General features: G+C 35.7%; 1 long non-coding RNA gene across 1 annotated transcript; it reads right to left on the bottom strand.

The window, feature by feature from the left end:
• Window positions 1–145,525: 145,525 nt before the first annotated feature.
• Window positions 145,526–257,920, bottom strand: LOC134730392 (uncharacterized). The gene is made up of 3 exons (XR_010112163.1): window positions 257,867–257,920; window positions 152,523–152,623; window positions 145,526–145,673 (listed from the first exon to the last, which is right to left on the bottom strand). It is a non-coding gene; the product is annotated as an uncharacterized LOC134730392 (long non-coding RNA).
• Window positions 257,921–288,358: the final 30,438 nt, after the last annotated feature.

Raw genomic sequence — 288,358 nt, 5'->3', positions numbered from 1 at the left:
AGACATTTCCCAACACCAGCCTGGAGTGGATGGCTAGACTCAGAGGAGCAATAACACTCATAGCAGTATGGCTTCCAGGGATCCCCACTCCTAGTGGAAGAGTGAGTGTACCATATCAAGGGAACACCTTGTGGAACAAAAGAATCTGGACAACAGGTCTTGAGCACCAATCCTTCCATTGTGGAAAGCTTCTTTCAGCAGAGGCACAGCATAAGTGCTGGGTTCAGCAGGGAAAATCTTCAGCCCTATCCCAACAGTCAGCTAGTCCTGGTGCATGAGAAGGGACTTGGAAAAGAGGAAGTCTTTCTCCCCCTGTCCACTACCATAGACACAGTTGGGGCTTCTTCCATGGGAGTTTGGCATGGGTGCAACTATAGACAGCCTTTCTGGAACATGTTAGGGTGACTGCACCCCCGCAGTAGGAGCACCCTCTAGATTTAGGTTTGCGTGAGAGACAGAGTCACAATTCCTCTCTGTTTGGAACATCAACATTCCTGCAGATGAAAAGAGGTGTCTGTCTTATCTGAATAGCTGGAGTGCTGGGTCAGAAGTGTGTCTGAGAGGTGGATAACGTTCCTGCTGACTTGGCAGGGAAGCTGAGGTGGCTCCGACCTTTCCCCCAGATAAGACCTCTTAAAACTCATTGAGAGCTCCTCTAGCTGCCTCTATCAAGGCTAGGCCTTCATTTATTCACCTGCTTTAGCCACAACAGGTTCCTACTGAGGGATACCTCTCCCACTGGCCTGAAGCCTGAACCATCAAACCAGTACATAAAATACTTGGGAAGAGAAATAAATAAGAAAGTGCATGCCATGGGAGAATGAGTTGTTTTAAGAGACTTCTACCATTCCAACCCCACAGGAGATAGTGAACTTGCTCATACAGAGTACATTGCTACTACAACCAGCATATGAGAAAGCCATCATACAAAGACTCTTTATAACCAAAGAACTCTTACAGAGCCTTCTTCTTTGAAAGCACCAAGAACTAAATTAGGCTATAATTAGTTGTAAGCATTAAATTCTCATCCTTAGGGGCAAAAAAGAAATGTAAAAACAAAAGAAACAGAGTCAAATCAAACATAAATTTAAGAATAATTAGGAGAAATAGTCTACCCAAATGAAAAGGAACCAGAAAAATAACTCTGGTAATATACAAAACAGGGTGCTATAACACTCCAATAAGATCACATTAGCACTCCAGCCATGAACCCAAACTAAGATGAAATCTTTGAAATACCAGATAAAGAATTTAGAAGATCAATTATTAAGCTACTCAAGGAGATAGCAGGCAAAGGTGAAAACCATCATAAAGAAGTTTAAAAGGCAGTTCAGGATATGAATGAAAAAATTTCTAGAGATAGATATCAAGAAAAACCAATCAGAACTTCTGGAAATAAGACACACTGAGGGAATTATAAACTGCAGTGGAAAGTTTTAACAATAGACCAGAATAAGTAGAAGAAAGAATTTCAGAGCTGGAAGACAAGGCTTTTGAATTAGCCAAAACAGACAAAAATAAATAAGAATCAAAAGAAACAAAGACTCCAAGAAATATGGGATTATGTAAAATGGTCAAACCTAAGAATAACTGGTGTTCCTGAGGGAGAAGAGAAAATAAGTCTGGAAAACTTATCTGAGGAAGGACTTGCGGAAAACTTCTCTGGCCTTCTTAGAGCTCTAGATACCCAAATCGAAGAAGCTCAAAGAACTCCTGAGAAAATTTTGCAAGAAAATCTTCACCAAGACATATAGTCACCAGGCTGAGTAAAGTCAACATGGAGGAAATAATTCTAGGAGATGTAAGACAAAAGAATCAGGTAACTTACAAAGGAAAACCTATCAGAATAGCAACAGACTTCTTGACAGAAATCTTACAAGCCAGAAGAGACTGGGGTCCTACCTTCAACCCCCTTAAACAGAACAACTGTCGGCCAGGAATTTTGTATCCCATAAAGCTAAGTTCCATAAATGAAAGAGAATTAAATCATTTTCAGACTAATTCTGAGGGAATTTGTCACTACCAAACCAGCACTACAAGAAATACTAAAAGGAGTTCTAAACCTTGAGACAGAAGTTCAATACGCACCAAAATGGAACCTCTTGAAAACTTAAAACTCACAAGTCCTATAAAACAATAACACAATGGGGAAAAAACCCTATCTATGTGACAATTAATATGATGAAGAGAACAGTACCTCATGTCTAAATATTAACATTGAATGTAAATGCCCTAAATGCATCACTTAAAAGATACAGAATGGCAGAATGAATTAGAAAATCACAGTAGAAATATCTGCTGTCTTCAAGAGACTCCCCTAACACAGAAGGATTCATATAAACTCAAGGTAAAGGAGTGGAAAAAGCTATTCCATGCAGATGGAAGCCAAAAGTGAGCAGGAATAGCTATTCTTAGAAAAAACAGACTTCAAAGCAACAACAGTTAAAAAAAGACAAAGACAGTCAATATGTAATGATAAAAGGATTAATTCAGCAAGAAGATATTACAATAGAAATTTATATGCACAAAACACTGAAGCTCCTAGATGCATAAAATAATTACTACTAGACCTAATAAATGAGATAAATAGCAAAACAATAATAGTGAGAGACTTCAGTACACCACAGGCAGGACTAGACAGATCTTCAAGACTTAAAGTAAACAGAGAAACAATGGACTTAAATGACACACTAGAATAAATGGGCTTAACAGATATTTATAGAAAACTCTACTCAAGATCTACAGAATATACGTTCTTCTCATCAGCACATGGAACATTCTCCAAGATAGACTATATAATAGGTTACAAAACCAGTCTCAATACATTAAAAAATTGAAATCATATCAAGTATCTTCTCACACTACAGTGAAATAAAACTAGAAATCAACTCCCAAACAAATCCTCAAAATTCTACAAATACATGGAAATTAAATAATCTCCTGAATAATATCTCGGTTAACAATAAAATCAAAATGTAAATTTAAAAATTCTTTGAATTGAATGACAATAATGAGAAAGTCATCATAATCTCTCTGGGATACAGCAAAAAACAGTGCTAAGAGGAAAGTTTATAGTACTAAATGCCTACATCAAAAAGTCTGAAAGAGCACAAATTGACAACTTAATGTCATTCCTCAAGGAACTGGAGAAACAAAAACAAACTAAACCTAAATGCAGAAGAATAAAGGAAATGACAAAGATCAGAGCAGAACTAAATAAAATTCAAACAAAAAAATTACAAAATATCAATGGGACAAAAAGCTGGTTGTTTGAAAAAGAAACAAAATTTATAGACCATTAGCTAGATTAACCCAGGAAAGAGAGAAGGTCCAAATAAGCTTAATTAGAAATGAAACTGGAGACATTACAACTGACACCTCAGAAATACAAAAGATCATCTGAGACCCCTATGAACACCTTTATGTGCACTAGAAAAACCTAGGGGAAACTGACACGTTCCTGGAAACATACAAACCTCCTAGATTAAATAAGGAAGAAATAGAAACCTTGAACAGACCAATAACAAGCAGCAAGAGTGAATCAGTAATTCAAACATTGCCAACACACAAAAAAAACCCAGGACCAGGCTGGGCACAGTGGCTCACGCCTGTAATCCCAGCGCTTTGGGAGGCCGAGGCGGGCAGATCACGAGGTCAGAGATCGAGACCATCCTGGCTAACACAGTGAAACCCTGTCTCTACTAAAAATACAAAAAAAATTAGCTGGACGTGGTGGTGGGTGCCTGTAGTCCCAGCTACTTGGGAGGCTGAGGCAGGAGAATGGCGTGAACCCAGGAGGCAGAGCTTGCAGTAAGCCGAGATCGTGCCACTGCACTCCAGCCTGGGTGACAAAGCGCGACTCCATCTAAAAAAAAAAAAAAAAAAGGCCCAGGACCAGATGGAGTCACTGCTGAATTCTACCAGATATTCAGAGAAGAACTGGTGTCAATCCCACTGAAACTATTTGAAAAGATTAAGAAAAGAGTGCTCCCTAGATCATTCTATGAAGCTAGTATCACCCTCATACCAAAACCAGGAAAGGACACAAGAAAAAAAAAACTGTTGCGGGAAGTCAGGGACCCCAAATGGAGGGACTGGCTGAAGCCATGGCAGAAGAACATGGATTGTGAAGATTTTATGGACATTTATTAGTTCCCCAAATTAATACTTTCATAATTTCTTATGCCTGTCTTTACTGCAGTCTCTAAACATTAATTGTAAAGATTTCATGGACACTTATCACTTCCCCAATCAATACCCTTGTGATTTCCTATGCCTGTCTTTACTTTAATGTCTTAATCCTGTCAGCTGAGGAGGATGTATGTTGCCTCAGGACCATGTGATAATTGCATTAACTGCACAAACTGTACAGCATGTGTGTTTGAGCAATATGAAATGTGGGCACCTTGAAAAAAGAACTGGATAACAGCAATTGTTCAGGGAATAAGAGAGATAACCTTAAACTCTGACCGCCAGTGAGCTGGGCGGAACAGAGCCATATTTCTCTTTCAAAAAGCTACACACCAATTTCTCTGATAAACATAGAAGCAAAACTTCTTAACAAAATATTAGCTAACTGAATCCAAAAGCACATCAAAAAGATAATTCATCATGATCAAGTGGGTTTTATCCCAGGGATGCAGGGATGGTTTAACATATGCAAGTCAATAAATGTGGTAAACCACATAAACAGAATTATAAACAAAAACCATATGATCATCTCAACAGATGCAGAAAAAGCATTTGACAAAACCCAGCACGCTTTGTGATAAAAACTCTGAAAAAGCTAGGCATAGAAGGGACTACCTCAAAATATTAAAAGCCACATATGACAAACTGACAGCCAATATTATACTGAATTGGGAAAAGCTGAAAGCACATCTTCCAAGAACAAGCCAAGGATGCCCACTTTCACCACTCCTATTCAACATAGTTCTGGAAGCACTAGCCACAGCAGTTAGGCATGAGAAACAAATAAAGGGCATCCAAAATGGAAAAGAGGAGGTCAAACTCTTGCTGTTTGCAAATGATATGATTGTATACCTAGAAAATCCTAAAGACTTCTCCAAAAGACTCTTAGATTTGATAAACTAATTCAGTTAAGTCTTAGGTTACAAAATCAATGTACACAAATCAGTAGCACTGCTATACACCAACAGTGACCAAGCTGAGAATCAAATAAAGAATTCAATCCCTTTTACAACAGCTGCAAAAAATAGTAATAATAAAATACCTAGGAATATACTTAACCAAGGAAGTAAAAGATCTCTATGAGAACTACACAACACTGCTGAAAGAAATCAGAGATAACACAAACAAATGAAAACATGTATCATGCTCATGCATTGGAAGAATCAATATTGAGAAAAGGAACATACTACTCAAAGCAATCTAGAGATTTAATTCAATTCCCATCAAAATACCAACATCAGTTTTCACAGAATTAGAAAAAACAATCTTAAAATCCATATGGAATCAAAAAAGAGCCCAAATAGTCAGCACAAACCTGAGCTAAAAGAAAAAATCTGGAGGCATCACATTACCAGATTTCAAATTATGCTATAAGGCTATAGTTACCAAAACAGAATCATACTGTTATAAAAGTAGGCACATAGACCAATGGAACATAATAGAGAATCCGGAAAAGAGGCCAAATATGTATAGCCAACTGATCTTCAACAAAGCATACAAAAATGTAAATTGGGGAATGGGCACCCTATTTAATAAATGGTGCTGGGAAAACTAGTAAGCCACATGTAGAAGAATGAAACTGTATCCCAATCTCTCACTATATACAAAAATCAACTCAAGATGGATCAAAGACTTAAATCTAAGACCTGAAACCATAAAAATTCTAGAAGACAACATTGGAAAAATTATTCTACATCAGCCTAGGCAAATAATTCTTGACTAAGGCCCCAAAAGCAAATGCAACAAAAACACAAATAAATAAATGGGACCTAATTAAACAAAAATCTTCTGCACAGCAAAATAAATAATAAACAGACAACCCACAGAATGGGTGAAAGTATTTGCAAACTACACATCCAGCAAAGGACTAGTATTCAGAATCTACAGAGAACTCAAATCACCAAGGGAAAACAACAACAACAACAACTAATCCCATTAAAAAGTTGGCAAAGGACATGAGTGACATTTCTCAGAAGAAGATATACAAATGGCCAAGAAACATATAAAAATATGCTCAACATCACTAATCATCAGGGAAATGCATTTTTTTTGTTTTTGTTTTTGAGACAGAGTCTCTGTCACCCAGGCTGGAGTGTAGTGGCATGATCTTGGCTCACTGCAACCTCCGCATCCCGGGTTCAAGTGATTCTCCTGCCTCAGCCTCCCAAGTAGCTTGGATTACAGGCATGTGCCACCACACCTGGCTAATTTTTGTATTTTTAGTAGAGATGGAGTTTCACGATGTTGGCCTGGCTGGTCTCGAACTCCTGACCTCAAGTGATCTGCCCGCCTCCCAAAGTGTTGGGATTACGGGCGTGAGCCACTGCGCCTGGCAGGGAAATGTAATTTATAACCACAATGAGATACCACTTTATTCCTTCAGAATGGCCATTATTAAAAAGTCAAAAAATAATAGATGTTGGCATGGATATCGGGAAAAGGGCACTTGTACATTGCTGGTGGGAACGTAAATGAATACACCCTCTGTATAAAACAGTATAGAGATTCCTTAAAGAGCTAAAAGTAGATCTACAATTAGATCCAGCAATCCCACTGTTGGGTATCCACCCAAAGGAAAAAGAGTCATTATATGAAAAAGATACTTGCACACATATGTTTATAGCAGGCAATTCACAATTGTAAAGATGTGGAACCAACCTAAGTGTCCATAGAATACTCTCTTCACATAGAATAATCTCTAATCTAATTATTCTATGTGAAGTAATTTTTCACATAGAATAATCTCTAATTATTTTATGTGAAGTAACACAGGAGTGGAAAACCAAAATCAATATGTTCTCACTTACAAGTAGGAGCTAAGCTATGAGTACACAAAGGCATACAGACTGATATAATAGATTTTAGAGACTCAGAAGGGGGAGAGTGAGAGAGGGATAGGGATAAAAAAAAACCCAATAAATTAGGTGCAATGTACACTACTTGGGTGTTGAGTGCACTAAAATCTCAGAATTCACCACTAATTCATCCATGTAACAAAAAACATTTGTAGCCTAAAAGCTATTGACATAAAACATTTAAAAACCTACACAAGGGCTACTATTCATTACTAGGGGAAAAGTATGTAAATATGAAGAATGGGTAAATATGTTCATTTATTCATTTGGGAGATTGTTTGCTGTTTGGCTGTAAACACAAGGTAAGTCTCCTGTGGTAGGTCCAGGTAAGATCTGCTGTATTCTATCATTACAGACCATGAATGTCTTATAAAGTTACATTATGATTATACATGTGCAAAGCCCAGTTGTTACAAACTTATGGAAGTTTTGCAAGATAGCATTGATGGGGTTGATAGAAAACATGTCAGAAAACAAAATGTTACATCCTTGTATGCGACTTGCTAATGTCAGTCTTTCCAACTATACGAGGTAGTTAAGTAGGCTGTTCAGAGTTATGTGGTTGGGGACATACGAAACTTGGCATAGACAGGCAAAACCTCAGGGATCATACATGAGGAATTAAGTAGACTTGAAAAACTGTGCTCACGAAATTCCCCTATCTGCTATTTCCTAGTATAAGTTTTTAAGAATAAATAATTTGTACTTATCACAGTAAACTAACACTTCCATTGTTTGTTTGTATGTGCATGTGTGTTAAAGTACTTATTTTTTATGTATATATATTTTTTTATTATACTTTAAGTTCTAGGGTACATGTGCACAACGTGCAGGTTTTTTACATATGTATACATGTGCCATGTTGGTGTGCTGCACCCATTAACTTGTCATTTACATTAGGTGTATATCCTAATGCTGTCCCTCCCCCATCTTTAAGCTCTCTATCCATTTTTAGGCAGGATTATCCTTTCCCCATCTTGCTATTATTCACTGATAGCTGGGTTCTTAGAAGCAAACTACACATAAATGGATGGATCTTGTTGGCTCATAGGAGATGTAAATCTGTGTCTTTCATTCTCTTTGGACCAGTGGGGAGGACATGTTCTTCCCATGACAATGACAGAGGCACAAGAGGGAGCACTTCTTAACTGCTCAAGCACATTTCATGCTCTTGCTTGGCTTGTGTCTATTAACCAGTTGGCCAAAGCAAATCACATGACAAAACCAAAGCGAAAGGCTGGGAAATGCCACATGCACGTCCAGGGCAGAAGGTATGATCAGAAAAGACTTGAGAAGACCCAAACATTTCACCTCTGACTCATCCCTGGGTTCAGTGCAAGCAGGAATCAAAGGCTAAGGCAGGCTTGTAAATAGCCCAATTAAATATTGAAGGAGGGAACCAGTGTAGAGCAAATCTGCAAAAACTGGGAGAGCGTTTCTTTTTCTTTTTTTATTCCTTCTTTTCTTCTTTTCCTTCTCCTCCACCTTCCCTCCACCTTCTACTTCTCTGTCCTTTCAGCTGGCTTCTGGCATTCTGGAGTTCAAGAAAATCTGTCAAAACAATAGCTAAATCCAAACTAAAAGGGCAGAGACTTCAGATACCACATGTTACAAAGAATACAGACTTCACAAAAAATAGTTTAGAAAAGTCATTAAACAAGTAGCTAGTGCCTACAATAAACTACAAAAGGCTCTGAGGAAGGGGATGAATGAGATTTCTAGAATTGCCACATTATAATATTCAAAATGTCCATTTTTTTCAAGGGCATTAGGCTGAGCAAAAAAAGCCATTCTTAAATGGTCACATGCTGTATAACTCAATTTGTTAACCTTCTTAATGTCACAAAATTATAGAGATGGAGAACAAATTAATTGCTGGTAGGTGTTAGGAATGGTGGGGAGGAAGGGAATAGGTGTGTGCTACATCTCCTCAGGGAAGCATGTGGAAGATCTTTCAGCTCTGTATCTTGATTGTGATGGTGGCTATATGAATCTACATACATGATAATGTGATGTGAAAATATACACACACATTAGACCAGTATCAGTTTTCTTGCTTTGATATTGTACTATCATTCTATAAGAAATAATCATTGGGACATGACAGGTGAAGAGTACATGGAAACTGTCTGTGCTATCTTTGCAACTTTCTGTGAATCCGTAATTAGTTCAAAATAAAAATAAATGTTTTTTAAAAATGGAAACTTAAAACATTATATTTTATAATTAGATATTAATGAGTTATAGGAAAGCTATTGATTTTGGGATTAACATCTATATCCAGCCTTCTAAAGAAATTTTAACTAGCACTGATTTGTTTTTTTCATTTTCATTGTATAACCCATTACTTCAAAAAAGATAGTTTTTAACTTTTCCTTTCTGATATTAATCCCTGGTTAATTTCTCTTTTATTTTCTTGCTGAATTGTTTTGACATTAAGCGCGATAATGAAAAATAAAAGTAGTAGCAGACATTCTTGGGTTTTTTCCCCTGGTTTTAAAAAGAATTTCTTTTCATTTTCATACTTACCACTAAGTATGATGCCTACTATAGGGATCTTCTAGATTCTCTTTATTTTGTTAAAAAAATTATTTCTATTCTTGATTATATTTGTGTTTACACCTTATATATACTATCTTTTGAAATTTTATATGTCGATATTTTATGTGGTCCATTTTATGTACTATGACTTTTAAGTCCTAAACTTCCTAAATAAGTTTCTAATGATAGTAGATTAGATATATTTGCCCATTAGTATTATTTTTTATGCTTTCTAAATAAAGGCAAAAGCACACAGAAGGGTAGGTTCAGAGTGATGAATAGGCAAATATGACTTTGTTTCCAAATCTGTCAAGGAAATTCCACATTGGTATCTTGTGGCTGTAATCAGGTTTATTTTATGAGAATCACATTAACTTTTCTAGCGTCTCCTGTGAAATAAAGAATCTGTTGTCTTGAGTTTTCAACCTATTTTTATTGCTAATTTAAGTAAATCAATTAAGATCTTGAGACCTTTGTTTGGCCTTGTATAGAGTGGGGGACAATTTTACCTTTCTTTACCCATCTCATAGGGCTATTAGGAAAATAAAGTCATAATAGTAAGAAAAGGAAAGTTATTTATAGATAAAATATATTATTCTTGTTACTTTTATCATTATTAGATTGAATCTCAGAGAATGAGTAATTCTGGTTTTCAGTCTTGTTTATTCTTTTTATAGCTGAGTACACACAGTCTTTGAGGGTTTATGTCATTGTATAGATAACCAAACAAAAATGGATAATTTTTACTCAATTTAAATATATATGACCTCTGTCCCCATTGTTTCCAATCTTTCTGATATTATCTATTAGGCTACCTTGCTTTGGCCCTTCCAAGTGTCCTCTCAGAACCTTTTTGCATCTAATAAGTTTTCCAGAGATGAGTCACAAATTACATTGTCTAAGAGAGTCAGCTAACCTGATTTAAGACCTCATTGAGTCTTATATAGATAGTATCTTCTATGATTAGCTCTCTTCATTAGTGCTGATAGCCTGTTCAGCTTGAACAGTTGCATAAGTTGGTTTCTCAACCTCAGCTGGTTAGAGTTGCTATAAAACTGAGTTTTTAGACATTTATATTGATAACTTATATAGATGACACTTATACTGATGATTATATAAAGCTCAGCTTGCTTTGATACTACCTAAAATTTATATACTATAGGGATGCCTCTGGCCAGGGGAAATATTTTACTCTATTGACATTATCTCTTCTGTACTAGTGGTTCAACCCGTATTTTCTATTTTTCTTTCGGTTCCATGCCAAAGTCAAGTTGCAATATACTGCTTAGTCCTGTCCCTCTGCCTCTTGAAAATACAAAAGAAAAATCATAACAATTTAAGCTTTCTGTGTGATTTTATGCTTCTGTTGAGTGAAATGTTGGCATTCCTATATTTCCTGGAAGTATTTGCACTATTGATCTCATAACAGCTCCTCCAATGCTTACTAGCTTGCCCAAGGACTTGAGCCCTATGGATAGTATCTTCATGAGATTCAAATAATTAAAAGACAAAGAGGTCAATGATTGGTGCCAGGCTAGTGGTCAAGCTAAACCATTGGAATGAGAGTCTCTGAACCATATTAATGAAAGATCTGAAGTCAATTTCTGCTTAATAGGCAACAGATTAAATTGGAAAAAAATAAGAATAAATTCAGGGGAAAAAGGAGGGGGAGAAAAACCTTGTTTATTTCCATTGTAATTTATCAAGTTTTCTTTTTGTTAAAGCTGGGAAAAAGAACAATGACATGTAATTCTTTCTGGATATTGAATATTCAGAAAGCGATCACGTCTGAATGGCTAAAAGTCATTCCTGTGGAGATATTGTTCTCAGCAAATTAAGATCTGATTATGACAGCAATACCGTCTAGCGATACTGCTAGTAATATCCTGTTAGAAAATGTGCTAATCTGTACAACAGGCAACTTCTTGGTTTTGAAAAAAATATTTTTACTTTCCATCAATTTAAAAGACAAAAGATCTAGATACAAGAAATATGAATGATATTTTGCTGTATGTTTGGAACTCAAATTCTTGGGAAATGTTTCATCTGAAGACGAAGAAGAGCTAGAAATTTCAATTTGATAATTCTTCATTCACATTGGGCCACCTAATCTCTCTGCTTCCCCTATTTGCCACTATCTGGCCCTGCCTTTCTTCCCAAGGTTTGATAGTGAGAAAATTCTAGAAGCTATAATGGAAGCAGATGGAAGTGACTTATGCCTGTCAGGAGTGGTTGTGGAGGAAGAAGTACCCTCAGAGCCTTCTTTCACTGCACATTTAAAAAAAATGTTGTTGACTTTGTCCTTTATTAAAATGTATGTTTACCTTTTGAAACCGATAAAATCAGCCAGTTATTTATAGAATGCTTCTCAATTTGGATTTCTATAATGTTTCTCCAGGACTTTTTCTTTCATTTTTAGTTAATGTGTAATAATTGCACATATTTATGGGATACAAGGTGATATACAGATACACGCATGCAATGCATAATGATCAAATCAGGGTAATTAAGATATTCATCACCTTAAACATTTATCCTTTCTTTGTTTTGGGAACACTGAAAACCTTCTCTTCTAGGTGTTTGAAAATATCCAAGGAATTGTTGTTATACTCACTAGACAGTGCTATAGAACACTAGAACTTATTCTTCCTACCCAGCTGTAATTTTGTATCTATTAATCAACCTCTCCTATCTTTCCCTCCCCACAACACTTCCCAGCATCTAATACCATAATTTTCCTCTCTACTTCTGTAAGGTTAAATTTTTTTAGCTCCCTCATATGAGTGAGAACCTGTGACATTTATCTTTTTGTGTCTGACTTGTTTCACTTAACATAATGTCCTCTAGGCTTATCCATGTTGCTGTGAATGACAGGATTTCATTATTTTTTTCGTGGCTGAATAGTATTCTACTGTATCTTCTTTCAGAATGTCTTTTTTCTTTATGAAAAGATTTCTCTCTAATATAACATTGAAAGTGCCTTCACCATTGTGGATGCTTTAAAAATTGATAATTTAATTTTTGTTGGTTTTGACCTGGTTTCAATGAATGTACTCAGCACATTCAGCCTAATAATTGATTTAAATTAATATTTATCTTACATCCATGCTGGGATCCTTTATGTAATCTTGAATCATTTGATCCTTGTGCTTCTTGCTATTAAACCATCTGTTGTACCTTTGCTTTTCTTTTTCTCTTATGACTCTGCCTCCTTCCTTCTTACTTCATTCTATATCTTGTTTTTTTAAAAAATCCATCTTTCTCCTTTTTCTTAATTCAAGTTTATTTAGTTCCCCTTTCTCTTATTCTTGCACATCCTAGCGAGAACAAAATCTGTGAGAAGAGAGAGAAATATTTCTCTTCTAGATGAGAGAGAAAATTACATTTAAAAATTCCATTTTGCCTGCTGACCGAATCAGAGCCTCACTGTGAGAAAGAAATGGATGCTCAGGAAAGCAAGGTGCCTCTGGGATGTGAGAAAAGGTGGGTCATGAAAAGGCAAGTGCATTAGTTTGCTAGGCCTGCTAGAACAAAGTACCACAGATTGGGCAGCTCAAGCAACAGAAATTTAGTTTCAGTTCTGGAAGCTAGAAGCCAAAAATCAAGATATTGGTTCTTCTGAGAGCTTTCTCCTTGGGATGAAGATGGCCATCCTCTCCTCCCCATGTTTTCACATAATCTCCCTCTATGTGTATCTGTGTCTTATTCTCTTCTTCATATAAGTCACCGGTCAGATTGGACTAGAGCCCACTCCAATGGCCTTATGTAACCATAATTACCTCTTTAAGCACTATTTCCAAAGACATTTTAAGTCTTTGGGTTTTAGGGTTAGAACTTCAACACAAATTTTTTTGTTGGGGGTGCAATTCAGCAAGTTATACCAAAAATAAATTTGTTTTCTAGTATGTAAAGTGCTTTACTCATTTTTCCCCTGCAGCATGTGTATGAAGCCACATACACTTTTACATTAAGCTTTAATATCACTTCCTCAAAGCAATGAGTTTTCAAAGGCTAATACACACAGGTGGTGGTGATGGTGGTGATGGTGGTGGTGGTGGTGGTGGTGGTGGTGGTGGTGGTGATGGTGATGGTGGTGGTGGTGGTGGTGGTGGTGGTGGTGGTCGTGGGTAGAAGGAGAGCGATGGAGGAACCAGCAGTGTTGGGAAGTGGGGCATAGATTTGGTTCCTTCTCTGGGAAATAAAATTGGATCCAGAGTCTATGATGAAGCAGAACAAAAGCATTAATGAAATGTGTTTCCAGATGATTTCTGAACATGACTATGACTGTGAACATTGACTTGGCACTGTGTAATCCCACAGTGCAGATATTGCCACCTCAGTTGGCAAATACATATGTTGGAGAGAGGGGAAGTGGCAAAAGACATATTTCTATGTTGGGAAGGTCCTTTCCTGTGGAGATTTCAGAGCACTTGGAAGTGAAGAAGGAGGTGTCATTTGGCAACATGGGGCACTCCTTTCAAGTGCAGAAGCATTCTAGGAAGTTATCCTAAGTGTGGGCTTCTCTTAATGGCAGGAAAGCTTGTCATGCATGGAACAGCAAGAACAATTATCAATTTAAACTCTTCTGGTGAGACATTATTCCTTAAGTGATTCCCAGTCTATAGCAGCCCTTATGCCAACAAAATCAGAGCCTCATTGTGAGAAAGAAATGGGTGCTCAGGAAAGCAAAGGTGGCTCTGGGATATGAGAAAAAGTGGGTCACTTTTCTGGCTCTCAGTAATGACTCAGTTTGAGGAATGCTTTCCCTGGAGTGTAGACTCATTTGTGAAAGTTTAAAAAGTGAGACATGGGGATGTGGAGCATTATGTTCCTAACTATGTTCACTCCTCCATTTTAGTCTCTATCTTGTAAGTCTTGGAAAATGAAGAGGAGGTGGGGCAGGGTCAGGAAGACCAGCATGGGCACTTGGCACCAGAAATTTTTCTCTCACAGACCACCTTTGGAAAATTCATTTGCATATTTAACCTTTAGATAGCAATAGTTTTAAAGAACAGTGGTATTCAACCATGTCTAAATACTAGGAAGAGGTGTGTATATGTGTGGATGCATGCACATGTGTGTGTGTTAATATCAAGATCTTATACCAGATATATTAAATCAGAATTGCTGGCAGTGGGGTCTGGGGATTGGTATTTTAATATCTGGAGAGGGAAAGCAGGATATCCTGAGTTACCAAGTCATTAGCATTTGGAGGACAATTGCTGAGCATGATGGGGAGCTCAACAAGCCCATCCTCACAGCCTGACAATTTGCTGGAGGCATGAAAAATGTCAACTCAAATGAGGTTGCAGTCTACAAATTCCTTAGAATGATTGGTAAAGTCAGGCGCATTGTAGAAAATAATATTGTTTTACCATTTATAGTTCACAAAGACCTTAATAAATTGTAGTAGCTGTTTTTGCATTGTAGACCTTATTTAGGCCAGTGGTTCTCAAATGTTAAGTGTGCATCAGAATAACCTGAAAGGCTTCCTAAAACCAGATTGCTGGACCCTAGCCCCAGAGTTCTGGATTGGGTAGGTTTTCAGTATAGCCCTGGAATTTGCATTTCTTACAAACACCCAGGTGATGCTGATGGTACAGGCTTGGAACTACACTTTGAGAATACTGCTTTAATGAATCGCTTAGAAGAGGCATACTTTTAATAATATTTTGTTATCAATTGGTTTAGTCATATGCACAACTAGTAAGATAATTTAAGTTCCTTCTTAATAGTTACAGATTATTAAAATAACATAGTTACAAAAACATGGGGAACTGGGGGCTGAGGACATGTGAGGCTTCAATGATCAAAAGGAATAGGATGTCCTTTATTCCAAAGTCCATTTGTAAGTCAGCTGTTCAGGGCATGAGGTATTTTTTTTCCCCCAAGGGAGCATTGTCTTGAGTAGGGGCTGAGATGCTCAGCTAATCTGTAAAGCCTATTCAATCAATAGAACTGGTGGTGTGCTGGTTCTTAAATTATGTGTGTCAGCTCATTGTAACTCAGTTTTATTATAGTTGGTTCTTTATCATTGCAGTGTGAAATTTAATTTTTCACAGACTCTTGGGATTCACCTGAAGCAATGAACTCTCTGAACCCGAGGAGACTTACCTTGGTCTGCCCACAGCTCCTTATGGAGATATTTCAGGTTGTGGATAAAACCCAACTCCAAGTAGAAAATTCTCATGAAAGTGTTAAGTTAGAAGCAATTACCATTGAAATATATTTGCAACAAAATCTGTTTGGAGCCTCCTCCCTGCCTCCAAAATTGACTTTTCTTTTGAGGCTAACAGAAAAAGCAATATTTGTTTAGCTTCAATTGGAAAACCTGATACTGATATTGAATATTTGAGAACAGTCAACTGCAAACCCTTTTGGGAGAGGAAGGGTTGCGATTATTATTTCATTATCTTTTAAATTTTTATTAGTTATTTAAGTTCTCTATTTCTTTTTGTACTTGTGTTGGCTTTTTATAATTTTTAAATAATTTATCCATTTAATATTGGTCATCACCTTGATTAGAGTATAGTAGACTATAATACCTTTACTCTGTTTGAATCTGTTATGTCCAGCCAGGTTCCCTTTGTTCATTTTGTATTTTGCTTATTTGCATCTTGTCTCTTTCCATCCTTAGCCAATGATGGTAGAGGTACATTTTATTTCCATCTGGAATTCTTCTTTGATGTCTGAATTGTACAGAAGTATTTTTTTTTAAAAATCAAATATTTGGGGGGTTCCTGTTGTTTCTATGTTATTTATTCATATTTTGTTGCATTGTGATTGAAGATCATGGTCTTAGAATATTGTCCTGTGATTTTTTTTTTTTTGAGTCTTGCTTTGAGGGTTTGTAGTGGGTAGATTTTATACATGTTTCACATGTGTTTAGGGAGAATGTGTATTCTCTAATTGTTACTCTCTTTTTCCATCTTGCCTATAGATGAAGGATTTTGTGTGAGCATTAGATCATGCTTCGTAACTGTGATGGTTCAGTCTTTTAGATCTCTATTTTTTCTAAAAAATCTAGTATTACTCGAAGGGTAATTGATAAATCACTTTTGCTATGATTGTCAATTTATCAACTACTCCCTGTAATTCTGTTAATATTTTTTTCATATATTTCAAGGCTGTGGTTTTTCTCTTTGATACTACAATTTATTAAGGTATTTGTGAACAATAGATGCTAAAATAATATTATTTTCCACAATGTGCCTGACTTTACTTGCCATTCTAAGGAATATGTAGACTGCAACCTCATTTGAGTTGACATTTTTCATGCCTCCAGCAAATTGTCAGACTGAGAGGATGCGCTTGCTGAGCTCCCCATCGTGCTCAGCAATTGTCCTCCAGATGCTAATGACAACTCAGAATGCTCTGTTCTCTCTCTCTAGATATTAATGAGGAGCTATATTAAAATATAACATTATACTGTCTATAGCCCTACAAAAACCTGGAATTTACTTTTACCTCAATAGTTGTTGTTGTTGTTATTTTTCCTCTCTCTCCCCCAGTAACTTTGAGGCTGGACAAAAATGGGTTGGCCACTAAAACATAAGATCATGGGAGTGTGTGGTATGTGAGATCCCTGCCCTGTGCCATGACCTGATTAAAGTCCACTGTGAGGCATGTCCTTCCAGAGAAGAAGAAGAATCCTATAACCTGCAGGGGCTTCACTTCTGGTGCTATCTAATGTTGACATGGTCTACCTAATAAGCTTCATGAGCACTGCAAATTGCAAAGAGAAATATTCTCTCTTTAATTTCCTGAAGTGGGATTACCTCACATTCTTCAACCTCTGTAGACCAATGTTTTGGTTCTTTAAAATTGTAGTTACCTGTAGTTAAATTCCTGCTGCAGTGTTTCTGGAGTAATTCATCTGGGTATTAATCTGGAGTAATTTTTACTGCATGTATGAATCATACTATTTGGGGCCTATACATTTGTTGTTTTTTGTTTGTTTGTTTTACTGCTACTTAGTACAACGGAAGACATTTTAGGAGATTTAATTTACCAATTTAAATTTGGCAGGAAGTGAAAAACATGCTTACTTTGTATGTAAATATAATAGTTAAGATTCTGCATAAAGAGATAATAAAATTTACCAGTTTTTGAGTATCTATTATGTGGTAGACATTGTGCTAAATATAAAGACAAATAAACAAATGTTAGAGGCTTAATTTTCCCTGTTGAAAATAAGGGAAGAGACTCTCCTTAGAGCATTTACTTTAGAATATTTGTAATTATAAGTCTTTTCTCTGTCTCTTTGAAGTGTATATAAATCTTTTTAAAAGCTAAACAAACCTCTTGACAGCTCTAAGACCCCAGCATATCTTTCTCAAGGACCTAGGACCCATCTCTTTGGAAAGTAATAATTAAAACACATAGCATCCCTATCTCCATTTCTGTTGGAGAGTAGGAGCCTAGCTTTGGTGTCCCATTGCTCCAAGTTGCAGAACTACCTCCTGTCACAAAGACATGAGAAGATCATTTTTCCTTTGGATAAAGCTAATTAGCCAACACAGATGGCCACCCCAATTACCAGGTGAATTTAGGATGAACTATGTGTGACAAATGATGGTGTGAAATTCTCTCAAATGGGGACTAGATACTGTTTACCTTGAGAACATGGGGGCTGTATCTGCTTGACTAGATAAAAGCATGAGGTTTTTTTTGTTTGTTTGTTTTGTTTTTTTCCTGTCTCTTAGTGGTTGCCTGTGATCTACACCACATTCTGGCTTAATGCTTATTCAATAATAAAATTTTTGTTTCTATTCTACCTTAGTGGAAAGATTATTGGGTGGGCAGAAGATTTTCTTTTCTTTTCTTATTTATTTTATTTTTTTGAGTCGAAATCTTGCTCTGTTACTCACGCTGGAGTGCGGTGGCACGATCTCGGCTCACTGCAACCTTCGCCTTCCGGGTTCAAGCAATTCTCCTGCCTCAACCTCCCAAGTAGCTGGGACTACAGGCGTGTGCCACTGAGCCCGGCTAATTTTTATATTTTTAGTAGAGATGGGGTTTCACCAGGTTGGCCAGGCTGGTCTGGAACTCCTCACCTCAGGTGATCTGCCTGCCTCGGCCTCCCAAAGTGCTGGGATTGCAGGCGTGAGCCACCGCACCTGGCCAATTTTATTTTTAATTGTATTTCTCCAACGTACTTTTGCTCTATTTATATTTGCTGGATAGTTTTTGTATCAGTGTGTTGGAATAGATGGGTTGAGTTTAGAGAAGCTGACTTACTAAAGTCCTTGCAACTTGTAAATGAAGAATAGGATTTGAGCCCAATTTTCTCTGGACCCACAGCCAGTGTTAATTTCATTCACACATTTCTCACAGATGGGCATATCACTTAATTATTTATTTATATCTTGCCATGTTACATTCATAAACATTGGCTTGTTATTGTTTTTGACAAGGCAATTACCAAGGTTTCCTTGTTAGCGTCATTCAATTGACTTAGGGGCCAAGTCTGAGCAGAGGCAAATCTCTTCATTTATATAGGAAGCACTAACTTTGTGCCGGTACTCCACAATTTCATTGTATTTGGTAGTGAATAATGTATTTATCTCTGGAAAAATGGCCTTAGGCCTTTTATTTAAAGTACCTAGAGCCCAGAGAAACCACAAACATTTGGATTATAGTATCTGTTAAACTAGTATCTTCTCTCAATTAAAACAAATGATTTCTTTCTCTTACCTCATTTAGCAATATAAACAAACCAAAATTGACTACCTGGTATTTTTTTTTCCTATTTGCCTTAAGTCCTGCATTAAATATTTTTATTCACTGAGAGTGCTTACAAAAATCAAATAGCATTTCCTGCCTAAGAAATCCTTGTAAAAACTAAACAGTAATGTTTATAGACATAACAATCATAGGTTATACATTGATTTTAAATGACGTTAGCACCTACATCTTTTATATTTCTTTTCTGTTTCTCACTGCACTCTTCTTTCTATGAAACAAAACTCTTTTTCAAAGAAGGATATATGTTCTTAGCTTCATACAAATTCAGAATGTTGATGTGTTTGTGGCTCCTTGCAATTTTCAAAAATGTCCTACAAAAGAGATATCTCAAGTTGAAGCTAGCATTTTGCAGGTGGAGATGGAAAATACATCATGTTATAAGGCACCTGCCTTGGGTGAGGTCTTTGCAGGGGTCCCAGGCAAGGGAAGGTTTCTCTTAAACAAGAAGTGGGTATTTGCTACTATGAACTTGGGCGTTCATGTGTCTCAGGTTCCTTCAGGCAAGTGGACTTTTCCTAGGTATCAAGGTCGTTTTCTTAGGTATCACTTTCTCTATTAGGGCCCTGGTTTTGGTGTAGAAATCCTGCTGAATATATTTCATCTTGTAAGTGTGCCACCTGTACTGTTGAACCCTGAGCCTAAGAGGGCCTTAAACATAGCCATGAAGGCTTTCTGACTTTCCTAGTGTGCTTTGAACTGAGTTGTTTAGCCTGAGCCTGTCTTGTTTTTTGTTTTTTGTTTTTTTTTCAAGACTCTAAAAGCAGTTAAGGCAGCCAATTCTACAGAGCTCATAATTACCATTGACCCACAAACCTTTCAAGGGCTATCCCTACATCATAAGCCAGTGCTTCTCTTTCACCTGCAACCTGTCCCAGTCCACCATGGGTTAGTGTTAGTCATTATAATGCTACTACAACCAGCAATTTTCACCACTTCCCCTACCGATGGCACTGGAGTCCTGACTGCCAACTGACCTGAAAATCATCCAGAATCATCAAGGATCCTAACTTGGGGACCTTCCCAGCTTGAAGATCTCCTGGCAAGGGTCACTTCTAGGATAATGGTTTTAGCCTGAGCACCCCTAGAAGCAGAAGTTGAGACAAAGGCTGGCCTTGCAAATAGCATATTTTGGAATGTGATTCTAGAGACTCACAGTTGGGGGCCTGAGATGAATAAATCAAGGCAGAAGGGAAAGTCTATTCAAAGTTGTATCATTGAACTGCTTACTGTTTTGGGAAACTAGGGCTCAGTTCTGTTGTGTACCTTTTGAAAAGCAGTGTAGATTTCACCTCAGAATTTTCCATTCAAAACATGAGCAAGGTTAATATTTACCCAAGCACTCCTGTCTTAGTTTTCTATTGCTGCCATAACAAATTCCCACAAACTAGCAGCTTAGAATAATAGCATTTATTATCTCACAGTTTTGTAGGTCAGAAATCTGACATGGATCTTACTGAGCTAAAATCAAGCTGTTGGCAGGGCTGAGTTCTTTTCGCGAGACACTAGAGGAATCTATTTCGTTGCTCATTCTAGTTGCTGGCAGAATTAAGTACTTGCCTTTTATTCTTTTCAGAATATCCATGTTTCTACCCTATATAATTTCCCTACAACTTGAAGAATTTCCTGTAGCATTTTTTGTCAGTGCAAATGTACTGGCAATAATTCTTCTTAGTTTTCTTTTACCTGAAAATGTCTTTGATTTGCCTTATTCTTAAAAGAAAATATCCTTAATATCTAGAATTCAGATAGCATCTTATTTCTGAGATTTTCTATATTTTATCAAGTTGAGAAATTCTTTATTATATTTCAAATAAAATTTTCTGCCTCATTCTGTCTCTTCTCATTCTTGTATTTCACTTACAGGCATATTAGACCATTAGCAATCATCTAATCAGTTCCCTAGTCTGTCACCTCAACCCCAATCTTTTATCCTCCTTTTCTTTATCTTGGGTAGTTTCCTATTTCTTTACTGATATTTTCATTCATTGAGAAAATATTGTGTTTTAGTTAACTGATGATAATTATAAAAGTCATTTTTAAGTCTTGTATGTTTCAGCATCTTGTTTATATCATTGTCAAATTTTATTGATATTCTTCTCTTAAAAATGCATTCTAGTTTCTTTTTTTAACATTGGACAATTTTGAATTATATTCATTGCATTACAAAAGTTAAGTTGTAGAGATTCTGGATTTTGTTATTTTTCTGTAATGAAGGTTATTTTATTTTTCAGCAGGTAATTGTCTTGGTTAGATTTGAACTATAAAGTCTGTTGCTTAGGCATCAGCTCTGATCTTGATTTAGATCTTTTGTCTTTGAGCTGCATTGAGTCTGTTCTGCTTTGAGTGTATTCAGGGTCAGTTGGAGATATAGGCAGAAGAGATTGGGGATCCTTTCTCTGGTTTTTCCATTCCAGAATTTCCACACTTCTTCAATATTTGCCATTGTCTGGCTTTACTTTTCAGTTCTCCAGACCAGAAAGACTGCACATTTTCCCATGAGAGCCCCTCTCAACACTGTATGCAGCATGTGGAATGCACTTGGCCTCAGGCTAAAAGCCAGAAAAGATGGGAACTAATTTGTGGAACATACCCTTTTCCTGACTCCATGAGAGTGTATACTTCCTATCAGATATGATGTGTTCTGTTCATTCTCCAGTACCTTCAGATAGTTGCTTTTTAAATGTGTCTCAAAGTTCTAAGTTGCTTTCTGCAGAGGAGTCCATCTAGTAGACTAAATTTGTCCTACTTAGAGGTGGAAATTTACAATGTAATCTGAACCTTGGCTGTTAAGGACACAGTGGTCACTATTTGTTTCATTTTTATTTCCCTCTCAGAGAAAGGCAATATTCTCAGGATCATAGGCTCCCAGCACATCCTGCAGTTCCACTATACAGAGAGGCCATGGGCACCATATGCTGCCAGTGGTCTCCCTCTTGAGATTTAGGCATAAACTCTACAATTACAAAAATTCTGGGCGTTATTTTCTTCACCTACTTAGTAGTAGAATTGTAGTCCACATTATTTTCATTTTTTCATTTAACAAATATTGAGTGCCTACTAAGTGTCTGGCATGATGCTATATTTTGGGTTACAACAGTAAACAATGCATACATGGCATATTTACAACAACATATACCTGATAGGACAGTTTATGTTCTGTTGAGAAAGACATTATCATTAATAAAATAAAGTGTGCTGTAAGATATTATAGGGAGAGTTCAGGGTGGTACAGAAGTCCACATAAAAGACATATAATTTAGCCAAGATACCTAGAGATGGCTCTATACCAAAGTGATGTTCAACTGGTACCTGAAGGGTAACTGAGGATTATTCAAGTGAGGGAGTAGAGGCAAGGAAAGAATAGTACATGCAGAGAGAACACTATGTGCTGATGTCCCCAACAAAGTAAAAATATGGAAGATTCTAGGATGTAAAAGAAAGTCAGAGTGACTGTAGCATCTAGAGTGTGAGAAAATGATGGTGAGCAATGGTAGAAAGGTCTGGTGTGTCATGTGAGCTCTATGTGCTGCATATCTTCTAGATTCCACATGCCCTGCTCTCTGCCAGAGGCTGACACGTGGGGATTATGTCAATGGTGGGTTCTGGTTGTGTTCTGTCAATGAGACGCCCAGGCAGTAAACCGGGAGAGGGGAGGAGAATAAAATCAGGGTATTTTCTTCCCAATTGTCCTTCCTATGGAGCCGTCTTGAAGTAGCTTTGTTCCATACTGAAGGTCCCACCTTATCTCAGAGAGGCTTTCTCTACATGATTCTCTCCTTTTTTCCTTTCAACTTAGGGATAACAATAGTCCTGGACTACTACACTATCGGCAAATCAGGGAAGCAGAATTTCTATGGTATTGTGGAATAAAGAATTATTACAGAAATAAGACTTTACACAACTGTGGGAGAATCTGGGGGAAAATAATGGTCTAATAGGGAGAATTGGAGGATCAGAGAAATATCACAAATAAGCCTTTTGAAGCACTGGCAGAGGGAGCCAAGTCAGAGCTTGCCAGGGAATCTGTGAAGTTAGTCATATTAAGCTGCTGGCCTGGAGACAATGAAAGAGAGCCGGTGAAGAAGTCTTCACCTATGGTGAGACTGAGGTCGCTGTTGGTCAGAAGAGTCAGGAGTTGGTCAGCAGCAGAACTGGACATGGGGCAGGGAGAGCAAACAAGCGGGATCCATTTTCGTTTCTGTATCTGTCCTTTACTACTCTAAAACACCTACTTGCAGAATGTAATGGCCCCTGCCTCACTCTTGGCTTCCAAATCTCAAAATAATTTTCTTTTCTGGTCAACTTAAATCCAGAACCATACAGTAAAAAAAAAATGGGGGGAAAATGTGGTTCTAGTTTAGCCAGACCGACATGGTAAAATCCCACCATCCTATTCTTTATGGTTTCCCTGCATCCCACCCACGATTTAGAAAATTCACCTGAAATAACCCCAATTTAAGTAGGCTATATCTTTCCCATTAGTACCCTGGCTGATACTGCATTTAAATATGCATGGGTTTATCCTCAGGAAAATAAAGAACTTTTGGATTTCACATAAGGAAGTAATGGAGTGGATCTGGATATTGAGGGATTATTTTAGACGTAATATATAAAGAATGAAACAGAGACATAGAATTATGTTAGCTATGAATTAGGAGAAAATGGATTTGGAAAAAAAATTTGGAAGCAGGGAGATCAAGACCAGTTGGAAATCTCTTGTAATTATTATTCATGTGTGTGGCAGTGGAGATGGAGGAAAATGGAAAGATTTAAAAATACAGTCAAGTGCTGCATAATGCCATTTCAATGATAGATCCCATATATAATGGTGGTCCATAAGTTAATAATACAGTATTTTTACTGTACCTTGTTTTTCTGTGTTTAGATACACAAAAAATTTTCATTGTGTTACAATTGTCTATAGTATTCAGTGCAGTAACATGCTGTACAGGTTTGTAGCCTAAGAGATATAGGCTACACCATACAGCCTAGGTGTGTAGTAGGCTATGCCATCTACATTTGTGCACGTACACTTGTGTTCTTGTGTTCACACAAAGACAAAAGTCACCTAACAATGCATTCCTCAGAACATATCCCTATGGTTAAGCAGCACCACATGACTGCAGTTATATCAGGCAGAAAGAGTGGGTTTGATTACTAATAGGGGAAAGAGAAAGAGAGAGAGAGAGAAGGAAAGAGACAGAAACAGAGAGGTTTCCCTGAAGACTGACATGACAGGCACCACAGAGGGAGATATAATTGTTATTACACCTAATAGGAAATTCATAAATATAAACTGATATGAATGAAATCTACAATTTTAGAGAGGTGGGCATTATTTATATGGTACAGTGAGCAAAAATGTAACTTCCCATATAATTCTTTATGAAGCCCTTATCTAATGTTGGTAGAAGAAAAAGGAAAACTTGCCAATTTGAGGTAACTTTCTTCTAGCCTTTAGCCATCTATTTCCCTCTGACTTAACATTGTGGTGTAAACCCTCGGCCTCTCTGGATTTCTTCCATCTCTCTTCTCCTTTATGCCTCTTTTTTCTCCAACTGTGGAGAAGGCTTGTGGAAAGCAGCCTCACTGTGGCAAGGGAGGGGAGTCTAGGTCATGTTAGTGCTCTCCGTGGGCTCTGGCTGACTCTTATTGCAGCCATTGCAGCACAGCCTGGGCTTGCATATATTCTAGCTTGATCTTTTCACACAGCCAAGGCCTGATGGAGCTCCACACTGATTTTTCCTGAAGGCATGATTGACCCTTGGAGGCCTGGCTGCAGCACCATTTTTAAAATCCAGAATTGGCATGTTCTTCCCTTTGTCTTTCTGCTCCAATGCAAGTTTTGTTCCTCATTGTGATGAAACATCTCCCACAACCACCGATGGACATTTGAGAACATCTGGATTCTTTTAACATCATACAGATCAAGGAGACTCGGGTCCAATCTCCCAGCATGGTCTACCCAGACCCATTTCTATCTTGTGACTGTCTCATTCTGTGCCATATTGGAAGCAGTGAGGAAGCTTACCACCAGCTTGAAAATCTGACAGTTTTTCAGACTTTTTTCTCAACGCTGTGTTCAGAAACCCAGAGATCAAGTTTTCCTAGTCTTATTCTCTCCACATCTCTTTCCATTTCCCAAAGATTTTCTACTTCCTCTTCCTGTCAGATGGCAACATTTCCTTTTGTCATATTATCTATCCTTTCAAAAGTAATATTTATAAAACTCAATGGACATAAAGCACTTTAGGGCTTCGATATGTAAAGGGAGGCTTCATCTCTCAATAAGGCCTAGCTATCAAGCCTCCTGGAAATCACCATGGAATGAACAAATTAAATTTGCAACTAAAACTGAGCAACATTGTCTGTTTTAAAAGCTGTATCAGTCCTTGCACTGAAGCAAGGAGTGTCCTTGGATTAATAGCTTAGGTTTCTAAAAGTCAAGGGGAATTAAAAAATACATGAGTTTGATATATAAAAAATAGAAAAAACTGCTTATTTGGAATGATGGTTGTAATCTGTCATAAAGCGTTACCAGTCGGAAGCATGTAGAAATCTATAGAGAATCGGAGGGCTGAAGGGATGGATAAATTTGGGCCTATCTCTGCAGATGTTATGGAGCCCACCTCTACAGTTGTGATGTTACAACACCCAGTATCACATAATTTGCTTAAACTTAAACATACTTAAATATTGCTTTTCACTGGTTCCAAGCAAATAGATTGCTTCTAGCTTTGCTCACCAGCTCATGTGAAATGGAGACAGAAGGAGTTTTTATGTAATATTCAGATATTATCTAACATTGAACTCTCCCTCCAGACTGGAAGGAGATCCTGAAAAAACAAAGTTATAACAGAAAGGGCAATAAACTTTGAACCTTTACTCCCAAGGTATTGAATTAAAACCTTTCCCAGGGAAAATGTCACTGTATTAAGAAAAATATCAACACGCCTACTGCAAAATTTCGACATGAAGGCTGGTAAGTTCAGGCAGAGAGCATGCATGTCCTCATTCATGTGGCACACGAAGCTATGGACTGGAGAAGAAAAGACTGAAAAATGACACCAGATTCTAAGAACATTAATATTTAGATATCATCCCTCCTCCTTCCTACTCTGAAGTTTTTTCTTGTCGACATTTAATGATTCTGAAGGTCTACTGGTTCTTTTTGACATTCTAGAATTCAATCAAATTGAGCTAAAATATTTAAATATTCCAGGAATACATTTGAATGAACACAGCTAAACAGTGGAGAAAGGTCATTTCATTTTGAAAACAAAAATAAATTACCCTCAAGTATTAAAAGTCATTATTATAAAGATTCTGGAAGTCTCTCCTGTTGATCTTTGTGATTCTGATATAAGCTAGCCAAAGCTTCCAATTTCTGAAGGATTACTGAAAAGTAGAGGGACTGCTAAAGCAGCGACTTAGCTGGTGCCTCAAAAAAGAGCTCAGAAGGAATAGAGAAAGACATTGGAATCTGCATTTGAGTTACCCAAGGGCTGGTTTAGGGTTGATAAAAAGATGTTTCTCTGATATGTTTGCCTAGGGAAGAGACTGCCTACTGTGATGATACTTTTCACTTGTTTGTCTCAGAAATACATTATTTTCATCTCCATAACATGTTAGTTGTCTCCAAATGATTTCTAAAAGATAAGCTTAGATTTTCAAAATTTAGGTCGTATCAAGAAAGCTTAAAGCCAGTGGTTTATAGGAAGGACATGGGATAATACGAGGAAGATGCATTTTAGGAAGCAAAAAGAAGATTTTAATGAGCAGCTACAGTGAGCCACTTGATACAGAAACATACTGAAACTAATTCTTAAAATTACATTTCTAGATTACCATTGCATTATAAAATTAATTTTTCTTCAGGTTAGAGTACATATATTTCTAAATATAGGGGCCAGCTCATTATGCTGCTTTAGGATAAGAGACTAATATCCACTGTGGCATAATTAGTTGAGACCACTGTCAAAATTGTTCTGCCTAGACAATTCTCCTTTCAGTCCCATGTCATTTAATAATACCAACAAAGGAGCACTATATTGGATGTGCTGGGAATAAGGGTTGGCTGGACAGAGTCGAATGTGTTTGTCCTTTCTTTCCCGTGTATCAGCCATGGCAGCCTATGTTTGATGACCCACTTTTTGGGGCAGAGGTGACAATAGCCTGTATGAGGAATAATGTCTTTATAGTCAGCAAAAAAAAAGCAACACTTTAAGCCCATCCTATTTCATAGATGGGAATGTTTTCAATTGTTCCTGTCTCTCACTTGAATGGCTTTTTGTATTTATAGACAGATATGACATCCCCATTAATTATGTTTAGATGCCAGTAGAACTTATCATTTTAAGCTAGTTGACAGAGAAAGATATTTTCAAATTATAAAATGTATCTTATCTTTCAATCACACTAAGAAATTAAGAAAATCATTGCCTTAAACCTGGGAATTTTCTAATACATCCATGAAATCATCAAAATTATACTGGTATCTTAGAGTTGTACCACATGTTCAGAAAGTGAAATTATCCCTTTAAAGACAAAGGAAAAAATTGTCCCAGTGTCAGGAAAGTAAATTAATAGATATTCAGAGCCAGAAGAGCACTACAGGGACAGATGCATGGGGTTGAGAGAATGTTTTCTCAGCAGTTTTGATTTATCAGCAACTGAAAAGGCTACAAATTAGAAGTCCTGTGGAGATTAAAAACACTGCCTTACATACTATTACAGCTAATTTGTTTATGTTAAGGAAATAAAGAATAATTATAGACTAAGCTAACAGGAACAGCCATTATCAGCTTAATTAAATGCTTCTTGTGACATTTTGGAATTATTCGTCAACGAGCACTGTTTGGATGGAAGTTGCTGGTGAGGTGAGTGGACTCGTTCAGGCTTGTTCTTTACTGTTGTTGCAGTTGTCCTTTTAATGCATAATCCTATGAAGAGACTTGCTTAGTCCCGAGGGAGAAGACCAGATATTCCTTTTGCTGTTAATCCTTTCTTCTCCCTAAATAATTATATGGATATCATATTCCTCCTTATATTCTTTTCAGTTTGGGAAATGTGCTTCAATACTGCAGTTAGGTGCTTGGTGTTTTTTTTTTTTTTTCCTTTTTTTTTTTTTATCAGCTATGTTCACTTGGTCCCCTTCTTTGTCATTTTGACACCAAATATACTCTGAGTTAGTTAGGTTGTTTCAAGTTTTAATGATCAGGGACACTTCAGGTAGTACCAGCCAATTAAGTATACTTTCCTTTACGGCCTCTGGTTTACTCATGGCTTCTGTGTACTGCCCTTTCTAGGTATATATTTGAGATTATGCCTACTGCCATCACCTTCTGATTCTTTCTAAGGTTTTTAGATTCAAACTCCCCAGGATAAGGGATGTTACTGATGTTATTGACATTTAGGCACTTCTGTCCCTATTGGGCCAATCTGTCATGCCATCACTTCAGATGATACTGGCCATAAAGAGATTGGCTACTTGTGGGAGAGACATAGATCTCTGTTCTACTCTGGTGTGATTTTTAAGACATTTTAAGGAGCTCTGAAAATGCACATAGAGCATACTAGACTTCCACTTTATACATACAGAAATGTAAAATCCTATATCATAAGTGACACCTGCCACAATTGAGTGTTTACCATGTTTCAGATTTTGAATTGAGTTTATAAAACGCCTTGAAACATAACAGGCCCAGGACAAAGTTTTATAAACAAGGAAGTATAGTCTCAGAAAGGTTAAGTAATATGTTCAGCAGTGTTATATCAGTAAGTGGTAGAGCCAAGTACCCTTAACTACATTCTAGGTAACTGCAATCCTAATTTCCTTGTCTACTACATTGTATTGCATCTGAGGTTATGGAAAAGACTAGGATTAAGAGGAGCTGGCTATGCTTTAACTACCAATTTGCTGAATATATTACTTCAAGTTTTTTAATACATTTTCTCACTTGGAAGAGTTTGTTGTCAGATGTTAATACTATCTTTTAAAACAGAATTTATGTAAATAACAAATGAGAGGTTTACGTAAAGCTCCTAATACAGTTCTTGGCATAAAATAATCACTTAGTATATTATTATTGTTGAGGCTGTTAATCTACTACTCCAGGTAAAGTTTCATGATGCGTAGATTAATTACTTGCTAATTCCAAAGGCAAAATACAGGTGCGACTATACCCATTTAAATTATCTTATTTCCAATGGCTTATTATTCTTTTATCATTGATTATTTATCTCTCTCCCTTCTCTTCTAGGCTGGGCCTCTAGGCATATATAGTGAAGTTGTGTGCCTCTCCCTGTAATGATAAATCACTGGGGAAAGCAGAGGGACTCTATAGGGTGCTTGTTGGCACAAACACCCTAATTGTTTAAAATCCTTTATTGTAATTAAGGATTTTTGTCCTTAAGCATATCCTTGAATAAGAATGGTAAAACAAGCTGATTGTGTTACTGGGAAATAAATTAAGTAATTCATTCTTCATCTAACCAGTATGGAGTAATATTTGCTACGTAATGAGGGCATATTAACACACTAATATGTAATCTGTTGCTTTCGTTGGATTTTGATGCAAAAAGTCCTCAGATTAGCTTAAATATAAGCTTAAATATAAATGACATATGGTTAATTATTATTTCTAGCTCATCATTTTTGAATATGTTCTCAAAATTACAACTTAGGACTCATTGTCAGTGATTCACAAATCAAAAATTCTACAACATATATACTATGGATGATTTGTAACATTGCTCCCAACCAGCCACCAGAAAAAATTGTGACCAGTAAGTATGCTCACATGAAAAATATAAGAAGATATATAATAAATTAAGAGTCATGTATAGCGAGCATTAGCTTCACTATTTTTGCATTTTGAAGACTACACATAATTCACATAAATAGGCATGATGTTTTAATTCTAATTATCTATGCTTCTGGTTTCAATGGGTTAATCTATTTTTAAAGGGGTATAATTAAAGTCCGGGGAACTAGTCAACATATTTACCCAAGCATTACAGAGCTTTATAATACGTTAAGAATCAACATGATTCAACTTTGAAATATTGTTGTCTTGCTACTTAAAACATGAGCTATTTTTTGAAATACACTCAGGGAAACATTTTTTAGAGTAATTTTGTGGCTAATCTGTAAAAAAGTGCGTTTTGGGTTTGATATCAAGGTTTGAGCAAGTTGTTTCTACTTATTAAAATGAAAAACTGATCCAAATCTTAGTTTGCATCAAATAATCCAATATGTTGTATTTAGCTAGGATGAGATTTACATCAGTGACAACACTGTTTGAAAAGGTTGATTTTGATTAGGCTCCAAGAGGAAAAGCACTTCAGTATTTGTGTGTCTGTGTTTGCACTTACATTTATATTTTTATATTAAAATTCATAGGCTCTGATGTCTTTATTGCATAAAATACAAGTTCTCCATAATCATGGCAACTTTGTTTTTATATAGAAATTAGAAAAAAATAGTATTGACATAGGCATTCCATATATGGTGAATACACCAGAAGGAGAAATAAAGCATAATCTATAGCCACACAGAATAGTCTGTGATGGCTCCCACAAAGATAATTAAGATGGTCAGAGGAATTCTCTAAATAATGAAGGTCATGATCCCCTTCCATATCATTTAGAAAACCTGATTATATTTGTGCCCAGTGATTGGATTCATCAATGAGAAGAAACAGTTTTTTGCTAAAAGCATTCGCTACTGAATTGATGCTTTGATGACACTGCTACCATACAGGAGCTGATGCATTGAGAAATGAGCCCTGAACTCATGGAACTTACACTTTAGCCTAGAAGAGGCATCAGGTTGATATTAATTACAAGTAGTATGTGTATGCTAATTAATGAACAGGTAGCTTTGACCAGTGGAACCTAAATATAACTTATCAGAGGCATCAGGAAAGGTTACCTGTCTGTTTATCTGTCTGTCTGTCTGTCTGTCTGTCTGTCTGTCTCTCTCTCTCTCTTTCTTTTAATATGGATTTCACCTAGATGGTAATTGTGCCCAGGAGTCTGTTTTGTAAAAGTGCACAAGGTGACATTGATAATGTTTACTATGGTTGGAGTGATTAGAAAAGTAATCATTTGGTAAACAGCATTTGAAATTCTCTATGAATTATAAATAGATTTAGTTTGCTAGGCAGCAAGAAATGGAAAGAACATTTTTGAATGGGGACGAAGGAAGAGAGAAAGACACAAAGCTGAGGGTTGGAAGTTATACTTGGAGGGAATAGAGCAGAGAAATCTATGTGGTAGAGTATAAACTGAAAAGGTAGGTATTGCAAGGTCTTAGCTTTGAAGGCTAAGTTAAGCTTGCAACCTCTTTTTTAAGAGATCTTCCATTTATTTCTACCTCTTGTGCTGCATTGGCAATTCACAAAATATTTTCATTACTGCTTCATCTGCATTGTTTTTGTAAATAGTGGCAAAGTCTCACTAAAGTATTTCATATTAACTATATTGTTAACACAGAATGTAATGGAATTTACAGTTTCCTTAAAAATGTAAAGGGAAAAAAGGAAGCTCCAACTATTTCTGTTAAAAATATTGTTTATTTAAAGTGATGATTGGCTGAAAAGATAGTTTAAAAATAAGCATTTGGTAACTTGCTTACATTTTTCTTTAATAGAAACTTTTATTGTTTAACAAAAGTTTTGCATGCATATATGTTAAGGAATAAATGGTAGAAATGAGATACTATTCAGAAATGAGAATGAATGATCTATATTCATGTGCAACAATATGGATAAAACTTTCAAGCAGGATATTCAAGGGCTTCAGTTCTGGAAATTTTTCTTTAATGGTTTCCCTTCCTCTTCATTTTTCCTGCCATCTCTTTTTGGAACTTCTAGCATTCAGATGATGGGCCTTTTGGGTGATCCTCCAATTATTTTATCTTTTCTATTGTGCATCTTTTGTCTCTGCTGATCTATTCTGTCAGATTTCCTTGATTTTATCTTCCAGTCCCTTCATTAAGCTCAATTTATATGAGCCATCACAGACTTAATGTTCAAAGGCTCTTTCATATTCTGTGACTTTCCTATTTAATAGCACTTTTTTTTTCTTTCTCATCCTATCTATCAGAGGATATTAATGACAGAACTATAAAAGATTCTACTGCTCCTTCCTGTTTTGTCTGCCTCTGATTTTTTTTTGTCTGTTTTTCTCTCTGTCTTTTATCTTGAATTATTTTTCTTTTCCAAGTGTTTTGTTCTCCTCACTTGTCCATAGTTAAGGGTAAGACACTTAAAATTTTTAGAAGTTTTGTGAGTTTGGGCAGATTTGCAACAGGTTCATAATAGTTTAGGTGATTAGCTTGGTTATTGGTGGAGATGTAGAACTTCTCTCTGGGGATTTTCTTTTTCCCTATACAAGAACCTTCTAGTCTCCTGCTTGGCCTCCAGTGTCCCTGGACATAGATGGAAGAAGGTGGCTGATGGTGGGCAAGAAGTGTGGACTTTGGGAGGCCTCATCATTCATTATGCAACCTTTCGGATATGCCTTCTCTATTCAGTCAGGGCCTCCCCACACTTGCCTGTGCCTTGTGTTGCTGAAACTGGAGCCTCTACAGTTCAATCCTCCAGATCCATATCTACTAATTTCTTTCAGGAATAGGGGAGGGATGGTTGCTTCTTTTTTGGAGTGGGTGAGGGTATCTGGGATTCCAACCAGACTTTCAATAATATCTGATATCAGCTCTTTGTGTTGTCCTTGACTTCTGTGTGCCTGTTGATTCCAAATCCTGAGCTTCTCTGGGATCCTCCAAGTGAATCTGTTTGCTTCTCCGTGTGCACAATTGCAAGCAGTACAATTTCACCTAAGTCAACAATTATTCTTGTGTCCACTTTCCATCTTGCAAAATTTGGATGACCTTTCTTGTCTACTCTTATTTACTCTCTACTTCTCTTTTTCCTTTAGGGCTCACATGTTTGGTTCCCTTCTTCTAATTTTAATAAAGTTTCTGAAGGAAACAGATTATTTTTCAGTACAATCTACCGTGTTTAATAGAATATCTGTAATAATTTTCACTGGACTTTTATAGAGGTGTCTACATGGCTTCTGGAGAGGTAGGTCTGGAGTATAGTATCAAAATTCTATAGTTGGGCTTCCTGTCATGGGTCAAATACTTTCCCTGCCTTCTTGAGTTGAGTTTTCAAAGGCTGACTTCCTGAATGTCCCCAGGTCATTCCCACATAGGTTCTTCCTATTTGGCTGTTGATGAGATTTCCATTCCCATCCTCTACTCTTGTGAATGTCATCCCCTTACCTGGATAGGCCAGTTCCAGCTACCCACTGATGTCAAATTGCAAGTGAGGAGGCTTTGTGTATCACATGCTTAATTCAAATAAAGTCATAAAATGGCATAGAAACTTATTTCCTGGCCAGTTAGGATTTGCAGTTGTCCCAATTTTACAAGGTGTCAACAGAGCTGAGAAAGGGGAGTCTTTCCTGTGGTAGGGATCTGATTTGTCGAGATGTAGGAAATGCAAAGGGAGAATAATGAAAAGATATAAAGTTAGATTCTTTCAATTTGTGGAAGTGTGACCCCATGTTACCTTCTCTAAGTGCTTTGTTACATCTTCATGCATCCCTTTCTCTACTTCAAACAAGTATTATCTAAGATCACTAGGTTCTGTTTTAAGGTTTTATTGTTGTTGCTGTTGTAAATTTTTGCTTATGTTTCTTAGTAATACAGTAACCCTACATGGGCACGTGCACTAACCCAAACTGCACATGAAAGACTTTACATACTGTCGTCCTCTATTGGGCTTCTTGGATGTGAGACGTTCCTGTCTATAATTACATGTCTTTTCTTTCTTCAAAAGACTGACATTAACTTATATTCAATACATTTATACTGAGTTGATAGGGAGGTTCCCAAGTTAAGATAATTATTGGGACAGGTAGACAAGGGACAAGGATTTTAGTGTTAATGACATAAGCACATTCCAATTAAAGTGAAAACTATCCTGGAAAGTTATTTGTGGGGAAAAGAATATGTAGGGGATGGATATAAACCTTCTTACCACAAAGACTCATAGCCCAGGTACTCTTGGAGGACAGAACCTGTGTTTTATTTATCCATATAGCTCTGAAAACTTTGAACATAATACATGTTTGATAAATAATTGCTGAATAAATGAAAAAATAAAAATATTAGTGAGGTGGGTCCTGCCTGTCAGAACTACTTTTTGAGCCCAGACTTACAGGAACTTAGACAAGGCTTAGACAAGATTGACAGTTTTGGGTTCTGTCCCAGCATAGGGCACAAATGATGACTCAGGGTAGTCTAGCTGGTATGCCCAGATGACTACTAGGCCCTTGGTGGTGATTTTTATTGCTGTGTTGTCATCTTTTTTCTCCATTTCATGCAAAGCCACACTCTTATAATTTCCTCAAATGAGACACTTGCACATTGTCTGCATTAAATGCTCTGTTTGGCCATCATACATCTGTACCTTGAAATTTCTAAGCATCCTAAATGATAGATGAGTTAATATACAATTAAAATATGCCTTAGTAAATTCATATATTTTAATCATTGAAGCTTGTTTTTCTTGTATTTTACTGATGTGGTTTGATGGTTTTTATACCCTGAGGCTGTTTTTATAAAGGGCACATTTTTAGAAACTCAAGAAAATAAACAAACAGATAAATTGTCTTTGCATAGCTCTACATCAGATTAAATGCTCATCACTGGAAGTTCAGTTCTTGCAGGAAGTAAATGAAATGTTCTCAGCTCAGCTCATAAAAATCAAGTATAAAGTTTATCTCTTCACAGAGAGTCACTTGGCTCTCTGGGAGGCAAGAGCCTAGGAAGCATCAGCAGCTGATTTTATTGGTATTTTCCTCAATCCCAATCAGCATGTTACCTGGGCAGAGTGTGTACCCCACTATGGTGTAAGACACAGATTTAGTCCATGTCAGTCCTGAGTGGGGGCTGTTAAAGAAAAACATTATTTACTTCTTCAGGAACATTAAGGAAGACTTTATTCAGACCATTACAATAGGTGTAGGGACCACTGCAATGGGGTTTTGCATTGGGGAGAGAGATTGGCTCCATTCTGAGTACAACAATAAAACGTGGAAATTTACAGCCAAGGAGATGAGTTAGGGGAGTTGGTGGTTGAAACATTACTAAAAGGAAACATCAGGGGTAACAGGGGATTCGGGCTAAACTGACCTACCAGGATTCTTGCTAAAGGCAGGCCAGGGTGATCAGACATCACCTGGAGGGTGGTAGAAGATGAAGAACCTAACCAAGTATCAAGGGTGATCAGATATTGAGGGTGGGAGATTCTGGGTAAACTGATTAGCAATATTCCTGCTAAAAGTGGATGATACAGAAGGAACATGGAAGGCCAAGAGTCAAGGCCTAGTTGAGAAGAGTTCAGAGGAGACATTAGAGTTTGTTCAAGAAGAAACTCTTTCAGTCACCCTCTTGTTCAAGGAAAGAAGAATGAACAATAAAAGTCCATGTCCCATTCAGTCATCTTTTGTTTATTAAGGATCTGCAGAATTATATATTGGAAATTGGTAGTAGAGGATATTTGCTGGATGATGCTAGCAGGCAGGTATTTAAAAAGGGGAGTTTCTATGAAAATAAAAGAAAAACAGAAATTAATGGTTGGAAACCCAGTTTCCAGAGGGCAGCAAGTCAATATTTCTAAACTTGGGCTGAAAGCATCTTTAGATGGTGAAGTGAGAATGGTAGTGGCCATCCAAGGAATTTCTTGGTTTACAGTTTGAATGTCTTTGGTGATGGCATTGGTTATTCTGTGATGGCATTGATTGTTTTGGTGAACTTTCTGAGTGGCCCATATAGCGCAGGCACAAACATTAACTACACATGATCTGTTACAGTTATTTCTTTAAAGTTTATATCAAGTTGTCCAGCTTCAGCTTGCAGGGCTTCTGTTTTAGTTCTCAGCCAAGTCAGGAGGGTAAGATAAAATTTGGAAATGTTAGTCTAGAGGGTTGTAGCTGGATATGAAAGGAAACTAGAAAAATTTAGGATTTAATCCAGTTTACAGGTACATAACAAATTGGAAAGTAAAATGGAGTTCACGGAGGTAAAAAATAGCTGAAAGACAGTCAACGGGATTATAATCAGGTACCCACCATGATGTGCTATAGCTTTCCATTGAAACACACACTTTCTGTCTATAAACATCCTAATTTCTGTCAAAGATAATAAAGTAATATTCTTGTTCGCAAAATAAATCTTGTCTCATTAGATTTGGCTCAATTATTTTCCTAAGTCCAGCAAAAATGGTAACTGACTATATAGGTCTTTTTCAGTTTGCTTTGCTGGAGCTTTTAATAAGGAATCTTATGAAAGGAATTAAGACTTTAAAAAGCCTCTCAAAGCTGGGAAGCCAAGCCAGGAACTCACCAGCAAACTTCACCTGCAGTACCTATAGATCTGGGTGAATTCCTCTCATCTTGAGGTTTTCAATTATCTTTGTGTTCTTCAGCCTCCAAGAAAGTGAACTTCGCTACCCATTTTTAAGGTTGAGAACCCTGTAAGCCAGGCGGTAGGCCAGTTTTTCCAAGAGGGCTTTGTAAGCATTGGATTCATAAAGTCAACCTTGATTCCTTAAACTTATCTGATCCTATCTGATCATATCATATTCTATGCCTCATTCTCAAATATGACATTCCACTGAAAGCCTTTGTAAATAACCAAGTTTTGCAATTGTGTCCTGCTGCAAGAACAGATTCTTATTGAACTTATGCAAATAACTATATTGCCATGAAATTAGGAATAGTAAGAGGTTCAGATTTTGAAGTGATTATATAGGAAGAAAAAAAATTTCATTTTTGTTTGCAAGCTCTTTCAGGAACGCATCAGAGTAAAACAAAAACTATCTGTGGATGACAGAAAAAAACTGCCCATGGTTAAAGATCTGAGAGTTTATTTGACAAGAAAATTTTTTTTCTTTGACGCACAACAAAAATAATAATCAGAATTATGACTGATAGCATTATACCAAAATATGTCACGGACAGTGAAGTTATTGGCAAATTTCTATGAATTTCATACAATTTCTGAAATATTTATATTAAGAATATTTTCCCATACAAATATAACTAGGGAAGTTTAAAGCATCTCTTCTAATTTGATAATGTTTTTAATACAATTTAATATATCAAATACATTGATTTTTAAAAAACATTTTACAAGATGAAATAAAGAATCCTTTGAAATTTTCCAGGAGCTGTCTGGGAAATGAGTTCAGTTTAAGGACAAGAAGATTTCATTAAGGATTTCATTTTGTGAGGGCAAAATTGTCAACAATGTAAAAACCTTAGTTCATTTAAAAGTGAGAGGCCTTAGTTCTCTTAAATAACGAGGACATGATAAAAGTTAACAGAAAGCACAAAATCTTAGTTTCCTAGTCAATTTACTTAAAGGGTAAAGAAAAACCTTTTACAATTTCTTATTGTGAGTCCACCCATAATTCAGAAAACTTTGTTATTTTAACAAAGAGAAAACCAAATTCTAGTTTTACATTGGTGTACTTATGATATTAAAGCTCATTTTTAATAAAACATAAATTAATTTAAATTTAGTCAGCTTAACCACACATAAAATTCCTTTTTCACAAACTTTTGCAACTTTCTTATATGCATTCAGGGTTTTTTCACCCCCACATTTTCCTCTTTCTTATTATAGAACAATAAGTAATTCTACCTTAGAATAAAATTGCTTACTTTTTTCCTGAACAAAATCATATCCTTCAAACCTTCTTATGGCTCCCATAATAATACACCTTACTATTCTTGAATATTTTTCAAAGTTGTTTCCCTTCACCCATATAATTAGTAGTTTCAGTTACATGTATTGAATATAATCAACCATTAGTAACCTTTTACAGAGAAAATTGGGAAGTGGTCAGTCTATCACATATCAGCATTCTCTATCAAAATAGAAAATGTATGAATACATCTTTTCATAATTTCTATAGGTACCATTTTCCTCATAGTTAAATAATGTGTAAAAAAGAATATTTATTAACAGACTCAAATATCTGTAGTGTCTCTATTTGGGAATAATCTATTCCTTGAATATTCATAATTAACCAGTGGTAACTTTAGGTTTCAAATTACCAAAAAGATTGTAGAAACTATTTTCAGGCAGACTTACTGTAACAGTGCAGCTAACCATCTTCTTTTTTTATTATTATTATTATACTTTAAGTTTTAGGGTACATGTGCACAACGTGCAGGTTTGTTACATATGTATACATGTGCCATGTTGGTGTGCTGCACCCATTAACTCATCATTTACATTAGGTATGTCTCCTAATGCTATCCCTCCCCCATCCCCCGACCCCATGACAGGCCCCAGTGTGTGATGTTCTCCTTCCTGTGTCCGAGTGTTCTCATTGTTCAATTCCCACCTATGAGTGAGAACATGCGGCGTTTGTTTTTTGTCCTTGTGATAGTTTGCTGAGAATGATGGTTTCCAGCTTCATCCATGTCCCTACAAAGGACATGAACTCATCATTTTTTATGGCTGCATAGTATTCCATGGTGTATATGTGCCACATTTTCTTAATCCAGTCTATCACTGATGGACATCTGGGTTGGTTCCAAGTCTTTGCTATTGTGACAAACCTGACAAAAACAAGAAACGGGGAAAGGATTCCCTATTTAATAAATGGTGCTGGGAAAACTGGCTAGCCATATGTAGAAAGCTGAAACTGGATCCCTTCCTTACACCTTATACAAAAATTAATTCAAGATAGATTAAAAACTTAAATGTTAGACCTAAAACCATAAAAACCCTAGAGGAAAACCTAGGCAATACCATTCAGGACATAGGCATGGGCAAGGACTTCATGTCCAAAACACCAAAAGCAATGGCAACAAAAGCCAAAATTGACAAATGGGATCTAATTAAACTAAAGAGCTTCTGCACAGCAAAAGAAACTACCATCAGAGTGAACAGGCAACCTACAGAATGGGAGAAAATTTTTGCAATCTACTCATGTGACAAAGGGCTAATACCCAGAATCTACAAAGAACTCAAACAAATTTACAAGAAAAAAACAACCCCATGAAAAAGTGGGAAGCTAACCATCTTCTAAAGCTATTTCTAGATCATCTATTTTTAACCTTATATGACTTGTAAGCCCAAATAGAATAAAAATGTATGCTCGTATTATATTTAATGCTGATAATGCAGAATACAAAGCTGTTTTTTAAAAAATTAAACCAACAATATTTAATCTTATTTACCAAAGATTTGAACTCAGGAATCATTTGTGTTAGTTTTTTATTTCTGAGAGTTTGAAGAATACTTAAGTTATATAAGTGCTCTTTTTCTAAGCCAATTTTAGAACTCCAAGAAGGGATTTTACAAATTAATTTGGTGATATCCTCCAGAGGTAGAAAAATATAACATATATCTAACATGCATACCTAGACATACATAAACAAAGACAGATGCAAAAAGAGGTCTTACAGCTGTCATTATTCAATTTTATCCCTGGGACAGTAAAACATAGCAATACCAGTCTGAAACTCACTGATTCTTCTCCACTCTATATTTTTATCAAAATTGTTTCTCTGACAAAAGTGGGGCAAATTGAGATTATCTACTCAATAAGCTTTTAAAACTTTTATTTTTTTTACCAATATTTATGGAGAAGACCTTTTAAATTTTGTTTTGCCCTGATATGTAATTTTAGGAGGGCTGTGGACTATATTTTAGGCTGAGGAGACAACCACGAGCTGTCTTGATGTCTCCAAAGCCCATCTGAGTTGATAAAATATTCAATCTATTTTCATTTAGTCTTTCTGCTTTTTAGCCTCAGGTATTTGCTTCGGGGGCACCCTGAGTCCTTTCCCTAGGGGCCCCCAATAGTGATAGAGGCCTTACACTTCAGTGACTGTAGAGAAGTTGAGGCTGAAGTGAGAAGGGAAAGGCCTGGCAGGCCTGGAGATTTGGATGGAGGAGGTAGAGGTTCAATTTAAGGAACCTAAAGGGAAGATTGAAGGTGGCTAGAGGAGAAATAAGGAGCAGAAGCAATGGGAATGGAGAGGTCTTAGAGGAGGGAGATTTAAGTTTCCCGAAGAGACCAATGAGGTTCCCAGTTATCCTCAGCAAAATTACGCCAAAGAGAAGGAGACAGACAGAGTTGGCGGAACATACAGTCAGGAGGGGTTCAATAAGGGAGTTTCAGTAGACTGAGATGTTTCTCTGGAAGGAGCTCGATCAAATAGAACAACAAAGCCTCACAAAGAGCTAGAAAAAAATTTTCTATCTCAGAAATTAGAGAGTGAATCCCCACTTAAAAAGCCAGGAAGAAGTACTTTCAGCTCAGGAGTCAAGAAATAATCCCCACTAGAGACAGAAAGCTGTCCTCTGTTTGTCTGGGACTAACCCAATTTCTACAGTATACTCAGAATCCTAGGAATAAAAATCTCTCTTTACCAGCTTCCACGGATAATTGTTCAGAACAATGAATGGTTCAGGAGTCTGACTGACCAAAGGATTTGTGATCAATCAGTAAAAAGTGAAGACAAAGGCTTCATAGGTGCACACACTTAAGGTACTAAGTGAGAGGTCCAGGGGTCCAATGATATACTGATCCTGTTTAAGTCACAGCACATAACGGCTAAAGGAAACAATAATTCATTCACTTAAAAAATGGTAAGGCAGCGTTTATTCAGGACCATCACAATAGTTATAGGGACCACCATAATTGATTTTTTACAGTGGGGGAAAGGAATTGGGGTCCATCCCAAATATAATAAGGAAAAGTGGGAATTTATAGTCAAGAAGCAGAGTGGTGGGTGGCAGTTAGTTGATGAAAAATTACTAAGGGGAAACGTCAGGGTTAATAGGAATTTTTAGCAAACTGACCTAACAGAATTCTTGCTAAACGCAGGCCAGGGTGATCAGACATCACCTGGGAGATGGTGGAAGATGAGGAAGCCAATCAAATGTCAAGCGATCAGAGTAGAGGATTCCGGTTAAACTGACTTAGTAGAATTCTTGCTAAAATTGGACAATGCAGAGATAAACACAGAAGCTCAAAAGTCTGAGTCTAGGTGAGTAGAGAGTTCACTGGAGCCTGATAAGAGTTTGTTCAAGGAGAAAATCTTTGTCATCACTTATCTTTGAAACAACAAATTATGACATTTTGCTTTCAGTCCAAATCTCCCACAAACTTTTTTTTTTTTACTACTATTGTTACTGCTATTTTATTATTTAAAAATATATTGTGATGATTTTTATACTATTATAATTCTAGTTCTACTTTATATATTATTCAGAATGTCTACACATTTTATCTACTATTCTCTCACACATAAAATAAGGGTGGTAGCATCATCTATTCAAAGCCAAAAGGGAATATTAAAGATCCAGAAGTTACCCATCTCCTGTCACATTTCTAGAATTGTTTAAGGTAGACAATGTGCATCTTTACAGATACCTCAGCAAATTTTAATTTGCAGAACTAAATTAGATAAGTAGAATGAGGTGCAGAGAAAAGGCTGCCTAGGAAAATTCCTTAAGGCACCAAAACTTGAGTAATCCCATGGCAGCAGTTTGTGGGTATATCTAGCACCATCCTCTGCTTACTTGATATTGTCACTTTCTGTGTGGCCCTCAAGTCGAATGTCACATTCACAGGCTTTCACATTGTTCTCTATTTTAGGTTTTAGTTAGTCATTCTGTGACATTCTAACACAGCAGAACAAAACTTTCTAATGTATCTGTAGTAGTTAACCAAGGAATGAAATGAAGGTTTAACCAAAACAGAGAAGAATGTATATTCATACAGACAGATGGACTATATGTATATTTGTGTAGAAACCAATTAAGCTCAGAAATTCTGAGTCTGTTTCAAATCCTTGAAAGCTTTTCTTAGAGCTATAATTACTTTCATTGTGGCCCTTGTTGGCTTTCTTCATTTTGAATTGTGCATTGCAGGCAGTTCTAATTTCTGTATGCATCACTGCAGTTCCATTTAGAAGTTAAAGTGTAGCTTTCCTTATAGATGGGTGGCTACTATTGCCTTTGAGAGACGAATTCCTGAGATAACTTATGGACTCCTAAAAGCGTGTGTTTTGTATGGAAATCGCTAATAGAAAGTACTAAAACACTGGCCAGAGCAGAGCACTTGCCTTGATTTCACTGACGTCAGAAAATAAGGCAAAAGATACTGTAGCACAACCTTTATTTCAGCATCTTGATTGTAGCTTGAAGGAAATAAGCTCATTATCATTGTGCCTCCTACAAAGTAAAAAAAGAAACAGGAGCACAGTAAGAGTCTCTTTTATAATATTGCATAATAACCATCACTTTTCCACATGACTTTTTAAAAAGAATAGTTTCGGTTTTTTATAAGGAATGGAATGCCATGTGGCTCTATTATTAGGTTTTTCTTGTCCCACTGTATGGAAAGGATTTTTTTTTTTTTAATCCAGCCATTTGCAGTGCTTCTGAGAAAGCACTTTAGAAATACAGGTTGGCAAAGTCAGTGATCAGAACTGGAGTCTCTGACCTTATACTATGCATCTATTTCAGATTAGGATTGAGAAAAAGGGAGTTGTCAGGGTCACCATGCAGCTCTTTCTTTCCTTCTTGGGCTTCTGGGTTAGAGAATCTTGTAGAGTGAATTTTTTTTTTCTTATTCCCTGTTTGTGTAAGGAGAAAGAGAGAAAAATAGGAGAGGTATTTTTTAGAAAGAATGTCTCCTCTTTTATAATTCTACCATTTTTAAATGTTTTTGTTGGTCTAGAGGTTATATATGCTGCTGTACATTTTACCCCTATGATTTAACATTGTGTGTAGCAAGTTCCCAGTAAATACTGCTGAGTGATGAAGAAATGAATAACAATCATCACAGAGATTCTGTCTGTAAAGACCAACTTAATTTTAAGAATCCCAGTGGTCTCAGCTTTAGATTTACTTCCTTCTGTAAAATTTCAGCTAAAACAAACTACTTGGACTTCCTCAATTACCATCTCATTCTTTCTGGCTCCTGTCTTTTCTTCTTTTTCTTATAATGCTCTTCCTTCCAAGCTCCATAAATCCTACCTTTCTTTCAAGCCCCAGCTTGAAAATTCCACTTTTCCATCAAGGTGTATAGCCAGACCACCTTGATGTTCCTCTTCTTAGCTGCTCAGAGAAGCCAAAGTCTGGGAGCAGTCAGTTTTGGCTGGGGAGGCTCTTGATGGCATAATGAGGGTTCTCTGCATATTTCACTTGGGGTTGCAATGCAGGACACAATGATACAGAATGAGAATATTTCTTCCTGAGGTAGGATCGTTATCAAGATTTTAAAAAAGTTTTTAATTTTTATATTTCAATAGGTTTTTGGAGAATAGGTGGTGTTTATTTACATGAATAAGTTCTTTAGTGGTGATTTCTGAGATTTTGGTGCACCCATCACCCGAACAGTGTACCCGACCCTTTTCCCCAAGCCCCCAAAGTCCAAAGTATCATTCTTATGCCTTGGCGTCCTCACAGCTTAGCTCCCACATATGAGTGAGAACATACGATGTTTGGTTTTCCATTCCTGAGTTACTTCACTTAGAATGACAGTCTCTAATTTATCCAGGTCACTGTGAATGCCATTATTTCATTCCTTTCTATGGCTGGCTGACTAGTATTCAATGGTGTGTGTGTATATATATACACACATATATACATACATACACGTGTGTGTGTGTATATATATATATACACACACATATATACATACATACACGTGTGTGTGTGTGTGTGTATATATATATATATATATATATACACCACATTTTCTTTATTCACTTGTTAATTGATGGGCATTTGGGCTGGTTTCATATTTTTGCAATTGCAATTTATTTTTGAGGTTCATTCATGTGGCAGTGCAGTTAATTTTAATTGAGTAGTACTCTATGGAATGGATAGATCACATTTTGTTTGTCCACTCACCAGTTGATGAATAATTATATTTTTCCAGTATTGGGCTATTAATGCTGCAATAAACATTTGTGTATATTATTTGTGTGGACATATGTTTTCACTTCTTTTGGGTATATACCTAGGCCTGGAATTGCTAGGTTGTATGGTGATCGCTTCAGAGTCTGTCTGCCATATCACCAAACTGTTTTCCAATGTGTTGTAACATTTGACATTACTACAAACAAAACATGAGGGTCCCAATTTCTCCTCATTCTCAATAACATCTGTTATAGGATTTTTTTTGAATAAAGCCATTCTAGTGGGTATAAAGTGGTATCTCATTTTACTTTAATTTGCATTTCCTTAATAACTTGTATTGTTGGCCATCTTTCATGCACTTATTAGCCATGAGGATATCTTCTTTAGTGAAATATCTATTCAAGTCTTGTCTCATTTTTTTAATTGGGTGGCTTGTCTCCTAATTATTTAGTTATAAGGGTTCTTTGTATATTCTGGATACAAGTTCTTTAATGCATATGTAATTTGCAAATATTTTTTCCATTTCTGGGTTTATTCATTTTCCTAATAATATATTTTGAAGTCCAAAAGTTTTCAATTTTGATGACATTCATTTATCTATATTCTCTTGTATAAATCATGCTCTGTTGTCACATTTAACTCTTTGCCTAATAACAAGTTCTCCATGATTTTCCCTGATGCTTTCTTATAATAGTTTGATAGTTTTAGCTCTTACATTTAGGTTTATAAGTCATTTTGAGTTATGTTTGTGTATGGGGCAAATGAAGGGTCTAAATTCATCCATAATACTAACAATTTGTGCCTTCACTCGTTTTCTTGGTCAGTCTTTGTTAATTTTGCTCTTTTTTTATTGACTTCACAATCAATAAAACCAATATTCTTTGGAAAAGAAATCTAATGATTTCTTATATCTATTTAATCTACTTGGTCTCTAACCTTTATTGCTTTCCCTTTTCTGTTTGCTTTGTGTTTTGTTTTATTCTTTTTGTAGTTTCTAATGGTGGAATCGTAGGTTATTGACTTCTGATTGTTGTACTTTTCTAAGATAGGGTTTTAAAGCCATAGACTTCTCACTGAGCATTGCTTTGTGGTGTCCTGCAAATTTTTATCTGTTGTTTTCATTTTTATTTAATTAACAATTGTGTTACTTGTAATTTCTTCTTCAGCCTATGTGTTATTTAGAATTGTGTTATTTAATTTGCAAATATTTGGAACTTTCCTCATTTTTTCCTATTGTTTAACTATAATTTAATTCTGTTGTGATTGGAGAATTTACATTGTAAATCATTTTGCATTGGGACTTGTATTATGGACTAGCATGTAGTTTATCCTGGAGAAAATTTTATATTCACTTGAAAAGACTGTGTTTTTGCTCTTATTTGTGAAGTGTTCTATAGATTTCAGTCAGGTCAAGTGGGCTGATGGTGTTAATTAAGCCTTCTTTATTCTTGTTGATTTTCTATTTTGTTGTTACATCAATTATTGAAACTAAGGTATTAATGTCTTCAGCTGTTATTGTTGAATTACCATTTTTTTCTCTCAATTATGGCAATTTTTGTTTAATGTATTTTGGGCTTCCTTTATAGATACATATGTGGTAATATTATTATATTTCCCCAATTAAATAACACTTTTCACTATGGAATGTTCCTCTTTGTCTCTAGTATTTTTTTGAAATTGAAAGATTATTTTATCTGATATTAGTATAGCCATTCAAATTTTTTTATGGTTATAGTTTGTGGGGTATAACTTTTCCCATCCTTTTACTTTCAATCTATTTTATAAAAGGCAATGTAATTTAATAATAAAAATACTCAATAAACTAGGAATAGAAGAACTTCCTCAACCAGCTACAGAATATCCACAAAATCCCCCACAGCAAACATCATACTTAATAATGGAACAGTGGATGCTTTCCCCTAAGACCAGCAAAAATATTGGCCACTCTCACCACTTCTATTCAGTATTGTGCTTGGGGGTCTAGCCAGGGCAATTAGGTAAGAAAAAAATTTAAAAAGACATTGAGACTGGAAAGAAAGAAGTAAAACTATCTCTATTTGCAGATGATATTATCTTATGTATAGAAAATCCTAAGGAATTTACTTAAAAACTATTAAACTAATAAGTTTAGCAAGCTTGAAGGATATAAGATCAATGTACAAAAATCTGTTGTATTTTTGTATAGTTATAAGAAGATTCCAAAAATGAAGTTAAGAAAGCAATTCCATTTACAATAACATCAAGACATAAAATAGGAATGCATTTAGCAAAAGAAGTTCAAAACTTTTAACAACTATAAAATGTTGCAGAAGAAAATTTAAGAAGATTAAAATAATTGGAAAAACATCCCATGTTCATGGATCTGAACACTTAATATTGTTAGAATAACTCTACTTTCCAAATTGAACTACAGATTCAACGAAATCCCTATCAGAATCTCAGCTGACTTTCTTGTAAGTATTGCCCAGATGATTTAAAAAATTCATATGGAATTGCCATGGACCCAAAATACCCAGAATAATTTTGACAAAAGAAAACAAAATTGGGGCACTCACACTTCCTGATTTCAAAACTTACCACAGAGCAGAAGTAATGAAGATATTGTAGTACTGGCATAAGCATATAGATCAGTGGAATAGAATTGAGAGTCCAGAAATAAACCTGTACATCTGTAGTCAACTGCTTTCCAACAAGGTTGCTAAGACTATCCAACAGAAAAAAAAGACAGTTATTTTTCAAAAAATAGTGCTGGGACAATTGGATATCTACATTCACAATATAAAGTTGGGCTCTTACCATATACAAAAATTAACTCAAAATGAATCAAAGACCTAAACATATTAGTTAAAACTATATAACTTAAAAAACCTTAGGGTTAAATATTCATGACAAAGAATTTGACAATGGCTTCTTAGATGTGAAACCAAAAGCATGAAAAACAAAAGAAAAAATAGATGTATTAGACTTCACCAAAATCTAAGATTTTTGCATAAAAACACTAAGAACATAAAAAGACAACCCCAAAAAAGACAATAATTGCAAATCACATATATAATAAAGTATTTATTCTAGACTATACAAATAACTCATACAACTATTAATAAATAAAACCCCAAATAAAAATGGGCAAAGTATCTGATTAGGCATTTTACAAATGAAAATATACAAATGGGCAATAGGCATATGAAAAGATGGTTGACATCCTTAACCATAGGGGAAGAGCAAATCAAAACCACAATGATATACCACTTCACACACATTAGGATGACTGGAATCAACAAGTCAGATAATAGCAAGTGTGGGTGAACATCAGGAGAAATCAGAATCTTCATACACTGCTGATGGTAGTGCAAAGTGGTACCTCCACTTTGGAAAACAGTCTGGCAGTACCATAAACAGCTAAACATAGAAGTTATAGCAATTACACTCCTAGATATATACCTGAGAGAAATATTGACATACATGCATACGCAAACTTGTACATGAATATTTATAGCAGTATTATTCATAATAGCCAAAAGATAGAAACAATTCAAATGCAGATCAACTGATGAATGGTTAAATGTAATGCAGAATGTCCATACAAGTGAAGATTGACCATAAAAGGAATGAAGAAGTACATGGTACAACATCTATACTTTCTTCCAAGATAAACATGGATGAACCTGAAAATATTAAGTGAAATAAACCAGTAAAAAAAAAAAACCTAGATATTATATAATTTCATTTATATGAAATATCTAGAATAGTCAAATGTATAGAGATAGAAAGTAGATTAAAATGCTTAGGACTGAGGGATGGGTAGTCTGGGGGATAGGAGGTGATACCTAAAGGGTACAACATTTCTTTTTGAGGTAATGAAACGACTCTAAAATTGACCATTGAGGTGATGGTTGCACATGTTTGTGACTATACAGAAAAAAAACACTGAATTGTACATTTAAATAGGCGACTTATACATTATTTGCACTATATCTCAATAAGGCTGTTAAAAAGTTCTTTATACATGGTTGAAAAAATTTCATTGAATATATTTATAATAGCTACTTTAAAGTTTTTATTTGCCAAATCTGACATCTGTACCCTACCCACCAAAGATAGTGCCTATTGGCTATTATTTTCCTGAGTATCAGTGACACTTTCCACCTTTTTGCATGTCTCACATAATTTTTGTTGAAAAACGATCTTAAATAATATAGAAATTCTGGATTCTAATTTTTAAATATTTTCTTTAGTTACTTACTTGAACAAAATCTGTATTGTCTGTTTCCCCCCACCCCCGCCAGTATGCATTCACTAATGTTTCTGCTCAAAAATTGTTTTTGTTCTTTTTTGTAAATCCGGATTCCAAATGGTCACTCCTGTGTGAACTCAGCCAATGACTGAATAGAAATCATACTGAAACATTTAGATCAAGTGAGCCTTCCATCCTCCATATGAAATCTGTGTGTGGATTGGAGAATAAATGCACATCTCAGGCTACTACTTTCCGTTGGTTCCTCTTGAATTTCCCTGCATGTGCACATGGTGTCCAGCCAGGGGTAAATGATGGCTAGGGCACTTTCTTACCTCTTCTGTGCATGCAGAGAGCCTTGCAAATGAACTCTGCTTTCTAAACCTGTCAGGATATGGGAATGCTTATCAAAACTCCCTATGTCTATCCCATCACTTAGCTCTTCCTGTTAAATATCTAGCTACTCTGTCATTCCATTGCTTCCCCCAATCAGAACTGCAACCTCAAGTTAGCCATGCAGTTGGCCTTTCCTGTTTGTTACTGAGATTGCTACTGTTTATGACCACGTGCCTGAATGTTTTTCTGCTTTCTGCTCCAAACCTAGTTAGCTGGCAGCAACGCTTGACTTGCCCTGCCATTATAGAACTACTGTGGTGACGAATTTGGTCACTAATTTGGCAGTGTCAGCAGAGAAGCTTCCTCCAAGAAAGCTACAGACTGTCACTGTTTTTTGCCGAAGGTTTAGTAGTTTTTCTTGAATAAGTGCTTCTAGATTTTTCCAAGGCTTTGATTGATTTCCGAAGTCTTGAAATGGTTGTTTGCAAATTGTATTGTTGCTTTTTGGAGAAAGGATTGGCAAGTTCTTTTCTTTATGCTAATCACATTTGGTTTCTTTAGTCTTGTAGAGAATGGCTATACGAAAAGTTTTTTTAGTTTGAGCGTCAACTGTTAGCAGCCCAGAGAACAGACAGAAGTTTGAAATTTCGTCCTTCCTTTTTTCCCTGCCAACAAGTCTCTAGAAATGGAAGGAGGGAAATACTCAGATAAGGTATCCCACGCTTATGTATTATTTGTTTCTTACACTGTTCTGTAAGTTCCACCTTCTCCACTAGGATTTTGAAGTGAATTTCTGGAATAAAATTCTCACTAGACACATCTTCTTTACAGCTGTAAGTAGCAGACAAATTTCAGAATTTCATCATATGCTTTTTGGATTAGCTATTTACACAAGCATTCATGGGGTGGCTGAAGTACATTTAATCTAAATGTCATGTAGCAATCAACAGTTTTACTGCCTAAATAATTCCTTTATAGCTGTTTTCTTATTCTTCTCCAATGGCATTTTTAACTTTGTGTCTTATCTTAATGTTAATTATGTGTCTATCTTTTCAGATTTTGAGCTCCTTGAGGCTCTGTGTCTTATTGCCCCTGCATCCCTTGCATAGTTCCTTGAATATAAAAAGATGCTCAATAAATATCTATTGGAAATATGAAAAATATCAAAGTTAGTACTTCAGTATTTTCTTTATCACAAGTTAATTTCTGTCACTTTCTTTGTTCTCTGTCAGCTAGAATATTATTAGCAAACAGTTTGGCATTATTTAGCAACACAACAAACAATGACATTTTTATTCTCAAGGAAATGCACTTGTTTTCTAAACGTGGTTGCCATAGCAGTGTCGCACAGATATTTATTAAGATGTCCATTTTCCAGAAAAATTTAACCTATCCAGTTTGTATTTGTCAACTTCATGTCAAGAAAATTAAAATCTTTTTATTTTTCCTGAAAGTGATGATGAAATAAGCTAAGCACAAACAAAAAATTACAAAGGATGATGTTAGTCCCATTACAAGGACTCAGATACCATTTTGCTTTCCTCTCTTATTTTTATTTCAGAGTGTGATCCACTTTACAATTTAAAGGATAATTAATTGAATATGGAAAGCAACTGGAATATTATATTTCATAGCAAATTATGCTAAATATGAACTATAGATTTGAGAAACTGCATGACACATGCAAGTTCAGCCTTCAAATTTCAAAGTCTTTTTTTAAGAGATGATACCAGTGTTGGTACAAAATGGCAACATTTTAAATAACAAATTCCAGTAGCAATGCCTTCTGTTACTTCTCTTGGAAAAAATGAGGAGGATTGCAAATTTTGGGAGGATCTGTGTAATAAGAATAGGAGTTATATATGCTGTTTTTCAATGCAAAATAAATTGACAATAAAATCACAGACATATTTTTCTATTTTTACAAAAGGAATTTTAGATTAGATACAATTAGGTTGGCAAAAAAGATTGTAAATTAAGTCTAAATGTTTGTTTTTGTAGAAAGCTTGTTTTGAAGTGTAAGAGATTGTTCTGACATTGTAATGTCTGAAATTTGTGAGCTAAGGAGCTTTTATTAAGTTGTTTTACTTTTTTAGCCTCGGTTTCTGTATAAACTAAGAATAGTAATACTATAATATTTGAACCAATGTCTCCTCTTTTAGCAGGCATGGACTTTTGGGGATGCCCAAATAATTTGGGGCCTTCCCTTAAATTTTCTGTTTAGCTCACTGAGTTTATTTGTCATTTATTTGTCAACAACCTCACCTTCAACATCTAGTTCTCTTTAGACTAATACTGGCAGTGAGCATTAAGTGATGTTATTGAAAAAAGGAAGTATTTGACAAGCTTCGAAACCCTATTATTATTTTCTGTGCTAATTGCTCCTTGTTTCCATATATTGCAAAGTATGAATATAAAAAAAAGCTGTTTACTTGAGATGTTCACGGAGAACAGACAAAAGCTTTGGAATTTCAACCATTCCCTTTTCCCTGTTCCACTAGTCTCTAGAAGGCAATACAGAGATAAGGTATTCCATACTTATGTATTATCTTTTCCCTACTCCAGTCTTACACTCATCCAGAACTAGAAGCAGCTACCGTTTAGCTTTTTTAGAATAATTTTTACTCTGCTATGTAGCAAGATGCCTTAAAACTCTGAATGATCAGTTAGAACATAAATGTCTTCATTGGAATCTGTCTTTTAATTTTATTCAATTAGATCTCAAATTAGAATGAAATTAGAAATTAGATCTTAAATTAGATCTAATTACATTAGAAAAATTAGATAATACTGTCAATAAAGCTTTCAAATGGCACGAGTTTGCTTTTATTGTGTAACAAATCAGCCCAAAATGTAGTTGCTTCAAAAGTACAATCATTCATAAAATTGTGATTACAAAATAGCAGTGTAGAGCCAAACTAGCTTCACTCCCCCTCACAGAAAATCAAAAACAAATACACAGTGCTGAGATTTTCGTCAGCAACAACCTGGAACTCAAATATGAGGATGAGAAAATTCCCGGGGCCACAGAGAAGTAGAAAAACTGAGTAGACAGCAAGAGAATTGGACCTCCACGTCCATGATGCCCCTCCCCCTCATTCAACCTGGCACCAAGTATGTGAACATTTTTTCCCCAATTCATGGTTTCTACATTGGAAAAAGTGAACTTGAGGTGGTCACCCAGCTTCCCCATCTTCGTCCTTTCCCTGGCAGACCTGTCCTCATCTTTTCCCACAGGAAGCATTGTGACTGCCTAAAGAAGGAAATACCCATAACGATAGCCATAGACAAAAGAGGAAGGCAGGACTCCCATTCTCAGCCTTGGAAATTTTATTTTATTTTATTTTATTTTATTTTTATTTTATTTTATTTTATTTTATTTTAGAGACGGAGTCTCGCTCTGTCGCCCAGGTTGGAGTGCAGTGGGGCGATCTCGGCTCACTGCAAGCTCTGCCTCCCGGGTTCACGCCATTCTCCTGCCTCAGCCTCCCGAGTAGCTGGGACTACAGGCGCCCGCCACCACGCCCGGCTAATTTTTTGTATTTTTAGTAGAGACGGGGTTTCACCGTGTTAGCCAGAATGGTCTCGATCTCCTGAACTCATGATCCGCCCGCCTCGGCCTCTCAAAGTACTGGGATTACAGGCGTGAGCCACTGCGCCCAGCCGAAATTCTTTTCTGTAACTCAGCCAAAAAGAGGTACCTAATTGGAGTGGCTGTTCAGCAACACCATGCTGTAGCAAGTACATTCTGCAGGTCCTCTGAACACAAACCCTTATCCAGACTTTCCACACTGCTAGGATAATTCCTTTGGGACTTCCCCCATTTCGGACAGGCAGCACTCTAACCATTTACTAGAGTTGAGGTGAACCTGGGCTTAAGATACCACCTACAGCCAAAAAGGAGGCAGCAACCTAATGACCAAGATTTGCTAAGTAAGTATATTCAATAAAAACCAAAATAAGCCAGAGAAAACTGGAAAAACAATCATTCAATAAAAAGATACAGATGTAGATGCACAAGAAACAACAGCATTAGGGAACTATGACCTCCCCAAAAGGATAAAGCAAAAATCCAGTGACTGATTTTAATGAGATGACAATTTGTGAGCTTTCTGACCAAGAATTCAAAATAACAGTTTTAAGGGAATTCAGTGATCTCCAAGATAACACAGAAAAGCAATTTAGAAATTTATCAAAGAGACTGAAATAATAAAAAACAAATTTAACAGAAATCTTGGAACTGAGAAATATATTTACTGAACAGAGGAACTCTTTGGAGGGTCTCAACAGCAGAATGAACCAAGTAGAGGTTGGAATCAGTGGACTTGAAGATCAGCTATTTGAAAATACAAAGCCAGAGGAACAATCTCTCACACTTCAAAACAAGCTTTCTAAGAAAACAGACATTTACAATCTTTTTTTGCCAGCCTAAGTAATTGTATCTAATCTAAAATCCCTTTTGTAAAAATATAAAAATGTGGCTGTGATTTTATTGTCAATTCATTTTGCATTGAAAAATAGCATACATAACTAATACTCTTCTTATGTAAATCCTCCAAAAATTTGCAATCCTCCTCATTTTTTTCCAAGAGAAGTAACAGAAGGCATTGCTACTGGAATTTGTTATTAAAAATGTCACCATTTTGTACCAATGCTGGTATCGTCTCTTAAAAAAAAAGAAAATCTATGGGATATGGCAAAAGCAGCACTAAGAAGCAAGTTTATAGCAACAAACACCCCTCAAAAAAGTAGAAACGCTGCAAGCAAACAACCTAACAATGAATCTCAAAAAAGTAGAAGAGCAAGAACAAACCAAACCCCAAACTAGTAGGAGGGAAAAAATAATAAAGATCAGACAAAAAATGAATAAAATTGAGAATAAAAACACAATACAGAAGATAAAATGGAAAGTTGGTTTGTTGAAAAGACAGACAAAATTGACAAACCTTTAGATAGACTAAGAAAAAAAAGAGAGAAGACCCAAATGAATAAAATCAGAAAAAAGGAGCTGTAACAACTGAGACCTCGGAAATATAAAGACTCATTAAAGACTATTATGAACAACTATATGCCAACAAACCGGAAAACGTATGAGGAATGAATAAATTCCTGGACACATACAACTTACCAAGAAATGAATCATGAAGACATAGAAAATCTCAACAAACTAATGATGAGTAATGAGATAGAAGCTGTAATAAAGTCTCCTGTTAAAAAAAAGAAACCCAGGACCTGATGCATTCACTGCTCAACACAACCACAAAATATTTTTCTGGTCAGATTTTGCCAAGTAAGTCACCATCAAAGCTTTGCCTTCTAATAATTTCTCACAATACTACCAAACTTTTCACTCCTTAACAAATTGAAAGTGTGCAGAATTTGAAAAAATGGGCTTCATATGCTTTGGAAGAAACTTATTCCCAGGGATAATTGTAGTTAATGATTTACTATCGAGCATTTCAGGACATTATCTCTAAAGATCACATCTATATTCATTAATAAAATGTCTACACTGATGCTTCTGGAAAAAGTTGTTTGTTTCCCTTATGTCCGAGGTCTGAAACTGCCATTCTAATTTGGTTTTAGAAATTGGTTGGACTGTTGAATTTCTGGTGAAAAAGGAATATAAACTACTGGAAATTGAACAAGTGGAATGTACTCTTTCCTGAACAAAGAGACTTCCAAGAGCCTCTGGCTTTATATTATTGACACTTTGTTTCAGCTCCTGCATATCACCTGGGAAATGGCTCAAGCACAGTAACACGCTTTTTAAAAATTATGCCCCCTTTGTATTCATTATATTCATGCAGGCTCTGAGCATACAAATTGATATAGCAAGATATCTTGGCCTGAGGAACCAAAACAATATCCAACAGTTTCTGAATTTTAACTAAGGTGTCCTGTGGTCGGGCCACATTTAATTGTTAAGAGAAGTTACAAAAACAGTGAAAGTTTTGTTTTTGGACTTTTGCTATTGTCATCACTGTTATTCTGTGCAAGATTAATACATTTGAATTTGACCAGCCACTGCTCTTCTCCAGTGAAAACTTCTAAATTTACAAGCTAAAGAAGTACATTTCTGCAAATACCCTAAATAAATAGTATCTTGAAACCTAATCCCTATTTTCATAAATTGTGGAGTTTTTGATGCATGCTATTCACTTCTGAAGCAATAAAGTTAGCACCTCTTAAACATAAGATTATCAAAAAATCCCTCAGTAGTTTTTTGTCTACAGCAACAATTTGCCAACACCCCCTCATTCATTAGCAATTTAACATTTCCTATATGTGCTCCATAAGTAAATTCTATGAGCTTTATTCACCCTTCAAACAAACAATGGATTCTAAACCAAAAATACCCTCAAAAGTGTTTTTTAAAAGTCTTATTTTATGTATGTTTTAAAGCAGAGAGAAAAATGATAATTATTATCGTTGTGAGAGAAGACAATTTTTCTTCTAAAAATAAATACATAAGAGAAAATTAAGCTTAAAAGTTCTCATTTCCAAATATAAAGGTTCTGAGTGCTTTCGGCATTTTGTAACTATAGAATTCAAATAATTAATCACCCTGTGTTTCTGTTTCTACTGTCTTTTTGCTGTTTCTGTTTCACTATGAATTAATTTTATTTTTTAGCTTGCCTCGTATTTTTTTTTTTTTGTCACCAGATATTGAAGATGAAAAATTGTAGAGGAGGGTAGAGTGCCAGTGGACTACTTTAATCCTGTTGATCAGGGGAAACTAAACTATGTTCCATGGGCCACATCTGGTCTCCTGCCTGTTACTGTAAATAAAGTTTTATTAGAAAGCAGCTGATTTATATATTTTTATGACTACTACTGGGGTTTAGTAAAAGAGACCCCAAAATGTGGTACTTTGGCAGGCTGAACACTTTGAATTAAAAGAAATTATAAAACCTTAGAAGCTGCCTCAGAACCAAGACTCTCTCATCTTCTCTTGCTTCTTTTCTCCCTAAGCACAAGGAAAGACTCTCTGGAATTTTCTTAACTGACCGAGGGCACTTCTTTTCAAAATAAATGCAATTGTCTTAAGACTACCTCTCTAGGAATCTCATCAAATAATCGGGAAAGATTAACCACCAGAGATAAGAAGGGACTCAAAGTCATCACCCTGACCAGATATACTTTTCATCTAATCTTCCGAGGGCAGCTTTGAGAGATTACCTGAGAGACTTTATATAATAAGGAAACCATCGCCCATGGTGCAGTTATATCTCTCACCTTCTCAAATCTTGCTGGTCCCATTCAGTTTCCTAAGAGAATCACTTACAAGATCATGTCTGCCTCTTCAGTTTATTCAATTTCCCTAACAATAATATAGAACCCCTCAAATTGCCTACATTTCTCTCATCTCCCTCTCCCCTAGGTAGAGAGTATATAAGCCTCAACCATCTGGTCCTTCTTCTTTGAGTGTCATATTTGTGGAATTCACATGTCCATGTGCAAGTTAATAAATTTATATGCCTTTTCTGCTATTGTCAGCCATATCAGTGAACTTTCAGAGCGTGGGAAGGAAGCTTTCTCTGCCCTAACACTGCTTTCATATTACAGCAGCAGAGTCATATGTCTGCAAAAGAGTTCTAAAATATTTACTATCTGGTCCTTTATGGGAAAAGTTTGCTGACTCACAATCTGTATCAAATTGTTTAGACTAAAGGTCTAGACCAGAAAGTTTTAAAATTTCTGTTTTTATTTAGATACATCATTTTCTTATAGTCAAGTTTTCAGATTAATTGCAGTTATCACTTTTAAACATAAGATGGGAAGAGGGTGGAATTTGTTGTATTTGCCCCAAACACCATCTTTTCTTGATGGTCAGGCACACATTTTATGATAAGCGTGGTAACTCCACCTAACTGGTCTATAATGCAAGGGCATAACTTTAATTAAAATGATTTTAGCAACTAGTAAGACATAACATAAAAGAGCAAGAAAAATACATCCTGGGGACTTTGGAATACAGTCACAAAATAACATCAAGAAACAGAAAATGCAGGTTCACAGTTACAATTTTAAGGGAGGTGTGGGTCTGCCTGAGTGAATGACTTTTTCACATATTAATAAACATTAAAATGTGATGGACCATTCTCTGTAAAAAGTTAAATTCCAAGGAAATAGCATACCTTCTGAGAAAACCAGACATGAGTAATTTTTTCATGTGTCTTCCATTTAAGGTATTTACAAAGGACTGAGTAGATATTGGGTACTTGGAGCAAGACAGATCATGAGGATACAAACATAAATTACCATTATCTACTCTGAATAATTGACGTTGAACAGAGAAAGGATGGAAGTAAAAACTGTTTACAGTAATGTAGCCACTCTTCTGCTGCACACAATTCTGTCTGCATCCTGCAGTAGAATCTTATGTAGCCCAGAAGACAGAGGGGCCAACAAACCTTGTGTATGTGGAGAGTCTCAAGAGATGTGGGCTTTATACTTGGAAGAAAAGTGAGGTGAAGACACTAGAGATAGAAACAACAGCATTAAAAATGAACAGAAATACAAAAAAGCATGCCAGAAGTGGGAAAGAACGTGGCGTTTTTGCAGATGTGTGAGCTAGCGGGCACTCTTAGTGCGTATCCTATTTATATTCAGGCTGGTGGCTCCTTAAGCTCTGTCTGAAGGCCCCTCTGACCATAGAAACCTGTACAGCCTGCAGGCTGGAAGTGTTGGAGAGGGCAAATGAATGTGCTCTGGAGCTGCTCTCAAAGTGTGACAGATGGGAGTGAAAAATTAATATCCCAGCATCCTTGCTCTTTGGATGGAGTAACTCTGAAGTGTGTTCCACGCGGCCACCCAGTATCTGCTGGGGAATTGTGTGCATCTGAGCCCACAAAAGTAATCATTTATTAGCAAGCTCTAATTGACTTTCTTCTCTTGACTTTCTCAGTTTCACACTTCCTTATTGGTGCTTTTTGGGACCACTTTCCTGATAAAATTCTTGCCATTCCATCCTGTTCCAGGGTCATCGTCTTGGGAAACCTAACCTAGAGGAGGAGTATAATGGTGTAACTAGAATTTAGTTATCATGAGAGTGTAGCTGAAAATGGTAAGAGAGACTTATATTCCGATGCCTTCAGACTTTCTCTTATAAGTGATGAGAAGTCATCAGAGGAGTGTAAGTAGGGAAATGACATGGTCAGTTTAGTACCTTCAAAATAATTCTAGCAATAATAGAATGCAAGAGTGATTCCTCCTATCTGTAGCTATTGTAATAATTTAGAAAATAAATAATAAGGGCCTAAACAAGATATAAGAGGTGATATTAAGAGAAGCCACAGACTTAAGAAACTTTGTGATAGAAGAAATGGCAAATTGTACTGACTAGGCTGAACGTAGGCAGGGGTGGTTCCAGGGCAACACTTGAAACAAAAATTGGCGCTTGGATAGGTAATACTATTAGCCAAGACAAAGAACAGAGATGGGCTGGATTTACTTTTACTTACAAGTCACAAGTGAACTTGTAGGCATCTACTCTAATTAAATAAACAAACATCTTTACTTACTTCACTTAAGAACAAGAAGGAGATGAGCTTTGTTATATGTCTATAGCATCCTCTCTGTTGCCACACTTATGTGTCTCTTCCCTACCCTAACATCTGTTAATAGGGAGCTATACTGACTTAAGAAAATTTATTCTAATAATTGGGTTACCAACAAGAGCACCATTGTTATTGAAAATACAAACCACAAATTAAAAATAATATGTTAACTCTATGTACCAAAAAATCCTAGTCACTTACTGTTTTATAAGGAAAAAATAAGGCTTTAGCTCTGTGACTCACTTAGCAAACAGTTTGATGTTCACTTGGAAAGTAGACTACAAGAGGGAACTGACCGGCATCAGAAGGGTTGATTCTCTGCCCAGTAATTCAGGAAATAAAACTCTGCTCCCTTTAAGGCCAGTATAGCTCTGTATTTTTGTGATTAGATATGAATAGATGTTGGGGTAGGGAAGGGAGCACACGGTGTGGCAATAGAGAGGATGCTATAGAAGTATAACATAGTATCCTATAAGTATGTTATAAGTATAGAAGCTCATCTCCTTGTTCTTAAGAGTACCACTGAAATGACCTTTGGCTTGGGGATAGAATCCATTTTCTCACTTATCCTCAGTGTTTCCCTGTGAATTAGAGGAGGCTGAGAATGATGGCAAGTTTGAAAAGAGCAGCTGCTACCATATGTGTTGCACAGATGGAGAAACTGGAGCATGGACATGACATGGATTTCCTGGGGCCCCAAGATGAGTCAATGGTCATTATTAGAACCCCACCTTCTGAGAGTTAGCCCAGTTTGTTATACATAGTAAGTGAAGTAAGTGAAGATACTTGTTTATTTAATTAGAGTGGATGCCTAGAAATTGGTTGGAGCATTAGAATATTATAACAAGGGGGGACTAAAGAGCTTGTTCAGTTGAAACTTTTCCATGCTCCTTCAACTCTGCTAGATTTAGTAGACTGTGACAGGCTACCGGCAAATTGATTTCATCCAATGGCTTCAAGGCTCCCTTGATAAATAGTTGTCCTTTGACAGCACGTATAGTTTCAACACATTTAAAACTAAGTCTGTGAACCTTGTCAATTGGTAAATTGAAATCAATAGTGGCCGGAGAGAGAGATTCACTGCATGATAGATCAATACACATCTCTCCATTGCAAATAGACGTGGACCATAGAGGGAAGAAAATTTTATTCCATTCTAGGAGGCTAGGGATTTTCTACAAATTTTATTGCTTTGTAAAATGTGCTACACACTTTAGCAAACATTATTCAAGGTCTTCTGGACTATGGGATTTGCACTATTTGCTAAGTGAGCCACAGAGCTAAAGTCCTTTGTTTTTTGTGCTAATTATGATAATAGACACTTAGGTCAAAGGTCCATTTTACACATTTAGAAATTCTAGTTGAGAAACTGAATGCCGAATTTAAAATTTTCTGTGTGAAACCAAGGTCAGGAGTGTTGGTTCAAGCTATAAACATAAACTTCCTACAGCCACAATCTAAAGATAACAAAAAATTTATTCAATAAGAATTGATTAAGTGCATGCTGATTTTAAATCATCATACATATCGCTTCAGTAGACGCCAAAATTCCTTCACTAGACACACAGTTCCTAACTTTGAAAAGTTTCTTACTTAATTGGTTCTTACAATTGTGTTGCTAGTGATTTAGCATAATAGTGAAATGAATTAGAATGCTTTAAACTTGCTCACCTGAATGATCAGTGAGAGAGTGTTTTGCTTCATATATTTTTTTTCTTATAAAACACTAAGTGACCAGGATTTTTTGCTATATAGAGGTAACATCATTTTTAATTTGTGGTTTGTATCTTTTCCATAAAAATGATGCCCTTCTTGATATTCCAGTTACTAAAGTAATTTTCCTAATGTCACCCAGTTATAAACCCCTCTTGCTTTGCACATGGTTTTTTTCTCTCTCTTTGATACTCATGACATTTCCCATTGTATTCGGCTTTCTGTTGCATTAATTATGTGTAATTTTGTTCACCAGGGATACTGTACATAATCTATTAGAATAATTTATTTTGCTTATTTTTGAAGTAATTTGTTAAGGATAAAAACATGCTCTGCCAGTAGTCTCTGCCAGTTCTAAACCCAGGAGCTTAGACGTCTTTGATTGCTTGGTTCAAAGGATTGTTTCTTATCATGGAAGGCCTGCCAAAGAACCAGATATTCTAGCCCCTTCTTTCTGGCTAATGACTTTTAAGGACTAGAGTCTGCCATTTGTATTGTGAAGCCAAATATTGCTCATGAAGCAGACACAGGATTTGTTATTATAGTCTATACCCCTGCCTTTCAGTAGGAGCACCCCCTTCTCCAGGAGATAATTAGCAATTAAAGAAAAGTTACAGCACTTTGAGAGGCCAAGGTGGGTAGATTGCCTGAGCTCGGGATTTCCAGACCAGCCTGGGCAACATGCCGAAACCCTGTCTCCACTAAAAATACAAAAATTAGCTGGGCATGTTGGCACATGCCTGTAATCCCAATTACTTGGGAGGCTGAGGCACGAGAATTGCTTGAGCCCGGGAGGTGGAGGTTGCAGCGAGCTGAGATCGTGCCACTGCACTCCATCCTGGGAGACAGAGTGAGACCCTGTCTAGAAAAAAAAAAAGTTAGTCTATCCTGACAACTTGGATTCACATATAAGTATTTTACTCGAAGGTGGCTTAAGAATTTCACTCCAACTTTCAGTGGAAAAATTCATTCTCCTTCACCTCAGCAGTAAAATCTGTGAAGGATATGGTTCTCATCATTGGCCACTTTTAATAACACATATAACTGAGGCCATTTTATGAAAAAAAAAACCCTTCTAGATTTATTAATCCAGATTTGTACTTTGAAACTTTAATTCTTAAAACTAAGCCATCCTACTTTTTTCAATTAATAAAAGTGAGATTCTGGTACAGTCCAAGAGTGCTCACAGAAGAGCAACATAAAGCATTAAATGTATAAAAATTTATAAATACATTTATATATGAAGAAAAATCTGTCTTCTAATTCCTCAGAACAGATATCTATGATGTTGTGAAAACATAATTTTTAATATGTTTACTCAACCAAACATATCCTGTGTTTCTTCACCTGAAAATGAAGAGAATAACAAGAATACATAATTCAAGGGTTTTGTGAGGAATAAATAACGTAAATCCAATAAGTACTAACCACAGTGCCAAGCATATAATACTCATTTAATAATGGTTCATTATTATAATGTTGGCTTTCGAATAAGTTAATAGTCCCAGAGTCAGTTTTTTACTTCTATTATTGCTAAAAACACCTTTCTGGTGAGAGGCGTATAGTCATTCATAGCTATCTTTATACTCCTTTGTACAGACCAAATTTATAAAGCTTGATCAACATGACAAATATAATCTCAATTAAATGTATATTTCCTTTTTCCTAAAAAATTCAGTTGCCTGTTCATCCCATTATATTGATTGCATATTTGTGTTGTCTATTGTCGATGCTAAAAATGTATGAGACATTTTTGTATAAGTTATAAATGTATAAGTTTGGTGCCCAAATTTATGAGACTTCAATTTACTGGAAGACAAATTCATATTAAAAGCGAACATAATACAAAGCAGAGCATGATACATGAGCCAAGAGTGGTGCAAAGTGCTCTGAAAGTTCAGAAGAGGGAGCCATCATTTCGTTGGGGAAATCAGAAAACATTGAAGAAATGAGGTGGTGTGTGGGTCCTTTAAGAAGAATTTAGATTTCAACAGGATGAGATGGAGGCAAATGGACATTATAGGGAGAGAGAAGAGCATGAGAAAAATAAAGGGTCGGCAAGTGCCAGTACCATTATGGGAAGTTAGTGGTCCAATTTTGCCCTAGAGGGAGGGAATGGGAACATGAAGATAAAAAGGCACATGAGAGAGTAGAGCCAAGAAATCCTTAATTGCTAAGAAATTCAAACTTTCTCTAGAGGTGGTAGAGAGTTACTGAAACAGTAAGAAAGATCCATGATCAGAACAGTGAGATTGAGAAATCAAGGTGATTGCTTTGGATGCAATTGTAGCCATCCTTGCAGGAGGCATAAAAGTGCTGAGAGAAGGTACTGCCAAGAAGGGTATAATGGACAGGGGTCAGGAAGGGCCAAGTAACTCCACATGAAGAAAGAAAAGAGAAGGCCCAAAGATTTAATTCTTCCTGGAGGATTGGGAGAAAAGCAAAGATATTATCCAAAATAGGGAGATCTCAAAACCCACCACACATGCACTTGCCTAAGGACATTTGCATTGACCTTTCTTTTTGCCTAGACTGTTTTCCCTCCAGATATTCAAATATGGCTCACTTCCTTACCTACTTTAAATCATTTTTAAAAATTTCACCTTATCGATGAGGGGTATCCTGGGCATCAGATTTAAACTGTATCCTGTACCATTCCCACACCCTGTCCACCATTTCTGATGCCCCTTAATTAGCTCTACTTTTTCTTTTTCCCATATCATTTATCACCTTCTAAAATACTGGATAATTTTCATACTCATTCTTTTTACTGTTTATTTCCCTTTCCCCTCTCCTATTTTTTTATTCATGGGTGTATCCCAGGTACCTAAAAGATGACAGAGTATGTGCTCAATAAATATTGATTGAACAAAGTATTGTTTATAAGTGTTTCTTAGAAGATACATTTTAACAAACAAAAGCTATTGTTAGGGTACAGAGAACAAGATCCCAAAGTATGGTGCTTTGGCATTCTGAGCATATTAGAATTAGAAGGCCTTAGGGGCTGCCTCAGCAAAAACATTCTAATCTTTTATTTCTTCTTCCCTCAAGGGCAGGAATAGGCTCTCTCTGGCATTTCCTTATCTGACAAAGGAAACTTCTTTTTAAAAGAAAGGCAATTGTCTTAAGACCCCCTCCCTAGGAATATCATCAAATAACTAGAAAAGATTAACCACTGGAGAAGAGAAGAGACGAAAAGCTATCACCATGCTGAGAGAGACTTTTCAATCATTCTTCTGAGGGCAGCTTCAAGAGATCATCTGAGAGACTTTATCTACATAATAAGAAAACCTTTGTTCACAGTATAGCTCTGCCCCTCACCTTCCCATAACTTGCTGTCCCATTCAGTTTCCTAAAAGAATAATTTACAAGATAACATCTACCTCTTGGATTTATTCAATTCCACTAAAAATCATTTAGAACCCCTCAAATTGTCTATATTTTCCCTTCTCCTTTTCTCTTATGAAGAGGGTATATAAGCCTCATCTACTGTGTATTCTTTGAGTTTCATATTTTATATGGCTTCCATGCTTATGTACATTAGCAAATGTCTATGAATTTTCTCCTATTGTTTCCTGTCAGTCATTGCAGTGAACCTTCAGAGAGCAGCAGGGGGAGGGACATTTTCCTTCTACCCTACAGTTCTAAACTGTACTTGTTATATGTATGTTTGTAGAAGGTATTGTTGGTGTTTCTGGAACATGATTTGTTCATTAAAGCATTTTAAATGTTTTGAAACCACCTTTGCAAAATTATGACTGAGACAGTGAAAGAGATCTAACCTAACTGACACCATCTTGCTTCTAACATTTAAGCCTTCCTGGGTGTAAGCTGAACTAACTTTGGGAGGTACTTAGTTTATAGTTTAAAACAAAGATAACAGTGCTTTCCCAAAACAAACCTCCTTCTATCTTGGGGATTAGACTACTAACATCAGCTGCAAGATTAGAAATTATGGTTTAGGAGTCATGCAGTTGGAGGCTACAAGATTCTGACCCTCCCTAGACTGCTCCTAAGATCAGCACTTGAGATATTTTGGAGACCCTGCACTTGATGGATCAACTGGCACCACCAGATCAATAAACTGGCTCATCTGATCTTGTGACCCTCATCCAGGAACTGATTCCGCAATAAGACAGTAGCACCCTATGATTTAATCTCCAACCCAACCAATCAGCACTCCCTGACTCACTGCCCTTCCCCGCCCATCAAATTGTCTTTAAAAACTCTGATCCCTGAATGCTCTGGCAGACTGATTTGAGTAATAATAAAATTCCAGTCTCCCACACAGCAGGCCCTCTTTCTATATTGCAGTTCCCTTGTCTTGATAAATAGGCTCTGTCTAGGCAGCAGGCAAGGTGAACCCATTGTGCAGTTGCAGTCTTTCCTTACAGTCTTGTTTATAATACTTCAAAAATAGAGGTACAATTTGCATAGGAAACGTAAAATATAACTTATTTCTGTTTAAATGTTTGTATTACTAATTGACAAAGTTTAAAGTGATGGAAAGTTATCGTAAGAAGAATAGCATTTCTGAACAAGGAATAGAATTCCAGTTTGTGTTATTGATGTTTTCACTCTCTGGTGAGCATGTGAAAAACGCATTTTGTTATCACTCATTAAGCCCAAAAGATACTTTCTTTAACAATGTCCTTCATTATACTTTAGATGCCAATCCCTGAAGAACATTCTTATTATAACTCTTCAGGAAAATGCAGATCGAGAACTGCTGTCATGACCCATAAAACTGGCATAGACTTATAGAAAATTCTTGGACAAATATATTCCTGCTAAGAAAGTATTTTCCTGAATGATTCTGCTAATCAGTTACCATTCAATTTGTAATAAATATATATAAAATAACTAAGATATTTCCAGCTTAAACTAATTTGATTTACAGTTGATTTATAGGGCAGTATTGTGATCTCAATTTAATATTTTATTTAAGAAATTATTCTCAGAATGTTCAGAATTTTTTAAAAAAGCTTTCCCTTGAGAATCACTGTGACCTCAAGGACAGTAAAAAATTATAGATAAAACTATGATTTTATTTTTGAATATGATATATCATTTTTGGAATCTGGACTTGATGGAATACAATGAGGTAGAATGGTGAACCAGGTCTTTTCTAGAGGGCTTTAATTTTTACAGCAAGTGAAAATTAAGCGGCCTAACATCTAAACTAAGTTTCATTTTTTCTCCTTGTTTCTAACTGTTCTTTTCCTTGGTATTTTCTTTGTTTCTCTGATATCACAATGAAACTAAATTAATAACAAATGAAATATATTGAAGAAATCCTCAATGGATGAATGGATAGACAAAACATTGCATACCCGTACAATGGAACACTATTTAGTCATAAAAAGAAATGGAATATTGATTGGTGTTACACAGGGACGAATCTTAAAAACATATGCCAAGAAAAAAAAGCCAGACACAAAAGGCCACATGCTGGGCGATTCCATTTATATGAAATGTTCAAAATAAGCAAATATATGGAGACAGAAAACAGATTAGCAGCTACTAGGAGCAAAGGGGAGAAAGGAATGAAGAGTGACTACTAATGGGCACTGGATTTCTTGCTGAGATGCAGGAAATGTCCTGGAATTATAGTGGTGATAGTTTCACAGCTTTGAAAATGGCGTGAACCCAGGAGGCGGAGCTTGCAGTGAGCTGAGATCGGGCCACTGCACTCCAGCCTGGGCGAAAGAGCAAGACTCCGTCTCAAAAAAAAAAAAAAAAAAAAAAAAAAAAGAAAATATCCTAAAATCCACTGAATTGTACATTTTGAAAAGATGTGTATTTTTTGGTATTGGGTGAAATGTTATATCAATTCAGTAATTTTGTTTGATTGTATTATTCAAGTCTTTTATATCCCTATTGGTTTCTTATCCTCTATTTATTAGATTATTTCATTTCTATTATTTTATTATTTATTTATTTCTCAAGGCAGAGTCTTGCTTCGTCACCCAGGCTGGAATACAGTGGAGCAATCTGCAACTTCCGCCTCCCGGGTTCAAGCAATTCTCCTGACTCAGCCTCCCAAGTAGCTGCGATTATGGGCACGCACCACCACATGTGGATAATTTTTTTTTCTTTTGTATTTTTAGTGGAGACTGGGTTTCACTATGTTGGCCAGGCTGGTCTTGAACTCCTGACCTCAAGTAATTTGCCTGCCTCGGGGATTACAGGCATGAGCCACTGTGCCCAGCCTCATTTCCATTCTTTAAAAATTCTCATGTATATATCTGTACCTTTATTTTGGTTTCATTGGTTTTTGCTTCATATATTTTGATGCTCTGTTTTCAGGTGCATTCATATTTAGGATTATTACATCTTCTTGATGAATTGAACCTCTTTATTTTTATTTACTTATTTATTTGTTTTTTCTTGAGCTGGAGTCTCACTCTGTCACCCAGGCTGGAGTGCAGTGGCACAAACTAAGCTCACCACAACCTCTGCTTCCTGGGTTCAAGTGATTCTTCTGCCTCAGCCTCCTGAGGCTGGGATTACAGGTGTGCATCATAATGCCCAGCTAAATTTTTTTGTATTTTTAGTAGAACGAGGTTTTGCCATGTTGGCCAGGCTGGTCTCGAACTCCTGACCTCAAGTGATCTGCCTGCCTCGGCCTCCCAAAATGTTGGGATTACAGGCGTGAGCCACTGCACCTGGCCAAACCCTCTTTATTTCCAAAGAAAATTACGCCTGGCACATTTTAATCAAATTGTTGAAAACTGGCAACAAAGAAAATATTAAAATATTGAAAGCAGCCAGTACTGATAAGAATGTTCACAGACCTTTTGTCAGAAACTATGTAATTCCTCTTTATCTCTGGCAATACTCCCTGTCCTTGTCCTTGTCTACTTTGATATTAATGTAGCCAATCCTGCTTTGTAATTTATGTTTATATGTTATATTATTTTCATTCCTTTTAACCCATCTGTGTTGTTATATTAAAAATGCACTTCTAGTATACAGCTGGCCTTTTAAACCAATCTCACAATCTCTGTTTTTTATGTATTTATTTATTATTTATTATTATTTTTGACAAGAATCTTACTGTGTCACCCAGGCTGGAGTGCAGTGATGTGATCTCGGTTCACTGCAACCTCCACCTCCTGGGTTCAAGCAATTCCCATGCCTCAGCCTCCTGAGTAGCTGGGATTACAGGCGCCTGCTATCACACCTGGCTAATTTTTGTATTTTTAGTAGAGACAGGGTTTCACCATGTTGCCCACGCTAGTCTTGATCTCCTAACCTCAAGTGATCTGCCCGCCTCAGCCCTTGAAGTGCTGGGATTACAGGTGTCAGCCACCGTGCCTGGCACCTCTGCTTTTTTATTGGTGTGTTTAGACTATTTCCATTTTACATAATTAAAATTTTATAACATCTTTTTTCCTGCTATTTGTTTCATTTTTTGTTTTCTCTTCCATTTTTGACTTTTTTTTGAATTTACTAGTTATTTTAAGTATTCTATTTTATTTCCACAATTGGGTTTATTAGTTTATGTCTTGTATTTACTTCATTAAAATTTGCTCTAGGGAAGTGGTAATGAAAGTTTTTAATTAAAAAAATTAGAAAATAAGTATTTTATATTTACCTGTGAATTTACCATTTCTGACATTCTTCCTTCCCATGTAGATCAGGGCAACACACAAGAAAGTGTGCCACCTGCTTTTGTAAATAAGTTTTATGGAATGCAAACTCATTCATTCATTCACATATTGTAGGCTGTGGTCTGAATGTTTGTGTCCCTCAAAGACTCATGTACTGAAATCCTAACCCCCCAAGTGATGGTATTTGGAGATGGGGTCCTAGGGAGGTGATTAGTTCATGAGGGCTCTGCCTGTATCAGTAGAATTAATGCCCTTCTACAAGAAGTCTGAGAGAGACTTCTAGTGCTTTCTGTCTGCCATGCGGGACATCATCTATGAATAGGAAATAGGTCCTCATCAGATACCACATCTATTGGCACTTTGATCTTGGACTTCTCGGCCTCTAGAACTGTGAGAAATAAATTTCTGTTGTTTAATAGCCACCCAGTCTATGATATTTCTATTGTACCATCATAATACAGACTAAGATATTGTATACAGCTACTTTCATGCCACTATGGCAGAGTTGAGGACTTGCAGCAGAATCTGTGCAGCCCATAAAACCTACTTTTTAACTATTTACCGATTCTATGTGGAAAATGTTTGCCAACCCCTGGTGTAGATTCAAGCTTTCAATTTATTTATTTACTAATTTTTTTGCCAAAGAACATCTCTTAACAATTTGGACTGTAGGCCTACTGGTAATGATTTCTCCCAGCACAGACCTACAATGGTGTAGGCCCAGGCCAGTAGTTTTCTGCCTTCTCCTTAGCATAGAGGACATCTTCTCTTCTCTTTCCCCACCTGCAGTAGATTTTAAGCTGTGGGGATAACAGTCTTTGCTGCCCTTCCTTTGTAGTCCTAAGGCTTTTGTTCCACAGGGAAGAAGGATCTGGACAGGGTTGCTTGACTTACCTGCTTTTATTGATGCCCAATCTTGGTCTTTGATTACCATGTGGAAATCTGCAGAAAAGATCCTGTGAGGGGGTGCAAACTCTCCTTGAGTCTGTAGATGCAGGAGTTCTAGTCTCTCACACTCACCTACATGTGTGGCCTTTAGTACCTTGCTAAAAATTTTAGCTTACCTGCTTGTATGCTGGTTCATATATCTCCTGTGTTCTGCTCCTGATGAGTCAGTTCTCATGCCCAAGCATTTCTTGGAAGTGCCTGACTTTCCTTAGATTTTTAGTCTAGTTGATTTTGTGGAACTTTAACTCTTCAATTCGTTCATTAAACAGTATGTTTTTGTAGATTTTATAAAAAATAGCCACCTGGTCTATGATATTTCTGTTATAGCAGCATTCTATAGGCTAAAAGGATACAAACTCCCTTTGCGTCAATGGGTCCCAGGAGTTCCTCTGAAGTTCCTGCGGATCCTAGGAGTGTCTCAGAACTCCAGAGGACCTCCTGGGACCCAGAGATACAAGGGGAGTTTGCACCCCCCATAGGCTCTTTTCTGCAGATTTCCACATGGTAATCAAAGACCAGGATAGGGTATCAATGAAGTCAGGTCAAGTCAGGCAGCCCTGTCCAGATCCTTCTCCCCTGTGGAATAAAAGCCTTAGGACTACAAAGGAAGAACAGCAAAGACTGTTATCTTCAGGCTTCTTTTTGTTAGGGCTAAAGCAAAGTTCTTTCCAGATGTCGACCACCTAAGCACAAGCAAGAAGCCCAATTATTTCTTCATATGTGTTTTTTCCATTCTCCTCCTTTTCTCTAGTCCTTCTAGGACTCTAATGACATGCATGCTAGAAAATGTAGTATCTTTTCCCAGGTCATTGCTTTACTCTTTTATTTTTTTCTCTCCGAACTTGATTTTGGGTAGTTTCTGTTATTTTATAGTTCCCCGATCTTTTGTTCTACAGTGTCTAATCTATCTGTCCTGTTCCTTGAGATTTTTGTTTTTGGTACTTCCTGTTTTCTTAATTTTCCATTTTTCTTGTTTTTATTCTATCTGTTTTCACACAGTTATAGTCATGTGCTGCACAGCAATGTTTTGATCAATGACTAAGCAAGTATATGACAGTGGTCTCACAACGTTATAATGGAGCTGAAAAATTCCTATCACCTAGTAATGTTGTAGCCATCTTACCATTGTAGATCAATTGCTTTGTTATTTTATAAATTTAGTGTAGCCTAGGTGTACAATGTTTATAAAGTCTAAAGTAGTGTACAATAATGTCTGAGGCCTTCACATTCACTCACCACTCACTCACTCACTCACCCAGAGCAACTTCCAGTCATCCAAGCTCCATTCTTGTAAGTGCCCTGTATGTATAGGTATATCATTTTTTAAATCTTTTAGACTGTATTTTTACTGTACCTTATCTTTTTTCTTTTTTTTTTTGAGACGGAGTTTTGCTCTTGTTGCCCAAGCTGAAGTGCAATGGTGCAATCTTGGCCTCTGCACTGCAACATCCACCTCCCGGGTTTAAGCGATTCTCCTGCCTCAGCCTCCCAAGTAGTTGGGATTACAGGTGTGTGCCACCATGCCAGGCTAATTTTTTGTATTTTTAATAGAAATGGGGTTTCACCATGTTAGCCAGGCTGGTCTCGAACTCCTGACCTCAGGTGATAAACCCACCTCGGCCTCCCATAGTGTTGGGATTACAGGTGTGAGCCACCACGTCTGGCCTACTGTACCTTATCTATGCTTAGATATGTTTAGATACACAAATACTTACCATTGTGTTATAATTGCCTATACTATTGAGTATTACAGTAACATGCTGTAAATGTTTATAGCCTAGAAACAATAGGTTATACCATTAGCCTAGATGTATCGTAGGCTATATCATCTAGGTTTCTGTATGCACACTCTATAATGTTTGCACAACAATGAGGTCTAATGGTGCATTTCTTAGTATGTATTCCTGTCAATAAGTAACGTATGACTGTACCTTCTTTTATTAAAAAGTCAGGTTTATTAAAATATAATTTATATACAATTAATCTTATTCTTTCAACATACTCAGTTCAGTAAGTTTTGACAAAGGTATATAATCATGTAATTGCCACCACAATCAAGAAACATTTTCACAAATTAAGAATGCTCTTAAGTCCACCAAAGTCCAAAGCGATTTAATCACCTTGCAAAGTTTTTTCCTGCTCCATTGCAACAAATTCCCTATCTCTACCTCTGGCCCTTGGCAACCTCTGATCTGTTTTCTGTCCCCATAATTTTGCATTTTCTGTCACTTTAAGTACAGGGGATAATGTTGTGTGTAATCTTATGTGTCTGGCTTCTTTCACTCAATGCTTTGGTGATTCTTGTTACGACATGTATTAGTGATTCATTTCCTTTAATTGCTGAGTAATACAATAGGTATTTGAATGTCCTTGTCTGCTAATTTCATCATCTCTGTGATTCCCAAATCTCTTTTTATTTACTGATTTTTTTTTCTTCCTGGAAATGGGTCACATATTCCTTCTTTTGTTGCCTGAGTGGTAATTTCCGATTGGATCTCAGACATCGTAAATGTTGTCCATATGTATAATGTGTTGTATTTACTTAGATAGCCACTATTGGCCTTTTGCCCTGAAGGGAATTACAGTGCTGGCATAGCCGTTTTGTTTAAAGCCTTTTTAAGGACATGTATGTTGTAGTCTTTACACTAGGGCTAATTTAGCTCCCCCACTACATTACTGTTGTTTAGGGTCTCTACTTTAAGCTCCATGTATTTGGCAAGGTCTCTCCATTCTGGCTTGTGAGGCCTTGGATGAGTCCAAGCCTTGTGTGAGCCCTTGGAATTGTTTGGCTTATAGCTCTCCAGAATATTTTCTTTTCCTGAAAATTGTTCTTCACCTGCCTATTTTACCCTCAGAGTGAACAACTTAGTATTTGGCCAAAGACTCCAAAGGTCCACAGATATATGGAGATTTTTCTCTGTGTAGTTCCTTCCTCTTGTTACTCTGTGCTGTAAGTTCCCACCATATTAGCATCTCCGTCTCCTCTACTCACTGAGAGACCATCAGATTCTCTTTGCATCCGACTTCCTTGTCTAAAAATTGCTTAGAAGTAGAAATATGGGGTAATCAAAAGAATGATTTCATTTTTTTCTCTTTCTTTTAGGGATTTTAGTTAAGTAGTACTTACAGTTTAATGGCTGCAAAGAGTGATTTCATATGCATTTGCCCAGTTTTCTAATTGTTTATGGTGTAAGACACCCCTCCTGACCTATGACAGAAGTCCTTTGTGATGTTTTTTGATAAGCAGAATTTCTTATTTTTAATATAGTTAATATCACTCTTTTTCTTCATGATTTTTGCTTCCTATGTCGTATATAAGATACTCTGTTTTCTTCTAAAGGTTTTAAAGTTTTGTCTTTCACATGTATGTGTCTATCACTCTAATATTGATTTCTATGTGAGGTATCGATTCCTTATTTTTTCACTATAGATTACCAATTATCCTACCACTATTTCTTGAACAGTCAATCCTTTACTTCCATTCTGCAATGCTGGCTTGGCTGTGTATCAGATTTCTGCGTGTGCCTGTGACTATTTCTTAACTTACCAGTCTATTGCATTTGTTTCTTTATCGACTAATCTATCCTATTCCTTCACCACATTGATTTAATTACTGAATTTTATATTGAAGTCTTGCGTCATGTAGGGGAAGTCCTTTTGTTTTCTTTCATTAGTGTCTTAGAAATGCTTTAATCTTTATTCTTCCACATTTTAGAATTACTATCAAATTCCATAAAATATAGTATTGAAATCCCATTTGGAATTGCATTTTGGGTACATTGCTTTTTTTTTTTAACTAATTTTTATATCAATAAACATGGTATGCTTTGCCATATATCTAACTGTTCTGTAATATATTTTTTTCACAGTTACATACAGGTCTTGTACATGTTTTGTTTGATTATTCCTGGGTAGTATATCTCTTTGTCACTCCTAAAAATGACATCATTTAAAATTTATTTTCCAATTGTTTTCAGCTAATGCACAAAATATTCATTACGCTTTTTATCCTATATGCAGAAACCTTGCGCTTATTAATTCTAATATTTTATGTTTACTTTTTCTGAGCTTCCTATAGACAATTATATCATTTTTAAATGATTACAGCATTGCGTATACATTGACAATTCTTATGATGGTTTTTCTTATTCCATTTCTAGAACTTCTAGTATAGTGTTGTAGTGAAGTATTGATAGTGGGCATCCTTGCATTCCTCATATTTTAAAGGAAATGTTCTTAAGACTCAACACTGAGTTTAAAATTCGTTGTAGAATTTTCATCATTTTTATTGAAGCAGAACATATATTAAGAGAAGTTCTCAAGTGATAATTGTACAGGTGGATAATGTTTACGATATGAACACGTACTTGAAAGCATCACTCTTTATAATTATTTTTGTTTCTGATTCCATAAATTGATCCCATCAAGTTCATGAATATATTCTTCTAAAAGCTTTATTATTTTACTTATTACATATAGACTCACAATCTTTCTGATATTAATTTGTTATGGTGTGATGTACAGTTTATTTTCATTTTTCCCACATGAACATATAAATTATCCAGCACCATTTATTGGAAAGACTCTATTCCTTCCCTACTATCTGCACTGTCAATTTTTGCCATATTTCGAGTGGTCATGTATTTATGGATTTGTTTCTAAACGCTTCATTCTGTTCCATTGATTCATTTGTCATTTTGCTTGGACACCACATTGTTGTAATTACTACAACTTTATGAAGAGTCTTAATATCCTCTAGAATACTTCCCTCCGGCCCCCAGATAGTCTGGGCTATTCTTACCTTTTTCAGAGAATCAGGTTGTCAGTTTCTACAAGTATCTGTGCTAGGGTTTTGATGGGAATTTTCCTGAATTTATGAAGCAGTTTGGAGAAAATTGATTTTCACAGATTGCTATTGTGAACAGTGCTGTGATGAACATACTAGTGCATGTTTCTTTTTGTTAGAATAATTTGTTTTCCTTTGGGTATATACCCAGTAATGGTGTTGCTGGATCGAATGATAGTTCTGTTTTAAGTTCTTTGAGAAATCACCAAACTGTGTTCCACAGAGGGTGAACTAATTTACATTCCAACCAGCAGGTCATAAGAGTTTCCTTTTCTCCACAACCTCATCAGCATCTGTTATTGTTTGAGTTTTAAATAATAGCCATTCTGATTTGTAGGAGATAGTATTTCATTGTGGTTTTGATTTGCATCTCTATAATGATTAGTGATGTTGAGCATCTTTTCATATATTTGTTGGCTGCATGTACATCTTCTTTTGAGAAGTGTCTCTTCTTATCCTTTACCCATTTTAAAGATGGGATTATTTGTTTCTTTCTTGTTAACTTAAGTTCCTTATAGATTCTGGATATTATATCTTTGTCAGATGCATCGTTTGAGAATATTTTCTTTCATTCTGTAGGCTATTTACTCTGTTGATAGTTTCTTTTGCTGTACAGAAGCTCTTTAATTAGGGCCCACTTGTCAATTTTTTTTGTTGCAATTGCTCATGGGGACTTAATCATAAATTCTTTGCCCAGGCCAATGTCCTGAATGGTATTTGCTAGGTTTTCTTCTGGAATTTTTGTAATTTGAGGCCTGACATTTAAATCTTTAATCCATCTTCAGTTAATTTTTGTATGTGGTGAGAGGAAGGGGTCCAGTTTTACTCTTCTGCATATGGCTAGCCAGTTATCCCAGTGTACTCCCACCACTCACTATATACAAAATTGAGAGTCTTTTTCCCATTGCTTGGTATTGTTGACTTTGTTGAAGATCAGATGGTTTTAGGTGTGCAACTTTATTTCTGTGTTCTCTGTTATTCGATTATTTTGGATTAATTCTTTGCATGCAATCATATAATTTACCAACTATGACAGTTTTATTGCTTTCTTTCTAATCTTATTTCTTTCTAATCTAATATTTCTAATCTAATCTTTTCTAATCTTTCTTTGTAATCCCTTTTCTTGTTTTATCATGCTGATTAGGTCCTCCAACGCAATGTTAAAGTGATAAAATGTGTCATTACTCATCTCAGTGAAAAGCTTTCAATATTTTACCATTAAATATTGGATAGGTATTTTGTACATACTTTATGTCTAAGGTTGTTTACTTTTATTCCATGTTTTTGTAACATAACACATTGAATTTTATCAAGTACGTTATACATTTATTGAGACATTTAACTTTTCTTATTTGTTTTGTAAATGGAGTATATTATACTCATTGATTTTTCAGTGTTAAACCAAACATATATTATTTGATGGTAATGTGTATATGTAATTTATTTGTGAATTTGAGGAAGTTTTTATCAGTGTTCCTGCCTTGGTGTGACTTTATTTATCCTGCTGAGTTTGAACCACATTTCTGGAATCCTTACCTTCATGTCTTTTATCAGTTTGGAGAAAATCTTTTTATTATCACTTTATACATTCTTTTCCACATATTCTCCTTTCTTCTTGGACTTCAGTTATACATGTTAGACTTTTAATCATGTCTCATAGATCTCATATTCTTTACTCTTTCTCTCATATTTTGTCTTCCAGTGCTTCAGACTTAATATTTTCTTATGACTTTCTTCTATCACTTACTCTCCCCTAAGTTGTTTTTAATCTACAATGGAACCCAACAATTTAGTCACAATATCTGTTATTGAATTTTATAACTCTTGAATTTCAATTTTTCTTTTACAGTTATTATTTGCTAAAATTTTTTTATTTATTCACAGTTTCTTGGCCACATTAGTAACAGTTTTTATAAAATCTATGTGTCTTAACTCTAATAACTAGGTGCTCTATGATTTTTTTACAGATTTGTTTTTTCCTTTTAATTTTTCTGAGTTATAATTATTTTGTAATTGTGGTTATTTTTGATTGAATGCTGGGAATTTGTATGAAAACTTTTAGGATAATTTGGATCTCTGACTCATGTTATCTTTTTCTAAGGAATATTTACTTCTATTTCTGGTATGTACTTAGGATAGAGGTAGACCACCTAATTCAGAGACTGGGCTTTTTTGTAAATGCTGATCTCCTTTTTGGGTGTAGTCTTTCCACAATTTTAAATGAAAGTCAGAGATGTTTACAAAAAGCCCTCCTTGGCATGTCCTAAAATCAATTTTTTGTCTCTCCAGCCCATGAAATTTAAAAATCTCTGTTCAGATTCTCAGTCACTCTGCAGGGACTTTCATATGTACAATTGCCTCAAGGGGAATAACTGAGCCACACATCTGGCCTGCCTAAGTGGTATTTATTTACCCCTGAATTTTAGCTCCTCACATTCTTACTGCCTTGTTAGCTTTTTGATACTTGTAAACAGATGTTTGTAAATATTGTTTTCATCTTTTTTGGTTATTTTTATCAGAAAGGATTAGTTTGAAAGAAGCTTATCTGCCTGATATTCCATTAACATGCTGCAGGTTTTTAATTTCATTACAACATTTTCTTCTCTCTCTCTCCCTCTCTATGTCTCACTCACTCTCTCTCTCTGTGTGTGTGTGTGTGTGTGTGTGTGTGTGTGTGTATAGGTAGACCTTGAAGATACTGTGGATTCAGTTCCAGACCACAGGAATACAAGTGAATATTGCAATAAAGTCACACAATTTTTTTGTTTTCCCAGTACAAATAAAAGTCATGTTTACACTGTAGTCTATTAGGTGTGCAATAGGATCAACTCTTAAAAATGTATATACTGTAATTAAAAAATACTTTGCTAAATTGCTAAATAAATTGCTAAAAATACTAATGATCATTTGAGCCTTAATTGAATCATAATCTTTTTGTTGGTGGAGCATCTTGCCTCAATGCTAATTGCTGCCGATTGATCAGAGTGATGGTTGGTGAAAGTTGGAGGCCTGTGGCTATTTTCTTAAAATAAGACAACAATGAAGCTTGCCACATCAATTGAGCCTTTCTTTCACAAAATATTTCTCTGTAGCATGTGATGCTGTTTGATAGTATTTTACCCACAGTAGAACTTTCAAAATTTAAGTCTATTCTCTCAAATCCTGCCACTGCTTTATTAACTATGTTGATGTAATATTCTAAGTCCTTTGTTGTCATTTCCACAGTGTTTACAGATTCTTCACCAGGTGTAGATTCCATCTTAAAAAAAATACCTTTTTTGCTAATCCATAATAAGCAACTCCTCATCTGTTCAAGCTTTATGAGATTGCAGAAATTCAGTCAGATCTTCAAGCTCCACTTCTAATTCTAGCTTTTTTGCTATTTCCATTACCTCTGCAGTTATTTTCTCCACTAAAGTTTTGAATCCCTCAAAGTTATCCCTGGGGGTTGGAATAAACTTTCAAAACTCCTGTTAATGTTGATATTTTAACCTCCTCTCACAATCTCAAATGTTTTTAGTGGCATGTAGAATGGTGAAACTTTTCCAGAGGTTTTCAATTTACTTTGCCCAGATCCATAAGAAGAATCAATCTATGGTAGCTACAGCCTTACAAAATGTATTTGTTAAATAATGAGGCTTGAGTGTTAAAATTACTCCTTGATCCATAGGCTACGATATGTATGTTTTGTTAGCAGGCATGAAAACAACATTAATCTTCTTGTGCATTTCCATCACAGATTTTGGGTGTTCAGGTTCATTGTCAACAAGCAGTAATATCTTGAAAGGAATCTTTTTTCCTGTAGGTATCAACGGTGGGCTTAAAATAGTCAGTTTATATCATGGTATAAATGTGCTGTCATTCAGGCGTTGTTGTTCCACTTATAGAACACAGGCAGAGTAGATATAATTCTTAAAGGCTGTAGGATTTTGGGAATGGTCAATCAGCCTTGGCTTCAACTGAAAGTCACCAGCTACATTAGCCCCTAATAAGAGAGTCAGCCTGTTCTTTGAAACTTTGCAGTCAGGCATTAATTTCTCTCTAGCTATGAAAGTCCTAGATGGTATCTTCTTCCAATAGAAGGCTGTTTCATCTACATAGAAAATCTATTGCTTGGCTGGGTGTGGTGGCTCATGCCTGTAATCCCAGCACTTTGGGAGGCCGAGGTGGGCAAATCACCTGAGGGCAGGAGATCAAGACCAACCTGGCTAACTCGGTGAAATCCTATCTCTACTAAAAATACAAAAATTAGCCAGGTGTGGTGGCATGTGCCTGTAGTCCCAACTCAGGAGGCTGAGGCAGGAGAATTGCTTAAACCCAGGAGGCAGAGGTTGCAGTGAGCTGAGATGGTGCCACTGTACTCCAGCCTGGGCAACAGAGCAAGATGCTTGTTATCAACTATCTTAGCTAGACCTCCTTGAATACTTGCTGCAGCTTCTACATCGGCACTTGCTGCTTCCTCACCTTTTTCAGCCTTCATAGAATTGAAGAGAGTTAGGGCCTTGCACTGGATTAGGCTTTGGCTAAAGGGAACATTGTGGCCGGTTTGATATTCCATCCAGACCACTAAAAGTTTCTTCATATCAGTAAATAAGCTATTTCACTTTCTTATCATGCATGTGTTCAGTGGACTAGCACTTTTAATTTCCTTTAAGAACTCTTTTTTTTTCCGTTCACAACTTAGTGTTTGTTGCAGGAAGCCTGACTTTTGGCCTATCTTGGTTTTCAACAAACTTTCTTCATTAAGTTTAATCATTTCTAACTTTTGATTTAAAGTAAGAGGCTTGTGACTCCTCTTTTTACTTGAAAACTTAGAGGCCATTGCAGGATTATTGATTGGCCTAATTTCAATATTGTTGTGTCTCAGGGAATAGGGAGACCTGAGGAGAGGGAGAAAGATAAGGGAATGGCTGATCAATGGGACATTCAGAACACACACATTTATAAATTAAAATTTTCATCTTTTATGGGCTCAATGTGTGGCACCCCAAGACAATGACAATAATACTGTAAAAGATCACTGATCACAGATCACCATAACAAATATAACAATGAAAAGGTTAAAATATTGCAAGAATTAACAAAATGTGACACAGAAACATGAAGTGAGTACATGCTGTTAGAAAAATGGCACCAATAGATTTGCTCAATGCAGGGTTGCCACAAACCTTCAATTTGTTAAAAAAAAAAAACTACAGTATCTGTGATGTCTGATAGAGCAAAGCACAATAAAATGAGGCACACCTGCATATGCTTACAGATACACACACACACATGCACACTCTGCCTAGTTACATGTAACACTTTTTTATACATCTCTTAATTTAACTTTCAATTCTTTTATGATATTAGCATATGCATTTTATGTTCTGTAGCCTTCAATTTCTGCAGTCATTGCATATCTCATGCCATTGTGGCTTTTGTATGTTCTTGCTCAGGAAGGCTTATTTTCTCATTTCTTTTTGTGTGTATGTTTTCTCATGAGTTCACGATTTTAGCAATTTTGCCTATGATACTTCTTTGAAGTTTAAATTTTTCACATGGGTTTGAATTATAACTTCAAACCCATATGAATATGAGTTTAAGGGGAACTTATTTTTTTCTTTCTCTTCATTCATAGACAGTGCTGACATAGGAAACTATCCATTTTAGCAGTTTTTCTCTAGTGTGTCATCCTTCCATGGCCCTATTTTTATGTGGATGTCTTCAATATAACCTCTCACCATTCTCAGTCTTCAGATTTTGTCTCCTGTCCTCCCATCCAATAAACACTTTACAACTGAGGTTATGGGCCACTGTAGATTCCCAAGTGCTCCTAGAGAAATTGCAGGTTCAGATCTTCTTTTATTATCCCTGTAGACTTATAGACTTGGGTCATTTATTCCCCTTACTTGTCTTTCTTAATGCAAGCTACTTTTAATATTTTACATATCTTTTTTGTTTCTTATGCATTATGATATGTCTCCTTCTACAGCAAGTCCATTATATTACCAAATATATACACTTAAGTGCTGTCAAATTGATTCTGATAAATTTCAAATAGAAACCATTAGAAGTATTTATTTAGCAGGCAATATGACAATGTGTGCTCTCATGGGTAAATATCTTAAAAAGAGCAGTCTTTTAATCTTCATGTTGGCAAGTAAACTCAGCATGTTAAATAAAATATATGCTCTAAGTATTTGAGTATAGTGTTTCATCATTACATTTTAGGGGTTGATGAAAGTAATTCAGAGTCAAGATCCTTATTTAGATTTATGACATAGACAATGACAACAAATTAGCTAAAATATATCTAGTTATTTATTTAGCAGATGATACACATATATTTGAAAAACAGGAGAGAAAAAGTTCTGCCAAATTCTGTAAATAAGTAATGGCTGTAAATACTTACTCCATCCTGTTTTTAAATTTTATGTGAAGACTTCAGACCCAATTCTAACCCTACTTGTGATCTGATACTTTATGACTGTCTCAGTTCTTAGAAAGGTGTGTGAATGCATGGTCAATAAGCTATGCAGAATAAAAAGTGGACCCATGATTTAAAGTCATTTAAATTTTCATAGCAGTAATTATCTTCATGAAGGATAGTTAACTCTTCTTGTTGAATTTAACCCTTTACCATTATGTAGTGTCCTTCTTTGTCATTTTTTTATTTTTGTTGGTTTAAAGTCTGTTTGTCAGAAACTAGAATTGCAACCCCTGCTTTTCTCTGTTTTCCATTTTCTTGGTAGATTTTCCTCCATCCCTTTATTTTGAGCCTATGTGTGTCACTGCACATGAGATGGGTCTCTTGAAGACAGCATACTAACGGGTCTTGTTTCTTTATCCAGCTTGCGACCCTGTGTTTTTTAATTGGGGATTTAGCTCATTTACATTTAAAGTTAGTATTGACATGTTTGGATTTGATCTTGTCTTCATGATGTTGGCTGGTTATTTTGCAGATTTTCCTATGTGTTGGCTTTGTAGTGTCACTGGTCTGTGTACTTCAATGTGTTTTTATAGTGGCTGGTAACAGTCTTTCCTTTCCATATTTAATGCTTCCTTCAGGAGATCTTTTAAAGCAGGTTGGTTAGTAACAAATTCCCTCAACATTTGCTTGTCTGAAAGGATTTTATTTCTCCTTTGCTTATGAAGTTTAGTTTGGCCAGACTTGAAATTCTGAATTGGAATTTGTTTTCTTTTAGAATGTTGAATATTGGGCCCCAATCTCTTCTGGCTTTCAAAGTTTCTGCTGAGAGGTCCGGTACTAGTCTGATAGGCTTACCTTTGTAGGTGACCTGGTCTTTCTCTCTGGCTGCCCTTAACATGTTTTTCTTTTGTTTTGATTTTGGAGAATCTGATGATTATTACTCTTGGAGATTATCTTCCTATGGAGTATCTTACTTGGGTTTTCTGCATTTCCTGAATTTGAATGTTGCCCTGTCTATCTAGGTCAGGGAAGTTCTCATGGGTGACATCTTGAAATATGTCTTCCAAATTGGTTCCCTTCTCCCCATCTCTTTCAGGTACACCAATCAGTCATAGATTTGGTCTCTTTACCTAATCCCACATTTCTCAGAGGGTTTGTTCATTCCTTTTTATTCTTTTATCTATTTTTGTCGGCCTGTCTATTTCAAAAAGAGTCTTCAAGCTCTGAGATTCCTTCCTCTGCTTGGTCTGTTCTGCTATTAGTGCTTGTGATTGCATTATGGAATTCTTGTATTGTGTTTTTCAGCTCTATCAGTTTAGTTACATTCTTCTCTATACTGGCTATTTTGTCTGTCAGCTCCTGAAATGTTGTATCATGATTTCTAGCCTTGCATTGTGTTACAATGTGCTCCTTTAGCTCAGTGAAGTTGGGGGATTTTATCCATATTCTGAATTCTATTTCTATAATTTCAACTATATCAATCTCAGCCCAGTTCCAAACCTGTGCTGGGGAGGTGATGTGGTCATGTGGAGGAAAGAGGCCACTCTGGCTTTTTGAGTTTTCAGTGTTCTTGCACTGATTCTTCCTCATCTTCGTGGACTTATTTACCTCCAATCTTTGAGGTTGCTGACCTTTGGATGATATTTTGTTTGTTTGGTTGGTTTTTAAACAGTCTGGCTGCTTTTCCATAAGGCTGCTGCAGTTTTCTCAGGGTCTGCTCCAGTCCCTAGTCACTTTAGATTTTCCAGTACCTAAAGGTATTGCTAGCTGTATTAGTCCATGTTCATGCTGCTGATAAAGACATACCCGAGACTGGGTAATTTACAAAAGAAAGAGATTTATTGGACTAAAAGTTCCACATGGCTGGGAAGGCCTCACAATCATGGTGGAAGGCAAGGAGAAGCAAGTCACATCTTATGTGAATGATGGCAGGCAAAGAGCTTTTGCATGGAAACTCTGTTTTTAAAAACCATCAGATTTTGTGAGACCCATTCGCTATCACAGGAACAGCATGGGAAAGACCCACCCCCAGGATTCAACCATCTCCCACCAAGTCTTTCCCACAACATGTGGAAATTATGGGAGCTACAAGATGAGATTTCGGTGGGGACACAGAGCCAAACCATATCACCAGTGAAGGCTGCAAAACAGCAAAGAAGGTGGCCTGCTCCTTCATCTGAGAGCTCTGTTCCAGGGAGGTATGGATTTGTTGCCAGCCGGAATGCACCTGTAGGATACGGCTGGAGACCCTGCTTGGGAGGTCTCACCCAGTCAGGGGAAACGGGATTGGAAATCTGCTTAAAGAAGTAGTCTGGCCACACTTTCATAGAGTAGCTGTGCTGTACTAGGAGATTCCTTCTGCTCCCAGTCAGTTTGGATTCTCCAAAGTTTGCTGGCTCGAATAGCTGAGTTGCCCAAACAGCAAAGATGGTGGCCCATCCCTCCCTCTGGGAACTCTGTCCAGGGAGAACTCAAATTTCTATTAGCCTGAGAACACCGGCAGGGTTGGCCAGAGGCCCCATTTGGGAGGTTCCACCCAGTGTGGAGGAACAGTTTGGGGACTCACTTAAATAAGCAGTCTGGCCACGTTTTGGTAGAGCAACTGATCCCTTCCATCCCCAGTCAGTTTGGACTCTCCAAAGCCTGCCGGCTGGAATAGCTGAGTTGTCCAAACAACAAAGAAGGCGGTCCACCCCTTTCCTCAGGAATTCTGTCCCAGGTAGGGGTGACACTGTTGCTGGTAGTTGGCTGGAATTCCAAGCCAGTGGGTCTTACCCTGTGAGGTGCTGTGGAAGTGGGGCCAGCAGACCATCGCTGCTTAGCCTCCTGGATTCAGCATCCTTCCTAGAAGTATGTACAGAGGTCCAACTTCCCACCTTGCCAGAAATGCAGTCACTTTTGCCAGGAAGACTGCAGCCGAAGTATGTAAAGCTCCTGGGTCTCTGCATGTGCCTAAGCATCTGCTCTGCTGAGACTCTACACAGTTCTTCTGTTTCTCAAACTGAAGGCCCTGGTGGAGTAGATTCACGAGAGGATCTCCTGACCTGAGGGTTGCAAAGATCCATGGGAGCAGTGTGGCTTTCCTGACTTGTACATTCACTTACCTCTTCCCTGGGTTGGGGAGGTTCCCCTGGCTCCATGTCACTCCCGGGTGAGCCATCATCCTGTCTTGCTTTTCTTTATTCTCCATGGGTCGATATTTTTCCTTGATTAGTCCCAGTGCAAGTACCTGGATGTTTCAGTTGATGGTGCTGCATTTATTCACCCCTTTTGTTCCTCTCCATGAGAGCTACATACCATTGCTGCTTCTAGTTGGCCATCTTGGCCCCAATCCAATGTCTATTAATACATGCATATAATACACTTAAGAAAAAAATTACTCTATTATAAAATATGTGTATATTCATTTTGCAAAAGTAATGCCATATTACTTTCCAAACTAGTTAAATTAATTTACAATTCTGCCACAACTCACCATTGTTACTAATTCACCTTTTCATTATTTTACCATCCATCCATTTATAAATGACTTCTATTAATTTATATGTAAAAGGTAGAGCTGAGGGAGGCTGAGGCAGGAGAATCACTTGAGCCCAGGAGGCAGAGGTTGCAGTAAGCTGAGACTGTGCCATTGCACTCCAGCCTGGTGACAGAGTGTGACTTTGTCTCAAAAAAAAAAAAATAGAGCTGAAAAAGAGCAAGTTCCATTTCCTAGTGGAATATAACACTTTGGAGCAGGCATATTCTTCCTTTGAAACAACTATTCAAGCCAGAAATTTTACAAAAATTATACACATAAAAGTAGGACTAGAAAAATTTAAATTCTAGAGAAGGGAGAAAGTTTTGGAGGTTATGAAGTTGTCCATATGGGTATTAGCCAACCTTGGGTTTAGGGTAAACACTACAAATAAGCCCAAGCTTTAGTTTTGAGTATTCTTATTGCTGTACAGTTTTGCTAATATTTGATCATAACTATATTTTCAAATTTTTGAGTGTAATGAAATGCCTTTAGTTTGCCTATTCTGATCTTTAATAAGATGGATTATCTTTTCATATATTTATTTGACCTTTGCATTTCCTCTTCAATGAAAATCTGTCCATATTTGTGCTATACTCTCTATTAGATTGTCTTTTCTCATTTATTCATAGAAATTCTTTGTACATGATATAAAGTATTATTTTATATATATATGCAGCATATACAAAAAGTGCAAGCTCCAGTTTGTGGACTACATTTTCACTTATTTTGAGATGTCTCTTGAGGAATGGAGTCTTATTTCTAACGTAGTTATATTTAACTATCTTTTCCTTTATGGTTAATCCTTTTTGTGGTTCATTATTGCATTTCTATATGTTTGATGTAGATTTGTTTTATCAGGTAAGAACATTTACATTTATTCCTAAGTTTTGAAGGGCTTATATCATATATGTTTTTCAGAAATTGGCTATCAGATAGAAGCTTTCAATGCATATATTTAAATAATTTTAATTTGTTACCAAGGTAAATTATGTCAACACATTGAAAAATATTAAACCAAGATTATGTGTATATATATATATACACACACACATATATATACATATATATACACACACACACACATATATATATATATATATATATATATTTTTTTTTTTTTTTTTTGGGGGGGGGATGGAGTCTTGCTCTGTCACCAGGCTGGAGTACAGTGGCATGATCTCAGCTCACTGCAACTTCCGCCTCCCGGGTTCAAGTGATTCTCCTGCCTTAGCCTCCCAAGTAGCTGGGACTACAGGCACACACCACCATGCCCAGCTAATTTTTGTAATTTTGGTAGAGATGGGGTTTCACCATGTCAGCCAGGGTGGTCTTGATCTCTTGACCTTGTGATCCACCTGATTATATTTCTTATATAATCCCAACTTGAGCAAGAGCCAATACTTTTATAAACAACTGATTTTGGTTTTCTAATATTTTATTTATGATTTTTGCATGTATAGTTAACTCTGAGATTCCTCTGTAATTTTCTCTCATTTGGTCCTTTCTAAGTTTTTTTATGTCACTGTTATTGTAGGCGCATAAGATGAATTGTATAGTTTTTTCCTCCTTTTCTATTGACTGAAAGATATTGTGTAAGTTTGGAATTAATTATATAGTAGGTAAAAATTACCACTGACACTATGTGGGCTTTCTTTGAGCATATTTAACTATTCATTTTATTACTTATTACAAGATTATTCAGCTTTTCTACTTCTACTTAAGTCATTTTGTTAAGTTATATTGTTTTAAAAATATTTAAAATATTTTTAGAACAACATAAATATTTTTACATGTAAGTTTTAAAAGCTGAGCTACAATTTTCATAATTCTCTTATTTTAAAATTTGATTTTTCTTATAAGAAACTTAATTGGAGTTGCATCAGAGAATGTAATTGGATTACATCTGATAGATTTTGTAATTTGCTATCATGCTTTATGGGAGTAATATTTTAATAGTCCCCTGCCCCTAGAGTATAGTCTCCACTTGTTAGATGCAGTGTCAAGCATATGTCTATAAGAACAACTTTTAAGTATATTGCTCAACTCTTCTATACCTATATATTTTTATGTGGTTTGTTAATTACTGAGAGAAGTATGATTATGTTTTTTAATATCACAACTGTCTTAGTCAGCTTGGGATGCCATAACAAAATACCATAAACTAGGTGACTTGACCAACAGACATCCATTCCTCACAGCTCTTGAAGCTGGGAAGTGCAAGATCAAAGTGCTGGCAGATTTGGTGTCCGGTGAGGTCCTCTTCTTGCTTGTTGATGGCTATCTCTTGCTGTTTTCTCACATGTCTGGGAGAGAGAGACAGAGACAGAGAGAGAGGGTGCTCTGGTCTCTTCTTTTTTTTTTTTTAATTATACTTTAAGTTTTAAGGTACATGTGCACAATGTGCAGGTTAGTTACATATGTATACATGTGCCATGTTGGTGTGCTGAACCCAGTAACTCGTCATTTAACATTAGGTATATCTCCAAATGCTATCCCTCCCCTCTCTCCCCACCCCACAACAGGCCCCAGTGTGTGATGTTCCCCTTCCTGTGTCCATGTGTTCTCATTGTTCAATTCCCGCCTATGAGTGAGAACATGCGGTGTTTGTCTTTTTTGTCCTTGCGATAGTTTGCTGAGAATGATGGTTTCCAGCTTCATCCATGTCCCTACAAAGGATGAACTCATCATTTTTTATGGCTGCATAGTATTCCATGGTGTATATGTGCCACATTTTCTTAATCCAGTCTATCATTGTTGGACATTTGGGTTGGTTCCAAGTCTTTGCTATTGTGAATAGTGCCGCAATAAACATACGTGTGCATGTGTCTTTATAGCAGCATGATTTATAATCCTTTGGGTATATACCCAGTAATGGGATGGCTGGGTCAAATGGTATTTCTAGTTCTAGATCCCTGAGGAATCGCCACACTGACTTCCCCAATGGTTGAACTAGTTTACAGTCCCACCAACAGTGTAAGAGTGTTCCTATTTCTCCACATCCTCTCCAGCACCTGTTGTTTCGTGACATTTTAATGATCACCATTCTAACTGGTGTGAGATGGTATGTCATTGTGGTTTTGATTTGCATTTCTCTGATGGCCAGTGATGATGAGCATTTTTTCATGTGTCTTTGGCTGCATAAATGTCTTCTTTTGGGAAGTGTCTGTTCATATCCTTTGTCCACTTTTTGATGGGGTTGTTTGTTTTTTTTCTTGTAAATTTGTTTGAATTCATTGTAGATTCTGGATATTAGCCCTTTGTCAGATGGATAGATTGCAAAAATTTTCTCCCATTCTGTAGGTTGCCTGTTAACTCTGATGGTAGTTTCTTTTGCTGTGCAGGAGCTCTTTAGTTTAATTAGATCCCATTTGTCAATTTTGGCTTTTGTTGCCCTTGCTTGTGGTGTTTTAGACATGAAGTCCTTGCCCATGCCTATGTCCTGAATGGTATTGCCTAGGTTTTCTTCTGGGGTTTTTATGGTTTTAGGTCTAACATTTAAGTCTTTAATCCATCTTGAATTAATTTTTGTATAAGGTGTAAGGAAGGGATCCAGTTTCAGCTTTCTACATATGGCTAGCCAGTTTTCCCAGCACCATTTATTAAAGAGGGAATCATTTCCCCATTTCTTGTTTTTGTCAGGTTTGTCAAAGATCAGATGGTTGCAGATATGCGGCATTATTTCTGAGGGCTCTGTTCTGTTCCATTGGTCTATATCTCTGTTTTGGTACCAGTACCATGCTGTTTTGGTTACTGTAGCCTTGTAGTATAGTTTGAAGTCAGGTAGAGTGATGCCTCCAGCTTTGTTCTTTTGGCTTAGGATTGACTTGGCGATGCAGGCTCTTTTTTCATTCCATATGAACTTTAAAGTAGTTTTTTCCCATTCTGTGAAGAAAGTCATTGGTAGCTTGATGGGGATGGCATTGAATCTATAAATTACCTTGGGCAGTATGGCCATTTTCATGATATTGATTCTTCCTACCCATGAGCATGGAATGTTCTTCCATTTGTGTGTATCCTCTTTTATTTCATTGAGCAGTGGTTTGTAGTTCTCCTTGAAGAGGTTCTTCACATCCCTTGTAGGTTGGATTCCTAGGTATTTTATTCTCTTTGAAGCAATTGTGAGTGGGAATTCACCCATGATTTGGCTCTCTGTTTGTCTGTTATTGGTGTATAAGTATGCTCGTGATTTTTGTACATTGATTTTGTATCCTGAGACTTTGCTGAAGTTGCCTATCAGCTTAAGGAAATTTTGGGCTGAGACGATGGGGTTTTCTAGATATACAATCATGTCATGTGCAAACAGGGTCAATTTGACTTCCTCTTTTCCTGATTGAATACCCTTTATTTCCTTCTCCTGCCTGATTGCCCTGGCCAGTCTCTTCTTATAAGGACAGTAATCCCACCATGAGGCTCTACCCTAATGACTTCATCTAAACTTAATTACTTCCTAAAGACCTCCTTCCAAATATCGTTACATGGAGGATTAGAGACTCATCATATACATTTGGGAGGAGGGGACACAAACATTCAGTCCATCATAAGAATAGCTTATTGAAATTTAGTTTGTATACCATAAAAGTCATTCATTTAAAGCATACAATACAATAATTTTTAGTAGTTTTAGAGTTGTACAACCATCATAACAATTTTAGAACATTTTTATCACTCGGAAAAGAAACATCAAGCCTATTGGTAGTCCCTCCCGATTTCCCCCTTCCCCTCCTTCCCTAACCACAGTACTAGGCAATCATTAATGTACTTTCTGTTTCTATAAATTTGCCTATTCTGGACATTTTATATAAGTGGAGTCATGAAACATGTGGTGCTTTGTGTCTGGATTCTTTCACTTAGTATATTGTTTTCAATGCATTCATGTATAACATGTATCCATACTTCATTTTTTCTATGTCCAAATATTTTATTATATGGATACACCACATTTGATTTATCCATTCATCAGTTGACAGACATTTGAGTGTTTCCCACTCCTTGGCTATTATAAATAATGCTGCCATAAATATTTACTTTTTATTTTTATTTTTTTATTTTTAAAATTTTTATTCTTTTAATTTTCTTGAGATGGAGTCTCACTCTGTCACAGGCTGGAGTGCAGTGGTGCTATCTCTGCTCACTGTAACTTCCATCTCCCTGGTTCAAGTGATTCTCCTGCCTCAGCCTCCTGAGCAGCTGGGATTACAGGCATGTGCCACGGCGCCTGGCTATTTTTTGTATTTGTTGTAGAGATGGGCTTTCACCCTGTTGGCCCGGCTGGTCTCAAACTCCTGACCTCAAGTAATCCACCCGTCTCGGCCTCCCAAATTGCTGGGATTACAGGCATGAGACACTGCACCTGGCCCATAAATATTTATATACATGTTTCTGCATGGGTTTCTCTTGGGCATATAGCTAGAAGTACAATTGCTGGTCATATGATAACTCTAACCTTTTAAGGAACTGCTGGACTATTTTCCAAAGGAGTTGCATCACTTTACATTCCGACTAGTAGTGTGAAAATGTTCCAATTTCTCCACATTCTCACCAATACTTACTGTATTTTTGATTCTAGCCATCCTGGGGGTATAAAGTAGTATTTCACCATGGTTTTAATATGAAATTCCCTGGTGGCTAAGATTATTATTTTTAAATTTCTGTTAATTTTTTATACATTTCAAAGCTCACTTCTTACATGCATACCTCATTAGAATGCTCATATATTCCTGGTAAAATGAATATTGTATTATTATGTAGTAATACTATATTTCTGGCTAAATGCTGCCTAAATGTCTTGTTAAACTACCAAAATACTTGATAGTGATTACTTTATTAGTATTTCTTGAATTATTTTTGGTAGATATTTATTTTTATCATTGTAAGAAATCTTTATTTTTCTATAACTGCTTCATTTTCCTAATAACCTATTCTTATTAATGATAAATTAATTATCCTTTTGATTTTCGCTGAAATTACAAATTGTGTATTTTAAAAATATCATCCCTGCTTTTCAACCACACCTTTCTAAATAATCAATATATATGCATTTTTTACATTCAGGCTGCTGATTATCATTCGTTGTGGAATTATTTTCTATTTCTTCTCACTATAAAAAATGACAGCCTGGGTTGATCAATATATTAGACCATTATAGGCTAATTGATACCATAAATATCAGTAACACACACAGCAAGATACATTTTTTGGCCACATGAAGCATGTTGCAGATGTTCCTGGCCAAGCAGTTCTTTGATTTATGACTATCTCAGGTAAGAAAAAAATACGTAGAAGTATAGAAAAGTAGACCTATTCACTCTGAGGCCTGTGAACTCCAAAGAAACAGTCAGAGGGCAGTCAAGATTCAAGAGCAGGCAAAATAGACTTTGCTTCTCCATTAAGAGGAAAGCAGCCACTTCTTTGTGTATTAAAACTGCCATCAGCTGCAGGTGACAGCTAACGTAGCAGTAACACAAGGCATAAGTGGATGGATTAGGCTCACAGCCTTAGGGAAGATACATGACCACTCCGGTCTTAAGTAAGTTGAAGATCTTTCTGGGCCTTAGAAAATGCATGGGGTTTGGGGGGCATTAACAAAGCAGAGGCCTGTGAGAGACTCTGCTGAATGTGAGGATGAGGCAGCTCAGCCCTCATCCTGTGGTTGCATGGGACTCAGCAAAGGCATAGGGTGTAGTTCAGATAAGTTTGACCAATTCCTTTGCAGGCTTGGCTGATGCAGAACTATCAATTATATAGAAACTAATTCTTGTGTATATAGGCTCTTGATGCTTTGGAGAGAGCATTGTTTGTTGCTTTTACTTTTAAAAATTTTGTAGCTCCAACTGTCCCACAGAGAAAACTAGATGCTTTAATTTACCGGTGCTAGATTGGCAATGCTCATTGGTTACCCTAAACTCAATTTTGCACTTAGGGCCTAGGAATATACTAACTTTGCATACATGTAGCTTGCTGTACAGACCCAAGAGACACTGCATCCTACTACATTATGTGGTCTCAAGTTGGCTCAAAACTCGCTAATTGTCTGAAGAATGATGAGGTTAATAAATCTGAAAAGGAGAACTTTGTTTCTCATACAGGTTTGCAGCCTGCAGGGTGGTTGTTCTGTTTTTTGTTTTTTGTTTTTTTTTTGGGTGGAGGGCATCAATCCATAGATTCATTTATTTATTTATTTATTTATTCTTTTTTTTCTTTTTTTGTTTTTCTGGATTTTTTAAAAATTATACTTTAAGTTCTAGTGTACATGTGCACAACGTGCAGGTTTGTTACATAGGAATACATGTGCCATGTTGGTTTGCTGCACCCATCAACTCGTCATTTACATTAGGTATTTCTCCTAATGCTATCCCTCCCCCATTCTCCCCCGCCATGACAGGCCCCGGTGTGTGATGTTCCCCACTCTGTGTCCAAGTGTTCTCATTGTTCAACTCCCACCTATGAATGAGAACATGTGGTGTTTGCTCTTCTGTCCTCGTTATAGTCTGCTCAGAATGATAGTTTCCAGCTTCATCCATGTCCCTGCAAAGGACATGAACTCATGCCTTTTTATAGCTGCATAGTATTCCATGGTGTATGTGTGCCACATTTTCTTAATCCAGTCTATCACTGATGAACATTTGGGTTGGTTCCAAGTCTTTACTATTGTGAATAGTGTTACAATAAACATACGTGTGCATGTGTCTTTATAGTAGCATGATTTACAATCCTTTGGGTATATACCCAGTAGTGGGATCGCTGGGTCAAATGGTATTTCTGGTTCTAGATCCTTGAGGAATCACCACACTGTCTTCCACAATGCTTGAACTAATTTACACTCAGGGTAGTCATTCTGACAGGCTGGGAAATTATAGCCTCTGACCAGAAGCTGGAAACAGACACTTTGAAGAAGGGGCAAAGGAAACAGGAATTTATGCTGAGTAGGGTGGCCAAATATTCATATTTAGTAAGCTATAGGAGAAGTCATCAATATTTATGAAAGGAGAAACAGGTGTATATGCAATTGAGTTTCATGCCCCTTTATAAATTGCATGAACAAAAAATGGCATCATCGGCATCATCCATGGGTAGAGTTTTTGACCTTTTGAGGTCAAAAGGTGAAGCAGAGGAGAGGAAAACTCTCACTGCACATCCTCCATAGACTGGTCAGAACCCCTCCGTGGTTGGAGGTCTCCTACTAGGAAGGAATGCTGGTTGGTTGTTGTGTCAAAACTGCAAAAGGGAGGGGCAGGGTCAGGTGGTTGGTTTATATCAGTGGTGGATTCTTTCAAAAGGGCTGGTTTTTGTTTAGCCCTTAGAGCAGGAAGCCTAATGACAGTTAGTGAGGGAGGGGATATAACAAGGCAAGGTATGTCTGGTTTCCCATGCTGTCATGACTGGAAATTCAGCTTCCAAAGTTTCTCTGGGATCCCCTTGGTCAAGAGAAGGTCCTTTCAGTTGGCTGGGGGGGCTTTGGATTTTATTTTTATTTCTCACAATTATACTTGAGTGACAGAACATCCTTATGAAGCAGGTTTCTCAGGACTGAGCACTTCCATAGCAAGAGACAATGGAGCAGCCACTGTAGTTCAGAACTGCTCAAGAGTGAAATGGCTGTGTCACTAGGGAACGTCCACACTCAACTCACAGGACCCAAAGGCAAGATGGAAGTTAAAACACTTAAAATCTATTGTCTATAGAAAAACAGTATGTTAAATGAGACCCAGTATGGGGCCACTACTTTGGCAAATATCTAACTTCGCCATAAGTCTGCAGTCTCAGATTCCATGCTCTGAGAAAAGTGTGTAGGAATTTCTTCTCCATGTGTGTTAAATGCATAGTGCCCAAATTAACTTCTTGCTAAGAGATTTCTCCCAGTAGATTTTAGGATCACAGATAATGGATTCTGAAAAAGGGACGGAGATTTATTGGCATCCTGGGGAAACTGAAACCAGATTTTCTTTGTTGATCTGCACCACTGACAAACCTACTGAGTCTCTGCTGTAGTCTGTCAACACTTAGTACTGGCAGTACTTAGAACATAATCCTGGGATAACTGCCTTGAGCGGGGACGGGGAGGGTGGAGGGTCAGTGGGGGGTCAGTGCTCTCATAATCTTGCATTTATGTACTTGAAATCATGCAGTCATGACAATTTGCCACAAAACTAATACAATTCTTGAGAGCTGACCTTAAAGTAACTACACACATAATGATGAGAATCAGCCCAGGCTACTGTTGCTGAAAGAACACTGAGAACCCCTCTGAAATGTGACTGGGCAAAACAAGTTGGGATGGAATAATTTTGAACTTCAGCTTTTTTGAATTTTAAATTACAAGAGAAAGTTAATTTGCTTTCGGATCATACTTCCCTTGGACTTCATACTTCCCTTGGACTTTAACACACTTTACCTTTAATTTAAAAGAAGATTTAATTTTTAGACTTGATTTTATCTCTGGGAGTTAGATACGTGGAGGAGGTTTACATCCAAATTTAGGACATTTCTATTTTGGCATCTTTTTTAACTTGAATGTATTAATGTTGAAATTTAATCTCATTAAATGTCTTATGGGCTCTACTGGACAACATGGCTAGACATAATTTGAAATGGGAAGTGAATAGTGAATACATATTTAGCCTTGAGTTAAGAATGGCTTGGGACTGGTTTAATTAATGTCTTATGCTTTCCAAGGCATTGCCTACTAGGTTCCTGAAGAATATTCCACTGGGGCAGTGGTTGGTATTGGTTGTATAGCATCACAAAGGGTATGTGGTGTGGGGAGAGGAAGCTGACCTACTAGAAACTGATATTCTTCATTGGTGGGAGACAGATGGATCTCTCATTGACTAAAAGCTTAATGGTTAAGCCCAATGGGTTATTAGAACAAAAATTGGAGGAATGGCTTTTGGGGAATTTTTACTGCCCTATTTTTTTCCCTCAGTGTGAAAAGGGTCCTATTAGTGCAGCACTTCAACCTCTATCACCTTATGCATTTTCCCCCTGAGTGGAAGGGAATAATGGCATGTCTGGTGATGCTGGAAAGAAAAAAATAGGCTTGCATAGCTGAGGCCCTCATCCTTCTTTGGGAAACTAGGTGGCTGCAGGGAGTAAGGTTCTCTTCTACTACTCTGACTCAGGAATTCTACAACTGGTAAGTGTGCCAGTCTTCTGTTTGTCCCTTTAGAAAACTATTTACCCTTCTTAACCCTGGTTTCTGCTTCAGGAGGCTAAGTGTTGGGGTCCATAACAGGCAACCTTTATCACTGACTTCCAGTTGGGTTCAGTGAAAGGGAGGCCTTGAGAGGAGATCAGAAAGGTGAGTGAGGTCAAGGTATTTATTCCTTTAGGTCTCTCCTCATTAGGTTGCCATGAACTGCATGTATCCCTTGAGTGAGGCTTTGCTCAAGGTAGTTCCTTCAGTAGGCAACTCTCTCCTGGATATTGGTTACTGCCTACTCTCCTCCCTCTTCAGTCCTAGGGGCAATACAGCTTCATTCTTTCTTGTTCCTAACTATTGTCTTTTATCCCTTGTTGGTTTATCCACATTCAGACCACATCTATTGAAAACGCCTTTGATGGATCTTGACGGGTAAAGCAATTTATTCTAATTCTGAGACTCAGTACTAGAAAGTCTACTTGGCTGTATATTAGGCTATGTACTCTAGCCTAAATTTTGCAAGTAACAAAGGAGAGATTTTGACCTCGTTATGTTGACTTTTGTCTTATTTTTGAGTTAGTACAGATGGGAAGAAGGGGCCTAAAAAGCCCAAGTCAAGAAAAAAAGGAAGTATATGGAATGCCTTTTGTTTTTATGTATATTTTAAACTACGTTAGTTTGCTCTTAGTTTTGTGCCCCCCTTTTTAAGGGGTATGTGTATGTGTGCTATGGTTTGGATATGGTTTGTCCCTACCAAAGCTCATGTTGAAATTTTATCCTTGGTGTGGTAGTATTGGGAGATGTGGCCTCATGGGAGGTGCTTGGGTTATGGGGACAGATTCCCTCGTGAGTATCTTGGTGCTGTTCTTGGTGGTGAATGAGTTCTCACTCTTCCAAGTCTGGAGTAGTCCTCATGAGAGTGAGTTGTCATAAAGCTAGGTTGCCCCTCAGGTTTCCCCCTCTTTCATGTGTTCACTTCCCCTTTGACTTACTGAACTATGTTGTGATGGAGCAAGAAAGCCCTCACTAGAAGCCAGGGCCATATCATTGTATTTCTCAGCCTGTGGAACCACAGGTGAAATACATCTTTTTTAAAAAATAAGTTGCCCAGTTTCAGGTATTCCTTTACAGCAACACAAAATGGACTAAGACAATGTGTGTCTGAATTTTGTAGGTGTGTACGGTATGTGTGTGTGTTTAGTAGGGTAGAGGTGAGTGTGAAAGGAATCAGCATATGGGCCATGTTTTAATTTGAAACCTGCTTTTGATGCTGGTAAGAATCCTTCCCCATCTATCATAATTACATTTTCTAATTTTTTTTAAAGGATGTGATGGTGACACACTACTAAACCCATTTTAATCAGAATCCCTGTTGTATGCCACGGTAGGGAAGTTTCACAACCTTTAGCCAGAGATACCTCTACAGTAGGCAGACAATCTCTGCTTAGAATACATCTAATGAAGAAAACTTTTACTATCACCAGAGGGGAAAATGTTTCCATCTAATTTTTATCCAAAATATTTGAGTAATTCATTTAATTTTCAAAATATTGTCTTTATTTCCCATGAACAACTTACTAAACACTTGTTCATTTCAATTAAAAATTATCAATTGTATTTTTATTTATTACATAAAAATACAATCGAATATAATCTACTTAGTAATGGTAAATTCATGATTAACACAGAGATCAAACATGATACTGATAACAAACTAGCTTTTAAGAATGAAGAAAAAATAAATCCATAATTTACCTTTGGGGTGGGCTTTATATTTATTCAAGGGCTGTTAACACTATTTTCTGAGAAAACTGGGTCTAAGTCCATTTTGTGTTGTTGTAAAAGAATACGTGAAACTGGGTAGATGAACTTTGTTCTGGGTCCTCAGGTCTAAGACTATGAATACCCCTGGGCCAGGCCACATTAGTCAGGAGAGGCTGAAAGTGATAGAGGAACAATGCTGGTGCCTGGATGTGAGATAATGCATCACACTCTGTAATCATGGTTTCTATTGTATAACCCTAAGAATAAACTATACCTGGCTGAGATCAAGTGCTCTCTAGACTAGAAGGCACAACTTCTTTAGCCTTATGAATATGAGATTGGGTTTAGGGGGAACAGCCGTCCCTCCTGAATGCATTGTGTGACTCACTCACTCAGATGTTGTCATCTGCAACTGGGCACGTCGATCCTGATGAGAATCTTAGGACAATGGAAGGTTGTGCTTCTACTTCCTTTTGTATCTTTTAGATGAGTACATTTTTATATATTCAAGTACTGGTCTTGTCTGGTCTTTCTGTCAGCATCAGTCCACCATTAACATTTGGCAATGCAAGTGTCACAAGCTTTTCTTTATTTTATAATATTAGGTAATAAGTCTCTAAATGATACTTAGAAAATTTTTGAGTTTTATTATATGTTGTACAATGTAATACACATATCTAATATCATATATTTTTATATTGTAAATTAGAATCATTTCATACAAAGCCCTTAGATTTTAATTCTCTAATTCTCTGGAATTCTATTTGCCATTTTAAGTTTCTGAAACTCACCCAATACTTCATGATACTGGAGGCTCACTAACCTTCCCTCATGGCCAAATCCTGACTGCAAGGCTCATTTTTAAATTGATTCCAAGCAGGATGAATATTTCCTAAACTTTAGTCCAAGAGAAAAAAATTTTGAAAACCATTATTGTTAAGGGCATTTCTCATAATTCTTTCCTTTACATTTGTTTTTGTCTACATATGACTTTTAGCTTCATTACTAGAAGGATTTCATTTTAACAAATACAATTATTCTTGTAACCAAATAAGTTAATAACTAAAATCATGGCACAAATTATAGCAACACTTAAACTTAATTACCTCAAGTAAATAATAACTTAGTTACTTGGGAAATGTGGGTAATCCCAGAAATTATAAAATCTATACATTTTGACCTGCTTTGTACCCAGCTGAAGTATTTCTCCAGGCTATACTCACACTAATCTTTTAAAAATGTACCAGGTTAGGTTTATGTTATTAATATGTCTTTTAGTTGATGCAGCTGATTCTAATTCATGAATATGTCATATTAAAGATGGTTGCAAATTTTTTGACACACTGGGCAATAAGAGCCCTCTTTTATTTGCCACATCTGTAGATTTGTTTTGTGTTTTCTCCTTGTTTTGGGTCCCTGTTGATTTCCTTTACTTTTTTGAAAGCTCAGTTATGCAATTAAAAGGATATTTAGGATTTTCAGCTTCTGCTTAGCATGTAGTAAGCTGAACAGAGCATTGCTCCCATATTCACAACAAAAGAAATTATTGAATATTCTGCAAAACCAAAACCTTTTTTGAATTTGTCAGTGAGCTGAGGTCACAGGGAAAAAAATCATTCCTGAAATCTGAAGGAAAACACCTTCCTTCAAGGAGAGAAAATACATAAGCACTTGCTTATCTGGGGCAGATTCCTGACACTCAAAATCATACAAACTTTTTAGAGTGCAACAGAATTTCTTTAAGTTTTCATTTGAACTAATTTTATTCTTACAGAAAAGTTGAAAAAATCATACAAATAGTTCCCTTTTGCCCTTCACTCCTCTATCTATAATATTAACAGTATATATAACCATTGTACTATTACCAAGAGCAGAAAAATAACAATGGCATGATATTATTAACTAAACTATAGACCTTATTCAAATTTCACCAAGTTTTCCATTAATATCTGTTTTCTCTTACTGGATCCTATCCAGTGTTGTTGCATATTGAATTTAGTTGTTATTTCTTTTTATTCTCCCCCATTTTTAATAACTCTCAGTGTGTCTTAGTTTTTCATGACCTTAACATAGTTGCAGAATATCCCTCAATTTGGAGTTTTCTCATGATTGGAAAGAGGTTATGCATTTGTGGGAAGAATGTCACAAAAATGCTGTGTATTTGTAATTATATTGTATCAAGGGGTTCATTATGTCAATATGTCTCATTAGGTGATGTTTATCTTGGGTCTTGTGTGTCACTATTATAATTGTGGTGTTTGTTTAATGGTGATGCTCTATTTTACTCTTCTTTCTATATTAATTAACTTGACCTGTACTTTAAGAGCTATCTCTTCCTATTTATTTTTCATTCATACTCATATTCATAGATGTTTATTTTAATCTATAGATGAATATTTTAACACAGATAAAAACAAGTAGTTGTTATTTACAGATGAATATTTTATAGATTAAAATCCAATACTACCATTATTATTTGCCATTGTTGTTGTTGCTCAGATAGTTCCCACTTTGGTTATCAGGAAGTCCTTTAGATTGGTTCTTTGTTTTTGAGCACTTCCTTGCTTTTTGGTATAGTGAGGATGTTCGGATGTTTGAGGCTCATTTTTTATTTTCCGTTCCCCATCTCTGGAATCAACAACTTCTCTGAGGAGCCCTGCTTCCTCTCTCTTTTTTGGAAAATGATACTTAACTATCAAGATCTGGGTTTTAGGTGTGCTCATAGAATCTGGGTCATTGCTTCTAGGCCTGAGCAGAGAGGACTAATAAATATGTGTATGTATACAAATCTACAGATACACACATCTGTATTTCCTGTTAATTGGTACCTATGTTAAAAGCCATGAGTTTATACCGCTACCTCAGATTCTATCCCAACACCACAGGGTTTAAGGCCCTCTTCTCCCAGGGCTTAAGATTTATAACATCTTTCTCCCACACTGAAAACTTGGCTCTCATTATCTGTAATATATTTACTTATTTGTTCTATTATGGTAGTTTTGAAATTGCTAACCTATATCCCTGTGGGAAGCACTTTTATAATTAGGTTACAGCTTTTATACACAGCTGCTCTTGTCTTTAGCTGTATGATATTCAGTCAAGATACTGTTTTGCACAAGTACTTATGGTAATTTTCTTCTTCCACTCCTCCACTCTTGAGTGTGGAGATTGTTCCACAACCTAAAATAGTCAGGCTTGTTAGATAGTAAAGTAAAGATAGCTTTACTTCATTTATTTTTGGCTCATTCTTTTCTATTTGGCCTAATTGACCTATTTGGCCTCATTGACCTATTTTCAAATATTTACAAAACTCCTAATGAATGCCTAATGTTAGTGTTTGAATCCCACTTTGGATTGCCTTTATAAACTTAGTGTCTACTTTTTTGTATGTGAAGAGTATGTGAAATATCACTATGATTTCTAAGAGTCTATATACATAAGATATACTCAGGGAGTGTTAGTCCTTCTTCTTTCTTGCCACTCTCTTCCCATCTCCCCCTTTTCTCCACTCTTTCCCACCTGCTGCGTGTAGGTTACCAATCTCCTTGATTTCTGTTTTCTGTTTTCTGTTTCCTGTGTTTCTTTTGCCAAAATCTTTTGCACATGAGCAGATACATGTGTTTTTTTTTTTTTTTTTTTTTGCTTGAAAGATGGCAAACTATGGATACTCATGGAGGCTGGGACTTTTTCACTTAACAAGATGTCTGGAAATCACTGTATTTCAGTTCATAGAGATCTTCATCATTTAAAAATATATAGCCAAATAATAATCCATTGCGTGGCTGTACATAGTTAATTCAAACACTCTCTTATGGGTGGGCTGGTAAGTTGTTTCCAGTATTTTTTGCAATATAAACAATGCTACTATAGCTTTGTGTATATGTATTTTCATATGTTCTGAAGGTGTGTCTACAGGATCTATTCTGATAAGTGGGATACTGGGCCAAAAATAAATAAATATATAATGTCATTATTAGATATTGCCAAGTTACAATCCAGAAGGGCTGTACTCATTTGCTTGCCCATTAGCAATATATGTTAGTGTCTGTTTCCCACAGCTTCACCAGCAGAAAGTATTTTCATAGTTTTGAAATGTTTGCCAATGTGATTGATTAGAATGGCATATCATATGTTGCTTTAATTTGTATTTCTTTAATTATGAGTGAATTTGGATATTTTTATATATTTGAGAGCAACTTTTGTCTCTTTTTTAAAAATTGTCTGTTCATGTCTTTTCCCCCCCATTTTTCTATCAGATTTTTGTGGGTTTTTTTTTGTCCCTCAATTTATAAAATTCTTCATATATAAGTGACATTGGCACTTCTTCTGTGGTATATGTTTCAAACATTTTCCCCTAGTTTGCCAGTTTACGTATGGTGCTTTTTAGTGATGTAAATTAAAAAAAATAAGTTGGCTGTATAGGATAATTTCTAAGAGTCCATATACATAAGATATACTCAGGGAGTGTTACTCCCTCTTCTTTCCTGCTACTCTGTTCCCATCGCCCCCTTCTTGCCACCCTTTCTTACCTGCTACATGTAGATTACCAATCTCTTTAGCTTTTGGTTTCTCTTTCCTGTATTTCTTTTGCCCAAATCTTTTGTACATGAGCAATGATTTTTTTACATGCAATATCGTGTTTACATAGACAACTATATTGATCTATTCTTTTATTGACTCAAATTTGAGTTATAGTTAGAAAGCTTTTCCCCACACACAGTTTAAACAAAAATTTACCTGTATTTTCTTCTAGAAATTACATGCTTTCCATTTTTACATTTAGATTACTAACCTATTTGGAGAATATTCTGTGTATGGTATGAGCTATGGATCTGATTTTTCCAAATGGCTACTCAGTTTTCTTAATACCATTTATTAAACATTTCGTCTTTACCTTCAGCAATTTGTGATATTGCCTGTATCCTACGTTACATTTATATGCAAATGTAAGTCTAATTTGGAATTAATTCTATTCCATTGATCAATTTGTCTATTCACATGTCAGTACAACATTGTTTTAATTATAGGGCCTTAATAGGCTAATAAATACTAATCTTTGTATTTTATTAATACTAAGATTTATTAATAAATACTAATAAACCCTTTTCTGATGTTTTTATGGCCACTCTTCCTTGTTTATTTTCACATATAAAATTTAGATTCAACTTCTCTAATTCAATAAAATAATGTGTCTTTGTTGTCACTGGGATTCCATTGACTTCATAGACTTAGACATCTGACATCTTTATAATATTGAGATGTCCTATCCAAGAACAGGGTATGTCTTTCAATTTGTTTAAGTTATTCTTATCTTTCAAGAGGGATCTTACATTTTCTTCAAACAGATTTTGCATATTTCTTGTCAACTTTATTGCTAGAAATATAATCTTCTGTGTTTCCCTTATAAATGAAGTTTACTTTATCAAAATGGTTGTTTGTGTACGTGAGAGCTATTTCATATGTAAATTTTTTAATCCTAATACTTCACTGCATTCTTTTAATTTTTAAATTAATTATTCTTTGGGACATTCTAGGTATATTATCATGTCATCCTTCGATAAAGATAGTTTTACTTCATTTATTTTTGGCTCATTCTTTTCTATTGACCTATTTGGCCTAATTGACCTATTTTCAAATATTTATAAAACTCCTAATGAAAGCCTAATGTTAGCAAATGCTTATGGCATTTTAATTCTACTGGCGTTAAAGCAAATTAATACACATTTTGGAAGACATGATATTGGAAAAGTAAGTTCATTTTAGAAAATAATAGCAAGTATTTGGAAATAAATGTCTAGTAGATGAAGAATGGTCAAATAAATTATGGTCTATGCAAACAAAGCAATACCATGAAATCATTCTAACTAAATTATTGCTTAAAATAACATTTCCTAGAAGACGTTCTGACAAACAGTACTCCAAGAGAAACATTTCAGGTAGAGAGTGGAGGGTCGTGATGATTAATTTTATGTGTCAGTGTGACTAGGTTATGAGATACCCAGATAACCTGTAAAAAATGATTTCTGAGTATGTCTATGAGTGTGTTACCAGAAGAGATTAACATTTGAATCAGTGGACTGAGTAAAGAAGATCCGCCCTGACCAATGTGGGTGAGCATCATCCAATATGTTGAGGGTTCTAATAGAACAAAAAAGCAGAGGAAGGGACAATTCTTGATCTCTTTTTAAGCTGGGACATTCATCTTCTCCTGCCTTGGACATTGGAGCTCTTGGTCTTCAGGACTTTTAATTCTAGGTCTTACATCAGATTTCCCTCAACCTTCCATTCCAACTGGTTCTTAGGTCCTCAAAATCTCACTGAATTGTACTGCAGGCTTTCCTAGTTCTACAGCTTGCAGACAGCAGATCATAGGACTTCTTGGCTTCTGTAATCATGTGAGCCAATTCCCATATGAAATATCTCTTTCTCTTCTTTGTCTCTCTCTCTCTCCAAATATATGTGTGTGTGTGTGTGTGTGTGTGTGTGTGTGATCATGTATATAGCATACATACGTGTGTGTGTGTGTGTGTGTATCATATTGGTTCTGTTTCTCTGGAGAACCCTGACTAATACAAAAGGGCCATGACCAACATATCTGGGAAACAAATCTATCATTTGGAGAATCAATGCAGATTAGCTTTGAAAAGCTGAGATGTACTGCAATAAATAAGTATGGTTAACTCCATCTAACCTGATTTCTCTCAAATGCATTCTACTACAGAATGTTTGGTTTTCAAATAACACATTGTCACATAATTTTTGTTTTACAAGTATCATACTTTATGAAAATGAAAAACTGCCTTAATAAAAATTTGATGACATGGGAAAATATGCATGCTATTCGTTAAGTTGAAAGGCAGACTACTAAAAAAAAAACCAATATTGTTCTATTGTTCTACTACTTGAAAACATGCTTATATATGGACATGTGGAAGTATGTACATCAAAATGTTAGCTAAATATTTACTGAGCAGTGGGCACCTATCAAATTTTAATTTTTGTATTATTTTAAAATTGATGATATGTACTATGTTTTTCTAACAAAAATGTATTTTTCTGATAGCATAAAATTGTTTAAACACTAAATATTTTAATGAAAACATTAAATATTAAATGAACATTAAATTATAATTTTCAGGATTGTTTAAAATTTGTAAAGTGAGCGTATATGTATTTTTCAAGGGGGGAGGGAAAGGATTAGTTGTTAGAGAAGGCATTACATAATTTTGACACTGTCTGAAGATGAAAGGAAATTATTTTTAAAAACTTAAAATATAGAAACTTGTTATTCAAATGAGCAGGTATATTCTAATTGTAATTAATTAAACCATGTGACTTAAAAAATCCTGAAAGCAGATGACATTATCTTATTGAAAATGTAAGTCTTTGTTTATCTTTTTATTAACTCATTTTCTGTTAAGTTTTTGGCATTTTAAAAATTGTACCTTGGCACAAGGAAATCCAGATTTTCTTTGTTGACTGTAGCATTAAGAATGAGACATATGAAGCCAATTTGAATAAAGATTTGTTGAAAGCTTAATTCCTTCTTTGCAAAAATAGCAACAATATCATGAAAATAATGTGCAAACAGAAACAGAATCCCTGAGGCTTCTACTAAGAAAAACACAGAGAACCAGTATTTTTACCAGCAATTCAGGTCACAAGAAAGTTCTGTATGTTATAGTTCAGGGACATTTGCATAAATCTCTCATCTCAGACTATTTGCACTTTGTAGTGGTAAAAAATTACTTATCCTAAGACCTCTTTTTCCACAGAAAAACATTTTTTCAATTCTCTTCCATTGTTTTCAGTTTAAATATGGTGCCTGTTTAAACAGTAACTTTCTGCATATGAAACAAGAGATTTTGTTAAAACTCTGGTACTACTACAATATTTCTTAGAGACATAGAAAATGATCATCATGATGATGATGTAATACTATGGATGAAACTGAGGTCTTCCATGTGCCAAAAACTCTTTTAAGGACTTCACATGCATTAATTTATTGAATCTTTATAAAATCCGTATGAGAGAGGAGCTATTATTACCTGAGCTTTACTGAGAGGAAAATTGGGATGTATAGGGAAAATGAACTTGCTCAAGGTCACATAGCTAGGAAGTGGCAGGGCCCAAACCTAAACTCCTAACTGAGTCTCTTACGATAAAGAGAAAGTGGTGTAATGACCTACCTACCTGAATATTGTGAAACTATAGAACTGCTTTTAATAGAAAAGGGAGTTTTTCATTTGAAATTTTAAAATAAGAGAAATATAAATAAGTGAAGTATAAGTAAATTTATACTCAAGTGTTTTTCTTTGTCCAGGGCATGCTGTAGTTAATATACTATTTGAAATGTGTCAAAAACATATGCACACACATATATTAAAAAAAACATTATGCGACTAGGGCTCAAAAAATAGATGGCTCTTCAATTTGTTAGGTATGTTTGTATTTACTTACATACAACAAGAAAAATAGCAAGGAAAAACAGTATTTTCTAAGTCTCATAGAGATGTGCTATCTGATAAAGACGATGCCAGGAAAGGTTTAGAGGTTTTGAAGAAAGTGCAGGATTTGACCTTACGTTGGACCACTTAGAGGAGGGAACATTCAAGGGGAAGAGAGTAAGTCCATAAACAGTGGCATGACGACATTTTGGTTGTTGGGGTCTGCAAGGAATTGTAAACATCAGACAAATATGGCTGCTTTGGAGAGTTGTCAGAGTCAGCTTGTGCAGTAGCTTAGTGAAGGCATTAAGTGTCTTGCACAGAGAGCTGGTGTGTGTCCTAGGTATAGAGCAAAATTTAGTTGATACCTTTGTATCTACCACAGCACAGTAAATCATAAGATGTCATCAAGCCCTAACCAGTTATCTTGCTTCTCTCTTAAACTTGGAATCTCTGTTTTTCTTTATCCTGTCAAGGTCATCCTGTTTCAAAGTTGGTGGATACTTTCTTCATGATGTCTCTCAGATCTTCCTTTCTATTTACCTTATTTTTCTAGTATGGTTCTCCATGATCTCACAACCCTGTAAATGGTACAGACCTCTTATTGTGTCAACTTCTATTCTTTAGGGCTTTTAAAATGAGTTAGTTTAAATGAACAAGGAGAGTTTTTGGCATATGTAGGTAACCTGGTTAAAAAAAGGAGTAAACCTCATCTGGGAGACAAGTGAATCCAAGGACTGGCAAGCTGTCAGATCTCTCTTCCCATCTCTTGATTCCTTTCTATGTTAGCTTCATTCTCATCTTCTGCATACAAGCTAACTTTGTGTGGTAAGGAGCATAGTCTCAGCCTACTTCATATTCATATTTCTGCAGTGTAGTTATCTAAGAGGAAATAAACTCTTTCTTGTCAGTTGTGTTCAGAAAGTAACTTAAGTGCTACAATTGGTTCTGCTTTGATTAAGAGATTGTCGCCAGTGAAATCACTATAGTCAAGGAGACAGGGTACTGGAACTGGGGCTTCCATCAGAACCACTTAGTGGGTGTAGAGTAGTAGAAAATTATCCGGCCTAGAGAAATATGTTTCTGAGAAGATAAAAAAATAAATGCCCACTGCCCTCTCTAATCTCTGAGTAACAGTCTTTAAATATATTTTCAGCATAATACTTTCACATTCAAATTGAACTATCTTTTCTAGCATTAAACTTTTTTTCCAATGGTTGTTATACGATGACTTCTCTCATCATTGTCAATATGTTGATCCCATTTGTTGTGGGTTTAAAACTAGGCTCTCCAATTTACTAGTTAGGTGATCTTAAGCAATTTATCGTCTCTAACCTTGAATTTTCATCCCTAAAGTCGGGATACTAATGTGCTAACCTTATGAGTTAATTGTGAGGAGTAAATCAGCTCAGAAAGTACATAGAAGGCACTTAACATTTCTTATTCCTTGGTATGAATAGAGTATGTGTAGGATGAAAGTTGCATGCTGTGTTAAAAAAAGCAGAAGATTAGGTGACACAACCTGTTATTGTCCTTCCCAAAGAGCATGGATAAGGCTAGGGAAAAAAAAAAAAAAAAAGACAAGCTCCTTAATAAAATTTCTGGAAAACATTCATTTCATTCTATCTTCAAAATTCTGGGGATATATTTCCTCAGAAAGCTCCATACATAATGGGCTTTAGGCACTGAAAACATATCAGGGCCTTTGCCCAACAATGGAAAATTCACTACTTCAACCATTTTCTTTAGTATTCTTTAGCAACTCCTTGGTTTAATCACTAGATAATGTTGAAAGATTTGGTGAAAAACACTTGTTTGAAGGGTCCACTTACTTGAAGTGAAACTAAGGGCCATGAAGGTGATCCGGCTAGCTTTCTCTTGTGTAGCCAAAGACAATTCTAGATCTTCCTGCTGTTTCTGATTTTTGATCAAAGATTGGGATTGGGGAGCAGTGAGTTCAGCGGCACTGAGTTTGGCACCGTATGTTAGGAATGGCGGGGGTCATAAAAAGAGAAAATGGGGATGAGGACATGGGAAGTTCTCAATTCTTGAAGTGGAATTAAAGAAATGTGAAATAACATTACATGAGAAAATACTCAGGAAATACCAATATAACATACAAATTCCCATTACGCTGTTTCTGGGTAGGCGCTGAGTCAGAATTTCTAGGATAGAAGGAATATTGACGGAGGCAAGCAGTTTTGGTGAAATGATGGCCAACACGAATCTTGTTCAGACTCTTTGTCCTCTTCTATTTTCTCTGTGGAAATTCTCCCAAATGCCCCTCTCTCTACTCTCCCCTGTCAGCCTTGCCTCCCAGGGTTTGCCCCCTTACATTTTACTGTCAGATATTTCAGATATTTTTATATTTTCATGTGGCGACAGGTGTAATTCTAAGATGGTCCCCAAATTCCTGCCCCCTGGCATGCCCACCATGTATAATTTCATACTCTTGACTGGGGGTGGCACCATTAATATGATTAATGATGCTAATGGCATAGCAAGGTTTGTATAGTTACTCAAGTGATTACATTAAGTTATATAAGACTCCTTAGCATCCTGGAGAAAGATTCTCCTGTTGGCTTTAAAGACTAAGCTTCCATGTTGTGAGAGGGGAATGTGACCAGGACTCAAAGGCAGCTTTTAGGAGTTAAAAGCCACTACCATCCCCACAGCCAACAAGAAATGGGGATCTCGCTTCCTCCCTCAAAAGGAACTGAATCCTGCCAACAACCTGAATGAGCCGGAAAAAATATTCTAATCTCCAGATGAGAATGCACCCCATACAGCACCTTAATTTCAGCCTACGGACCCCTGAGCAGAGAATCAGCTATACTCCACCCAAGCCCTTGCCACACAAAGACCGTGAGATAAAACATTTCTATTTTTTTAAGTAAAGTTTGCAGTAATTTGCTATGCAGCTTTAGAAAACTTTAAATTCTAAAGAATTTAAAAAAAAATCTAATTTAAATTAGAATCAGGCCTTATCCTTAATTTCTTCTTACCTTTCAGTGCACACAGTTTAGTACTTTGTACAAAGTAACAATATAATTAAAATTTGCTGATGGATTAATTTGTTGATTAGGATAATTATCCTAAAATTTTATTTCCAATGTCTATTTTCCCCCCACCAGAAAAGTCCTTAAAACTTTTTCTAAGTATTTAGTAAATATCATCTTTTTTTTTCCCCTGGAAAATTCCTCCACTTATTAACCTGTCAACATATTCGTGCTGACCCAAACCAAATAAGTAAGCAGTGTAGGTCAAAAGATACTTTGGAAAGGAAGACCATGCTATTTGGGGACAGTTTCAGTGGGTAGTTATAATCAGTCAAGTATTAAATTATGAAAAAATGTCATATGAAGTTTGGTATGAACACATTAGAACTTTAAATTTTTTCCTGATATTTCCCAATTATATTAATATACATTGAGAGTAATAAAAATGATAATAACAATAGCTAACTTTTATTAATCACCTCATATGCTCCTGGCAATTAAGAGTTTAATCTGTTAATATATTTAAGCTCTAAAAATACTTGTAACCTCGGTTACTATTACTGTCTTCATCTTATTGATAAGGAAACCAAGGCAAAAAGGTTAAATAATTTGTCCAGGGTCAAATAGATAGCAACAACAGTAATAATAAACTTTTGCAGAGCACTTCAATGGTGCTTTACTTATTACATTGGCGCAAAAGTAATTGCAGTTTTTGCCACTACTTTAAATGGCAATATATTAACTCATTTAATTTCTACGATTATTGTGTGAATTAAGTACTATTATTCCTTCATTTTAGAGATAAGAAAACAGAGGCTTGCAAATCATTTTAGAGCACTTTTCTTCTCTAAATGCTTCACTGTTATAAGCTAATAACAGTAAACTTATTTTAAAAATCAATTTTTTTTCAAAATTCCAAAATCAGTTCAATACTGCCAGATTAATCTTCCTTGCATACTAGCAGAGTCTTCTACAGGAAACATTCAATGACTGCCTGTTGCTAACTTACCAAATTCCAACAACTTATGATGGTCATTTAGGGTCTTCCATGCTCTCACTCCAATGTGTATTTCTAGTTAAATTTTCTACTATGCCTCAACATGCACCCTGGGTTCAGTCAAATCAGCATAAGTAATGTTCATTACACCCAGGCTTTCATGGCTCTGTGGTTTTCTGATTTAATTTTGGCCACCTGGAAGGCCCTCCTCCACCTCTACTTGTCAAAATAGCATTTCCTTCTATTTCATATCTCAACTTCTCCAGCAACAGTTTAATTCTATAACCAGACATGTTGCTTTCCTTTACTTTGCAAATAAAGGAATTATTTAACATATTACAATTATATTTATATTACAGACTTTTCTTTCTTCCATATCTTCCCTACTGACTATATATTTCTTGAACAGGAAAAACAATGCTCATAGGAAAATAACGTTATCTAATATTATTTGAGAGTTATATGAATTGATTCAGTATAAATTCTCTTCTAAGGGACTTTGAATTTATTTCTCTAATTGTTTGATAAAAGAATTACACAGAGATGTTGTTTTTTAGATTCTTTCCTCATATCCTGGAAAGTTCATGTCTCAATTTCCCTTAGTTTTCCATTTTTAAGGGCTATGATCTGATCTACATAATAATATAAAAAATGGAAATAAGTAAATTGAAGCTTTTTTAGTGGAATAAGGATATATTATATTATTGAGCATTACTAAGTGCCAGACAACAATCCTTGTCCTCATGGAGCTTAGATTCCAATAGGAAAAAATAAAAAATAAACATATATATATAGAAGTTCTATGATAGGTACTATAAAAACATAGATCAAAGTTAAACATTGGTTGTGGCAGAAGGTGAGATAAGGCATATGTGGTCATGGCAGGCCTCATTGGAAAGGTGATAAGTGAGTAGGAAGAGCTGCCCAAGAAAGTTTTTTCCTCCCTTGAGTGTGGATTATTGAAGGGTAGGATGCTGCTTCTCTATTGATGAAGAGAAAATCTTTTCTTACCTTTGCTTTTATTGAGTGTACTGACAAATGATTTGAAACTGTTTGACATTCCTAGTCACTGAAATAAATGTAGAATTTGAGTAACTGGATCTGACATACACTCTTTAAAGTGTTAAGTCAGAAGCATGATGCTATGGGCTGAATTATGTCTACCCCAAATTTATATATACGTATATGTATGTGTGTACGTGTGTGTATATAAAATATCTTATCTTTCCTGCCGATTTTTCTTCCCTGGTTGAATCCTAAATGACAACTTACAAAAAACAAATGAGACTTTTTTTCTAAGAGTGTACAAATTACCATTTGATTAGATAATTCAATCATATATCAGTAATCAATTTAGATCAATTTCAAAATATTTAATTTGTTATGTATACACTCTAAGAATGAAAGATTCTATGAATATGTTATACATTTTCCCAAAAAGAATGAATTTCAAACCAAAAGAGTAGCATATGCCTTCCGGGAAAATAAACTGTTTCTGAAGTCAATAATTTATTCTTTGCTCATAGCAAGCGTACATCCTTCCCAACTTAAAATAATCAAAAATTTCAATTAAACTTACTTTCACCTTAGACCCTTTCCTCTTCTTCATTGGTCTCTCAGAATTATAGCTTACACCCATAGTTTCAATTTTTTCACTTTTCATTTACTCCTCAGTCATTAACATTTGGCTTCCATTCTTAAAACTCTACCAAAATAATCCTTGATGATTGCTTTGCCATTAAATAACTGTATTTAATGATCACTTTATGTGACCCCTCAGCATCACTCAATAATATTGTCCCCTTCTTCTTTCCGGGAAATCTTTCTTTCCATTTGCATCAATGACATCACAATCTGGTTTTCCTACTGTTTCCCGATTACTCTTTTTCTGACCCTTTTTCTTTTTTTTTTCATGTAATACCATTTTAATAAGCCATGTATGTTTACTATTTAATTACATGTTTGTTATGCACAAACTGCTCTTATACAGTTCTGTTAGCCAGTATAATAACGTTTTTAACTTTGTCGATAACAAACTTGTATTTGTAATGTAACATATGCTGTGCTCTAGTCTAAAAATTGGTGCTTAAACTGTTCACTAATTTAATTATGTAGGATGCAATATGTTCCAAAATCCAGTGCACTTAATTGTATTTAAATTTGGTTTTCATTTAAGATCCTCACATGCTAAGAAGTAGAGCAGCCTTGTAGAATTGATCCTTTCTCATTTGAAGCCAAGTCTGATCATCTCTTGACACCCAGATTGGGCTGAATGCAGAGGATGGGTCTTAGTTTTTTTTTTTTTTTTATTCAAAGAGCATTGCATCTTTCCTAACTCAAGTAGTTTCTATCCTCATTTCAGACCTCCAGCTTGACTACTCATTAACAGATGAGTTCTGCAGAAACCACTTCTTGGTGGGACTGTTACTGAGGGAGGTGGGGACCGCCCTTCAGGAGTTCCAGGAGGTCCATCTGATCGCCATCAGTGTGCTCAAGAACCTGCTGATAAAGCATTCTTTTGATGACAGATATGCTTCAAGGGTGAGTGGTCCCCAATGGAAGGAATGTGCATTAATAATGTCCTTTATTTTAAGTGGTGTAAAGAAAGTAATCAGTAAAATTCATGGTAACAGCACTAAGATTTTGCTCTGTTTTGGGACTAAAATCAAATATCTGTCTTTATAGGAAGGATCCAAATAAAGGAGATGGTCAGCGCCAACTTAGTTCGGTTCTCAGAATCCTGGGCCAAACTTACCATGTGTGTCTTCTTTTCAGAGTCATCAGGCAAGGATAGCCACCCTCCACCTGCCTCTGTTTGGTCTGCTGATTGAAAACGTCCAGCGGATCAATGTGAGGGATGTGTCACCCTTCCCTGTGAACGTGGGCATGGTACGTAAGCGTGGTCACATCAACTCAGCCTATATCGGGTCCCAGGGAAGCCAGGAAAAGTGCCATAAGCTGGGTGGCTTAGAGCAGCAGCAATTTATTCTCTCCCAGTCAGGAGTCCAGAAGTCCAAAATCAAGGTGTTTCTGACCCTTTTTCTAGCTTATAAATCTCTGATTATACTTCAATGGACTATACATTTCTCTCATGATGAACACTCTAAAAAGGAAAAATTCTAGGAATACATTATGTATTTTCTAAAAAAGAATGAATTTCAAAAAAAAGTAGCATACGCCTTCTGGGAAAAGAAACTGTTTCTGAAGTCAATAATTTATTCTTTGCTCATAGCAAGCTTACATCCTTCCAAACTTAAAACAATCAAAAACTTGGATCAAATTTACTTTCACCTTAGACCCTTTCCTTTTTCCTTTAGCTCCTCAAGTTTCAGCCATCTTTTTCCTTCCTTTTTAATATTCTCTTCTTAGGAACATATCACACATGCATGGCTTTCCTATCCAACCATATGCCAATGACTCTAAAATGTGTATCATCATCTAATGTGTGACCTTTTAATCCAACCATGTCTTTAATATCTTGACTCAGTTTTCTCAAAAACACCTCTAATGCAATGGGTCCAAAACGTATCTCATGATCTTCCCCCTAAATCTGCCCTCCCCCAGTATTCCTCAGTTTGGTAAGTAACATAATTATTCATTTGCATAAGTTAAAAATCTGAGAATATTCTTCATATTTACTTTTGCTTCACTTCCTTTTCCCCAGTTCCTCTATCATACTTACTACTACGTCCTACTAATTTTACCATGTAGAATCTGACTTCTTCTCTGTACATCATCCACTCCAATCTAATTTCTAGCCACCTTCATCTCAAAACTAGACTGCAAAAGCCCCCTAATGAATCTCCATGCAATCACTCTTGCTCTACACCCTCCAATTCATTTTTTTTGCTGCATGCAAGTCTTTTCGAGCCCTAATTCTTATCTTGTTACTTCCATGCTTAAAAACATTTAGTAGGTTTTTACTCACATAATTATTGTCATTTCCTGTGATTCCCTCTTAATTTATTTGTCCCAATAATAGTAATCTTTGTTCATTTTCACTACTGAGCCATCCCTTCTCCCACTCTGAGGACTGAACATGCTGTTCTTGGCAAACCATCTCCACTGGCACCCTCACTTACTTAACTTCCACTTATTATAGGTATTTGGATTTTGGCTCAAATGACTTTCCTCGGGGAAACGTTTTCTTATGTCCATAGTCAGATTCTCCTGTCATAACTTCTCAAGCATCCTACATTTTTGTTTAATAATACTTATATCTGTGTGCTTCATGAGGAACTTGGGGGTGCCCATTTTATCGCTTATGTCCAGGTAGCAGAATAAGCCTGATGCATAGTAGACGCTCACAAAGTACTTGAGGAGCAAGTAAATAAATGATTGAAGCATCATTACAATATCATAGATAGTTTCTCCTGTATTAGTTTTGAAATGTGACAAGAATCTGAGGAGTCTGACCTTGAAGATTTCCATACTTATTCTTTCTTATTTACATATACTTTGCATTTTCAGTTTTGAAATCGCAGGCTGATTTTTAAAAACTATTAGAGCTGAGAATCCAGCCTGTGATGTGAACATCAAGCTGTGCTCTCTCTACCTAGCATCATCAATAAACCACAAATTCTGCAATTTAAAGTAAGCTTTGTAGGTGAAGCATGAGAATACCCAGCTTCTCTACCCACAAGCTTTATTGACTGTATAGATCTACTGGGAGAAAAACATTCTTTGCATTATAAGTAACTGACACAAAAATGCACAGCAAGCAGAAAGAGAAAAAGTTATCTTTTAATAACTCATATCTACTGTTTACATAATTATCAATCAAGATTTTTATCTAAATTCTGAATTTTTTCTCTTGAATATTTGATGAAGGACAGTCAATAATAATTGCTAACTAACTTACCTTCTAAAATAGAATCTACATATATATGAACTCTTCAGAGTCAGGGTTTTAATGCAGTTGTGTCAGTAAGCAAAATATAAGGACTGGAAGTAACTTGCATATGCATAAGAGGAGTCACACATTGAACCAATAAGATCCTGAATAAAAAAAATTTAAATTTATTTTTAGAAATTTGGTTCAGGAGTACATGTGCAGGTTTGTTATAAGGATATACTGTGTGGTGCTGAAATTTGGGCTTCTATTATTGATCCTGACACCCAAATAATGAACATAGTACTCAATAGGAAGTTATTCAGCCCTTTCTCACCTCCTTCCCTCCCTACCTTTGCAGTCCTCAGTGTCTATTGTTCACATATTTATTCCACTGTACCCAATATTTAACTCCTACTTATAAGTGAGAACATACAGTATTTGGTTTTCTGCTTCTGTTTTAATTTGCTTAGGATAATGACCTCCAGTGCACCCACATTGCTGCAAAAGACATGATTTTGTGCTTTTTTATGGCTGTATAGTATTTTATGGCATATATGTACCATATTTTCTTTATTTAATATTCTGTATGGACATCTAGGTTGATTCCATGTGTTTGCTATCGTGAATAGTGCTGCAGTGAACATGTGACTGGACATCTTTTTGGTAGAATAATTTGTTGTCTTTTGGATATTTGCCCAGTAATTGGATTTCTGAGCTTAACAGTAGTTCTAAGTTCTTTGAGAAATCTCCAAACTGCTTTCCACAATGGCCAAACTAATTTATGTCCCCATCAACAGTATGTAAGTGTCTTCTTTCTCCACAACCTCGCCAAAATCTGTTATTTTTTTTCTTTTAACCATTCTGACTGATGTGAGATGGTATCTCTTGTGGTTTTGATTTGCATTTCTCTGATGATTAGTGATGTTGAGCATTTTCTCATATGGTTGTCGGCTGCTTCCATTATCTTCTTTAGAGAAGTGCTTGTGCATGTCCTTGGCTCATTTTTTAATGTTTCTTTTTCTTGTTCAATGGTTTAAATTTCTTATAGATTCTGGATATTAGACCTTGTCAGATGCATAGTTTACAAATATTTTCTCCCATTCTGTAGGCTGTTTACTCTGTTGATGGTTTTGTTTGCTGTGCAGAAACTCTTTAGTTTAATTAGGTCCCAATTGTCAGTTTTCATCTTTGTTGCAATTGCTCATGGGGACTTAATCATAAAAGTATTTCCTAGGTTTTCCTTTGTGTTTTTTTAGTTTGCAGTCTTACGTTTAAGTCTTTAATCCAACTTTAGTTAATTTTTGTACATACACAGTGAGAGGCAGGGGTCCAGTTTCATTCGTCTGTATATGGTTAGCCAGTTTTTACAATAAAAAAAAATTCTTGATCTTATTTTTGTTTTCCATGTTCCTAGAATTTCAGGCACCAACTGGTTAGGTCACAAGATACATAGATTTTTATTAAAGTCAATAGAATTATTTGAAGAGCTGGATGCATCTTCAGAAATTGCAGGTGTTGTAGCGATATAAAAGTTCAGTACTGTCAAAGTGCTGTGGAGCATCCCAGGCCTGAGTTTTGATACTATTTTGATATCATTTTGATGCCAAGCACATAGAGATTAAGAATCTTGACTTTATCTTCTTCTCCTTGTCCTGTGTATCCTGTTTTCAATAAGACAGGGAAAAAAATAGGTCTCTAGTAGCCTGATAGCACTTTGCTTATTTCATATTTGAGTCTGATTTCTCAAACTCTTCAAACTGTTTTATAGCTCCTTTACAGTAGAATTCTAGCAGACAGCATTAATATTTTGTAGGACCAGGTCATCATATGGTACCAGTGAGATTTTTTTTTTTCTCTCTTTCTCTCTCTCGTGTGTGTGTGTGTATGCGTGACAGAGCAGTCATATAACAGGGCTAAATATCCGGCATGAAAAGAGTCCAGCTGTAGGCCACACTTCATAGGGTGAAGTCCATAGACACGAGTCCTTTCATCTCTCTGGGATGCTGGGTTTTCTATCTGACAAGCACAAAACACTGCTACTGTTCTGCCATGCTGCAGGCTTCACTCTGTAAAAACAGGTGTAGACAGGTCATTAAGGCTACAAACTCCTTTCTGGGATTAAGCTTGGAGGAGGCAGGTAGGAAAGGTACCTATTGAAGTCTAGAGTTAATTCATAGACATTTATGTAAAAATGCAATCAAATGATAAAGGTGGAATATACATTGATCCTAAAAGAGCTCCACTGGACGTCATTTCTGTGGAAAGTGCACTCATTTGGAGGAACCACCTCTGCCACAACCTCAGGAGTAATTACATAGCAATAAGTAGATGCTATCTCAGCAATTTCCACAGTTTTTCTAAGATTTTTAAAAAGCAGTTTGTAAAATGTCCTAGGGTAATTTCACAAATGACTACATTTATTGATGTTTACCTACAGTTATAATCAAGAATTGGGCTTTCATTTTTCTTTGAGTTAAATAATAAGGTTCCACGTAATACTGTGAACTTTCTCCCTCAGAGTTAAGAACTCATTATTTTGATTCCTTAGAATGAAGAATAATGTTCTGAAGATAATAGGCACTGCTGCACACTACCTGTTGAGAGACAGAAAGAATAAGGCACTGGTATTAAGGAGGTACTTACTAACACTTTTTTGGAGGCAGTATTGGATCGGTCTTATTACATAATAAAAGATTTAACCTTGGTCAATAAAAATAAAACAAAAAACTTGCAGAACTAGCCAAACACTTACTTATATTGACTATGAAATTAAATGATCAGTTTGATTAAACACTTCATTTGTCATCATCTGTATTGGTATTGTGTTGAGACAGTTTAAATCAATTTAAATTTAAATTATGACCACTAGCTATTGGATTAAAACAAAATCACAGTACTTTTAAAGTTTACTAGACATTTGGAAATATGCTATTCTCTGATGTCTAGTAATAAAAGTACATACAATATTACTTATCCCAAAATCCACAAACATTTTTCATGAAGACAAGGATGATATTTTTGATGTGTGTATTTCAGTGTTTATAAAATATGTGCAGTTTGTGGTTCATACTTAGGGACACTAGCTGGTGGTTAGCCACAAAAATCAGAGTTCTGACCCACTGAGTTAGTGAGGACAGCAGATCAGAGCTAATTTTAGTATCCTGACTACATTTCAAAGAGAAACTTTATATTTCTCAGTTTATTCAGTGTATTAAAGTGTTCTTGTTCATTTTACGCCACACTCTGCCCTTGCGGAACTGGGATATTAGCATGATTTCCTTAGGAATTTTGGAATCAGAACTACTAGAGAGTATCAAGGAACTAAGAAAAAGTTTGACAGCATAGAAACACTTCTGAAAAGAGGAAAAAATAGGTTAGATGGGAGAGGGGGTTGAATTTCTCAATGAGTACCTGTCTTCTAGAATGCCCCCAGAAGTATGAGGTCACTTTATTTATTTGATCAAATGATCTCTGAGATTATATCTAGCTGAGCCATGAGATAAGCCTGGCATTAAGCAAGGCCCTGATTATTAAGCATATACCGAGACACACAAATCTACTTATTCAGAAATGGTCTAAGTGCCAGAGTGACAATTCAAACACAAATTTTTCATATTACAAAGATCTTGCTCTTAACCATTGCATTATAACATGGGATATATTTGGGAAACAAATATATGTAAAGATACACATGTTTTCTGGGTCATCTTTTAATTGTGAGACATTTTTATAGAAATGTTAAAATTGTGGAAAAGGTAGAGTTGGGTTAAATTCTTGCTTTAACTTTCCTATGTAGCAGGACAATACTCAAGCTTTTACATGAAAAATAAAACATAAGTCTGATGAGCTGGAAAAGGATATCCATTCCTTCTTCTCATTACTGGTAGTAATGAGTATTTGACTATTTAACTTCCCAGGCAATAAGAAAAATATAGAGGAGAATATTTTCACATTTATTTCCATGCACCAGTCAAGATCTAGACAAATTCACAAATAAGAGATAACTGAACCGTGCTTTAGGAGATTTTTTTCAGAGAAAGATCAATAACAATTTAGAACGAGTAATGTACCCATAGAAACAACATCAAATACAAACCAGTATTATGCACCCTGGCATTCTAGGTCTGTTTCTGATATTGATTTACATTTTGAAAATCACTTAATCTTTTAGTCCCTGTTCCAACATTTATGAAATGAGGAGTGATTCTCTGCATTGTAAATACCCTGGGTGCAGCAATGCACTTCTCCAACTACGGAGCAAAACAAATCTGCTTTGTTTTACTTTGCTGATTCACCAGGGGCAGTAGCTATTGTACCTAGCAAGACAAAGAAAACTATAGCAGTGGGGCTACAACTTATAGAATCTCAGAGAGATTCTTCAACCACCTGGAGATCAGAACTTGGAATAATAGCATACTAAGAGCCATTAAAGAAGGATTATCACACAATAGTCAAGAATAAAATGCCCAGATGAATAATACCTGCTTCCTCAAACTACTTTGCAATTATGAAAACTATGTGACATAATTTTGGTGAATAAGCACAAGCTGAGGTCTTCAAGACAGGTTTTGGCTTTCTTGATTCAGAAGATTTCCATTTTCTCCCCATCTTGAATGTGGACATGATGTGTGGAGTGTAAGAGCCATGTTGCCACCATGGAGCAGAATGCTTATGAATAAAAACCAAAGGAAGGTAGAGGCTGGCCTGATCTTTGATGGTGTCACTGAACCACCAAACCAGCATGGGACCACGTCCCCCTGGACACTTTTGCATGAGGAATGAGGCAAATATGTCATTATCTACACCATCATTAGTTAGGATTTCTGTTATGTGTAACTGAACTCTAACTTGTATGTATTAGGAGACACCTCTTCATAGTCTCTGTTGTTTCTGCACATCTTGCACGCAGAAGCATTGACTCCTTTGTTCTGGACTGTCTTTTCAAAGATGCTTGTACTATAGCAAGTAACTAGAAAATAAACATACTGTCTTCACTCCCAGAGCAAAGGGTGCTTTGCTTATGCCAAAGTATAATAAAGATAATGCTTCCTTCAGGTATGCTTATTGTCCATTGTAAAAAGTTCAGATTTTCTAAGCTTGGGGTTCCTCTCCTGTAACAAAACCCACTGTGTTTGTAGCTGTTACCTGGCCCTAGTTATATTATTCTGAAGGAATTGGAGTTAGAGGAACTGGTGAAAATGCTAATAACTATTACTACTATTGGTTTGAGTAAAAAGTACTTTGTCTCAGACCCAAGGGTCTCAAGTCTTCTGCCTGCATCCATGAAAGTGTGGCAGTATTACTTGTCAGTTTGTAGGTACGGTTAAACCTCAGACTCTGAACAGTCCTCAATAAATTGATTTTGAACAAAGTTGTCAAAATCAGTATACACACAAACTCCATAGATAAAGACTTCCACTCCCAACACATGAACTAAAATGCCAACTAAATGGCTATTATGTATTAGATTAAAGAAAACAAAGAAATTCTAGTTAACTTCATATTTGTAAAAGCTAGCAGTGAAACTATATGTACATATGATTTTAACTGGCCACACTTCCAGCAAGCAGAGTAGAACTGGAAAGTGTAAGACATGTTCATAAAGAAATTACCAACTACTTTAGAGTCAGTGAAAAGAACAATAGTATTAATTCTGCATAAAATTAGATCTACATTAATAAGTTTGAGATGCATCCACAATTCAGTGAATCAGAGAGAATAATATATATTCTAAAGACTAAATAGGTGGCATAAAAAACAAATAACTGATGTTCCAAGAGTGAACAGAAAGAGTATTCAATACAATGATGATAATAATGATGATGATGATAATAATAAAAATGCATTATTGAAATGGGAGAAGACCTGAATTTGAGTATCAAAATAATCCATAAATTATAAGAAAAAAGAAAGGAAGAGCGGACAATTAGATATTACTTCAGGAAATTCCTGAGATTAAAAAATGCAAAACAGATGTTATAAGAATTGTGAAAGAGTCGCTGGGTGCAGTGGCTCATGCCTGTTAATCCCAGCACTTTGGGAGGCCAAGGCGGGCAGATCACGAGGTCAAGAGATCGAGACCATCCTGGCTAACAGGGTGAAACCCCGGCTCTACTAAAAATACAAAAAATTAGCCGGGCGTAGCGGCACGCGCCTGTAGTCCCAGCTACTAGGGAGGCTGAGGCAGGAGAATCGCTTGAACCTGGGAGGTGGAGGTTGCATTGATCCAAGATTGCGCCACTGCACTCTAGCCTGGGAGACAGAGTGAGATTCCATCTCAAAAAAAAAAAAAAGAATTGAGAAAGAAAAAAATATATTTTCACATTGGAGAAAAAAAATCAGACCACATACTGTATGATTCTAATTATATGACATTTGGACAAAACAGAACTGTGGTGATTGATAGTAAAAAAAAAAAAAAAGGAAAAAAACTGTCAGTGGTTGCCACAGAGATTAGAGGGGAGGCAAGGATGAACAGGCAGATCACAATTTTTAGGGTGGTGAACATACTCTGTATTTTACTATAACAGTGAATATATGTCATTAAACATTTGTCAAAACCCATAGAATGTTCAACACTAACAGTGTATCTTAATGCACACTGTGGACTTTGGGTGATAATGATGTGTCAACATAGGGTCATGGATTGTAAGGAGTACTATTCTGGTGCAGGATGTTGATATTGGGAGAGGCTAGCAGGGGTGGGGGTAGGAGATTTACATGGTAAATCTCTGTACTTTCCTCTCAGTTTTGCTGTGGACCTATGACCTAAAAAAAATCATCTTTTCCAAGAGTTAGACTGTTCTTAGCTATCTGTTTCACAATATTGAATGCCAGAATAACCACAGAGCAAAAGTAATTAAAACTCAATTGTACAAGAATAGAGATCAGTTAATAAATTATATCAACTTAATAAAAACACTTTATGACTTTTAAGCAATGATCTAACACTAGTATACTAATGTGGACAATTTTAGAAAATGTCCGTGAATTTAAACTAAAAGAAAAAGTGCAGACTGTGTATTTCTCCCTGTGCTTCATTCTGTACATTTTCTTCAGGTCTGTCTTCATTTTTTTTTCTGTCTATCTTCTTTTCATTCTTCCTGCAGCAGTACCTGTACCAGTGTTTATCCTATCTATTGTAATTCTAATTTCAATAATCATATTTTTTATTCTCAATATTTTCATGTGGATTATTCAAATATTATATATCCTGACTCCTTTTTTATTTGCTGATTTTATTTGTAAACAGACTAGCATAGACATAAAATGGTAGATATAAACAAACATAATCTACAAAATTAAAACATAAGAACTATGAAACTTAGAATTAAAGTAATTTAATAATAAAATATTAGTGCTATACTTTTAGTCATTGTTAAAACCACAAATAACCTTTAATGTCACTTTTTCCACTTTAATTTTACTAAGACCTTTGAGATCAAATTTTTTGGCCAATGTCACATAGCTAATTAGTGCCAGAGGTGATATTAGAACCCTGTTCTTTTGATTCCCAGCTTAGTTTAAGTTCCTTCATAACAAGTCCCAAGGCTATAATTCCAGTAGAAGTGTAATTATTTAAGAAGCTCAATGTAACTATGAAATAAATACAATAGTACAATATCAAAAATCAGAGTGTTTCAACATTATAAAAATTTGACCTATTTAAACCAAGTAATCTAGAAAAACTAAATAGTAATTAAGAATCTGTTATTTATTTCCTTTACAGCACTTCTGGAAAAATTTAGGAGGTGTTTTATTTTCAAAGTTGACTAAAGATGTCTAAATTCATAACTTTATATTTAAATTTTCCCCTCAATCATAAAAACTAAAATTTATTTCACTGATATATTTTTTAAAGCCATTGAAACTAGTGCCTCATCTAGCAAATAACAAGTATTCAATAAATATTGGATGAATGAATTATTTCTTAAGGAAAAGACTTGGACAAACTCATAGGCTATTATTCATGTCTTGCCATTAATTAAATAAATGGACATGACAGGAATCACTCTTATCCTGTTTTTATATCTGTAAAATGACATCTTTGGTCAAGGTCACTGATAGTAAATAGGTTTTCATGTGTTCAATAATTCTGATTGAGAATAGTTTCATGGCACTAACTATAATAATTTTGATGCTGCGTTCAGGCTCAGCTAGGAAAAAGCATCATTTTTAGTTAATGACGTGTGTCTTATTCAGAGGATAAGAAGAGGTCACATATGGACCACACATTTTCCCATACATTTGGGAATGTGTAAAAGACATTTCTATTCACCTGTGGGCCAGTTGTTCTTTTTCAAAAGTATAGCTTAAAATCCTATAGTTTTGATTATTGATAACTTTGGGGGGTCCTCTTGTTCTTATTTTCTCTGGTTCATACTTTCCAATGCAATGCCCTGAATATGCCATCTCACCAAAGTGCCCAAATCAATAATAAACAATAGCTGTCACATCTCTTAAGGGGAAGCTTAGGAAAACACACACGCAAGAAAAAACAGCCTAAGGGGTATGTGGAAGGAAATAGGCAGTTGGGATACTTTCTTTATTTCGTTCATGGATTTTCAAAATTTTCCACCCCACACCCTGATAAAAACAAAAAAATGATTAAAAGCCTGAAGACCAAGCCTCAGTGTTTGCTACAGATTCCTCAGCTATGCAGAGAAATAGCATCTGATTATTTTCAAGTTAGAGATATTCAAGCTCAGTAGCTATTTTAAGTTAACTACCATGCATATGACTTCATAAATCAGTTTTTTCTACCTTTTTTTCAATAAAGCTCAATAAGAAATAAATAGGAAGTTTGAAAGCTAATTCCTCATAGTATCTTAGAGTTGATGGAAATCTAAAAAGCATTGTTTAATCAATGCCCCATCCTCATCCCCATGAGGGAAGACACAATGTTATTTTCCTAACTGCTGTATTTTTCAGTGCCTAGCCCAGTGCTGGGCATGCATTAGGTGCTCAGAGGAAGAACAAATATGACTGTTGCTTGAATGAATGGACCATCAGGCCTTACAGTCATCTGTCATTATACTTTATCTATGAAGAACACACTTGGGTTGGAAAGGAAGAGGAGAGGGTGCTGTGGCTCCTGCTGAAATACTCAGCTACTGTATGGATTAAAAGCCAATTCCTCCTTCAAAGTTCAACTAAAATAACACCTTCTTTTTAAGCCTTCTTTAATACATCTGAAGTGTAATAAACTATAATTTCTCTATGTTCCTGTAATGGGTTTCTTTGTCCTCTATTTCATCATGGGTATTCTATATTATAGGCAGTTGGTTACGAACTCTTACTTCTAACTTTTAAATTAATTGAGGGTAAGGATTGGGTCTTATTCCTTTTTCTTTAATCTTAGAAAAATAATGAGAAAATATTGTTTGTTAATTAATGGAGAGACTCAAAAGGCAGCCATGGTTCAATTAGGAGTAGCTTAAATTGGTCAGAGGGAAACAAGTCAGGGAAGACCGTGGAGACTAAAGTAGGCAGCTGTAGCACCCAAACCACTCCCCACCCAAGAGGCTTTTGAGGCATTTTCTTCATTCAAATTGGAGTATCAGATGAGAGTCAACAGAGTCTGTATATTTTCTCAGAAAAACTTTCACTTTAGGAAATAAGACATGAATTATTCCTATTACCACTGACCAACAATAAATAAATATTTTTGAACTTTAAAAATGTGGAGGCAATGCTTATAATTATAAATAAATACTGATTCCAAGTGTAAACTTAGCAACAATTGTGATTAAATATTAAAGATAGGATGGATCCTGAAGATCATCCAAGTCAATCCAGTGATTTTCTAAGTGGAAAACAACATCCAGAAAGGTTTAGAGATTGGCCTGAAAACAGAAGTAAACAGTACTAAGTCTACAAGGGACTGACCTAAGTCCATCCAGGAAGTTTTGAAAGTTAAAGGCACTTAATTAGAAATAACAGACAAATTTATTTATTGTTCTAAGATGAGAAATTATATTTCAAAAATATCTAAATCATTTTAATGTACTATTGCAATATCTCAGGAGATTAAAAAAATCTGTATTTTGAAAAGATCTTTGCAGCTCGCAAATGACAATAAAAGCTTTACCTCAGACAAAGGGAAGGATCATAACTCCTAGAGAGCTAATGGAAACATAAGAGGGCCATGATAATATACAGTCTGGTTTCTGTGGAACACTGAGGCCTCTCTAGTGTGTTGGTGGGTACTTAACAGATATTAAAACATACTTCAGGTTTCCCTAAACTTCTCTTTTCTTGCTTTCTTTTCCTTTATCTGACAATAGCTATAAACATATGCTGAAATACATAGTTTCAATCTCTATTATGTAAATAAGCATTTTTAAAAATTGCACATTCTTAAAAAGCAGAGGAAACAATCATCTGGCTTGTTTCTTTAAAAATCCTTAAGTTTCTTTTAATTTGCATATATGTTTGAATTTTTCTTTCCATGTCAGAATATTTGTAGAAAAAGAAGTTCTTCAAAAGTAGAACAACTATAATGTTAATTTCAGCTTGATTGTGATTTCTGTCAACTCTGATCTTCATTTTTTTTTTTCTATATAAGAACCCTGTGAAAATTTACCTAAGAGTAGAGGATTCTAGGAGTCCCAAGCAAGCGCTTTATAGAGATGATTTAGTATTGAACTCGAGGAGATATGGATGGACTTTTTCCTTTGTAATTGTAACTCGCTCTGAAGTTGCTTAATAATACGACACAGACTTTAACCTTTTGGATTTCATCTGAAGGGCTTTATGATTAGAGAAATGGGAATGGCCTCAATTAAGACTTCTTCAATTACACCATACTCCTTAGATTTCACTTTATTCTCACAGTTTTATACCACTTTTCTTAAGAACTGAACATTCGAACCCGCGGGTGTTTTGTCATCATTTAAACGCTCTCTACTTCCAGGATATATCATGGGAAAATTGCACCACAGTGCATCTATTTTTTCATACTTTAAGATGAAAGATGGTTCAAGTAATTTTCCCTAGTTGATTACTGCCAGTTAAATATTTTCTTAGCCTAAATTATGTAAAATTCAGATTATCTTCAACCCTAAATATGGTTTATTGCAGGTTCGTATTTCCTATTGGCACTCATCGCTCATGTGATCATTGCTTTCCCTGCCAAAGTTATGCATTTGAATCATGGTCATAATGTATAGTTATTTACAGAGAAAATGAAGATAAAGTAGGAGAGTCTAATTGTCTGAAAAGAGAAGCCAATAATTAGGCTGTAGAAAAACTGGAATTGTTTATAGAGGAAGTTTTGCCTGAATAAGAACTCACAAGTTATTTTTCTAAGTTTTTACTTATTCTTCTTTTATTAAAAAATAGCAATAGCACACCTTTGAACACTAACTCTCTCTAGCTATACACTATTTTAATACTTTACTTCACACAGCTCTGGTGTTGTACACAACTTAGGACTGTGTAGTTACCATTGAATTAATTTACATAGTTTGTTCTAAAACAAATGCCTCAGACCGAAGGCCTCTTCATAAATAAAAAGAACAGAAATTTTTCCTTCAAAGTTCATTCTGCAGGGATTTATATAGATTCTCCCTTTTCTTTTTCTTACAATTTCCTTCCTGGCTCACTTATATTATAATCCACACAGGCATATGTATCAAAGTGCACAACTATTTATAGCAGTTTGAATCAAATTTAACATAAAGGTTATATGGTGTTTTGATATCAGACAATACTTAAATTACATGGTTTCATTAATATTATAGAGATGAGGCATTTCAGTAACGAAGAGGTTAGATAACTTTTTGAAAGTCAGTTATAGCATCACACACTCCTCAACTGGCTTGGCTCAGTTTGAAAATGTAAGCACTTTCCATGCCTTATAATCTGGAGTCAGTCTCCTTTATTATTAGTTCTCCCAGCTTCCTCACCAGATCTAAGTTATGCATCATTAGATAGATATTTTTATTTCATAAATAAATAATATTAAGCTTCAGTGAGATGCTAGACACTCTGCCAGGTTCTGAGGATTCAAAGGTGAACAAAAGAGATCTGATACAACCAAGAATTGTAGACTGGTGTGGATAATCAAATAATCTCATGAAAGAATAATTCATAGATGTGATAAGTATTTTGGGGGAAAATACGGATGCTTTCTATGCAGGGGATATGATAACTGAAAGATGAAAAATAATAAACAGGAGTTAGAAGGTGAAGGAAAGTAATCTTAAGCAGATGGAACATAATATTCTCTCTCCAGAGATGATAGGAGAGAGCATGGGTTATCCAAGCAGTGGGACAAAGGCAGAGTTGTCAGAAGCAGAGAGAAGACAAGAAAGTGGAATGCATTAGACACTGAGGACAGAGGCAGAGACCAGCATATCCAAGTCTCTGATGGCAGTATTGGAGATTTTCAACTTTATCCCCAAAGTATCCTAAGAGTAATGGGAAGCTCCTGAAAAGATACAATAAGGAAAATAACAAATTGGAATTTCACCTAAAATGTATTATCTAGCAAGGACATGGAATCAACTTAAATGCCCATTAGTGAAGATTGGATAAAGAAACTGGTACATATACACCATGGAATACTATGCAGCCACATAAAAGAATGAGAACATATCTTTTGTAGGAACATGGATGGAGCTGGAGGCTATAATCCTTAGCAAACTAATGCAGGAACAGAAAATCAAATACCGTATGTTCTCACTTGTAAGTTGGAGTGAAATGACAAGAAATTAGAACACGAAGAAGGAAACAAAAGACAGAGTTCTACTTGATGGGGAAGAGTGGGAGGAGGGAGAGGAGCAGAAAAGATAACTATTGGATACTAGGCTTAATAACTGCGTGATGAAATAATCTGTACAACAAAACCCTGTGACACAGTTCACCACTTTCACATAAACCCCCACACCTAAAATAAAAGTTAAAAAAATAATTAAAAAAGACTATACCATACATAAAAAGGAAAATGAATTGGAAAGAATCAAAATGAAAGCTGAGAAAATAGTTACACATCTATTACAAAAGTCAAAAGACATGGTGGGAGGGTGGACCAGGATAAGAGTAGTAGAGAGGCAAGACATTGATATAAGCCAATGATATTTGGGTATTAAAAGTGAATAGAGTTCAGGACAGTTGAACATTTCTCATGACTTACTTCATTTCCAGAGAAAGTCTTTTTTTTTTTTTTTATGTTCAGAATGTCTCTTTATAGCCACTAAATCCAGATTTATATGGTCTTCCCAGATGCATGAACTCTGCCTTTTTGTATACTTATCTTTTTGAGTTACCTTCTCAACCAGGTTTTTATGGCTGTTTTTACTTTTAAATAATCACATTATTTCCAAAACCTTCCAGCTTATATATTTGTGGTGAAACAGGCACTGTTAAACACTGAGCTTAGAAGGAGAAACAGATACAACCACTGAAGATGATAATTGCTATTGTGTTCTCATGAGTCTGAAACATGCTTATCTCTTTCGCCTAATAATTTTTCATCTGGGAAAGCTTTCTTAAGAAAATCCTAAGGTACACAAGGCTTTTATGGACAAAAATGTTTACCAAAGCATTTTTCCTTAATAGCAAAATTTAAAAATTACCTAAATGTTCAACAATAGTGTAAAGGTTAAGTAAATTATGATATAGTTATCATCATTATACTTTTCTACAATTTTTTTACAATAAATATGCCTTTTTAAAATAATTAGAAAGGTAATTGTTACTCAATTTCTCAGCAACTCTGTTCATATTTTTTTTTTTCAGATTTAAAATCTGTGTTAATGGTTTTTCTTTAGTCTGAGTTATCTCATGGATTGGATGGAGCGTAAAGGGAGGTGAAGGCTTCAGTAAGGTAACCTTGGTGAGAATATTTCATAAACTATACAACAGTAAGCACCAATAATTGAGTATCTTGGTTTGTTGGCCCTGGCCTTGTCTACTTCAAAGTCTGACATTGGCAGTGAACATATGTTAGGCATTCATGCAGTGGTATGCTCTCTTAACAGGTTTTATGGAAAGGCCAAGTAAAGGATACTTTGGGCATAACTGACTCCCAATTTTGAAAGGATCCCCCTTTTAACCTTACCCCTACCAGAGCCAGATATTAGTTAGAAACAATACATTCAAGGAGGAAGAGAGTTGAAGTACATGGGCTAGCTGGAGTCAGCAAGGGTGAGTGACAGGAACAGTAAGAGGGGCAGGGGCACAATATTTTGCATAGGGCATAATGCATCTCTCCTGTGTGGTATCCTTCCCACCGAGGATTTTTATAGAACTCTATGGGGAAGATGAGGCATATAAAGTGTGTTAAATAAGTAAATGGAACATCTACTGTTTCTGTAAGACAAGACAGGCACAGGCGCACTGCTTTAATGCCCCCAAACTGACTATTAGAGCACAGAAGGAGGGATGACAAATCTATTAATAGTAAAGTAATAAGCAGCATCATCAGAGAATCTGGTATGGTACAAGATGAATTCAGCAGAACTAGGAAAGATGGGCCTAAAGTGAGAGAAACTGGCAATCAGATGTTCCAGGCAGGTGTGATACACAGCTTTACTTCTGGGACCCAGAAGAAAAATGATTTTTCTCCTTTCATTGTGGCTTTATGGTATCCTTGGAAGAAGAAACCTGGGGAAATGAGTTAACAAAGCCATTCCATCACCCTAACTCACTCTTAGTTCATAATACTTTGTCCACCTACTAGAGACCCTCAGGTCAATGACAAAGGAGTTCAAAAGGGAAAAAGGTTGGCTGTATTTGTTTGTTTTTCCTTTGTAGCACCTGCTCTAATTTGCAATTATATCATCATCTATTTCTTTAATGTCTGAATCCTTCTTGGACTGTAAGTTCTATGGGATCAGGTATCTTTTTGTTTATTACTCTGCACTTTGTAGCCAGCAGAGTGGATCTATATTAATTGACTAAATGGATAAGTTAGTAGTATGTGATAAGGCAAGGGAATATTGGCTGGGGAGACAGGGAGGGAAAAGGTGGAGTCTGACCCTCAAGGCCATTAAATGTAGGTCCTGGCAGTGCTCTGCTGCCAAGGCAAGTTAAAAGGTCCAAGCAGAAGAGAGCTAGGACCATCACTGCTCCTGAGAGGGTGTGCAGGGGAACTGCCCTTTATAAAACCATCAGATCTTGTGAGACTTATTCACTATCACGGGAACAGCATGGGAAAAACCTGCCCCCATGATTTGATTACATCCCGCTGGGTCCCTCCCACATTACCAGTGATGTGAGGATAGGAGAGAACTGTCTCAGGAGCCAAGTCCATGTGCACATTAGTAGGTAATGGTTGCAGGAAGCTGGCCTGTTTAAAAGGCAAAGAACATTTGGACACAGGTTAAGAGGAGAGAGAAGCAACCAGAAACCTATTCTGGTAGGGTCAGTTGGAATGTAGTTTTAAGTAAAGAAAAAGCCATGTTGAGCACATATATTCTATACTCTGAAGTATTTAGTAAAGGAATCTTTTAATTCCTACCATAGAGGGAATGCCTCTGTCTTAAATTATCAGATTAAAAAATAGTAGAAGTGAAGTTGTATGAAAACTTATTTCAAATTTGTACCCCAAAGATTAAATGATACATAAATACAAAATTAATGAAAGCAGATTTTTATGTGTGTGTGGGTATGAATACTGTGGGGTATAAATGAATAGCATTGAAAAATAGTAATTCTTCATATGTATTTTCCCCCTCACTCACCACAACTGTATTAGTCAAGGTTCTCCAAGAAACCAGAACGAATAGAATATATGCATATATATATGTATGTGTGTGTGTGTGTGTATATATTTAAAGAATACATAAATACAATGTTTTACATCTGAAATAATATGGATAGACTGAAAAATTGAGTCATTAAAATAATTTTTCTGATTACTAAATAATACATGTTCATTACAAAAAACGGAGAGAGAGAGAGAGATATTTATTATAAGAAATTGGCTTCTGTGGCCATGGAGGCTGAGAATTCCCAAGATCTGCAGTCAGCAAACTTGAGACCCAGGAAAGCTGATGGTGTAAGTTCTAGGCTGAATGTGTGTGTGAAGGCAGAAGACCCATGTCCCAGTTTAAATACAGTCAACTTTGTTCTTTTGGCTTAGGATTGACTTGGCGATGCGGGCTCTTTTTTGGTGCCATATGAACTTTAAAGTAGTGTTTTCCAATTCTGTGAAGAAAGTCATTGGTAGCTTGATGGGGATGGCATTGAATCTATAAATTACCTTGGGCAGTATGGCCATTTTCACGATATTGATTCTTCCTACCCATGAGCATGGAATGTTCTTCCATTTGTTTGTATCCTCTTTTATTTCATTGAGCAGTGGTTTGTAGTTCTCCTTGAAGAGGTCCTTCGCGTCCCTTGTAAGGTGGATTCCTAGGTATTTTATTCTCTTTGAAGCAATTGTGAATGGAAGTTCACTCATGATTTGGCTCTCTGTTTGTCTGTTATTGGTGTATAAGAATGCTTGTGATTTTTGCACATTGATTTTGTATCCTGAGACTTTGCTGAAGTTGCTTATCAGCTTAAGGAGATTTTGGGCTGAGACAATGGGGTTTTCTAGATATACAATCATGTCGTCTGCAAACAGGGACAATTTGACTTCCTCTTTTCCTAATTGAATACCATTTATTTCCTTCTCCTGCCTAATTGCCCTGGCCAGAACTTCCAACACTATGTTGAATAGGAGTGGTGAGAGAGGGCATCCCTGTCTTGTGCCCATTTTCAAAGGGAATGCTTCCAGTTTTTGCCCATTCAGTATGATATTGGCTGTGGGTTTGTCATAGATAGCTCTTATTATTTTGAGATACATCCCATCAATACCTAATTTATTGAGAGTTTTTAGCATGAAGTGTTGTTGAATTTTATCAAAGGCCTTTTCTGCATCTATTGAGATAATCATGTGGTTTTTGTCTTTGATTCTGTTTATATGCTGGATTACATTTATTGATTTGCGTATATTGAACCAGCCTTGCATCCCAGGGATGAAGCCCTAAGCCAAAAGAACAAAGCTGGAGGCATCACCCTACCTGACTTCAAACTATGCTACAAGGCTACAGTAACCAAAACAGCGTGGTACTGGTACCAAAACAGAGATATAGATCAAGGGAACAGAACAGAGCCCTCAGAAATAAGGCCGCATATCTACAACTATCTGATCTTTGACAAACCTGAGAAAAACAAGCAATGGGGAAAGGATTCCCTATTAAATGAATGGTGCTGAGAAAACTGGCTAGCCATGTGTAGAAAGCTGAAACTGGATCCCTTCCTTACACCTTATACAAAAATCAATTCAAGATGGATTAAAAACTTAAACGTTAGACCTAAAACCATAAAAACCCTAGAAGAAATCCTAGGCATTACCATTCAGGACATAGGCATGGGCAAGGACTTCAGGTCTAAAACACCAAAAGCAATGGCAACAAAAGACAAAATTGACAAATGGGATCTAATTAAACTAAAGAGCTTATGCACAGCAAAATAAACTACTATCAGAGTGAACAGGCAACCTACAGAATGGGAGAAAATTTTCGCAACCTACTCATCTGACAAAGGGCTAATATCCAGAATCTACAATGAACTCAAACAAATTTACAAGAAAAAAAACAAACAACCCCATCAAAAAGTGGGTGAAGGACATGAACAGACAGTTCTCAAAAGAAGACATTTATGTAGCCAAAAAACACATGAAAAAATGCTCACCATGACTGGCCATCAGAGAAATGCAAATCAAAACCACAATGTTAGAATGTGGTTCTCACACCAGTTAGAATGGCAATCATTAAAAAGTCAGGAAACAACAGGTGCTGGAGAGGATGTGGAGAAATAGGAACACTTTTACACTGTTGATGGGACTGTAAACTAGTTCAACCATTGTGGAAGTCAGTGTGGCGATTCCGCAGGGATCTAGAACTAGAAATACCATTTGACCCAGCAATCCCATTACTGGGTATATACCCAAAGGACTATAAATCATGCTGCAATAAAGACACATGCACATGTATGTTTATTGCGGCATTATTCACAATAGCAAAGACTTGGAACCAACCCAAATGTCCAACAATGATAGACTGGATTAAGAAAATGTGGCACATATACACCATGGAATACTATGCAGCCATAGAAAATGATGAGTTCATGTCCTTTGTAGGGACATGGATGAAATTGGAAATCATCATTCTCAGTAAACTATCTCAAGAACAAAAAACCAAACACTGCATATTCTCACTTATAGGTGGGAATGGAACAATGAGAACACATAGACACAGGAAGGGGAACATCACACTCTGGGGCCTGTTGTGGGGTGGGGGAAGGGGGGAGGGATAGCATTGGGAGATATACCTAATGCTAGATGACGAGTTAGTGGGTGCAGCGCACCAACATGTCACATGTATACATATGTAACTAACGTGCACATTGTGCACATGTACCCTAAAACTTAAAGTAAAATAATAAAAAAATAAATAAATAAATACTGTCAAGTGCAAATGCTCTCTTGCTTTGCCTTTTTGCTGTATTCAGCCCTTCAAAGAATTGGATGAGGCCTATCCACATGGAGAGGGCCATCTGCTTTACTCAGTCTCCAATTCAAATGTTAATCTCATCCAGAAACACCTTCACACACACACTCAGAATAATGCTTAACCAAATTGCTGAGCATCCCATGGCCCAGTCAAGTTGACATATACAATTAACCATCATTACACTTTACCCACAGGAACACAAAGGAAATGACTAATATCCTCTCTAATTCTAACTTTCTTACAACATAATTTTGTGGTATTGAAATGAATAATTAGACTGTTTATTATTAGTGCACTGGGATGCACTAAAATGTCTGTACGCTGCTTCTAACAGCTAAGTAAAATGCAACAATGTAGCCAACTAACATTTTATAGCTGTGATATCCACCAGAGGTGGTATTTCATGATTCAACCAGGATGCCAAGAAGTGAGTGAGGTTTAAATTTATAAAGGATTGCAAGAGATTACATTTAATATTGGTTAGACTATTTAGAAGTATAGACTAAAAGTTTATAATATTCAAATTGGGAGTACTTGTATATTAATAATTAGTGTATCCCCGAAATACTGCTTTCCTTTACTGTAAAGGCAAGACATTTTTAAAATGGGGGTTTTATAACTTAGTTACATTCAAATATATATATTCACATTCAAACAGTGCCTTTGGAGAAAATGCATCCAATTAAACAATGCTGCTGTTGTTCAAGGGAAGTTCACAAACTACACAAGAAAATATTTCTAGCTATTAGCAATTTTCTTCCATTTCTGAGGCTAGCAGATTTTTAAAATGTAATTTCCTTTTTTATTTGCCTTGGCTTTAGTAACTACTTTTGGCCATTACTTGATATAGAATTCACCAATAAAGGATGATTTAACCTCACTTAAGATATCAAAATATGAACCACAGCATGGAAGTCAATCCAAGAGAAGAGTTCTAGGATAGCACTGGGCATTGGCAGCACCAATGAATAGATGTGCAGCCCCTTACCACCACCTGGATGGCAGGTAGAAGAAAAGAAGGAATGGTGGGATGAGAATCTGAAAATATTGTCTCCAATTATGCTGCTGATTTATGATAGGATGGATGCTCCCTGCCCTACCTTCTATGGTACACCTCCTGCTCCTGCATTGTTTGATATCTGAGTGGTTTAAGCTGAATTAACTTACCTCTACCTCCAAGAGTGTGTTCTGAAAAACTGAAACCAGTCAGGTCATTCCAATTTCTCTTGTCAGAGTTATTGTTTCAGAGATTGAGAGTTTACCACTTCTAAGCCAACAAGTGCGTCGTTCTTTTGTAAGCAGACAGAGAAGTTCTCCAGGAACTATAGGGATTTAATCAACTTGAACAATCAGCTTGTTTTACAGCCTCCTGCCTTGCAGCCTGTTTTTTCCCAAACCTTTCATGAAATACCATAAATACAGTCACCTACTAGGTTGAAACCAACTCCTGGCAACTTACAGATGAACTTATAGATGAACCCCAGTGACCTTGCCTCATTACCATGCTAAAGTCTCCATCCTGGGAGGAACTATAGCTTCATTTCCATTACATGGGACCTATATGCTGGCATGCTGACTCACCTCAACTGTGCAACTGGGAACCTTCATCTACATAAGACGACACACCCTCTTCCCTCTCCATTGCCCCTTAAAACCCTCCTGTCACATACCCTCAGAGAGGCACGGCTTTGGAGAATACTCTCAGTGCTCTCCTTACCTCCAAATATTTGCCAGATTTACTCAAAAATCTGGCAAATATTAAAGAGAAGGACTTTTGCTCTATACTTGGGGAAAATACCCTCTCTTTCTATTTCCCCCTATTCCTGATCTGGCTGAGGAATCACGTTGCCCAGATTGGGGCTGGCAGCTTTGTTGCATAAGGCCAAATACAAATTAAAAAGGAGAGACTTAATTCTCTCTGTTGAAAATAAGGAAATGACTTTCCTCCTTTCTTTTCTTAGTACACTTACTTTAGAAAACTCATTAAGTTTTTTCTCTGACTCTTTGATATGTAAATTCTTCTAAAAACTAAATAAGACTTTTGCCCATTTTGTGACCCAGGAATGTCTTTTCTCAAGAATCTGAGAGCCATCTCTTTGAGATGTAATCATTGAGAAAGATAGCACCCCCATCTCACAATTTCTATGAGAGGGTAGGAGCCTAATTTCACAGGGCACCTCATTCCAAGTTGCCAATTACCTCTTGTTATAAAGATGTGAAAGCCAATTAGCTAATACAGATGACTATCCCAAAAACTAAGTGAATTTAGGATGAACTATGTGTGTGGTTAATGTTACTGTCAAGTCTTCTTAGTTGAGGACTGGTTATTTTTTTCTAAGAACATGTATGTAACGGGTGTATCTGTTTGGCTACATAGAAGAGTGAGATTTCTTTCTGGTTTTGCAATTTCTTGGTGGATTGCCTTGCGATGCCTATGTGCATTGTAATTTAATGCTTATTCAATAGTAACATGTTCTTTTCTTTCTAACTTTATGAAGAGTTTTTCTAGGTTGGGAGGAGATTTTGTTTTTAATTATATTTCCCCAACAATTATAACCATGAGAAAAGCCAGCTTGAAGATGAAGCCAACATGTGGAGAAAGACAGAGCTGTGAGCATCCTCACAGAGTAATGGAGATGGAGCCTTGGCTGGAGTATTGCTGCATATTTAGACTTCCTTTAGACTTTCAATTATATAAGCCAAGATATTTGCTTAAGAATGTAAGGCAGACTGAAATAGCTATATTGTTTCTCACAACTGGAAGTGTTCCGAGCTTTTCCTACACATTTAATCACAAATATCTTTTTCCTCATGAAATGCCTAAGAACATCTTGCAGGACTGGTGTTTTATGGAACACATTTTGGTAAACACTTTTCTAAGTCAATTATCTATTTATTCAACTTTTTTTTTTCTTTTTTGAGATAGAGTCTCACTCCATCACCCAGGCTGGAGTGCAGTGGCATGATCTTGGCTCACTGTTACCTCTGTCTCCTGGGTTCAAGCAGTCTTCCTGCCTCAGCATTCCAAGTGGCTGGAATTACAAGCACGCACCATCATGCCTGGCTAATTGTTGTAATTTTGGTAGAGACAGGCTTTCACCATGTTGGCCAGGCTGGTCTCAAACTCCAGACCTCAAGTGATCCACCTGCCTCATCTTCTCAAAGTGCTGGGATTACAGCACACATGGCCACAACAATTTTTTAATATTAAAAAGTATTTCCTTTGAGAATGTATCATTATTAACAAACTTACTTCCTTGGTCATTATATAACTTATGTTTTCCACCATTATAAGAAACCTGCATTTAACAACCTTGATTTGCTTCTGTTTCCATGTACTTACTGATGACTATATCCTCAGGATAAATTCCTGGATGTAGATTTACTAGGTTGAGAATATACAGATTTCTGTAGCTTATGGAATATAAATTTTGGCAGTAAAACAATTGGACTCTAGTACTAATTTTCATAATTGGAATAATGCTTAAGCAACATGACTCAATGGTCTAATAATGTCATTCAGAATAAATGTTGACTATAGTAACATGATCATATACGTTTTACTAGAATAAGAGCATAAATAATGAACAATGATAAAATAATGTATCAAATGACCTCCTTAGCTCTCCTGCATTCAGGAAGGCTGGGTTTGCACTTTTACTGCTGATCCTTCATGTGGGTAGCACAGGCTAACTGGCTAATAATATAATTTATCCCTACCTGAGAAACTGTATTTTTACACAGTTTTCTCAGAAGGAGCTAAGGGTGTAATGAACAGAAAAAGAAGAAAAAACACAGACTTATGCTTCCAGATTAAAAATAAAAATCAATACTTCTGCCCATGTCTTTGTGAAATAATGCTTCAGTGATTTCAAGGTTTGCTGTAGCTTGCAAGCAAATTTTAAATAAAGTATGTTCATAGTGAGCCAATAAAACATGAGTCACATTTTGTAAACAGAATTCTGTACCTTACTTTTGGTTTTGAGAATGGACTTTGAATTAACATATAGCTGTGCTATAAGTTAATTATAATTTTTGTTGCACTTAACCCATCAAGATGTATACTTGAAGTTTGCAGAAAATAGAACGAGACATCTCTTCCTGCCAGATGGGAAATTTTCACACAGAGGTGGTCCAGCAACTGAACTGAACGGATGTAAATATTCAATGGCCAAGAGTTTGGTGGCACTCTACAAAAACAAAGACCTCCTGGTCATGGGAACATTCCTTTTTGGTCCTCTTGGTTAATCTCTGTGGATTTGATTTTCTTAAATATATATTATACAAATACTGCACTTTAATCTCTGAGGTCTTTTGTCTAATTTCCAATTTGTTCAGGAGTTCAGAGGAGAAAATGTAAATTATGTCAATACCTATTAGGAAATATTCATAGAGAAGATATAATCTGTGCTCAGTATTGAAGAATGTGTAATGAAAGGTCAGAGATAAATGTATAACCCCTCAGTCAGGAGTAGATGGATAGAACTAATACAAACAGGTAGAAATGCTAGTTAAGCTGGAAAACAGTGAAGAGACCAAGTTATAAAGGCTGAAGGTAGGATATGGATTATTTTAATTTTTAATATTTTCTTGATTTTGTAAAGTTTCAAAATGACCATACATTATTTCCATATGAATAAATCAACAATGACAAAAGTAGTCATTCATTGAGTGTTTATAGTTTGAGAATTTTATTTCAAATCCCATCATCTTGCAAGGCAGTGGTGGTCTTTAAACCAGCAGCAGCATTAGCAGCACCTGAGAACTTGTTAGAAATAAAATTTTAGAAACTTACTGAATCAGACATTCCGAAGGTGGGGCCAAACAATCTGTGTTTTAACAAGGTCTCCAGGTGGTTTTGGTACAACTCAAGTTTAAGAAACATTGCTATAAAGTAAGAATCCTTTTTATTTTTCCTTTTCAAATTTTATTTTAGATATTCAAAGGGTACATGTGCAGGTTTGTTACCTGGGCATATTGTGTGATGCTAAGGTTTGGGGTACAAATGATCCCATCACTTGGGTACTGAGAATAGTTTCCAATAGTAAGTTTTTCAACACTTGCCTCCCTCCCTCACTGCCTTCTCCAGGAGTTCCTAGTGTCTACTGTTGCTGTTGTTATGTCCATGAATTCCTGATGTTTAACTCCCACTCATAAATGAGAACATGTGGTATTTGATTTTCTGTTCCTGAATTAATCTGCTTAGGATAGTGGCCTTCAACTGTATCCATGTTGCTGCAAAATACATGATTTTGTTCTTTTTTATTGTTGCATAGTATTCCACGGTATATATGTATTACATTTTCTTTATCCTATCTGCTATTGATGGGCACGTAGGTTGACTCCATGTCTTTGTTATTGTGAATAGCACTGTGATAAATATACAAAGGCAGGTGTCTTTTGGTAGAACAATTTATTTTCTTTTGGATATATACCCACTAAGGTGATTGCTGGGTCAACTGGTATTTCTGCTTTAAGTTCTTTGAGAAATCTCCGATCTGCTTTCTACAGTGGGTGAACAAATTTTACATTTCTACCAACAGAGTATAAGTGTTCCTTTTTCTCACAGCCTTGCCAACATGTTTTTTTTTTTTAAACTTTTTAATAGTAGCCATTCTGACTGCTGTGAAATGGTATCTTATTGTGGTTTTCATTTGCATTTCTCTGATGATCCATAATAATGAGCTTTTTTTCATACGTTTGTTAGCCACTTGATGCCTTCTTTTGAGAAATGTCTCTTGTTGTCTTTTGTCCATTTGTTAATGGGGTTATTTGGTTTTTGCTTATTAAATTGTTTAAGTTCCTTATAGATTCTGGATCTTGACCTTTGTTGAATCCATAGTTTGTGAATATTTTCTCCCATTCTGTAGGTTGTCTTTGACTGCATTGATAGTTTCTTTTGCTGTGCAGAAGCTTTTTAGTTTAATTAGGTTCTACTTGTCAATTTTTGTTTTTCTTGCAATTGCTTTTGAGGACTTAGTCATAAATACTTTTCCAAGGCCCATGTCCAGAATGGTGTTTCCTGGGTTTTCTTCTAGGATTCTTATAGTTTGAGGTCTTACCATTAAATATTTAATCTAACGTGAGTCAATTTTGTATATGGTGAGAGGTAGGGGTCCAATTTCGTTCTTTTGCATATGACTAACCAGCTATCCCAGCACCATTTATCGAATAGAAAGTCCTTTCCCCATTGCTTATTTTTGTCAACTTTGTGGAAGATTAGATGGCTGTAGGTGTGTGGCTTTATGTCTGTGTTCTTTATGCTATTCTATTGGTCTATATGTCTGTTTTTGTACCAGTACCATGCTGTTTTGGTTACTTTAGCCTTACAGTATAGTTTGAAGTTGGGTAATGTGATGCCTCTAGATTTGTTCTTTCTCCTTAGGACTGTTTTGGCTATTCAGGCTCATTTTTGGTTTGATATGAGTTTTAGAATAGCTTTTTCCAATTATGTAAAAAATGACACTGGTGGTTTAATAAGGATAGCATTAAATCTTGGGACAGTATGGCCATTTAAACAATATTGGTTCTTTTAATCCATGGCATGGAATGTTTTTCCATTTGTTTGTGTCATCTATCATTTCTTTTAGCAGTATTTTGCAGTTTAGTTCTCCTTGTGGAGTTCTTTCACCTTCTTGTTTAGATATATTCCTAGGTATTCTATTTTTTGTGTGTGTGGCTATTGTAAATTGGATTTAATTCTTGATTTAGCTCTCAGCCTGAATGTTATTGGTGTATAGAAATGCTACTAAATTTTATACAGTGATTTTGTATCCTGAAACTTTGCTGAAGTTATTTATCAGTTCCAGGAGTCTTTTGGTGGAGTTTTTAGGGTTTTCAAGATATAGAATCAAATTGTCCATGAAGAGACAGTTGGACTCCTTTTTTTCCTATTTGGATGTTTTATTTATTTTTTTCTTTTATCTGACTGCTCTGTCTAGGACTTCCAGTACTATGTTGAATAGGAGTGGTGAGAGTGGACATCCTTGTCTTATTCCTGTTCTTTACTTTTTGCTGAAGTTGCTTATCAGCTTAAGGACATGTTGGGCTGAGGTGATAGGGTTTTCTAAATATACAATCATGTCATCTGCAAAGAGAGACAGTTTGACTTCCTCTTTTCCCAATTGAATACCTTTTATTTCTTTCTCTTGCCTAATTGCCCAGGCCAGAACTTCCAACAGTATGTTGAACAGGAGTGGTGAGAGAGGGCATCCTTGTCTTGTGCTGGTTTTCAAAGGAAATGCTTCCAGTTTTTGCCCATTCCATATGATATTGGCTGTGGGTTTGTCATAAATAGCTCTTATTATTTTCTGATATGTTCCATCAATACCTAGTTTACTGAGAGTTTTTAGCATGAAGGACTGTTGAATTTTGTTGAAGGTCTTTTCTTCATCTATTGAGATAATCATGTGGTTTTTGTTGTTGGTTCTGTTTATGTGATGGATTGCGTTTATTGATTTGCATATGTTGAACCAGCCTTGCATCCCAGGGATGAAGCCGACTTGATCATGGTGGATAAGCTTTTTAATGTGCTACTGGATTCGGTTTGCCAGTATTTTATTGAGGATTTTCGCAATAAAATCGTTTACAGACAAGCAAATGCTGAGAGATTTTGTCACTACCAGGCCTGCCTTACAAGAGCTCCTGAAGGAAGCACTAAACATGGAAAGGAACAACTGGTACCAGCCACTGCAAAAACGTGCCAAATCGTAAAGACCATTGGCGCTATGAAGAAACTGCATCAATTAACAGGCAAAATAACCAGATAACATCAAAATGACAGGATCAAATTCCACACATAACAATATTAACCTTAAATGTAAATGGTCTAAATGCCGCAATTAAAAAAACCAGACTGGCAAATTGGATAAAAAGTCAAGACCCATCAGTGTGCTGTAGAGGTATGTTCCTTTGATGCCTAGTTTCTTGAGGGTTTTTATCTCAGGGATGTTGGATTTTACTGAAAGCTTGTCCTGAATCTATTGAGATAATCATACGGTTTTTGATTTTGATTCTGTTTATGTGGTGAATCACATTTATTGATTTGCATATGTGGAACCAAGCTTGTATCCCAGTAATAAAGTCTACATGATCATGGTGAAGTAACTTTTTGACATGCTATTTAATTTGGTTTGCTAGTATTTTGTTGAGGAATTTTGTGTCTATTTTCATCAGCGATATTGGCCTGTAGCTTTATTATTTTGCCTTTGTCAGGTTTTGGTATCAGGGTGTTGCTGGCTTTGTAGAATGAGTAAGGGAAGAGTCCCTCCTCAATTTTTTGAGATCGTTTCAGTAGAATTGATATCAGCTCTTCTGTGTATGTTTAGCACAATTTGGCCATAAATCCCTCTGGTCTGGGTTTTTTTTGTGTGTGTGGTTGGTGGGTTTTTTTTGTGTGTGTGGTTGGTAGGTTTTTTTTTTAATTAACTCAATTTCAGAGCTCAATACTGGTCTGTTAAGTGTTTCAATTTCTTCCTGATTCAAGCTTCGGAGATTGCACGTTTTTAATAATTTATTCTTTATTTTTTAGACCTTCTTGTATGTATACATAGAGGTGTTTGTAACAGTCTCTGAGGAGCTTTTGTATTTCTGTGGGATTGGTTATGATGTCACTTTTGTCATTTCTGATTATGTTCATTTGGACTGTCTTTTTCTTTGTTAATTTGGCTGGCAGCCTATCAATTGTGTTTATCTTTTCCATTAATCACCTTTTGGTTTTGTTGGTCCTTCGTATGGATTTTTGGATTTCAATTTTATTCTTCTCTTCTGCTAGCTTGGGGTTAGTTTGTTCTTCTTTTTCTAGTTCTTCTAGGTGTGATGTTAGATCATTAGTTTGAGATTAATTAAATTTTTAATTTTTTTGCATAGTTAAAGATTAATGAATCTTTCCAACTTTTTGAGATAGGCATTTAGCACTACAAACTTTCCTCTTAACACTACTCTTGCTGCATTCCAGAGATTTTGATATGTTTTGTTTCTGTTTTCAAAGAATTTTTTAATCTCTACCTTGACTTCGTTGTTTACTCGAAAGTCAGGAGCAAGTTGTTTAATTTTCATGCTATTGTGTGGTTTTGAGAAATCTTGGTGATATCTATTTTTATTTCACTTTGGTCTGAGAGTATGGTTGGTATAAGGTAAGTGTTTTTAGCTCAACTTAAAAAATGAAGTAAAGGAAGCTCAGAAATAGTAAGTTCCCCAAGGTCACTCAGGTATCAAGGGCTACAGCAAGGATTATAAATGAGTCTTTTTCACTCCTAAGCATATGCATTTTTTACTAAGCCACATTACCTTTAAAATAAATTTATTATAAAAAAGAGAAAAGCAGGGATATAAAAGCTATTATTGGGCTCCTCTAATTTATTTTCACTCTATCTGTAAGTGTATAATTTCTGAAATTGTTGTTAAATGAGGAGTTGAGGTTTACTTACAGTTAGAATATGTACAAAACTCAATAATTGAGTGAACTCCATTGCATAATCTTGTAAATTTCAGAATAATATCATAAAATGAAGTGAGAAATAGCACAAGTTTATACACTGTACAGGGTATCTTTGGGAAACACAAAGAACAAACATTTGTCTAATAATCCCAATAATTCCTTTGACATGCAGGGGTGACAGTAGACCCCAGTATCGTGAACACAAATTTCCTTCTGTGCCTTGAAAGCATGAAGGTAATTTATTTACATGAAGAGCCTTAGAGGTTAAACCTGTGAGTTCAAAATTCAGGCTATTAAGAGTACTGTATCGTCAATATTGGAAAATATCATTTAAACTTGTTTTATTCAATACTCACATTTTTATTTTGCCTTCATAAAAGTGCTTTAAAAGTAGAAAAATATATTGATGGCAATACTGGTTTCCTTCTAGTACATTTGTTTTGACTCCTTTTCTTTCAATTGTCTTTCCTCCAAGAGTTGTAAAATTGTAGTTGCTTTAGCATCTAAATGTCTTTATGCATAGTAAAAACCTGTATAAAGAAAGCATCATGGGTAAAGCTTGATTTAAGTGTTTCATTTATGTTCCATTTCTTTGTCATGTAAAACCAAATATGTGGAAATTTCTTCCTAACAATTTTTTATATGTGAGTAAAATCCTAAGTTTGGACATTAGAAAGAGAAATGACATCAGATTTTAAAAGAGTTACTACTGATATAACTCAGAGACTTGAGAAGCTTGGGTCCAGTAGATAATTGGAAAATTTTATTGGATTTTGATGCTTATCCACTCTGTTAATCGGCAATAATCTTACTCGTATTCAGTTGACCTTTGAATAACACAGTTTGAGCTATACAACTCCACTTATACATAAATTTTTTCAGTAAATACATTGGAATTGTTTTTAGATTTGTGACAATTTGAAAAACATGCAAACTACATAGCCCAGAAATAGTAAAACTATCAAGAAAAAGATGTGTTATGAATGCATAAATAAATGTAGATACTATTCCATTTGATCATTTACTACCATAAAATATATACAAATCTATTATAAAAATTTCAAATTTATCAAAAGTTATGCATACAAACATTTGTAGAACATACATGGGGCCATTTGCAGTTGAGAGAAATCTAAACAAAGGCAGATGTGTGGTAGTAACTATTGACTGCATAAAATGACCTGTAATAAATGCTTTACTACTGTAATAATCTTGTAGCCACCTTCTGTTGCTATTGCAGTGAGCTCAAGTGTTGAGTATCTGTTTAAAACAGTGACGTTAATCATCCTGTGAGCAGCTCATCTCTCCAATAAATTGCATACCACAATACAAAGTGACTTATTGTGGTTCTCCTGTATTTTTAATCGCATTTAGTGCTATACCATAAACCTTGAATAATGCCATGGGACCCATACAAAGTGCCATTAATGATGCTGCAAGTGCTCACAAGAAGCAGAGAAAACTCACGACATTATGAGAAAAAGTTGAATTCCTTGATGTATACCATAGACTGAGGTCTGCTGCTGAGGTTGCCCACCATTTCAGACTGACAATTCATCTTGTAACCAGATAGTGTAAACCTACAGTATCAATAAATACAGTACTGTAAATGTATTTTATCTTCCTTATTATTTTCTTTTTTTTTAATTATACTTTAAGTTTTAGGGTACATGTGCACAACGTGCAGGTTAGTTACATATGTATACATGTGCCATGTTGGTGTGCTGCACCCAGTAACTCGTCATTTAACATTAGGTATATCACCAAATGCTATCCCTCCCACCTCCCCCCACCCCACAACAGGCCCCGGTGTGTGATGTTCCCCTTCCTCTGTCCATGTGTTCTCATTGTTCAATCCCCACCTATGAGTGAGAACATGTGGTGTTTGGTTTTTTGTCCTTGCGATAGTTTGCTGAGAATGATGGTTTCCAGCCTCATCCATGTCCCTACAAAGGACATGAACTCATCATTTTTTATGGCTGCATAGTATTCCATGGTGTATATGTGCCACATTTTCTTAATCCAGTCTATCATTGTTGGACATTTGGGTTGGTTCCAAGTCTTTGCTATTGTGAATAGTGCCACAATAAACATACGTGTGCATGTGTCTTTATAGCAGCATGATTTATAATCCTTTGGGTATATACCCAGTAATGGGATGGCTGGATCAAATGGTATTTCTAGTTCTAGATCCCTGAGGAATCGCCACACTGACTTCCACAATGGTTGAACTAGTTTACAGTCGCACCAACAGTGTAAAAGTGTTCCTATTTCTCCCCATTCTCTCTAGCACCTGTTGCTTCCTGACTTTTTAATGATCGCTATTCTAACTGGTGTGAGACGGTATTTAATTGTGGTTTTGATTTGCATTTCTCTGATGGCCAGTGATGATGAGCATTTTTTCATGTGTCTTTTGGCTGCATAAATGTCTTCTTTTGAGAAATGTCTGTTCCTATCCTTTGCCCACTTGTTGATGGGGTTGTTTTTTTCTTGTAAATTTGTTTGAGTTCATTGTAGATTCTGGATATTAGCCCTTTGTCAGATGAGTAGGTTGCAAAAATGTTCTCCCATTCTGTAGGTTGCCTGTTCGCTCTGATGGTAGTTTCTTTTGCTGTGCAGAAGCTCTTTAGTTTAATTAGATCCCATTTGTCAATTTTGTCTTTTGTTGCCATTGCTTTTGGTGTTTTAGACATGAAGTCCTTGCCCATGCCTATGTCCTGAATGGTATTGCCTAGGTTTTCTTCTAGGGTTTTTATGGTTTTAGGTCTAACATTTAAGTCTTTATTCCATTTTGAATTAATTTTTGTATAAGGTATAAGGAAGGGATCCAGTTTCAGCTTTCTACATATGGCTAGCCAGTTTTCCCAGCACCATTTATTACATAGGGAATCGTTTCCCCATTTCTTGTTTTTGTCAGGTTTGTCAAAGATCAGATGGTTGTAGATAGGCAGCATTACTTCTGAGGGCTCTGTTCTGTTCCATTGGTCTATATCTCTGTTTTGGTACCAGTACCATGCTGTTTTGGTTACTATAGCCTTGTAGTATAGTTTGAAGTCAGGTAGCATGATGCCTCCAGCTTTCTTCTTTTGGCTTAGGATTGACTTGGAAATACAGACTCTTTTTTGGTTCCATGTGAACTTTAAAGTAGTGTTTTCCAATTCTGTGAAGAAAGTCATTGGTAGCTTGATGGGGATGGCATTGAATCTATAAATTACCTTGGGCAGTATGGCCACTTTCACGATATTGATTCTTCCTACCCATGAGCATGGAATGTTCTTCCATTTGTTTGTATCCTCTTTTATTTCTTTGAGCAGTGGTTTGTAGTTCTCCTTGAAGAGGTCCTTCACATCCCTTACAAGTTGGATTCCTAGGTATTTTATTCTCTTTGAAGCAATTGTGAATGGGAGTTCACTCATGATTTGGCTCTCTGTTTGTCTGTTATTGGTGTATAATAATGCTTGTGATTTTTGCACATTGATTTTGTATCCTGAGACTTTGCTGAAGTTGCTTATCAGCTTAAGGAGATTTGGGGCTGAGATGATGGGGTTTTCTAGATATACAATCATGTCATCTGCAAACGGGGACAATTTGACTTCCTCTTTTCCTAATTGAATGCCCTTTATTTCCTTCTCCTGCCTAATTGCCCTGGCCAGAACTTCCAACGCTATGTTGAACAGGAGTGGTGAGAGAGGGCATCCCTGTCTTGTGCCCATTTTCAAAGGGAATGCTTCCAGTTTTTGCCCATTCAGTATGATATTGGCTGTGGGTTTGTCATAGATAGCTCTTATTATTTTGAGATACGTCCCATCAATACCTAATTTATTGAGAGTTTTTAGCATGAAGAGTTGTTGAATTTTGTCAAAGGCCTTTTCTGCATCTATTGAGATAATCATGTGGTTTTTGTCATTGGTTCTGTTTATATGCTGGATTATGTTTATTGATTTGCATATGTTGAACCAGCCTTGCATCCCAGGGGTGAAGCCCACTTGATCATGGTGGATAAGCTTTTTGATGTGCTGCTGGATTTGGTTTTCTAGTATTTTATGGAGGATTTTTGCATCCATATTCATCAGGGGTATTGGTCTAAAATTCTCCTAATAGACATCTACAGAACTCTCCACCCCAAATCAACAGAATATACATTCTTCTCAGCACCAGACCACACTTTTCCAAAATTGACCACATAGTTGGGAGTAAAGCACTCCTCAGCAAATGTAAAAGAACAGAAATTATAACAAACTGTGTATCAGACCACAGTGCAATCAAACTAGAACTCAGGATTAAGAAACTCACTCACAACCGCTCAACTGCATGGAAACTGAACAACCTGCTCCTGAATGACTACTGGGTACCTAACGAAATGAAGGCAGAAATAAAGCTGTTCTTTGAAACCAACGAGTACAAAGACACTACATACCAGAATATCTGGGACACATTCAAAGCAGTGTGTAGAGGGAAATTTATAGCACTAAATGCCCACAAGAGAAAGCAGGAAAAATCTAAAATTGACACCCTAACATCACAATTAAAAGAACTAGAGAAGCAGGAGCAAACACATTCAAAAGCTAGCAGAAGGCAAGAAATAACTAAGATCAGAGCAGAACTGAAGGAGATAGAGACACAAAAAAACTCTTCAAAAAATCAATGAATCCAGGAGCTGGTTTTTTGAAAAGATCAACAAAATTGATAGACCGCTAGCAAGACTAATAAAGAAGAAAAGAGAGAAGAATCAAATAGATGCAATAAAAAATGATAAAGGGGATATCACCACCTATCCCACAGAAATACAAACTACCATCAGAGAATACTGTAAACACCTCTACGCAAATCAACTAGAAAATCTAGAAAAAATGGATAAATTTCTCGACACATACACCCTCCCAAGACTAAACCAGGAAGAAGTTGAATCTCTGAATAGACCAATAACAGGCTCTGAAATTGAGGCAATAATTAATAGCTTACCAACCAAAAAAAGTCCAGGACCAGATGGATTCACAGCCGAATTCTACCAGAGGTACAAGGAGGAGCTGGTACCATTCCTTCTGAAACTATTCCAATGAATAGAAAAAGAGGGAGTCCTTATTATTTTCTTAATAACATTTTCTTTTCTCTAGCTTTATTGTAATAATTCATTATGTAATACATATACAAAATATGTTTTAATTGACTATTGCTGTTATCAGTAAGACATCTGGTCAATAGTATGCTATTAGTACATAGTTAAGTTTCTGGGGAGTCAAAAGTTACACATGGATTTTTAACTGCAAGGGGGATAGTGCCCCTAAATTCTGTGTCATTTAAGGGTCAAGTGTAATCAAATGTAGATGGGTAGAGAATAAAATATATCTCATTTCCAAAGCACAGCGACTCATAACTAAAAACAATATATTAATTGATATCAAGTCTACTCTTTGTACCAGTTATATCCTCCTCAAACAGAAAGTTTACATTTTTAGGATAATTATTTGTTGGAGTGATAGAAAGGCTGTATTGTACTCTGAGCTATGGCTCAGAACAGTATCTTTATATATTTTGAGCCTACTTTTAGAATATGTTAATGCAGATCCTTCTTTTATAGAGGTTAGGAATATACACACTATGCTCATTTATGCTAATTTATTTTATCAACCAAATGTGAAATCAATAGGTATTGACTCTACTTTCCAACAAATGCTAAAACAAATGACTGCTATAAAAATAAAATCAATTTTGTAAAGAGTCTCCAAAATGTATTTGGCTTAAGTTCTACAACTTTTTATAGAAAGTAGCATCATTTGTTTGTATCAGTTTTCATTAAAAATTTTAGAAAAATCTGTAGTGTGTTCACCAGTAAGGTAAAGTATTAAGTGATTTTGAGTGCAATATTAATAGTTTTCTAAGGCAATTGCTATTGATGGCTAATAAGCATTTTGAAATAAGTCAGGTAAAAAAATTATGGCCATTTTGTCATGCTCTTATTCATTGCTTCATGTTGAAAAGACTCAGGATTATTTCCTTAAAAACAATCTTTGCTGTTTTCGTGGCTCTTCTTTGACAACTCTCAATGTAAAGAGATGACTATTCTCAAAATATTTTGTATACTCTAAAAATAATATAGCACTCTTTCACTCAGATAGATTTATAATATGGACTACCTACACACAGTCAGCATTACATAATATATGTATCCAGCTCTTTCCCTAAACCATGATCCTCAAAGATCTACTCAACTTGTTCTCAAAGCCAACCATGAGCATTAATACTCATGCCATCTGTAAATATGTTTTATGGAATCAATATTTGCACTGACATACAGAAGAAGATAAGTAGAAAATAAAAATTCGTGGTACAAATATGACAATCACAATTCATATTATTTGGAGAGGCAGAATATTCAACAACGTATTGACTTATATTTGCAAAAATGAGAGTCACATTTCCTGACTTCTTTATTAGTCAGTGGTTTAAATATATTTAATTCTATTGAATTTTCACTACAGAAGTTACTCAAGGAATTAGTTAATACTGTCTCCAAAGTAGTCTGCTTGATATAAAAATCCAAGAATAGAATAATTCCATTTGATTAATAGTCCTAACATTTGAGTCACCAATATTTTGTAAAAGAATTTTATTTCTAATTTCCTCAGATGTTGAGAAAGTATTTGAAGGCACCTGACAACAAAAACCTCAGAAGACTCAGGAGAAGGGTCATTAGCCACACTCTCTTATAGTCCTTCTCCTGTTTGGAATTCCAGTTTCCTATACAAAGGTGGCTGGGATGGGCCAGGGCCATGGCTGGAAGAGGTAAGACCTTCAACATAGCAGTCAACTTGGACATTATCAGACTTGTTTTAACACAAAATGGTAAATATCCAATTATCAGGTGAGATTCAGCATTTTATGGCCTGCCATGTTGAAAACCCTAATGAAAGGTCGCATTGTGATCCCTGTAAACTGTCAACCAGGACTGTGAAAAGCACCATGACAAATGACTAAACATTGTCTCTACTAATCATGTTTGGGGTTGGCCTGATGTACTAGCTAGAGTTTGTTTATTTTTCGTAAACAAATAAAATAGATAAAGCTCAAGTTTCCTATGTTCTTCTACAAGGCAGATTTTCTTCACCCCTCCCCTCAAAAGAAAATCACTATTATTAATTTTAGTATCTCATTTGTCCAGATTTTAAAATTGTTATTACATACACATATATCCATGAAAAGGTACCAAAATACTATGTTTTTAATATGTATCCAATAGTATTATATTCTGCATACTATCCTATAACATGTTTTTGTCTACTCAAAATTACCTTTTTGAGTTACCTCATGTAAATTAAACCATTTAGATATAGTGAATCTAATTTATTTATTTTGGTGCTATTACAAAAAAGGCTAGTGGATATCCCTGTGCATTTAGCTTTACATGCATATGTGAGTATAGAGAGAACAGAACTGTTGGGTTGTAGGATATGCTTATTTTCCACTTCAAGAGTTGCCCTCTAAAAGAAATTGGTATTGATTTACATCCCCACCTGCTGTGTGTCAGAGATCTATTCTCACATCCTCCTATCATAACTTTTGCCGTTATAATGAATTTGAAATGGTACCTCATTTTGTTTGGCATTCTTTTTCCCAACCACTACTATCTGTTTTATACTTACTCACCTGTTACCTGTTTTTTGAATAAATGATACATGTCCTTTGCCTACTTTCTATTGGATTCTCTTTTATCACATTCTTATTGACAGATAAGAATTATTTGAATTTTTCTATTGTCTGCAATATATATTGGTTACATTTTCCATCTTATTGCTTTTCTTTTAACTTGATAGTCCCCTTTTAATATAGAAATTTTGGATGTTATTATAATTAGGAATTGCTAATTTCTTACTTTATGATTTATGTCTTTTTCAAGAAAAATCTCTGCCAAAATGTTATAATATTAGTCTTAAGTATAGTTTTAAAGCTTTTCTTTTTTCATGTGTTTATGTCTATATCTTATACATAATAATTTTATGTATGGTTTGACTCAGGTATTAAATTTTATTATGGACATGTATTGATCTGGCATTGTTTATGGAGTAACTACAGTTTCCCTTCTGATTTTTAATTCCTCCTATAGTGTAGAAAAAGATCCCAGAAAACATTTAGTGTCTTAATTGCTCATCTGTTTCCTATCGATCTATTTTTTCCCGAACAAATATTACAGATCTTAATTACTATAGTTCTACAATAAGTTTTGATATCTGATTAAAGCAAGTTACCCCAACCTATGCTCCTTCAAAATATTGTGCTTACTAATAGTCCTTTAGCTCTTTGGTGTAAATGTTAGAAATTGCTTTTGAAATTACAAGGTGTTTGAGTTGTAATTGCATTTAATTTTGTGATTAATTTGAAAAGATTTATATCTTTAATAATTCTTTTCAAATCTAAAGATTGTAAACATATTTTTCCTTTTTATTCATGCATTCTCTAGGTCCCCATATGCCTTCTATTTTTAAAGTTGGGTGTATTGAGATATAATTTATATAGAAATTATAATAATTTCAGTATATTAACAATATATTAAACCGTTTTAAGGTGTACAGTTCAATGAGTTTTGACAAATGTATAAAGTCATGTAACCATTATCTCAGAATATAGAATTTCTATCATCACTCCTTCTGTGGTTTGAATGTTTGTGCCTTCCCAATCCTAACTCATATATTGAAATTCTAATCCCCAAGGTCATGGATGGTATTAGGAGATGGGGCTTTTGGGTAGGTGATCAGGTCATTAGGGTTCCATCCTCATGAATGATATTAGTGCCCTTGTAAAAGGGGCAAGAGAGAGCTGCCTTGTCCTTTATACCATGTGAGGACACAGGAATAAACCACCATCTATGAGGAAGGGGTCCTCACCAGACATTAAATTTGCTCATGCCTGGATCTTGGAGTTCTTAGAATCCAGAACCATGAGGAATGAGTGTTGTTTACAAGCCACAGAGTTTGTCGTATTTTGTTATGGCAGATGAAATGGACTAAGACAGCTCCAAAAAGTTTTCTTGTACCTCTCTGTAGTTAACCCACTCTCCTATCAGTAGCCCTTGGCAACCACTGATCTGATTTCTGTTCCTGTAGTTTCACCTTTTCCAGAGTATTATATCAATGAATCATATAGCATGTATGATTTTCTTTACTTACAACAATGCTTTAAGATACATTCATGTTGTTCTATGAAAGGGTAATTTGCTCCTTTTTAGTTCTAAGTAGTATTCCATTGAATGGACGTACCATAACTTATTTATCCATTTACTTACTGATGAACATTTTTTTAAATTTCCACTTTGTAGTGATTACGAATAAACATTCATTCACAGGTTTTGTGTGAACATATACTTTTATTTATCTTGAATGAACACCTAGGAATTTGGTTGCTGGGTCACATGGTAAGAGTATTTTTAACTTTATCAAAAAGCAGCCTACTTATTTTATTAATGACGTTAGCATTTTGCATTCTTACCAGTACTATATGAGAGTTCTAGCTGCTATGTAGTATCACTAGCACTTGATACTTTCACTTTTATATAATTTTGGCTATTCTCAGAGATGTGTAATGGCATCTTATTTATGTTTTAATTTACATTCATTTACTAATGAATAATAATGTTGAGCATCCTTTTGTGAGCATTTTTTCATGTGCTTATTTGTCATCTCTTCTTGGTGAAGTGTATAATCAAAATATATGTTTAATTGGGTTGTTTCTTTCCTTGTTACTTTATAACAAAAATTGATTATTTTATTATCGCTATTGTAAATAGTATCTTTTCTACTACATTTTGGGATTATTTTTGGTATATAAAATGTTATATATTTTTGAAGCCTAATCTTGCAGCTAAAAATGTGTTGAGTTTTTTGTTGTTCTAATAATTTGCTATGGTTTTCTTGAAACTTCTAGATAGATAATCCCATTGTCTTTAAAAAATGAGAGGTTTACCTCCTCTTTTTCACTATCTATATGCTATTCCATTTTCTGCACTGTTGATAAGTCTAATAAAATAGTGAATGAAAGGAATCGTATCATTGATTTTCTCTTGCCTGTCATGAAAATACTTTTAAATTTTTACTCTTATGAATAATGCTTACTGTTATTTTTTAGAACACATTTTTTGTCCTGTAAAACATTTTTTTCTATTTCTAGTTTTCTAAGAGATTTTTTAAAATGCATGAACAAGTACTAAATATGGTTAGATATTATAATTCTGGAAATTTGATTTATTAATGTGGTTAATTTTAATACTTAGTTTTTTTGAAAATGAAATAGTTTTGAATTCTGAAAGTAAATTGGATCTGATTATTACATTTGAAAATTGATTCAATCTGGTAATATGTTATTCGGGACTTTTATATCTTATAAGTGAGATTGGTCTATAATTTTCTTTATTTTTAAAAATATTTCTTGATTAGATTTAATAACATATTTATGATAGATTTAGAAAATGTATAGAATAGCATTCCTTTTTTGCTATTCTCTGAAATAAGAAACATTTTGTAAAATATATTTACATTATATTTCATATATACTCTTTCACTTTATTAATTTTTAAATAAATTTTAATATATTTTAACATTTGTTTTAAAATACATTGATATAAAGATATTTGAATAATTCACTTCTAAAATAAAATATATATATATAGTTTATACATACTATTTTATGTTTCATAGTGTTCATTTATTCCTTCTCTCTCATTTCTTGAACACTGTTATGGAAGATATGCTTGTTTTATATTTTCAAAAGTTCATTTTTGTTGTAGTTGATCATTGCCATTCAAAAACATTTCTATTTCACTAATTCTGCTGCTAAAGATTTAATTTTTCTAAGCCAGGTGTGGTGGCTCACTCCTGTAATCCCAGCACTTTGGGAGGCCGAGGAGGACAGATCACAAGGTCAGGAGATCAAGACCATCTTGGCTAACATGGTGAAACCCCGTCTCTACTAAAAATACAAAAAAAATTACCCAGGTCTGGTGGTGGGTGCCTGTAGTCCCAGCTACTCTGGAGGCTGAGGCAGGAGAATGGCATGAATCTGGCAGGCAGAGCTTTCAGTGAGCCGAGATTGCGCCACTGCACTCCAGCCTGGGTGACAGAGTGGAACTCTGTCTCAAAAAAAAAAAAAAAGATATCCTTTTTCTTTTAAAATTTCTTTAGACTTTTTGTGAGTCTATGGTAGAGAATTTCTTTTTCTCATTTTAAACCTCTACATGGTAAATGAGGTTCTCTGATCAGAACAGACAGGGAAGAAAACTATTGGGATAAATCAGTTCTTTAACAACTAAAATATTTGCTTTAATTATGGTACCAAACTTAGTGATTACAAAGCTTAATCATTAACTAAAAGTAATTATTATCATATACACGTATTCAGAACAAGATAGGTAACATGAAAGCCTTTACATTCATACACTATCTACATCATATTTCAACTCTGCCTAAAATATTATTTTATTCATTGTTTCACTCACTTATGGTCAAAAAAACATATTGAGAAACTTCCAAGGACCAGACAATGTGCAAGCCATTCTAGAAGACAAGATTTTTTTCCCCTTATCCTCTATTTGAATAGGGAAATCAGGCATAGGAACTAACAATTGTAATGCAAGATAATAGGTTCTATTGCAGAGGCCTGTGCACCTACAACAGATGTGCTGCTGGGGTGGGTATGGGAGCAGAAGAGGTGAAGTGTCAGAACCGGTAAATGACTTTTCCTTGTTTCTTCAATCAGGTGAACAAAGAAGGTGAGATGAGCATATGAAAGGTATAGTGATGTGGATAATCCAGATCTTTTGGTTTAGCTCGTTTGGTATGGCTGGGGCGCAGCGTGTGCAGAAGAGTTGAATGATTAAATGTAGCTGAGGGTGCCATAGATGCCATACTCACGCTTGGTAGAATGTTCATGATGGAAGTAGATCATCATCTTCAAAGCTATTTTCCTCATTTTATAGGAATGGTGCCACGTATGAGTTCTCCCAAAGCGGAACCTGAGACAGACAGATGCAGGTAGTTTATTTGAAGGTTATCCCAGGGAGATGGAGAGTGGGAGAGGGAAGAAAGCCAAAAATGGGTGTGCGGCTGCTGCTGCTGCTGCTGCTGTAGACAAGAGGAGTCAACCCTGCAGGGACCTCTGAGAAACACGTGGAATGCCTTCCAGAGCTATCTATCATCTAAAGCCAGGGGCGGTGAGGGGGTGGGTGCTGGGCCACTTATCCATTGATACATGATTCCATTGACTGAGGGTTTTGAGAGAGAGTGGACAAACATAGTTTGTAACTGTGTGCCACAGCTATGACTGGAATCTAAGAATAAAAACCATGTGCTACAGATGAAAAACGGAGGTAAGATTGGAGCCTAGGTCTCAGCTATACTGCACACTACCATGGGGTCTGATCACAGGATCTAACTTGCTCATAAGATCTCCACTTGCTTTCCAGCTGTAGCAAACGCAATTATGGAAAATATTTTCACTTATTTATTGTATTAGTTTGGGTTATCTAGAAAGTGTACGCCAAGTTGGGATTAAGTACGCAAGAGCGTAATTAAGGAAAATGCATGTGAGACAAAAAAAGACACTTCTGTCTGTTGGTTTAAGAGTTGAATATTTACATATTAATTATACATACTAAAAATAAAAGGTGAAATATTATTCTTGTGCTATCCAAATTTTATAGAGACTTCAGTGAACAAGCTTTTGCAAAACTTTGTAAGTAAGTCTTTTCCCTCTCTATTAGATGGAGATATGAGTTCATTTGGAATTACGTCAAAGGAAAAATCTCTGGGAGAAACACTATGCTGTCATAATGATGTCTTTTCCTTTTGATGGCAAAAAAAGCCAGAGGTTGGAAAAGCTGTAAGTCCATGATGCAGATTACCCCTGTGGAGGAGAGGGGAAGGAAGGATGCTTGGGTAGAAAAGACCACAAGACTATAGCAGAGTTCTAAAGTAGGTTTGGAAAAGTTGATGAGAAGTCTTCAAGCCTAGTTGCTCATCAGTATAGTCTAGTACCACTCAGGAATGAGCCTGCCTCAGTAGCCCTACTATGCTCAGTTATCAGCTTGTAGCAGCCTGTCAGCAGCGTGGCTTTGGCAACAACTCGCTGATGAATTTCTGAGTGCAGCAGCAGGGCCAGTTACTTACACACTCTGCACTGGGAGAGCTGAAAGGGACACTTTCATCCTCACCACAATTATCTTTTGATAAATGAAAGAGCACTCTTTTGAATCAAAAATAAGGTATCAGCTCTCCATACTTTTCTTATAATAGAGCAGGTGGAAGAGGGTACATTCCAGTATTTCTAGAAGACTACTCAAATTCTACCTAGAAGAGAGAGTGTTGTACTCATCCTGAAGAGAACACAAATTTCTTTCTGTGGAAACGCAAACTGGAACAACTGCCAATTTGCAAAACTGCCCCAGATTAGCTCTAAGAAGCATCTGGAACAACTTGGACCCCAGAACAGAAAGCACCTAGGAGCAGAAGCTGCTCTCATGAGGTTTATTCTTGTATCTGCAGCATCTGGCATTTCATACAACCCAAGTTTTGCTGGCACATGCCTTACTTACTTACTGTTAAAGTACTTTTTGCCTCCCCACAAATTTCCTTTTGCTACACTGTTTCCTAAATTCTTTTGGGAATGTCCCTCAACTTCAAAACCAAATCCTGTCAGCTATTATGAAGCATCTGATTTTTAAACTTCCTTCCTAGTCTTCTTACATTAGACACCTCTAGTAGCTGTTTTAGACAGCTATTTTGTTGGGGTTCTAAATGTGTTAAACTCTCCTGAAAGTATAAGTTCTTTAGTGAAATAAAGCCATGTTGTATTCATGTGGAAATGAAGAGACTATTTCTCTTTGTCTGTTTAGAATTGAATATGTACATATTAATTACAGGTACCAAAAAGAAAAGGTAAGATATTATTCTTGTGCTATCCAAATTTTATAGAGATTTTAGTGAACAAGCTTTTATCGAACTTTGTATCATTGCTTTCTCTATTAGATGGAGATAGGAGTTCATTTGAAATTACATCATTTTCCTTGTGTCAAAGGAAAAATCTTGGAAAAACACCATGCTGCCCTCATGATTTATTTTCCCTTTGATGACCAGCTCTTATCAAGCCAACATGGTTTGCCTGACTGCCTCTTTTCTGAGGAAGACTTCTCCCCTAGGAGACTCCTCAATTCCTTTTGCAAATATGTCATTGCTGGCTCATCCTACCAATTTGCTAGCCATGCCTTGACATGTTTCAATCCCAGTGGTGGACAGGCTTAAGCAGCAACCTCTGTTATATATGTCACTCTGAATAAACACCTATAGTTACTGTTCCAGGAAACCAATATCCTCTAATATCTGGTGTGGCATTGTATTTCTTCTTCTAAGCAGCCCTATTCTTTTAAACCAGAATTATCAGAACATTTACTAACTGATTACCTCTCTGAGCACAGTGATACAAATATATTCTTAACTCGAAGATAACCTATGCCAAATTGATTCTACGTTAATACATTTGGCTTTCTCTTTTCATCCATGCCCTCCTATGAAGTCCAACTGAATTTTTGTATTCATCTTAAAAGTAATAGAAGAGAAAAATAGAAAAATAACACTTGGTCACTCATCAAAAAACATGAACAAAATGTATAGTGCATTTTCAGTTCAGTACATTGTAATTTTTATGAAATAAAAGCCAATAGAAATTATAACAAAAAGAGCTATCCTTTATGAAACCTCCTTGCTGTGCATTGATAGGCACTTCAGGTGTACTGCTTCTAATCTTTATAGTTACCTTGTGCTAGGATTTGGATGTTTCCCACTAAAATTCATGTTGCAGTTTGATCGTCAGTGTGGCAGTGTTGGGAGGTGTGGCCCAGTGAGAAGTGTTTGGGTTAGCGGGGTGGATTTCTCATAAATAGATTAATGCAGTCTAATTTAGAGAAGGTAGTTACAGAGTGAGATTCCTCCTTTGGTTTGGTCCCATTTTTGCACATGTCCGCTTCCCATTTGACCTTCTGCCATGTTGTGTTGCAGGACCAAGGCCCTTACCAGAAGCCAGCACCATGTCCTTGAACAGAGCAGCTTGCAGGACTATGAGGTAAATAAACCCCCTCCCTGCCTTTTTTTTTTTTTGAGATGGAGCCTCACTCTGTCACCCAGCCTGTAGTGCAGTAGCCTGATCTCCGCTCACTGCAACCTCCGCCTCCCAGGCTCAAGTGATTCTCTTGCATCAGACTCCCAAATAGCTGGGATTATAGGTGTGCACCACCACATCTGGCTTATTTATTTATTTATTTATTTTTTGTATTTTTAGTAGGGACAGGGTTTTGCCATGTTGGCCAGGCTGGTCTTAAACTCCTGACCTCGGGTGATCTGCCCCTGCGTTGGCCTCCCAAAGTGCTGAGATTATAGGCATGAGCCACTGTGCCCGGCTAAAACACTTTTCTTTATACATTACCCACTTTTGGTTATTCCATTATAGCAAAACAAAACTAAGACACCCTGCAAGTTTTGTATGATTATCATACCACTTTATTCATATGAAAATTGAGGACTACTTTTCCCACCTTTATAATTATGCAGTTATTGGTATTTTTTTGTTTCCAAAAACAGCAATTCACATTGTTTCATTTAATTAAGAATAAGCACCTAAGAAGTGTGATACAAACTGAATGAAAAAGCCATGTTTATTGTCTGTAGAGCACTTGTCTTAACGTTCGTCTTTTAAAGATGACTCATAATTTAATCCTGATTCAAAATAAGAAACAACTATATACAGCGCTTGGTTTTTTTTAAGTGTCAAGTGAATAGTTGGATTGGATCACCTTAAAGGTCACTCGGAATCCTGATAGTCCAGTTCCCAGAGGGTTCCAATGTGTGTTCTTTGGAATCCTAGGATTCTTCTGAGGTATCTCAGAAGCTGCAAGGGGACCAGGGAACAGATTTGGGGATAGTATTGTAGGTTCTCTAATTACTATAAATAGAACAGCTTCAGTCTCACTTGTTTTACTCGATAAGGTTATACATAAAATACATTTTAATAATCTGAAAGCCACTGATATATGTGACAAGTATCACAGGAGTTTAGGGAAAATCTCACAATTTCTTCAAGTGTTCTCTTAAATCTGTTTGCATCTCTTTTTGTTTGGCAGCCCAATCATATCAAAATAAGTTTTCCACATTCAAGTTCCTTCTGCTTTGCTTTATGGTCACTTCCTGGATTACAAAATCAGATAGTGTTTGAGAGCATAAGTAATGGCATCACATTGCCAGTGTTAGATGTCTGTCACCAATACTTAATACTACCTGTGTGACATTGAGCAATTTACTCAACCTCTCTGAACATCAGACTTCCGTGCTCTAAACTGGGGATCCTATTAACACTTTTTCACTGGGTTGCTTTAAGGATCAGATGAATATAAAACAGATGCCTCTTTCAAGGTAAGTCATCAATAACTGTTAGCTCTAAGTATTAAATAGCTGCCTAATGATGGGTGTCACCTTTAATAATGCTTAAATTCTTTTGGACATGACAAAAAGGCCATCTTCAATAAACTTTAATGTATCTAAGTTTCAGACATGGTATTTGATTTTATTTGACTTTCTAGTCATATGGTGCATGGCTTAATTTGTATTCTTTAGTAATATGAATTGCTATTCTCTCATTGTGTTGTTTTCTGGCCTACTGGCCCTACAACAGCGGCTTTAATATTATTTCTTTTTCTATAGACATATATAATGAAATACAGGATTTATTTTAATATTCTTCTGTATGATCTCCTTTTTTCATTATAACATATTTATAAGGACCTTAGAAATATGAAAAAGAGTGCCTTCAATTTACATTTGACTCCAAGAGAACTGGACACATCTTCCTCTGTGAATATGTTAATATTTAATACTATTGTGGCCTTGATGTAGATATCTGTAGATATGTCTTATTTTTCAGACATTTACCTTTAGTCACTTTTTCCAAGGACCTGGGTTTTTTGCCCAAAATATGGTTCTTTAAACAGAGATTTGTTATAGAAGAGCTAGATTTACTTCAGGTTTATTGACTATTTAGTAGAAGGTCTCTGCTCAGGAAAACAGTCTAGTAATTGCTTAGCAATAATCTGGTATGTCTTCAATTGAGGCTTCACCCCATAAAAAGAATGTTTCTTATTTGTTAAATTGTTTTAGTCTTTTGCTTGAGTGCTTGAAACTCCATTTTCCTGGGCCCCAGGTGTAATGTCACTGTCTAGGCCCTCCAGGTTTGTTACCTCAGACTTCTGGATAAAACTGATGTACTTCACGGGAGCATTTCTATTTATTTCTTGCTTCTGAATACCACAGCAACACGATGGAAACAAACTATGATACCATCTTAATTAGAGAATTATATTTCAGAGCCCACACCATCTATGTTTCCATATGTAGTAAATCACCAGAAAAAAGAAAAGACATTTTTGTTAAGGATAATGCCCATTGAATTTGAAATTTCAGAGCACGCATATTTTTTTCTAAAAGGTTCTTGAATTGATTAATATAAGCTCTCTTACTTACAGTCTTTTTTTTTTCTTGAGATGGAGTCTTGCTGTGTTGGCCAGGCTAGAGTGCAGTGGCTCAGTTTCGGCTCACTGCAACCTCTGCTTCCCAGGTTCAAGTGGTTCTCATGGTTCAGCCTCCCCAGTTGCTGGGATTATAGGTGCATGCCACCATGCCCGGCTAATTTTTGTATTTATAGTAGAGATGGGGTTTGACCAGGCTGGTCTCAAACTCCTGACCTCAGGTCATTTGTCTACCTCAGCCTCCCAAAGTGCTTGGATTACAGGCGTGAGCAACTGTACCTGGCCTTATTGTCTTGTTACATATTTTTAGAAACATCTTTTGGCAGTCTATGCTTTTGTTTCTAAAGCCTAATTGATGATTATATTTATTTGGGGATTTGTTGTTATTTTATACTTTGAAGATGATTTATTATACTGCTTAAGATTTCTTCATGTGGCTTCCTTTATCCTGATTTTGCTAATATCCAAATAATGCTCTTGGTTTGGTGAGCTGTCAACCACAAGATAATTGATTTTAAATATCTTCCCTCTGACTAATATTAGTACATATTGGAAAATTTTCTAAGTACTAATGGAAACTTCAAGTGAACATAACACATTCTTAACCAAAAATATGCACACACTATGATATCAAGGCTGGGCAAGGATGGAAAAAGAAACATTTTTAGGATGAGTATGAGAGAAACCATTAGTAGAATGTGTCAAAAGTGCATAGATTCAGGTACACAAGTATGTCAACGAAATTGCAAAACCTGCAATTAGGGAAGCGACTGAGATTGGAAAACAACATGATCACATATCAGGAGTCACTTGAGTGGCTAGGATTGACAGCTTATTATACTGTGTTGATTGATTTCCTTTTTCCCTAGGATAATTTTGAATTGGTTATTCCCAGTTCTAAGTGGCATTAACCTGCCATGTTTTGAAAGAACCCCGATATCTGATACAAACCATTATGTTTTCAGCCTCCTTTAGAAGGAGTCCTAAGTTTTCCTTTTCCTTACCAAATTCTTGCAAGTCAATCATATTTACTAATGAGAATATCCTTTTTAATTGGTGCTGTTCTTCCATCCTGACAATATCCTTGACAGTAAGGAGGTGCAATAATGGCAACACATATAAAGCCTCAGTTCAATCTGTTCTTATATTGAGACTCCACATACAAATGACATTTAGATATCTACATGTTAGATATAATGGAAACAGATCTGAGGCTTAAGTATCACAGGTTTTGAAAACCACCTACAAGCAATTGGAGTCCTTTTGTTAGTGATTCTCCCACAAATAAAAATTTCCATTCATGGTCCAGGAATTGATATGAATTCTTGATCAGTGCTCCCTAACCACTTCTCAAGGAGTAGTAAATGCAGATGTCTATGGTAAATTTTGGCATGGATTTTCATTGGCTATATTAGTCATGTATATGTCAGAATAAATTGTGAGTCAGCAAATGCATTTTAGAGACTGTATTTATGTGAACAAACCATAAACTTTCTCCATGTAGTGTGACGAAACAGTGATCTGTCTTTTGAAATAACAACTATTTTTGATAATCATTTTATAATCACATCACACACCAACACTAATAACATACAATTTTTAGACAATTTGTCTACTACCACCTTGCCAACTTCCCATTGTTAAGTGCAAAATTTTGGATGCAAAATTGATTGTATAATTTAGTAAACTTGACAAAAGTTTAGTGAGGTTGGTAAAATACCTACCATTTGCAGAGGCAGGTGGCTTTAGATATTTGAATCACCTGTTGCTTTTTCCTGACTTGAATAATTGAGTAGTCAGAAGTCTTGAGTAATTAATGTCATGAATTTTTTCCTTAGAAAAAGGTTGTGATCAATACAAATTAAGGGACATTGCCTTACCATAGATGTCCTGATTCTAGGATTAACCAGAAAGAATTATCTGTGTCTGCCTTTCAAACAAAAATATGCCCACGTAAACAATATTGATTCATAAGATTATATGTTAAATGCCTATAAATCTTTAGGCATTGGTCTATGTGCTGGCAACATATATGAAATGATTGCTACTCTCAATCTTATCAGGTAGAAATGAGGTCAAGTGCCTTGACAATTAAAATAGCATTAATTGGGAATATGTGTAAGGTGTAATAAGAATCATACCTAATTTGCACTCAGTGGGATGAGATAGGGAAGCCTCTGGATAAGAAGGTAGTAAATGAACTAAGTCATGAAAAACTAAATAAAGGGGGTCATCTGCAAAAAGGGAGGATTATATGCATGGTGGTATTATAGGAAGAGAGAGTCACACCTACAAAAGCAAAAGTTGAGAGGAAGCAGGGTACACTAAAAAAATCTGTAAGTTGCTTAGCCTGAAAGCAGATGTGATAGTAGGAAAGTGTCAGGAGGCAGAGATTAAGGAGGATCAAAGGTCCTATCTTTTACATGCGTGCCTTTTCAATTTGAACTTTATCATGAAAGAAATAAAAAACCAAGAAAAGCTTTCAATCTGTAGTACAACACAATTCAAATTGTATTTTAGAAAGATCACTAATAGCAATGTGGAGAATAAATTGAAAGGCAGCACTTGCAGGAAGCTGTTGTAGTCATCCAATGAGAAAGAAGGCAATAGCCATAAGCATGGAAAGAGGCTGAACAGTGGAGAATATTGAGAACATTTTGTCAACAAGACTTGGAAATTAATTTTATGCATATGCTAAAGGAGGAGAAGAATCAAGGATTATATCCAGATCTCTTATTTGATTGGCCATAGGACTTGATATGACATTCACTGAGTTGGCAAATATAGAAAACAATCTTAAATTTGGGGGAAATATGTTTATTTGTGGATATGTTGAATTTTACAACACCTGTGGTATCTTTAACACAAGATACTATCTGACTCCTCTGCGCTTATTATTATTCAGGGCAATTCATACATCAAAGGATATTGGTAATCAGGGGCAGTAGTTTGTTTTTACTTTTATGTGTTAGCATCGCCTAGGAAGTGCTTTGCTGCTTTACATCTTAGAATTACATTTTCGTATCCTCTTTTTAGTGGATCATCATGTTGTTCAGGAATATGATCTCTTCTTGAAAGTCTTGATAGCAGTGAGGAATTTAAGGAAGCTTAACCTTATTGCTTGTTGGCTGGAGTAAGTGTGTGATGGATTGAATGTCCTTTTGCATGGATGAAGGAAAAATATCAGTGATGTTGAACTGGTGACATGGGATTTTACTTCTTAATTTTTCATTTCTCATTCGGGTGATAAGTATCCCGAAATCTTTCTATGAGTGAGTAGTGTGTTCATCCCACAGTAAGGAAACACTAAACATCTCCTCTACACCTAGAATACTAAAAAGACAACCTTCAGAAATCACTGGAAAAAAATCTCTACAGCAACAGAAATTCTGAACACAGAAGCTCTACCTTAGAATATAAGGTCTGTTTGGTTCCTTTAGTAGCTCTTTGTGAGATTGTGGAAGGTCAACAGGTCCTCAACAAAGACACCAAAGAATGTATGGACTTAGTGCCCACCTAGATAAGGGTGGTTTTTATTCCTAGCATATTCTAGGATTTAGGATCTTAAATATTAAACATTAGAGCTTGTGGAGTTGTTTGACAAAGTGTAATTGGTCCAATTATATTTTTAATTTTCCCCAGCAGGCACTTATTGAGCATCACTTTTGTGGAAGGTATCAAGGACATGAATATAAAAATGCACATTATATAGTTGTTTCTCCTCAAAGATGTTTAAAGCAATAAACCATAATAAGAATAGCAAGTAATATAGAAAAATAAAATTCGTGAGAAAATGAGTAACTGCTATAAGAAACTTGGGGAAACATAATTAAGGAGATAGCATTTGAATGTAACTTTAGAGGATTTTGAAAGGTGAAAGTTGAGAACAAAAGCAATTTTAGAAGCATGAACAAAGACTCCAAGCCTGATTAATACTTACTTTCTATGCAGCAGCCAGATAATATTATAAAATACAAATCATGCCATATTGCCCCTATCATCTAAAGGAAAGAGAAAAGACAGATGCAAAGACAGTTAATTGAATCACTAACTGGCCACATGTTTTACGTTTCTCTGTATTCCTTATGGCTAAAATTTTAATTCTAGTTTCAGGTGAATTAAGATAAACCCAGAATCTAATGGAACAGATTAGGCCTTTTCTTAATTTGACAATTTCTTCTATTCAGGACTTCCTAATAGTATGAAGGCCATTGACAAAGATGGTCATGAGAATATTTCTTCCAAATTGGCCTGTCAGTCCTCATGTACATAGCAGAGCTTCTAACAATATTCATGAAACTCCAAAAATTATAATCATGAGACAAATAGTCACATGGTTCCAACAGCTCTGGTAAAAGACCATGTGAAACAATATGTATTAAGATCTCTTTACTAATAATAGTGAATGAAAATCAGAATTGATTTCCAAATTTCAGGTTTTAATCCTTTTGAATGAAGTTGAAAGTGTGGTTTTATTTAGAGATATTTTGCCCAGATGCTTGTGAATATGATTCTCTTTTTGATTATGTAAAAAATTGAGATCACTATATTCTGTTTAACGAAAACAGCCTTGGCAACTTGTGGATTCCATTCTGATGCCTTATAAAATATACCCTTACTTCAAACATCACTTCCTATTGCAGAATTTATATTATGCAATGCTAACTTTGAAACCAATTCCTGAATGTAAACCTCCACATCTTAAGCAGAGAATGGCATTTCTAAATGGATCTATAAGTATTCTACAGTGTGCAATTCTTGTTGCCATGAACTTCCTATCAGAACATTTCAGGGGCCATTTATATTAGAACATATTCCTTTATCCAAAGACATATATGGGTATGGTCTATTTTTGAACTATTACAAATGTTAAATTTGGTTAAGAGAAGTTTGACACAAGCAGCCTATTCATTTATGAAGTCCATAGTTCAAAATATCTAAGGAATTCCTGAGCCTGTTGTCAAAATGTAGAACAATCTTGTGACAAACAGAATTCCCTCAGAAGTTTTTTGATTTAATTATTTTTCAACTGAATAGACTATTTATAGAGTGGTTTTAGGTTCACAGTGACATTGAGAGGAAGGTGCAGAGATGTTCCATATACACACTGCCTCCACACATGCATAGCTTCTCCCATTATTAATATCCCCCACCAGAGTGGCACATTTGTTACCAGTGAAGAACTTACATTGACACATCATTGTCACCCCAGAGTCTATAGTTTACATTAGGATTGTACATTCAACAAGTTTGGACAAATATATAATGACATGTATCCACTATTGTAGTATACAATATTGTAGTATACATTTTTTCACTGCCCTGATATGCCCTGTGATCCACATATTCATCCCTCCCTTCCCTCAACCGCAGGCAACCACTGATCTTTTTACTTTCTCATTACTTTTGCCTTTTCCAGAGTATCATGTAGTGGAATCATGATGTAACCTTTTCAGATTGGCTTATTTTACCAGCAGTATGCATTTAAGTTTCCTCCATATCTTTTTTTTTTTATTATTATATTTTAAGTTTTAGGGTACATGTGCACATTGTGCAGGTTAGTTACATATGTATACATGTGCCATGCTGGTGCGCTGCACCCACTAACTCGTCATCTAGCCTTAGGTATATCTCCCAATGCTATCCCTCCCCCCTGCCCCCACCCCACCACAGTCCCCAGAGTGTGATATTCCCCTTCATGTGTCCATGTGATCTCATTGTTCAATTCCCACCTATGAGTGAGAATATGCGGTGTTTGGTTTCTCGTTCTTGCGATAGTTTACTGAGAATGATGATTTCATCATCCTCCATATCTTTTTATGGCTTGACAGCTTATTCCTTTTTATTCCATTGTCTGGATGTACCACGGTGTATTTATCTACTCTCCTACTGATGACAGACATTTTGGTTGCTTCTACATTTTGGAAATTTTTAATGAAGTTGCTATGAACATCTGTGTGCAGGTTTTTGTGTGGATATAACTTTCCAATTCCTTTGGGTAAATATCAAGGAGCAATGAATGTTGGATTGTATGGTAACAGTATGTTTATTTTGTGAGAAATCACCAAGTGGTCTTCCAAAAGGCTGTACCCTTGTTCATTCTCACCAGCAATAGATAAGAGTTTCTGATGCTCCACATCCTTGTTAGCCTTTGTTAGTGTTTTGGACTTTGGCCATTCTAATACATGTGTGGTTATATCTATCTCTTGTTGTTTTAATTTGCATTTCTCTAATGACTTTATGATGTGGAGCATTATTTCATATGCTTATTTGCCATCCATGTAGCTTCTTTGGTCAGGTGTCTGCTAAGGTCTTTGGCCCAGTTTTTAAATTGGGTTGTTCGTATTCTTGAGTTTAAGAGTTCTTTGCATATTTTTATTTTACCATCTCTAATGCTTTTCATTTCTTTAAGTAAGTCTGATTCTCTGACCTTTACTGTTTTCCTTCTCTCTAAAGAATTTCTTTCAACATTCCATGTGATGCAGGTTTCCTGAAAACAAATTCCCTCCATTTTGTCTGAGAAAGGCTTTATTTCTCCTTTTTTTTCCTTTTCTTTGAGACAGAGTCTCGCTGTATCCCCCAGGCTAGAGTGCAATGGCACCATCTCAGCTCAATGCAACCTCCACCTCCTGGGTTTAAGCTATTCTCATGCTTCAGCCTCCTGAGTAGCTGGGATTACAGGCATCTGCCACCATGCCCAGCTAACTTTTGTGTCTTTAGTAGAGACAGGGTTTCACCATGTTGGCCAGGCTGAACTCCTGACCTCAGGTGATCCACCCGCCTCTGCCTCCCAAAGTGCTGCAATTACAGGCATGAGCCACTGAGCCCAGCCTCTTTCATTTTTGAAGATTAATTTCACAGGGTACAGAATTCTAGGCTGGTGGGTCTTTTCTATCAAGACTCTTGATATTTCATTCCACTCTCTTCTTGTTTGCATGGCTTCTGAGAAGAAGTCAAGCATAATTTTTATCTTTGTTCCTCTGTAGGTAAGATAGACCCCTTTGGCTTCTTTCAGGATTTTTAAATTTATCTTTGATTTTTTGTAGTTTAAAAATATTTGGTTGGTGCAAAGGTAATTGAGGTTTTTGCCATTACGGTTTTTGCCATCGAAAGCAATGGCAAAAATCACAACTGCTTTCTAAGTGGCAGAAACCGCAATTACGTTTGCACCAACCTAATGATATGCCTATATGTAGGACTTTCAGCATTTATTCTACTTGTTCTCTGAGCTTCCTAGATCTGTGGTTTGGCATCTGACATTAATTTGGGGAAGTTCTCAGTCATTATTGCATCAAATATTGCTTCTATTCCTTCTTCTTTTCTCTCTCTCTTCTGGTATTCCTATCATGTATATTTTACCTTTTGTAGTTGTCCCTTAGTTCTTGGATATTTGGTCCTATTTTTTTTTGTTGGTCACTTTTTTTCTTTTTTCAGTTTTGGTGGTGTGTTTTTTTTTTTTTTTTTTTTTTGTGAAGTTCAGCGATTTTTTTCCTCAGCTGTGTCCACTCTTCCAATGAGCCCATCAGAGGTGTTCTTTATTTGTTACAGTGTTTTTGATTTCTAGAATCTCTTCTTGTATTATTCTTAGAATTTCATCTCTCTGCTTATGTTGGCCATTTGTTGTTTCATGCCATGCTGTCTACTTTCTCCATTAGAGCCCTTAGCCTATTAATCATAGCTGTTCTAAATTCCCAGTCTTGTACTCAAACATCTCTGCTATATTTGAGTCTGGTTCTGATGCTTGCTCTGTCTCTTTAAACTCTGTGTTTTTTCCTTTTAGTATACCTTGTACTTTTTTCTTGATAGCTGGACATGATATACTGGGTGAAAGAAACTGCTGTAAAAAGGTCTTTGATAAAGTGGTGGCAAGGTGTGTGTGAACAGGGTGAGAGGAACCAATTATAGTCCTATAAGTAAGTATCAGGCATTTAATGAGACTGTATGTCTGGTTTGGGAACTTCACAACTGCTTCTCAGTCTCCCCTGCCCACTTCAGTGCAACAAAATGGCTAGAGTGGTTGGAGTTGGGTATCTTCTTCCACATGGAAGGCTAGAGGGGACTAGAGTTGTTTACTTCCCTACCCCCAAGTCAGTTAGGCTCCGATAAAACTCCAGCAGGTTAGCTTCCAGTTAAGTAATTTCTCTTAAGGGCAGACCTCATTAAGAAGAAAAGAATGTTCTGGCATATTTCAAATATTTCAAAATGGCTCCTTTTTCCTTCCTCCTGATGGAAGCACAATAGGATTTGTTTCTAATATTTCCTGTGAGAATTTGGTTGAACTCACAGAGATAAAACTCACAAAAGTATGTGGACTCACAATGACTAGATCTCTCTAGAATTTTTATCTCTCAGACTGGTCTACCATGAGCCTCTAGCAACTGGTCAGTTATAGCTCAGGTTTCCCTACCTCAGCACTGCTTCCCATGGAGGTCTATGCTAGGAGTTTCAGCTCCAGCAAGTCACAGTTGTCTGCATTTCTCTATCAGTTTCTCCAATTTTGGGGGCAGTGGTTTGCCCTGTGATTCTATCTCTCTGATGCATCTAAAAAGAGTTACTGATTTTTCAGTTTGTCTCAGTTTTTATTTGCTGTTAGGATTCAATGGCAATTTCTAACTTCTTACATACCAGACTAGAAAATGGAATTCCTTGAGCCAATGTTTAACTGATAAATCACCAAACATTGACTGTTGATATTGGTAAGAAATGTGCTTTTAATAACCTTCATGTTGTTTAAACATACTAGTCTTAAGTAAAATATTGTGTGCAGTAATAAATTTAGGACCACATATACTATTAGTATTAGATAACAGCTATATTCAAGAATTCTTATCTTGCATGCTTATAGAAAGAATGAAGGGCTCTCAGCAAAATAAACCTCAGGAAACAGGTCTTCCAACATCTGTTTTTTCAGTAATAAAAGAAAATTTTGTATGAGAATATAATTTTATATCATTTACAAAATGTTGCACAATATTCTCTTTGATCTAATCAACAATACTACATGAAGCAGGGCAGAGGTTACAATTAACCTTTTATGTTAAAAAAGATTAAAAACAGTTGGAAGAGGTAAAATATTTTACTGTAGGACAAATTCCTAATTACTAGTAAGCTGTATTACTGGTATTAGAATCTGTAATGTTTTCTTTTTAAAAACATGTATTTTTAAGTAATCCATATTTCCTCAGCTTCTGTTTTCTCTTATATGTAATAGCTTGCACCTGCAACTCTTTGGAGGCCTGCTCAAGGGCTACTGGGGATACTTTGCTTGCATGCACAGACAGCTGGAAATGATTGGATTTTATGTCTCTCCCAGTATGGTTCATAATCAATGACTAGGGCAGGCAGTCCAGCCCAGCTCCCTTACCTGGGTCAGACAAACTGATATGCATTTATACCCCAGAACTCCTCATGAGACCAAGTTGATGCTTGGACTATTTCTATAATTACAACTTTGTTTGGCTTCTTTCACTTTCAAGTTCTCCATCTCCCAGCCCTTACAGTTTATTCTTGGGAGCTCTTCCTTAATAAATCACTTGCATGTTTTTTTTGTTTCCCATTTGCTTGGTAAATATTCCTCCATCCCTTTATTTTGAGCCTATGTGTGTCTTTGCATGTGAGATGGGTCTCCTGAATATAGCACACCAATAGGTCTTGACTCTTTATCCAATTTGCCAGTCTGTGTCTTTTAATTGGGGCATTTAGCCCATTTACATTTAAGGTTAATATTGTTATGTGTGAATTTGATCCTGTCATTATGATGCTAGCTGGTTATTTTGCCTGTTAGTTGATGCAGTTTCTTCATAGTTTCGATGGTCTTTACAATTTGGTATGTCTTTGCAGTGGCTGATACAGGTTGTTCCTTTCCATGTTTAGTGCTTTCTTCAGGAGCTCTTGTAAGGCAGGCCTGGTGGTGACAAAAATCTCTCAGCATTTGCTTCTCTGTAAAGGATTTTATTTCTCTTTCACTTATGAAGCTTAGTTTGGCTGGATATGAAATTCTACAATGAAAATTCTTTTCTTTAAGAATGTTGAACATTGGCCCTCACTCTCTTCTGGTTTGTAGGGTTTCTGCAGAGAGATCCACTGTTAGTGGTAACCCGACCTTTCTCTCTGGCTGCCCTTAACATTTTTTCCTTCATTTCAACCTTGGTGAATCTGATGATTATGTGTCTTGGGGTTGCTCTTCTCGAGGAATATCTTTATGGTGTTCTCTGTATTTCCTGAATTTGAATGTTGGCCTGCCTTGCTAGGTTGGGGAAGTTCTCCTGGATAATCCTGGATAATTATCTTGAAGAGTGTTTTCCAACTTTGATCCATTCTCCTTGTCACTTTCAGGTATACCAATGAAATGTAAGTTTGGTCTTTTCACATATTCCCATATTTCTCGGGGGCTTTTTTCATTCCTTTTCATTCTTTTTTCTCTAATCTTGTCTTCATGCTTTATTTCATTAAGTTGACCTTCAATCTCTGATATCCTTTCTTCCACATGATCAATTCGGCTATTGATACTTGGGTATGCTTCACGAAGTTCTCCTGCTGTGTTTTTCAGCTCCATCTGGTCATTTGTTTTCTTCTCTAAACTGGTTATTCTAGTTAGTAATTCCTCTAACCTTTTTTCCAGGTCCTTAGCTTCCTTTCCTTGGGTTAGAACATGCTCCTTTAGCTCGGAGGAGTTTGTTATTACCCACCTTCTGAAGCCTACTTCTGTCAATTTGTCAAACTCATTCTCCATCCAGTTTTGTTCCTTTGTGGGTGAGGAGTTGTGATCCTTTGGAGGAGAAGAAGTGTTCTGGATTTTTTGAACTTTCAGCCTTTTTGCACTGGTTTCTCCCCATCTTCATGGATTAATCTACCTTTGGTCTTTGATGTTGGTGACCTTCAGATGAAGTTTCTGAGTGGATATCCTTTTTGTTGATGTTGATGCTGTTCCTTACTGTTTTGTTAGTTTTCCTTCTAACAAACAGTCAGGCCCCTCTGCTGAAGATCTGCTGGAGGTCCACTCCAGACCCTGTTTGCCTGCGTATCACCAGCAGAGGCTGCAGAACAGCAAAGATTGCTGTCTGTTCTTCCTCTGGAAGCTTCATCCCATGGGGCACTCGCCAGATGCCAGCTGGAGCTCTCCTGTATGAGTTGTCTGTTGGCCTCTACTGGGAGGTGTCTCCTAGTCAGGAGACACGGGAGTCAGGGACCAACTTGAGGAGGCGGTCTGACCCTTAGCAGAGCTCAAAAGCTGTGCTGGAAGATCCACTGCTCTCTTCAGAGCTGGCTGGCAGGGTTGTTTAAGTCTGCTAAAGCTGCGCCCACACCTGCCGCTTCCCTCAGGTGCTCTGTCTCAGGGAGATGGGGGTTTTATCTATAAGCCCCTGACTGGGGCTGCTGCCTTTTTTCGGGGATTCCCTGCCAGAAAGGAGAAATTTAGGTAGGCATTCTGGCTACAGAGGCTTTGCTGAGCTGCAGAGGGCTTTTTCCTAGTCCCTGATAAAACAGACTTTAAACCAACAAAGACCAAAAGAGACAAAGAAGGGCATTACATAATGGTAAAGGGATCAATGCAACAAGAAGAACTAACTATCCTAAATATATATGCACCCAATACAGAGGCACCCAGATTCATAAAGCAAGTTCTTAGAAACATACAAAGAGAAAGAGAGAGACTTAGACTCCCACGCAATAATAGTGTGAGACTTTAGCACCTCACTGTCAATATTAGTCTGATCAGTAGGACAGAAAATTAACAAGGATATTCAGGAGTTGAACTCAGCTCTGGACAAAGCTGACCTAACAGACCTCAACAGAACTCTCCACCCCAAGTCAACAGAATATACATTCTTCTCAGCACCATATCATATTTATTCCAAAATTGACCACATAATTGGAAGTAAAACACTCCTCAGCAAATGCAAAAGAATGGAAATCATAACAGTCTCTCAGACCACAGTGCAATCAAATTAGAACTCAGGATTAAGAAACTCACTCAGAACTGCAAAACTACAAGGAAACTGAACAACCTGCTCCTGAATGACTACTGGGTAAATAATGAAATTAAGGCAGAAATAAATAAATTCTTTGAAACCAATGAGAACAAAGATACAAGGTACCAGAATCTCTGGTACACAGCTAAAGCAGTGTTTAGGGGGAAATTTATAGCACTAAGTGTCCACAAAAGAAGGCAGAAAAGATCAAAAATCGACACCCTAACATCACAATTAAAAGAACTAGAGAAGAAAGATCAAATTCAAAAGCTAGCAGAAGACAAGAAATAACTAAGATCATAGCAGAACTGAAGGAGATAGAGACACAAAAATCCCTTCGAAAAAAATCAGTGAATCCAGGAGCTTGCTTTTTTGAAAAGATCATCAAAATAGACTGCTAGACAGACTAATAAAGAACACCTTTTACAATGTTGGTGGGAGTGTAAATTGGTTCAACCATTGTGGAAGACAGTGTGGCAATTCCTCCAGGATCTAGAACCAGAAATATCATTTGGTCCAGCAATTCCATTACTGGGTGTATACCCAAAAGATTATAAATCATTCTACATATGTTTATTGCAGCACTGTTCACAATAGCAAAGACTTGGAACCAACACAAATGCCCATCAGTGACAGACTGAATAAAGAAAATGTGGCACATGTATACCATGGAATACTTTGCAGCCATAAAAAAGGATGAGTTCATGTCCTTTTCAGGGACATGAATGAAGCTGGAAACCATCATTCTTAGCAAACTAACAAAAGAACAGAAAACCAAACACTGCATATTCTCACTCATAAGTAGGAGTTGAACAGTGAGAAGACATGGACACAGGGAGGGGAATACCACATACTGGGCCTGTCAGGGAGTGGGGGACTATGAGAGGGATAGCACTGGGAGAAATACCTAATGTAGATGACGGGTTGATGGGTGCAGCAAACCACCATGGCATGTGTAAACCTATGTAACAAACCTGCATGTTCTGCACATGTACCCCAGAACTTAAAGTTTAATAAATAAATCACTTGCACATAATTCCTCACTTCACGATTGGTGTTTCAGGAATCCATTCTAAGAAATTAAGAAAAACGATAAATGAAAAGTTTAAATATTTTTTCTAAGAACGTACTTTTCGTAAATGCAGGAGGTAGAAAATCTAACTAAACCACTATTACTTCTTTGTTCTCTTCATTAGTTCATGAGGTCTTCTTACTAAAGATAAACATTTGTGTTAAAGTTTTTACCTTGCCACAAATTCAGTTAACCTTTTTGAGTCTGTTTTTAATCTATATACACACAGAACTTATTTAGAACGGTTCAACTTGTGATTTTTCAACTTTATGATGGTGCTGAAAGCAATACACATTCATTATACTCCTTGATTTATGAGGGTGTTTGTTTTGTCTGGATAAATCCATCCTCAACTGAAATTATCATGTCAGAAACACATGTTTGGCTTATGATATTTTTAACTTACAGTGGGTTTATTGGGATATAACTGCATCATAAGTTAAGGAGCAGTTATATTGGGGGATAATAGCAACTGCCCATAATATTATATGCATATAGGTATTATGATGATCAAATGAATTAATAGAGAAATAATTTATAAACTATAAAACACTCAAATAGGGGTTCCCAAAATGAAAAAAAGTAATAAAAATGTAGACTCCCAGGCTTCCTGCCCCTAAACTCCACAGATTTTCATTCAGTAGGTATAGTGGATTAGGGAAATGCATTTTCACAAGCACCCTAGGGTGAAGACTGTTCAAACATTTTGAGAAACATTGAACTATACTAGGTCAGTTGATATCAGCATCATCATGTACATACAATAGTCTTCATTTCCTTTGGACTTCACTGTGTAAAATTTAACCCTTTGTTATTGTGTTTTAAATCTTATTAATTAATGGATTTTCCCTATTATCTTTCCTTTCTTACCTGACACTAGTAAAATTTTTATAATTTACCAAAAGCAAGCAAGACTGAACAAATGAAACAAATTTAAGAAGAAGACTAAGCAAGCATATCAGAAGACATTTGAAAATGACTAAAAGGAAATTTTTAAAAAAAAGTTTGAGTACTTTTTATATAGATGTGCACTCACTAATTAGCCATTGATATTTAAAAGTTGAATGAAAAAAATGTACTGTGGAAATTTAAAAAAGGAATTCAGCTAAAGCATTCAAGTCATGAAACATAATTAGTTACACAAGAGTTATGTAAGAAAGAAATATGCAAAGTTTGAGGTAATTACTATTCCTTGGGTTTGGATCCTATGTTTTTGAAGATATTCCTCTTGAAGTTTATTATTTCAGTGATAAAGGACATTTTGGTCAATGACAGATTGCAAATCTTATAGTGGCTCCATAAGATTATAATGAAGCTATATCATCTACGTTTGTGTAAGTGCACAAACTTGTATGACTTTTGTAGTTCAAATTTATATAGATAATGTATCATAGACAGAGATGTCATCAATTAGATACAGAATTACTTGGCTATCATTTGTTCTTTCTTTTTGATTTTATATATGCTAAAGAGAAGTAAATTCCCCTTCTGTTGATTTCAGTACTCTGTATCAGAATATTAAAATACTATCTAAAATATTTTAAGTGTCTAATTGTAAACCTATTTATGTATTTTTTTAATTTAAACGTTATACAAATTATTTTAGTTAGCGAAGTTTTAAACTTCACTAAGTTTAAAACAATAGCAATTGTTTTATTAAGAATATTGTTTTAAATACTAAATATCATTTTTAATATTAAATACTACTGTTAAGTTTTAAATATTGTTAAGTTTGCTAAAATATTGCTACTATTTTTAACTTTAAATATTGTAGGCTGGGTGCAGTGGCTCATGCCTATAATCTCAGCACCTTGGGAGGCTGAGGTGGGCAGATCACGAGGTCAAGAGATCAAGATCATCCTGGCCAACATGGTGAAACCCCTTCTCTACTAAAAATATAAAAAGTAGCTGGGCGTGGTGGCACAGCCTGTAGTCCCAGCTACTCGAGAGGCTGAGGCAGGAGAATTGCTTGAACTCAGGAGGTGGAGGGTGCAGTGAACTGAGATAGCACCATTGCACTCCAGCCTGGTGACAGAGTGAGACTCCATCTCAAAAACAAAAAAAGTTTAAGTATTGTTAAGTTTTAAAATAATAACAATATTATTTTAAGGAGAATAAAGAGTGTTATGCTTTAATGTGGGCAAATTAAGTGATTTCATGCTTTATCCATGCTTACGTCTCCCAAATTTAAATCTCCAGCACAGAACTCTCCGGAAGAGAAAAATCACACTCCAGAATTATATAAACAGCTACTTAAATAATATTTATGCATATGGCTAGCGGGTTTTTTCAGCACCATTTATTAAATAGGGAATCCTTTCCCCATTGCTTGTTTTTGTTAGGTTTGTTGAAGATCAGATGGATGTAGATGTACAGTCTTATATCTGAGATCTCTATTCTGTTCCATTGGTCTATGTGTCTGTTTTTGTACCAGGATCATGCTGTTTTGGTTACTGTTGCCTTGTAGTGTAGTTTGAAGTTTGGTAGCGTGATGCTTCAACCTTTGTTCCTTTTGTTTAGAATTGTCTTGGCTATTTGGGCTCTTTTTTGATTCCTTATGACATTTAAAGTAGTTTTTTTTCTCTAATTCCATGAAGAATGTCAATGGTAATTTAATGGGAATAGCATTGAATCTATATATTACTTTGGGCATTATGGCCATTTTCACGATGTTGATTCTTCCTAACCATGAGCATGGAATGTTTTTCCATATAGTTGTGTCCTCTCATTTCCTTGAGCAGTGGTTTGCAGTTCTTGAAGAGGTCCTTCACTTCCCTTGTTGGCTGTATTCCTAAATACTTTATTCTCTTTGGAGCAATTGTGAATGGGAGTTCATTCATGATTTGGCTCTCTGATTGTCTATTGATGGTGTATAGGAATGCTTGTGATATTGGCACACTGATTTTGTTTCCTAAGACTTTGCTAAAGTTGCTTATCAGCTTAAGAAGCTTTTGGGCTGAGATGATGGGGTTTTTCTAGATATAGGCTCATGTCATCTACAAACAGAGACAGTTTGATGCAGCAAACCACCATGGCATACGTTTACCTACGTAACAAACCTGCACATCTTGCACATGTATCATGGAATTTAAAATTAAATTAAAAAAAAAAGATGTATGGTAGGCATCTCAAGCAATATATCTACAACTGAACCCTTGGTGTATCTCTTAGAACTGTTGCACCCTAGTCTTATTCATCATTTAGTTGCTCAGAATGAATAAATAATAAAATTTTTTAAATCCTAAAACCAAATTGGACTCTTCCATGAGTTCATTTTTTTATATCCCATATCCAATTTTGTCTCATTGCAATATGCAATACATATTATGTTAAAATATGCAATACAGATTATGTTATTTCCCAAGACCTAGCAATGACTCCCCATTTCACCCAAGGTAAGAAACAAATTATTATAATGGTCCACATATCTCTAAATGTTACAAAACCATGTCCTCTATTACTTTCAAGATTTCTTCACTACCAGTTTCCATCTTGCTTTCTCTGATTCAACTGAATTAACTACTGGCCTCCATGCTGTTCCTTGAACATACCTGGAATGTTGTTTTTGTCTGTGGTGATTGTTCTCAGATATCCAATGGCCTCTTTTCCTGAACTCTTTTTCTTAAATGCTACTTTTCAATATATCTAACTTAACCATTTTATTTTAAATTGCACCCTGCCCCAGCAACATTCTAGATCTTTTTCAGTTTTCTCTTGTATTTGCTTCTTTTGTGTTGCTGCTCTGTATTCTGGAAAATTTTTCAACAAATTCCTCCCACTCTTCTGAAGATTTTTTGTTTTTAAATTTTATCATATATAGTTTTTTTTTTTCTATGAGACCTTTCCTATTTTTTGATCTGAAACAGAGAAGCTTTCTGATTGGAAGTGTTAGATTTGAAGCTTTAATAACTTTCTAACACTAATAGATTAAATAATATCTCACAACTGAGAATTCTAGTTGGAATTAAATAATGCAATTATTTCAAAGATTTATGGAAAATTCTATATCTAGCCAAACTTTTTAGAAGAGAGAGAAAATATAGATTTCTGTACCTCAGAACCCCAAAATGTCATTGCCCATACATCTTTTCTGGAAAAAATTACTTGAGAGATGTCAGAAATGTAATCAAACAATTTATAACTACAGTCATTAGGAGATTTTGATGTTGTATGAACACCGCAGAATACTTATACCAACTTAGAGGGTATAGCCTACTCTATTACACAGCTCTATTATAATCTTTATGGGAATATTGTCATATGTGTGGTCTGTCATTGACCAAAAATGTTGTTACATAGCATATGACTGCAATGATAAAGAGAAATGTCTCCCAAAAGAGGAATTCAAGAGGAATTCACAGAGACATTCAAGAGGAATGTCTTCAAAAAAAGCATTTCATACAACACAGAGTATTCATCCTTCCAAATTTATGATTTTAAGTAAAAAAAAAACCTATAAAAATCCATGGTCCAAATATAACATTTTCCATAGAATTTAGAATTAGATTATTAATTTCTGCAAAGGAGCTGGAATTTTGATTGAGATTGCACTATATCTCTCAAATTGAGATTCATTGAAATACTATAATATTGAGTTTTCTGATTCATGAAAGTGGTATGTCTCTCTATTCTAGGGTTTCTCAATATCAGCACAATAGACACTTTGGATAGGGTCATTATTTGTTGTGAGGAGCTATCCTGTTCTTTATAAGATGTTTAGCCAATAGAACATCCCATTCTCCCACCGAATGCAGTTATGACATCAAAAAGTGACTCTAGACATTGCTAAATGTCCTCTTGGGGGCAAACTTGCCCTCCTCTTCCATTGAGAACAAATGTAACAAGGTTATACAATGTAAGTGATAGAGTTCAGAGAGAAAAAAGATAAAATACAGAACAGAGCACTTGAGAATTTTAGGACAGTAACAGATGGTCTAAAATATACATGTAATCCAAGACACAAGTGGAGAGGAGAGTGATGATCAAAAGGGACAGAAAAAATATTTGAAGATATAATTTCATCCAAAATTGGGGCAAACTCAATCCATGCACTAATGTCTTTTACTAATTGAGGACCAAAATTTTGTCCCCAATTAGTAAAAATCATTAGTGCATGGACTGAGTTTGTTAAATCTCAAGCAGGATAAAGGTAGAGATTACTAAACACATACCATAGATAAAAGGTTTAAAATCAAAAAATTAAGTAGAAAATGTTAAGTGTATCCAGAGGAAAAAGTCATATATTCAGAGGAACAACAATAATTACAGCTGACTTTTCATCATAAGCAACAAAACCAGGAGTCAATAGAATAATATATTTAAAATGCTGGAAGAAAACCCCAGAATTCTATACTAAGTAAACACTCATTCTGAAAAATGAAGATAAAATAAAGACAATTTTAGGAAAATGTGTTTTTTGATTAGCACTTAGCAGTACAAGAAATACTAATGTTCTTTCAGCTGAAGAGCAATTATTCCAGATAAAAACCTGGATCTTCAGAGACAGATGAATATTATTAGAAATAGCATGTATGTCCCCTATATATACAGAAAATTGTTTTAACAAAAATAATAACAATGCTAGAGTTTTTAACATGTAGAAATGAAATGTAGATAACAACACGACAAAGGATAGGAAAGAGGATAGACGCACTTTTGCTGTTTTAAAGTCCTTATATATTAGATGGTAAAACAGTTGAAGATAAACTGTCAAAAGCTACAGATGCATTTGCAATCCTCATAGCAAACATAAATATACTACTACTGAAAACTATAGAAAACAAATAACTAGATTATAAACACAAACTTATCTATATTAACAATTACATTAAGTAATAATGGTCATATACACTGATGACATAATTTTGTACACACAAAATATGTAACTATAAACAAACTATAGTAATAAGTGCATTCATGAAGATAGCTGAGTGTAAGAATGGTACACCAAAAACAAATTATATTTCTATATACTACCAAGAAATATTTGAAAACTGAAAAAAGATGTTATTTACAATAGCATCAAATATTTCATCAATTACATTGACATAGATTTACTTTGGGAAATATAAAATTCCTAACTTAAAACTAAAAATGCTGACAGAAATTAGATAAAATTTAAAGAAATGGAGATAGATTTTATGTTTATAGGTCAGAAGACTAATATTTTTAAGATGTTAATTCTCTTAAAGTTGATTTGGATATTTAATGTAATTTCTCTGACTCAAAATCCTTGAAGGATTTTCTTTTCATAAATATTGAAAAAAACCAACTCTAAAATTTATATAAAAATGTAAAGGACTTAACCAAAAAAATATTTTAAAAGTAGAAGGAAATAATTGAAGGTCTTACACTATGTGACTTCAAGACATTGTAGAGAAAGCCACAAGTATTAATATCGTATAGTTGGGCTGGGCACGGTGGCTCATGCCTCTAATCCCAGGAATTTGGGAGGCTGAGGGGAGCAGATCACCTGAGGTCAGGAGTTTGAGACCAGCCTGGCCAACATGGCGAAACCTCATCTCTACTAAAAGTACAAAAATTAGCTGGGCGTGGTGGCATGCGCCTGTAATCCCAGCTACTCAGGAGGCTGAGGCAGGAGAATCACTTGAACCCAGGAGGCAGAGGTTGCAGTGAGCCAAGATCACACCATTGCACTCCAGCCTGGGCAACAAGAGTGAGATTCCATCTCAAAAAAAAACAAAAACAAAAAACCAAAAAAAATCATATAGTTGGCATGATACTTATATAGATTAACTAACAGAACAGAGTCCAAAACATAGACCATACATCTTTACTCAATTCATTTTTAACATAGCAAAATGATTCAAAAGAGAAGGCAAAGTGTTTCCAATAAGTGGTTCTAGAACAACTGCATATCCAAATGAGAATGGAAAGTAAACCTTGACTCTCACTTCATACCAAATGTAAAAATTAAATTGAAAATAATAATTTACCTACATCTGAAAGCAAAAACTATACATTTTCTAGAAATAAAACAGGTGAATATTTTTGTGACTCTCAGGCAAAGTTTTCTAACAGAGATGAGAAAAGGTAAGAACCATAAAAGAAAAAATATATAAATTGCAATTTATCAAAATTAAAAACTTCTGTCGGGAAGCAAAAGTGAAAATGCAAGCCACACACTGGGCATCATATGAAATATGAGATATGAAAGAAAGAACTGATATACAGAATATATAACAAACTTCTACAAATTAATTAGATGAAAACAAACACCCTAAAAAAAAATAAGAGACAAAAGTAATTCACACAGGCAGTTTGCAAAAGGAGACTTCCAAATGGTCAATAAGCATACGAAAATTTGATGAACAGCTCACGCCTGTAATCCCAGCACTTTGGGAGGCCGAGGCAGGCAGATCGCAAGGTCAAGAGATCGAGACCATCCTTGCCAACATGGTGAAACCCTGTCTCTACTAAAAATACAAAAATTAGCTGGGCGTGGTGGAGTGCACCCGTAGTCCCAGCTACTTAGGAGGCTGAGGCAGGAGAATCACTTGAAACCTGGGAGGCGGAGGTTGCAGTGAACTGAGATTGCAACATTGCACTCAGTCTGGTGACAGAGCGAGACTCTGTCTCAAAAAAAAAAAAAAAAAAAAAAGGAAAATTTGATGAACATTCTTACTCAGTATGGAATAAAGAAACTAAAAGCCACAATGAGACACCGTTACACATCTTCTACAATGTGTAATATTAAAAATTTTGATGACACTATGTGTGGGTAAGAATGTAGAACAAAGCCAATGTTTACAAACTGCTTGTAGGATTGTAAAATGCTATTGTCACTTTGATAAACTGTCAGTTTCTTAAAAGTTTACACATAAACAAACATGCTCTATGACCCAGTGATTCCATTCCTAGGTACTGGAGAAATAAACCCATATGCCTATAGAAAAACATGTACAAGAATATTCATAGCAGCTCAATTAGTAATAGCCCATAATTGGAAACAACCCAAATGCCCATCAGTAGGAGAAAGTGTAAACAAACTGGAATATTCACAGCAAAGGAACAGGACTGAGTAATACAAAAGAATAAACTACTGGCATTATACACAAATACACAGATGAATCTCAAAAACATTTTTTATGAAAGTAGGACACACATAGAAGAGTACTTACTGTATGAATTCATTTGTATGTAAGTTCAGAAATAGGCAAAGCTAAATCTATGCTGACAGATGTTAGGATGTATTGAACAAGGTAACAAGGGTGCTTTCTGGGGTGACAGAAATATTCCTTTTCTTGTTTTGGCTAATGGTTGCCAAAATGTGTCTACCTTTCTTAAAATTCTTCAAGTTTTACACTTGATTTGTGCATTTTACTTATTACAAATTATAGCTCAAGAAAATACTATTAGTATAAACCAAAAATAAGGTCTAGAAGTAATCACCATTTGATATCTAAAGAGAACCCTAGAAGTAAGTGTCAGACCATAATGTTTTTCACAAACTCAGGAAGATAAATGAGAATAGTGGCTGCAGATTTTGGAGGTATTCCAAGACACTTCATTCTCACCTTCTTGTCTGAAACTTTGTTATGAGTATATGTAAGGTCAAATTTGGGATGGATTTTCTTGAAATATTTGGTGTCCAGTCCTGGTAATTTAAGTTAATTATTTGATTATTACTCTTTGTCAATCAAGAGACTCTTATAGTAACTGTAATACTACATACAAATTCTTGGTAATTCATCTTAACTAAACATCATGTATAAGTAGATAAAAGACACACAGATAAACTAGCAAATTCTTATGAGGCTTCTCTGAGCAGAGAACTGCTGGTTTACATCCAATATTTGTATTTAAGAAGCATTTAAATATTTTAAAATATATACAGGTATCTTAGTTTGGAATGTTTCCTCAGTTTCCAGGTGGATCCTTCTTTAAAAGGAATGACATATATTTTTAGCTTCTAACATTTGTATGGGCCGTAAAACTTCTTGTTATTCATTACATGGAAGAAAAAAAATACACTCGGAATGGAAAAATGCATTATTGTTTACCATATTTTTCTGATAACTGCTGAGAAATTCCAGTAGTTAGTAATTAATAAAATATATAATACAAAGATATGGTTGTTGTTAGTAATAAAAAGATACGGTTTCCTTACTCAACTCTATTCTACTTAGATGGGAAGAAAATGGCTGAAATCTTCACAATCAGAGGGACTAGTTCTCTGGATATGCTAGTTAATTCTTGCAGGCAGCTGTAATGCATTTCAAATATAAGTGTTCCCAGCAACCATTCTCTGAAAGACAAGTGCTGTTGATTTAGGTGTTTGTTGCTGGTTTCTTATGGCTTTTGCCAAGTTTTGTAATCTTCCAGGCACATTTTATGGATAAACTAGTAATTACCCAGCCTAGATTTCTTCCATAGATATTCCAGAGCATAGTCGTTTCATTGTACTTTACAAATTATTTTCCCCATTTCTTGATGGCAATTAATGGCTAGGACAATTTTATAAAGTACAGTTTAACCAAAAACTTATTTCATTCACTGATCCCAAATCTTCTTTCTCCTTCCCTTGATTTCTTTATCTCCTGAGATGTCTGTATTGTAAGTTTCAACAGACTTATAGGCTAAAGCCCTTCAATCTCAAAAACGTGAGGATCACTGATCACTGAACTGAACTTTGCCACACAAAGAAGGAAGAGCGTGGAGAAGTATTTAGAAGTGGAGAGACTGAGAATAATACATTGGTGACAATCTAATTTTTTTCCCAGCAACTTCAAACTGTGGACACAGGGCCTGCTTTTGATGAAATTTACCAGACTGAGATAACTGATTAATTGTATCCTTAACGAGAATTCTGCTTATTTAATACACAGGGAAGTAATGATGCTCAAGAATTGGTCAGTGTCTGCATGCAAACCTCATTTTTCCTTTTTTTATTCATTTATTAGGAACTACAGACATAAGACAACCACAGAAATGATACCAGTCTACTACTGCACTTCATTTTGAATTGCCTTGCAGAGCAATTAATCAAAATTACAAAGCAAAATTTATATGCAGTAAATCAAACCATATCATTAGAATTTATCACTTAGGCCATTTCCTCCCAGTTGAAAATTCTTGAGCATATCCAAGGTAATCTGCCTGAAAACTTAATTATTTTGGGGGATATAGTAATACTTTCAAGAGACCCAGAGGGTATATCAACTCTTTTATTCCTATTCCTGTTAAAAACTTATATATAAGACATTAGTATTTTGAAAATATGTTTGTTATCAAATGAAGTATACATTTAGGTTTTAAAGTAATTCTCCTGGCTAGGCACGGGTAATCCCAGCACTTTGGGAGGCCGAGGCAGGCGGATCACCTGAAGTCAGGAGTTTAAGACCAGCCTGTCCAACATGGTGAAACCCCGTCTCTATTTAAAATACAAAAATTAGCTGGGTGTGGTGTTGGGGACCTGTAATCCTGGCTACTGGGGAAGCTGAGGCAGGAGAATTACTTGAACCCAGGAGGCGGAGGTTGCAGTGAGCCGAGATCACGCCACTGCACTCCAGCCTGGGTGACGAGAGAGAAACTCTGCCTCAAAAAAAAAAAAAAAAAAATTAGGGTGATAATTTGTTATAACTTTCACATACTTTGCCCTTTATGGAAATGAGTACCACAGTGAAAACAGGGAGACAGGATGCCAGGCAAGAGATGATACTCACCAGAACTAAAGTGTTGTGGATTTAAGATACATATTGGGGCCATAAGAAATTGCTAATGAATTTAATATAGGAGATAGAGAAAAGATGATTCCTGGTTTGGGAACTGGAAAAACAAGCCAACAGAAAACTTTGATTGTTATCAACTATAATCTCTAAAGAAAGAGATTTTTAGACAACCTGTAGTACACTAAAAGAACCCATAAATATATCCATCAGGCTATGGGCCATTCATTAAAGAATGCTGTAGTCATAGTCTAGTAGGGAACACACTGGGATTGGAGACCTGGCTTCAACTGTGTGACCTCAGTGAAGTCATCAAACCATGCAAAGATATTTTTTTAACCATAAAATTGGTCAATGATACTTTCTCTACAAAGTTCTTATGAGGGTCAAAAGAGAAAATGCTTGAAAAAAAATGCCTTTGGTGGAAGTTAAAAACATAAAAGGTATTGTAGCTGTGCTTTTTAAATTTCCTTGTGTGTTACTTAACATGATGTCATATCTAAGTAGAGTCTTTATAGTATTAGGTTGATTTTGATTGTTCTAAACACTTTTTTTGGTAATAATTGATAATCACATATAACATACTATATATAATTATATTTATGTATTCATTATATAATTACATACTAACTTATACAAATATATGTGTGTGTTTACACACAAACAATACCAAAAAGAAAATATAAGAACCTGAAATTTGACCTGGGCATTCTTTTTTGACATAATGCTGATGACAAGTTTAGCACCAGCTAAAGAATGTGGTAGCAAAGATAGTATCTCTTTTTCAAACTTATTTATTCTTCTCAATGCCAGGATGGTCAAGATATGCCTGAGGCTTTGTGGTTGATGTCTCTTGAGCAGAAGATCAATTCTGATTTCTGCCTCCTCTGGAGGCTGTCCAAAGAGAAAAGCAAAGGTCTCAGTTGAACAGCATCTTTCACATTGACCAGTTCATTTATTTGAATCAGTAGCACTATTTAAATAGGAATCAGAGGTGAGTGAAAACAGCATGAAGCTCCTTGATTGATGCTTCCAGTTAGAGGAATTATTTTCTGCTGTATATCTCCTATAGCATCATGTTAGTGTGTTTCTCTTAGTACTTCCCACTGCCATTGTAATATACCTGTGTGTTTGCACATATTATGTATACACATATACACACATATATTTATGTATGTATGTATATCCAATATGTGACATTGTATCTATATTGTAGTATAAATACATGCTAACAACCTTTACCTCTGCTATCACCTTAGACGTTCTTACTTTCTATAGTATCTCAGACCCTCATTTATACTAGAAAGCAAATTTGTTTCAGATGAATGAAAGCATTAATGACTGTATGGATGCCTAGATAAAATAAGTAAAATTCTTAAGCAAAATTCTAGCCTGCTGGAAGGTGGGAATTAATCTGGTGTTTTCATGGCAGGCAGATTAATGTAAAAGTTCCTTTTCTTTAAATTGGTATTTAAAATCATTCTATTAACACTAATATTCACTTATTCATTCAAAAAACATTTTTGAGCATCTACTATATCCATGGTACTCTACTAAATATTGGGAATATGATAGTAAAATTTAAAAAGCTCCTGCAATCACAATATTATCCTCTAAGACATGTCCTGGACTTAAATTACATATTAATTAATATCTGATTTTCAAAATAACATAATCAGAGACAAACTTTACTTGGCCTGCTGTTTAAAGAAGTACTCTTAACATTCTTCCCATCACTACTTCTTAAAGTTTGGGGGCCTAGTTTCATATTTTCATAGTCAGGTTGCAATTCTAATGTTGACTTATGAATGTGAAGGTTTTGCAGAGACTGCTTTCTCTTCAGTAACACAAATTTAGAAATAAACTGAATTTTAAAAAAACTACACAGACATTACTGAATTTCATGACAAAGCTGTAGATGTAACTGACAAAGTAAACTATACCATTTCCTTATCCCATGGATGTTCTCTGAAGAGTAGTGTGTTAGGCAGAATATTCTTTATTGAGTATTTAGAAAAAAATGTAGTCTGTATTTTCCTGTGGAAGCAATGGGGTAACAATAGCCTAGCATTAATGAGAATGTAAAATGTGCACAGTTATATCATTTCTAAAATATTTCTCTAATAGACCATAATTTGAAAAGCTATTTGTCTGAGAGGGCTGCAAGGAGGAAGAGATGTGAAGAGTTTAATAGGATTTATGGTAAGCAATTTATCATAATCTTTTCTGACCTGATGTGAATTTTTCCGAAGAATTTATTTTTGAAGTCTGCTGGCAAGATGGCCAAACAGGAACAGCTCTAGTCTGCAGTTCCCAGTGAGATTGGCGCAGAAGATGGGTGATTATTGCATTTCCAACTGAGGTACCTGATTCATCTCATTGGGACTGGTTGGACAGTAGGTGCAGCCCACAGAGGGGGAGCTGAAGCAGGGTGGGGTGTTGCCTCGCCTGGGAAGTGCAAGGGGTTGGGGGATTTCCCTTTCCTAGCCAAGGGAAGCCATTAGAGACTGTACCAGGAGGAAGAGTGTACTCCATCCCAGATACTACACTTCCCACAGTCTTCGCAACCAGCAGACCTCTGGTGCCTGGCTCGGTGGGTCCCACCCCCATGGAGCCCAGCAAGCTAAGATCCACTGGCTTGAAATTCTCGCTGCTAGCACAGCAGTTTGAAGTCAACATGAGATGCTAGAGCTTGGTGGGGGAAGGGGCGTCTGCTATTGCTGAGGCTTGAGTAGGGGGTTTTACCCTCATGGTGTAAACAAAGCCACAGGGAATTTCGAACTGGGGAGAGCCCATGGCAGCTCAGCAAGGCCTCTGCGGCCAGACTGCCTCTCTAGATTTCCTCCTTTCTTGGCAGAGCATCTCTTGAAAAAAAAGGCAGCAACCCTAGTCAGGGACTTATAGATAAAATCCCCATCTCCCTGGGACACAGAACCTGGGAGAAGGGGTGGCTATGGGTGCAGCTTCAGCAGCCCTAAACATCCCTACCTGACAGCTCTGAAGAGAGCAGTGGATCTCCCAGCACAGAATTTGACCTTCTGATAAGGCACAGACTGCCTTCTCAAGTGGATTCCTAAACCCCATGTATCCTGACTGGGAGACACCTCCCAGAAGGGGCTGACAGACAATTCATACAGGACAGCTCTTGCTGGAATCTGGTGGGTGCCCCTCTGGAACGAACCTTCCAGAGGAAGGAACAGACAGCAATCTTTGCTGTTCTGCAGCCTCCGCTGGTGATAACCAGGCAAACAGGGTCTGGAGTGGACCTCCAGCAAACTCCAGCAGACTGCAGAAGAGAGGCCTGACTGTTGGAAGGAAAATTAACAAACAGAAAGGAATAGCATCAATATCAACCAAAAAGACAACCACTCAGAGACCCCATCTGAAGGTCACCAACATCACAGACCAAAGGTAGATAAATCAATGAAGATCAGGAAAAACCAGCACAAAAAGGCTGAAAACTCCACAAACCAGAATGCCTCTTCTCCTCCAAAAGATCACAACTCCTTGCCAGCAAGAGAACAAGACTGGATGGAGAATGAGTTTGACAAATTGACAGAAGTAGGCTTCAGAAGGTGGGTAGTAACAAACTCCTCTGAGCTAATGGAGCATGTTCTAACCCAATGCAAGAAAGCTAAGAACATGAAAAAAGGTTAGACGAATTGCTAACTAGAATAACCAGTTTAGAGAAGAACATAAATGAACTGATATAGCTGAAAAACACAGCACGAGAACTTTGTGAAACATACACAAGTATCAATACCTGAATCAATCAAGCAGAAGGAAGGCTATCAGATACTGGAGATCAACTTAATGAAATAAAGTGAGAATACAAGATTAGAGAAAAAGAGTAAAAAGAAACAAACAAAGCCTCCAAGAAGTATAGGACTATGTGAAAAGACCAAACCTATGTTTGATTGGTGTACCTGAAAGTGATGGGGAAAATGGAACCAAGTTGGAAAACACTCTTCAGGATATTATCCAGGAGAACTTCCCCTTCCCCAACCTAGCAAGACAGGCCAACATTCAAACTCAGGAAATACAGAGAACACCATAAAGTATTCCTCGAGAAGAGCAACCCCGAGACATATAATCATCAGATTCACCCAAGGTGGAAATGAAGGAAAAAATGTTAAGGGCAGCCAGAGAGAAAGGTTGGGTTATCCACAAAGGGAAGCCCATCAGACTAACAGTGGATCTCTCTGCAGAAACCCTACAAGCCAGAAAAGAGTGGGGGCCAATATTCAACATTCTTAAAGAAAAGATTTTTCAACCCAGAATTTCATATCCAGCCAAAGTAAGCTTCGTAGGTGAAGGAGAAAAAAAAAAAATCCTTTACAGTCAAGAAAATGCTGAGAGATTTTGTCACCACCAGGCCTGCCTTACAAGAGCTCCTGAAGGAAGCACTAAACATGGAAGGGAACAACTGGCACCAGCCACCGCAAAAACATACCACGTTGTAAAGACCATTGACGCTATGAAGAAACTGCATCAACTATGGGCAAAATAACTAGCTAGCATCATAATGACAGGATCAAATTCACACACAACATTAACCTTAAATGTAAATGGGCTAAATGCCCCTATTAAAAGATACATACTGGCAAGTTGGATAAAGAGTCAAGACCCATTGGTGTGCTGTATTCAGGAGACCCATCTCACATGTAGAGACACACATAGGCTCAAAATAAAGGGACGGAGGAATATTTACCAAGCAAATGAAAACCAAAAAAAAAAAAAAAGAAGCGGGACTTGTAATCCTAGTCTCTGATAAAACAGACTTTAAACCAACAAAAATCAAAGAGACACAGCCATTACGTAATGGTAAAGGGATCAATGCAACAATAAGAACTAACTATCCTAAATATATGTGTACCCAATACAGAAGCACCACCCAGATTCATAAAGGAAGTTCTTAGAGACCTACAAAGAGACTTAGACTCCCACACAGTAATAGTGAGAGACTTTAACACCCCACTGTCAACACTAGACAGATCACTGAAACAGAAAATTAACAAGGATATCCAGGACTTGAACTCACCTCTTTACCAAGCAGACCTAATAGACATCTACAGAACTCTCCACCCCAAATCAACAGAATATACTTTCTTATCAGCACATTGTACTTACTCTAAAAATGACCCCACAGTTCGAGGTAAAACACTCCTCAGCAAATTCAAAAGAACAGAAATCATAACAGTCTCTCAGACCACAGTGCAATCAAATTAGAACTCAGGATTAAGAAACTCACTCAAAACTGCACAACTACATGGAAACCAAATAACTGGCTCCTGAATGACTACTGGGTAAATAACGAAATGAAGGCAGAAATAGAGATGTTCTTTCAAACCAATGAGAACAAAGACAAAATGTACCAGAATCTCTGGGACACATTTAACGCAATGTGTAGAAAAAAAAAATTATAGCCCTAAATGCCCACAAGAGAAAGCAGGAAAGATCTAAAATCGACACCCTCACATCACAATTAAAAGAACTAGAGAAGCAAGAGCAAACAAATTCAAAGGCTACCAAAAGACAAGAAATAATTAAGATCAGAGCAGAACTGAAGGAGACAGAGACATGAAAAGCCTTTCAAAAAAAAAAATCAATGAATCCAGGAGGTGCTTTTCTGAAAAGATCAACAAAATAGATAGACTGCTAGCTAGGCTAATAAAGAAGAAAAGAGAGAAGAATCAAATAAATGCAATAAAAAATGATAAAAGGGATATCACCACTGATCCAACAGAAAAACAAACTATAATCAGAATACTATAAACACTTCTTCACATATAAACTAGAAAATCTAGAAGAAATGGATAAATTCCTGGACACATACACCCTCCCAAGACTAAACCAGGAAGAAGTCAAATCACTGAATAGACAAATAACAACCTCTGAAATTGAGGCAGGAATTAATAGCCTACCAACCAAAAAAAGTCCAGGACCAGATGGATTCACAGCCAAATTATTCCAGAGGTACAAAGAGGAGCTGGTACTCTTTCTTCTGAAACTATGCCAAACAATAGAAAAAGAGGGAATCCCCCTGCTAACTCGTTTTATGAGGTCAGCATCATCCTGATACCAAAACCTGGCAGAGACAACAAAAAAAGAAAATTTTAGGCCAATATCCCTGATAACCATTGATGCGAAAATCCTCAATAAAATACTGGCAAACCAAATCCAGCAGCACGTCAAAAAGCTTATCCACCATGATCAAGTTGGCTTCATCCCTGGGATGCAAGGCTGGTTCTACATACGAAAATCGATAAACATAATCCATTACATAAACAGAACCAATGATAAAAACCACACGATTATCTCAATATATTCAGAAAAGGCTTTCAACGAAATTCAACACCCCTTCATGCTAAAAACTCTCAATACACTAGGTATTGATGGCATGTATCTCAAAATAATAAGAGCTATTTATGACAAACCCACAGCCAATATCATACTGAATGGGCAAAAACTGGAAGCATTCCCTTTGAAAACTGGCACAAGACAGGGATGCCCTCCCTCACCACTCCTATTCAACTTAGTGTTGGAAGTTCTGGCCAGGGCAATCAGTCAAGAGAAAGAAATAAAGGGTATTCAATTAGGAAAAAAGGAAGTCAAATTATCTCTGCAGATGAAATGATTGTATATTTAGAAGACTCCATAATCTCAGCCCAAAATGTCCTTAAGCTGATAAGCAACTTCAGCAAAGTCTCAGAATACAAAATCAATGTGCAAAAATCACAAGCATTCCTATACACCAATAATAGACAAAGAGCCTAATCATGAGTGAACTCCCATTCACAATTGCTACAAAGAGAATAAAATACCTAGGAACACAACTTATAAAGGATGTGAAGAACTTCTTCAAGGAGAGCTACAAACCACTGCTTAAGGAAATAAGAGAGGACACAAACAAATGGAAAAACATTCCATGATAATGGATAAGAAGAATCAATATCATCAAAATGGCCATACTGGCCAAAGTAATTTATAGATTCAATGCTATCCCCATCAAGCTACCATTGACTTTCTTCACAGAATTGGAAAAAAAAACTACTTTAAAGTTCATATGGAACCAAAAAAGAGCCCATGGAGCCAAGACAATCCTAAGCAAAAAGAACAAAGCTGGAGGCATCACACTACTTGACTTCAAACAATACTACAAGACTGCAGTAACCAAAACAGCACAGTACTAGTATCAAAACAGATATATAGACAATGGAATAGAACAGAGGCCTAAGAAATAACACCACACATCTACACCATCTGATCTTTGACAAACCTGACAAAAACAAGCAATGGGTAAACGATTCCCTATTAATAAATGGTGTTGGGAAAACTGGCTGTCCATATGCAGACAGCTGAAACTGGATCTCTTCCTTACACCTTATACAAAAATTAACTCAAGATGGATTAAAGACTTAAATCTACAACCTAAAACCATAAAATCCCTAGAAGAAAACCTAGGCAATACCATTCAGGACATAGGCATGGGCAAAGACTTCATGACTAAAACACAAAAAGCAATGGCAACAAAACCCAAAATTGACAAAGGGGATCTAATTAAACTAAAGAGCTTCTGCACAGGAAAATAAACTATCATTGGAGTGAACAGGCAACCTACAGAATGGGAGAAAATTTTTGAAATCTATCCATCTGACAAAGGGCTAATATCCAGAATCTACAAAGAACTTAAACAAATTTACAAGAAAAAAACAACCCCATCTAAAAGTGGGTGAAGGATATGAACAGACACTTCTTAAAAGAAGACATTTATGCAGCCAACAAACATATGAAAAAAAGGCCATCATCACTGGTCATTACAGGAATGCAAATCAAAACCACAATGAGATACCATCTCATGCCATTTGGAATGGCAATCATTAAAAAGTCAGGAAACAACAGATGCTGGAGAGGATGTGGGGAAACAGGAACACTTTTACACTGTTGGTGGGAGTGTAAATTAGTTCAACCATTGTGGAGAACAGTGTGGCAATTTATCAGGGAGCTAGAACTAGAAATACCATTTGTCCCAGCAATCCCATTACTGGGTATATACCTAAAGGATTATAAATCATTCTACTATAAAGACACATGCACCCATATATTTATTGCGGCACTGTTCACGATAGCAAAGACTTGGAACCAACACAAATGCCCATCAATGATAGACTGGATAAAGAAAATGTGGTGGCCGGGCGCGGTGGCTCACGCCTGTAATCCCAGAACTTTGGGAGGCCGAGGCGGGCGGATCACGAGGTCAGGAGATCGAGACCATCCTGGCTAACACGGTGAAACCCCGTCTCTACTAAAAATACAAAAAATTAGCCGGGCGTGGTAGCGGGCGCCTGTAGTCCCAGCTACTCGGGAGGCTGAGGCAGGAGAATGGCGTGAACCCGGGAGGCGGAGCTTGCAGTGAGCCGAGATCGCGCCACTGCACTCCAGCCTGGGCGACAGAGCGAGACTCCGTCTCAAAAAAAAAAAAAAAAAAAAGAAAATGTGGTACATATACACCATGGAATACTATGCTGCCATAAAAAAGGATGAGTTCATGTCCTTTGCAGGGACACGGATGAAGCCGGAAATCGTCATTCTCAGCAAACTAACACAAGAACAGAAAACCAAACACCGCATGTTCTCACTCATAAGTAGGAGTTGAACAAAGAGAACACCTGGACACAAGGAGGGGAACATCACAGACTGGGGCTTGTTGTGGCGGTGGGGGGCTAGGGGAGGTATAGCATTAGGAGAAATACCTAATGTAGATAACCAGTTGGTGGGTGCAGCAAACCATCATGGCACATGTATACCTATGTAACAAACCTACACGTTCTGCACATGTACCCCAGAACTTAAAGTATTAAAAAAAAGAATTATTTTTAACTTCTTTAACTTTCATTATTTTATTTTATTTTATTTTATTTTAGTTTGGTTTAGTTTAGTTTAGTTTAGTTTAGTTTAGTTTTGAGATGGAGTCTTGCTCTTTTGCCCAGGTTGGAGTGCAGTGGCGCTATCTCAGCTCACTGCAAGCTCCGCCTCCCGGGTTCACGCCATTCTCCTGCCTCAGCCTCCCGAATACCTGGGACTACAGGCGCCTGCCACCGCTCCCGGCTAATTTTTTGTGTTTTTAGTAGAGACAGGGTTTCACCATGTTAGCCAGGATGGTCTCGATCTCCCGACCTCGTGATCCACCTGCCTCAGCCTCCCAAAGTGCTGGGATTACAGGCGTAAGCCACCACGCCCAGCCAACTTTCATTATGTTTTATAACACAGCATTATAAAACCAAATATTTTGAACAAAATATGTGAACCAAAAGTTCAGGCAGAAAAAAACCAAAAAGAGCATAAGATCTGAAATGAAGATATGCATAAGTGGTAAAGAAGCAGAAGAAGAATAAGATTTTGAAAATATCTTGGAATTTGGGGGTCAGAAAACGTAAATTTGTGTCCTAGATTAGCCACCTATTTGCCTAATGATCCAATCACATAAAATCTGTAAGTCATTGTTACTTCACTTATTTATGAAAGTGTGACACCTTTCACTGTATACTATCTCACAAGGCTGCTTCAAGAAGGGTATAATTGGATGGGAACGTGTGTAGAGAAACTTAACAGAACTAGTAATTATTCATACGTTCAAGAAGTTTGGCACTAATGGGAAAATGAGAGCTGGCACAGAATTTGAAAAGATGGGAAAATTTTTTAGGATGGAGCTAGGGATTGAATTATGTCCTCCTAAAATTTATAGTTTGAAGTCTTAACCTCCAATACTTCCGAATCTGACCTTATTTGCAAGTAGTGTAATTGTAGCTGTAATTACTGTTAAGATGAGGTCATACTAGAGTAGGGTGGGCCCTAATCCAATATGACTGTTGTTCTTATAAAAAGGGGGAAATTTGGACACAGACACAGACACATACAGAAGGTAAACATTATGAAGGGGCATAGAGAGAATATGGCCATCTACAAGCCAAGGTGAGAAGCCTGGAACAGGTCTTTTCCTCGTAGCCCTCGGAAGGAACCAACCCTGCCAATACCTTGATTTTAGACTTCTACCTTCCAGAACTGTGAGACTTTCTGTTGCTTAAGTCACCCAGTTTGTGGTGCTTTGTTATGGTAGTCCTAGCACACTAACACAGATGAGAGAGTCTATGCCAGTCTCTAGGCTGAGGAAAATAACCAAAGAATGGGAAGAAGCTGAAAATGAAAGGTGTGTGTGGGTGGGTGAAGAGGAGGGAAGATTTATGACAGAGCACATTTCTAAGGTGGGTTGAAGGCTGAGAATGAGAGCTTAGGATTGGACATTTAAAAAAAAATAATATAGGCTGGGGGCAGTGACTCACATCTAATCCCAGCACTTTGGGAGGCTGAGGCGGGTGGATCACCTGAGATCAGGAGTTCGAGACCAGCTTGGCCAATATGGTGAAACCCTATCTCTATCAAAGATACAAAAAAATTAGCTGGGCATTTTGTCACATGCCTGTAGTCCCAGCTACTCAGGAGGCTGAGGCAGGAGAATTGCTTGAACCTGGGAGGTGGAGGTTGCAGTGAGCCGAGATACACCATTGCACTCCAGCCTGGGCAGCAAGAGCAAAACTCCATCTAAAAAATAAAATGAAATAAAAATAAAAATAAAATAAAAAGTAAATACGAAGAAAGCTTCTTTCTCAAATTGGAGTTCAGGAAAAGAGGAAAAGCGTGAAAGTATTATTTAGGAGCCAGTACCATAACGCTTTCTTGCTATTATTCATCCTTCGTAAAGTTTTGTCCTGTAACCTCCATTAGATTACATGTCTCCTGAGGAGACAGAATGTCCTCAGATTTCATTTTATTTTTCTTATCATTTTCACACAAGGCCAGAACGTATGAGATGTTTACTAAATAATATTGACCAACTGCAATATTTTGAACATGACTCAACAGCTAAAGCGGTTCCATATCAATTTCTGCTTAAATATATAACTACTACACTATAACAATAAAAAAGAAAAAACAGCAATAATTTAAGAATAACAGTACCCAGGAAGACAGATTCACAAACATAAAGAAAATAACTTTTAAATTTTCCCATCTACTTGGGTATTTTATGGAAAATAAAAACTATTAATATGACGATAAGAGTTCTAGCGATAAAGTCAGTTCCTTCGTTCAACTATTTATGGTGCATATTACTTCACATGTGGCTTCAGTGGTGGCACCTCTTCATTTAATTTTTTTGACATAGGGAGTAAACAATAGATTCACATATACCTGCTATCCCACCATCATTATTTTAAAAAGGTGAATTTCTCTAGCAGAATGACAGAGCCAGTTACGGTAGCTAATGATTGCTGGTCCCTGAAATTATTCTGTGAACAATATTATAAATGAAATCATAGAAGTCATATCTTGTCCCATGAGGACACTCACATCACTGTTGATAGGCCCATCTTAGCACTTCTGACTGTTATCAGTAATGAAAGTTGGCTGCCAATTTATGTATGGCAATTCCAAGCTAAGCTGTATATTGAATGATGCATTTGTTTCCCATCAAGGTGCCTGGCACAGCACTATCGGAAGTTAGAGTGTTATTCCCTCATACATCAAAGTCTGCTTGCCAGTGTTTTATTTATTGACCTGTCCAACTCCTTTTCCATGATTGATCACTTTTGCCACCCAAAGCTTTTCCCTGTTACCCTGCCATAGCGAAGTTCTCGACAATGCTTTGGAAATAAAAGTCCCCTTTACTCTTTCCCTGAGAAAATCTTTACTTTCAAAGGAACAAAGGGCATCCAGGACTGTGGCAGAGGATGCTTTTGCTGCCTAATCTCCATTTTTGTCTCCTTTATTACAAAGGAAACCCCTATTTAGTTTTGGGGTGCAATGTACCCACCTTCACATTTAATTTCCCAGGTTTAGTTGCTTTGTGATCTAACTGACCAAAGTAATATAAGCAGTGCTTCACTGACTGGAGCTTATAGGAAATTAGTGTTTTTTCTTATAAAAAGGGACAAACCCTCTAGCATTTACCTTGCCTTTCTCTGTTCCTGCTTTTTTCCCTGGTGTGTGATCACTCTATATGATATTGGAATAAAATTTTGTGAAAATAAGGATGAAACTAGCCAGCAAGGCTGCTGATGACTAGGTCTTTTAGGTATTTCTAGGAGCCAAATTACTAGCTCTGGTTATCTCTGAACTTCTTGAGAAAAATTGTACCTTGTTACACTTAAAGTCACTGGCATCTAGGTTTTCTGCCTCAGAAAGATGAATGCCATCCTAAAGGGGTTCACAGATCTACAGTGTAGGTGCAACTATTCCAGAATAGCTAGGCTTTGTAATGATATATTGTGTCAGAAAGGGCAGTGACTTTTTCAACCAATCACCTTCAAGATTAAACTACTATATTTTCAGAATTGTAACTTGCAGACTTTGGATTGCTAAAAATTGTTTATATAAGGAAATTAGGTCTGATTTCCTCTTCCTTTCTGTGATTGAACATGTTACAAAAATCTGACATCTTAATTTTGATAACATAGATATCTTCAGGTCTATCCACTTTCAGCATGATATTAACAAGGTATGTTGGACTTCTTTCTCTGCATAGCCCAAGTCATGCTTTGCCTATAACTGAATCCTCAGAGAGATTCATCGTGACAAATTCAAGAGTGTAAAAGGGAAGAAAGAGGGAGAGAAAAAAGAAAGAGTTAGGTAATAATAGACTGTTGACGTTTCCACTTTCAGTAACTCAGACTAATAACTCTTTGTCAAAAACACAGGGAGAGATATATAGGGAGAAAGACAGATAGATAAATAGATATAGATAAATATACACTATATAAAAGGTTTGTTTCCTTATAACATGATATGCATTGACAAATGAAAGCACTACTATTCATTTTGTTACTGAATTGCACCTTTAAATATAAAATTAATTATAGTATGGATCATGCAAGTATATGAATCATTAAATATCTATGTAATTTGGAGATGATCTTCATCTGAATTTCTTTTTAAGAATTATGAACAAAAAATCTTCATTCAATTTTTGAAGAATGCTCTAGCCAAGCAGTTACTGGAAAATCATTGATATATTAATTATAAGGAAGTGTAACCAACCACATAATGCAGCCTTTTTGAATGACCAGCCTCTGGAACCTAAGCCTGCTGGAGGGAGTAATCACTTGCAAACCATGGCACATTTCACCTTATTGATAACTACAGGCACCTATGTAGATACAAATAAAAATAATTCAAAATAAATTCAAAATAAACACTATGATGGAAGTACAAAAATCTATAAGATATACAAGAAAGCAATTTGTTGATTCTTTTGTCCTCCTAGAAGTTCTGCTTTACTATAAGCGATTACTGAATATGAGATAGACTGTAGACAGAATTATGAAGTGAAATTTGCATTGATTGCTTCTAGTTTGTCCCCATTTATTCCTGCTGTCTCATTTTCTGCTTCCCTCACATATTCAAAGCCTGCAATCTAATCTATCCCCTATCCCATATCCATCTTTTTTTTTTTCTTTAGATGGAGCTCACTCTGTCACCTAGGCTGGGGTGCAGTGGTGCCATCTTGGCTCACTGCAACCTCTGCCTCCCGAGTTCAAGCAATTCTCCTTGCCACAGTCTCCCGAGTAGCTGGGACTACTGGTGCCCGCCATGATGCCCGGCTAATTTTTGTGTTTTTGGTAGAGATGACATTTCACCATGTTGGCCAGGCTGTTCTCAACTCCTCACCTCAAGTGATTCACCTGCTTAAGCCTCCCAAATTTCTGGAATTACAGGCATGAGCCACCATGCCCAGCCATCTCTCAAACCCATTTTTAACATGCTAACTTAAATCCTTTATTCCTATGAAGGCAAAAATGATTGATAACATCTAAAATCTTCCTCTCCTTGGGGCAGTTGAATTTTAATAATGACTAAGATCTAGAGTGAAATGGAAGAAAGGTATTCCAGCCAAGAACCTTGAAGTAGCCCCACTACACCTAGGTTTAAATAACCACTTAAAATATGAAAGGAAGATATACCTTTTGATAGCATAATATTAATTATTCAATTCGGAGAGGAATGAAGACAGAGATTTTATCAATGTCTGTAATAAATACTTATCTTTTTCAGGTGTTTATTTTTGTGTGTAACAAACTGCAAATGTAGATGTTTAAAACAACTTATTATTTCTGACGATTCTGTGGTTGACACCTGGGTGATCTGTTCTGGGGACTCTCATGCAGTCATAGTCAGATGGAGGCTGAGCCTGGAGTCATCTAAAGGCTTATCTTGGCTGCATATTAAAAATGGGCTACTAATATAGCTGGTGATTAATGATGACTGTCCACTGGAAGCCCAGGTAAGTTTGCTGACTAAAGAACCTACGTATGTCTGAAGATCTCTCCACGTGTATTGGGTTTCCTTAGAACGGTTTGGTTGCAAAAGGAGGATCCCAAAAATAAGTATTCCAGGAGACACAGAGAAGCTATGAAGCTTCTTTTAACTTAGCCCCAGAAGTCACAGAATTTCACTTCTGCCATATTCTATTGGTCAAATAGCCCACATGCAAGACAGGTTATTAGACTTTATCTTTTGATGTGGGAGTAGCAAGATCACATTAAGAACATTTGAGATGAGATATATTTTAGGCTATCTTAGGAAAATATCGTCTTCCACATCCTCTGTGATGAGAGTGCTCATTGTTTTGTAATATAGATCTCTCATTCCTTTAAAGAATAATTCTCAGAGTTATAACTGGGTCCATAGCTATTTCACTAAAAACATTTTCTAGCTCTCTCTTTTTTTTAAAGTTATAACAAGTTAAAAGTTTATTTTTTAATTAATTAATTTATTTATTATAGCCGTGAGACTAAGTTCCAGCCAAGGAATGTGAATGGAAATGATATGCACATTTTCCAGACCATTTCTTAAAGCAAAGTTTGTTGACTGTCATTGACTTCTCTCACCCTGTTTCTACTAGCTTAGAAATGATGAAGATCAGAGCAATCATAGGAGCCCCATTTGTTTTTTTCTTTTTTTGAGACAGAGTCTCGCTTTGTCACCCAGGCTGGAGTGCAGTGGCACGATCTTGGCTTACTGCAACGTCCACCTCTTGGGTTCAAGCAATACTCTGCCTCAACCTCCTGAATAGCTGGGATTACAGGCGTCCGCCACCACACCCAGCTAATTTTTGTGTTTTTGTAGAGATCGGGTTTCACCATCTTGGCCAGGCTGGTCTTGAACTCCTAACCTCGTGATCCACCCGCCTTGGCCTCCCAAAGTGCTGGGATTACAGGCATGAGCCACCATGCACAGCCAGGAGCCCCATTTTAATGACAATGGAGTCTCTCTACTACCCCGAGCTTTGTATCTTGGAATTGTTTCATAAGAGAAGAATAATGTATGCATTCCATTCTATACTCTGCCTATTCCTACCCTAATTTGCTCACTACCAGGCACAATACCTATCTACCTTGATCAAGAAATTGTATCGATAGATCTTTTCATCATAGCAGCTTATGCCACTTTTAGATTTGGTACCTTCATATACTATTTTCCAAGCCTCTAGAGTAATTATACACTATTATATGACAAATTTTCTGGATTAGGCTGAAATCCACTAAGGTAGGAGATGGTGATACAGTAAATAATAGTGTTACTAACCTATAAAGTAAATAACATATATGTTTACTTTTAAAAGTTAACTTGCTCTACCAGCAATAATTTACTCTTCACCAATCACTAATAACTTTAAAGCTTATTGCTCATAACAATTTTCCCAGAGGGTGTAGACAAATATTGTTGGTGTAGGCACAGAAAGAATGGGGAGAAAAAAATAGAATTTTTCAAGTTGAAGGCAAATTCAATTTTATGAACCCAAAATTATGATCTTGTTTAAACTCTAAGCAATTATTACTGATGTTTCTGTTTATAAAATTATAAAAAATTCTGTTTAAATATATTTCCTACAATGGAAACTTTCTTTAATAATGCTGTAGAATATATGCTTGACTTGCTAAAATTTCACCTGTATTTAGATTTCCTCTACACATCTTTTAATCTTCTTTGCCAAGCATATTAGGAGGAGATAAGCTTTGTTGATGCAATCATTAATTGAGAAAAAAAATAATCTGTTAACATTGTAACTGCAAATGGAAGCTGTGTAGTTCTTCAGAAAAGAGATTAGTGATACATGCATTTCCTTACTTCAGAGATAACAGTTTAAATTTTAACTATGTCATGTAAGCTATAAATATTTCACTTTAAAATTAGAATTTAAAAAATAAGGAATTTCAAGAGAGCTGACTTAGGCCTTGGACATCTGAGTAGACATAACAAATCAACAAAGGAATAAAATTGTATGAATTTCATTCTATATTCTGCCTATACCTACCTGAATTTGCCCACCTCCTAACACAATTTCTATCTGTCTGTCATCTATCTATCTCTCACTCAGTCTCTATCTACACACACACAATATGTATGTATGTATGTGTATATATATGTGTGTGTGTGTGTATACACATATATTTTAAAAGTTTATTTCTCATAACAATTTTCCCAGAGGGTGTAGGCAAATATGGTTTGTATGGGCAGAGAAAGAATGGGGAGAAAAATCATATATACACACACACACATATATATAATGTTTTTGGCCAAAACATGTAACATAGCTGAGTTTAGATTAAAGAAGTAGGGCTGAATGACCCAGCCACAATATAAGGGCACTGAAAAGTTACATAGCAAAAGACACTGATCCAGAGAAAGTTGAAACTTTGAGGCTGTTTGTGATAAATTCATCCTCCATCATCTCTCATCCTCCTGCTTCCAACATTATCAGGGTTTGAGATATTTCCATTCTTTTCTGTTCCTGAGGTTTCATTTCTTGCTTCACTAAAGTTGATTCTCTAATACCTTTGTCAAGAAGGGTACATAAAAATTGTATTCCCTCTGGGAATAAATGTTGTGGAGTACACATTTTTTTCTTGAAGAATTAATAGATATTGTACCATTATTTCCTAGCATTCAGAATTGCTATAACAAAAGACCTACCTAGCATTTTTAATCACCGTACTACTCATAAACACTTCAAGCTCTGAGAGCCTCAGGCCAGGACCGAAGCTATTTCTCCAAATAGAGTTGGGAGAAATCCTGGAATAGACTGGTCACAGTTCTTCCTATTATAAAAAGCAGAGTCTGTAGATTGCTTGATAGCTGAATAAAGGAAAAATTGGGGGATAATCCTCTGCCTTTTTCCTAACAGCCATGTATCTCAAATAAAATTCATGTAAGTCATCAGGTTTATTTGGTTTTTAACAACTCTCGCTGTCAAAGATTTATCATCAAATTCTGACAAATTTTTTTTGCCTAAACTGAATTTCACTGTATTCAGAATGGCAAGATTTATTAGTACTTCAAAGGGGAATAAAGTTGTTCCCAACACATTAGAAAACAGAAGCCAAAATCCTCTTCACCTCTAGTATTTGTTTCTGTTCTCCCCAAATCTCTATTTAAATGAAGGGTGTCATAAAAATTGCTCTTAGACGTGTATCTTTTTCCATCTTGACTGCCACAGTAAATGTATTCTGTTTTGAAATTTAGAAGATTATAGCATCCTAGAAAGTAAGAAGTAATAGTTATTCCTTGTTTTGATCCCAATGGTTGCTGATGTATTAGCCATCTCATTTCATGGTTATTCTTTCCTTTCACAGTCTATTAACTTGCTGTTCCAGGATCAACAATCTGTAACTCAGTGGAGAGGCCACAACACGTGCAGGGATTTAAGTGTTATCTTCTAAGGTCATTTGTAGTTCCAAGTGTATTTGGTAGAATTTCCTCTTTTGACTCAATTTCATTTTATCTGATCATCTTGGAGGAGAAGAATTGACTGCAACTCGTGTTGTATTTTTAATTATTGTTTGATTCTTTGTCCACTTTTTTTTTCCTATTAACTAGTTTAAAAAACAAAAGAAGTGTGTTTGTTTTTTCTTTGTCCCTTCCCTAGCTATCATTATTGAAAACCATTTGCTGTTCCCTGGTTTCTGCAAGAGAGTTGAGCCAGAATTAGAAAGGTTTGCATTGGCACTGCTGCACACAAAGTCTATCATCTCCTAGTTGCTATTATCCGCTAGAGAAACTAGAAAGCAGAGTGGAAGTTTAGAATCAGCTGATTCTTGCATTCAGTCAGGATTTTAGTAGTTTAATATATTTTATCAGCCTTAGCAATGGAAAAACTTCACTATAATTATGGGATATATCTACTGTAAGCAATCCCCAATCTAGATTCAGAGTTTGCTGAGGTTTTCCCAAATATGTTTCTAAAACTTAAAAATTTAATTTGTTCTTATTATATGTAAAGTTAGCTTATCCTACTGAAAAATAAAACATTTAAGATATCAGGGAAAAATAATTACTTTTTAATAAAAATCAATTATAATTGGGAAAAAACACTTGACATGAATTTGTCTTACTTTGATGAGTTTTTAAAGCGAATCTCTTTTCCTTGTATGAAAGTTTCTTGAAGTATTGCTACTATTATTAAAATGAATGCATGTCAGTTCTTACACTAAAAGAGAATTACATTAATATTATATAATCCCTGGGTACATTTTTCAAGAGTTCATCTTGAAAAATAATCACAAACTAAAATGGAAATGCTTTCAATTCATTATGCCAAAAATGTAGATAATGTGTACTAAGGCAAAAATACTTATAAAGATGATACAATTCTAGTAATTTAGGGCAAATAGACAAGTGATTTGGTAGGTGCCATGTCCTGTGCATGGATCCTACTGTTTGGAATTCCAATCATAGGCCCCAAAATAATCACCTATGCCCTGTACTGTGAAGTATCAGTCACAGTCTGATAACTAACTTCTTTGCACTATTATTTAAAGAAGAAAATGTAAATACCACACTCCTGTCAGCTCGCAATGGAGCAGAAATCTCAGTTCAACACGATGCAGTGAAATAAGAATGTTCTCTGTAATTGCAGCAACCAAAATGATTACCTTTTTACAAAGCTAAAAGAATAATAGCAATAATATAATAAGGTACTGTGTTGCATTGTTGCCAATTATTCCTAGCATTGCTAAAAATGCCAGGCGAGAACTGAGAATCCTGCTTTTACTTTTTAGAGGCCAAAAGCCTCCTGCTTTATCCATTTTCATCCTTTATCAGCTTCTTGCCAAATGAATTATCTTGAAATATCAAATGGCAGTTTCAAGCATGGAAAAGATGTAGGATCCAGGAAAAGATCATTGTGGCTTTGGATGTACCTATCTATCTCAGGAGTGCATTTAGATTAGGAAAGAACCAGTTTTATTCATGAGAGCAATCTGAAACATGGTATTCATTTTGTGATTATAATATTCTTTGGAAGTTGCTCAAAAACAGTATAGTAACAAATGATAGAAGTACCTGGAATTGGTGCCATAAGTTGATGATTAATGTGTTACATTGGCACTATCACTAATCCTGCACTACAGAAAATAAACATGTCTTCAGCATAACTACTGCATTGTCTTTGAGGAAGAAATAATTCAATTTGGGTGTGCTTCCTTAATGAGTTCCCAGATTGTCCAAGCAAGGGGCTAAAGTTATGGGTGTAATTCTGTTTGTACACATACTTGTTTAGTAATATAGCATCCAAGAAGATTAATGAATAATTAAGAATTCTGGGATGACAATTCTGACATTTCTACCTTCATTCAGGCCTTCCTATTTGTCAGAAAAGAGGGACAATTCCCTTGTAACTTCTCAAGTCACTGACTTCAATGAAAAAAAATAAAACTACACAAAACCACAAAAGTATAAACTGCTCATAAATGAGAAAACTCTCATCTCCCAGATGAAAGAGCTGCCCAATAATAGTTCTTTTAGAAAGGCTTTATTTTCTTTTTAAATATTTTATTATCTGTTTAAAACTTTCAGCTTCAGAGGGTTTCAGACAAACCTGTAATTTCTGTGGTCATTGTTTTCCACATACAGTCCTTCAGACCTGAGTTTCTCCAGCTCAAGCCTAAATTTATGCACAAGTCAAAAAAGGCTCTCATTTATATGCTGAGCCTCGAGGGGTTCTTTAAAAACATCCTAACCAAAAACCAGTCAATAGTTGCAAAGTCACTTGGTAATTTGGCCATTTCTGAACAAACGGAAACTTATATAAGATAGATAATTCATTCTAAAATGTTATATTTGGGAGAATCATTATGAGCCACTTTAAAGAGTCAGTGTCTCACGTAAAACAGAAAGCTTTTGAACATATTCTTCCTGTGCCATTTTCTGTAAGCTAAGTGTTAAACAACTGTACCCCAAAGATCACTGGATTTGAACACATATTGGCATGTTTGGTTTCTTTTGTTTTTCCTTTCATTCAACACCACTGTTGAGCAATCACTGAATGAGTTGTAGGGATATAACAGTGAATAAAACTGATAATAGGGGAAATAATGGGAGAAAATAAGCAATAATCGGGTAACCAAATATCACTGATAATTTAAATACAGACAGATATAAAGCATAAAGTAAAGCAAGTTAGTGGAAGGTATACCATATGTTGGGGCGAGGTGTGCTTCTCTAAAAAAGTATCATTCAAGCAAAGATTTGAATGTTGAGAAGGAGCCATCCATGCAAAGGCCTGAGAGACTTGTGTTCCAGGCAGAGGGAACAGCAAATACAAAATCCAAAACAGCAGAAATCATGGTAACAAAATACACATGTTGCTTTAAGGTTAAGTTAAACTATTTCTATGATAGCAACATCCATAGAACATGAGCCCACTAACATTGCATAAGATTCTGAAAGTCATCCTGGTCTCTGCCTTACCAGTATTTAAGTCACAACACTAAGAAACCAAGAGGTGGATAATTTGCTTTGTAAATTCACATGATATAGTTTTAATGTGTTGATGGAAAAGTCAGATTGTCCTTCTTATTACTTAGGATTTTGCTCTATTCTTGATATCTTTCAAAATCTATCATTGTCTACTTTTAAAAACAAAAACTCAAGAGGATTCAATGTCATTAATATCAAGTTATTAAACAGGCACAACAGTCTCTTTCAGTTAAAGCATTTGTTAGTTTGCAAGAACTCTTTTTGACACTGACTAACCATCACTGTGTAAATAATAGATCTACCACTCCAGAAAGCAGTTTTCCTCTATTGACATTTGCCTCTCAGCAGCTTTTGATGCCAGACCAAAAGAAATGGAATTGTGTGGATATAATTACTTGTTGTAGCAGCAGTTAATGCATTCACTATTGTTCCCCAAGGACTTAAAGGCTCAAATATCTATTCTCTGAATTTATTGGAACTAAGATTTACACATTTCTGTAGTCATAGTGATTTGGGAACACAACAGGAATAAAACAGAAGTTAGAATATTACTTCACAGCTTCAAAATTAAACTCTCTGCTGAGGGGGGTATCCTTTCAAATTTGCATACTAATGTTTGGCCAAGATAAAACTTCCAATGGCATGATTAAGTGTTCCCGAACTCAGTTTCTGAATGCATTTGGAAAAGGTGGCTATGAAAATTAAGAACTGTATTGTTTAAAAGCAATCTAAAAACCGCTTTGAAAACAATGTGAATGTGGTAGGTGGACTGAGAATTTTCAGACTCCTGCATATATGATATGATACTTTGAAGAAATATTGGTGATTATATTGAGTATATAAAAGTAAAATTCCCGTTCCCAAAGAAATATCACAGAGTAATTTCAGAAATATTTCTTCATATTTACAAACATGGAGAAATAGAATTTGTTCTTCATTTTTTCCTGTATCAGATGGAAATTCTAAAAAAAGAATATTTCCCTTCACTCCATTTTCTTTCTCATAAACTCCAACTCTAATGGTAAATTGCATGGAACCAGTTCCAAATACACACTCTCTCTCTTAAAAATGTAGTAATCTCAAGCTAGAGGAAAGAAAGATAGCCAATGAAAAGAGATGCAGATAAAAGACAACTGAGAAGAAGCTTAAAAGGTTTTCTTTTTTCCTCTCTGTTCTTCCATCAGCAAAGAGGAAAAAGGAGGATAAAAAGAAGGTAAAATGTTTCACTCTTAAGAGGGTTACATTAGCATGTGGTTTCAACGTGCATCCAACTATAAATTCTTTCTAGCAAAACATTACTAAATATTGATACCTAGGGTATAAGAGTGGGAATGAATCACTGAAAATTCGGATGGACTTACATAGATACTAGCAGTTATATTTATACATGGTTAAGGGAAGAATAATGCTCAGATAGTTTAGAGGTAAAGCTGATCTTCAGGACTGAGCACAGAGACAGTCTACTTATTAGCCTAATTGGGTATGTATCAGATAAGGTTTACCATATAAGGAGACGATGTCTGCTTCATCTTGGGGGTTAGAGGGGAGGTTGAATGTTGTTAGAGAAGTAGTTTGGAGTTCAATGCCACCCATATAGTGTTCTGGCACAGACTTTGAAGGAATTTTTTTGTGAAGTTCAAAGGAAAGAGAGGGTACTAGATGAAATATGTCATTGAAGACCCTCTTCTTGTCTAACATTAAAAGTTGTTCCATAAACTAAGAATGTAAGTCAGTACTTTTTGGGTTTTTAACAAATTTTGACCTGGTCAGAGAGGACCTTTCTCCACTGGCCTCACTGTAATAACACTCCCAATCATGTGGTAGGACTTCTATGCTGAAGTTGGAGTTTGTACATACTTGTGAGCCTCAATCTTTTAATAATCACTAATGTTCACTTTTGTCCTTGAACACAGCACAGTGCTGACCAAGTAACATGCCTTCAATGGTAAATTATTACCTCCAAGTCTTTATGTAATCTTTAGTACCAGGATAGATAATATTTTTCTGGTGAGAAACTGACATTGTAATGGTGTCATCTAGTGGGATACAGCAAATATAGTACCTGGCTCCGGTGTCAGATTTGGATTAGAAGGGTTGTCTCCAATTAGACTTGGAACATTGAACCAACCTCCTGAGCTCCACAGTTGTATCTGTATCACAATTTCTGTAACTATTTCTTCTGCTCCCAATTTTCTCTCCTGAATTGCCAATAGAGATAAATAAATTGATGTGATTTTGTTTGCTTTGTCTTTTCTTCATTCAGGAAGGTAGAATATAGGTGAGCCAAAGGAATCTATTAGGGCATTGTCTAATTAACAAAAAGAGCAAAAGAAGAACGGAACATGGCAGCCCAACTGTGAGTTCTGGTTACATCACTTACTCGCTTCACATTCTTGGTGTACTTGCTAATGTTCAGTAAGACAGCCAAAAATGAGGATGCTAAGACCTATTCTCCCTACTACCCCACTGATGTCAGGCATCCTCGTATTTGTAGTAGCTGTTACCTTTGCTTGGAGTAACTTCCTTCAAATGTCCACTTTGCTAACTTGCTCAATCTCCTTAAGTTTTTGTGCCTATAGCCTGTTTTCCACAAAGCCTTCCATGGACACCATATTTAAAATTTCAAGCTAGTTTGCTTCATCACTGTTTTTTTCAGCATACTTAATATATTTTAATAAACAATAAAAACGTTTTATATATTATGTTTGTTGTTTATTATTCCTTCCTCTGGAATTTAAACTTCACAAGGATAGTAATTTTTATTTATTTTATTCCCTGATATCCCTGACTCATAGTAAGTACTTCTATTGATTATTAAACCAACAAATAACTAGATTTAAAGTATATTTAGCAACTAAAATGTTTACTTAACATATAAAATTGTTGCTTTACTTAAAAAATCTCTACTATAGAAAGATTCACAAAGTTACAAAGATGAAAGATAAGAAAGGAGAAAAATTACTATATACCACACAGATTTTATTTCTCCCATTTTTCTCTTTTTAATGTACTTACTTGGGTAACCTTTGTTGAGGACATACTCAATCTCCACACAAGGGAAAGAAGTAGAGGATGGACTTTGTAGTTTGCAGTTTAATGGGGAAAATAATTTTTTGGGGGCCTGATTGTGTTAGACATCTTAATAAATTAATGATAGCAGAGGGGTCTTTCTACTAAAAACACCCAGCTTGGCTGCTGCTGATTTAGAGTTTTATTCTTTTAGCTGGAATGATCATTGATCTCATTTTATCACATCACTGAAGTCTGTTTTTTCAGCTCACAGCCTGAGGACATGCAATCCATAACCAAAAGTCAGAGGAACTCAAAAATGGCAGCCTCTCTTGTGAAACACAATTCATTCCATGGGATATTTTACATTTGTGGTCTCTAAGCCACTTAGAAAGTAAATGACCCAACTATACAAGTGACAAGTAGTGACCCCCATGCTACTTTAGATGGAGATTTGCCAGGAGAAAATTATGTAAAATGTAGGTAGGTATCAACATTTCCCAGATTTATAATTTAGACTGTGGCTTTATTAGCTTTAGTTACCAGTGACTTATGGTTCAGGATGGGAGTTTAAACTTATATGTTTGTTGCCAAAAAGAAAATGATGATAACAATTCATATGCTTAAGTTTAAACAACATTTTAGGACTAGATTTTGCCACTGAAGGAAAAATAGGCTTTAAAAAAAGGGATACGGACAGTGGGGAAGATTTTCCTTTTAAAAAGAGAAATTTCTGAAGATAAATAACAAAAAAAAATGAAAGTAAAATGGGTAGACTGGGTCTCTCTCTGATAGAAGCCTCCTCAAACTCACAATTGAAAAGACAGGGTTTGAATGTAAACAACTGTTTAGACCTATGAATACTCAATAACCTAAGAAAAATGATAGAAATCTAGATTTAGGAACAAAAAATTAACCTAGTAAGGGAAGATTTGTTCTAACTATATATTCATTTTTATTACTAAATAGAGCACATACTCGAAGACTGAAGGGCCTGTACTTGGATTCTGTCACTTTCTCAGGGCCTCCCCAAGACTGGAGAGAGGCATTAACAGTAACATAGGCAAAACTCAAGTGTCTGCTGAGATAGATAAACAAAATGATATGTCAAGCAACAAGTGTATGACAATATGGAGTGCTGGGAACTGTGAATACCTGGATTACATGTTCAGAGACAACAGTCTTCACACTGTTGTGAACAGAATATTGACATTTTGATTTAGCTTGTAAACTGCCATTTTTTTTTTTACCTCTCTTTAATGGGTAAAAGAGATCAACAAAATTTCCCCTATCAGAATAAAGGAAGAATCTACTTCAAAGAAAGAAGCCAGTCTCCTCCTCCATAGAATGCAGATGTTGTCAATTCTTATAGTTTTATGTTGTCTCAGCATCTATTCTGAACCTAGGTTTAACTTCGCATACCAGAAGAAGGGCTTAGTAACTCTTGACACAGTTTTCATTTCTCTAGCTCTTTCTGATTCTAAGTGTGGTCCATCCAGATATCTGCCTTAAGTAACCACCTCCTAGTGTCCAACTCCCCATGGGATATGCAGAGATAACCTCCTTGACTCACCTCACTGACTCCACTCTCCACTCAGTATGCAGGTATGCTACAGGGAGCATTCCCTGTCCCAGTCACCACATGTGACTCACACCCGCTTGCTCTGCATCCACCAATTAGAACTCCATGTGGGAAACTTGCTGGGGTAACGTCCTGGATCCCAGTAAAGCCTCAGGCTATAGGTCTATCTCTCTCTGTCTCTCTTGCTCCCCACCTGCTGGTTGAACACATTGCCCTGTGACCTCTCATTGGCTCCCAGAGGCATCCCTCTACTCTCATGGATCTGAGAATAATACACTTTCTGTTATGTCATGTGTTTTTGTTTTATGGCCTCCTCTTACTTGACTGACACATGCAGATTTAACTTCTTTCCCAGTCAGGGCTCTCCTAGAGAGTGGCCTGGGCGATAGAGCGAGACTTCATCTCAATAAATAAATAAATAAAAAATAAAGAAATACAACAAAACATAACTGGCCAACTAAAAATCATATTATTGTTTTTTAAATTCAATACTTTTGAGACCTATTTTGAAGTACATATACCAGTATATGTAAGTACATATTTATTAACGAACATAATTATGTTTATTTCAACATTTAATATATTTACTTTCATGCTGTATTATTATGCATGTTATTATGTCATAATGACATAATTTATATAGTCATTTCAGATAAGTATATCTTGACCTTGTCTATTTATAGCTCTTCTTCTAGACTATGGAATTTTTTCCATACTACAGGAACTATTTCTTGTTTATGATTGTATTTCAAAGCCAAGCACAATTCTGGATTAACATATATAGAATAATTTAAAATATTTTTTAAGTGAGGTTATTCTAAGACAGATGTTATCTATTTACAGTTTTACTTTGGGTTGTCTTGCTTTTATGTCCTGGAATGGAGGTGTCTTTCTCTCTCTTCCCCTTTCTACCTTCCCCCTCCCCCATTATCTTCTTCTCTCTACCACTGGATCATAACTGGACGAACATTTCTAGTTTCTTGCTTCAACTCTGTAGACCCACATTTGCCATCCAACACATAATTCCAATAGCTAGACTTGGAAGAAAGTATATGGTCTGTCGTCTAATTTCTAATTTAGCCTTATAAGTGGTAATGCTGATATTTGGTTTCCATATGTCTGTTACAAATGTCTACTTTTCCATTGGCCTATGTCAAATCATGGGGAAGAAAAAAGACTGTGACTAATTATCAAACTCCAACCCCAATATCTATGGTGATGATGCTGGGTTGGAAGGTGTGCTTTTGAGGATGACAATTTCAAATAAAGTTTTCCAGTTCATTAGCTTCCATTACCAAGACCTCTTGCTGACTCCTCTGCAAATTGTTCTTCCTTCCATCCTCTCCGTTCCTTCTTCACTAATCAACTAGGTGGGCGTAATTACTGATCTTAGGAATGGGGTAAAGAGTATAAGCTGTCTAAGCAATGTGTAGCACAGAACTTATGTAATGAGCAACAGGATAAATTTCTTGTATCAAGAAATGCAATTCCTGTAAAACATTTGATGTTTTTTGAAGTTGATTGCAATACTATAATAAGAAACTAGGCCCATTAAAAAAAAAAAACCGTATCATGTACAGATGCCCCTTGACTTACAAAGGGGCTACATCCTGACAAACTCAATAAGCCCACTGAAGGTTTCAAATACTGTAAGTTGAAAATGCACTTAATACACCTAACCCTCCAAACATCCTAGCATAGCCCAGCCCACATTCAACATGCTCAGGACACTTACCTTATCTACAGTAAGACAAATCATCTGGCAACACAGTACACTGTGGAGTACTGGTGTTTACCCTTGTGATTATGTGGCTGCCTGGGAGCTGTGGCTCACTGCCACTGCCCAGGATCCAGAAAGAATATTGTACCACATATGGTTAGCCCAAGAAAATATCAAAGTTCAAAATGCGAAGTACAATTTCTCCTGAATGTGTATTGCTTTTGTACCATCGTTAGGTTAAAAAAACTTAAGTCAAACCATTGTAAGTCGGGGACCGTGTGTATTCTCTAAAGTAAATACAGAGGCAACACCTCTTTATGAGTAAATTACAATTAAATAAATGTATGTCTGTATGTTTTCTCAAGCTCTGAAAGGTCTACCTCTCAATTGTCTCATCTATAAACTGGTAATCCATTTAAACCATGCTCTCCCATTTTGTTAACTAGTCAAATAAGTAACTCATCCAAAAAGAGGGTGGTACATTCATGCCTTCTGGATTACTAACTTTCCTCTGACATAAGGCATCACTTCAAATATTGGCAGGTAAGAACCAGAGAGCAGTATTTACTTTCTTGGAATTTGGTATTACAACCCCTCTGGCTTCCCCAAACAATTGCCCATATTTTGCCATCTTGACCATTCTTCCTGTAGTGTTTGAGGGCAAAGGGCAGGAGCTCCATTTACTCGTTATAGATGTGCCTAAGATTTGGTTGTTATGTCGACAAACAAATACTTCATTGTTTTCTATAGAATTTTAGGGGCCCCATTTTTAAACTGCACCACTGTATATGTCTTCTCTCCTTGAGATAAAAGTTGCAAACTAATGGTCCCTGGGCTGAATTTGACCCATGGAAAAATTAGTTTTAAAAATTAAACTCTTCATTTTGGGCTAATTATAGATTCATATTCAGTTGTAGGAAATACAACAGAGAGATCCAATGGACTCTTTACCTAGTTTCCTCCAATAATCCCATCTTGCAAAGCAATTGTAGAGAATGACCACCACGATACTGACATAACTACAATCCACCAATCTTATCTACACACATCTTTTATTGCATAATTTTACCCTATATAGTATTTTCAATCTGAATAGCAGCTAATAGTTACAAATCAAAAACTTTAAATAATGGTATAGATTTCTGATTTTGCTTTAAAAAATCCTATTTCTCAAAACTGGGACTGCATTCTATACATAAAATCAGGCTAGAACTGAATAGCAGTTCGATTACACAACACACATTCTCCCTTTTATACTAGTACTCAGCTACTCGATGTATCTTCTTAACAGCTAACACAACACAATTCATGTAGTTATGCTCTTATGGTTGTCTCTTCTATCACCTGTGTGGGAAGTCCCTAATTCCTATTTTAGCTTGTCCATACTCCAGTGTCCCAAACCTTGTCAGTTTATCCACCAGAGGGCACTCCAGCCCCGCCTGTGTTTAACTGTAGCCTGGAAGATCGAAGATAACATTAGGCCTCTGAAAGGTGAATAATTGGGGTCCTGAGTGAAGCAGGCCAAATAGTTCTCAAAGAGAACAATGTCACCAGGTAAAAGCAAATGAAATTATACAATGGCAAATGAATAGGTTTTTTTTTAAATTTTCAGTCTTGGCATTTCCCTGAGGTCCAAACATACATTCAACAATCTATGTGACATTTCCACTTGGAAATTTAACACACTGAAAATAGAACATTTATTACTTTTCTTCTACACCTGCTTCTCTTACTTTCCCCATTTCCGTAAAAAGTTATGCCATGTACCCAATCTTTCAAATCAAAGACGCGGAAATCTTCAACTCTTCCTTGATTCATCTCTTTACCTCAAATCACCCTTCTCTTCCCTACATGTAGACTTTATCTACAAATCTGATTGCTGATGCCTCCAAGGTATTTTTTAAATCTATTTATCATCAAGGCTAAGCCAACATGGTTGCTCATCTGGACTACTGCATCTGCAATTTGCTTCCATTTTTACCCCTAGAATCCATTCCATATGTTAGTTAGATCGCTTTCCTGAAAGCATAAATCACAACCTACAAGGCTCTGCAATTTAGTGTCTGCCTACCTCTCCAGTACCATTTTATTTTATTCTGAAAATTGTTAACTCCATTTCACTCTCTCTCTCTATATAATATATAATTTATATAATTATGTATATAATTATATACATATATATTTGTTTGTTTTACAAAAGCACCCTTTTTGATGTGCTGTTCTTTTTTCCTGGACATGCTTTCCTAAGTTATTAACAAAGCTCACCCCACACCCTTTTAGTTCTTAGGTGAACTATTGCCTTATTTAAATATCACCTCATCACAGAGGCTTTCACTCATCATCCTGGCTAATATGGCACCCACCTCAATACCACTTCTGACTTTATGCACTCTTCTATTACTTTGTTGTATATATCATTATATTATTATATTTCTGTGTTTGCATATATAATTACTATCTATATCTTATAGCTACTATATAAGTTCCATAAGATCAGAGACTGCATATGTTTTTTCACTTCTGTATTACCCAAACTCAGAATATTTTCAAGGACATAGGCCATGTCTATTAAAATTTTTTAGAATGTATAGATGAAAAGATGAATTATAAATAATATTTGAATTTGGCAAAAATTATGAAAGCCTGATAAAAATTGTAATATTTAATTAATTTGTAAAATCAAAACATCATTATTATGAATACATATTAAGATACGTATTTAAGATAATTATCTTGAATAATAATGCACTGGAATTTCTATTTCCAGCCATGATAGAATAACAGAGCACAGATTTGGCTTCTCATGTTAAACAACTGAACCGTCAGAAAAATATATGAAAATAATGATGTTTCAAGTATCAGAGAACAATCAGTGCAGACAGTAACACCTAGGAGAGAAGAACTAATGAAATGAGCTTTAAGATTGCTGTGCTTACTGCTCGGAGAATTTCCAGGCCATAGCACAACTCAAATATCACAGCTCAACTGGCTATCTGCCTAAGTTGAAGGGACAGAGTTGAACATTCTGAGAAGTCAAAGTGGTTAGAATTTGCAGGGCAGGTTACTGGAGAGAAGAGAAATGCACAGACATCCAAATGTCTGCAGATGGCTCCTGTAAAGTCTTCAGCTGAATGCTGGTCAGCACATTCACGTAAGGGAATTATCTGAAGGTAGGGGAAAAAAAATCACCAGAAAGGAATAATCAGAACAATCCCTACAGCTCACTCAGAGCCAGGAATAGTTTGTGTTTTCACTAATTCAAATGAAAAAAAAAATCTTGTTAATATACAAGGCATCAAAAAGAGTGCTAAGAAATATTTCTCTTAAAGAGGAAAAATTAGCTCTGGACTAATGTGCTGGAATTTCTATTTTCTGGACTAGTGGCTACTCTGGATCCACCTAACAAAGCAAAAAGCAGGAATTGAAGTGATCAAACTGTTTTCAAATGCTGTAATTGTGTCTCAGAATAAATTCTAAGTATATTTCACTGAGATGGAATATGTAGGACCTAACAAAATAAATTTCAAAATACCTAGCATCTAATAAAGAAATGAGCAGGTATTCAATGAAGTAGGAAAATAAGATTCTTAATAAAGAGGAAAAAATAATGAAATGCCAAAAATGATATAATTATTAAAAAAAGAAAAACAGTTTTGATATACTCTATATATACTCAAGATGACAGATAAGCACAAACATGTTAAGGAGAGGCATGGAAGATTAATGGACTTTTGAAGATGAAAAATACAATGTCTAAGAGGAAAAAGGCATTGCATGGCATTGCCAAGAGGTTAGAAATGGAAGAAGAATACATTAGTGAACTTGAAGATATATCAATTAAACTATCCTGGATGAACTCAAGAGAGAAAAATGAGTGAAAAAAATGAACAGTATCAGTGAGCTGTGAAATATCAAATAACCTAAAATACATTCAAATTATAGAATCCCCAAAGCAGAGGAAGAGGGCAGAGAAATACATGAAAAATAATGACTTCAGTTTTTTTTTTTTTTTTCAAATTGATGAGAACTATAAACCACAGATTCAAGAAGCTTACAAACCCCAACCTTAAGAAACACGAAAAAAACTGCAAGGGACATCATAATCACAATGCTTAAAACCAGTGATAAGAAAAAAAATCTTAAAAACAGCCACAGGAAAAAGATACATTATGTATAGGAAAATGAAGATAAGAATACAAGTCAGGATTACTGTGGCAGTACTTTTTTAAGTAAAGGAAGAAAAAAAAAGGACCTATCAAACTAGAATTCCATATTCTACAAAAATATCTTTCAAGGAAAATGAAAAAAAAAAGGCATACAAAGGCTAACAAAATTCACCACCAGCACTGCAAAGAAATGTTAAAGGAAGTTCTTCAGGAAGATGAAAATCTCAATCTATTCAAGGAATGAAGATCAACAGATAAAGTAAGTATGCTTGTGAAAATAAAATATAATTTTCCTATTTATAAGTTTCTTTGAAAGATAATTGATTTTTAAAAATAAAAATAACTGAATTTATCATATAGGTGTGTAGAAGCAAAATGGATGATAACAACAGCACAAAGACTGGGAAAAGGAAATAAAGAGTATACACTAATAAGATTTTACATTATATGTGAAGTGAGACATTACTTTAAGCTAGACAGTGACATATTAAACATGCATGTTATAAACACTAAAGCAAACAGTAAAACACAAAACGAACAGTTAAAGCTAATTAGCCAGTCAAGAATGTAAAACAAAAATTTAAAATTAATTAATTTAAAATAAGGCAGAAAGAAGGAAAAAAAGAATAAAGTGTGAAAATGGAAAACAAATAGCAATATGGTTGATTTAACCTAATCATATCATTAATCAAATTAAATGGTTTTCAACATTCCCTGATTAAAAGACATAGGTTTTCAAATTGGATGTAAAAGTAGGATCCAATTATGTCCCTCTTCAAGAAATACATTTTAAAAATAAAGATACAAACAAATTAAAAGTAAATAATGGAAATTAATATACCAAGCTAACAATCAAAGAACAATAGAATTAATTATTTTATACCAGACAAATTATACCAGTAAAGAATATTACCAGGGATAAAGAAGATAATTTGATAATGATAAAGGTATCAATTGATCAGGAGGAAATAATGGTTCTAAACATTTATGCTGCTAATAACAGTGCTTCAAAATACATGAAGCAAAACCTGAAAGAACTGAAAACAGAAACAGACAAATCACCATTACAGAGACAGATTTCAATACCTCTCTGTAAATAACTGACAGGACAATGATACAGCACTTTCAAGCACTATCAACCAAAATGACCTAGAACGCTCAACCAAATAAGTACCAATGATGTACACATTACTTTCAAGTACCCATAGAACGTCTAGCAAGATAGACCATACTTTGTCAAAAAATGAGTTTGCATAAATATAAACTAATTCAATTATGACAAAGTATATTCTTTGACCACAATGAAAATAATATGAATTAGAAATCATTAACTAAAAAGAATGGGAAATCTAAAATATTTTAAAATTAAATAAAACATCTTAAAAACCGATGGATCACAAAAAAAAAGAATCAAAAGGGAATGAGACAGCATTTTGAACTGAAATAAAATGAAAACACAACATATCAAATTTTATGGTAGGGTAGCTAAAGGAATGTTTAGAGAAAATGTTGCAGAATTCTTCAATTAATTAGCGAAGCTTAAAAGAAATGACCTAAACTTCTAATTTAAGAACCAAGAAAAAGAAGCATAGATTAAACAGAAAGCATATAAGAGTTATCAATAAAAGAACAGCAAATTCCACTGAAAGAACAGAAAACGTGCAATAGAAAACAGAAAAACAATAGATAAAATCAATAAACCGAAAGCTAGATTTTTAGAATAATCTATAAATATGAATTAGGAAAAAATTATCAATATTAAAAATGAAAGAGGGTAATCACAACATACTTTACAGGCATTAAATTGATAATGAGGGATTTTATGAATAACTCTTGCCAATAAAAACTAACAACTTAAATGAAACAAATTCCTTGAAACACAAACTATTAAACCTAAATATTCCTATATCTATTAAAGTAATAGAACACATGTATTTGAGAATATTCCTACAAAGGAAACTCTAGGTACAAAAATATTGACTGGCGAAGTTAACAAAATATTTTAGGAAGAGAAAAAATATTACTTCCACACAAACCTTTTCAGAAAGTAGGAGACAAGGGTATACTTCCTCACTAATTGTATGAGACCAATATTGCCCTGATTAAAAAAAAGAAAATCAGAAGAAAAGAAAACTACAGAGCTTCGTCTGCTCATTAACTAACATGCAAAAATCTCAAAATTTTAGCAAGTCTCATCTTGCAATGTATAAAAAGAATATTTTCTGACCAAGTGGGATTTATCCCAGTAAGGGAAATTTGACTTAACATATACAATTTAATGTATTTCACTATATTCACAGATTAAACATGAAAAATCATATGACCCTCATAACAGATTCAGAAAAAATGAAAAAACAAGTGACAAAGTCTAATATCTGTTTATGATAAAAACTCTCAAGGGACTAGAAATAAAAGTGAACTTGCTCAACCAGATAAAGGATATCTATAAAAAGCATACAATCAACACCACCTTTAATGGTGAAAGACAATGCTTTCCTCCCTAATAATTAGGGAAGAAACAAGAATAACTGCTGTTACCACTTCTAATTTACTAGATTGTACTAGAGACATTACCCAGTGCAATAAGACAAAAACAACAAAGGAAGAAAGAGAGGGGGTGGGGGTGGGGGGGGGAGGAGAAAGAGAGAGAGGAAGAAAGAAAAAGAGAAATAAAATACATACAGAATTACAAGAGAGATGTAAAACTATCAGAGATGATGTAATAGTCTATGTAGAAAATCCAGGTAAGTTATACAAAAAGCTGTAGACCTAATAAGTGAATTTAGAATGTTTGCAAGATGAAAAGTCAATATACAAAAAATCAATTGTATTTCTATGTACTAGCAATGAAAAATTTACAAATTGAAATGAGAAAAAACATAATTTATAAATGTATCAAATATGAAATAATTAGGGATAAGTTTGATTAAAAACTTTCAGGACCTATATGCTGAAAACTGTGGAAATATTTCTAAGTGAAATTAAAGAAGAAATAAAGTGAGAGATAAACTATGTTTATGAATTAGAAGACTCAACATTGTTATTTTGTCAATCTTCCCAAACTGATATGTCTACGTTCAAATCAATCTTAAACAAAAGAGTACCATGTTGTTTCTACAGAGATTAATAAACAAATTCTAAAATTAACATAGAAATTCAGAAGAGCTACAATACTTCCCCCCCAAAATTTTAAAATAGAAAAACAAAGTTGTAGGACTTATACAACCTGATATCAAAACTTAGCCATAAAGCTATGAGAATGAATACATTCATATTAGTATAAAGATAGATACAGTATATAGATCAATGAAGCAGAATATTTTAGAAATAAACCTACACATACATGGTCAATTTATTTTCTACAGTTTTCAAGAAAATTCACTGGAAAAATATTTTTAATAAATGGTGCTGGGAAAAAATGCAAAATCAAACCAAAACCAAACCCCCAAACTCTACCTTATATCATATGCAAAAATGTGTTCACAATGGATCATATTCCGAAAGAGGACAATTATAAAATGTCCAGAAGGAAAACTGGGAGAAATTTTGGTGACCATGGGCTTGGAAAGACATTTCCTTAATAGGACATCAAAACTATAATCTCTTTTAAAAACATACTTTTTAAAACTTTTAAAAACATACTTTTTAAAACTTTTAAAAACATACTTTTTAAAACTTTTAAAAACATACTTTTTAAAACTTTTAAAAACATACTTTTTAAAACTTTTAAAAACTTTTTAGGAAGGGAAAAAATATTACTTCCACACAAACCTTTCCAGAAAGTGGGCAACAAGGGAATACTTCCTGACTAATTTTATGAGACCAATATTGCCCTGATTAAAAAAAAAATCAGAAGAAAGGAAAACTACAGAGCTTCATCTGCTCATTAAGATGCAAAAGTCTCCAAATTTTGGCAAAACTATGAAGTTAAAAAGTAAAACATAATTTTTATTTTGTCAAAATTAGAAACATTTTCTCTTCCAAATAAAGTTTCTTTTTAGAAAATGAAAAAGCAAAGCAGATGAGAAAATATTTACAAAACATATCTGGTAAATTACTTATGCTGCATTATATCAAGGACTCTCAAACTTCAATAAGATAAATAATAAAAGGAATTTGCAAATGATTTTAACACATTTATCAAAGAAGATATACAGATAGTTAATAAATACATAAAATATCACAAATTCACTAGTCATTAGAGAAATGCAAATTAAATCCAAAATGAGATACCACTGTATATTCTTTAGAGTGGGTAGAAATAAAAAGCCTGATCATGTAAAATGCTGGTGAGGGTGTGAAACAATTTTAACTCTTAGGTAATGCTGATTGAAATATAAAATCGTACAACTTTGGAAAACAGATTATCATCTTTTAAAAAGTGAAATATACACGTTTCTTCCACTCTTAGGTATCTACTTAATGAAGATAAATGAAAACACGTGCCCACACAAAGAAATGTGAATGGAAGAAAAAAGACAAGAAAACTATGATTCAATTCCATAGAATTCTAGAAAATGCAAGCTTGCCTGTCATAACTGTAAGAATATCAGTGGTTGCTGGAGACAAAAGACAGGTGATGACAGGGAAGAATAGCTGTATTACAAAGTTGGCATGAAAATACTTCTTGGAGTGATGGATATGTTTATTTCCTTGATTGTAGTGATGGATTTACAGGTATGCACATATATTAAGTTCACGAAATTTTACACTTTAAATATATACACTGTGCTACATGTCATTTATATCACAATGAAGCTGTTCAAATTAATAAACCATGACTCGGTACTTGAAACAAATGACCTGCTCTTCAATCCCAGCTTTTTCATACATTCTTTCTCTAGGTGACCAAAGGCAGGGAGTCTTACATGTTATTAGCATCCCGTGACCTCTTAGCAAATGTCAGGAACTCTTCTTAGTACTGTTCATGGATTATATCTTTATAACGAATTGATAAAGTAAATTATATCATTAATCTCTTAAATGTTATTTTTAAACTCTATAGTTGACCTTTTAAAACGGTTAAGTAACCTGTTTAAAGCCACAGAGTTAGAAGGTAAGTGGGATTTAATGCAGGCATCTGAAATTTGTGCCCATACATTTATTAACAAGATTGTATTACTTCTGGTGGGGAAGGGAGTATTAGACTCCAAATAATGTGTTGAGGTAGATTGAGTTCCACAAAGTGGCTGTCAGATCAGAAGTCTTTAAAAGCAGAGCAGGAGACATTGCTTCTGTTGCTGATGAAAAACAAAAATTTATTTACAACGGTGTTGACAGCCCTGGAGCCCAGGAAAGGTAAGGACTAGACTCTGCATCCTGCCGGTAAAAAAAGATGACTAAGTAAAGCTGATTCTTCATGTAAATTGCTAAGAGAGTCACAGTTATTGACATAAGGTCCCCCCTACCAATCACTTATGTCAGTACAGTTCTGGACAGGAAAAGAACATGAAACAGAGAAAGGTTTGACATTAAAGACATGGGCGTCAAGAGAAGAGATACGTAGGAATTAGTCTAGGCAGACATTAGTTTCAAACACTGGAGTCTGTTTAGTATAATTAGGAGAGACAGAGGTGGTGATTAGGTGTATAACTACCCTTTATTTTAATTCAACTCATTTTATATGAGTTATAATTTCATGATTTTAATCTAAATCAAAAGTTATACATCTGCTATCATTCTTTGCTTACTAAATTTTAATGGTCCAAGTTGCTGACCTGTGGAATGGGCATAGGTATAACCATTTCTATTTGTTGTAGTCTTTATACAACAGTATGCATGTAAAGTAAAAGCTTTCAATTTTTTCCCTAGTTCACTTCAGCATACTGGAGGGATGGGAACTTCTCCCTCACTTTTATCAGTTGCTCACTAAAGTAACAACCTTCAATGGTAAGACAGTCTGGAGAATAGGGAGGCAAGATACATAGTAAGCTGCTAAACCTAGGGAACATATTAGAATATTGGGAAGATGGGAGAAGTGAGAACAGTAGTTGTTTTTGTAAAAGCATTATTAAGTTATGATTCACATACTATAAAATTCAGTTGTTTCTAGTACATTCACAAGTTGTGCAACCATTACTACCAATTCCAGAACATTTTCATCAACCAAGAAATAAACATTAGCACTTACTCTCCCTTCCTCCCCTCTCCCAGTTCCTGACAATCACAAATCTGCCTCTATGGATTTGTCTATTTTGTGGACATTTCATATGAATGGGATCATACAATATATAACTTTTGTGATTGGATTATTTCACTTACAATAATGTTTTCAAAGTTCATCCATGTAGCAGCATGCACCAGCACTTTATTCATTTTTATGACTGAACAATATTGCAGTGTTTGGATATTACACATATTTTTATTCATTAGGTGATGGACATGTGGATACTTTCTAGTTTTTGGCTCCTATAAATAATGCTGCCATAAATACTGTGTACAAGTTTTGGTATGAATATATGTTTCTATTGAATATATACCAAGGAATGTGATGTTTGGTCTTTATGCTTACTATTTTTAGGACCTGCTAAATAGTTTCCTAAAGCAGCTTTACCATTTTGTAAACTTACCAGCAATGTATAAGGGTTCCAATTCCCTCACATCCTCACCAACATTTGTTGTCGGTCTTGTCCATTTTAGTTATCTTAGTGTGTGTGAAGTGGTATTTCATTGTGGTTTTAAAATTGCACTTGCCTAATAACTAATGTTGAATATCTTTTCATGCTCCTATTGTATACATTCTTTGCAGAAAGGTCCACTAAAATCCTTTGCCCATTAAAATTATTTTTTTGTTTTAATGACTGAGTTTTAAACTTCTTTTATATGGTGGTTGAAGTGCATTTCTTTTGAGAATAACTGACATCTCTTATTTTTCACAGTAGCTCTCAAAGTGTAGTCCGAGAGCCGCTGGTGGACCCTGAGACTCTTTCAGGAGGTCTAACGGCATCAAAACTATTTCCACTCCACCACGTGTACACTGAATTTTCCAGCTACTACATGTCTGACAGTATAACAGATTAAATATAGAGGCAGACATGAGAATCCAGTTGAATTTACCTAAGCTAGACATTAAAAAGATTTGCAAAAATGTAAAACAATGTCACTTTTCTCATGAATACAAATAATTTTTTGTTTTTGAAAATATTGTCACTTTTCATAAAAATATGTTATGGGTAATGTAATAGATTTGTCGTTGTTATTTGACATGAATTAATGCATTTTTAAAAAATTTGCCACAGACAGGTGTGATGCTTGGCATATAGTAGACACTCAATAAAAGCCAATTTTTCCTTTTATAATGCAGCACCATTCAATATTAGAGGAAGACTGTAGATGAATTTATTCACCTGTGCCATATTTTTCATTGCTGCACATAGTTAGAAGAACTACACAGAAGAGTGAAAGAATTCAAAAGGTGATATGTGAGAACTTAAAGGAGAACATAATATTTTCCATCCTATGTTTATGTTTCTGACATATAGCTTGAGTAAACCTGGCATTCCTACCTCATGCCCTTGAGTTTCCCACATGCTACCACCAATCAGGTAGAACCAGTTGCTTCCAGGCATTTCTAATAGTGTAATAATTATGAACACGAGCTATGGAATCAAATGATGTGTATACTTCCTTTTAGTGATGCCCTCTTACTAACTACATGAACTTGAAATGGTTACCCAACATTTCTGAGAGATGGTATGTATATCTGTATTGTGATAGTGGTTAAGAGCATGGTTTCTGGAGCTAGACTGCTGGGGTTTTAATCCTAGATCTGCCAATTACTATGTAACCTTAATACATGTTATTTAATGTATTTTTAATTCATCATCTGTAAAAATGAGAATAATAACAGTCCATCCTCATAGTGTTGTTGTGAGATTTTTATATATATAATATATAAAATATATATTATACATTATATATTATATGTAAATTATATATTAGATATATAAAATATACATTATATATTCTATATGTAACATATGGAATATAAGACTAAATTCTAACAATAGATAGTCTTTGAAGATTTATTTTTTCTGAGACAGTCTTACTCTACTACCCAGGCTGAAGTGCAGTGGTTCGATTTCCACTCACTGAAACCTCTGCCTCCCAAGTTCAAGTGATTCTCATGTCTCAGCCTCCCTAGTAGCTGGGAATACAGGAGCATACCACCAAGACTGGCTAATTTTTTTTTTTGTATTTTTTACTAGAGATACGGTTTTGCCATGTTGGCCAACCTGGTCTCGAACCCCTGGCCTCAAGTGATCCACCTGCCTCAGCCTCTCAAAGTGCTGGGATTACAGATGTGAACTACCACACCTGGCTAACAATATTCAAGTATTTGAATCTTAGAATATTAGAATAATGCCTGGCACAAAATAAGTGTTCTGATAGTGTTTGCCACATTATCATTTATTTCTAAATTTTCTCATCTCTGTAATGAGGATAACAATAGTCCCTACTTCATGGGATTGTTAAAAATATACAAAAATACATTTAATGTGCTAGAGTATCAGGCACAGAGTAAACTCTTGAGAAAATATTAGGTATTTTTATTGTTACTGTTAGACAGTTGGCTAGTTAAGGGACCATAAAATCATTAATCTATGATTGTAGTTCAATAGGATAATTATTCTCAGTTAAATAATTGTATTCTAGAATTTTCATACTAGAAGGAGCCTTGGAATTCTCCTTGCAAAGTCCAGCAATTCTCAATTTAATTTTGAATTTGAATTACCTAGGCTCCAACTCAGTTCTATTAAATCATAGTTTCTGTGGTTGAAGTTTTGGCATCTATATGTCTGTCCAAAACCTCTCCAGGTATTTCTTATGTGTAATTGAGTTTGGGAATCACCATGATAACTAGTCCCTTCATTCTATATTTGAGGGAAGAGAGATTGAGAGAGGCAGGAAGCTTGGTGAGTAAGTCATCTCAAAGCCAAGAGAAGAGCCTCATTTTCTAGACTTCCAGTCAAATATAACTTGTTAGACCTTCATACATCAGTGTGAGTTTTGGATTCTTCTTAACGATAGTTTTATCTATAGAAAGAGCATAGGGATTTTGAAAGCTGGAGCTATAAAACCATTAACTCCATTAACTCTATATAAACCTCCCAGATTCGCAATTTGACTAAGGACTGATATTAGCTTAGTTGCTGGTCTATGCATATTCCCCAAATTTACCAACTTCTCTGTGATACCATCAACAGCAATAGAAAATAGTTACATGTTCTGAAACTTGATAAATCTCTTTCAGACTGTAGAGACCATTGTTGTAGATAGGTCTAAGAAAAAATGGCACTTTGTACAAATGTCACCTCTGATTCTCAATTCACCAACAGGAATTTTGTCTTGTGTTTAGGTGACTAAGGAAAAACTCTCCAATAAAAATAGAATGCTACTAGATATTAGTAACTTGCTTAGAAAAATCTTAAAAGAAAATGACTAGTGACTAGTCCCTACAGAGAAACTGTCAGCCAGAGCCTATGAATGAAGTTCTCAATATAGTTTCATTAATATCCTCTCTGTTCACAATAGGCATAACTGGAGCTAGATGTCAGTGTTGGAAAAATTATCAATGTTTTAAGGTGGTCATGTCTTCTTCCACCTATTCTTTAAAAACAACAGCAACTTATAAAGAACTTTATAATCATTACCTCATCGGATTATGTAATTACCTTGAATTATAGTTGAGGATACTGTCTTTGAGACAAGTGATTTGTCATTAATTATATGTATTAATTGGTATTGTCAACATAGGAACTGTCACAGTTAAATAAAAACCCTGAACTTGACTCCAAGACCTGTCCTCTTTTCAAAACGTCAGAGCCACATTTCCATCTCAATTCTATATTACTTTTTAAAACTGTCTTATAATTTCAAAATATTATTCAAAATAGTTTTATAGGTTATTATTTCCAGTGAGTTAGGCATGAAAAAGAAAAACCTGAAACTCCATTTGTGGTACTGTAGGCACTGTGCTTAATGAGTGCATCATCTTTTAGGATAATTTCCCTCTTGGAATCACCCCAAGTCATGAACATACTGTTTCTTCAATCTGCAACTCTCTTCCGTTTGTTCTTCCTTTTTTCTTAAGTGTCCTGCCCTGAGAAGTTTTCCGTGACTACCCTAATTCGTACAGCCCATTGTTCACGCTCTCAGACCATTGTTTCTTAACTCAGTAGCCTTATTGCCATTTAGCAGTATTTTTTTTGCATGTTTGTTTACTTAGATACTGATTTCTTTTGCCACTGGAGTCCATTAAATCAGTATGTATCCTGTCTTGTTCACCATTCTATCTCTAGAGCCTACTCTGCTCCTTAAATACTTGAATGACTATATAGGTCTACGAATTCTCAAAGCTATTGAACCATAAGGCTAGCTTCTGTCTGTGCAGTGCCAGCAGGGGGGCAGTCTGGGTTGAGAAGCATCATTCATGCCCAAGGACTAATATTTGAGAACACACAATAAAGTATTGATGTTTTGGTGTGAAATGAAACTAAACATGACCCCAAGCTCGCCAGAGAAGATGGACTCCCTGTGGTGGATAAACATACCCAAATTAAGATAATAGGAACCCAGTGGCCATGGCTAGAGAAAGGTGGACATGCACCCCTTGGTTGCCTAAAAGGGCTGATTCAGACAAACATCCTGTTTGCACCTCTGAGGTAAGACAGTTTTGACAACTAAAGCTGAGACACTATGGCTGGAAAACTCCTCCTACCAGCTACCTGAAAGGGACATCCTACAGAGACTTCTGGTTTTGGACTTGGAAACTACCCAATCAAGACTCAGCTGTTTTCAACTAGTTGGGAATGGATGAGTTTGAACCCTTGATTTGCACGTACACAGCTGATTGGAGACTGGGGCTAGAACTTTCCCTATTTAAGCCAGACTCCCTCTTTGTTCTGCTGACTATGTTGCAACTCCCCATCTGCAGATTTTTTTTTTAATAGAAAATAAAGCTCTCATTTTCTTTTTCTCCACAGACTTCATGATCTTTTATTAACACTGGTGTGGTTCCTAAGTTGCATGTCACCAGTCATATTGATCCCTCAGGCATGTTGACTCACTAGGGCTTGAAATACAATATTCTGACTTGTATCAAGTAAGGTTTTTTTTTTTTTTAATTAACCTGAACTCCCAAAAGCTGTCAAACTCAAAATTTTGCCAAGCTATATTATTTTCCTATCTGTGCAGAAGGGGATTCACAATGAATTCCTGGTTGTTAATAACACTGGGTTTGTGCTTTGGAAAATACACCTGACACATTTTCAGAAAGCACATTTCTTTTTGGCGTAAAGTTTAATAGCATATGATATATAGCAATGAGCTCTAGGTATGAAAGGAGTTGGCTAGTTTCATGAATTTTTATGAATCTGCCTCTGCCTTTTCTTTGAATTTGTCCTCTAGAATATCATATAATGGGGGAAGAAATTAAAAATTATTTTCTATTCTCACTGTTCAACTCAGTTCCTGTTCTTTATATCACCTAGTCTGGCAGGGCCTTCTGGTAATCATGTTACTTCTGGTGAAGTAGTCAGTGCCTGGCACAGACTAAGAAGTTTACGAAATTAAGTGATCAATGGTGATGACAATAGCAAAGGTGGGTGGTGAATGTGCTTGAATATGCTAATTGGCTCCATGGGTCATTCATAAAAGCTGAAATTTCAGAGGCCATAGATAAAAGTACAAATGTGTTATTAAAATGGCAGAAGGGGGAAGTGTCCTAAATTGCAAAAAAGGGAAAGAATTCTCAGTAGCTAAGACCCTAAAGAGATCTGATATTTGAAGAACTAAGAAAGGACATTCAGCACTGATAAACTAGGAATAAAGATTGGGCACTAAATGAGAGTTCAATATTTCATAGTAATCGGGTGAGATCAAAACATTCTCAAGTTAAGAGGAGACTTACAACTGAAGTCATAATTGAGTGGTGAACTTGGGCCACTACCTGGCTGGAATCTTGGGATCAGACAGAAATCCAGAACTGAGGTGGCTCTAAATATTCTATTTGCTGCTTTCCATTTGTAATCAACTAGATATTAAAAAAAGACATAAGAGAACAGCATGTTTTTTTGAGGTCACAGCCACAGATACATAATCTCAAACTTTGGGTGATAGTGGCACAGAAAGAATGCTGCATTTTGTCATAATGAATATACCAAGGTGTGTGCACATTTGACATGATAAAATGAAACTTGGCTTGTTCCAGGAATCCTACGCAGGGCTGATATAATAGAACATAAGATCAATTACAGCAAAAAGTTGTTTTTTAAAAAAAATGGGAGGCAGTGATAAGAACAGTGTCTCCAACAAGTCTGAAATTAAAAGATCAGTCTCTCCAAAATGTCTGAAATTAAAAGATCAACCTGGGTAAGAAAAAGGCAACTGCTACTAAACAAAGTTCAGGTTAGACATAGGGTAGAAATCCACACGGTAGTCTGACAAGCCTTCCATATGGGACCATACCACAGGGAATTTTTAAGATTATCAATTGGAAGGTGGGTATTAAGAATTCAGTTATAGAATTTCAGTTTCTTGGTAGGTGAAAGAAAGAACAAATTTACTAAGAAAGAATTCAAGAATAGGAAATGTTGCCAAATACATTAAGTCCTGGTAAGAATCACATAGGAAGTAAACCTCGTTCTGTTAGGTCATTATTCTAGGTTATTTGAAATACATGTAATGAAATACAAGGTAAACTAAAAACAGCACTCCCATTTTCTAATACTTATAATTTTTTTTTGGCCTACATGAATAAGCATGCTAGGAAGGAGGAGAAATCTGGCCATAAATTTTGATTTTTAATCTACTTACACAAATATTTCTAAAATCTATTATGAAAAGTCCTGTATTACTATAGAAAGATCACTTTTTAATGCCCACATTTGATAACATTTTTATTCAAACTTCCCTCTTGCCTCTTTAACATCAGTATTTTTTTTTTTTAATCATTGGAACCATTTCGGAGTCTTCCATTATAACAGAGTCAGTATAAGTGCATTACACTTGCTTGCATTTTAATTTTTGAATCTTTGCCTAATACTGTTCCTATAATTTTAGTTCAAGTTATAAAGGATACAATGTTATTACTACCAGTAGCAATGATTGATTTTTCTCTATTCGGTATCTTGAGAGCAGATGCATGACTTGGTCACCTTTAACAATCATTCAGCGACAGCATTTGCACTTTGTATAAGAGGCTCAGTAGCTGTACTGCCTAGATAAACTTGCATGTGATGCTTAATGAAATATCTTCCAGCTCACCATTATTAAGACTGTACTTAGTCTTGCTACAGTTAAAATTTATACACAGATAAACGTTTAAAGGATAATATGATTTGTATTCTGCTATAAGTAATTTCTGACAGCTGTGCACCTGCTCAGGAAAGACCTGAGAATGTCCAAAGTTCTTAACTCTGGCTGAACTTGAGGTTCTGTACAGGTAGAAAGTGAGAAGTAAAGTGAAGTTATAAACTGCTCTGTGAGCATTAAAAGCGTACCCCAAAATGCACAAATAATTGCTGTCAAAGGCTGGAAGATTATACATTCAATTTATTTAAGTGTATCTATGTTGAATCACCAGCTAACCCCTAAACTAGCTGAGAAGAAATATTATTGGTTATACATGGCAAATAATATAGGCTTTACAGAATTGGTTCAGATAAATTACTAAAGTGACAGGAACAACAACAACATCAAATCCTGAAGTGAGAGCATTATGATTTCCAGCATGTTGCTATGTTTTATTTTTTAAAATATCCAGTTAACAAAAAATGAGACATTGAAAGAAACAAGACACTATGGTCCATGAACACAAAATGAGAGGCCAATAGAAATCGTCCCTGAAGAAGCCCTGAGATTAGACTTACTAGACAAGAAATTTAAATCAACTATTTTAAAAGAAAGTATGAAAGTGATATCTCATTTAAAAAATCAGTAAAGATATAGAAATTATATTTTTTAAAGAACAGAAATTTTGGAATTGAAAGTACAATGACTAAAATGAAAAAAAAAATTACTAGATGAGCTCAACATCAGATTTGAAGGAAAGAATAAAGAATTGGTGAAAGACAGGTCAATTATGATTATCCATTTTGAGTAGCTGAAAGAAAAAAGAACTAATGAAAATAAATAAAATCTCAGAGACCCATGGGATACTATGAAGCTTATTTCTGGGAGTTGCAGGAGAGGAAGCAGACAAAATGGCAGAGGAAATAATGACCCAAACTTCCAAATTGAAAGAGAAACTTTATACATCTAAGAAACTCAATGAATTCCAAGTACTATCATAATTAAACTCAAAAAAAGACAAATAAAAAAACATTGAAAATAGCAAGAAATAAACAACTCATTATACCCAAAGGATCTCCAAAAAACAACAGTTGATGTCTCATAAGAAAGTAAGGTAGACAGAAGAAAATGGAATGACAAAATTACAGTAATGATTCTGTTACCAATACTTACATTAAATGTAAAAGGGCTAAAACCTCAATCAAAAGGCAGAGATTGGCAATATGGACAAAATCCTTCATTTCTTGTAAATAACATATAGTTATTTACAAATATAAATAACTATATATTTAACTTATATTTACAATATAAATAACTATGTTATTTACAAGAAACATACTTCAGAGAAAATATTTGTAAATTATTTATCTGTTAAAGTATAGTATCTGGAATATATAAAGACAAATTTCCCAGTTGAAAAAGTAAGCAAATGATCTGAATTCATTGAGATTGCTTTTCAAAAATAATTTTAAAATGGCCAATAAGCATGCTAAAAGATACTGAACATTGTTAACCAAGGAAAATGCAAATCAAAACCACCATGAGATACTCGTTCACTGCAATGGATATTATAAAAATGATGGACAATAGCAAGTTTTGGCAAGGATGTGAAAAAAATGGAAACCTTCTACATCACTGGTGGGAATATAAATGTTGCAGCCACTTTGAGAAGTTCTAAGAATTAAGCTTGGAGTTACCATTTGAATCACTAATTTTGCTCTTAGGTATATACCCAAGATAATTAAAAATGTGTCTATACAAAAACATGTATATGTATAGATACACACACACACATGCACAAACATATACATGTGTGTGTAGTTATTCATAATGGCCAAAAAGTGGAACTAATCTAAAAGTCTATCAATTGGTGAATGAATACATAAAATGTAAAATATCCATGTAGTGGAATGATATTCAGTCATAAAAATAAATACTGACACATGCTGACACATAAACCTTGAAAACATTATGCTAAGTGAAATAAGCCAGTAATAAAAGACTACATGTTGTATGATTCCATTGACATGAAATGTCCAGAAGAGGCAAATCCATAGAGACAGAAAGTAGATATGTGGCTGAAGGGCTGGGGAGAGAAGATTTGGTAATGACTGCCAATAGATTTGAGGTTTCATTTTATGATGGTGAAAATGTTCTGGAATTAGATAACGGTGATGTTTGTACAACTTTGTGAATACACTAAAATCTACTAAATTGTACACTGAAAGAGTGAACTTTATGGTATGCAAATTATATATTAATAAATTAGAAAAATTGACTATATAAATGAAATGATATTCCTGAAAAATACTTTTGTTTCTTTGTCTATAATAAAGCAATACAACACTGCCTGGATGGCTGTAGCCTTATGATACATTTTCTGTTTCATGTAGTGCAAGTTCTCTAACTCTGATCCTTTTAAAAATGATTTTTGGCTACTATAGATCTCTTAAATTTCTATGTAAATTTAAAGTTGTCATCACAACTTCTATACTAGTGCTTTCTGGGTGTATGACTATAAATTTGTTGAGTCTATAAAGAAATTACACCACAAATATTTTGAACAGTTTATTTCACTATTTTTTAGATTTCTTTCCTTTTTTTTTTTTTTTTTTTTTTTTTGAGATGGAGTCTGGCTCTGTCTCCCATGCTGAAGTGCAGTGGTGCAATCTCAGCTCACTGCAAGCTCCACCTCCCGGGTTCATGCCATTCTCCTGCCTCAGCCTCCCAAGTACCTGGGACTACAGGTGCCTGCCACCTTGCCTGGCTAATTTTTTTTTGTATTTTTAGTACAGATGGGGTTTCACCGTGTTAACCACGATGGTCTCGATCTCCTGACCTTGTGATCCTCCCACCTCGGCCTCCCAAAGTGCTGGGATAACAGGCATGAGCCACCGCGCCCAGCCCAGATTTCTTTAAATCTATCTTTGCTAATTCTCTACACTGTTTTGGAGTTTCTGTGGACTTTGTATATATTTCAGTTATTAAGTTTGTGCCTAAGTATTTGTGACTTCCAGTGTTATTGTAAATTGACTTAAAAACATTTCCCAATTATTTGTTGCTAGTATATAGAAACATAGTATTTGTACTTATAAATTTATTAAATATAATTATTAATTCAAATAATTATTTTAGACTCCCTTGGCTATTCTACATGTAGCCAATCTATCTACCTACATTTTTAATTTTCTTTTTTTTTCTATTTTTGTCCTGTAGGTTTTTTCATTTGTTTTAGTAAAGATTATAGTTACCTTTAAAATGAATTGAATAGCTCCTCTCCTTCTCAATCTTTTTTTTTTTTTTGGCTGAGCATTTAGGCAATTTATATGGGGTTGTGATTTGCTTGTAATATCACTACAAAATTTGCCTCATGAAATCATGGGAGTCTGATGTCTTCTGTTGGGATAGGGGAAAAACAGGAAGATGTTTTTAAACTGCATTTTTGTTTTTAATCAGCATAGATTTATTATGTTTTATATTTTTTGAATCAGTTGTCATAAAATTGTTAAAATTATATATTTTTCCATTTTTTCCTAATTTGTGCACCTCAAGCACTATAATTCTTTGGAAATATTTGCTTATGTTTAGTTATATTCTTTTTCTCTTCCTAAGTTTAATTTTTACTTTCACTTTGCTCTTTCCTTTTTCTCTCTTTCTTTCTCTTATTTGTGCTAGAGACCTATAAATTTTATTGTCTTTTCAAGTAAATCATCTTTTAAAATTTATCTAAGACTGTTATTTTTAATGCTGTTTTCTTTTACTTTTCTGCTTCTTTTTAATCATTTATACTCCCTTGGCTCACTTTTGTCTTGTTCTTTTCTGCCTTTTGGACATAAACCGTGTAATTTAAGTCATCCTATTCTTACAGAAATGCTTTCAAATCCAAACAACTATTTTTAATGCTGCTATTATTGCATTTCACAATATTTTATAAATAATACAGCACTATTATTACCAGTCAATTGTCAGCAATACATAATTTCAATTATAATGATTTTCCTTAAACTCCCAATTACTTGGGTTTAAAAAAAATTAAAACATATATAATTTTGACAATATTTTCTATTTTATTTAATTTTACTCTTTTCAGAAAACAGATCTTTCTGATATTCTTTGAAATTTGTTGACACTTTGTGACTTCGTATGTCACATTTTGAGTGATTAAAAAAAGTATCTGTTCTCTAAATTTTAGAAACTGAGCTCTGAATATCAGATCAAGCTTGTTAGTTACACTGACACATATTCTATATCCATTGTGATTTTTAAAATTTCCAGAAGGATGAGAGTTTATAAATCTTGTCAATTTCTTCTAGTGCTTTTTTGTTTATTTGTGTCTTTATATATTTCTAGGCATAGTTCCAGTAGTGTTTCATAATTGTTTCTTATGTGCATCTGTTTAAATGGTATTTGGTCTAACTCTTTAATTCTATTAATATTTGTTTATTTTACATTCTTGTATCATCGAAGTTTCAGGCGGGGAAGAAGAACCACTATGAATACAGTGGAATAAGGACGTTGTAATAGGAATTAGACTCTGCAAATATGTAGGAGCAGCTAATCACGCCTGGCATGGGTGAATGAGTTTAGAGCTTGCAGAAAGTGAGTTATGTCAGTTGTTGCAGTACATCTGCAAGTGGGTGGTGTGGAAGCCTATGGAAGGTTACTGGCTCTTCATTGTTTCTACCTCTATGAGTTAACAGTGAAGTGTCTTGTGGTAGGGATAGGGTCACTTTTTGTCAGCAGGACTGACAGTCCAGAAGCAGAGCTGGACACAGAACAGGGGAAATGCGAAAACAACCGGAACCGCTGACACCTCTGTACTCATCCCTCATTGCCTCTAACTAACAAAGATGTTCAGAGTGTAATGGCCACTGCCTTACTTCATTCCCCAGCCTGAAATCTCAAGCCAAAATTTCTTATGGTCTAACTTAACCCGGAAGCATAATGGAAAGGGAATTCTGGGGAACATAGTTCCAGCTTAGCTCAGTTGACACAACACAAATTACTATTAAGTCTATTTTGCCTGAAGTTAATATCGCTTCATTTCTTGCTTTCTTTGTATTTGCCTGGTGTTTTTCTATCTTCATAATATTATTAGATACAAATATTTCTATTTTTTCTCATTCCCTGCAAAGACAATATTCTTGAAAAATATTTCTTTAGTATACTCATATTATTTTCCACCTACATTTCTCATGTACCTGTCAACTACTAAAATCTGAATTTTCCCACCTACTGCTCCGTAACTGGTACAAGTATTATAAATGACCAGTAAACTTCAAAATGCATTCTAAATTTTTAAGTCTTTATCTTATTATTTCACTTTATACAAGTTTCTGCTCAATTGTCACCTCCTCAGAGGATGTTTTCTGACCACTTCAAGAAAAACGATAATTACTAAACCCAACATTATTTAATAACTTATTTTTTCATAGAATTATTAATAACTGAAATGATGTTGAAATTATATAGTTTATTTCTTCATTGTCTCTCCCACTAATATGCAAGCTATATGAGGGCAGAAACTTTGTATTTCTTCTTCATTATTGTATAAATATATCTCAAAAAAATATTGGAACATAGAAGTTGCTTAATATTACTTGTTAAACAAATGAATGACTGACGCTTATTTTTATGTGGCATCAACTATTCACTATTTGTAAAAACTTATTCTCTATTTTCTTCTTGACTCTCTCTTCCCTTTTTTACCCTATTCCTCCAGCTTGAAGTTTGTCAGTTTTCTTACACTGGAGAAGTTAACATGCACAGATCTCTGTGCATAATAGTGGAGGGGAAGCATAACTAGCTGGGAAGTTAAAACCAGAGAAAACACAGACAAAGTTTTCAGATATCAGGCAAAATAATAATATATAAATATAAATATTTAATATCTTTTTTTGATAAATTAGAGGATGCAAGTCTCACCTAACACTATTAAAGCTCACAAATGAAAAAAAATTTTACTGGCCCTATAAATCATCTCTATGTGTTGAATTTGCCCCTCCCACGACCAGTTTTTGAAAAATAATTAAAATGTAGAAACAATTAGTGGGCTCATTTGATATGAATGGTGAATGTTATTATAATGTTTGATTATGCTATAAGTCTACAAAGAAATTCCAGGCTTTTCATCATGGGATGAATTTTGGTAGTTATGAGACCATTCTACTCACATTGAACAATTTGAAAATGGACAGTTTGAAACTTTTTCATAATCCAGGGCCAATGGGAAGGATCAGATTATGCCTCAAACCCTTCACTTTTCTGCTGTGTCATTTCATTGTTTGTAGAATCAGATAGTTTATTATATGAATCGATTTTGTTTATGAAATGAGGCAGCTATGCATTTGGAAAACAGAGGGAAATGTACCTAGAAATAAATTAAAATTCATTTAATTAATGAGAACAATATTTCTAAACTAAAGCCAACCTCAAAAATTACTAAAAATATAGAAATTGTTGTTATACAAATCAACTTATTATTGGAAATGTAGCAAATTTTAAATTCTAAGTAGAAGCAGAGAAAAACTGTCAGTTTTTGTTTTTATTTCTCCTTCATACAAAGGTTAGCTGGGTCAGGATATTACCAGGAAGTGTGAAAATACTTGATCCTTTGTCTTTCTCGGCCAAGAGACAATTTAGCCAAAAAAGAGATTTTACTGAAGGAAAATAGAGAGCAGAGAGTTTATTTAGAGACAAAGTACACTCTGAAAGATGGGAAGAGCAGGCTGCTGAAAGAGAATGAGCAAGCAACAGCCCCGAGAGTTCTGAGTTGGGGTTTTTATTATGTTGGTGTCTTTCTTTAAGTTTTCACCTCTGTTTTAAGTCACTGTCGTTTAGCTTAGTCTGGTTGCCCCATTTCTGCCCTAACCTTAAGTCCCCATCTTTATTCCCACCTGGCTTGTGGGACCTGCTCAGGCTTGTGGGACCCTCCCTTACTGCTAATCAGCATGCATGAGCCCAGTGTTGGATATGAATTCTAGAATTCTACCTAATGGGGGCATTGCTCATTACCACCACACCAGGAAGGTCATTTAGCAGTTAAATCTGTACTCATTGCACCTGTGTGTCTCTTAGCAATTTCTCCTTTGCCCTCTTTTCCTCCTTATCAGCATGCAGCTAGCTACATTCTGACAGGTTAACTGCAGAGTGAAAGATTACCGGGCATCTTAAAGGGCATTTCTTCCTACAAAGATATTTCTAACCATCTCTGCATATATATATATATATGTATATATATATATATATACACACACACACACACACACACACGTATGTGTTTCTAGGGAGCGGGTGGTGTTTGGTTACATGAATAAGTCCTTTAGTGGTAATTTCTGAGATTTTAGTGCATGCATCACCAGAGCAGTGTACACTATACCCAGTGTGTACATTTTTCTTACCCACCTCCCATCCTTTCCCCTGAGTCCCCAAAGTCCAATGTATCATTCTTATGCCTTTGCATCCTCATAGCTTAGCTCCTGCTTATAAGTGAGAACATTCTATATTTGATTTTCTATTCCTGAGTTACTTCACTTAGAATAATAGTCTCCAATTCCATCCAGGCTGCCATGAATACCATTATTTAATTCCTTTTTATGGCTGAGTAGTATTCCATGTTGTGTGTGTATGTATACACACACACACACACACATATATAGTAGTATATATAATTCCTTTTTATGGCTGAGTAGTATTCCATGGTGTGTGTGTGTGTGTATGTATATATACACACACACACATACATATATACACACACACACCACATTTTCTTTATCTACTTGTTGATTGATAGGCATTTGGGTTGGTTCCATATTTTTTCAATTGCAAATTGTGCTGCTATAAACATGAATGTGCAAGTATCTTTTTTGGTATAATGACTTCTTTTTCTCTGGGTAAATACCCAGTAGTGAGATTGCTGGATCAAATGGAAGAACTACTTTTAGTTCATTAAGGAATCTCTGTATTGTTTTCCATAGTGGTTGTACTAGTCTACATTCCGACCAACAGTGTAAAAGTGTTCCCTTTTCACCACATCTGCACCAACATCTATTAGTTTTTGATTTTTTGATTATGGCCATTCTTGCAGGGGTAAGGTAGTATCACACTGTGGTTTTTGATTTGCATTTCCCTGATAATTAGTAATGCTGAGCATTTTTTACATATGCTTGCTGGCCATTTGTATACCTTCTTTGAAGAATTGTCTATTCGTGTGCTTAGGTCACATTTTGATGGGATTATTTATTTCTTGCTGATTTATTTGTAGATTCTGAATATTAGTCCTTTGTCAGACGTATAGACTGTGAAGATTTTCTCCCATTCTGTGGGTTGTCTGTATGCTCTGCTAATTATTTCTTTTGCTGTGCAGAAGCTTTTTAGTTTAATTAAGTCTCATCTATTTATCTTTGTTTCTGTTGCATTTGCTTTCGGGTTCTTGGTCATGAGGTCTTTGCTTAAGCCAATGTCTAAAAGGGTTTTCCTGATGTTATCTTCTAGAATTTTTATGGTTTCAGGTCTTAGATTTAAGTTTTTGATCCATCTTGAGTTGATTTTTGTAAAAGGTGAGAGATGAGGATCCAGTTTCATTCTTCTACATTCCAGCACCATTTGTTGAATAGAATGTCCTTTCCCCACTTAATGTTTTTGTTTGCTTTGCCAAAGATCAGTTGGCTGTAAGTATATGGCTTTATTTTTAGGTTCACTATTCTGTTCTATTGGTCTCTGTGCCTATTTTTATACCAGTATCATGCTGCTTTAGTGACTATGACCTGTAGTGTAGTTTGAAGTCAGGTACTGTGATACCTCCAGATTTGTTCTTTCTGCTTAGTCTTGCTTTGGATATGTACACTCTTTTTTTGGTTTTATATAAATTTTAGGATTTTTTTCTAGCTCTGTCAAGAATGATGGTGGTATTTTGATGGGAATTGCACTGAATTTGTAGGCTGCTTTTGGCAGTATGGTTATTTTCATATTATTGATTCTAGCCATTCATGAACATGGGATGTGTTTCCATTTGTGCGTGTCATCTATGATTTCTTTTAGCAGTGTTTTGTAGTTTTCCTTGCAGAGGTCTTTCACCTCCTTGGTTAGGTATATTCCTAAGTATTTTTATTTTTTATTTTTTGTAGCTATTGTAAAAGGGGTTGAGTTGTCGATTTGATTCTCAGCTTGGTTGCTGTCAGTGTATAGCAGAGCTACTGATTTGTGTATATTAATTTTGTATCCTGAAACTTTGCTGAATTCATTTACCAGATCTAGGAATTTTTTGGATGAGTCTTTAAGGTTTTCTAAGTATACAATAATATCATTGGCAAATAGCAACAGTTTGACTTCCTCTTTAGTAATTTGGATGCTGTTTATTTCTTTTTCTTGTCTGATTTCTCTGGCTAGGACTTCCAGTCCTCTCTTGAATAGAGGTGGTGAAAGTGAGCATCCTTGTCTTGTTCCAGTTCTCAGGGAGAATGCGTTCAGCTTTTCCCCATTCAGTATAATGTTGGGCTGTGGGTTTGTCATAGATGGTGCTCACTGCAACCTCTGCCTCCCAGGTTCAAGCAATTCTCCTGCCTCAGCCTCCAAAGTAGCTGGAATTACAGGTGCCTACCACAATGCCTGGCCAATTTTTTGTATTTTTAGTAGTGATGGAGTTTCACCATGTTGGCCAGGCTGGTCTTGAACTCCTGACCTCAGTGATCCACCCGCCTTAGCCTCTTAAAGTGCTGGGATTACAGGTGTGAGCCTCTCTGCCCGGCCCACAGATGGCTTTTATTACGTTAAGGTATGTCCTTTCTATGCCAATTTTGCTAAAGGTTTTAATCATAAAGGGATGCTGGAAATGCTTTTTCTGCATCTATTGAGATGATCATGTGATTTTTGTTTTTAATTCTGTTTATGTGGTGTATCACATTTGTTGACTTGTGTATGTTAAACCATCCTTGCATTCTTGGCATGAAACCCACTTGACAAGGGTGGATTAACTTTTTGATATGCTGTTGGATTTGTTTTGCTAGAATTTTGTTGAGGATTTGCATCAATGTTTTTCAGGGATGTTAGTCTGTAGATTTATTGTTATTTTTTTTTTCTGGTTTTGGCATTAGGTTGATACTGGCTTCACAGAATGACTTGGGAGGATTCCCTCTTTCTCTGTCTTTTGGAATAGTGTTGATAGGATTGGCAACAATTCTTCTTTGAAAGTCTGATAGAATTTGGCTGTGAATCCATCTGGTCCTGGACTTTTTTTTGGTTTTTTTTTATTGGTAATTTTTTATTACCATTTCAATTTCACTGCTTGCTGTTAGTGTGTTCATAGCTTCTATATCTTCCTGGCTTAATCTATGAGGATTGTATATTTCCAGAAATTTATCCATCTCCTCTAGGTTTTCTAGTTTATGCACATAAAGGTTTTTATGCACAGCAGCCTTGAATAATCTTTTGTATTTCTGTGTTACCAGTTGTAATATCTCCTGTTTTGTTTCTAATTGAGCTTATTTGGACCTTCTCTCTTCTTTTCTTGGTTTTCTTTTTCAAAACACAAATCTTGGTTTTCTCTCACTAATGGTCTATCAATTTTATTTATATTTTCAAAGAAACAGCTTTTTGTTTCATTTATCCATTGTATTTTTTTTTTGTTTCAATTTCATCTAGTTCTGCTCTGCTGTTCGTTATTTCATTTCTTCTGCTGGGTTTGGGTTTGGTTTATTCTTATTTCTCCAGTTCCATGCGGTGTGACCTTAGATTGTCTGTTTATGCTCTTTCAGACTTTTTGATGTAGGCATTTAATGATATTAACTTTCCTCTTAGCACCATTTTTGGTGTATCCCAGATGTTTGGATAGGTTGTGTCACTATTATTGTTCAGTTCAAATAATTATTTTTTAATTTTTATCTTGATTTCATTGTTGATCCAATGATGACTCAGGAGCAGGTTATTTAGCATGCAGGTTTTAGGTCGTCTCTGGGGTGTGACATTTTCCAGACCTCCCTTTTCTCAGGACTCCCCCTGCTGCTCATGTCTAGCTACTTGCCTACTCTAATAAGAACATGAAGAACAATAGTAGCAACAACAATAACAACTATAAGAGAGAATGTACATAATGCAAAATGTCTTACTACTCCAAGACTGGGGCAGGAAACCACGTAGATTTAAGAGAATGGTGGGAAATGAGGCTCATGGTCATCTTTCTGTTCTAACTTCAGTTTAGTTAGTACTTTACAGGAGTACCCAGACTATTTACTTAGATCTTTCCAAGAAGATAAAGCAGCCCTTTGATATAAAATTTATGTTTTCAAAAACTCAGGATATCAAACTTATTTTGAGGAATTATAAATATTCATCAATACTTTCATATGTCATATCATTTCCTAAAATATAAAAAAGAATGATTTTTATGAAAAGATGAATAAAATTTGGAGAGTAAAGATAGGCATATATCAGTAGAGATAAAAGAGAAATGTTGGACACAATAAAAGCAGGCAAAATTCAATTTTAGGAATATTACACTAGATACTATTGGTTTAGGGGGATGGGGCAAAGCAGTGGTGTTTTGAGTTGCCTCCAAGATAACCATTCCTAGAGATTAGGATGCCTATAAGAATAAAGATTAGCATTCAATTCCTGCTGAGTATTGCTGATTGGCAGAAGTTTATAGGCCCACATTATATTGTTACCAAAGAATTCTTGGAATAAATTAACATATCCCAAGGTAGTTATTTGAGTTCGGCAAGTTCGGCACCTTAGAATCTGATACCTCTTTCTTGCTCATAAAAATAAAAAGAGAGGAGGCTTGTAAGAACAAAAAAAAATTGTAGTTTCATGACAGAGCAAAAAGAAATTGGGCAAGTTGCACACTCACCAACTGGGAGAGCAATGGTACAGATATCCTTATGGATACAATGAATAACAAAATTAATTAGACCAAAAATTTTAAATGGGTTTAATGCAAGGAAATAGTCTACTGAGTTGAGGTGAATCTAATAATAAGCAACTGTTCCTGCCTGTGGTCCAGTGCTTAGGGATGAGAATAGAAATTAAGCAGACAGGGCATCACTGGAGTCAGGAAACAGTGTGGGGAAAGGTCCCCACAGGATCTTGAGAGGTGGCCTTGCAAATGCTTCTAACAAAAGAGTCATTGCCATATGGGAAAATTTGGTGAATTACATGTATCAACCAAGAAAACCTACAGATAACACCAGCTACCAAAACAGATTTATAGCTTTCTTCCTTAACCACTCTCTCACACCCGATTGCTACACTGATTCTGAAAGGGCCAAGGGATTCAGGGAGGGGGTGAAACAAGTATAGTAAATGGCAGACTACATTTCTCTTTCCCTACTGTGGTTTTCAAGCTGTAGTGTAGACCCTCATTGAAAGAATACAGAACCTTCAAGTTGGATGTAAGATTTTAAGTTCTCAATTAGCTTGGCTTAGACTTTTAAATACTCAATTAATTACCAAAAATAAAACTGGTCTGATACTTGGTAGCAACCAGAAAAAAGTGAGATCAACTTGAGATATCTTTAAGGGGGTAGAAATTGAGACTGATAACATCTTTTAAAAACAGACATAGGAAAAAAATTTAAGATGTTTCTGATTAACCTTTGTGAGACGGAATCGTCGCTTCTTGAAGATGTTTGTGTCCTAATCTCTGGAAACTGTGTATCTATGACCTTACGTGATAAAAGGAATTTTGCAGATGTGATTAAGTTAAGAATTTTGAGACAGGGAGATTATAATAGATTATCTGGTTGAGTCCAATATAATCATAGGGGACTTCATAAGAGGGAGACAGACAGATTAGAGTTGGAGAAGGAGATATGATGATGGAAGCAGAGTTCAGAGTGATGATAGAAAGGGACCACATGCCAAGGAATGCAGACATTCTCTAGAAGCTGGAAAAGGCAAGGAAAACTTTCACTTGAGACTCCAGAAAAAACATAACCCTGTTTATACCTTGATTTTAGAACTTGAGACCTCCAACCTGAACAGTAACACACTTTTCTTGTTTTAAGATGCAAATTTTGTCGAATTCGTTACAGCAGCAACAGACAGCTAATACAAACTTTATTTGTATTAAATGTGAAATGCTATTGTGACAAATATCTAAAAATGTGTCAGTGGCTTTGGAATTGGACAATGGGAAAAGATTGGAAAAGTTTTCAGAAGAATGATAGACAAAGGTTAGATTTTCTTAAATGGACAGTTAGAAATACAGATGTTCACAACTCCGCTAGGGAGGACTGAGAATTTATGTGAAGAACATGATAAAGGAAACCTATATTATCATGGAGAATACTTAAATAATCAAAAACAGACTTAGAAATATGAACCTTACAGGTGCAGCTGCAGAGGCTTAAGAAGGAACATTTTATTAGAAGCTTGAGGAAAGGAAATCTTTCTTATATAGTGGCAGAAAGTTTAGTGGAATTGTGTCCTATGGTTATGTAGAAAGTCCAACTTGTAAGTGATGAGTTTGTTTCCAAGCAACCCACTGAAAGTGAAGCCTGGTGTTTTCTTGCTCTTTATAGTAAAATGCGAGAAGAAAGAAACACATAGAAAGAAAACCCGTTAAGCAAAAATGAACCAGGAAATTAGTTTTGGGAAATCCTCAAATTTATCCAGATTGTAAAAGACAACAAAATTAGGAGATTCACTGTCAGAAAAAGTGTGCTCTGGTAAGTAAGCCCAGATGTGGCTGGAAAATCTTTTGCTAGTGCCTTTGAAGGCACAAAATGTCATGGTATTCAATTGCACAAAGGGATCTTTGAAGGGATGAGGGATGTGACTTATGGATCCCCTCAATGGCCATTTAAGCAGAAATGAGGAATACATATAATACTATCTAGGAAGTATACTGGGATGAGGGAGGGTAAGGTGGAATCTCTCATCTAATGTAGTGAATCCCAGGACAGGCATAAGAGGCCCACAAGTTTCTTCAGAATTTTATACCAGCAGAAAACTGCCAATTTGGACTTAAAGAGCCAGGGATAGAATAAAATTAAAGAAGGCTGTTAGAGTCCCAAAATTCTACAGGCAGGAAACAGGCTGATTAAACTATTCAGCTTAAATTTGTGCTAAACTTCACAAAAAAAAGAAGGATAATTCTGACGAAAAGGCTTGAGTCCAGAGAGTAGAGTCCTTAGCTCAGAGGATGGAGACAAAAACTACAAGAATTATTCTCAGACCTTGAAATCTAATACTGTTTTCCTAGCTAGATTTCAAAATTGCTTGGGACTGGTGACTCTTTTCAAAAAAAAAAAAAGACTATTTTTTTAGAGCAGTTGTATGTTCACAGCAATATTGAGCAGAAGGTACAGACATTTTCTACATATCCAGTGTCCCCTGCATCCCCAGCTAAAGTGGGGACAATTTGCTACAATTGATGAACCTATATTGACATGTCATCACCACCCACAATCCATAGTTTATATTAGGGTTCACTTGCTATTCTATATTCTATAAGTTTGGACAAACATACAATGTCATGTATCCACCATTATCGTATCCTACAGAGCAGTTTCACTGCTCTAAAAGTTTTCTGGACTATGGGCATTTATCCCTGCCTTCCCCCTAATCCCGGACAACCACCGAGATTTTTACTTTCTTCATTCTGTTGCCTTTTCCAGAATGTCTTTTAATTGGAATTATACAGTATGTAGCCTTTCAGACTGGCTTTTCTCACTTAGCAATATGCATTTAAATTTCCTTCATGTTTCTTCAGGGCTTGATAGATTATTTATTTTTAGTGCCTGGTAATATTCCATTGTCTGGATGTACCACACTTTATCCATTCAATTATTAAAGGACATCTTGGTTGCTTCCTGTTTTGGGAATTATGAATGAAGCTACTATAAACACCAGTGTCCAAGTTTCTGTGGGCAGAAGGTTTTGGCCCCTTTGGGTAAATACCATGCAGCACAATTGCTGGATCTTATGATAAAAGTGTGCTTGGTTTTGCAAGAAACTGCCAAATTTGTCTTCCAAAGTAGCTGTACTATTTTGCGTTCTCACTGCAGTAATTCCTTTTTTCATTTTCATACATTTCGAATGGGAATGTCTATAACTGTTATTTCATACCTGTCCTACCATGATATTTTTAAAGCGGATAACTTGTTTTTCTAGTTTACCAGCAGACAGATGAAGAGGAATTTTGTCCCACAATCAATTATAAGCAGAGACTAACCCATCTAACTTAAAATATTAGGATAGATAACATTGAGTGCTGGAATTGCTTGAGGTTTTGGAGCATGTGGGAATGTGGTTAATGAATTTTGCATGTGAGACAGACATAAATCCTTGGGGGCCAGAGGGTGGATTGTGGTAGACACAATAATTATTACCTAATGTTCATATTTTTGTCTTTGGAATCTCTGAATATGTTACCTTACATGAAAAAAGGACTTTAAAATTGCGATTCTGTTACATTACTTGAGATGGGGAGAATATACTGGATTATCTGAGTTAGACCAATGTAATCACAGGAGTCCTTATAAGGAAGATCAGATTCAGATAAGGAGAAGATAAGATGATAGAAACAGAGGTCAGAGCGATGTGGGGCCATGAACCAAGAAATGTAGACAGGGTTTGGAAGCTGAAAACGTGAGGAAAGGGATTCTCTCCCATAGCGTCCAGAAAAAAATGCATCCATGCTCACACCTTGATTTTAGGACTTCAAACGAACACTTAACAATCGCCACAAAAAGACTGAGATATAAAAGCATTTAGAAGGAAATAAAGTTTAAAATAAATGTTTATAAGAGAGTTCAGGGTTTATAAGGACTAACTAAACAAACAAAAAGCAGGTATTTACAGAAAACAATTATGTCTTCTGACAAATTCCTAGATTTTATCATTATTTTGTTCCTAGGGAAAAGTAGTAATTTTCTCACATATTCATCCTATCTGAAAGGTTTTTCATTTTTTATATACATGCAGATATCAGTCTTGCAAACTTATTAGGAAATCAGTAATTAACAAAAAAGGCTTAACGTTATTTTTATGTTGGGGTCTAGAACTAGACAGGATGAACTTGCTTCTTCAATTTGCTTTTGTTCATTTTTGTTCATATTTTTTATCTATCTCAGGTTTTAATTTCCTCCCCTCCCCTCTGACGGTGATGTACCCATACCCATAACGGCAGAAGGACAAGGTGTTAGTTTTTCTCAGAAATAACTTATCATAAATATTTTACTATCTATCTATCTATCTATCTACCTATCTATCTATCATCTATCTTTTTTTTTTTTTTGAGATGGAGTCTCGCTCTTGTCGCCCAGGCTGGAGTGCAGTGGTGCCATCTCGGCTCATTGCAACCTCTGCCTCCTGAGTTCAACCAATTCTCCTGCCTCAGCCTCCCAAGTAGCTGGGAATAAAGGCACCTGCCATCACTCTCAGATAATTTTTGTATTTTTAGTGGAGATGAGGTTTCATTACATTGGCCAGTCTAGTCTCGAACTCCTGACCTCAAGTGATCTGCCGATCTTGGCTGCCCAAAGTGCTGGAATTACAGGTGTGAGCCACCATGCCCAGCCAACTACCTATCTATCATTTATCTACTTATTTATCACATTTTTAATACTCTTATAGTATTCACATACATGAAAGTAGTATACTTTATTTTCTTGATTTTCTATTTTTGAGCAATTGGGTTGTTTCCAAATTTTTGCTATTATAAATAAAAATTCAATTGGCATCCTTATAATCAGATCTTTGTGATCATTAATATTATGTATTAACTATTAATCTATATTTTTAGAAGTTGAATTTTGTTTTTAATACTTTTAATTGACATAATAATAGTATGTATTTATGGGGTACATGTGATATTTTGATACAAGTATACAATGTGTAATGATCAAATCAGATTAGGACATTCATACAATGTGTAATGATCAAGTCAATTAGGACATTCAACACCTCAAACATCATTTCTTTGTGTAGGAAACATTTCAAATCTTCTAGCTATTTTGAAATACACAATAAAGTATTAACTATAGTCAACTTACTGTGCTATCGAACAGTAGAACTTATTCCTTCTATCCAACTGCATATTTGTACCTATTTACCAACCTCTCTTCATCTCCCTTTTCCAGCCTCTAGTAACCATCATTCTATTGTTTACCTCCATGAGATCACCTTTTTAGCTCCCATATTTGAGGAAGAACATACAATATCTTTCTGTGCATGACTTATTTCACTTAACATAAAGATTTTCAATTCCATCCATATTGCTGCAAATGACAGGATTTCATTCTATTTTATGGCTGAATAGTATTCCATTTTGTATATAAACCACATTTTTAAAATCCATTTATCTGTTGGTGAACACAGGCTGATTCTATATCTTGGCTATTGTGAATAGTGCTGCAATAGACATGGGGGTGCAAGTATTTTTTTTGATATAATGATTTGAAGTTGAATTTTGAAGCAAATTGCATATCAATCTTAAAATGTATAGTTAATAATGGCACACTGTTCTAGGAGTTGTTAACACATTTGTTAAAGACTTTCCTTCAAATTGAATTCTAAAAAGTTTTGAATTCTTTCATACTTATAACCTGCATATTCCCTACTTAACACCCTTATAGAGAATATTGCATATTAGAAACACATAAGATTAACCTAGTGAAGCAATCTGAATGTTTATTCCCCATTATCTGAGGACTGTTTATCCAACTTGAAAATAAATCACGCTTTCCATTTGTCCTTTGTTATATTAATATTTGTGGTGTGTGCAGTCATTATGCTCAATGAGTTTAGTATACTACATAGTATAAACACTTGTAAAGTCTGACACTAATGTACGTTGAATCAAGTCCGAAAGGAAATTTCAGGAAGTCATCTTTGCATTTCTCTCATGGCTAAGTCTCTTCTCTAAGTCTCTTCCCTACAGATGAAGCCTATCAAATTGTCTTTAGTTATTATTGAGTAGAGGTGAGCAACTATATGGGCAAGGTAATGAATCATACAGGGATTAATTCTGTTTTCAGTAATTGGCCTCTTCTTCCATGTTTTGCTACTAAATGAGAAATCTTACTTGAGACATAGTAAAGATGAAGCAACTGTTAGCATTCAGGGTTAGCACCTGCTCTGGAGTTCGTGGGCTCATGAGGGTAGCCTAAGTTTTAATTGCTAAGACTTGATACTCGTTGTAGAATAATCCAGATGTATGGAATTAAATGAGATAGGTTGCTTAGCTTGCAACAAGGATAAAATGTCTTTTTAATTTGATTAAGAATATAAAAGTCTGACATTTTATGAAAGATATCACATTTCCCTGGTATATACTTGATTTATTTCTGTTTCTGTAGCTCCAAAACATTTTCAGTATTTTGGTGGAACTGTTCAGCCACTGACAAGTTATGGAATTAGTTGAGGAGTCAATTTGATCAAAAGTTTTAAAGAAATTTCAGTTACAAAGTTTAGTTTATAGGAAAATGAGCTTGAAGTGATTAAATAGCAACTCCCAAGCTGCCAACAACCGGTAGGAGTATAGTGGGGTGGATGTTTGATGTTGAAATGTAGGCATATCAGAATGTATGAATTATTTTGTGTACAGGAAAATGCCATTTCAAATAAAATTAAGCTTACTTGCTCAAATGGGAGGAAACCCGAATCTCTCCCATAGACACGGGATCAGAGGACTAAAGGGAATTTTTAAAGCATTTGAATTTGAGTCCTTGAATGAAGCAAAGCCATTTCTGGAGACAGGCATTCCACAGGGAACACTTTGAGGTACAGTGCAGCTCCTTAAATTTTAGAAATTCCACTTTAATGCACTGTGGATGGCCAGTAATAAGTTTAAGATCATTTCAGGCTCTAAGCTGTATCAGTGTGATTATTTGTGTTTAATATTAAAGGTTGAAGTTTAACTGCAGGCAGAGAGATTAATAATTCCCCACAACTTGAGCTATATGCTTGTTTCAAAATTATTATCCATTCAGAAGCCAACCTACATTGAAGGGTCAGCAAGAAAGTTCATAGACTGAGCATTCATTACCAGGCTAAGAAAAAATATCTGCAGGCGTTTCTAACAGAGACACATGGCTGCCTCATAAGGAAAAATATAAATTTTATCAGAATGACAATAAATTTAGTTTACGCTTTTGTACATATTAGTGCTTTTACTAATATAACTGTTAACTATCTATAGGTCCTACTGTGAAATACATAAAATGTAAATGTGTTAGAAAATAACAAAAAAAAATTCTTTTGCCTGCCTCCCCCATACAATTCTAAGTTTAAAAAAGCCTAGGCATTCTTACAGATATATTATGTTCACTGAAACATTTCAAGAAATTTTGAGTTCCTACCTTGTGGCAAGAGCTTTTGTCTCTGCTGGAGAATCAGCCTCAGTGAATCTTGATCTGAAGCAGCTGTTGAGGCTTCCAAACCCTGTCCTTGCTTTTATATACCCAGAGGAAACTATTTTATCCTATATCAAGCAACTCTCTCAAAACATTGCCTTTTCTTAGAAATTTGATTTTCTGATGTCTTGTGACTTGAGATATTTGAGTGGCAAACATAGAAATTTATTTCTGTAACACGATATTGCTAAAACTGTGGGCCATGTGATTGGATTGGCTATTAGAAACACATGTGATTATTTTGCTCTGTTGTTTCCTTACGCCTTTCAAGAAAGCTCAGCTGACTTATACAAATTTAATCTGCTCCAGGTCTTTCTCTGTAACATGTAGAGCAAAAATTTTTGAAGAATTATATCGTCTACATCATTTTTATATTTTTGGGCCCAGACATTTATATTTCTAAAAAGCTTTTCCATAGCCATTAGCAAGTTAGTCACTGTTCAAACAAATGTTCATGTCTTCACCACTCTGAGATAATCAAACTGGAAGGTACTCTTGCATAAGTCTAAGATGAAATATATGCCTGACCTTGATCTATCCTCCTATCTGACACTCTGTTGATACTTCTCACTATATCTTTTGTTAGGCATCCACCTCTAAAAGTTTCTTAGTCCCTCTTAACATGTGCCATAATGGCATCTCAATCTATAGTAACTACATAGCCTTAAAATTCAGTTAATTATGCCAGAAGTATAATATTATCAACTTCTCAGCTTTTCTCTTTTACATATACCAAATAGTATGTGAGTGCTCAATGTCTTCAATAATTTTAGTGTGGATTGCTTTTGTGAGTGACTCCTTTTCTTATGTCTTGAAGATTTCTCTTAGTAGTTTGTTTTGTTGGGGAGTTATTCCAGTTTGCTTTTTTCCTCTTGTTCTCAGTTAAGTTCCTTTGGCTCTTATTTGCCATTCCTGAACTAGGCAAAGCTAAACTGTTGCCCTCTTTTCTGGTATGATTATTATAAACAATAAGACGTGTGTGGATGTGTGTATATATATCTCCTTTTACACCTAACTGTGGGTTCTCTAATATCCTAAGCATTCTTCTGTTTGAATACCTCTTATTTTCTGGTTTCAATCTATGGATCTTTCTTCATTTTTTCCCTTTCATATTACTACTGTTCTAATTCAGACTAGAAGACCAAAGCCTACTTTTAAAGGTGACCTCAAAACATACACCTGCTTTCTAAATTCATTTCAATCCTCCTTTAGTATTTGAGTACATTATTTCTAGTGGCAGAATGTTTCAAATGTAAGCCTATATTAAATGTATTTCTTTGCCTTTGGAAATTATTGGAAAATAGTTTCACTGAAATTTTTACTTTACCATATTTATGAGGTATCTATATTCAAAATATAAGCAAATGCAGTATTTTCTGTATATCTTACCTTTTCTTTGGTAAAATAGATAATGTCACTATGAGTTGAACCCACAGTCAAGATACTAAACTCAACAACTATAATCAAGGCTTGTGAAGCAAACAGTTCAGGACTAACAAGTTTATATGATTCAGAGGTAACTTCAGAAGCCCATGAACAAGCCAATGAATCTCTGAAACTGTTTTCCAGTTTCCTCTTTCACTTGGTAGTTCGAAATGATAGAGAAAGAACACATTTTAAAAAATCATCTAAAGCAGCCTTCTAAAGCTGAAAACTAGCAATCTGAAGGCCCAGGTCTCATGCATCAGTTAGTGTTTATGTAACTAAAATATAATAAAATGCATATTGGCCAATAACTGTTAAGCAAGCATACACAGATTTATTCTCTCTCCCCTCCCATTGTCTCTTCTCCATCTCCCTTTCCTCTCTTTTTTTTCACTATAGAGTTTATCTGCTTTTAGAGGAGCCAGGTCTTGATGACTCCATTTCCTCTGTCATCTAATGTCAGCCTCTTTTCTACCTGCATCTGAGTTTACAAACGCTAACTAAAGATGTTTACATGATATTCCTGCTGGAGTCAAGTTTCATTACTCTGTTATAATCTTTGGCCTTGGTATTTGGTAATTTTCTCTGGTAATATCAATCTTCAAGGTTGTTTTAAAAGTTTACTGTCCTGTTAAGCCCCTGTACACTAAAAGTTTGGTGTGCCAATAGCTTACTCTTCCTGTCTATTGATTCTAAACAGTAATACTTATACAAAAATACAAACCTCAAGTAGAGACAAAAATTGGCTTTTATATATAAACCATACAGTGCCTAACAGCCTCTCAAAACACAGAGATTTCTGGGAGAATGGGGTTTGTATCTACTGATTCCAGCAGCAATCTGAAAGCAGCCAGGCCTAAAGGCAAGGCTTGCCTGATTCGCCTATTTAGGGTAGGCTGGAGACACTGAATAGGAGAGAATAAAGATCTAGCCGGGCAGGTTCTGCAGGATAGCTGCCTGCATAGTGCCTAGAAGTCCTTAAAATTCTTGAAGCAGATGTTGAAAGAGAAAGTCAATCACTAGTGAGCCATTGCCTTTTACTTAGTCAATAGATGACAGGCTCTCAACAATCATATTAGCTAGGGTGTGACAAAGGGGCAAGATTAGAAGCACCTGGGGAGCTTTTAAAGATTCTTATGTCCAGAATTCTGGTGTACAGGATGTACTCAAGTCTAGTTAAATAAGAATTTCTGGAAGTGGGAGCCAGGCTTCCCAGATTAGTCCAATCTGGAGCAAAGTTAGGGAACCAATGAGCTACATGTTTTTACTCTACATACTCCCTTCATGGAAGATGACAGAAATCTCCTTTATGAAAAGTTAAAGATGGAGGAAAAGAACAAATTACTTGTCTCTGAATCTCATATTAATTTTATAGATGGAAATAATAATACTTCTGAGTGATTTTTAAAAAATCAAATGGTATGATGCAATAAAACATCTTGTACATAATTATTCAGTATTTTTCTTTGTCAGAAGAAGGTAGTATATTAATCATTATTTAAATATAAAAGTAAAGCATTACCGTAGTAAATTCCTGGAATTTTGTGTTGCAATAGCATCCATTCTGAGTCTAGGTTTAACTTTCTTAAACGAGAAGCTGGGCTCAGTAATCTTCGAACATAGTTTCTAGGTTCTCTGCTTCCTTCTAGTTCCTCAGTGTAGTTGATCCAGTTATCTGCCTTATATAATCACCTCCTAGTGACCACCTCCCTAGGGGACTGCTAGATACAACCGACTTCATTCACCCACTGACCCCCACACCTCACATAAGCCATGCAAATATGCTGTAGCAACTACCTCTCAGTCACATTGTGACCCACCTCCCTGCCCTCTGCCATGGAACTCAACCCACCGATTAGAATTCACCAAGAGAACCCTGCTTGGGTAATGCCCTGGTCCCCAGTAAAGTCTTTGGTCCCTTGGTCTCTCCCTTGACCCCCTCCTGTTGGTTGAAGATGCATGTCCTGCATGGCTCCCCACTTCCCGTTGGCCCTGCAAGGTGTGCCGCCCTCTTCTCTCTGTGATCCGTGAGTGATCCACTGCTTCTGTTATTTCATGTGTTTTGTTTAGTTGCCTCGTCTGATTCTCACCTGACTGGCACATCTGAACCTAAATACCTAACTTCTTTCCGGGTCAGGGCTCTCCTAGACAGTGGCTGTCTTGGCAGGCATAAACTGAACCTGGGTCAGACCAGAGCTACAAGGGCATTTGCCAGTATAAATAAGTTTCCTGTGAAAGGGACACCTGGTCACAGGTTGGGCCATTAGGCATTAGGGCTGCCCATCAACATAAAGAAGTATCCCCTGAATGGCACATTGTAAACATCCATGACCAAATCCCCTGGAGCTCTGTTAGGAAAGGGCTAGAGTTTACAGCCACTTCCCTCAAGACAAAATTAGAGGAAAATACGACTGCCCATTAATGCATCCTCATTAGCTGTCAGTAAACGTCTATCTCCACACCTTTTGAATTCTCACTATGTGTTTCATCAGAACCAGATGGTGTAATCTAAACTGTTGCTCTATAGGTCTTAGGATTTATTGGCATATCTGTTTCCAACTGTATCATCAATGATATACTTCATGTAATTATACATTCAAAGAAAACAGGAAAAGTAATGCAAGTGATAAAGGCATAGTATCAATGAGATTTGGAAACATTTTTCTTCAGTAGTGTTCATTGCATTCTCTGATTTAAAGTAGAATTTTAAAAGTGCATTCCAAGTTATAGATAAAAAGCAATAACATTCTCTCTAGAAATTCAAACTGTCAGTCATACTGTGTACATTCTCATTGGTTAATTTAATTTGTTAGCTGTATTTGGGAACTGCTTTGAAGAAATGAGAAATCTTTGATGTAAACTTTTCCTTCTCTTGTGTTCCCCAGTTCCAGATAAAATGGAGTAGTCACTGAGATCTGCAAACAATCTGAGCAAAACGATCTTAAGTCCTTTGGAAAATATCAAGGCCAAAATTAACAAAAAGGTGCATCTGGGTATTTTTGAATTATAATTAAATATAAATCATTTAAATATAAAGATTTTCATTTATGAGAATAGTATCAAGGCACAATTGAACGCTTAACAACTTATTTCCAGTCAAATCACTCAAAGTCTGTTAAATATTGTAGTCATGATTGAAAAAAATTACACAATTTTATACATATTTTGTCATTTTCATTTTCCTTAAAAAAATCATACTTAATGTAAGTATATGCATAAAAAGCATGAAACTTTGCAATGTCTATATCTAATAAATCTTGCATATTGACATTCTGGGGCTGAAAAATTGCCCCCAGGCTACTCTTACTCCACATATATTATCTCATGGCAACCTTAGATGAGAAGTAAATGCAACCCCGCTATCTATTTTTCATCTTTTATAAACCTAATTTTAAAAAGCTACGTGGATCTCATATACAGTATGCAGGGATTCTATCCCAATACACACCCACCAGAGGGCTGTCACTTCTAGCTCTTCCACCCTCGACACTTCTCATACATATAGTGCCTTCTTTTTCACTGAGTCAGGTCAGAGTCAGGCTACAGTGTACCAGGACACAGTTAAGTGTTATCCTTGAACTAGATAAAGTAATCTTTCACATTTATGTGCTTTATAGTTAAAAACTCTCATACTATCTCTTTTAATTCCACAACAAGTATATACAGTTCGTTCATTCATTCAAGTTTCAACATTTTGTCAAGCACTGCCCTTGGGGTGCTGGGATTATGAACATGAACAATATGGTCTCTCTTTTAAGGAATTTACAATAAACTTTGCAGGGAGAGTGTATTAGTTTCCTATTACTGTGTAAAAAAAACTACAAATTAAGCAAATTGAAACAACACTTATTTGTGAGCACACAGTTTTGTAGATTAGAAATCTGGACAAGGTTTAATTGGGTTCTCTGCTTAGGATGTCACAATGCTAATATCAAGGTGTTGGCCAGGCTAGTCTCTTATCTGGCGGCTCTCGGGAGAAATCTGCTTAGAAGATTGTTCAAGTTGTTAGCAGAAGTGCATTCCTTAAGGCTATAGGATTGAGATCCTTATTTTCTTGCTGGCTGTCAGCCTGGGATAATTTCTTCTACTGGGGATTTCTCATCTCTAGTGTCTGTTCTCAGGCTCTGGAAATTAGGTGATTCTTTAACCCTTTTCTGCTAAACTCTGTTCACCCAGATGGCAGACCGAACTCAAAAAAATACAAGCATCTCTCCCCACAATTACATTTCTCAAATCTTTTTGTAATATTCAGCAGCCAGAACCACTGAAACTCTTAATGAAGATAAGATATTTTAAAGTTATTTATTTTGTTTTAAAATTATTTTTGAAAATGTGTATCTTGCTCAGGCACGTTTTTTTAGATTGACATAGTATCTTCATGTAAACACACAATAACCAGTCACAGTTTCCAATTTAACATCATGCAGATTATTGTAGTAGTAAGATTCTCTTTTAGGTGGCAAAATAGACAAGGTAATCAGCAATAGGTTCAAGGGCTACAGAAATGTCAAGAAAGATATGGAATAGGAAAGAAATAAGTCATTGGTTATATCTTAGATTCAGATAGTGTTTTCAGTTGCACAGTGGGAACAAAAGCTAGATTGCAGGGGGTTGATTAGGAAAAGAATATAGAAAAAAAAAAAAAAGTCCGGTCACAATGGTTTACGTCTGTAATCCCAGCACTTTGGGAGGCTGAGGTGGGTGGATCGCCTCAGGTCAAGAGTTTGAGACCAGCCTGGCCAACATGGCAAAACCCTGTCTCTACTAAAAGTAGAAAAATTAGCCAGGCGTGATGGCACAAGCCTGTAATCCCAGCTACTGGGGAGGCTGAGGCAGGAGAATCGCTTAAACCCAGGAGGTGAAGGTTGCAGTAAGCTGAGTTTGTGCCACTGCACTCTTGCCTGAGTGACACAGCAAGACAGACTCCATCTCAAAACAAACAAACAACAACAACAACAAAAACAAAACAAAACCAAAAAATGACTGTAGATGACTTTCTCCCTAGGGTGGCTTGTGAAGTCCTAATTTCACATCCTTTTGAACACAATAGATATGCCCGCAGGCTCTGGAGACGATTCTGGGCTCAGTGGTTTCACTATTCCTCCTGTTCATCTATTCATTGCCATAACCCATTATATTGGGATTTGCAAATGGACATTCTAGCTTTTGTCACAAATATGCAGGCTGTTGTTGTGTACAAAGGGAGTCAATATTTGTCTTCTTCCTAACCTCATACCACTCCATTAAAGAACCTGAAATAAATAAATCAGCCATACCAGAGAGCCAGCCATTCTATCCTAAGTGTTCTTTGTAAAGCACTTTTGAAAACTAGAATTTCATTATGTAAGCATTACAAATTGGCAGGGGGACGTGGGGGAAGGAGAAAAGAGAGCATGGCCCTGGTAACTGATGTGAAGGCGACCTAAAATCCTGATCATGAGAACTCTGAAAACAGTCGAAGCAGAAGAGGACTGCCACACTAAGAAAGTGACCCAGTGGAACAGAGAATGGATCCAAGGTCAGGCTGTCCCTTTTGGTAACAATGATGTAGAGCATCTCTCTCCTAGAGTCATGCTGTCCTTCAGGATGTTTTAAGCATAAAACACACATGCACATGGTAGAATTAAATGGTTTGGAGCTATGGCTATTATCCCAGTTTTCTTTAACATTAGCTGCATCTTTCCAATGCAGCAACATGTTATTTCAGCCAATGAATTCCTGACATAAACTGTAAAAGAATGACCTTAGGCCCTTCCAGGTTACTGATGCTGTTAGATATTATCCTTCATCTTTTTTAACATCAGGTATATTCTAAGGCCTTTAGAGTTAGAAGAATGTCAGAGAGAAAATATTAATGGGACTTTAGTGCCAACCACTTACACAGTGTTTTAGTTTTCTATCGTTTCTTTCCTTTTTCCTCACTCTCCAACTTCCCTGGAAGCTCACAAGGAGTAAAAGCATGTCCTCTAATGTATTTCACTAAAACGTTTATAAAAAATACTTTTGCAAATCGAGGGAGAGATTTTTTTTTTCAAGTGACAGAAACATAGGCCACAAGAAGTTCTGGGGAAAGAGGAGCTAGTTTGGTTTGGGGCTTAAATTTTACTATCCCATCCAAAATAGCGGAGTTTGACATGCTATTTCCCAGATTACAAGATTTAAATTATTGCTTTGCCTCACATCATCAGTACTTGCCCTGAAAGTTCTTCCCAAATAAGTACTCCCTCAGCTCATAAACTTTTATATTGTGTTTTCCACTGTGCATTGCCCCTTCAATCAAAACTGCTCTTTATGATTTAAAGTTTGGGAATCAGATGATCCCATTCAGTTGTGTTTCTCATAGGCACTGATGTTTGAAGGAAACCATTAACCTGTTTGTGGAAGGAAATTTCAAACCCATAAGGAGGTGGAGAAATTAAGTCATTTACACATCCCTTTATCCCCTCTCCTATTTCAAGGAAACCTACCCCAATCTTGCCTGACTACTAATTTGTAAGAAAGATTCTAGAATCCTGAATGATGTTATCTGAAGCTCTGTTTTTGAATACAGAGAGATCATAAATAACATGTTGTATGTGTGAAGCTTAATAACTCACATATATAGCTTATATATGTCTATGCTATATACATTTGTGCTACCCCCCTCCTGCCTGCCCACACACATGCTTTTGATTGTGGCTGGCTATTCTTTTCTTCCTTCAGTAAAAAAAATGCCAAATTTTGGGTAACCCAGAATGAAGACTGCACTTTCTAGCCACCCAACAAGGTGTGCCTGTTTGACTAGAAGAAAATACATAAGAATTTTATTTTTATAATTGCAGAGTGTGGCTGCCTTCCTAATATGATACAAAAATAAAAATTCATAGAAGAAAATACTGACAATATAGGAGAAAAGACTATGTCAATATGACAAATAACAACCCAAGAAAATTATTTGTCAATCATGTGAACCAACAGACCATTTTTCTTAATATCAGCAATCTCAACATGTCAATGAAAAAATGTCCAATAACTCAATATGTAAGTGAAATAAACAGAAAGTTCACAGGAAAGGAAATATTAACAATGAGTCTTAAACCTATGAGAAAAAAGCCAAATCCCCTTTGCTTATAATAGAACCACAAATTTTAAAAGATTGGCAAAGGTAAAGGACTTTGATATGCTTTGTCAAGGGTTTGAAGAACTTTTCTCTCAAAATTGCTGATGAAATATAAAATGGTAGCACTTCTATGGATACCATTTTCAACATATATTGATAATATTAATGTTTATCTGCCTTTTACCCAATAAATACATTTTATGCCAATGTGATTTCATTGCTGCAAAAATTTGTGCATACCAGAAATTTCTGTAATAGAAAGAGTTTAGAAATCCCATTATGAAGTGAATGATTAACAGATTATAGTATATGGTTAACAGATGACTAACACATGCATTCAATGTAGTACTAGACAGTATTAATAATTAAAAATATATAATTATTTCCAATATATATTGTTAATTGAAAAAAGTCAAGTTATAGAATAAATGTATATTGTGCTATCAGCTCTTAAAAATGAATGTAAAATTATCTACATAAGAAATGACAATTTTTGACTTTAGGAAGGTTATTAGTAAGGCTGAGCCATAGTAATAGTAGGGTAATTGCTTTTAGCTATATTGTTTTGTTCTTTTTAAAAAATTGGCCATGAACCTATAGTAACTATTCATCAGCCTTTTAATTCAAGATTTTTCTTCCAGGTTAGTGCTACTCTCCTCCTGACTGACTATCAATCTGGATTGTCCCTTTGTGCTTCAGTCACCTGAATGTTCATTTAGATTACTAATGCATCAGAGAAAGAGAAAGTGAACTGGCATTCCTTAAACACAGCATTATTTATTAAACTGAAGTGCTTTGCAAAATGTTCTTGTGCACATTTAATCTTCATAACAGATAAGAAAACATGGAAACTAGGAGCTAGAAAAGAGTTGCTATTTCTTGAATGCCTACAATGCTCTTGGCATTTTACATACATTCTATTTTTTCATTTCTCATTGGAGTCCTCTTATTAACCATACTTTTAAAATGACATATGTTAAGTACAACCTTATGAAAAATCTTGCCCAAAGTTAGCCAACTGAAATAAGTCAGTACTGTAATTTCAACCCTGGTTTATTTATTAATAGAAACACACATCAAAAAGTTTAGCAATAACAATAACAACAAACAACAAACGCAACAAAACAACAGACAACAAAACAACAACATCAGTCTTGGTACATGCCATTGTTGGCTTCAGCTTCTATCTCTGATAATCGCCCTCAAAGGGTACAGAGTTACCTTTGTCACTTCCACGCAATTTTTAATGCACTGTCCAAATCTTTGCTTTAGAAATCAGAAGAAAACGTGATATATTTTTGAAAGAATGAACTTAATCCCTCTAAATTCCTTTTAGTTAGACCTTACTATTTTACATTTGGAGTGATATTACCGTTTTATCTCAGACATCATCCATTTCCACCTTCACTTTTTAAAGATCATGTCTTTCTAGGTTTTTGGTGGGAAAATATGGATATTTTATGATCATTCTTGAGTCAGTACCACACTTCATGTATGTGTCTGATGCCTGATAACAGTCTGGGATTTCTGCATCGCTATCTGCCTCCCATTGTGCTGATACCTCTGCATAAATGACTAGAGAGGGTGACTTTGGAGCAATTCATATTATTTGCTGTCCCTTTGTTCTCTGCAGTACCACCACTGAGCCTTTACTTAATCTCTTTGTCTAAAATAGGAATAATAAGTAAACTGACTAATGTGGCTTTGTATTAACAAATGAGACAATAGAGTGCCTAGTATAGCACCTGGTTCATAGTCAATGCTCAACAAAAGTAATTATTATTAGTAATATATCACTTTTGATTAAATTTCGAATAGAAAAAAGACATATAACAGTAATTTCTTTAAAAGTTAAACTTTCTAATATTGAATTACTTTGACCACCCAGTTCCTAAAAATTTTTCCCTGGCCAAATGTTATTGTGGTTTATTAATGGGCTCAAGGTCTATGCTATATTGCTAACTTCTTTATCACTTATCAGTTCAGTTAAGTCTTTCCTGCTTTTTTTCTATCTCCAAGACTCTTTCAATTTCAAATAAAGAAAAATTTGATTATATCTTTTTCCATGTCTCTAAGCACTCTGTTCCTAAGAACTAATATTACGTGTATGTCTGCATACATAATGGGCCTGTATGTGTGCAGTTTTTATCCAGCTCCCCATCCTTTTATTATCCAATTTTTTTTTACAAAATTATTATTATTTTGTATAAACTCTGGCCAAGAAACTTAAACATATAGCCACTGTTATCTTACCCTTACAAAAGTCATCTGGATTTCTGCTTGAATTAAGAAAATTTCCTAGGAGCATGAAGGTGCTAGACTCCTTTTCTAGAAAGGGTGAAATGTGTCAAGGTGTGGATAAAGGACGTCTGAAATATGTTCTTAGTAAGAATATGAACACAGTTATCCATGGGGAAGCACTGAAATGCTCATCTAGTGGCCTTCATATTTTTTAAAGGACAAAAGGCTAAGAGCCAAATATGAAAATATTGTCTCTCAGTAGAAAACAATAGTAATTAGTCAGATAAAGTCTATCTAACAAAAGGTGTTTTACAGTGAATTTAAATATTCCAAAAAGTCACTCAAAATTAGAATTATTTTTATGTGTTTTGATAATTTTTAAAATAAAAATTTTCATTATTATACAACTCCAACATGAAGAAACCTGGAGATCTCATGAAAGTCAATTAAACACGAAAGACAAATTAAATTTCTATTCAGCTTTTCCTGCTACTTCAAAAAAGCAATGGAAAATGAGAAGAATAATTTTACCCAGATAGTATGCAGAGCAGGTAATGATCTTGAGACACAGCTAAACCTTGAACCATCACTCACTGATGAAAGACCTGCTGACTTGTCCTGACTGTGAATCTCTATGAAGCTGGTGGTAAAATTCTCTGAAGAATCATTACTTAAATATTTACATATATGCTATTTTTCAAATCATTAAAACCCATTTAGAATAAAAATATAGTGAACTGCAAAATATGTACTTTTGTTCTTTCATATTTCATATTCCAGTTTTTACTATAATTTCAATATAAAAACCCATGGCTTCCTTCTATATCTGATTAGTAATCCAAGACAACTCTGAAGGAATTGTCAAGTGTACTAAAAAGTATACGTTCTAAAGAGTTTTAAAATTGTTTTAGTAGATTTTTAGTTTTAATTCACATTCTACTCTCTAAAATGTAAATGTTAACCTCAGAAATAACAAAGTTATATATGTATATATATATATATTCCTCCTAATCAGACAGTGAATCTGTGAGTGTAATTTTACGTAAAATGTTGGCATTTTTAGGTTTGATACAATTCTATTGGCTAGAGCTTACTTTTCTCATTGATACATGCTGAAACTCTCAGTGTGTAACCTTTCTTCACCCCTTGTTCCCTGTCCCATTTTGATATTCAAAGTGAACATTAATAGTCTGAATATCCTGCTTTGGATGAACTTTCAAAGAGCATTTCTTACTTCTATATGCAGTGGTGACTTACATCAAGTTTCTGGTGTCCTGGTTGCCATCTTCTGCTCCTATTCTCCAGCACATTCCTAGAATTGAGACCAGAGACATGAGAATATGAGCCAATGTGTCTAGCATCTTTATGTGCCTTCATATAGAGGCATAGTATATGCTAGGCATAAGCAGACTTATCAAATGGTAAGGTTATCATTGTTTTCTACCAAGGCTTTTTAGGAAAAGAAGTTCTGTTTGGTGAGGCATTAATTTAAAAAATTCAACACCTTGCTCAGACCCAAAGTGTTATAAGAATATATGCTTCATAAGGAAGAAAATATTATTTTCACCATACATTGGATATGACACTTTATATAAATTAAAATAACATCAGCAAGATTCATCTCATTAAACATTTAAGCATTCAATATTTAATCATTACAGTAATCGTTTATTGGTTGGCAAATACATTTCTATGGGTCATCTTATGATTAAACTTCAGTTTATATTCCCTTCCCTGAGTTCAATTGGAACCCAGAAAATAGAGCTGCCAGAAATATCTATATTATGTTATTATTTATAATACATGTAATGATCCATATCTGCAATGTCATTTTAAAAATGTTATCATCATACCATCACTTTTGGTAACTAGTACATAGACTATATTTGTAGATATCAATGAACTGCATGCCAAAATCAGTATATTTTGAAGGAGGGAACATTATTTGTTTAACATTTTACTGCATTTTCACTTATCAGGGTCCTTGTGCAATCATGGAGTAGGACATCAGCACACATAATTTCAGCCTGAAGAAATCACTTGTTGGATTTTCATATTATCTAAACAGTTGTAGGGCAAGATTATATCAATGCATGAATTTCTGGAAATGGCTTATTTCACAAAGGGTCTCTGATATTTATGCATTCATAAATTATAAAAGAAGACAATATTTTTTTCTTAATGGATTACATGTGTAACTATAAATAGAGAAAGAATTCTAGTTTTGGTTACACAGTGTTCAACAACTTCATTACTAGTGAGAAAAACCAAGGACTAAGTATTCAGTGGGGTGGGTACTCATTTCACATATTTTATAATAATTCAATACTAATGTTGGTAGGTCAAGATTTATTGATTCAAAACATCAATATAAGGAATTATAATATGTCATAGCACTTTCTAAGAATCTGAATATACAGACTATTTTTGGCAGTTGAATTTGGCTCACTTAAATTTTCTTTCAGTATATGAATAGGAATCACTGAACAAATATTTGTTATTTAAAAGGAGAGTTTTCCATTATTAGATTAAATTTTAATTTCTAAAAAGGTAATGGCAATGTTAGTATAGAGGTGGCATAAGAGAGGGATGTTCAAAAGCAGACCTAGTTCTAGAAGGTGACTGAAAAGAGTCTAACCTAGTCCAAAACCATTTATTATCAAACATACTTGATGGCCTCTCTACCACACATATGTAGAAAGGTGATATTTAGGACATATTAGAACATATATACATACATATATATATATGTATACTTTCCCATAATTAGAGTTGACACTTGATAAAAAACAAGTCTAATAAAGTTTAAATCATACCAAGTTTAAAATAAATGGTAAATCTAATTTGTGTAACTCTTCTCTAACAGTTGTCTCAAGTTACAAAGTTTTGAACTGCATACTTTTAAGAACTGTTTTTATTAACATTATTTTTCTCTCTTGAGCCATAGGAAATTGTATATTCTTCTTGAAATACTGTGGTACAGTGCTAATATCAATAGTTAGGCAGAGCTCTATATACTTTAAGGATTGATTGATATCCACAAAACTAAGTGACTTAATAGAAAGCCATCATATCTCTGTTGCAGAAATGTTTCATGGTCAGAACAATATTATTTTTAGCAAGTGATTTCAGATATGCTCCAAATACACAGAGAAATGAGTAATCCAAGCCCCAAATTCTAATTCCTAAACATACTTTATTTAAACAGCTCTCACTAAAAACCCACGGTAGCAATTAGACATTAAAGAATCTCATTAACAGTTTTAAAGACAAACTCAGGTACATTATTATATGTCAGCATTTTTGCTCATCTTGGGTAAATAATAGGGAATGTGTTAGCTGGGTCTTATGGTAAGTTTATATTTAACTTTATAAGAGGCTACCAAACTGTTTACCAAAATGACCATACTATTTGCATTCCCATTTGCAATACATGTGAGTTCCACGTGTTTGTCAACACTACTTTAGCTGCATCCCATAAATTCTAATGTATGTTTTAATTTCATTAAATTAAAAATATATTCTATTTTTGTGCCAGGCATGGTGGCCTCTGCCTATAATCCCAGCACTTTGGGAGGCCGAGGTGGGCAGATTGCCCAAGCTCAGGAGTTCAAGAGCAGCCTGGCCAACATGGTAAAACCCAATCTCCACTAAAAACATAAAAATTATTTGTGTGTGGTGGGGCGTGCCTGTAGTCCTGGCTACTCTGGAGGCTGAGGTAGATTGATTGGTTGAGCCTGGGAGCCAGAGGCTGCAGTAAGCTAAGACTGCCCCACTGCACTCCAACCTGGGTGATAGAGTGAGACTCTCTCTCAAAAAAAAAAAAAAAAAAAAATACATATCATATATATATATGTGTGTGTGTGTGTGTGTGTTTGTGTGTAGTAATTCTATTTTCTTGTGTTTTCTATTTTTTCTTATAAATTATTTAAAAGTCTACTGTTTGATTTTCAAATATGTGAGGGTTTTCCAAATGTTGTTTTGGTATTGGCTTTTGATTTAACAGCTATATTGGCTGAGAACATACTTTGCATCATTAAATTCTTTTCGATTTGTTAAATTTTGTTGTATGGGCCAGATATGGTTTAGTTTGGTGACTATTTCATTCGCTCTTGGAAAGACTGTATATTCCCCTGTTTGGTGAATGGTATGTAAATATTAGGTAGGTTGTGTTTCTTGATAATGTTTAAGTCTTCCATATGCTCATTGATTTTCTGTCCATTTATCAATCACCAGAGAAATGGTATCTAAAATTATGAATTTTTTGTAATTAGTTTTATTAGTTTTTGCTTCATATGCTTTGATGCTGTGTTATAAAGTCCATGCACACTTAGAAGTGTCATGTCTTTTTAACAAATGACCTCTCTTTTTATGTAATATTTCTCTGTCTCAGATAATATTGCTTTGAAGTCCACTTTGATAATAATACAGCTGTTCTCATATGTGATGGGTTAGTGTTAACAATTTATAGCTTTTTAAAATCCTTCTACTCTTACCACATACATATTTTGATATTTAAAGTAAATTTTTCGTAAAGTACATAATTAGGTTTTACTTTTTTTAATCCAATATTAAAAACTCTGTCTTTTAATAGGTATATTTAGACTTTTTTCTTGGTATAATTATTGATGGTTTGCTTAAAATGTACCATCTTGCCAGTTGTTTTCTACTTATTTAATTTCTTCTTTGACTTTTTTCTTTTTCTTTTTTGAAATTAGTTGAATATTATCATTCTATTTTACTTTCACTATTGGCTTTTTATTTGTGCCTCATTTAAAAAAATAGTGGTTTCCAGGCCAGGCGCAGTGGTTCACACCTGTAATCCCAGCACTTTGGGAGGCTGAGGCGGGTGGATTACCTGAGGTCAGGAGTTTGAGACCAGTCTGGCCAAAATGGTGAAACCCCGTCTCTACTAAAAATACAAAAATTAGCCTGGCATGGTGGCAGGTGCCTCTAATCCCAGCTACTTGAGAGATTGAGACAGGAGAATCGCTAGAACCTGGGTGGTGGAGGTTGCAGTTAGCCAAGATCTCACCATAGCACTCCAGCCTGGGGGACAAGAGCGAGACTTCACACGCACACACACACAAACAAAAAGAAAATTGGTTTCCCAGAGTTTAAAATATACATCTTTAATCTTTAGTAGAACTAAAACAATAATTTTCCTAAAAATAAAAATTAATAGACAATGTGAAACTTCTTTACAAAGCATTTGTTTAGGCCAGAAAAATTGAAAGTGGTAATGGGACAGTGTCAATGCCTGAGCCTAACATAGTAGATGCTCCTCTCATAATTTATAATTGTATTGAGATTCAGAAGTAAACCTGGCCCAAATGATGTAGTCTGGCATTCCTTTCCTGACTACTCTACATGTCACCTGACTTTTTATACATAAGACTTGGCTTGAAAGAGAGCAATTCAGTTGTCATAAGTTCTGCTATGACCCATGTTCACCTAGACATTAACTTCTTTACCTGGCTGTGCCCTAAGCATAAACTTGGGATCTGGAAACATTAGAATACTTTTGCTGATCTGTTTGTATTGTGTAACCTGATTTTGCTTTCTGCTCTATTAGATTACTGTGAATATTGAATTATTGGCTCCAATATTTGGTTCTTTTACCTACTCTAACCCCTCAGATCCATTCAAATCCTATGGAATCTGCAGCTCCTCTCGTTAGTGATGGAGTGTAATTTCTTATCTTTTGACTTTGGGGTTGGCCCTGTGACTTGCGGTGTCCAATGAATGCTAACAGATGGGATACAAGTAGAAAGTTGAAACACATCTTTTATGCTTCTTCCATCACCACAACAAGAACCCGCTATAGCTGGCCCACTAGCCCAAGAAAGGTAAGAGATGTGAGTGAGGAGCAGACTGGTATTCAACCTGCAGGTTAGAGCCAAGACAGCCTAAATCAACCTAGATCAGCAAACTCCTAGCTGACCTCAGACATGTGACTAAGAATCAATAATCATTTTAAGCCACTGAATTTTGAGATGATTTTATATAGCATTATTGTGACATTGGCTAACCAATACAGCAACTGATATCTACAATTGTAGTGCTGCCCTAACTAAAACCTAAAATATATTGAATTTGTTTTGGGACTAGGTGGTGAGGAAGAGTCAATTTTTTTAAGGAGGCTAGAAAAATATGGCTCGTGCTATGTAATGGCTACATATTTTGGTGTAACTCATTTGTGGTAGTCCAGAAGGCAAATAATTTTACCTAGCAAACTCCTAGAGTTACAGAAGATTTCAAGAAAAAATATTAGAAGTGTAGGCTTGTAATTACTAGCTGCATTTGACAGGATATATTAAAAAAAAGAAATAAGCTCAGAAATAAGCTTAGGTTGTAATGAATATTGAGAAAGCTCGTAGAAAGCCAAGAAATTTTAGAACAAAATAATTTTTTCCAATAAAAAATGTGGCCATTAAAACACAACCTTAGTAAACAGGTTAAATCCAGGGCGTCACCAAAAAAGTCTCAGTGTGAAGATCAAATCAAGGGTGTGACTGTCATGCATTTTTAAAAGACCTCTCAAAGGATTACGATGGCATTCAAATGATCATTTCAACCGAAGCTGTAGGTAATTAGAAAGATTGTGGACATGGTCTCACAGAAGTATAAGGTGCTCAACATATATAAAATTACCTTTAGAGAAAGATGCTTTTCTAGAAAATGAGTGATTTTAGTAATTTGCAGTTGATTGAAGTAAATCACATGGAGAAGCAAGAACATTTTTAAGTATACCGTATTAGCAAATATGCTGTAGACTTTATAAGCACTGTACACTTAGGCTACACTGAATTTATAAAAATATTTTTTCTTTCTTCAATAATAAATTAAACTTGGTTCACTGTAACTTCTGACTTTACAAACTTTTTTTTTAAGTTTTTGACTCTTGTAATAACACTCATCTTAAAACACAAACACGTTGTCCAGCTGTACAAAAATATTTCATTTTTTATGTTTTTTTTTTTTTTAAGACAGGGACTTGCTCTGTTGCCAGGATGGAATGCAGTGGTATGATCATAGAACACTGCAAGATCCTGCCGTCTCAGCCTCCTGAGTAAATAGGGCTACAGGTGTATGCCACTATACCTGTAATTTTTTAAATATTTTTTCTTTTTGTAGAGATGGAGGTCTCCTATGTTGCCTAGGCTGGTCTTGGACTCCTGGCCTCAAGTAATCCTCTAGACTCAGCCTCTCAAAACACTAGGATTACAGGCATGAGCCACTGAGCCTGGCCAACTTTTTTTCTATTTTTAACATTTTTTGAACATTTTTTCTTAAAAATTAAGATACATATGCCACATTGCCTTAATCCAGTCTATCATTATTGGACATTTGGCTTGGTTCTAAGTCTTTGCTATTGTGAATAGTACCACAATAAACATACTTGTGCATGTGTCTTTATAGCAGCATGATTTATAATCCTTTGGGTATATACCCAGTAATGGGATTGCTAGGTCAAATGGTATTTCTAGTTCTAGATCCCTGAGGAATCGCCACACTAACTTCCACAATGGTTGAACTAGTTTACAGTCCCACCAACAGTGTAAAAGTGTTCCTATTTCTCCACATCCTCTCCAGCACCTGTCCTTTGTAGGGACATGGATGAAGCTGGAAACCATCATTCTTAGCAAACTATTGCAAGGACAAAAAACCAAACACTGCATGTTCTCACTCATAGGTGGGAATTGAACAATGAGAACACATGGACACAGGAAGGGAAATATCACACTGGGGCCTGTTGTGGGGTGGGGGGAGGGTGGGATAGCATTAGGAGATATACCTAATGTTAAATGACGAGTTAATGGGTGCAGCACACCAACATGGCACACGTATACATATGTAACTAACCTGCACGTTGTGCACATGTACCCTAAAACTTAAAGTATAATAAGAATAAGAATAAGAATAAAACTAAGATACAAGTACATAAATTAGCCCAGGCCTACACAGGGTCAAGATTATCAATATCCTGTCTTCCACCCCACTTCTTGTATTACTGGAAGGTCATCAGGGAAAATAACACTCATGGGGCTGTCATCATCTTTGATAACAATGCCTTCTTCTGGAATACCTCCTATAGGGCCTGCCTGAGGCTATTTTATAGTTAACATTTTTTTAAAAAGTAGAAGGAGTACACTTTAAAATAATGATAGAATATACAGTAGAGTAAATACATAAACCAGTAACATAGTCATATGTTATCATTATCAAGTATTATGTATTATATTAAGTATTATGTATAATACTATGTGTTACACTTTCATACAATTGGCAGCACAGCAGGTTTGTTTATACTAGCATGACCACGAAAGTATGAGTAATGAGTTGTGCTAAGCCATTGCAATGACTACGGCTAAAACATCACTAGGTGATAGGAAATTTTCAGCTACATTATAATCTTATGGGACCACCATCATAAATGCAGTCTCTCATTGACCTAAATGTTGCTATGAATTCCATGATGTGGTATGAATTTAAATTGTGTATCAGCTTTTGGATAATGATCCCATTTGGATTAGGAAAGAAAGTTAAAGGGTTAAGGTGTGGTTTTAATTCTGTAACAGTTTACTCAGTTTTACCAGAAAGAATCAACACAGATATGTTAGTATTTATTTATTATCTGTGGTAAGTACACAGAAATTGCTTATAATTTTTCTATAGCTTTCTGTATATTCGCTATATTTCATAGATAAAACTGCAAATTCAAGCAAAAGAAAAATGTAGTCCTGTTTAAGATAAAATCCTTTAAATCATCAGAAGCCAATTTATGTATAATAACAATTACTGAACATGCAAATAGAGGGTACTTCAATATGAATACCCAAAGTGACAAAAATTAATTTTATTCATATGAGGATAATTTTTAAATATTCTATTTCCAAACCATCTAGCATCTAGGGAAAATATTGGACTTGGAGCCAGAAGACTGGGCAAAGACATTAGCTCTATCATTTATTAAGCACGGGAATTTTAATTCACTTCTATAAGACTACCTTGGTTTTCTCACCAGTCAAATGAGGAAATGAATTATAATTTTGAAGATCCTTTTAGGCCTACTGAATAGATCAAGTAATTAAATAACTATCTAGCCTGTGTTGTTATTGTCTGTTTTCCATAGAAATAAAATATACAGCTGAAGGCAAGTAACAAATATATCCAATATATATTAGTTTTAAGTCTCTTCAGATTTACTTAGGCTCCCAATTAATAAGACTATAAAAACACAGAGTAAAAGAATACAGAATCTGGAGACAGGCAAGTTTGGGATAAAACCCCACTTCCCAATTTGCCCACTTCCTACTTTTGTTTTTTTTATGACTAAGCATTTTTTCTTTACTCTTGTATATGGTAGTGATATCAAACTTGTTAGGCTTGTGGTAAGAATTTAAGATACTACATGTAACATACCTGTCATCATTAGCCTTGTTTTGTTGTAAATTATCATCTTCAAATAGGGTGATGCTTTAGAGAAATCCATTTATCATTAACTGTATTTTCACCAAGTTACTTAATTTTGCTAGACAGTTCCTCTAAATGTCCAGTTTAGGCTCCTGTAGTGATTGAACTTAACAAAGCCTTTTCAGACACCTAGAATATATCTAATGCTATGTGCTAAGCAAAGATACAAAAGTAAGCCCTATACAATACCGTAAGAGTATGCTCCAGTCTTGAACCTTTTAAAAATTAATCAGGACTAGAAGCAGCTAGTGTGCATGGCTCTCATGAAGAGGAATGGAAGGGGTGAGTAAATATAGCACCTTCAACTGAAATATCCAGCTACTCACATTGAGCCTAATAAAGGAAACAACCCATGGAGAATGGAGAAAAGCAAGGTAGGATGATGACCCACCTGGGAATGACATGTTGCCAAGGGAACTTCCCCCACCCAGGGAAGTGGTGAGTGAATGTTTAACCCCAGGAACCCATGCCTCTCCCGCGGATCTTTGCAACCCTCAGGTCAGGAGGCCTCCTCATGAACCCACTCCACCAGTCTGACAAACAAAATTACTTAGAGTCTCGTCAGAGCAGCGGGTCAGGCGTGCACAGTAACCCAGGAGCCTTAGATACTCAAGCTCTCTGGGTTTCTCAGCACAAGTAGCTGCAACTCTGGCAAAGTGGGAGGTTAGACCATTATACATACCCCTAGGAAAGAGGCTGAATCTAGGGGGCTGAGCAGTGATAATCTGTAGGCCTCACTTCCACAACACCTCACAGAATAAGACCCACTAGCTTGGAATTTCAGCCAGCCACTGGTAGCAATGTTGCACCCCCCTGGATGGAGCTCCTGGAGTGAGGGGCAGGCCACCATCTTTGCTGTTTGGGCAACTTAGCCTTTCCAGTCTTTGGGTTTGGAGAATCCGAGCTTACTTGGGTGGAGGCAGTCCCTGAGCACAGCACAGCTGCTCTGGGAAGATGTAGCCAGACGGCTTTGTAAAGTGAGTCACCAATCCCATTCCACCTCACTGGGCAGGACCTCCCAAATGGGGTCTTCAGCCACCCACGCCAGTGCACTCCAACCATAGAGACTGAAAACTTCCCTGGTACAGAGCTCCCAGGGGAGGGGCTGGCTGCCATCTTTGCTGTTTGAGTGATTTAACTATCCTGGCCATTGGGGTTTGGAGTCTTTGAGGTAACCAGGTGCTGAAGCGGACCCCCAGCACAGCACAGTTGCTCTACAAAAATGTGGCCGGACTGCTTTTTAAATTGGGTCCCCAATCCCATTCCTCCTCATTGGGCAGGACCTCCAAACTGTGATTTGCAGCCATGTCCTACAGTTGCATTAGGGCTGGCAGTAGGTCCATACCTCCCTGGGGTGGAGCTCCCAGAGGGAGGGCCAGGCTGCTGTCTTTGCTTTTTTGCCACCTTCACTGGTTGATACCTCCAGGTACTAGAAAATTTGAGGTGACTAGGGACTGGAGCAAGCCCCTAGCATACTGCAGCAGCCCTTTGGAAAAGTGGCCAGACTGTTACATGGGTGCCTGTTCCCATAACTCCTCACTGGACAGGTCCTTCAGGCCTGGGCATCCAGCCACTTGCCACTGGAGCTATCAAGTCAGTAGCAACTGGGCAACTGCCTGGGTGGAGTCTCTGGGGGAAATTGAAAGCTTCTTTGCCACTGCTTCTTCAATGGAACTGGTCTTGCTACCCTCAGAATAATGAAGGAACAAAGACTCTAAGTGCTTTATCCACACCTCCAACAAGCTGCAATCGACCCAAGGAGAGGAGGACAGTCCATCTCCCATGGGTCCCACCCCCTCACCCCCACTGTTTGTCAACAGACAAGAAATCCCTGGCTTGGGCCCACAGCACAGACCCTTCATCCTGGGCTAATTGCACTGAGCGATTGCTGAACTTAATCTCTCTTGGGTGGAGCACTGAGGAGATAAGCAAAAGACCCTTGGCCGCAGTGACTACTAAGGTCCCTTCCTTTGCTGCCTCCAAGTTGGGGAAGGAGCATAAATACTGAGATTGCTACAGAGCTACAGTGGGCAGCCCAGGAGTGCCAAGCTGTGATCTACAGCCAGCACTCAACAGGGAGAGGAACCCACACTTTCAGGGCATTGAGAGGGAACACAGCTGCAAGCGTAAGGAAACACAGGGGAGCCACACAACTGAGCAAGTTTACCCACTGCCCAATAAGCCTAAGTGCCACCTACTGGATCACAGCCCAAAGCTTCAACGACAAAAATACCTCTCTAACATACCCCTCTCTGAAACCAGAGACAATAAGTCAGCTTCAAATAAAGATCCTGCACAAAGCCTCAGCCCAGTGAAGACATCCAGAAAATAAGTTTATTGACTGTACTCAATCTACACTGCAGTTAAAGGAATACCCACATACAGAGATGAGAAGGAAGCAATGAAAGAACTCCAGTAACCCAAATGGCCAGTGTCATATGTCCTCCAAATGACTGCACCAATTCTCCAACAAGAGTTCTTAACTCTCACTAGGCTGAACTGGCTAGAATGACAGAAATACAATTCAGAATATGGATGAGAATGAAGATCATCAAGATTCAGCAGGATAGCAAAACCCAAGCCAAGCGAAAAGAATCGCAATAGAGTGATACACTAACTGAAGTATGAAATCGCTGGCATAAAAAAGAACCTAATGGGTCTGATAGAGCTAAATAACAAAATACAAGAATTTCACAATGCAATCACAAGTATTAATACCAAAATGAATCAAGCTAAGGAAATAATCTTAGAACTTGAACTTGAAGACTGGTTCTATGAAATAAGACAGACAAAAATAAAGAAAAATAATTTTAAAAAGGAATGAATGAAACCTTTGAGAATTATGGGATTATATAAAGAAGCCAATCATTGGCATCCCTGAAAGGGAGGAAGAGAAAGCAAACAACTTGGAAAATGTATTTCAGGATATCATCCACAAATATCTCCCCTAACCCTGCTAGAGAGGCCAACAGCCAAATTCAGAAAATACAGAGAATGCCTGCAAGATTCCACAGAAGAAGAGCATCACCAAGACACATAATCATCAGATTTTCCAAGGTCAAAATGAAAGAAAGAATGTTAGAGGCAGCTGGAGAGAAAGGGCACATCACCTACAAAGGGAACAACATCAGGTTAACAGCTGAGCTCTCAGCTGAAACCATACAGGCCAGTAGAGACTGGGGGCCTATATTCAACATTGTTAAAGAAAAAAATCTTCAACAAAGTATTTCATATCCAGCCAAACTAAGCTTCCTAAGCAAAGGGGAAATAAGATCCTTTTCATATAAGCAAATGTTGAGGTAGTTTGTTACCACCAGACCTGCCTTACAAGAGATCTGGAAAGGAGCACTAGGCTAGGTGCCATGGCTCCTGTAATACTCTCAGGACTTTGGGAAGCTGAGGTGGGTGGATCACTTGAGGTCAGGAGTTTGAGACCAGCCTTGCCAACATGGCAAAACCCTGTCTCTATTAAAAATACAAAAAATAGCTGAGCATAGTGGTGTGTGCCTGTCGTCCCAACTACTCAGGAGGCTGAGGCATGAGAATCACATGAACCTGGGAGGCAGAGGTTGCAGTGAGCTGAGATCACATTACTGCACTCCAGCTTGGGCAACAGAATGAGACAGGAGAGACTGCTACCAGCCAATACAAAAGCACACTTAAACACATATATCAGTGTTACTGTAATATAAAGCATCCATACAAGCCAACATAGTAACAGCTAACAACACAATGACAGGATCAAATCCACACATATCAATATTAACCTTTAATGTAAATGGGCTAAATGCCCCACTAAAAATGAAGAGTGGCAAGCTGGATAAAAAAGCAAGATCCGATGGTATGCTGTCTTCAACAGACCCATCTCACATGTAATGACATCAATAGGATCAAAATAAAGGGATGGAGGAAAGTCTACAAAGCAAATGGAAAGCAGAAACAAGTAGGGGTTGCAATCCTAATTTCAGACAAAACAGACCTCAAACCAACAAAGATGAAAAAAAAAGAAAGGCATTACATAATGATAAAGGGTTCAATTCAGCAAGAAGACCTAACTTCTAAATATATATGTACCCAACATAGGAGTAGCCAGATTTATAAAGCAAGTTCTTAGGGTCCTACAAACAGAACTCTAGACAATAATACAAGGAGACTTTAACACTCCACTGACAGTTAAGACAGATCATCGAGGCAGAAAATTAACAAAGATATTCAGGACCTAAACTCAACATTGGACCAAATGGATCTAATAGACCTCTACAGAACTCCTCACCCCCAAACAATAGAGTATATATTATTCTCGTCACCACATGACACATACTATGAAACTGACCACATAATTGGACATAAAACAAACCTCAGAAAATGCAAAAGAACCAAAATCATACTAAACACACTCTTGGACCAAAGTGCAATAAAAATAGAAGTCAAGACTAAGAAAATCACTCAAAACCATGCAATCACATGGACATTAAACAACATGCTCCTGAATAACTTTTGGGTAAATAATTAAGGCAGAAATCAAGAAGTTATTTGAAACTAATGAGAACAAACATAGTTGTTAAAAGTTAAGGCAGTGTTAATAAGTGAATTCATAGCACTAAATGTTCACATCAACAAGTTAGAAAGATGTCATCTAACAACTTAACATGACAATGGAAAAACTTAGAGAAGCAAAAACAAATCAACCCCAAAGCTAGCAGAAGACAAGAAATAACCAAAATCATACATGAAGAGAAGGAAATCAAGACATGAGAAACCATTCAAAAGACCAATGAATCTGAGTTGTTGTTGTTGTTGTTGTTGTTTTGAAAAAAAAACTAATAAGATAGATAGGCCATAGCTAGACTAATAAGACATGATCCAAGTAAACAAAATTAGAAATGACAATGCAAATGTAACTACCAACTCCACAGGAATAAAAATAATCATCAGAAACAACTACAAACACCTCTATGCACACAAAGTAGAAATCCTAGAAGAGATGGATACATTCCTGGACACATACACTCTCCCAAGACTGAGCAAGGAAGAAATTGATACCCCAAACAGACTAATAACGAACTCCAAAACTGAATCAGTAATACATAGCTTACCAACCAAAAAAGCCCAGGACCTGATGGATTCACAGCCAAATTCTACCAGATATACAAAGAAGAGCTGGTACCATCCCTACAGAAACTATTCCAAAACACTGAGGAAGAGGGACTCCTCCCCAATTCATTGTATGAGACCAGCATCATCCTGATACCATAACCTATCAGACAAAACAAAAAAAGGAAACTTCATGCCAATATCCTTGATAAACATCAATGCAAAAATCCTCAACAAAATACTGGCAAACCGAATCCAGCAGCACATGAAAAAGCTAATCCACCACAGTCAAGTAGGCTTCATCCCTGGGATGCAAGGTTGGTTCAACATAACCAAATCAATAAATTTAATTCATCACATAAACAGAACTAACGATAAAATCCACATGATTATCTCAATAGATGCAGAAAAGGCTTTTGATAAAATTTTACACCACTTCATGTTAAAAACTCTCAATAAACAAGGTATTGAAGTAACATACTGTGAAATAATGAGTCATCTATGACAAACCTGTAGCCAACATTATATAAAATGGGCAAAAGCTGGAAGCGTTCCCCTGTAAACTGGCACAAGACAAGGATGTGGTCTCTCACCATTCCTATTCAACGCAGCATTGGAAGTCCTAACCAGAGCAATCAGGCAAGAGAGAGAAATACAGGCATCCAAATAGGAAGAGAGGGAGTCAAGCCATCTCTGTTTGCAGATGATATGATTCTATATATAGAAAACCCCATAGTTGCAGCCTAAAAGGTCCTTCAGCTGATAAACAATTTCAGCAGTTTCAGAATACAAAATCAATGTACAAAAATCACTATAATTCCTATACACCAACAACACCCAAACTGAGAGCCAAATCAGAAAGGCAATTTCATTTCCAATTGCCATAAAAAGAACAACATACCTAGGAATACAGCTAACAAGGGAGGTGGAAGAACTCTACAGTGAGAATTACAAAACACTGCTCAAATAAATCAAAGAAGACACAAACACATTGAAAAACATTCCATGCTCATGGATAGGAAGAATCAATATCATTAAAATCACCATACTGCCAAAAGCAATTTACAGATTCAATGCTATTCCTATCAAACTACCAATGACTTTCTTCACAGAACTAGAAAAAACTATTTAAAAATTAATATGGAACCCAAAAAGAGACTGAATAGCAGAGGAAAGACTAAGCAAAAATAACGAAGTTGGAGATATCACATTACCTGACTTCAAACTATACCACAGGGCTACAGTAACCAAAAAACATGGTACCGGTACAAAAACAGACACATAGACCAAAGGAACAGAACAGAGAGCCCAGAAATAAGGCCACATACCTACACCCACTTGATCGTCAAAAAAGCTGACAAAAACAAGCAATGGAAAAAAGACTCCAGATTCAATAAACAGTGCTAGGATAACTGGCTAACCATATCAGAAGAATAAAGCTGGACCCCTTCCTTACACCATACATAAAAATCAACTCAAGATGGATTAAAGGCTTAAATGTAAAACCCAAAACTATAAAAACCCCAGAAGACAATCTAATCAACCATCCTGGACATAGGAACAGGCAAAAATTTTATGACAAACACATGAAAAGCAATAGCAACAAAAGCAAAAATTGACAGTTGGGATCCAATTAAACTTAAGAGCTTCTGCGCTGCCAAAGAAACTACCAACAGAGTAAACAGATAACCCACGGAATAAGAGAAAATACTTGCAAACTATACATTAGATAAACGTCTAATATCCAGCATCTATAAGGAACTTAAACACATTTACAAGAAGAAAACAAATAACCTCATTAAAAAGTGGCCGACAGACATGAACAGACACTTTTCAAAAGAAGACATACATGGAGCCAAAAAGCATATGAAAAAAAGGTCATTATCACTGATCATTAGAAAAATGCAAATCAAAAAGACAAGTGTGTTTGAGTCCCTGCTCTCAGTTCTTTTGGGTATATACACTTAAAGGGTATAATTCTATCCTTAATATTTTAAGCAACTGCCAATACATCTCACACCAGTGAGAATTGCTATTATTAAAAAGTCAAAAAATAACAGACGCTGGTGAGGTTGTGGAGTAAGGGGAAAACTTATACACTGTTGGTGGTAGTGTAAATTAGTTCAACCATTGTGGAAAGCAGTATGGCTATACCTCAAACAGCTAAAAGCAGAACTACCATTTGATCCAGCAATACCATTACTTGGTATATATCCAGAGGAATTGAAATCATTCTGCCATAAAGATATATGCACGTGAATGTTCGTCGCAACACTATTTACAATAACAAAGACATGAAATCAACCTAAATACCCATCAATGACAGATTGGATAAAGAAAATGTGGTGCAGATACACCATGGTATACTATGCAGCCATAAAAAGTAACACTATCACGTATTTTGCCGGCATATGGATGGAGCTGAAGGCTATTATCCTTAGCAAAATAACACAAGAGCAGAAAACCAAATACCTCATGTTCTCACTTATAAGTCAGAGCTAAATGATAAGAACTTAGTAACACAAAGAAGGAAACAACAGATCATTTAGGCTACTTTAGGGTGTAGGCTGGGAGAAGAGAAAGGAGCAGAAAAGGTAATGGGGTACCGGGCTTAAATCCTAGGGCACGAAATAATCTGTACAACAACCCCCCTGACATGAGTTTACCTATGTAGCAAACCTTCACAGGTATCCCGAAACTAAATTAAAAGTTAAAAAATGAATCATCTTTTAGTAACCCAAATATCAGCAGTAATAAAATTAGTATCATACTGAAGAATATCTGCCATTAAAATACTATTACACTAAAAGTCAAGGCCTTTTCCATTCCTTTGAATATTACTGTTACTGCATAACTTGGTTCTAAGTGATGTGGCTTAACTTAGTGCAGGGAAAAGCCCTCAACTATTTTAATCCTCTAGGGTAGCAATTAATTCACAGTAAGAAGTCTTAATATAAAGGAATTAGTAAGATATTGTGTCAGCTTTTTTGTTCTAAAATACTGCTTTTAAAATCCAACTTCATGTGTGAGACCCAGTTCAGTTTAATTATTGTAACTTAGTGACATATTGTTAATGAGAGTGTCATTAAATATGTTAGCTATTAGAATAAGTGGGCTATAAGTGTTTTTTTTCTGTGATTTTAATAAAATCATGGCATAAAGTATTTATGCTTCCTAACTATTGAATTTTTAAAATTCTACTGATAACTTCCTTTTCCCAGTCTGTGGATGTAAATGAAATGAAATGACTATAAGTTAAGGCTGCTAACATAATATTAAGGCTGCTGCAAATGTAAAATAATTTTTCTATTTATTGAATGACGACCATGTTCAAGTTCTTTGCATATATTACCTTTAATCTTATTAATCATGCAAAGTTAATAATATCCTCTTACTACTGTAGAAGAAATGGAGATTTAGGTGTTACTTATTCTTTCTAACCATTTAGTAAGAAGCTGAGGCACAATAGGAACCTAGTTCTGTTTAACAGGTTTTATTTAAATTTCATAATGTTTCCACAATCCCAAGAAACTTCAATAATGATGTGGCACTTTGGGAACAGATGCTAGAACTTTCCACAGGTTCTATGGCATCATAAAAGTGAGATGAGCAATTGAGTTATAAAATATTACCTGTAACTTGCTGATCAGTTACTGGCTTGTTCAGACTTAATGCAATTCCTTGATTGGCACCTAAATATAAATAAGATATGCTAAATCGCAGTGTGTGTTTAGAAGAAATCAGATGGAAGGAGATATTGAGGCAAAAGCATATAAGAATTCAAAATATAAGACATTGAATTAGAGCCTTCAGTAGCAAGCAGAGGTCAGTTTTCCAGGAAAGAGAAACTTCCTCTATCCTTGGGATCTCTGTCCACTTATTCCTCAGAACAGTGCACATAAGGTGATATGGTTTGGCTCTTTGTCCCCACCCAAATCTCATCTCAAATTGTAATTCCCACGAGTCCAGAGAGAGACCTGTAATCCTGACGTGTCAAGGGAGGAAAGTGATTGGATTATGGAGGCAGTTTCCCCTATGCTGCTCTTGTGACAGTGAGTGGGTTCTCACGAGATCTGATGGTTTTATAAGTGGTGGTTTCCTCACTCTCTCCTCTCACCTGCCACCATGTAAGACATGCTGGGTTCCCCTTCCGCCATGATTGTAAGTTTCCTGAGGCCTCACCAGCCATGTGGAACTGTGAGTCAATTAAATCTCTTTTCTTTATAAATTACCCAGTATTGGGCTGTTCTTTATAGTGGAATGAAAACGGACTAATACATCAGGGCACATGGTTGACAGTCTATCACTTTTGATCTAATGCTTAACTTCTGTCAGCCTTCTCTCTCCACAAGCTTCCAGAGCCCAAAGAGGTAGGCTTTCCTTTTACTTACTGTCTCTGTCCACCCAGGATTTCCCTGACTCAAAACCCTGTTTATTCTGGTTTTAATGTATTAAATGAGGGAGAGGAAATAGAAAATATCTTCTCTTTAAAAGTTGCCTCATTTTCAAGCCAGACAGTCTTCAGCAAAGTGCTCCATTCAACATCGAAAATCTTTATTTCTCTTTGTATTTATTCTGTAATATCCCAAACCCACTTCCATTCCCCAGGTCCCCACAAAGCCATATAGATGTGTATCTAATAGGACAGTTGTATGTATGGATGTGCAAAATAGTAAATTATATAAATGTTATTTTTGAAAATATTAGTACAATTAAGATAGCCATCCATGATTTTATTTTCTATAAAAAGATTCTTAATACATGATCTCATTCTGGTGGCACCATGTTGCCTGCCTTTTTTCTTTCCTCCACACATATAATCCTCCCTATTCTTCAAGTCTTATATGTACCACAGGGATCACCATGAGCGATCCAGCCAGCAGTGTCATGGTTTCATGGGCTCTATCTATGCCCCATAACTCTTCTGTTTCATTGTTGCATATGCGGGTGGTAATGCTTTTTTCTTATTTACTTATTTCTCAGAAATTATAGAAGCTTTAAAAATGCAGATCTTTGAGAAATGGGAAAAGCAAATCGAATATTGCGACTGGCTTAAAGAGGAAGTAGTTTATTAAAGATGGCTGAGTTGAAAAATCTTTTATTTTTGAGTTTGGATCCTTTTAAATACCTCCCTTGTTTGCCATTTGCCAATCTTAAGGCAGAGGATGAAGGCATCTTTTACCAAATTTTGCTGAAAAATCCTTAATGCTTTTGCATTTGCATTGGATTCAACACAATTTTAGGCCTTGAAACTCTGACATCATCGTATTGAGGACAGGTGTTCATGGCTCCTCATAATTATTTTGAAGTTTCTGTGGAAGAACATTTGGTTTGCTTGATAGATATTTTTTACATGTGTATTTGTTAGATGAGAGGATATGACAGGTGTGGGCCTGAAGCTCTGAACACATTAATGGTTAATGGGTTTAATTTCCCATTATCAATCATACTACTTCATGAAAACTGATAAATAAATAACCTACTTCCCTAGAGGATTCAGTTTGAAGGAGAAAATGATGTTTGTCCCTAGGATGGATTAATTGAGCTACTAAAATGCTACAAGCTTTACGGAAAATGCTAACTCTCCTTTAGCATGAAAGTTGCCTTCCTATTTTGATTAAGCAGGCACACAAGTGATGTCATGTGAGCACCCAGTGAGCTGGCAGCTGCCTACAAGCTAGAGAGAGGGGCCTCAACAGAACTGACCATGCTGACACTCAGATCTCAAACTTCAAGCCTCCAGAACTGTGAGAAAATAAATGTCTGTTGTTTCAACCACCCAGTTTTAATATCAGTCTTGACATTTTATTATGGCAGCCTGAACAGGCTAACACAGTGAGCAATATAGTTTTTGTTTTTATTCTATCTTAAGAAAAATATAATGGAATATGGTTAAGTCAATACAAAATACATATATTCTTAATATATAGTCACTAGATATGTGTTGAATAAATGAAAAATATGGTGAGGTCATCTGGGCAACGTCCAAACATTTCAATATTAGTGGACATTTTATTTCTGTGACATATTACTACTTACAATTTATTCAGCTTAAAAAATGTTCACCGTGTATAAACCTGTAATGAGAGCTTTCAAAATATTTCTATAGTCTTCTCCTCCAGAATGTAGAAATAAAGTCTTTTTATATATGATTTTTGTTATAAAATCTTTGAGGTCATTAAACCCAAGCATGCTTTGAAAACCTCTTTTGCCTAGGGTCTTCTCTGTTCTGTAACAAAGCTTTCTGTACATAGGGCAGATGTTCCAAACTCTTTCCCTACCTGTCTTTAAGCAGTTTATTTTTGCTTTTTTCCCCTTGTATTTATTACAAAAGTAAACATAGGTCATCAGCATTAACTTCTAGGCAAAATAAAAATATATTACATTCAATATATTATAGTTCAGTTACAGTTCATCATAGTATAGAATGTATCATTCTTATGGGGATGGGGAATTGGTTTCAGAAAAGATTTTTACAGGGCATATGGGGGAACTTAAGAACAGATTTAGAGGCTCCGTTATTAAGTTTAAGTGGCATTATGAAATCTCAAACAACAACTGACTGCCTATATGTGCCATAATTTCAAATTTTAGCATTTGGCAGGGTTTGAAAAATAGAGAAATCTATTTAATTTCCATCAAGGAAGGATAAGAAAATAAAAATAGGAGTGGTAATACCAGGGTGAGAAACTAAGGTCAAGACATTCTTAGTCAAGACATTCTCTGGGGAGAATGAGGTGGTGATGTCCTCTAGATGTCCAGCCATAAGGAGGAGACAGGAGTGGGGTGTACACGAACATCTTAGAACTAGATTGACCTTCGCACCTCTCCAAGGGGTCAAATTGGGAAGCCACCATTCAGTCATTCTTCCCTGTTCCAGAAAGACTGTTTGTCCATCAAATGATTCATTTTGCAGCATCTATCTGTTCATTAATTCATTCATTTATTCAAAGACATTTATGGACTGCCTACTATATGCCTAGTGCTGGTCTAGGCAATGGAGATACAACAATGACCGAAACAGAAGGCCTCTGTTTTCATCAAGCTTACTTTCTTGTGGTAAGCTACAGTGCATAAACACATAAATGTATGTACAACACCGAAGGAAAACAAAGCAGGGTAAGGGAATAGAGAGAGATTTAAAAAGGGAATTCTTAAGCTGGCTGGGGAGGAGAGATGTCAGATATGGTCTTTCTAAGCAGCGCAGAACAGAGTAAAATGAGGGGTCAGACAGATGTCTAGGGAAAGAACTTTCCAGAAAGAGAATAGTAAATGCAAAAGCCCTGGATGGGAATTGTCTGCAGGACTGACAAAGGGCAAGGAAACCAGCATAGCTGGAATGACACAGGCACAGGATAAAGTGTTAGGAAGTAAGATCTGAAAGGAGTGAAGGGGCAGTTTATGCAAATCTTTATTCTGTAAGCTTGGAAAACCACTGAAGGTTATGAGCAGAAAAGTTATATGGTTTTTTTCTTGTTGTTGTTGTTGTTGTTAACATGTTGCCCTAAATATAAAGTAATCTGGGAGGCTAGGCATGATGGCCCACGCCAGTAATCCCAGCAGATTGGGAGGCCAAGGCAGGAGGATTGCTTGAGGCCAGGAGTTGGAGACCAGCCTGGGCAATATAGCGAGACCCTGTCTTTACAAACAAACAAACAAAACTTAGCTGGGCATGGTGGTGCGTGCTTGTAGTTCCCACCTACTTGGGAGGATCATGTGGGAGGATTAATTGAGCCCAGGAGTTTGAGGGCGTAGTGAGCTGTGATTGCTCCACAGCACTCCAGCCTGGGTGACAGAGTGAGACCCTATCTCATATAAATAAATACGTAAATACAGAAATAATTAAGATAATCTGGAATTATTTTTTAAATTCTCTATATTGATTAACTCATGTCATTCATGTTCTTTTCTTGAGAGCCACACAATCATGTTCTTGTCTTGAGAGCCACACACATCTTTATCTTCATCTTTGTGGCATGTGCTCTTGTTTTTTTCATGTCCAAAGGAATAAATGTTAAGGTGACCTTTCTTCAACTATTCTACATTATATGTCTGTAAGGACTTTGGGCAACTACTTACATTGTCTTTACACTAGTTTGCTTACTTGTAATTTGGAATTAATTTCAGTGTCTTGCTCACAGAGTCGTTCTAAGGATTGATTGAGATACTATATATAAAATATTTAGTGTATCATCAGGTATAGAGTAATTGTTTTATCAATATTTTCATGATAATGTTTATTAATATTATCTCACACTTACCTAATGGTGCTACAATTCATCCACCATTAAGACAAAAAGTACTGTAACACCATCTAAATGTTATCCTGGATTCTTCCTCTATTTCTTAACAGTTCAATTTCTACACATTAGACACAGTAAGCTTTTCAAAATGAAAAAATGCTTATATTATTTCCCTTATTGTAATGCTTCGATAGCTTCCCAATGAATAAAATTAAAATCCAAACTCACTACAATACCCTGACTGATGGATCTGGAGCCTGATGTTCTCATCTTTTATCACTCTCCTCTTCACACAATTGACTCTGAGTAACTTACCCTTCATCTTGGAACCTGCCAAATTCATTCCCCTTCAGGGCTCTTACACTTGCTTGACCTGCCCCAGATCTTTGCAATAGTGGTCCTTAATTATTCAGAACTCAAGTCAATTTTGTGTCCACAAAGATCTCATTCTTAACAGAGGTATCTAAAATAGTTACTATCCCACTTCCCAGGAACTCTCTATTGCAATATTCTTTTAAATTTCTTCCTAAAACTTATTTCTTTAAGCATATTACCTATTTGTATTTGTCCATTGCAAAATAAGTTCTATGAAGATCAGAACTTCCTTTGTCTTGCTCAGTATGCCATCTCCTGAACCAAGGATAGCACTGAAACATGATAGAAACAAAATTGATGTTTGTTGAATGCATGAATGTACTCATATGACACATCAAGGTTAACAGAGACCTACAAAAGCTGTAGTAAAATTCATCACCTTCACAAGCATCTCAGAGGCATCTCAATCCATCCCAAACTTTCCCACCCACTCAATAATTCTTCAGTGGATTTCTTCAAAGAAGATTCTCAATATGGACAATTCAGAGTACCAAATTGTATTTCTTAAAATAGTTTCCAACTAAATGAATAGATAAATTGGCACCACCTGTATATTTCAGTCTAACAGCCCATGCATTAATTTGATAAACATCTACTAAGACCTGAATCCCTTTATTACTATTTATTCAGTGTCTTGAAAAGATTCACATGCACATTGTTCATGTCTTTCAATAGCAAAATGCATCTGGAGAGAAAGTGAAAAATCCAATCAGTCATCTGGAATACTTCAGTGTTTTTCATTTTTTTTTGTTATCCACATGAAGAAATTTGTTTTATATTTTTAGCACACACATAAACATATTTCTTTATGCATATAATTGAAATGAAACTTTTGCATTTCCTTATTTTATGTGATACACTAATATATTTTATCCTATCCTATTCTTCATTTCATTTTTTGAAAATGGTGGAAGTCCACTTCATAGCTTTTGATTGATTTTGTAACCCACTAATGGGTCATAATCCACAGTTTAAAAACAACAACAATTTGAATCCAAACACATGAAAATATCTATTTGGAAGTATATATATATATATATACACACACACTATATATATACACATATATATACATATATATATATGAAGTGCAGATATTCTTGGTTTTTATGATGTTAATTTAATTATTGCCTAAGTTGGGTTGCTCAGAAATAAAACTTAAGGTAAAGATTATCTTGTACAATGTTTATTTGACTTTAGTAATATGGACCTTAGTTTTTTTTTTTTTCCGGAAGCTTAAGTACCTATATACTATGTAATTGTAAAGTATATCTGATAAAAGGGTAGCTACAAATTTTTTCAGATTATATAATACACACACACACAGACACACACACACACACACACACACTTCTTGCATAAGAAGGAAGAGAAAGAAAAGGAACAGGAATGGGAGATAGCAGGGAAGAAAATGAGAAGGAATTTCTGGATAAAAATAACCCTCCTTGAACTCTTTTTTCCAGAGATGTTTAGTTAAAAAACTGATAAGCCAAATTATTAAATGTCTACGATGGCAATAAATTATAATTTATACTTATAACAATTTGAGAGTACATTTTTGATGTTAGTATATTAAATGCTCATATGTAGAAAACCACCTGAAGTTTAGCAGGACAAAATATACTTTACTCATGAACACTTATAAAAGTGCCTTTTGCATACATTGACCCCATATTCATTATATATATACATATATATATATACAGAGAGAGCACATATATATTATATATAGAGGGAGCATATATATATGCTGCTTCTCTTGACAAAGCACTATTTCTCTATTACCAGGGAATTTGAGTAGCTGATTCCCTGGGGGGAGTCCATATCTTCGATATTGCTTCCTTCCTAAGTCCTTTGTAAACCCTAATTCTGGCAGAATCTGTGCTATTTCCTCTATACCACTGCAATCACCTCTTCTCCAGCAGGGGATAATAGTAAGTATTGTGATGATATGTGATTATATGCTCAGGGCAGTCTCTATTTATGCTTATCTTTCACTGTAATTATTCATTACACCCCCATTCACAGCCAAAAATGACACAGGCTTGACAATAAATTTTATGGCATCTACACTATTGAACTCCCTAAGCCCTCCCATCTCTTTATAATAATTAAAGAATCTATCATATAATGAGCAGTTGTCTCATGCTTTAAACAACCTAACTCCTCTTTCCAACAATACCATAAATTAGATATTATTTCCACTTCACAAACTAGGAAAGGTTTGGAGAGATAAAGAAATACAGCCAAAGTAATATAATTAGCAAATAGAAGAGTCAGCATGAAACTAGAATGTATTAGACTATGAAATACATCTTCTTAGAGAGTGTGTTATTCTGCCTCCCTCTGAAGAGGAGCAGGTCCTGCTGTTGCTACAGGGAGGTGATGGGATTTTGACTACTCTTCATTGTATGTGGCTGAGACTGTGCTTTTAGGCATATGACTTCACATAATGCATAATTGAAAACTGGAGCACATTTTCCCCCCAGTGATTTTACTAAATCATTCCTTTGGTAGAACTTCTTAAAGTGAAATATATGGCATAGAGTTGTTAGTTTTTATAGTACTATTATACTATGAGTTAGCAATGTTATTGATTAAACAATTAACTTTTGGATTAGCCTTGTACATTTATATTGTAATGTATCATAACACTTTTCTATGGGAATATACATTACAAATCATAAACTTATAAATAAATATTAAAAAACAAATTATCCTAAGTTTGAAACTGCCTTCATTATCTGCGATGTATTTGATAAAGTTCCCAGTGATATGCAAAAATCTCAGGAGTTTTCTTGGACTTGAATACAGAGGAAATCTAAATTTACACATCATTATTCCAAACAAGCTACTAAAACTTCACTGCAAGAGGGATGAGTCATTTTTGATCAATATCCATTTATAGACAAACCACAGAGTGAGTGTATTAATTTAGAATTTTAAAAGTGAATTACACACTTTCATCAAACCAACAAAAGTGTACATTAAATGAGGCTGTGGTAACACAGAGCTCAAAGACCAAGTATTTATTAATAAAATGTAGGCTTTCTCTTCTTAAATATGTTAAACACATTTCCTTAATGTTCGTAAAGAGAGCTGAGAATCTCAATTCATACTCTATGGGAATCACTGGAACTTTTTCTTAAGAAGAAAGATAATACTGTACTTGTTCTTAGCCTAAAAGCTAAGAATTGATTAAAAAAATAAAAAATATATAATATATTTGCTTTTAAATTAAGAGTCAATAAGTAAGTACTCCACAGAGGTGGAAATGAAAGTGTGTAGAAAAATTTTGGTTGAGAAAAACAGTAATTAAACTGAGCTTGTTTGCGTCTTATAAATGATACCAACTTCAGCAACAAATAGATGAAAAATAATATTTTCAACCTTCAATTTGAAGTCAAGTCATTGGGGAATTTGAATAGAAATTACTAACCAAACTTAATATGCTGTTAATCTATTTCCTATGGCCTTAATGAATGACTAACAACAATTTCTGCAAAAACAAACAAACAAACAAACAAACAAACAAACAAACAACCTAAATTACTCTTCCAGAGTTAGGATATTAGAAAAGTTTCCTAGTGTAGCATTTCCAGAGACATGAGTATTTTAAGTGCCTTATGTTTTGGTTACATTTTATTATATTAATCTATTTAAACTACCTATCTATATAGTCTTTGGTAAATGCCTGATTCAAGTAATTTCAGTTTCCATTTCTATATTAATATTAATATGTGATGAGATGATTGTCAGCAAACTTAGAATAACATATATAAGAATACGATACATATGTAAGTGTCTGTATAAAAAATATGATATGAATAATAGCAACATGCAAGCCAAAAATCTGCCCCCCTCACCCACCTCTCACAAAAAAAAAAAAAGAGAGAGAAAGAAAGGAAAACCAAAAAGAATAGTGATTACTCCTTTGGTAAAACTTCTTAAACTTAAGAAATCCTAGGAGATATTTTCTGGTGTAGTGTATTATAAAATAAAATGCTTTTTTTGGGAATATGAGACCATTTCTGCCACTAACCATTTGTTTCACTTAAAAGGTAACACATCTTCTCTGATCCTCCATTCCCTCATTTATAACAGGGAGCAGCAAACTAAAGAACAAAATTTAGCCTGAATTTTGGAATAAAATACCAAAAATAAAGTTTTATTGGAATAAAATTGACACCCATTTACAAATTGTTCATGGCTGCTTTCTCATGTCAATGTAGAGTAGACTAGTTGCCACAAAGATTGCAGAGTTTGTGAAACCTAAAATATTTACTATCTGGACCTTTTTATAAGAAAGTTTGGTCAAACCCCTGATTTATATAAAATAAAATATTATTTAAGCTTTTCCCTAATTCCAGTACTCTAATATTCAGTACTAATTTTTAAAGTAGATTTGAATTTTAAAAAGTATACTCAGTTTTACTTACATATAGTTTAAAATAAAGAGTCATAATAGTTGATGACAGAAACAGTAATTGTATAACTGTATACAATGCTGAATATAACAATGGATAGCTTAGATATTTCAGAGGCACAAAAATAATTATACTGAATTTAAGACATATTATTATAGAAAAACCTTTCAAATGGTCATGGGAAAATAGGACTCATTTCTATATATTTTACTTTTAAATAGTCATTATGGAAAAAATTCAAATATCTTTCAAGTAGCCAACATGGGGAAATATATTTAGGCTTATTTTCATGTTTTGAATAAGTAAATCTTATTTTATTATAAATTATGTTTTTGGGTACAACATATCAGTGCTTAATGCTTACAAAAGCCTCTATCTGACTTTATGTGCACCAACCATTGCATGCATCCCAAACTAAGACACACTTGAGTGAATGATTTCTAATGTCCTTCTCCAAATCTAAAAATGCCTGTGTCAAATCCTCTGGCTGTAGTATTCTTTCCTGACTTGTCAATTAACTATATCAGTTTCCAATCTGTGTGAAAAAAAAACTTGGAATAAAGCAGATTTACAGTAAATATTTTTATCAAACCATATGCCCACCACATTTATATTTCATAAGCAGGATAAATAATATCTCATGCATAAGTGGTCATCTGTATTTCAAATGTGTATTACAACCATAGTCATTAGTAGAGTAATATTTATTTCAAATATTTCTGTATTTTTATTGATATGAAAATCAGATTCTTCTACTAAAAAGAATTGGAAACCACTAGAAACGACATTTAAAAACTCTTCTGTCTTCTAGAATTGTTATTGCCTCAGTTAAATGTGGAGTTTCATTTCCATGCCATTTTAAATTTGACTTGGTCTCACTACAGCAATAAAATACTTATGATAATGTAGGCAGTGGACTGAAATGACAAAATATGTATGTGCACATATAAACAATAATACAACTGATAGAGGGTAGAGTTTCATAATGCGTTACAATTTAATCTCATCAATGACTGGCTGTTACAAAGACTTCATCATCCAGTGTATCACCAGGAAAAAAATGGCCCTGCATTCAACTTAGTTAAGAAGTGCACATCTCGGTAATAAATATATTTGAATAGTTGAAAAACATAAATGCAATCATAGACAATTCTATTTTACTTTAAAAATTTAGAACTCCTCCATGCCCTTATGCAAGAAAGAAGAGGGTTATGAAGGAGAAGCACTTGAAGAAGATCAAGGAAGAAGATCAAGGAAGAAGACTGAGCAAAGAATAAGCCTTTTTTTTTTTTTTTGACGGAGTCTCGCTCTATCACCAGGCTGGAGTGCAGTGGCACGATCTTGGCTCACTGCAACCTCCAAATCCCTGGTTCAAGAGATTCTCTTGCCTCAGCCTCTTGAGTAGCTGGGATTACAGGCATGCGAGACCATGCGCAGCTAATTTTTGTATTTTTAGTAAAGGCCATGTTGACCAGGATGGTCTTGATCTCCTAACCTCATGTTTTGCCCACCTTGGCCTCCCAAAGTGCTAGGATTACAGGAGTGAGCCACCGCACCCAGCCAGAATAAGCTTTTTAAAGAAAAGCTCATGTACATCTTAAAAACAAAAGCCGTAGGAAGTATTTCCAGTGTGATGGGGTGTTGGCCTTTAAAAATGTACTCCTTCATAAAAGCAATAAGAATGCTGGCAAAATTGCTAAAATCAACTTTTTCAGAACGTTAGAAATTACCAAAAGCTTTCTAAGAAGCATTTATTTAAGGGGAAAAAAAAGTGTGGCTTTTGGTAAAACATCGAGTTTTATGGCATGTTAAAATGCCCTGTTCCTGTTCCTTCTCTCTAGCTCCATTGTAGCTTTGCAAATGAACACTGTTAAGAACTGTTAAGATCAGCAAACTAGTAATCACTGGAGGGACAGAATGAGTTTGGAGTGCCCCAAAATGTCACATTTCTGAGAAATGTCATTCTTGTTTGAAAACTCCATTGAAAATCCCATCAGAAAACTTGTCTTTATTTGGCTTGACTTAAAGTTCATAATATGAAGAAGGCTATGTTCAGTGCATTTGTCAAAAAGAATTAAAAGCAATTGTTTAACATCATACTTGCCTGAGGTGGTGATGCCAGTTGGCCCAAACAAGAGGATGACCAAAATATATTTAAAAGGAAAATAGGCTGGGCACAGTGGCTCACACCTGTAATCCCAGCACTTTGGGAGGCCAAGGTGGGTGGATCACCTGAGGTCGGGAGTTTGAGACCAGCCTGACCAACATGGAGAAATCCCATCTCTGCTAAAAATACAAACTTAGCCAGGTGTGATGGAGGGCACCTGTAATCCCAGCTACTCAGGAGGCCAAGGCAGGAGAATCGCTTGAACCCGGGAGGTGGAGGTTGTGGTGAGCCGAAATCATGCCATTGCACTCCAGCCTGGGCAACAAGAGTGAAACTCTGTCTCAAAAAAAAAAAAAAAAAAAAAAAAAGAAGAAGAAGAAAGAAAGAACGAAGGAAAGGAAAATATAAGAATTAAGATGTCCACGGGAGACTTTACAAGCTTGGATGTATTCTTGAAACTTTAAAATCAGACACACACACACCCACGGCTGTGTACATCCTAGAAAAGATCGAAGAAGATCCTCATTTATCAATACTGGCTGACCTTGAGGCTTTGTGTGAATAGAAAGTAAAAATTAAGTAATAATTTTAAACCCACGGAACACTGAAGGAATCATCCCAAAACACAGAGTAAAAACTGAAACAATTACTAGCTTAAGGTATTTAAGGAAATCTCTTCCCAAATATTAGCTGTTCACTAAGCTATAGAGCTGAGACTTTAGCATCAGCCATACACCATGAAGAATACAAACTTTTATGGAATTTTTCCATGAAAGTCACTAAACAAAAAAATAGAAATGAAACAAACTCCAGGAGGTGGGGTGGTGGGCAGTAATCTGATCCCTAAAGTTGCTATTCCACATTTTAAAAATATGGATAGTATTTAATTAAAATTTACAAGACAGGCTAAAAAAAAAGGGAAATTATAACTCTAATACAGGAATAAAATGAGTCAATACTAACTGTTCCTTACAAGCCCAGATGATGGACTTACTAGAGAAAGACTTTAAATCAGCAATTATAAATACATTTCTTAAACTAAAGGAAACCATGTCTAAAGAATTAAAATAATATTTGAGAATAATGAATCACCAATATAAAATATGAGTAAATACATAAAAATTATTTTTTTAGAAAATAGAAATTTTGAAATAGAAAAGTACAGTAAATAAAATGGAACAACTTTACTAATTTTTTTATTTCACTCATCCCTAGGGAGACTCAACAGCATATTTGAACTAGAAAAGAAAAACATCAGTAAACTTGAAAACAGGTCAAGTGAGAGTATGTACTCTAAGTAATACAATGAAAAATGAACAGAACAACAGAATCTATAGAACAATATCAAATGTGTCATATCATAAATAATGTGAGTCCAAGAAGAAGGGAAAGGGGGACAGAAAGAATCAAGAATTAATGGCCATAAACTTCCTAAAATTGATAAAAACATTAATCTATACGTCTTATTTGCTCAAGGAACTCTAAATAGTACAAATTTAAAGATATATAAACTTATACATAAAGTAGTGAAAGATAAAAAGCCAAAGGGAAAACATAATAATCTTGAAAGCAATAAGAGAAAAATAATTTCTTCATACAAAAGATTCTCAAGGTAATTAACAGCTGACTCCTTATCAGAAACCATGGAGGCTAAAAGAGATTGAAACAACATAATAAATGTTGAAACAAAAAGACGATCAACAAGAATTTTAAATCCAGCAAAACTGTTTTTAAAAATGAAAAAGGGATTAGGACATATATAGATAAAAAACAAAAAATAATGCTAAAATTATTTGATGTTTGTAGACTTGCCTTACAGTAAATAATAAAGTGAATCCTTCAGGCTGCAATGAAAGAACCCTAGGCAGTAACTCAAATTCACACAAAGAAGTGAAGAGCACCAGTAAAGGTAGCTACATGAATATATATCAAAGATAAGATAATAGATTTTTTAATTGCAAAAATTTTTGATGCAAAGACAATTGAATAAAGCCATCATTATAAAACTTTGTGAATGGGCTTATGA

The sequence above is a fragment of the Pan paniscus genome, chromosome 4, assembly GCF_029289425.2.
Source record: "Pan paniscus chromosome 4, NHGRI_mPanPan1-v2.0_pri, whole genome shotgun sequence".
NCBI classification, from domain to species: Eukaryota; Metazoa; Chordata; class Mammalia; order Primates; family Hominidae; genus Pan; species Pan paniscus.
This window is presented reverse-complemented; position numbering and strand designations above follow the sequence as displayed.